Source organism: Stegodyphus dumicola, chromosome 2 (genome assembly GCF_044657685.1).
Source record: "Stegodyphus dumicola isolate Sdum_Otavi_A_Nest chromosome 2, ASM4465768v1".
In the NCBI taxonomy this organism is placed as follows: domain Eukaryota; kingdom Metazoa; phylum Arthropoda; class Arachnida; order Araneae; family Eresidae; genus Stegodyphus; species Stegodyphus dumicola.
The window spans coordinates 275,629,158-275,898,083 of record NC_140769.1 but is presented as its reverse complement, the minus strand read 5'-3'; the positions used below and the strand labels follow the sequence as shown (position 1 = coordinate 275,898,083).

At 34.7% G+C, this 268,926-nt stretch overlaps 1 protein-coding gene across 3 annotated transcripts; it reads left to right on the top strand.

Moving 5' to 3' along the window:
* Positions 1–47,489: 47,489 nt before the first annotated feature.
* Dora (zinc finger SWIM domain-containing dorado) lies at positions 47,490–207,189 on the top strand. Of its 3 annotated transcripts, none has more exons than XM_035358941.2 (26): positions 47,490–47,652; positions 63,495–63,993; positions 84,248–84,349; positions 102,733–102,886; positions 112,409–112,503; positions 115,890–116,065; positions 116,219–116,326; positions 120,221–120,302; positions 127,854–128,170; positions 131,013–131,213; positions 132,036–132,829; positions 141,659–141,833; positions 152,852–153,178; positions 159,408–159,594; positions 161,722–161,805; positions 162,000–162,124; positions 165,714–166,030; positions 169,161–169,285; positions 173,759–173,954; positions 174,057–174,152; positions 176,579–176,862; positions 181,182–181,503; positions 185,443–185,989; positions 189,099–189,288; positions 192,449–192,626; positions 199,515–207,189. In XM_035358941.2, exons 2-26 carry the CDS (start codon positions 63,816–63,818, stop codon positions 199,729–199,731), a joined length of 5,577 nt encoding a protein of 1,858 aa, XP_035214832.1. In that variant the 5' UTR covers positions 47,490–47,652; positions 63,495–63,815; the 3' UTR covers positions 199,732–207,189. The 3 variants fall into 3 exon arrangements, with proteins under 3 accessions (XP_035214832.1, XP_035214831.1, XP_035214833.1); XM_035358940.2 differs by having other exon boundaries at positions 84,248–84,361; XM_035358942.2 differs by lacking the exon at positions 84,248–84,349.
* Positions 207,190–268,926: the final 61,737 nt, after the last annotated feature.

Genomic DNA, 268,926 nt, shown 5'->3' with positions numbered 1-268,926 from the left:
GTAGTTTGGTTTTTCGAATTTGGAAATTTGAAAGTATGCACATTCTTTAATTTTTCCCACACGTTTTGCTTCTTTAAGAGTTTATTCTAAGCATTGTTCAATAAAAAATATGAATATCCAGCTTGTTAATTAATATCGAGTTAATTGATTGTTATTAATTATCCAGCTAATTACTTATTATCCATCATATTAATATCCAACTTGTTACTTATTATTAATTTTAGCTACTTTTTTTTCGAATTTTAAAAATTTTATTTCGCATGGGATAGATATTTTGAATGATTTAGCTGCTTTTAAAACATTTACTAAATTTTAAATAACATACGTTTTATACAGAAAAGTGTTTCGGTTATTTACAGAATCACTCACAAACTGCAAAAAGGATTCCAAAAAAAAAATATTTTTTTAGCCCAAAAGGGACGTTAGTTCCAAATCGGATATTAGTCTCCAAACGACATTTTGCGTTGAATCACTATCAACGGCGTATCACTTTTCAAACTGTTGCCACCAAACATTATCGCCCTGTATTATATTTACAGAAATTAAATAATGAAGAATCTGCATGAATATATGAATGTTTCTCGCACTGAATGAACAACATTGTCTAGAGGTATCCAATTTTGAATAACGTAGGCCTTCACTCGAACATGGGCACCTGGAAGCCCAAAATTTGAATTCCGAATTTGTTTTATTATCTACTTCATATTTTGTAAAATTTTAACGAATTCCTGTTTAAGAAACTCAACGATTTCAAAGCGAGCCGGGGCAACACTATACGAAATAAAACATTTTTGTCTCCAGCGCGTGAGACTGTGTATCGGAAATTCTAAAGATAGGCTCAATTTAAAATTATTTTGCGATATTGCTCTTGATCTGAATTTTATGGTTTAAGTGCGAAAAACATGATATTTAATAAATAAAAGTAACACACAAAATATTAAAATTTATTTACTTATTTATTTTATTTTATTTTATTATTATTATTATTATTATTATTATTATTATTTTTTCCCCCAGTAGGGAAATTCTTTTCTATTTCGTAGTGTTGCTGAATTATACAGTCATGCGATAATTTTGTTGTAGAAAAATTCTGTCTGATGGCCATCCAAGGTGGTTCTAGACATTTTGGATCTTCTGTAGAGATGGTCGTCTCAGAGAAATAATGCCTAACATTAATATTTATTTATTCTCAGAAATATCCATTACTTTCAGAAGTGGTTGCTTTTAGAGACTATGCCCTATACATTTATCTGTCAATATTCCCAGAAGCTAGTATTTATTTATATTCTCAGAAATGCAAAGAAAAAACAGTTTGAAAGCTATTCAGTTTTCTTTTCATTCGCACACATACATGTTTCGAGAGGATTTGCGCTACTGTGCTTTTGGTTGAAAATGTTCAAAAACAACATATCTTTAGAAATTCCGATAGACAGTCCCACGCGCTGGAGATTAAAACGTTTTTTCCGTACAGTGTTGCCATTGCCGTCTTCATAATCGTTGAGTTTTTTAATGAAAAATTCTTTGAAATTTTACAAATGAAATAGACAAAATAACAGATTCCAAATTCGTTATTCAAAATTACTACGTTATTCAAAATTTGATGGTTCTGGGTACCGTTGTTTTTTTCATAATGCGAGAAACATACATACATTGATGCAGATTCTTCATTGTTTAATTTCTTTAAATACATGTTTGGTGGTAACAATTTAAAAAGTGATACCCCGTTTATAGCGAACCGACACAAAATGTCGTTTCGCTATAAACGGGTATCAACTTCTTCTGGGCATCGCTCCTTCGGGTTCAATAAAAAAAAAACCAATAACATCTGATTATTAGATATTCACTAAATAAATAAATAAATAAATTGGCAGTTTGAGTACTAGAGCTTAAAATAGTAATCCATCACACTTTTGGCTGTATCTTTTTACTTCCTTGTACGAAGTAAAAAGGAAGTATTGTAATCGCGAAAAGTTTTAGGCAGCATATTTCAACGAAAATATCCATTTTGACCGCTATCGAAGGCAATTTAACGATGTTATTGCGTGATAACTGTACGTAAGGACAGAATAAAGACTTTTTTTCCTCCAAAAAAAAATATAAAACTGCTTTAAAATGAATTCTGAAGAGAATTTTTCGTGGCGTCTGTACGAACGTATGTACTCGTACGGATGTACGTATCTCGTTTAACTCAAAAACGAGTAGCCTCAGAACGTTGAAATTTTGTATATAGGACTGCTATAACATGTAGATGTGCACCTCGTATTTTGGTTGCAATCGGCCGCACCAAACGTATGTAAATATATTTATATATATATCCACTGTGTTACTCGGCATAATGATCTCAGTTTCTTTACTCTTATATGTTTGTAAATTGTACATTTTTTTTGCTTTAAAAATGATTGAATTATGTTGTTCTTATCTTTCGGTTAAGGTTTTTATGCCTTTCGTAAATCTGGAAGCAATATTTATATTATATTAAATGGAATTATATTAAATGGATATTTATATTAAATGGAAGCAATATTTATCAACAATTTAAAAGCTCTTTAAGTGCGGTTAGGTTTTAAATAACATGGTGGACATACTTGTTTACATTTGAAACAGCAGAATAGTAGATTTGTTGCCAATCTAGAGAGACTAAGCTTCGCAACAACAAAAATAACGCCTTCATTTATTATTGCGAATTAAATCATGCTTAATTCCTTCTGGAATTTTTTCGAGGAAATAAGTGTTTAAGAGTTACTTCGTTATTTTTAATACAGATATTTTGAATTTTTATATATTTTTGCTTTGTCGCGAAATGAGAATTGAATTAATTGAATGAGAAACACTAAATCGTCTGTGAAAAACTGTTTCATTTTTGTTTTGTTTGCTTAATTTCTTTTATACATCGTTCTAGCTTCATTATAGTATTTGAATAGAACATGTGGTTATGATAAGATAGTTCTTTAAATGATATAAATTTTGTGCATTCTGAGTTATAATATGAAAGAAATATTAAGTGAACCTAGGGCCAGAGTGTCGCTATGGTAAACAAATAGAGTGAATTTTAAAGAGTTTATTTATTCTATTGTTTTTTATTCGCTGTCGACGAAGTGGATTTAATTCAATCCAATAGGTTTAAATGAAATGCGTATAATTTAATATTTCGTACAAGGAAGTCACGTGGTGTACACATATGATTTTTTTAAAAATCACCACATAATCTTTTCCAGATTTAGTACATTAGTTTTAAACTTGTATTTAAATTCATATCGTAAAGTACTTATATAAACAGTACTTATAAGACGGTACCCAGAGACATCAAATTTTGAATAACGTAGTTCTCCACACGAATATGGGTAGACGGAAACCTGCTTTTGGAATATGGAATTTGATTTATTGTCTATTTTTGTAAAACTTTAACTAATTTTTCATTAACAAACTCAACGATTCTAAATCGATATTGGAAAGGAAAATATTTTCTAAATTCTTTATCTCAGTTAGGAAATGCTGTTATGAGATGTGCAATTAATTATCTTGGTGTTTCCAAATAATAAGAGCCCTGAGTCCCCCCCCCGCGCTCCATCAAGTTTCAGTCATCGCATAAAATCCTACCTACTCCCTCCAATTCTTCCTTTCGTCCGAAATGGTGTGAAAAGATGACTGTGTTCATTTCCACCCCCTCACGTATAATCCTAATTGCTCCTCTGCCGCCCCCCACCGACAATGTAAGTTACTCGCGTTAGTTGTTCCCAGGCGTCAAGCCATCTGTGCGCACCTGCAAAATCCTCGGTAAGTTCAACAACGCAGGTGTATAGTTCTATAGATGACAACAGGCGGCAGGATATTGTAAACAAAAATAAACGGTATGAAGGGAGATCCCTCGGATGAAGCGAAGAGCGCATTTTCCTTACTTTTGAAAGGAAGACTATGTTTAAATTGCATTGTCATCCCCTAAGGTTGTGCAGGTGTATGTGTCATTGGAAGACCTGTCAGCTTGAATCCTCAGCGGTTTTTTCAGGATAAAAAGAACTAAATTTATATTTATAAGCTTTGGTTAAAGGATCGCTAGAGCATAAGAGGGAGCCAAAGAGATACTGTTGTTGTTTTTCGCGCTGGTGATAGGAAATGCCATATATATAAAGAAGAAAGGTCTTTGTTTTTGGTTGTCCTGTAATAACTCAGTCAGTACTATAGCTATTGTCACCAAACTTTCTACAATTCTTTTCTGAGTGCTGGAAAAGACCGACGCCCACTTTTTTCCAAAAAAAAAAGTAGCTAAAATGAAAGATATTAATTAAAAACTCGGAAAAACTAACATTTACGCCCTCATTTTTCCGAGTGGCTACAGTCTCGCAAGCTGGAGATGAAAATCTGCTTTATTTCGAAAGTTGTTGCCACTGCTCGCTTCCAGATCCTAAAATTTGTTAATAAAAAATTTCTCATTTTTACGATGAAATAAAAATACCATTGCCAAATATTAAATACATTATTCGCGATTCCAAAAATTCCAAAAAGCCATTTCGATTATGCCCATCTTTGTACGACTTTAATCAGCCGAAATATTAATTTAAAAAAACTCTGAAAGCGCTCGGTTTTTCCGAGTGGCAACAGTCTCGGGCTTTGGAAATAAAAATGCTTCATTTCGAAAAGTGTTGCCACTGCTTTTTTTTGAATTGTAGAGTTTGTTAATCAAACATTTATAAGTTTTATAAAATCTATACATAGAAAGAAGAATGTGTGTTTGCTTGTTTGTTCGCGTTATTGATTTCTGATCGATTATGATCCGTTTTTTGCCAGATTTAATCGACTAAAATTGAATATATCTGAAGTATTGAATGGAACTCGAGCTTTTACGACCATTTGATCAGAAAGACGAAAATCATTCAAAACTGCGTGCCATTGTTGTTGATATAATGAGACAGAATTAGTTCATTTTTCTATCGAAATTTTATATGTAGATTCCATATCGGATTTTAGACTGAAAAATTTGGTACTATGAATCGTATTTTTTTTCATCCTTATTAAAGAAGGATTACAGTGGTATCGTTCTCTCTCTGTTGTTAGATGTAATACTCTCAATGTAACTTAAGTGGCATTGGGTACTTCCGCTAGTTTATACGTATATATAATATACACAGACGATGTTTACACATTTTTGTAACGAATTTCATTTTCTCCATGAATTTAAATATTAAGCTTAAAATACAAACATGACTGGCAACAAATTGGAATAGGGTTTAACTATCGTCTGCAGCATTCAAAATATTCTTTTCTTTAAAATATCGCTTAAAAATAAAGAATGGATCGAAGGCTATACAGTGTCTCACAAAAGTGATGGGACACTAGTGCTTTACGAAAGGCAACTGTAGTAAAATAAATTTAAAAAACATGTAAAATTTTTTGTGGGTGTGTTTCATACTTAAATTTAGTAACAATTATTACATAACATACATTTTCTCAAAATATTAAAATAGTAATTTAATAAAAATATAATTGTTTAGAACGGAGCAAAAAATGGCTCACATAAGAGATGGGACATACACTTTTCCATCAAATATTTATCCAAAAATTTTGCTTCTTAAAATGTTTTAATATTTTGTTGGATTTCCTTTTACTTTTAAAACGTGATTTAATTTTCTTGGGATGGATTCGACTAATTTTTTTGTGATTTCTGGAGTGATTTTACCCCATTCTTCTTGAAGCAACGATTTTAATTGTTGTTTTGAAGAAATGGTGTGTTTGCGAATTCTTGATTCCAATTCTTGCCAAATATTCTCTATGGGATTTAAGTCTGGAGATTGTGGTGGTGTTTTTATTATTTCAGGACAGTTATACAGCAGCCAGAGTCTAACGTTCAAAGCAGTGTGCTTGGGATCATTGTCCTGGTAGAACTTAAAATCGTTATGAAATGTCAATTTTCGTGCTGAAGATTTCAAATTTTGATTTAAAATATCAATATACTTGTACTCATCCATTATACTGTCAATAAAAACAAGATTACCAACTCCAGCGGACGACATATACCCCCATACCATAACTCCTCCTCCACCATGTTTTACTGTTGGCACCAAATTCTGTTTGCGAAATTCTTTCCTGGGTTTTCTCTACACCAAGATTCTACCGTCAGAACCAAATATATTAAATTTACTCACATCAGCAAATATAACTTCATTCCAGTAATCAGAGTTCTTATTTATGTTGGATTTTGCAAAAGCCAGTCTGAGTTTTCTATTCTTTTCACTTACGAAGAATTTTTTCCTGGCTGCTCTATCGTCATATCCAGCAGATCGAATTACTCTTCTAATAGTCTCAGGATTAACAATTACTCCATATAATGCTTGTAAATCAGCAGCAACTTTAGGAGCACTCATTCTTGGATTTTTTTTAATATTTTGAACAATAATTCGCTTTATTCCATTGGATAGCTTTGATGGTCGGCCAGGTCTTCTTTTATCCTGAATCATATGATTATTTTTTATATCGTTTAATGATATTGAAAACTGTTGAATGACTCATGTTAACTGTTTCAGCAGTTTCTCTAATAGATTTTTCATGTTCAATATGCAAATTAATAACTAATTTTCGAATTTCAGGCAAAGTTTCTTTTCGTTTAGCATTCATGGCTGCACAGAGCTAAAAAACACAAAAATTCCAAAACAAACTGGAGAGAAAGACTGCAGAAGATTTTATAAATTATTGCTAATTGCTTTTGAGTAAAAATAAAAACCAAAAAAAAAATATTTTTATTGTAGTACGTAGTAGTATCTAATGGTGTCCCATCACTTATGTGATCTATTTTTTGCTCCGTTCTAAACAATTGTATTTTTATTAAATTATTATTTTAATATTTTGAGAAAATGTATGTTATGTAATAATTGTTACTAAATTTAAGTATGAAACACACCCACAAAAAATTTTTACATGTATTTTAATTCATTTTATTACAGTTTCCTTTTGTAAAGCACAAGTGTCCCATCACTTTTGTGAGACACTGTATTTTGGCGCTGTCCGAAGAGCTACGGTGGCTCCCAAAAGTGTTCGTACACTTATGATTTACATTGAAATAGGGCTCCATTCATTAATTAAAAGTAAACTTTCTGAATGAGATTCTAATAATAAGATCTATAATATATTGGTAAGAAAATTAGATGAAATATTTTTTAAATACAGCGAAACTTTATTTTTAAGAAATTAATAATCAAAAAATGACAAACATTTTATCTCACAAAAGTCTTCGTACACTGAAATATTTTTGGATAAAATCAAAATTAGAATTATCTTTTGACGCATTTTTTTAATTTTTGCATTGTGGTGGTATTTAAAAAATCGTTTGCTTTAAGTTTTTATTGTTTACTTCATATTATTCTATTTCTTATAGAAAAATGGATCGCAGTGGTAAAGAAATTACAAACAGCATTCGAAAATTGATAATTTTTCACCATAGTAGTGATAAATCAATTCGAAATATCGCTAAATTAGTTAATTTATCCCATTCTACAGTGCAGTATGTGATAAAACGTTTTAAAGAAGAGAATCAGATTGAATACAAGGTAAGAAAAGGTCGACCGAGAAAGTTAACTAAACGTGATGAGAGATTTATTATTAGAAAATTTGTGAAAAACCCACTTTTGAGTGCTGTAAAAGTTTCTGCAGAATTTAATGCAATGTTTTCTACTTCAATTTCACCTGAAACTGTTTGACGAGTTCTCAGAGAAGCTGGATTACATGGGTGTTCTGTCCTTAAAAAAATTTGGTTAGTGAGAAAAACAGAAAGCTTAGGCTTTCAATCGCAAAATCAATGATAAATACACCCGAAGCGTACTGGAATAATGTCCTATTTGCTGACGAAAGCAAATTTAACATTTTTGGTTCCGATGGTCGAATAACTGTATGGAGAAGAAAAAATGAGGAACTTCATTCTAAGAACTTAGTTGGAACGGTTAAGCATTGCGGTTGAGGTGTTCTTCTGTGGGGGTGCATCGAAGCATCAGGATTAGGTAATTTGGTATTTATTGAAGGCATAATGAATCATTCTCTTTATTTAAATATTTTAAGAGAAATTTTAAAATTATCTGCCCAAAATTTGGGTATTGGAAATTTTATTTTTAATCATGTTAACGATTCTAAGCATACGGCTCTCAACGTTCGCCTGTGGTGTCTCCATAATTGTCCTCAGGTTTTGAAAATACCACCTCAGTCGCCAGATTTAAACCCCATAGAACATATTTGGAAAGAATTGGAGGTTAGAGCACGAAAACACGACATCAAAACGAAAAGCGAACTCAAAACAGTCATGATGGAAGAATGGATAAACATTGATACAGAAATTACAAAACAACTAGTAAAATATATTCCCAGATATTTAAAAGCTGTTGTGGATGCTAAAGGACATCCTATTCAATATTAATTTAACGAAAAATGAAAATATTTACTAATATGTGAATTTAAACAAATTTAAATTCTTAACAAATACGTATAAAAGTAAAAAAGCAAATTTAAATTCTAAAAAAAGGAAAAAAGCCAAAATAATTTTTAAAAAATGTGCAAACATGTAAAAGATTTAATTCTCGAACTAATTTACAATATCATTTAAATTCAGAAGCATAAGCAAATCAAGTGCAAAATCTATTTCTTAACTCAATTTTTGGACAGAAAAATTTTAAAAAACTGGGAATTTAAATGTTATTGCTAATTAATTCACTAAATTAATAAAAATGAACTATTGTATTAAACTATTTAAGTTAATTAAACTAAATTATTTAGAGAGCGAGTTTAAAATAAAAACAAAACTATTAGAAAAAGAAAGTTGTTTTTAATAAAAGAGAAACAAACCAGTAATTAGCGCTAAAGCTGCTAAGTACAAAGAAAATTGTTTCATAAGAATAAATTGAATTTAATTAAAAAATTAAATTCAAAAAAAATTAAATTCAAATACATATTTAATTAAATATTCTTTGCGCCATTGCTGCTAAGAATTTAAATTTGTTTAAATTTAAATTTCATTTCTTGCAGCAGTGGCGCAAAGAATATTTAATTAAATATGTATTTAAATTTAATTTTTTTAATTAAATTCAATTTATTCTTATAAAACAATACTAATATGTGAAGAGTTTTTTGAAGTGTACGAAGACTTTTGTGAGATAAAATGTTTGTCATTTTTTTATATTAATTTCTTAAAAATAAAGTTTCGCTTTATTTTAAAAATATTTCATCTAGTTTTGTTACGAATAGATTATAGATCTTATTATTAAAATCTCATTCAGAAAGTTTACATTCAATTAATGTATAAAACCCTATTTCAATGAAAATCATAAGTGTACGCACACTTTTGGGAACCACTGTATATATTTCCTGTCTTATTGAATTATTATTTTTTTTAAAGTGAAAAACATGGTTTTAGTATTTCTACACGTGAAATAAGTGACATACAGTGTCTCAAAAAAGTGATGGGACACTTGTGCCTTACAAAAAGAAACTAATAAAATAAATTAAAAAAACATGTAAAAATTTTTTGTGGGTGTGTTTCATACTTAAATTTAGTAACAATTATTACATAACATACATTTTTTCAAAATATTAAAATATTAATTTAATAAAAATACAATTGTTTAGAACGGAGCAAAAAATGGCTCACATATGTGATGGCACACTACGTACTATGCAACAAAAATCGTCGGAAGTAAGCAATGAAAATATCTTTTGGGGTATTTATTTTTACTCAAAAGCAATTGGCAATAATTTATAAAATCGTCTGCAGTATTTCTCTCCAGTTTGTTTTGGAATTTTTGTGTTTTTTAGCTCTGTGCAGCTATGAATGCTAAACGAAAAGAAACTTTGCCTGAAATTCGAAAATTAGTTATTAATTTGCATATTGAACGTGGAAAATCTATTAGAGAAACTGCTGAAACAGTTAACTTGAGTCCTTCAACAGTTTTCAATATCATTAAATGATATAAAAAGAATCATATGATCCAGGATAAAAGAAGACCTGGCCGACCATCAAAACTATCCAATGGAATAAAGCGAATTATCGTTCGAAATATTAAAAAGAATCCAAGAATGAGTGCTCCTAAAATTGCTGCTGATTTACAAGCATTATATGGAGTAATTGTTAATCCTGAAACTATTAGAAAAGTAATTCGATCTGCTGGATATCACGGTAGAGCAGCCAGGAAAAAATTCTTCGTAAGTGAAAAGAATAGAAAACTCAGACTGGCTTTCGCAAAATCCAACGTAAATAAGAATTCCGATTACTGGAATGAAGTTATATTTGCTGATGAGAGTAAATTTAATATATTTGGTTCTGACGGTAGAATCTTGGTGTGGAGAAAACCCGGGGAAGAATTTCGCAAACAGAACTTGGTGCCAACAGTAAAACATGGTGGAAGAGGAGTTATTGTATGAGGGTGTGTGTCGTCCGCTGGAGTTGGTACTCTTTGTTTTATTGACAGTATAATGGATCAGTACAAGTATATTGACATTTTAAATCAAAATTTGAAATCTTCAGCGCGAAAATTGAACCTTCATAACAATTTTAAATTCTACCAGGACAATGACCCCACGCACACTGCTTTGAACATTAGACTCTGGCTGCTGTATAACTGTCCTGAAATGATAAAAACACCACCACAATCTGCAGACTTAAATCCCATAGAAAATATTTGGCAAGAATTGGAATCAAGAATTCGCAAACACACCATTTTTTCAAAACAACAATTAAAATCGGTGCTTCAAGAAGAATGGGGTAAAATCACTCCAGAAATCACAAAAAAATTAGTGGAATCCATCCCAAGAAGATTAAATCATGTTGTAAAAGGAAAAGGAAATCCAACAAAATATTAAAATCTGTTAAAAAGTAAAATTTTTGGATAAATATTTGATGGAAAAGTAAGTGTCCCATCACTTATGTGTGCCATTTTTTGCTCCGTTCTAAACAATTGCATTTTTATTAAATTAATATTTTAATATTTTGAGAAAATGTATGTTATGTAATAATTGTTACTAAATTTAAGTATGAAACACACCCACAAAAAATTTTTATTGTTTTTTAAATTTATTTTACTACAGTTTCCTTTTGTAAAGCACAAGTGTCCCATCACTTTTTTGAGACGCTGTAATTAATATGAAAGGAAAGAAACGTCAAAGTTTACATCCGACCGGGAAAAAGGTAAAAAATGCGTACCCAACAAAGGTACTTAACAGCTATTATTAAATCTAAAGTCGCATTTCATGTTTTAAATTAAAATCCAGCTCTCCAAAGAGCTATTGCGAAATCTTTAAATACCTCTGTATGAACTGTGAACAACATCGCCCAATGCCGAAACATGTTTCTCAGCGTAAAACTATGTGCAGATTGCTGTATGAAAATTATTTGGCAGGTAAAAAAGGGAAATATATAATTACTATTGATGAGGCTTGCATATACTTATCCGATTACAACTGAAAAAGATCTGTTTACTACCGAAAAAGGGGGAGGGTAAAAACAGTTCTGGGTTCAGTGAAAACAAGGAAAGTTTTTCTAGAAGTTTTATGGAATTACTGTATTCTTTTATAACGGAAAATTTAAAATAAGGGAAATAGAAAAAAAAAAAATGTCAAAATTAATTCAGATTATATCAGAAATAGGATGTGACACGTATTTTTAACGAAGAAATTTCATATCTTTATCCAAACAATAGTCACTGTGTCAAGTTCCATCAGGATTTAGCCATACCTCTAAATCTACTGCTCTGTTTTTTGAAAAAAATGAGAAACGAAACCAGAATCGAACCGAAATGCATCCCACCCAAGTCCCCCCGATGTATTTTCTACATCAGAAACTACATCCTAATGTGCAAGTGGACATTTAAAACAAGCTCTTTAAAAGCGGTATTTGAAAATATCGGATGGACTCTGGAAAGTTGTGAAGGATTAGAATAAAATCAACCTTGATGTTTAAGAAAAGGACTTTATCTTGGAAATCAAGATGTAATATGATAGTTCAACAAAAATGCCATCAGACTGAAGATATTAGAAGATAAAACTCTAAGGTTTGTATACATATAAATCTTTCAAAATTCGTTACAAAAACCTGTGAACACCCACTGTATATGTATTGCATTTGAACGCAGTTAAGAAAGACCGTTATTAGGAAATTTCTATAAGAGTTTCATATCTCGAAAGGCTTTAAAATAAAGTAGAAGATGAACGTTACTTTGGCGTAGGGGTGTTGACTAATAAACTTGATCGATTTCGAAAGTGATAAGACTTAGATCCCTCTTTTTCAGGAGGGGGGGGAGAAAAATCTGAAGGATTTCAAATTTTAACGTTCACCCGAAAACATTTGTTAAAGCATTTTACCTGTCTCATCAGTCTACCAGTCTGCTCTCACAACTTTTCTAACCCACTTTCTTGCGTTTTTTGGTTTCATTATCAAGCATCGTTTTCTTCACCCTTACGCCACATGCAGCTTTAAAAAAAAAAAAAAAAAATCTTAAGGTTTCAGATTTTAAATTACGTCCAAAGAAGCGTTTTTTTTAACGTTTTCTGTCGCACTTTATTTATTAAATACCGTGTTCTTTGCACTTAACCCATAAAATTCAGTTCAACAGCAATATCGCAAAATAATTTTAAAATGAGAATATCTTTAGAATTTCCGATACAGAGTCTCGCGCGCTGGAGATAAATTTTTTTTCGGGGATGGGGGTTACAGTGTTGTCATTGCTCGCTTTGAAATCGTTTAGTTGTTTAAATCAATCCGTTGAAGTGTTACAAAATCTGAAATCGATAATAAAACAAATTTCAAATTCAAATTAAGGCTTCCACATATCCATACTCTATGAAAGATTATGTCGTTCAAAATTCGATAGAAACATACATACATTCATGCAGATTCTTCATTATTTAACTTCATTAAATATAACACAGGGCTATAGTATATGGTGGCAACGATCTGAAAAATCCTTCAGGACAAATTGCCACTTTCGACTAAAAAAAAAATATCACAAAACTTTTAAAAGCTGCATAAAAGCATTCATTTAGAACTTCCAATGCAATGTTAAATGTTGACATGCTTTTATATATATTTCTTCTATCTTTGCCCAGTTCATAATATTAAATAATATTCACATTTCTTAGTAAGATGACTAACAAAAAAAATTTCGCCGTTGTATTGTTAACTTTTTTTTGCGTTGGCATTATTAAATATCACATTCAACAGCAAACTCGTAAAATATTTAAAAACAGCATATCTTTAGAATTCCCAATAGACAGCCTCGCACGATAGATGGTGTGGTGTATTTAATTATGGCAAAGCACACTAGGGCTATCTGCCTAAGAGGAGGGATGCCTTCGTGGAGGACTTTCTAAGGGAAACTGGCTCGTATACACGTTACACATGGGGAAAACCACGAAAACACCCATGCAGCCAGCCCGTTCGCGGGATTCGAACCTCGGACCGAACTACCAGTGTTCAGCGACTTTACCGTTCGGCCGCTGGTGGGCCCTCGCACGATAGAAATAAGAATGTTTTATTCCGTGAACGATCGCCCCTGCTCGCTTTCGAATCATTAATCAGATAGTCATTCTTAAAAAGCTACGAAAGTATGAAATAAAAAAAAATTAAATCTGAATGCTGTCAGATTTTATATTACGCACAAACGAGCGTTTTTAAAAATTTTCTCTGTTACTTTTGTTTATTAAATGTCATGTTCTTCGCACTTAAACCACGTAAAATTCAATTCAACAGGAATATCACGAAAATTTAAAAACGGCATATCTTTAAAATTTCCGATAGACATTCACCGCGCGCTGAAGATAAAAGTCTATTTTACCGTACAGTGTTGCCATTGCTCGCTTTGAAATCGTTGAGTTTGTTAATCAAAAATTCGTTAAAATTTTACAATATATGAAACAGATAATAAAAAAAAATTTAAATTCAAAATTTGAGCTTCTAGGTGCCCTTGCTCGGGTGTAGGATTACGTTATTCAAAATTCGATGGCTCTAGTTACCGTCATTTTTTCAAAATGCGACAAACATACAACATCCATACAAATTCTTCATTACTTAATTTCTTTAAATATAATACAGGGCTCTAATATTTGGTGGCAACAATTTAAAAAAGGATACGCCATTATAGTGAAATGACACAAAGTGCCGTTTCGAGACTTATAGTTCTAGCCTAACGCCCTTTTCGGCTAAAAATCTGAAAGATTTTAGAATTTATATTAGGCCTAAAGGGGGCGTTTTTTTCGTTTACACACACGTATACATTTCAAGAGCATTTGGGATATGTCTGTGTGGGCAAAAAATATTTAAAAACAGCATATCTTTAGAATTTCCGATCGTCAGTCTCGCGCGCTGGAGATAAAAATATTTTCTTTTCGTCAATACAATTTTGCCATTGCTCGCTTTAAATCGTTTAGTTTTTTTAATCAAAAATTCGTTGAAGTGTTACAAAATCTGAAATCGATAACAAAACAAATTTCAAATTCAAATTACGACTTCCACATGCCCATATTCTATGGAAGATTACGTTATTCAAATTTTGATAGCTGTAGGTATTGTTTTATCACAATGCGAGAAACGTACATACATTCATGCAGATTCTTCAATATTTAATTTCTTTAAATATAATACATTCGCTGTTTATAGTTTTCAACGCAAAATGCCGAAACGAAATGCAGTTTTGTCAATGCTCGCTTTGAAATCGTGGAGTTTGTTAATAAAAAATTCGTTGAACTTTTACAAAAGATTTCTTGATAAATTTTCAAACTTCAACTAATTGGTAAAAGTTTTAGACTAATGAATTTTTAAACATTTTCTGACGTTGTTTAGCAACGGTTACACGATACAAAATACAAACGATATCAAATGTTGCGTTACCACTCCAAAATTAAGGACATAAATGTATATAAAAAGGAGAGATATAAATAAGAAAATACTACAACCAACATTACAAGATATAAATATGTATAAAATTGAGAAATATAAATAAGAAAATATTAAAACGAATATTACACTCTATATATATATAAAAAAATTAGTTTGTTCTTTCCTCTCTTCTTGACTATATGTTAGTAGAATGCCCGGCGGTTATACGAAATGACCGCTGTTCTAGATATTATAAATTGTAATTAAAATGATTTGTACAAAGGTGTCTGCTAATTTAAAATGAATTACCCAGGGCAGACGGCGAGGACGCCCCTTTGCTTACTGCCCCACGGGGTTTCCGCCTTCTACTTGCTTAATTGCTTAAAGCAGAGTGCAATGAAGGAAACCACTGGCGGTACATTTCTTAAGAGCCACCGCTAGCTCAATCAATAAAGGTGATTTAAATAATGAAATGTTAATTCACATATCAAAGATCTCTTTGTACACAACATTTCTTGTGTAGATCGTTCCATCATTTTTAAACTCGCCTTGCAGAGGACCATCCATTATTTTTAATTTTACGTCCGTTCTTTCACGAACTCTTGAACAGGCAACATAAAGTTGACCGTGTCCAAATGCAGGATCATGTAAAAAAATGCCAACACGTTTAAGCGTTTGTCCCTGAGACTTATGGATGGTCATAGCAAAAGCAAGTTTTACAGGTAATTGTCTATGTCTCAATTGAAACGGCAACTTCACCCCATTGGCTAGTACAATTACGCAAGCAACCAATAAACTATCGGCCACAAACAGACACTTAAGCCGCATATATATACATATATCCTTCGAAACGGCTGGCTCATCCCCGGGCTTAGCGAAGCACACCGTTGAATTTCGCAGGTCCGTGGCACGCCATTTTAACCATTCGCGTCTTCTTGGGACTTTAATTAGCCTAGATATTAATTACGAACTAATTTTACCCTATGTTTTCCATACATTCTCCACTTTCTTTATCAGGTTTTCCCTATTAGAAGGATTTGGCTACATGCCAAATTCTTTTTTCTCGAATATCTACGGAACGGCGCCGAATTGAAATTCGAGACGCATATCCTCGGATTCCAAAAAATTCTCCGAATCCATCGATACCATTCTCATCTTTGCACGACTTTAATCGGCCGAGATATTAATTAAAAACTGCGGAAACGTTAATTTCCGCGCTCATTTTTCCGAGTGGCAACAATAAACTATCGGCGACACACACTTTAGCCGCTTATAAAGATTATGTTGTATTTCAATTATGCATTGTGTTGTTTTGAAAAAAAAAATAATTTATACAAATATGAATTAAAGTTTATCTGGAGTTGGGAGAGATTGTAATATTTCATTATTTAATAAATTATTATATTTATTCTCCTTGATATTGGAGAGTATATCGTCTGTATTTTGTATCTTGTAACCGTCGCTAAGCGGCGTCAGAAAATGTTTTAAAACATTTTGATTCTAAAAGTTTTACCAGTAGTAGATGTACGAAAACTATATAGAGAAAAAAAAACTGTAATAGTAAGCTGTAGTGTGAAGTTGTAATGAATAGAATTGTATTTAAATGATCTATCTTCGTGAATTTAGAGTAAAATTCATGTTTTACTAAGAAGTTATTTCGATAAAAAGTGCAAAAATACGCTACAATACCTTGTACAACAAGCTTGTGTATCGGGGAGAGCATTGCATTTTTCACGTCTCCTGCTTCGAAATAACTTATTGTCTCCGCAACTTGTCTGACCATTAGTTAGCCCCAAGCCCATAAAATTCCTCGTGGCAGGGAGTGCAAGTTTATGTCCATCGTTGGCAACAGCATTGAGCACCTTGCAGGTAACAGGGCCATTTAGCTCAGTTCTGCCCCCAATTTTGATGGAGAGCACCCCGGGAGCACGTGTGCAAGTGTCTTCCATCCCTCTTTCCTTACCAACAACCTCTCGAAAGGACTTTCGGCTCGCCGCATGTTTAGAGAACCTACATGCCGCAGGGACACTATACATTTACAAACATCCATGCCTTCTCCGGGTTTCGAACCCGGGCCTTTCGTCACGGCAGTCAGCGATGCTAACCACTTTACCTGTTGGACGACACTACTAGGTTTAGTTTTACATTTGAATTTGAATGTTATTTAAGTTACATCGCCACAAATGGCAGTTGATATTGCCAATCAAACGAAGTGCTTTTATATTCAAGTTGTTTTTCAATAAAAAAAAAGTTGTTAAAAACCTTTTCAAGATTCTGGTGTAACTTCAGGCACAGGTTGTTTCCAAGTGTGTAAGGAGTTTGATATGAGTTTATGCTACCAAATTGTATACCCTATTTGTTATGAGCTAATATTTTGTGTATGCTTTGTTTAAAGTCAGTTATACATTGTAATATTCCAGTTCTTTGGAAGCTAGAATACTGAAGCACTAATTAGCGACTGTTCCCTTAGTTCTCGCAGTTACATAGACAGAGGATGTTTACACGTTTGTGTAATGATTTTCATTTTCTCCGTGAAGTTAAACATTAATCTTTAAAATACAAACGTGATTCGCAATAAACTGGAATAGGGTTTTAACTATCGTCGGCAGCATTCAAAATGTTCTTTTCTTTAAAATGTCACTGATAAATAAACAGTGTATCAAAGGCTCTATTTTTTCGCTGTATGAAGAGAAATACGTCTATTCAGTTATTAAAAAAATCTGATGTGTACAACACATGACTTCCTTGTACGGAATATTAAATTATACGCCTTTTTTCTTGAATTTCATTTAAATTGATTGGATTGAATTAAATCTACTTCGTCGACAGCGCATAAACCACAATAGAATAAATGCACTCTTTAAAATTCACTGTATTTGTTTACCATAGCGACATTCTGGCGCTAGGTTGACTTAGCAGAGTTACATTTCGTTCATATAATAACTCAGAATGCCCAAAATTTATATCATTTGACGAATTATATAATTGTTGCCAGAAGTTCTAGTCAAATACTATAATAAATCTAGAACGGATGTATAAAAGAAATTAAGCAAAGAACAACAACAACAAAAAAAAAAAAAAAATCTGATTTGTAACTTCAGGCCCAGCTGTTTCCAAGTGTGTAAGGAGTTTGATATTAGTTTATGCTACCAAAGAAGATCAAATTGTATACCCTATTTGTTATTTGTTTCACATGACTTCCTTGTACGGAATATTAAATTATACGCATTTTTTCTTGCATTTTATTTAAACTTATTAGATTGAATTAAACCTACTTCGCAGACAGCGCATAAACCACAATAGAATAAATGCATTCTTTAAAATTCACTTTGTTTACCATAGCGACACTCTGGCGCTAGGTTTACTTAACAGTATTATATCCTTCATATTATAACTCAAAATGCACAAAATGTATATCATTTAAAGAATTATCCAATCGTTGCCACATGTTCTATTCAAATACTATAATAAAGCTAGAACTATGTATAAAAGAAATTAAGCAAACAAAACAAAAAAGAAACAGTTTTTCACAGACGATGCAGTATTTCTGATTCAATTAATTCACTTTTCACTTCGCTACAAGGCAAAAATACATAAAAACTCAAAATATCTGCATTAAAAATTACGAAGTAAATCTTAAACTCTTATTTCCTCGAAAAAATTCCAGAAAGGATTAAGCATGATTTAATTCGAATAAAGAATTAAATCATTGATTTAATTCGAATTCGTTGTTGCGAAGCTTAGTATCTCTAAATTGGCAACAAATCTACTCTTCTGCTGTTTCAAATGTAAAGAAACAAATCCGCCATGTTATTTAAAAATTAGGCTTAACCGCACTTAAACAGCTTTTAAATTGTTGATGAATTCATTTTAAAGCAGTTTTACAATTTTTTTGGAGGAAAAGAGTCTTTTATTCTGTTCTTACGTACAGATGTCACGCAAAAACATCGTTAAATTGCATTCGATAGCGGTCAAAATGGATATTTTCGTTGAAATATGCTGCCTGAAACTTCTCGCGATTAGAATACTTCCTTTTTTACTTCGTGCAAGGAAGTAAACATACGTGAAAAGCGTGGTTTTTAATATTTCTACACGTGAAATAAGCGACATAATTAATATGAAAGGAAAGCAACGTCAAAGTTTACATTTCACTGGGAAAGGGCAAGAAATGCAAGTATCATCTCCGGAAAAGGGTTCAAATACTCTTTCATTCTAACTCAAAATGTATTTACAGATGGCCACTCTTGGGCGTACAAGAATTCTCCACGTGGGCTTTAACTCAAAATAGAAAATATAAACCTAATCTAGTACCAAATAAAATTAACCAACCGAAGCTGCATAGAATCAAATCGTGAAATTGGCCCTTATTTAAGGATCACCGGGGTATACTATTAATCGTGTTAAGTGTGGCCGTTGCTTAAACTAATAGGAAAAATCTGGCCGAAAGTACACGCTCTCCTATGGAAGTAACAGAAACCTTAGCCGAAATACTCGTTTCTACCTTATTGGCATAAATCGTAATGCTGAAAACTAGTTCTGGTAGGAAAACGTAGGTATGAAACTAGAAGACAAATGAAAGGCTATAAGGTATTTCTTCGGCCTTCTTAGCGTGCCTTCGTGGTGTAATGGCCACCACACTCGGCGCGTATTCGAGAGGTCCGTGACTCGAGTCCCGGCGAGGGTTTTGCTCATTTTTCACATTTCTTGCTTCAAAAAATCCTAATGACTGTACAAGACCTGTTCCCGAATAAAAATAATTGTCGGAAAATTAAAGTAAAATTCTGCAATATATCTTCATAATTCCCGTATTTCATGTTATCTTGAGAAGATGTGACATATGACGAATTCGAAAGAAGGAATTTGTTTTCAAAATGTCCTTTTTATTATGTTTACTGGTTAATTCTATTCTGTTGTTTATGTAAATGAGATATATTGTTACGGATTTTGTATTTGTTTTAGCTATTTTTAGTAGAATTAATTAAAATTGTTTTATATCTTCGTGCAATGAAGCATGAGACTTATATGAAGAGAAAGCTTGTAAGCTTGTAAGCTGCAACGTGAAAGGTCTTCTCTTCTCCGGAAAGAGCTATGCAGGAGGGAAAGAAAGACTCCATCGTTTCCACCCTATTTTGAGAATAATTCGGTCCGAATGGCGCATGCGTTAAACAGTTAAATTTTAAGTTCCTTTCCTGCCAATTCTTCTTACTACTTCCGGCCAGAACGTAGTTTTAGAATCACGTCTGAATACATAATGAAGAAGAGTGGTATTTAACCGCAAAGTTCTTCGGTCTTAGAGAGAGATATATATATATACTCATGTCCATAAATTAAGGATAATTCGGAGTCACGCGGAAATCGAACTCTAAAATAAATATATCACCTGTAAAATCACTACACACGTCTTCAAGAATTATATGCAAATTTCAGGAAGTAATCAAATGACACCGATGGTACGTCACAATGAGGAGAGTGTGAGAGAGTGATATATAAGGAATACAGGCAAAGAAGTAAAATTGTTCACAGGCGCTTTCTCCCTGGAGCAAATAACAAAAAACACCTATTTACAAGAAAACAATATTAAATGGTTGGTATGATTGTTAATACATTGTATGTCTCCCAGACGATGCAATACAGTCCGTACAACGCCTAGGCATGCTGAGTAACAAATTATCGATCTGATCTTCTGATCTTGGAGGATATTACACCACTCAAAAAGCAATGCTCTCCGAAGTTCTGGTAGACATGTAGGAGGAGGTTCACGGGCTGCAACTCGTCGGCCAAGCATGTCCCACACGTGCTCTACTGGATTCAAGTCCGGTGAGATTGCTGGCCAGTCCATACGGGTGATATCCTCCGATTAAAGGCATTCGCTTACTATGTTTGCACGGTGAGGACGGGCGTTTTCATCCATAAACACAAATTGTGCGCCCATGGCGCCCCGAAACAAACGTACATGTTGTTCTAGAATGACGTCCCCCATAGATTTGGCTAGTCATGGTTCCAATTTGAACATGCAGGTCAGTTCTGGAACCCAGAATAATTCCACCCCAAACGAGCACTCCTGCACCACCGTAACAGTGTCGTTCAATGATGTTTTCTTGGTGGTAACGGGTAACTGGAGCTCTCCATATGAAAGTCCGGCGAGAATCAGACTGCAAGCTAAACCTGGACTCGTTGGAAAACATCACACAAGCCCACTGTTGCGGTGACCACAATGCATGCTCTCTACTCCAGGCTAACCGCAGGCGACAGTGAGTTGCAGTAAGTGGAACGCATCTGACAGGTCTACGAGCATATAGACTAATCTACCCTAAGCGTCTGTACACGGTCTGCTTTGAAATTGTCGTACCAGTGGCTGAAGAGAGCTGACGAAACAGGTCTGAGGCTGTGCTCCGCCTGTTTCTTTTGGCAATAACTGCCAAATACCGGTCCTCATTCGGCGTTGTAACTCTGGTGCGACCTGTGCTGTAACGTCTTCTCACATTACCATCAGCTTGGAATCGTTGCCAAAGCCTGGAGATGACACTCTGGGCAATTCCAAGTTCGTCTGATACTTCCAGTTGGGTACGCACACATTCCAGGCGGCCGATAATTCTTCCACGTAAAAAATCATCCAAATGCGTCCTTTGTGTCATAACTATTCGGTTATTGCACTGAAATGCTTATAAAGCGCCTGTGTTATATAGAAAAAATTTATTTTGTGTTTATCCTTTTAACTTTAAATTTGATTCATGGTGCCGGACAAAATTAACAAAAAAAATCAACTGTTCAATAATTCACATTCCAAAATCTAATTCATAATATTCATATATCATTTCGTCATTCTTATAAACATTCGTATAGTGGTAGTACTATTTAACTTTTTAGGTTTGCGTTGTGAGTAACCTATGTAAAAGGAAATATCAATAACTCCAAATTCAATAAAACTCCATGTTTCTTAAAAGCCTCCCGGCTCAAACAAATGGAGGGACATGACAGACCACAGTAAATTATACGCTACATAAATACACAAATGCAATTAAATTTTAAACACACATTTATTAAATTCTTGAATATATTATATAATTAAATAATGGATAACTGATCAGTATCCTACAACATATTTTTACTCTGAAAAGTAACACATAATGTCACACGCATTTACAGCTTACAAAAATTAATATACCTTAAGATGGAAAATAACACATATCTCATTCCAAAATGAACATACTCATATTAATTTGTAAGTTTACTATTTTTGACGTTCAATAGCTCACTAATTTAAGCCGGTAAAACAAATCTTTAAACCTTCCTTTACAGACTTTAAATTAATTAGACATTATTCAAAATATTCTAATCATTTAGTAGTTTACATATATAAAATAAATAATTTCCGTTTAAGTAATTTGAAAAGATAGAGAGGTAGACAAATTTTAAAATCACTCACAGATGGAAGACAGTTTTTCTGGATTGAAGAATCTTTATTGTCCAATCCACTTGGAAATGAGCTAAAACAATTTTTTTTTTTTCAAAACACTTTCAGAAGCGTCCATTGATTCAGGAACCGCCTTAAATATGTCCATTGAGAGACAATTTCCGAAAGAAAAGATCTTGTGTCCAATCCTTTTTCTGTCAAAACACTTTCAGAAGCGTCCATTGATCTCAGGAACAAGGGAAGCATGATACCTCCTTCTGGAACAAATCTGTATCTCATGACAAATTTCTTCAACTGGAATGTCTCAAACATGACTATTCAAGTTCTCCAAAATACACGAAGAAGCGGCGAAACTAAATTTTGGTAGAGCACTTTTGGCACAAACTTCTTAGTTGTAACCAATCTCTCCTGTCTATGACGAACAATTCTAACTGGAAAGCCTCTAACATGACAATTCAAAGATCACAAAATACACGATGAAACAGTAAAATCAAATTATGCGTAGAGCACTTTCTCCGTGCGAACAAATTCTCATCAGCGGGAAAGCGGCTAGAAACCTCGCCTCAGACCGAGTTGCAAGCCCCCCGCAGGAGGTAAAGCCGCACCGAACTTTTTCTTTTACTGCCTTACATCTTCGCAACTCAAATGTCTCCAAATCCGACGCAATAGCCGGCGCCCGCGAGAGCAAGACCCGCAAGGGGTCAAGCCCCCACTCCTCTTCTTACTCTTAGCTTGAAAGAATTAGGAAACAGAATGATCTCTAGCCTGGTGCAAGCACCCAGGAAATCTCAGTTTCTCCGCCTCTGTGAGTTCATAGGCTTTCAAAAAAATCATAAAATTAAATCTTACCAATCCCGGAATTTTAAGTTATCTAAATTGAGAAAATGACACACCCATGACGAATCAAACACCAGAAAATCTGACAATGAAATCCGAAAAACATCTGCACTCATAACGTGAGAAAAAGAAGTAGACCCCCAACTAACAAGCGAAACTAGCTTATACGAGCACCCAATTATCTAACTTAGTACACCTCCTACTGTCTTGAAGTAAGAAAACTGCAAACTTTAACAAAGCGATTTCCGTTTCCCACGCAAAGAGTTAAAAGGGCGACACACGACTCCCAACTGCCTCCATTGTTGGAAAAGGCCATAAACCAGATGGCTCCCACAACCGTTTCCCGCCTTAGTTACAATTCCTACTCAAGAACAACAAGTTAAATAAAACCTTAAGAGCCTAAGAATACTTTTTTCCAGATTAAAATACACATGAATACAAATAAAAATATTAGAATAATAATAACTTAAAACACATATTAAAAATTGAAATTCGCGACATAACATATTCCTATTAGAATAATAATAACTTGAAACACATATTAATAATTGAAATTCTCGACATAACACCTGCGAACAATTTTACTTCTTTCCTGTATTCCTTATATATCACTCTCTTACACTCTAGTCATTGTGACGTACCATCGGTGTTATCTGGTTACTTCTTGAAATTTGCATATGATTCTTGATGATGTGTGTAGTGATTTTACAGGTGATATATTTATTTTAGAGTTCGATTTCCGCGTGACTCCGAATTATCCTTAATTTATGGACATGAGTGTAGTTCTATATTTCTTAAGACTCCATTGAAATACTAGTTTTATTTTTAAATCCCTTTTTGATATCCTATGGATTTAACAATTTGGAAATTGCCCATGACGAAATGTCTGCAATAGAATTTTGGGTAAAGTGCAGAATCAACCACTGCTTGACACGTTTTTAAGAATTGCACATACTCGGTATCCATGTGCACATCGATTTATTTTCACTTAAAAAAAAATCCCAGATTTGCACAAAAATGGCACTGCGCACACACTTGACTTTATCTTTATCATCGACCTATTTTCATTTAAAAAGTAAAACAAAATTGACAAAAATCCAATGAGCAATTCTGCACCTCTGAATTTCGATTCTGAATATTTTCAAAGAAAAGGCATCATTCATTATAGAAAATTACTTTTGAACAACCAACAAGATGAAATTATGCTTTAGTGATAAGTCGGTAGCGAAATAGCTATGCAGGCATCCATTCAGCTATGTTTCGCAATTTTTGTATAAATTATAATAATGATCTGAAATAGTTATTGACTCTTATGCTTCCATTCAGTCATGTTTAGCTTTTTCATATAAATTATAATAATAAAAAAGTATTATATGAAATTAACCTTTCATCTAAATTAAAACATCAATCTTAGATAGTTATTTACTATTATATTTCCTTTCTTGCCGCAATTACTTTTGGCAGCATATGCATCAACAATAGTTTGGCGATTTTTTACGGCCCTCGAAACCGAATAGTACCAAATTAAGTCCTCTACATCAGTTTTTTTCAACCGCCGGTCCGCGGACGCAAGAAATATTTGCCGGTCCGCGAAATATCCAGCTATCTGTTCAAAAATTGTGCCAATGAGTCGAATTATTAAACTTACCGGTCCGCGAAAACGTACTGAAATATTTTACCGGTCCTTGGAGAAAATCCAGTTGAGAAACACTACATTCTAGGCATTTTAATGTGTCGCATTTCATGGGAAATCAATGTTATGTGCTGCCATCTATAATCGGAATTGGGAACCAAAACTAAAAAAGTGAAATCTCATTACGGATTGCTTATTAACATCGGCTGGGCCGTTAATTGCGTAACAACGTAGAGCAGACGAGCACAATTTGACGCACATATCAGCTAGTTCGTTTTTATGGGTGATGTTACTGTTGGAGGGTAAGAAAAATATAAATTAATAAACAAAAGTATGCAGTAAGTAATCTAATATTTATTAAAAAATCTGAAAGGTTTCAGATTACGTCCAAAAAGGACTTTTTTTTACATTTTGTGTGTTGCTTTTATTTATTAAATATCATGTTCTTCGCACTAAAACCATAAAATTCAGTTCTACAGCAGTATCGCAAAATAATTCGAAAATGAGCATATCCGATGCGCATGCTCTGGACTTTTTTTTTTTTTTTTTTTTACTGTTTTCCATACAGTGTTGCCATTGCTCGCTTTGAAATCATTGAGTTTGTTAATCAAAAATTCGTTGAAGTGTTACAAAATATAAAATCGACAATAAAACAAATTCAAATTAGGGCTTACACATGCCCGTATTCTACGGAAGATTACGTTATTCAAAATTTGATGGGTGTAGGTTACCGTTACTATTTGATTACCGTTGTTTTATCACAAAGCGAGACATATACATACATTCATGCAGATTCTTCATTATTTAATTTCTTTAAATATAATACAGGGCGAAAATATTGGGTGGCAACAGTTTGAAAAGTGAAACAACGCTTATGGTTGAATCGACGCAAAATGCGAAAACGAAATCATTAGTCCTTCTGGGCAAATTGCTCCTTTGAACTAGTAAATAAAATTATACAGGATTAAATTAATTTACGTGCACAGAAATTAATAACCTGAAAACACAAATACAATGACACAGTAATAGAAAAACTAAACACATACAAAATAAAAATAAAAAAAAATTTAAAAAAAAAAAAATCTGAAATGTTTCAGATTTTAAATTACGTCCAAAGGGGCGTTTTTTAACATTTTGTGTGTTACCTTTCTTTATTAAATATCATGTTCCTCGCACTTAAACCATAAGATCCAGTGCAACAGCAATATCGCAAAATAGTTTTAAAACGAGCCTATCTTTAGAATTTCCGATAAGGAGACTCACGCGCTGGAGATAAAAATGTTTTTTCTGCACAACGTTGCCATTGCTCGCTTTGAAATCCTTGAGTTTGTTAATCAAAAATTCGTCAAAGTTTTAAAAAATAGGAAATCGATCATAAAACAAATTTCAAATTTCAAATTTGGTCTTCCACATGCTCATATTCGTTGGAGGATTACGTTATTCAAAATTCGATGACTCTATGTACCGTTATTTTATGACAATGTGAGAAATATACATACATTTACGCAGATTTTCATTATTTAATTTCTTCAAATATAATGCAGGACTCTAACATTTTATGGCAACAGTTTGAAAAGTGAACCGACATTTATCCGTCCGACGCAAAATGCCAAAACGAAACTAATAGTCCTTCGGGAATAAAATCCCTTTGGACTAAAATAAAATAAAGATGTTTCAAGAAATTTTTTTTTCTGCCTTTTTACTTCCTTGTATGATGTAAAGTACTGTAATCGTGGGAAATTTCGGGTACCATATATAAACGAAAGTGTCGTTTTGCGTGATATCTGTACATACGGACAGAATAAAGTACTCTCTTTTCAAAAATATTCTGTAAAACGGACTTCAAATGCATTCAGAATAGATATTTTTCCGTAATGTCTGTACGTAAGTACGTATCTCACATAACTCGAAAAGGAACCTTAGAACTTTGAAATTTTGTATATGGAACTGCTATAACATGTAGTTGTGCACCTCCCTTTTTGGTTGCAATTGGCCCCACTAGACGTATGTATGTAGTACATATATATATATATATATATTTATTCTTATATGTTGGCAAAGTAGGAAGTTTTTGCTTTGAAATTCATTGAATTATGCTGTTCTTACGTTCCGGTTAATCTTTTTATGCCTTTAGTTGATCTCTATGCAACAGTTGTAGAATTATCAATAATTTAAAACTTAAAAAGGCGGCTATTTGCTTACATTTGAAACTCTTAGTAGTACAATGAACTCAGTAGGTGCACTAATATTAGTGTCTTTTTACCCAGTGGGACCAAATATTAACATTTAATTTTGTGCACCGAAAGTTTTGTCTTCCTGCCTACTGGCTAAATTGCTTGTTTTGGCGTAAGAACTTTTATTGTAACTGTAAAAACTGCTTGTTTTGGCGTAAGAACTTTAATTGTAACTGTAAAAATTGCTTTTTTAAATTGGTTTTAACTGTATTTGAAGTTTTTTTCTACTTTAGAATTATTGATGAAGACGTTTTGAGTTTTTATGTATTTTTGGCTTGCCGCGAAGTGAGTACTGAATTGATTGCATGTGAAATACATCTCTAATGAAATTCGAAGAAATAGGTTTAAATGAAGTGCAGAAAAAATGTATATAATTTAATAAGCTGTACAAGGAAGTGATGTAATATCCGCATAGATATTTATTCTAAATAATGCGGAGAAATAATAAGAAAAAGTCACACCTCTAAATGCAGAAAAACAATTCTTTTAAATCAGTGTGCTAACCAAGAACGCATGACACTATTTTCATTTTTTCAAGGACTTTCAATCTATCCCACGGTGTAAGGTTGTATTCAATTCACTTAAATGCATTTGATTTAGAAATTCGATTTGCCGGATGTTTTCAAAGATTTGATCGTTTTTCTATTCGATTAAAAAAATAGTTAATTAAAATTTTTTCGGGACTTAGAAACCAATCACTTAAAACAATGGAACTCTTTGTTAATGACGCATTAAATACTTTTATTCAAAAATTCATCATTATTAGCCATAACGCAGTAAGAGAAAGAGGTCGAGCAATTTTTAAAACCTCCATTATTTGGTAAATTACTTTAGAAATTTGTTTTTAAAAAGTGGACTTCATTTGAAGGATTTTTTTTTCCAATTTGTGAAAGATGGAAATTTTGCAATAATTGCTAAACAAAAATATGCGAGAAAAACTCAACACTAATAAAAAAATTCTACACAGTTTTGAAGCATTTCTGCGGATATTGCTGTTTTCTTTTGTCTGCCTCTAAATGGCAACAGTCTGAACTTCATTTTCTATTTGTTTGACAGTTTTAACGCTGCCGATGAAATGTTAGATTATATTTTAGAACTTGTGATATTCAATTAAATTCGTTTTTAAACTAGATTGGGTATTTCAAATATAGAATTATCGCTGAACCACATCTTGTAGAAATTTAGATGCTTCTTGTGTTCAAACGAATTATTGTAGAATTTCAGAGACACTCAGCGCCATTTTGTGTATTTGTCTTGCGAATAACTGCACTGTCATCGTACATTTATGTATGCCTGAAAAATTTTAAGGAAATCGTGTCATTGGGGAGGAGATTATCAAAGTAGAAAAAGTTATCAAACGAATGTAACGCTTCTATTTTGAAAAATTGTATTTCAATTACAGCGATGAAATCTGAATTTCTATTGTACTTATAATTACACTGGTGTGCAATATTAAGAGAATTTGCACATTATGTCGAATTTCTAAAAAACTAATGGATGGTTTTTAATGAAATTTGGTATGAATATATATTAGTAACAGTTACTAATATATATTATTAACAGAATATATATTGCACCAAAAAAAAAAGGGGGGAAAGTTCTATATCTCTCTGTCTACTGGACCGATTGTCGAAATTTAACTTGCGTTTTGATTGTCTCGAAAACGTGACATAGGATATATATTAGATTTATATATAGCGTTGTTCTCACATAGGTATTTTGACACAAAAATTAGACTTTTCTGAAATAACGTATCAATTTTTTTTTCAATATTTATATTCTACTACTCAAATTATGCCAGAGGGCTAAGTTTTGTAAAAATCGCACCATTAGATTTTAAAAAATTAGCTCTCAGAATTTAGCTCCTCCTTGTAAGTTGAATTTCGTACGTAGCGTATTCGGAAACTAAGTACCGTTTCATTCTAGCGCCGTCGCAGCGCTATGGTAGGCGTCCCGCGCATGCGCACTAGTCTTTCTTGTTCACTGACTTTTAATTGTCGCCGTTTTGGTTTCTCTATGTTGTGTTTTCAGTTTCCTGTGCACATTAAAAATGTTTAAGACAATTAGTTCTCCCGCCGACTGTGAGATTCGTGCCGTGATTAAATTTTTGAACGCGAGGAATGTTAAACCGGCCGAAATTTATCGTCAAGTGACAGAAGTTTACGGTGAATACGCGATAAGTGATAGAATGGTGAGAAAGTGGGTAGGAGTGTTTAATGCGGGTCGAGCAAATGTCCACGCTGAGGTCGGAGTGGTCGGCCTTCTGTTGTCACCGATGATTTGGTAAGGAAAGCTGATGAAGCAATTCATGAGAACAGACGCTTCACAATGACGACTCTTTCAGAGGCATTTCCACAAATTTCACGTACTGTTTTGTTCGAAATTGTGTCTGACCGCTTGAATTATCGCAAACTGTGTTCCCGATGGGTTCCAAAAATGCTCACCGATGTCAACAAAACAAAGCGACTTGGTAGTGCCCTGACATTTCTCACGAGGTACAGTGATGAGGAAGAAAACTTTTTAAACCAAATTGTGACAGGTGATGAAACTTGGGTGTGTCATTTCACACCAGAATCGAAACAACAATCGATGGAGTGGAGACACACTCATTCTCCGAAAAAACAAAAGTTCAAAGTGCAAAAATCACAGAAAATCATGTGCACCGTCTTCTGGGATAGGAAAGGCGTTTTGCTTACTGAATTTCTTCCCAGAGGTGAAACCATTAATGCGACACGATATTGTGAGACTTTAACAAAACTAAAGCGTGCCATTCAAAACAAACGAAGAGGAATGCTCGGTAAAGGAATTGTATTGCTCCATGACAATGCTCGGCCCCATACTGTTGGTGTCACTCAATCGTTAATTCGACAGTTTCATTGGGAGCAGTTCGATCACCCGCCGTACAGCCTGGACTTGGCGCCGTCCGACTATCACTTGTTCCTGCAATAGGAAGCTGGTGGCAAGCGCTTTGGATCTGACGATGACACGAAAAATGCTGTGGAGTCGTGGTTATCGAAACTGGCGGGAAGTTTCTTTGACGATGGTATACAAAAACTGGTCACTTGCTATGACAAGTGTTTTATCATGGGCAGAAACTATGTTGAAAAATAGTTTAAGACATGTATTTTCATGTAAAAATAAAATTGGATTCGAAAAAATTGTTTTACTATTTTTTTTTTAAACGATACTTAGTTTCCGAATACGCCTCGTATATATTTATTCATATCTCTTTTTCATTAAATTTATTTAATTCTTCCTTTCACATTTCGAAATTTAGATTCTTTCCAAATAAAATTCGCCCATTTTTCACGATTTATTTTTCAAATTTGTATTTTTAAGTAATTTTCATAAATTTTTCGAAAAACATTTTGAATTATAACCTCTAAAACACGAGTCAACGCGATTCTGAAACCTCATTCTAATAGGGAGTTGTAAGTGGGAAACAAAAATTGAAAGGAAAGAGTGAAGAAGAAAAGAACGTTTTTAAGAGTGAAGAAGAAAATCATGAACGATATCGACATCAATCAGCACGTTACGGGCCATGGCCGTTTCCCACAATATTTATAAAGATTTGGTGTCCAAAACAATTCAGTCTGTACAACTTGTAATGTAGTAGGTAACAATATGCATTTTCTCGAAGCGTATGAATCAACTGCTGGTCTCCAAGAAGATCCTGAGATCATCGACGAACGAGAAAGATATAAAGAAACAGAAATATAAAAATTACACAGGATATTATGAAAATTATTAACAATAATAACAAAGATAAGATCGGAATTCAAAGTCAGGGCTCTCTTCCTTTTTTCCTTTTTAAATATGTGTGCGTGTTGTGTGTGGGTATAATATGGCCGTGCTTGCTATTATGTTTCACTTTTTTTAATTGCTTCTCCCCTCTTAAATGCTGTCTCTGGTGTCATTGTTGGTTATAAAGGGAATTTACATTCACTAAGCGGACCGGGCTGCGCCCAGATTGTAACTAACTAACTAACTAACTTGACAGCGTTATATTTTCAAAATTTTCACAGGACTAGTTTCGATGGTTTTACCGAACCACCATCTTCAGCTGCAGAACTGCAAATGAACAAGATAGGAAATAATGATTAGATAAGAAACCCTGGACAAGAATTAGCAAGTGGCGCCATCTGTTGATGAAACCAGAACTAGAACATAATTTCTTTAACGGCCGAAGGCAAAGTTGGATTGGAATTAGGATCGTTAACTAGAACAGAAAGATTTTTTTGAACGTGAAATGCCTCTAGAAAATCCAGTTCTCCAATGGAAGATGTTATTTGAATAATTTTGGCAGCAGAAAAATTGAAAGTGTGAGAAAAAAGGAAACCAGAAGACTTCTGTGTTTCCTTTTTTCTAACATATGCCTCGTGTTCCTTGACGCGAAATTTTAAGGCTCTCTTAGTTTGGCCAATGTAAATTAAACCACACTGGCAAGGAATCCTATAAATACCCCAGGAATTCATATCCGGAATGGGGCCCTTGAGTATAGAACTCGGAATTTTATTGATGGGAGAATACACGACCCGGAAGTTAAATTTCTGCAAGGTGCAACTTTATAGCTAATTGATGGAAAGAAGGGAATGACAAAAGAATTTTTATAATCTTCTAAAACAAGAGTGTGCCTTTTAGTGTGTTGAGATGAGAATTTTTTAACTGCTTGATTAGTAATGTTGGGTGAAAATTTTGTGAAAAGTCCTGTGAAAATTTTGAAAATATAACTCTGATTTTTTTTTTTTTTTTTACTTCTGAATTAGTATTTGTTCGGCGTGTTATTGTGTCTTAACTTGACAGTTTTTTTTTTTTTTTTTTTTTTTCCCCAGCAAAATGGCGCTTTTAAAGAAGCAGTGGATGGAAGACTATGTTTGCGTTAATTCAAAAGAAAATTATTTGTATCTGCTTACTAAAAAAGCCGTGGTTTTTCGACATCTAAAGCTACGGTAGGTAATATTGTCAAGAAGAAAGGCAAAAACGGTCAAAGTTTGGCTTCAAGTAGAAACATGGTTCCAAATACATATCCAAGGGAAAAATCGGAATATTTCGAATGTAGCAAAGCTCTTTAATACTCAACGAAAATCCGCTAATTCAAAGGACAGTCGCAAAATCATTAAAATGCTTAGTATCAACTGTAAACAAAATGATGAATGATGATATAAATTTTTAAAAGAACGAAAAACGTTACGTACATCGTCTTTCTCCACGACATATCGCCAAACGCAGAACGCGCTGCGAAATTTTTAATGAGCGCATTTATCCGGACAAAAGCAGAAAAATGTCTTCACAACAGATGACTCATGGGCGTATTTAAATGATATCAATAAAGACATATCCATTTATTATCATTAAAGAGAAGAAAAAATCTTAAAACATGGTTCAAAGAATCTAAAGAAAGCTTTTTAAAGGAATTTATGATTGCTGCTAGTTTTCATATAACGGCAATTAAAAAATCTGATGTGTACAGTACATAACTTCCTTGTACGGAATATTAAATGATACGCATTTTTTCTTGCATTTCATTTAAACTTATTCGATTGAACTAAATCTACTTCGCCGGCAGCGCATAAACTACAATAGAATAAATGCATTCTTTAAAATTCACTCTATTTGTTTGCCATGGCGACACTCTGGCGCTAGGTTCACTTAACAGTATTGTATTTCGTTCATATTTTAACTCAGAACGCACAAAATTTATATCATCTCAAGAATTATCTAATCGTTGCCACATATTCTATTCAAATACTATAATAAAGCTAGAACGATGTATACCGAGGCTGTTCACACATTTTTTAGATGATGTATATTGTATTCACAAAACTAAATTACATAAAATTCTTGTGTTTTAAATGTTCTGTTTGACATCCCTCATTCTGAACTATCTTTCGACACCGCAATTTCCAGGATAATAATGCCTTTTGAAGTGGCAGAAGAGGTATTCTATCCCATTCCTCCCGAACCCTAAAGCTTTCCAGAGTCCTGTTATGGTTTTGGGACAACGTTTGGATAATGCAGTTTTTAAAAGTCCGAAAGCACAAAAATCCATAGCTGACACATCGGAAGATTTAGTGGGGATATCAGTGAAGGGTATGGCATGGATACCAGTTTTTTGTTCCATTTCTTTTAGGAAATTTACAGTGGATTTTGATGTGAGACTGCTAGCTTTGTCCTGATGGAGTCTCACAGATGGATGGCACTGTGGGTAAAGCGATGGTATTTTATTCAGAAAAATTGGCGATAAAATAGGTTCCTGATAGTATTTGGAGTTAATCTTGACATTTTTTGCACTCTCTTTATTTTTAACTTGCCATTATAAGAAAAACCAGCTACAATCATGAATCCCTTAGAAAAACTTTCTTTCGATTCTTTGAAACATGTACTTGGAATTTTTGTCCCACTTGAGGCTCCAATTTGACGATTTTTTCCTTTCTTGTTGATGATATTACGTATCGACGCTTTAAATATCACAAAACCATGACTCTTGCATCGTTTTTGGATAAAGGAGTATGTATATTTCTCTTTGGAAAGAGCGTAAATGTAGCCTTCCAACCACTGCTTTGTTAAATTCGCCATTTTCAATAAAAACGAAACTTTCAAGCCAAAGATATTATTGCAATTACTTCTTTTGCAGCAAACGATATTTTATTACCGCTTATCAAAATCGTCTAAAAAATATGCGAACAGCCTCTGTAAAAGAAATTAAGCAAACAAAACAAAACAGAAGCATTTTTTCACAGACGATGGAGTATTTCGCATTCAAATTATTCAGTTCTCACTTCGCGACAGGGAAAAAATACATAAAAATATCTGTATTAAAAATTACTAAGTAAATCGTAAACACTTATCTCCTCGAAAAAATTCCAGAAAGGATTAAGCATCATTTAATTCGCAATAATAAATGAAGGCGTTATCTTTGTTGTTGCGAAGCTAAGTTTCTCTAGATTGGCAACAAATTCACTATTGTGCTGTTTCAAATGTAAACAAGCAATGGCCGCCATCAAAAAAAATTATTAGGCTTAAGGGCACTTAAACAACTTTAAAATTCTTGATAATTCTAAAAATATTGCATACAGATTTACTAAAGGCATAAAAACCTTAACTGGAAAATAAGAACAACATAATTCAGTCATTTTTAAAGGAAAAAATGTAAAATTTACGAACATATAACATATAAAAGTGAAGAAACTGAGATCACTGAGCCGGGAAACAGAGTGGATATATATATAAATATATTTATATACGTTTGGTGCTTCCGATTGCAACCCAAATACGAGGTGCACATCTACATGTTATAGCAGTCCTATATACAAAATTTCAACGTTCTGAGGCTACTCGTTTTTGAGTTATGCGAGATACGTACATACGTTCGTACAGACGCCACGAAAAGTTCTCTTCAGAATTCATTTTAAAGCAGTTTTGTAATATTTTGGAAAAAAAGAGTCTTTTATTCTGTCTTTAGGTACAGATGTCATGCAAAAACATTGTTAAATTGCATTTGATAGCGGTCAAAATGGATATTTTCGTTGAAATATGCTGCCTGAAACTTTTCGCGATTACAATATTTCCTTTTTACTTCGTACAAGGAAGTAAAAACAAAATGAGTGGAGAAAAATGTTAAGATCAACTTTAGATATTACCAGTAACATATTTTACACCAGTTTTCAAATATGAAATACCATCTCTTTATCCTCAGTGCCAACATTCGATTGAAGTGCATAAAGACAATGCAAGCAGTCACACTTGAAAAGACGTGTGTGATAAAAGATAAGAGGAAAATAATACTTTAAAAAAGATAAGAGGAGAAGAATGGAATAAAATATCTCTTCCGATATTTGAAAAGTCTTTATTGGTTTGGAATTTGCTGTGTAGAAAGGTAGTGAAGAATAAGTGTTATCAGACAGAACATTTAAAATACGAAATTTTTAGTCGAATTTTACAGCGAAAGTCGTCTAAAAAATGTGCGAGCAGTCTTTGTAAATATAATCTACATTAAGTACTTAAGTAGTTCACTTAAAATTATAAAATGGATCACTCGGTGACACACAGTTTACAGGTTACCAACGTCTGTGCTAAATAATACAGGGTCCGCCAGAAAACGGGCGATTTTAAATTTCGCACTGCACCGGTTTCATACTATTGAGGGATTAGGATTAGGAGTATTTAATTATGGCAAAGCACACTAGGGCTATCTGTCTAAAGGGAGGAATGCCTTCGTGAAGGAATTTCTAAAGGAAACTGGCTACACGTTACACATGGGGAAAACCACGAAAACGCCCATGCAGCCAGCCCGTTCGCAGGATTCGAACCTCAGACCGAACTACCAGTGTTCAGCGTCTTTACCGCTCGGCCGCTGGTGGGCTCGTACTATTAAGGGAAGTCATACCACTGGTATAGTGTTCATAATCCAATAGTATTTAGTAAACATGCAGAAGTGGACAGGAGAACAACGTGCATTTGCAATTATGTTATTACATGAAGGTTTGGTTTATTTAATTATAGCAAAGCACACTAGGGCTATCTGCCTAAGGGGAGGGATGCCTTCGTGGAGGACTTTCTAAGGTAAACTGGCCTCGTATACACGTTACACATTATTACATGAATGGAGATAGTTTTGTCGCAGCGAACGATTATTTAGATAGTATCTTAGAATTCATCGTAACAATGCAGTTTTTTCAGCCCATGCAATTAAACCATGGATTAGAAAATTTAAAGAAACAGGTTCCGCATTATGTAAGACGTAACAAGGAAGGGGAATAGCAAACAGTACTTACACTGGGGAGGGGGAGAACATTGCTGCAGTGAGAGAACCTTTCAGCGCAGTCCACGACGATCTGCAACATCGCCACGCCGTATCGATAGGAATCTCCACTAGCACTTGGTAAAAGTGGGGAACTCCGATTCTGCTAGTGCACACCACTAGTAGTTGCTAGTGGATTCCACTAGTCCATTGGTAGTGGAGAAGATTAACAGCATTTTCCACAAAGACTTACATTTGTATCCCTAATAAGATTCAAATAGTGCATGCAGTTAATCGAGTCTCATTCTGCCGACTGTTTTTACAAATTTTAGAGAAGAATGAAGGTCATGTTAATGAGTGATGAGGCTCATTTTCACCTCAGGATATGTGAATAAACAGAGCTATCGGTACTGGTCTGACGGTAACCCTAGAGAACTCCATCAGGTTCCCCTGCACAGTGCCAAGGTCACGGTGTGGTATACGATTACATCCTTCGGGGTTGTCGGACCTTAACCGTTTGAAGGCGGTGATGAACGCACTCGGACCGTGAACTTTGAACGATATGTAGAAATCAAACAAACATTTCGGATTCCACAGTTGGCTACTCATCATGAAATTACTGAACACGCGGGGTTTCAGCAATATGGAGCAACAAGCCATACAGCACGAGCCTCCATGGAAGGTGTAAGACGATTAGTCTCTAGTCATGTCATCTTAAAAAACGGGGATTTGCTTTGGCCTGAGAGATCGCCACATCTTTCAGCTTGTGATTCTTTTCTATTGGGATATTTAAAAAGTAAAGTTTTTGATGCTCCAGCACCAAGAGTTATTTCAGAACTTGAAGGAAGAATTCAACGAGAGATAAGAGAAATTCCTATTGAAATGCCACGCAAAGGAATGGACAATTTCCGGTCGAAGTTACAGGAATGTATACGCAGAAATGTCGGCCAGCTACAGGGTGTTGTATTCAAGCCACATCGTGCTCAACACCTTTAAGGTATGTACTTATTGATGTACTTAAATATTACATTATCAAAAATATCAAAATAATTTAGACTTAGGAGACTTAGTTTTTAAAAATCGTCCGTTATGGACAAAACATTACCAAAATGTCAATAGGTGGCGCGCTATGCCCCCTGATGAATGTGGTGCTAGACCATGTGATGAAGCGAAACCTGCAATTCCATAGGCCGAGTTCTTGTGCTCCGTTCACTTTTCCCTGTCCGTCTTGCATAAGCACAACTCCTATCGCAAAATTAGGTGCATTTTCAGGAGTTTCTAATGTATAGTGGGCTTAAGGAAATTTCAAGACCTGGTCTTGCATTAGTGCTATTTGTAAATTTTCCAAAAGCCGTGTTTGCTTCTGCGGCTGGGTGCATCTAGCCATTTTCCTTTCAAAATTTAATAAGTGCTTTGCTATGTGAGAAAACTCTTTAATGAATGTTCTATAATGCCAAGGCTTTCGCCTTATTTAGTAACGAACAATTTTTGGTAGCTCAATTTCTTTTCTCTGCTCAGCTATCTTGCACCAGATACAGAAGTTCTGTGGCGAAGAATTTGCATTTTGCAGCATTTACATTTAAACCTGGTTCAGAAGCGAAGAAACTTCGTGCAAATCCTGATTGTGTTCACAGTTTTTGTTGTTTGTGACGATTATGTCATCTAATTATACGAATGTTTGATTTACCAAGTACAGGCCATCATTGTCGTTTAAAAGATACAGGGTGCTTCGCATAGGCCATACAGCATTCTGAGGAAGGCATAAACCCTTGATTTGATAATAAATGCAATATTGGGTACGTCCTTCGCTTTCACACATGACTGAAAATATCTAGACGTCAGATCTAAAGTGGTTCTGCAGTTTGTGAATTTATTCTGTGTTATTTCCTCAATTATTGGTAAGGGGTGAACCAGTCATTCTGTTATAGTTATACTATTTAAATTTCTGCAATCAATAGCTAATTGCCAAGCTTTAAAAAATGGTGGGAGGGAGACTTTTTCCTGAGTGCTCTATAATACTAGTGAAGCGAGTGTTTGTGAGGATTATGATTTTGTTTTTCAGCATTTCCGCAATATGCCTTTCTATGATCTACTCTTTACACTAGGGACAAGTTTTTATTCTGCATGGAAGATTATTTCATGTTTCAATCAGTGGTTCAGCACATGTTTTAATCCTGGGATATCATCAAATAAATCTGAAAGATTTTTTTATCAACTTATCTAACTCTATTTTTCTTCTGACTGCAGTTTTTTCAAGACCAAAACTGACATTCCAGGTCTAACTCTCAGTCACCTTCCTCATATCAAAGTATATGGCACCCTCCTGAAAGTTAATTTGCTTTCCAATAGACTTTAACATATCCAAACTCAATATAAAAAAAAAAAAAAAAAAAAAAAAAAAAAAACTGTCTGTTGTTCACTTTTTTAGTTTCACTTGCCTTACACATTCACAATGCTTTCCTCTCGCTGCTCTGACCTTGAACCTCGCCACATCCAAACTCAATATCTGTCTATTCTTTCTAACATGTTTCAAAAACATTTTACCTCGACCATGCTACTTTGCGTCCCCGTGTTCAGTAAGCGTAATGGCAAACTGCACATTCACTTGATAAATGTTAAACTAATTTCGTATACTGCGCATGCCCAGAAGAGAATCTGGCGTAATTACGACTTTGGTACATTTTTAAAAGAAGATAAATACTGTGTGTGGTTGATATTCTGTTATCTAAACGGGAACAGTTCGGGGTTTTAAAACGTTTTAGGCTGTAAGTTGCTTTATTACTTAGAGGGTAAACTACTCAAAGTTTCGTTTAAGAATGATTACAAAACAGAAAACATTACAGGATATATTAGCTAAATCTTTATTGAATATACTTGTGAGGAATAAAATCAATTGCGTATGGTAAATAACTATATGTTCCATTCGTATATACTTTAACAAATTAAAGAATAAATCCAGTTTAAATTGCTGAATTTAAAGTCAAGGAAATTATTATAAATAACTGATATTAAATATAACGTTTATGAACAAAATAAACCGAAATGAAATGAAATAGAAGCAAACGCATTAAGCACAAATAAATTTCGGTACTACTGTAATTGTAAATAGTCAATAAGACCTACATGATGATCAGGCTTGTGTAATGGTTGCTTATGCTTAGTCGCCAGTATTTCCTGCCACGCCAACGGTACACCTCTGAGCATGCGCAGTAAACGAAATTCGTTAACATTGATCAACTCAATGTGCGGTTTGCCATTACGCGTCCCTTAACGCCTCTGGAAGAATTCATTTAAAGCAATTTGAGTACCTCATAGGGACAGATTTGAATAGTACCGTATTTAACTGGACGTGAGAAGAGATGACAGATTTCATCTGAGGTGGCTGATCTCCATTTTGCCGGCGCAGACGATAAAGGCGCCAATAATGATATAACTGATGCCAAACAGAATATCCTCGCTGGTAACCTTTTACGCCTCATTTTCAAAACAAGTCGTAGCCATTTCTTATCAGATTGATTGTTTCTTTCAATACTGGCATACAATTACATAGAATTCTTACCAAATAGTTCAGTTTTATGCCCTAAGGCCATTCGTGGTAATTAAGGATTAGGATGCAATCACGCTTCTTACCCGAAACCGAAAATAAAGAAAAGGAGTCAAGTCAAGAGTTAAATTCATCATATCTAATGAGAATGCACTAGCGAAGTAAAGCACTGCGGTTTTACATAATTTCTGAGTAAGCTATTCGTACGAATTGAAATAATTCTTGCATTTAAACTTGTATCCGAAATTATGATTTAACTTGAAATGAATGTAGATAATTACTGAGAGAATTACCTTTTTGAGTACTATTCGGTTTCGAGGGCCTTAAAAAACCTGCAGCGAAAATGTACGCGCAAAAGCGCCAAATCTAGCATACGCGCCCATTTAACAGCGCGCCAAATCTAGCGTGAGCGCTGATTTCAGATTGCGTAAGTTTATATAGTTCTATACTTCCTAAGACGTCATTGAAATACTAGTTTAATTTTTAAATCCTTTTTTGATATCCTATGGATTTAGCAATTTGGGAACTGCCCATGACGAAAACTCGGCAATAGAATTTTGTACAGAATCATACACTGCTTGACGCGTTTTTAAGAATTGCACATACTCGGTATCCATGTGCACATCGACCTATTTTCACTTAAAAAAAAAATCCTAGAATTGCACAAAAATAGCACTGCGCACACCCTTCACTTTATCTATGTACACATCGACCTATTTTCACTTAAAAAGTAAAAGAAAATTGACAAAAATCCAATTGTTTTTACCCTTGTAAAAAGCGGCAAACAAATAAGTGAGCAATTCTGCACTTTACCGAGAATATTTTTAAAGAAAAGGCATCATTCATTATAGAAAATTACGTTTGAACAACCAACGAGATGAAATTATGCTTTAGCGATAAGTCGGTAGCGAAATAGCGATGCAGGCATCCATTCAGTTATGTTTAGCAATTTTTATATAAATTATAATAATGATCTGAAATAATTATTTACTCTTATGCTTCCGTTCAGGCATGTTTAGCCTTTTCATATAAATTATAATAATAAAAAAGTATTATATGAAATTAACCTTTCATCTAAATTAAAACATCAATCGTAAATAGTTATTTACTATTATACTTCCTTTATTGCCAGAATTATTAGGGTTGCCGCAATTATTTTTGGCAGCATTGGCATCAACAATAGTTTGGCGATATGCCCTCAAAATAAAAGAGTCTTAGAACTAACATTTGTTAACATTTTATATGTGTATGCTATGTGTTGTCGCCATTAAAGTCTGCTTGGCGAGATTTGCACCGGCGGAACGGAAAAAGTACCAATTTCTGCTAATCATTTTCCGCTTTTCTTTTTTTTAGGTTTGTCTTGACTGAAAACAAATTAATGGAAGAGAAATCTTGCCGAGTACAAAAATATCCTCTACCATAAAATTTATCACCTCTTGTCGGCTACATACTTTTTCTGGTACTTTTACATTTCGCCGACGCAAATCTCGCCAAGCAGGCTTTATTGGCGACAACACGCAGTATATACATTAAAAAAGTGTTAACAAATGTTAGTTCTAGTAATTTTTTATTTTAATAGAGTAAACATTTTACTATCTTTTAAACCTCTTTCAAATGGGTCTTTCGTTTCCCTTCCAAACATAAATTCATCGAGATAACTTTTTAGATGACGACATGCCGTTTCTCTGTGTTTCTTATTTCGCCATTTGGCTCTAGTCTTTCTATTTTTTGCGTGTGCTTTCCAGTTTCCCGACCGGCAAAACTGTATTTATAGTTCACTTTGTTCGAAACTGTCCGCTTCCAGTTTTTCAGTGCACTGTGATTTTCCCAAATCCAAATATTTTATATATCCTTTTTCGGTATTTTATTTAATTTTTTATAATAAATAAGACTGATAAAAAATAAATAAGACTGATAATAAAATGCTAAAAATAAATAAGACTGATAATAAAATGCTAAAAATAAATAAGACTGATAATAAAATGCTCATGGATCGATTTGGCATCTTCACAAGGACACATTCGTTTGTTTCACTGTAAGCACCATCAAAGATATACTGTTGTGGTAGAATCCGTTTCGCATTGCTTTTGTGCTTCGTAAACATACTTTCATTCACTTCGACGATCATACTAGGTCCTCCTATTTTCGGTTGTTGACATTTAAGCAAAGAACCCACACAAACCAAAGAACATCTATATGTAAAAAAGGAAAGGCTTCATAGACGTAATGTAAACCAGTTTGTCTTCTACGCTGCTGGAAAGAAGAGAGAAAATTCGCCAATGGATTTGGCGACGGAATTTGTTGGCGAGAATTTCTCCCTCCTGTGATGTACCGGACCTGGCCGAGATGTTCTTACTTCGCGACGTGTACAGGAAGTTGAGGAACACGGGTTAAGATGAATAAGAAAATTAGGTGAAGTTTCACTTTCGCTGGCTGTTGAACTTGTATTATCCATATCGCAGTTTGATGCCTTATTTTATGTCCGTCAATATGGAGGGGGAAAAATAGAGTCATACAGCTTTAAACGCTTGATAAACGTGAGCGTCGAACTTCGACATCAGCTTCGAGTTTTGGCGCTTTTTGGCGACAGATATTTCACGCATGTGCAGCTGCTTCCCTTTTCTTTCGACGAGAGCCACTCCTGCAGCTGCGAAGTTTTCCTTCTTAACAATACATATACTTTGCACAAACCTCGCGCATGTATTCCAGTCAACTATTCCGTGACTGATTTTCACACGGATTAACTAAAATTAATTCTTCGCACCAATCATTAATAAACATTACACACTTCAAGTAACTCAATTTCGATGACTCAAACCGTGTGCCCTTCCGGATCCTTCTTTTACTGCGAGAAATTGAAAGGTTGCAGTGCCACTGAATTTCGTCTCCTAAATACAATTTCATTACATGATCATTATCACAAGCAGGAATTTTAGGCAAAACGCCTTTGCTTGAAAGAATTTGACAGTCTTTTCTGTGCTGGGCAAATCCCAAATTTTCATTGGTTTTTCATCTATATACGATGTATTAGGTAAAAGACTGGTAAAAAATGACCGCGACTTTTCTGAAAATGAGCCGGTAATAGGTTAACGGTCGGGATCATGGAGGTAAGAATCCTTCATGGTCAACCCTACCTTCCCTTTTCCATGGCTCTGATATAACATTTGGCGTCGGTTGTATCCTTTTGGCAACTTTATCGCCTGCGTCCGCGAAATGGAAAAGTACCCCTTTCCTTCATATTTCCACCTATGCGCATTCGCTGACACACATGAGTTCTAAATTTCGCCACTAACTCGGAGAGCTATTCAAATGTACCAATATTTCTCAAGTCCAGAAAATCTTAAGAACGCACTCAAAAACTGGGTAATGTTATCTGAGTAACTTCTGCATCTTTTTTTCCATATATCAAATTCAGCATGTAAACTTTTCTTAAAATATAATTACTTAACTCATCCACCTTAATTGGTATTTACCATAAAGTTCTGACTCCAATTTTGACATATCTTTAACGACGAGGAATGCTTTCAAAAGGGCAGTTTTAAATAAGTATAACAAGTAAGTAATTCCGGCTTTTAGTGAGAAATGCAATGCAATATTTATCCAATAAAAATGAATTTTAATCAATTAAAATTTTTCCATTGTGTTCGATGAGCTTTTGCCATCTTTTTGGTAACTTCATGATTCCGCCTTCTTGGAACTTCTGGCCTTTATCTACAAGAAACTCAACTAAGTGATATTTGAGATTATCGGTATCACTGAAATTTTTACCATTTAACAAGTTTTGCAAACTTCGAAATAAATGGTATCTGATTGCTCAAGGTCGAGGCAATGTGGGAGATGGGGCATCACTTCTCAACGAAGCTCCATAATTTCGTACGTGTTGCTAAAGACGTGTGAGGCCTCGTATTGTCGTGGTGAAACCAAGGAGGTTAGTAAGAAGAAAAACAGGTTCAACTCAAACCTGCGGCTCGAATCTTGGCGGCCATGTTATTACTGCTTCTGTGACTTCTGCAAGGAAGTCTGTCATTGCAACACTTTTTTTGAAGCATGAGATTTCGTATTGCATATAGATGCAAGAATTGAATTTCTAAAAAGATTCCTGGGATCACTTTTCACGCGTAAGTATTGGTTTTTTTATGTAATTAGATAAATATGTTGAAAAATATCCCGATGGCATGTTTTTGCTTTCCAGATGTGAAAAAAAACGGACTTAATAATAATCAAAATATGCTGAATACATTTTAATGTTTCTATTTATAGATAGTATCTTCGTTCCTTAAGATACAATGATATTTGCTAGGATTTAAACTATATAATTTGAATATTTTAGGTAATTCGTTTTATAATTTTTATGAATTGTAAAGGTGTTAAATGAAGTAATGCTTTTCTTTATGTATTAATTATTATTCATTTTTAAGTTTTGCGAACTGTCATGAATGCAATTTGTGCATTTGATCAAGATACACTGTTCTGTCGTTAAAAATTGTTTGCATAAACCTACAAATCACATAAATACAAAATTATTTATTTCTGCCCATAAATAAATAAAAGTAAGTAAAATATTTTCACAACTCAACATGTGGAAAGACGTATCCAAAAATTTATATAGGTATATTTTCTTGGAGATGCACTGAACTGAGCAACCGTCTAAATCCACCATCCCTTAATTAGCTGTCGCTTTTGACATGTATCATGCAAATCTATTTGCAGTTTATTTTTTATCTTATTTTAGATTTTCTGATTCCATGAAGTTATTTCATTTAAAGTAGCTGAATCAAAATTAACACTTTTCTGAAGTTTCTACTAAAACAATCCCCCCCAGAAAACTTCTAAAAATTGATAAATGGATAAAAGTTAACCTTTAACTGCTGTGAGCGGTCTCTCAGACCGCGCGAAATTTTCCATTAAATGCTTCCACCCCTTAGAATAATTAATGGCTATTGCCATTCTTAGTACCTTCCTAAACCAGTTGTCCAAAGTCACATAACAAGTTGCATTTGGCTAGCTCTATTTCTTCTTTTATTTTTAAAAATTTTTCCTCTTCAGCGGTCTGTGGGACCGATCACAGCAGATACGATTCAAATTTCGGCCGATAAAGTTCACTTTCCGTTGTTATTACATATTTCGCTTTTTTAAATATTCTTGAAATGGCCTCAAATGCGTGCAGGAAACGTTCTATATATCTTACCCAAGACCAAATTGAATAAATATTTCGAAATTGCTCTAATTTAGAGTTCTCTGATGAAAGTTCCCATGATGAAATTATTGAGAGCGACCACGACACAAATTCAGAAATTTCTGCCGATGAAAATGAAAATCAATGTTCTCCTTCTACTAGAGATGTTTTTATTGGAAAAAATGAATTCAAATGGTCTATTCAAGAGCCCAACAAGGGTGTTCGAACTCGTAGCCACAATATTATTCTTCGTTCAATCTATTCAAGTGCTCGTCGAACCCGACGTTGGCCTATGACAATATTCTTCAGAAACTTGGATATCTGTGCAATGAATGCATTTGTAGTATTTCAATCTTATACCACTGGCTCCGAAAATGAAACGAAAAGATTTCATGCAATTCAGTTGGTGGAATCTCATGTAAATAGGAGGATAACTTCATCATTTTTTCCTAAAGAACTCAAACTTACAATAAGAAGAGTTTTCGAAATAAATGATGATGAAGGAAACATTGCGATTGAAGACGATAAATTAGATAAAAAAAGAACGTGCTATATTTATCCACCGAGCAAAAAAAGAAAAACAGCTTACAAATGTATAGCATCCAAAGAACCAGTGTGTCTCTACAGTGCAGCAGAAAAATATGTATGCAGCTCGAATTGTAATTTTTAAAAGAAAAATTAATTTTCTATATTCATATTAAAGCATTCTTATCGCAAATTTTAATGTAAAATAAAAATGTTGAATTTTAAAATTCACTTCTTCTATCCAGATATGTAAGCGAAGGAATTATTATCACAGTATATATATTATTTTAATGAACTAATTTAAGTACAAAATTTGCTTTATATCTTCATGAAAAAGTTAAATATATGAAATTAAATAACATTTATTCAAATTAGAAAAATAAAACAATATCTTATATTGTTTTTAGCATATGCGGTCTGAGAGACCGCTCACAGTAGTTATGCGACAATTTGAGTCACAGTAGTTATAGGTTAAAATGTATTTTTAATTGAAATTAAGAATTATTAAAATTTTTAAAGTATGCCAATAAATGCTTTTAAAAAAAGAAAAGAAAAGAAATACTATTTGCATCAAGTACAAGTCCCCTGAAATTAGCTATTTCATCAACTGTCATAGTCAATAAAAAAATACGTGAATTTCTGTTTTAGTGTATTACAACTTAAAGAAGCATTAAGCATACTAACTTTCTCCTATCTCTTAAACATTTGTGTATGAAATGATTCTTTAATAAATTATGATAATGTTGTGAATAAATCAGAAATATCACTTCTTAAAGGCAAAATTGGAAAATACACTCAACAGGTTCCTAATAAAACCTAAGATCCTTGAAATGCGCAGAAATATCATTTTTAAAGGCTTTAATCTTATACATATTTCGAACTATTTCTAGCTAATAATTTCATATATAAATTATGGATATCATTTTTTTCAGTTTAAAACAAAAATGTAACAATAGCGAGGCCTTTCATTATAAATTTAACATATTTCTCTGGAAAATACATGCACGGAACAGCTTAGAAACACGTACGTTTCGCTGCTGAAATGCAATGTTTTGATATTACTTGTTAATGTGGACAAGGCACATGCCATCTTGTTTACCAAGAAAATTAAAATTGATAAAAACTTGCATTTCTATGGAGCTTCTATCCAATGGGCTAAAACGCCCCTTATCTCGGGGTGATCCTCAGTAATTCTCTCGCATGGACCCCACACATAACATCTCTCTTACAGAAGTTTCGAGCTCGTAAAGCAACATTATTCCCCTTAATTGCTTGAAACAGCGTTCTATCTATAGACAACAAGTTACTCATTTACAAATCCGTGTTGCGTCTCATGCTCTGTTATGCCCGCCCAGTATGGACATATTTTTGGAAATCTTGGAAAGAGGCTCCAAACAGCCCCAAAATTGTATATCACGTCAAATTTCAAATTCACCCTGGTACATTCGTAATAACCGTATCCATTTTGAGGTCAAAATAGACCATAAATAGAAATATAGGTCAAAATAGAAATAAATACTATATATTGTAAATTAGAAAGGAATTTTTTCGAAAGCCAAAAATGATTCTATATGATTTATGTTGATTCATTATGCTTGGATCATGATCTTTTTCAATTGATGTGATTGTAGACGACCCATTTTCATCACCAGTGATGATTCGTTTAAAAAAAAAAAAAGAGTCGATTGCATTACGTTTGAAGCGCGTATTGCAAATAATGATTCGTTGTGTTAAATGAATTTCTTTTAATTCTTGCAGAACCCAAATATCAAGCTTACGACTTCTTAACGACTGCAGGTCATCTTGTGTGATTTTCAGTTGTTGTGTGCAATATACTTAATTTTTTTTGCAATCTCTAACACAGTTATGTGAAGATTTTCAATTATTCTTTAATTTTATTATCATCAGCTTCAGAAAGTCGGGAAAGAATTTTGGTCATCAAAGCAAAAGAGCAAAAATACACGGAATTCTTTTCTATAGCAACCTAAAATTATCAGCTGCCAAATCTCAAACGAAACAAAGAAAAATGTAAGATTGACAGGGTAAAAAAAAAAAAAAAAAAAAAAAAACAATCGCATTATCCCATTATATAAGGCATTATTTGGTTGGTATTCTGATGGTTGCCCATTTACATTATGTGCTTTGTCATGTGGTTGTCTTGTTGTGTCATGTTATTCCTTCTTCAAGCGCTTCCCTCACAGACTTGTTTTTATAATGAATCTCTGTGTATCTCTCGAACATTTTAATAACTCTTACCATACTAATGAGCGACATAGTAATGAAGTAATTTTGAAATTTAGTATTTTATACCTAAATCACTTGTACCTGTGTAAAATTATAAATTTTACGATCAGTTTCGGCAGAAACGAGACCCCTGTGACACAATACTGGGGTAATTATACCATTAAATCTTTTAATTTCGCAATGTTTCTGGATTGTTTTTGCCCTGATTATGATAACGATTCCCATTTCAACCGTTGTATGGCAGCACTGACCGTTTAAAAACAAACGATATATTCATACTTTATCGATATCAGGTACTTCGTTCGATGACAGGTTCATGTTAAATGTCTATAAGCTGGGGGGTGAGAAAGGTTTTTGAGAATAGACATCGAGTGTAAACATTTAAAGAGAATGCTTCCTTTTTTGTTATTCTAATTAATTTATGTTTTAAACTTTGATAAAACTTGTGAATAAAACTCGTTACTTGGAGGTAAGTACCGAATACTGTTTTCCATAATCTTCTTTGTTACGAAATGCTCCAAGTTGAAAAGAAACAAAAAAATGGAAACAAACAACAGACCGTTAATTTATTAAGTATTTAAAGTAATTTCATATGTTTATAAATACTGACAAACATGTGCTTTGGAGTTTCGTAAAGTTCTGTCAATACCCTTTATTTCAATGTTTTATTGTGCTCTCAAATAATGTGTGTATCCCCCCCGCTTTATTTTTTATGCATTGTCTTTGACGATAAATTACAATAATATTATTTCTATGAAATGGACGTGAAATTCGAAGCTTTTTTGTTTATTTTAAATGAAATGTTATGTGTTTACTTTATATTCGGAATGTTATCGTTTATTCCATTCTTGATGTAGAGAAGCTAAGCTTTGTTAACCATAAATAATTTCACATTTCATTCGTTTCTGAATGATTTAATCTTACGTTTAACAGTAAAATTTAATAATACCAAGTAAGTAATTATTAACGTCTCATCATCATTATTATATATATGATTTAAAAAAAGTTCTGCAAATCGTAACTTGTTATTAACTAAAGAATTCAAGTCACCTGAATTTAATATCTCTGTGTATAAATATATGCGTGTATAGTTAGTGTTCACAAAAATTTTACAGCAGTTTGAATTGTACGATAAATGGCAGTGTTACTGAATATTTATGGGTTACTTATAATATGAAAATATATTTAATTCAGTTTTTGATAATTTTTCAGAAAATTGTAATAGATATGTAGCTTTATTTAATATATTTCAATTTTTTTCCATCATGAAATTTGCGGATATCATCTTTCTGTTTTCTGTGAATCTATAACTATATTTTTAATTTGCAATTGAATGTGTTTGAGGGAAAAAAAAGAATCTTGCCATGGATTCCATGGAGATAACACTCCATGTGAAATTATTTTTAATGCTAATCAATTTATTTCGTATTTCTGTGTAATTTCTTGTTTTTTTTATGATTAATGTTACTAAAATGTTTTAAGAAGTAATAAGCAGTGCATTTCATTTCTTTGAGATTATTATTTTTGTAAATAAAAAAAATTCTTTTCATTTTTATTGCATTGAGAAATTCTGACTATTAGTTCTCATATTTTTCTTATTTTAAAGTTTTTTTAATTTTTTTAATTTGCAGTATGTAAACTAAAAGTACAATATCATTTTTTCCCTCCCTTTTACATTTTTGAAATTACGTCTTTCTTTGCAAATAAGACCTTCATTAAAATAACATCTCGGTATTTTTTTTAATAATTTTTTACTGATGTAAAGTTGAATTTCTCAAAGGTACTTTTAAAACGTAATCCTTAATCATCTGGAGAATTCTTTATTCATTATATTTTTTTTAATGTAAAATTAACTGTAAATGATGCTTCTCATTTTAAAATCTGTTATTATTGCAAGATATCCTTATAACATGAAATAAGATATTAAATCTAATTTTGAAGTTAATTATATGTGTGTTTAAATTCTAAAGTAAAATAATGATTAAAATAAATCAATATCTAAATATTAACATTGTTTAACAGAAATGTTCATTATAAGTGTAGTTAACTTAGCAACTGCCCTATTTTGTTGAAGAATGTTAAGAAATTAATAATTAATGTTAAGAAAATAATGTTCTGAGAGTTGAAGCATGATTTTGCCAGTTTTATAAAGATCTTGAAGTCTATAACAAATATGTTGAGTAATTTGCCACTTTTAGTAACTGCATATTAGTTAGTTTTTATATATTTACATAAAAAAACTGTTCCTGTGTTTTATGGTCAATTTGCATTCACAAATTGCATTTACAAACTGTTTTTTATTACAGTTCTCAAACTGGTATTCTTATGTAAATATGGCATGTATAACTATCTGGTAAAACTTACTAGAAACCTACAGTATAAAGCATCTTCCTGTAGGAACTTTGGTTTTCAGAATTTTATTGAATTCTGGCTGCCATTTTCAAACTTCAGATTTCTTTCTGTCTTTTAAACTTGTTAAATTAAAGCAGAACAAGGTGACTGGATTTATATCTACCTTGGATAACTGCAAATTTTGTTATTACAGACTAATTTGAAGTAATGCAAATTTTTCTCTTAACAAGTTTTATGCAGATCTGTTAATCTCACAAAAAACATAAATATTTGACAATTAGCCAAGCACAAGTAATAAATTGCCAAATATAGCATGTTTAATTTCTAGCTTCTATCTTACATTTCAGAAAAAAATAATTTTAAACGTCAATCAGATTCACCTCAAAAGCATATTCTTGTCATAATTTTATTGTTGAAGACTTTTGCGGTAAAAGTACAGTTTAGGGTACCCTTTGGCAAAACTTGGCGATTTTTGGCGGTACATGGAAACCGATTCTGAGCAATTCTTTGACTCGTTATTTTGGCTTGCGAAGCGGCGATTTTTGTGCCAAAAATCGCCGCTTCGCAAGCCAAAATTTTTGGCACAAAAATCGCCGCTGCTACACAAAGACAAAATAACAAGACAAACAATTGCGCAAACTTGGTATCCATGTACACATTGATTTATTTTCACTTAAAAAAAAAAATCCCCGAATTGCACCAAAATGGTATTGCGCTCTTCTTTGACTTTATCCATGTACACGTCGACCTATTTTCACTTTAAAAAAAAAAAAAAAATCCCTGAATTGCACAAACTTGCGTTGCACACTCACTTTACTTTGTCCATGTACACATCGATATATTTTCACTTAAAAAGTCAAAGGAGCATCAAATTCTACAATATAGGCAATAAGCACCAAAAGTAAATGTTCACTTACCATGATTTTCGATTTCACTTCGTAAACCCAGAGCCACGTAAAAAATCAAAATATCAATCATACTTAAATGACTTTTTCAAACCAGGTACTCTTTCTGATCGAACGCTTCACAGAGTGACCATCTGAACCTTTCTTCCTACAAACCCATTCAAATCCATGTAAACGGTTTTTACGTTCGACTAGATGCATATCCTTCCTGCATACAGGACACTTATAATGGCTACTAAGTAAACCTTCATTTACACACCAGTCAGTTAAAACTCTTTTCCCCTTTCGCTTCAAAACGTACAGAAACTTCAAATTAATCTTACTACATTCGGCCATTATACCGTCTAAAGAATCAAACCAACACACACCACAAAACGCTTACAAAACATCCCATGTGTGTGTTGGTTTGATTCAAAATTTCCCAGAATCATGCACCTGATTATGTCACAATAGGGTTTCCATAACATTCAACTACTCAGGCTACCATAAATAAAACAACTATTTATAAAGCCTATTTATAAAATGATTACACTGTATGAAAACAAGGAAATCCGTTGGCTTACTTTGAGTGAAATCAAGTTGATTCATCATGGTCAGTTTCCTGATTCGTATAGTTGTATGGGTTGCAGTAAAAGCATTCATTCATGATTTTTTAAACGATGTGGCGAGTTTGTCCTCCAGGACATGAAACTTAGGCCGATGACCATGTGCTGCCTTTTTTTATTTTGGCATCTCTTATAGTTCAAGGCCTTTCTTCCCCCCCTTCCCCCCATGCCCGAACTTGTTTTTCAATTATGGAGAAGCTGTACTTTTGTTAGAATTTTCAGCAAAGGCTGTTATGTATAGTTGGAAATTTACCCTATAAGAATTTCTCTTCCCACTTATCTTTCAGACAAAAAATTAAAATGGTATAGAAAATAAAAATAGGACTAGCACAGATATTACAGACTGTATATAAGAAAACAAATTAATGAAAAAAATAGCTTTAAATAGAGTTATCAGAGTTAAAACTACTGTCATTGGCATTTTACTTTGCAGTGATTTGACTGGAAAATGCATTACATATTTTACCGGCTTTGAAATATTTTTCCCTTGTGGCAACATGTTTAAAATGTTACAGGAATTTTTTTCTTATATGCAGGTTTTGAATTTTGGGTGAACTTTTGAAGAAAACAATATATATGAAACAGTTTATATTCAGAAATGTATGGTATTTGGAATTAAAAGAGGATGTTTAAAAAAACTGCTGTTATTGTTTTAAGGTGCTTATATTTTATCCAGGGGCGTAGCTAGAGTTCCTAGCGCCCAGGGACAACTGAAGAATTCGCACCCCTTTCTATGTGCCAAGAATGGAAAACATTTCATTAAAAAATTTCGTAGCATCAGTTTGGCGCCCCTTGTATGCTGTGCCCGGGGACAGATGTCCCCCCCTTGTCCCACCCTAGCTACGCCACTGATTTTGTCACAGCCACCTCGGTAATAATTGACAAAATTTCAGAATGTGCCAGTCTCTGACAACCATGTACATGCACTTTGTCAATTTTTTAAACAGCAACGCAGCAATTTTCTTATGTTTTCTTTTTGTTGCTTGCTTGCAAGATCAGCATTTCAGTGCTTGGTGTAATCTCTGTGGGTTCTAAATGGTGTTGCATGGTGCCTTCGTAAATGATAACAATTTACCACCATTAAATTTTGCCGCATAGTATCTTCCCCAAATTTTACAAATTTTGCCTTTCCTTAATTTTCTTGCTTGGTGCTTTTCTAAATTTTAAAACTTTTGCCACTTCTAAATTCTACCTCCCAATGTAAGCGCATAGGTTGTACTGGCTTCTAGTATCAGCTCTGATTTCATGTTCCAGTGATTTTTACAAGTGACATCATGACATTTTTTGCCTTTGACTCAATTTCAAAATATGTGCTTGTGGGATTTGCTTGCAGTGAAAGAAACTGATGTAAAATGCAAATAAAGAAGATAGTTGCTTTGAATCTATTAACGTAATGCCCCAAAACTTCCACCGGAACAAAAGAAACAAAATCTGTGCAAGAAATAGATTTATATTGATTTTCAGGTTAAATAACCTAATCAAAGCATAACAATATATGTAATAAGTAATTTTTTGGTCATCCTTTTTTTTATTCGTAAAAAATCCATAAACTGTGTCGGTGCTTAAGCTAATTATAAATATTCATTTTAGCAGACTCTGTTTTTTGATACATAACATTTCATTTGATTAAATGAATAATCCATGAAAGATTTTATTCTGTGACAAAAATATCTATGGGGAACTGGGAAAAACAAACTAATGTAAATCGTAAAATTTTTACAATATAAATTTGTTTGGTGCTTATGATTTAATGCAACTTTATTGGTGTAGCTTAGTGTTTTTTTACAGATGAAAAGGTAGAAGTTACCGTATTTGACGGCATATAAGACGCACTAGCATATAAGACGCACCCTTATTTAGAAGGCCACATACAAGGGAAAAAAGTTGGTCTATGTGTGTCTAGATCTTTATCCGGGCTAAAAATAGCATTCAGTATTGAAAGTTAACCTGCATCCTTCACGTATAAGACGCAGGTAACTTTTTTGAGACCAAATTTAGGAAAAAAAAGTGCGGGTAAAGGTATAGTTTAGGGTACCCCTTGACGATTTTTGGTGGTACATGGATACCGATTTTGTGCATTTCTTTGACTCATTATTTTGGCTTGCGAAGCGGTGATTTTTGGGCCAAAAATCCCCGCTACACAAAGCCGAAATAACAAGACAAACAATTGCACAAACTCGGTATCCATGTACACATCGACTTATTTTCACTTAAAAAAAATCCCCGAATTGCACAAAAAATGGCATTGCGCACTCCATTGACTTTATCCATGTACACGTCGACCTATTTTCACTTTAAAAAAATTCCCCGAATTGCACAAAAATGGCATTGTGCACTCTTTTAACTTTATCCATGTATACATCGATCTATTTGCATTTAAAAAAAATCCCAGAATTGCACAAACTTGCATTGTGCACTCCCTTTACTTTGTCCGTGTACACATCGATATATTTTCACTTAAAAAGTCAAAGGAGCACCAAATTCTACAATATAGGCAAACAAAAAATGCATAATCTCAATAAAATACATTTTAAACCAAACAATAAAATAGCATAAAAAAGAAAAACATGTAATACATTTAAGCACTACCAAAAGCAAATATTCACTCACCATGATTTTCGAGTTCGCTTCGTACACCCAGAGCCACGTAAAAATAAAAATATCAATCATACTCAAATGAAGTTTTTCAAACCAGGTACTTTTTCTGATGGAACGCTTCACATAGTGACCATCTGAACCTTTCTTCCTACAAACCCATTCAAATCCATCTAAACGGTTTTCACGCTCGATAAGACGCATATCCTTCCTACATACAGAACACTTATTATGGCTACTAAATAAACCTATATTTACACAACAGTCAAAGTTCTTTTCCCCTTTTGCTCCAAATCGTACAGAAACTTCAAATTAATCTTACTACATTCGGCCATTCTACCGTCTAAAGAATCAAACCAACACACACCACAAAAACGCTTACAAAACATCCCATGATTCAAAATTTCCTAGAATCATGCACCCGATTATGTCACAATAGGGTTTCCATAACATTAAACTACTCAGGCTACCATAAATGAAACAACAACTTGGCGATAAATGAAACAACAACTTTACCATAATACAAGGAGTACCTTTCAGTCTACTCTACCCAAAATGCATCTTATATGCCGTCAAATACGGTATTTATCAGGTGCAAGTTGCTGTTTTTGTGGCTTATTTTTTTAGAAAGATTTCCAAACTATCTAAGTCAATAGCATTATCGCATATGAAAAGAAAACATACTTTAGCAATTTAAAATAGAAATTTTAATTATTAAATAATTGTTACGTGACAGATTAAAAACTTATACAGTCAAAAGTCGCTAATCCGGACTTGTCGGGACTTCGGCGATTCCGGATTATCGATTTTTCCGAATTATAGATCATCAGTTTAAATCTGGTAAGATGGCATGCAGAAATTATAAAATTAAAAATATGAAACCATAATTTATGAAATAAAGAACAATTATGATCTAAAGGGTATCAAAATTTACAAAAAAAAAAAAGCTTAATATTTATTTCTTTACTTTATTAAACATTTCTTTCAATGTAAGTTGTTTAAGTTGCTTCGTTTTTTATGTGATAATACATTCTCTTTAATTCTATAAACAGACATAATTTTTTGTTCAGTTACAAAGTTCCGCTGTTCAAGTCCTATAATTGCTGTGTCTGCCGACTAATTTGTCAATCGAAATTTTTTGTTTTCAATAACCTCTGTCACTTTCTTCGCTATTGGAAGCGAATTATAATGACAGGGAATTTGATTTAAATCATATTGGATTTAAAGACGGAGTACATCAAGATGAAATACTACATTTAGTAAGGAATTATAAGCCAAATAAAATAAAAACATCTGCCCTGAAGATAAGGATAGTGCTGACAGATCAACTTCCAATTCATTGCGTGCCACAGCGTTAAAGATAAACAAAGTTTACATAAACAAACGTTAAAGTTTAGATAAACAAAGGATATGCCTTTATCCATTTTTTGCACTAATTCCACTTTTTGTTTAATGAACTTTGAAACATACTTTCGTTTTGTAGATCCTTTACATATTAATAAATATATATCAGAAATTCTATTTGACATAATCTAAAGTTCAAGCTTACTTTTATAAAATTGCTCCAACAGTCTGCAAAAAATAATAAGCCGAATCCAATTCGAAGATTAAGGAACAATGCAATCTGCAACATTAACTGAAATAGATAATTAGATAATTTAAGCTTAGCTTATGCCGTCCGTTATACATTAAACGCGCACTCATAAACATATTTTGTGTACGTGCACAAGCATATTCGCAGCCGTAAAGGTCTTAAGCGCATGCGCAGAAAGTTTGTAGCTTTGAGGTCCGGATTGTGGGTGTCCGAATTAACGACTTTTGACTGTATTTACATACATTAAAAACATACATTTACATTACATACAGTAAAACACTTGCACTTTAAATGGTAAAAACAACCTTGTATTTAGCGTAGATATAATGAAACACTCAATCGATTTCGAGGGCAGCTAAGGGTCCCTCTTCATCAGGAGAAAGAATTCTTTCTCCTGATGAGGAGTGTTTCATTATACCTACGCTAAATACAAGGTTGTTTTTACGATTTTGATTGTCACATTAACGTGTTTCTCTTCTATTTTAGTCACTTGCATTTGTTATTAAAATCTTTCTTTAATTTTTTGATGCTGTTTCCCAAGATACACAATGATCTTTTTTTTGCTTTAAATAAAATCAGAGGATAGCAGAGACTCAACTGTGTGCAGTATAGGAAATGGAAACACATTTCCTTATTGTTTCCTTTAGAAAATTTTCAGCAGAATTCTGTATTCCCATCAAAATTTTATCATGCAGTTTCTTCCATTGCTGGCAAATTTCACAAGCTCATATTTTAAAAGAACGTTTAAGGCAAAAACTATCACAGCGTGTATAAAATTTGTTGGAACTTGGAACAAAAAAGAACACATGTGAAAATGGTGGCATTACTTGATTGAAAGATGGTTATGAGCATGATTGGTGGAAGAAAATCGGAAATCAGCAGCCTTGAAATCTTATTTTAGTCTTGTAGGTTTCAGGTTATTAAAAATAATACAGATTTTGACTAACAAAAGAAATAATAAATAAGTTATAAAAAGAATTGTATAAAAACTATTATTTTTCAAAAATTCCTTTAAAAATATATATTAAATATAGGTACTTTTGGATTGTTTGCATTCCTACGGAACAATCGTGAACTCGTTGGCGGCTAATTTTTGCCAAGCTAATATGTGAAAGCTACAGCCATTTTTATGGCATTCTGAGAATTCCATATAATAGCAGTCAATCAATAAAATTAGAAAAACAAAAACATCAGAAATAAAAGACTTACCTTTTTCAAGAAATCCATCTTTTGAAACTCTCCCCGCGTTGTTCTTATATATGCAGCCATCCATTTTCCTTTAAAAAAGCTAAATATAATACAGTCAAAAGTCGTTAATCGGACGTCCTTAATCCGGAATGATCTATAATCTGGACCTCAAAGCTACAAATGTTCTGCGCATGAGTAACGCATATGCGTTTATGTATAATGGACATAATAAGTTTAATGTATAACGGATAGTATAAGCTAAGCTAAAATTATCTAATTATCTATTTCAGTTAATGTTGCAGATTGCTTAATCTTCGAATTGGATCCGGCTTATTATTTTTTGCAGACTGTTAAAGCAATTTTATAAAAGTAAGCTTAAACTTTCGATTATGTCAAAAAGAATTTTCAATTCTTTAGCTGCCAAAGGATCTACAAAGCGAAAGCATGTTTCGATGTCCATCAAACAAAAAATGGAATTGCTGCAAAAAATGAATAAAGGCATATCTTTTGTTTTTCTAACCATTCCAAAATCTGTGTATCATTTTCACGCTGCTCTGCGGGAGTGGGGGGGGGGCTTAACGTCGCGGCTCGGCTCGCTATGAACTGGAAGTTGATCTGTCAGCACTATCCTTATCTTCAGGGCAGATGTTTTTATTTTATTCAGCTTATAATTCCTTACTAAATGTAGTATTTCATCTCGATGTACTCTGTCTTTGATATGGTTTAAATCAAATTCCTCGTCATTATAAATATCACGAATACACATCAAATAGTTTTCTGGTTGCAATTTTCTAATTTCGGCTATGCGTAATGTATGCTTTACGCATGCACGCGTTGAAAGAAATGTTTAATAAAGTAAACAAATGAATATTAAGCTTTTTTTTGTAAATTTTGATACCCTTTAGATCATAATTGCTCTTTATTTCATAAATTACGGTTTCATATTTTTAATTTTATAATTTCTGCATGCCATCTTAACAGATTTAAAGTGATGATCTATAATCCGGAATCGCCGAAGTCATGACGTGTCCAGATTAAAGACTTTTGACTGTAATAGCTAAAATAAACATCTGTTGTGTATGCATACTTGGTTTCTTTCATGCACTACTGTTCTTTCCATTTACACAGTGATTTATTTTCACTGAAAAATATCATAGAATTGCATGAACTCGACATCATAAAATATCGGCATGGCACATGAACCAAAACAAATGTGAGCTATGTGCATATCTGGGCTACCATATAAATACTTTCTGGCAACATCATGGGTTGCCTCATTAGCTGTTTTGACAACATATTGCTTTGCTTCATGAATACGTTTTTGCTACTTTTCAGTGTAGTTGCAGATAATTAGAAAGTACCTAAATATATATTTTAGGTTTATGTAAGAAGAAAAAAAGGATAATGAGAATACATAAAATTATTTTTTATGTTTTTCAAATATCTATTTGCAGTAGTTTATTTTAAAATTTTAGGTTGTGTAAGTCCTTCCCTCATGCATTCATTATTTCTCAATCATTCACATAGTTTTGTTCTTTGAAATTTGTTTTTCCTCATAGAAAAATTGCCAGTGTATTTAGAACTTGGCATTCTGATTAAAGAAAAAGTACTATTTATAGTTTTGGTTGTAATAAAAGTTAAGAATTCCAGTACTTTTCTGATAGTAGGACCACATTAATTGCCAAACATAAATATTGGTTTGAAAGCTGAGTTAGCTGAGGTAGTAATCTTAATTCATGTAAGATGCTTCTGTGCTTGAAATTAAAATTGATTATCTGAAAAAAGTTTGTCACAATGGACAATTCTTCTTTCTGAAAGAATTTAATAGCTCACTCTTTATTATTTAATAATTACCAAATAATAAAGTCTGTATCAGCTTCTTCACCAAAATCTCCCATAGAAAACATGCCAGGATCAAAGCATTTTGAATTACCAAGTTTGGCCCTGTTTGTGATGTTTGATTGCTGTCTTTGGCATGTTAAAATCCATTTTGATTGTTGCTGTGTGCTAACTGAAAAGTACCAAACTCATTACAGATTACTTTCATGATTGAAATAACATTAAGTTAGTTATCTTCAATTTTAGGATCAACCCTAGTGACTTTTGACAAAATACACGGTTAAAAACTAATTCTGAATAGAATATGTTTGCTTCAATACTGCATGCTAAAACCTGTTGCCTAAAATTCCCAAAGACATCCTGATCATAATTGGCAGTTAAGAGACTCTAGATTTCAGGCATTAGCAGATTTTCAATCTTTAAATGTAATAATAAATAAATTAATTTTAGTAAAGCTTACATAAGAAGATGCCCAAAAAGCTTATACAGGTATAAAATCCATCATTAACCCTCAGCCCCCCTCCAAAAAAAAAAAAAAAAAAAAACTGTTAACATGAAATATAAATTAGTGATAAAGTGATGGAGCTATGAAATTTCTAAGATAAAGATTTAAAGCTTTTTTTTTTTTTTTTACCTGTTATATTCAGCATCAGTTTACAAATAGTATGTTTAGTTAATTAACAAATATGTTATTAGCATATTTTATCTTTGAAGAAGTTTTATTGTACTAATAAATTTTATCGGACATTAAAAAGAAACTCTTAATACCCATATACCCATACTAATAATCAGTTTACTAATTTATATTTAGTATTTTTTTTTTAAGTTGAACAATTAATCTAGATTACCAATTTCAGTGAAACCTTGTTTCGTGAATTTCATTTGTTTCTGAAGTCTCTTCATCAGTTGAAATGTTTTTAACTGGAACAGTTTTCCCACAGGAATATGTAAAATCGATTCATTCATTCCTCACATTGATAATTTTTATTTAAACTTAGCAGCAATACTTTCTGCACAAGTTCATGAGCAAAAACTAATGGAAATATGTGAATGCATTGAAACCTGGTTTCACGCTTTCTAAAGGCAGTTTGCCTACTGAAATGTTTTCAAACTGAAACAATTTTTATAAAGTGAATTAATTCATTTCTAGACCACTGATGATTGATTATATAAACTCTACAATAGTATTCTGTGCATAAATTCCAAACACAAAATCCTATAGATATAAAATATATATGCAAACACAATATTAAGTACATAAAATATAAGAATTTAATTTAATTTTACTGTACCTGTATAAAGTTTAGTATAAAGAAGACTGTATACATGAAAAATGATGGGAATTATGATGGGATTCTTTCATCTTTGCTTTGTCTCTAAGTGCTACTTGATTCTGCTTAGGATTGACTGGGCCTCTGTCTCACTCAGAATTTGTTTGGTGTTATTTTTTTATAGCCTGCACTTTAAAATGTTTATGGAACTGTAGGATCGTACTCTCTTTGGTAACATAAACTCCGCTAGACCCTACTAAAGGAACCTGACGACTTCTCACACAGGCATAAAGAATACCAGCGCAGAAGAAGGGTAAAAATAACCCTTTATTATTCATCAAACTTTGAACAGAAAAGGCACACACTTCATGATTACAACATCATTGGTAACTTGTGGTGGAACTTAAGAATTGTTACACAATAATTTCAGAGATAAAGCTGGACTAACAATTTAAGTCAAGGCTAACTAGGCTGACTCAACAACCTTAATACTTATTTAAATAACCAAAAAGGCTTATCAGCAACTCCACATAACAGGAAGGACAGACTCGTAATGTGCACTGGCTAGTGAAAACATGCTCTGAATAAACTACAGATTCACTTGTTTAAATTGCAAATGTTTTGTCAAGGTGATATCTTTACATGAAAACTTAAAACTTATCTTTACATTAAACCATTTTGTAAAAATTTTGCAGATCAGAGAACTCACCTTTTTTCCTTCCTTTCTTCTTCTGAAAAAATTTCATCAAGTTGAAGTTGTTATGCATACTTCTTTATTGTTGAGGTCATTTAAATGATTCTCTAGTAATTTCTCCACCTCTGTAGTAATTAACCATATGACAGATCCATAACAAAAAAGTACCAAAAATTTTTAAATTCTTATATGCCTTTAATGTGCTTTTAAGTGCATGATTAAATGCTGTAAAATACTTCGTGGCTGTTTATTGACTATCAATGTTAGAAAAATTATATTTTAAACAGAAAGTTGTTTTAGTGTTCAAGAATTTTTAATAGATTATTTTTAAAAATCAGAAAAGATGATGATATGTAATTTGATTCTATTACTCCTGTTTTTTGTTTGTTTCAGACACACTGCATTCAGATGATCATTCTTGATTATTCCTGTTGCAATAATTAAGCATTATGATTCGAAAGCAAATGCAAATTAACTTTTAAATAATTTATATATAATTTCTTTAAAAACACTTTAATTGTAAATTTCTTTAAAGGCACTGAATTGAATTGTGTTACATTTTTGAAGAACTAAGAAATATTTGGTTTCATCATGTACATTTTTGTATAGAATTCAATGTATATTCTTCTGGTATTTCTTTAGTAAATAAGCATTTATGAAGGAAATGCATTTGAGAATTTTAATTTATAGTTTTAACAAGTGGAATAGTGCAGTAGATTTCAGGGGCATCTGAATGTCTCTTTATGGTGGAATGACTTCTCAGATTTCTTAGATGCATAATGCCATAGGATGGATGTAAAAGAATGGTAGCTGTGTACTAATTGATAACTGTCATTTCTATCACTGCATTGGTAGCAACATGCTGTAAATGCCTCTGTTACTGCATATAATTTGTGTACAAATACCGGTAGCAAATAAATTGTTCAGTCCTCTATCATGTGATTCATTTCTTTCAAGTTATTTTAATTCTTATGATTTAATTTAAATATTCAATACTATACTTAACCTTTTCCCGTGGGCTGTAGGGTCCAATTTTGAATGTATTTTGGCCATTTAGTTACTTATTTTAACTGAAAGGAACAGAAAAACAAATCGACAGGGTATTGCACTTTCTAATCCATATTAAGGAGTAAATTTTAAATCTCCATAGTTTACTGAAATTTCTTGAGACACATTTAAAGTAGTGAACGTGCGGGACATATATGTCCCAGCCCCCGGGAAAAGGTTAAGCAATGTGTTTTCATGAGTATTAATTATTGTATAATTTCTATGATATGGAAATCATCACTCGTACAATTCTTAATGTAACATAACTCTTATGAAAATAGAAACTTCCTGTCTTCGTGTTGCTTGGTAAATAAAATTAAGCAAGAAAAAGAATAGGTAATTATGAATGTGAAAGCAAATAAAAAATTAACTATCCTTATAACTAAGGATGGTGTGATTATACTTGTTCGCAACAGAGCAAATTTTTTATTACAAGCGGAATTGCAAAACCCCAGTGAAATAACAGGAGCGTCGGGATTAGAAAGTTACTGACTATACTTCGAATACTGTGTCCCCACTTAATTAAAGTTTACTTTAAACCTTCTCACTTAAAGATTTGTTTTTCTGAGAAAGTCCTTCATGGCATCCCTCTCCTTAGCCAGGTTAGTGCTTGTGTGCTTTGCCATAATTATTATAGATAATCAGAAGAAATGAGGCAAACTATAAAAAATATGAAAATAAATAAAAAATAATATATGACTTTTCTATATGAATAAAAAAAGTAACTGTTATATTAAAATAATTCAAAGACATTCTATTTACAATAGTTACCTTACGTAGTTTACCTTAAGGAATGTACAAATTTTAAGTGAAAGTGTTAGTTTGTTATTCCATCATGAAAAAGAAAAATGGGTCTAAATGAACCAAACAGGGTAGGAGAATTAAAATATTATGCAGTTATTCAATTTGTATTTTGATTGTGTTGAGGCATTTAAATTTTCAAGCAGTAAATGCAGGGTGCGGCAGAATTACTGCTTGTTTTCATATGTAAAAAACAAAGAAACAATGATGCTAAGCAAAATTTTATTTCACAATTGGAAGTAATAAGATTTACCATTTTGTTTCCCAAATGTACCAGAAAATAATGCTTTGTGTAGTTCTAAAGGGATGCTGCCACAGCACACACAGCAAGCATTTGGATGAGCATGCTACATGAAATATTTCTAGGGCATCGGACCTCACTTTGAGGTGTCATTCTATGGCCAGCTCATTCCTCCAATCTTGCATCTTGTGATTTCTTTCTCTGGGGAGAGTCTGAAGTCTGTTCTGAAAGCAAAGTTTATTAAAAAAGGCAGAGAAAACTGGAAGATGTTATCAGATAAGAAATTGTGGTAATACCACCAAAAATTGATTGATAACCAAATAATAGCTTAAAACATGCATGTCAAACTCAGTTCCTCATATCGGCCAAATGGTCATCTCTGTATACTAGGACGGGCTGTTAGAAAATAAAACCATTTTCAATACTTGATGATGAGCTTTAAAAGTGAGTAAATACATAAAATTTTATCTAATACTGTAGTTCCTTAAAAAAAGAGGGGGAACCACCCTTTCTACCAGAATTTCCTGTTTCCCCCCCCTAGATTACCTGTTTTGTCCTTACTCTAAAGCATCTGATCTCTCTTCAGGTGAATGTCTAATCATTATCGGAGATTTGTTTCTCTTCATGAATGAGAAGTATGTGCTACCAGATATGGAAATCGTGTACAGTGCAAATTTGTGGCTTTCTGAAAAAGGTACATGGCAAACTGACGGCCACTGAAAAATTAATCAAAATCAAGGGCTGCATGTGCTCCCATGCCACAAGTTTGACATGCTTGATTAAAGGACAATGCAGAACTTCAGAATGAGGCTTCAGAAATGCATTTAATATGCAAGTTGACACTTGGACAATATTTTCAAAAAGAAGTGAATTATGTCAACAAAGTGTTGTGTTGTTACAAATCGTTAATTTTCACAAAAACAGTATACATATGTTTTGTTGTAACCCTACAACACATTAGTACATTTTATTATTTGCAAATATAAAACCAAATGGTAAATCTTGTTCTTTTCAACTGTGAAAAAAATTTGGGTTGTATCTGCCATTGCGCTGTTATTAGCATATGAAATCTGGGCTTTATTTTTGCTGTAGCCCTGTATAAGATTTTAAAATTCATTATGTCAAATTATATTAAATGATTTCAGCCCTGTTTTATTTATTTTCTGTTTTCCTTTTTAGGGTAAGAAGATCATGCAAATATTTCTTGTTCTGAATGCTTTTAACTGTCACTTGGCATTTCAGTACTCAGTGGTCTGTGGTTTTAGTAGCCGTGACTTTGCAGCTTGAATTTTTCCTCTAAGTGATTAATTGTACTGCTGATACCATTATTCAAAGTGCCTGTTTAAAATATCAATAAATCATAGTATTCCTGTAAAGCTAAAGCATATTTTTGTGAGTCCTCAGACAGCTAATGATATAGTTTTTTAGCGTGGTTTATAAAACGGCATAAATCTGTCTGAACTAGAGTTGGTGAGTGTGAGGCCTGAAGAGGCTGGTGGAATGTTTGATTGGGATGAAGGTGATAGATTTTCATTCGAGGACAGTGACAGGTTTGAAGAGGACTCTTTATGTTCTTGGATTAGTGAGCCAGAGAGCTCGTGCAACAATTGGAGAGGATGGAAAAAACAAAATGGCAACAACTGTGGAATTTATCATGTGCCCCATTCTAAAAATAAAGGTAAGAACGTACATTCTATTTGTTAATTTTTGTGCTTTTGTTTTATGTATATGGGTTTAGTTGGCATCAGGGACTGAGTGATTTTAATGTGCTAATTTTTTTAAAAAAATATATTCATTAAAATCAGATATTATCACATTTTTTAAGTGATGGGAAATGTTTTAAAATCAAGGGTTAAAAATAATCTTTAATATTTTAAAACAGATTTTAATTACTGAATACAAAAAATAGAAATTTAAAAAAATATAATTGTTTAAAATATTTTAAGCAAGTCTTGTACAAATATTAGAAAGTGTTTACTTTCAAGTCTGTGTAATTCCAAGCATAAATGTGATGAGTTAATTAACATATGGTGCATGGTCCAAGTAAATGTGTTTTAAAAAACACAATCTTTTCAAAAATTTGAACTAGGTCATTAAGTAAGTAAATTTTTTTATGCTATGATATCTGGGAAAGCAGATGGTATTTTAGGAAAAGCAGGTTGAGGTGTAATGGTAACAAATGATATCTACATGGTGATTGTAAAAAAAAACTTCTCCGATACATGAACTCCTAGTGGCCTATTTGCTCAACAAATCAAATGAAATTTCAGATATTATTAGTTGAAGGTATGCACTCAAGATTGTGATGATTTAAAAAAAAAAAAAACATTCTTGTCGTGGTTACTGTAAAAAAATTTCGAAATTTTTGAATGGTAACACCCACTGTTTTCCCTGCGCAAATTGATCAGTGCATTGAGAAACAATGAATGGGATTGGAACAATGCGCATATGATCAAAGTTTTTGGCATAAAACTTTGCAAAGAAGAGCATTATAAAGAACCAGTGATAACACAGGAGATGAGAAGAAGAAAAGCTTTTATTAAAATTACAAGTTTTCAACATGCCCACCTTCTTGGACAATAATGCATTGTATGCAGAAGATTGTTGACAACAATGATGAATATAAACATTGCAGGAGGAATCTGGATAATTTTGTGTTTTATTGCATCTTTCAACTCTGACAAATCTTGTGGATTTGATGTGTACATCTCAGAACCAGAAATATATTAGAGTTAAGATGGGGGATAGCAATGGCCACAAAACTGCAAAGTTGTGGGAGATGACTCTGGCTGTGGAGCAGTCGTTGCTTTATTGCTTGCAGCTGTTCAGCACTTTGATGTTTAATTGGAGTCTTGCTTATGGTGACATCTGTGGGTGAAATCAGAAGTACGATGAGAAAGTTTGGCCTTGAAGAACAGTACTTGAGTTTGTTTTGTAGGAGTGAAATATTTACCTCATCACAAAAAAGTTCTTCGGATATGAATTAGAATAATTCAAGACTGTGTGGCGGCTGCCAGGCAGTTGCTGATTTATTGCTCGCTGAGTCAATTCAGAAGTGTGATGAGAAAGTCTAGAGTTGGCCTTGGAGAACAGAACTTGAGTTTATTTATGGAATATCCTACCTTATCACAAATAATGGTAGTGAAACACTTTACCTAATCACTCAAAAGCTCTTTGGTGGTGAATTCTAGTAACTCTTTCGAATTTGCAAGTGTTGACTGCCTCTAGGGGTTCATATATTTAGGATCATTAGGGGTCCATATGTCTAATCAAGAGAGTTGTATTATTTTAAATCATCACAGTCTTGAGTGCATATCTTCAAATAACAATATCTGAAATTCCATTTCTAGTGGTTGAACGTGTAGGCTGCGAGGGATTCATATATTGGGGAAGTTTTTCTATGACCACCCTGTACTATCTTTTGGCAAGCTTTTTGTGAAATTTGTTAAACAGATTAGTTAACTTAACCTTTGTATATGCTGAAACTTAATTCTTCAGTAGAATGTTAACCAAACAAAAGTACCTGAGACATACATTGAAAGTGCAGTGTCACCATTCTTAATTGAACTATGTATGGGTAATGTAACACATGGAAAAAATTTGCAGTGTATTACATTGCTCACACATTACTAAGAAGATGTTTAGAATTCATACAATGAAGTTACAAAAAATTCTCCTAATTAACTTGTGGGGGAGGTCTGAGAATCAGGAATAGTGTATTCATTTAAAGATATTTCTAAGAGTTATTTTTATTACAACTCATCATGCATAATGATACAAATTAATATTTTAAAATTTTCTAAATACAGTAGAGAGTTCAAAATCTGGATGTCCAATATCCAGAATAATCTAGTGTCTGGAATCCCATATAAATATTTAAAAAAAGAAACAAATATTGAGCTTTTTTTGTAAATTTTGATTCACTTAAGACCATCCAGATCATGGACTGTTTATTCATCATATGATAAATCTCGATTCATGGTGAAATGCTTGAATTAATGTAAGTTACAGTGTATGATATTAATGTTTATTGTGTTAATTTTGGGTTATGCATCCGAAATGGTATACCGTATTTATGCGAATCTAATGCACATCGTTTTTGGCCAAATGTAGTATTCAAAATTGGGGTGCGCATTAGATTCGATGGAGCATTAGATTCGAGTGCAAAGTTCGCTGATGATGTCAGGAGTTTGGCGATGACGTCAAATAAATTTCTCGACTACATTTACCGTTACATTTATCGTTGACACATTATTGCATAGAGGATACAAACTACAGAGTACGTAGTCACGAAATGGAGGGCAAATAGAGAAGAATGTCATATGATGCTACTTTCAAACGTAAAGTAATTCTTTATGCTGAAAAATATGGCAGTAGAAAGGCAGGGAGAGAGTTCAACAAAGCTGAGAGCAATGTTCGCTTGTGGCGGCAACAGAACTTGGCACTGTTTGCAACTAAAGCTAGTAGAAAGAAATTTGCTGGCTCTCACAAAGGAAGACACCCTAAAATTGAAGAAAAAGTTTTGAAATTTGTATATGAAAGGAGGAAGAATTGACAACCTGTGACTAGTGACACCATAAGAAATAAAGCAAAAGAGGAGGCTGAAGTTCTTGGAATATCGAAACAAGAGTTTAAGGTTAGCCGTAGATGGGTGGTTCGGTTTATGAAGCTGATGGGCTTATCTCTAAGACACCGTACAACAATATGCCAAAAGCTTCCTGCAGATTTTGAGGGAAAACTACTAACATTTCAGCGGTATGTCATCACACTTCGGAAGGAAAAGAATTGTTTAATGGGGCAAATTGGCAATGCTGATGAGACGTCAATTTGGTTTGATATGCCTCGTAACTACACCATTACGTAGAAGGGGACTAAGGAAGTTAACATCAAAACTTCGGGATGTGAAAAACAACGCGTAACAGTGCTGCTGGCAATAACAGCAGACGGGTGCAAATTTCCCCCTTTCTTAATCTTCAAACGGAAAACATGTCCTAAAACCCTTAAGAATGAAAAGTTGTTCCCAGATGATGTCCTGGTTCGAAACCAAGAGAAGGGGTGGATGATGGAATCATTAATGTTTGATTGGCTCTGAAATGTATGGGAACGCTGTCCCGGTTGCGTAATGGCAGACCGCACATTGAGTTGAACAGTGTTAAGTGAATTTCGCTTACTGCGCATGCTTGATGGTGTACCTTTGGCGCGGGAAGAAATATTGGCGACTAAAAGCAACCCTACGCAAGCTCTCTCCATGGCTGTCGAGTGTGGTCAAGTGTTGTGGAACTTTGTTTATTAGTTATTTTAACGTTCATACCGATTGCACTTGCTTATTTTTCTAATATATGTTTCATTTTAATTTGTCTAACAGTGCATTTAATAATTGTTACCATATATTGTGCTTAATAATTCGTTATTTAGATGTAATTTGTTTAAATGTTGTAATTCTCAGTAATGTAAACTGAATTTTCCCGCTTAGTTTGTTAACGTATATTCGCGCTTTTATTTCTTATTTAAAAGTATTAAATAAACAGCATTAAGGAATTGTAAAATTTCTTCAATGTTATTTGCAAACACTTGCTATATTTTTTATGTATGTCCGTATTTATTTGTGTATGTACGAATGTAACATATGGTAAATTCTGAATTGTTTTTATTCCTTAAAAGTGTAACTAATATATCCTGAATTTCGATCTTTTTCTGAGCGAAAATTCGTACAGTTCCAAAGTCAAGTGCAGAATTTCATAAGTATTACATCTTACATTTTGAATGCAAACACTGCTTCACATTATTTTGTAATAATTATTTACATCTCCTCCATCTATGCCTGTATCAATTTTTTCATCGGATTATTTATCAGTAATTCCTAGTAGAATTAGAAATACAGTCAAAAGTCTTTAATCCGGACTCGTCGGGACTTCGGCGATTCCGGATTATCGATTTTTCCGGATTATAGATCATCAGTTTAAATCTGGTAAGATGGCATGCAGAAATTATAAAATTAAAAATATGAAACCGTAATTTATAAAATAATGAGCAATTAGGATCTAAAGGGTATCAAAATTTACCAAAAAAAGCTTAATATTTATTTGTTTACTTTATTAAATATTTCTTTCATTCTTTCAACGCGCGCATGCGTAAAGCATACATTACGCATATTCGAAATTAGAAAATTGCAACCAGGAAACTATTTGATGTGTATTCATGATATTTATAATGACGAGGAATTTGATTTAAATCATATCAAAGACGGAGTACATCGAAATTAAATACTACATTTAGTAAGGAATTATAAGCCGAATAAAATAAAAACATCTGCCCTGAAGATAACGATAGTGTTGACAAATCAACTTCCAGTTCATTGTGCGCCGCGACGTCCCCCCCCCCCCGCACAGAGCAGCGTGAAATTGATAAATAGATTTCGGAACGGTTAGATAAACAAATATGCCTTTATCCATTTTTTGTAGCAATTCGTTTTTTGTTTGATGGACATCGAAACATACTTTCGTTTTCTAGATCCTTTGAGAGCTCCAGCATCGGAAATTCTATTTGACATAATCGAAAGTTCAAGCTTACTTTTATAAAATTGCTCTTACAGTCTGCAAAAAATAATAAGCTGGATCCAATTCGAAGATTAAAGAACAACGCAATCATCAACATTAACTGAAATAGATAATTAGATAATTTTAGCTTATACCGTCCGTTATATATTAAACGTGCAAGCAAAAACGTATTCTGCACTTGCGCAGACACATATGCGCAGTCGTAAATGTCTTGCGCGCACGAGTAAAACGCCTATGCGCATGCGTCAATGCGACGCATGTGCGCAGTCGTAAATGTCTTGCGCGCACGAGTAAAACGCCTATGCCCATGCGTCAATGCGGCGCATGCACAGAAAGATTTTAGCTTTGAGGTCCGGATTATAGATCATTCCGGATTATGGGTGTCCGAATTAACGACTTTTGACTGTATATTATTAGAAAAGGTTTTTCCTGTATCATCTGCAAGGAACAGAAATTTAAAGCGATGAATTATTGGAATGAATTTTAGCCAGCATTTGAAGTTATTTAGATTTCTGTTGCATTAAAAATTATTTAAAAGCTGCATAGAAATATTATTTTGAAATGCAAACATTTTAAGTGCCAAAATTAAAAGTATTTAAAAGGTAGCTATTATCATTGATGATAGATTAATTGACTTGTCAAGGGAAACAAACCAAGACTTCAGTACATAAACAATATATTTTTTATTCTGGGAGGGTGAACATTGTTATTAATGGTGATATAATCAAATAAATAACAAAGAATCTGCAAGTGAAACGTATTTTACCATTTCTTTGAATTTAGATATTTTTCCGAATATTCCAAGCATTTAAAAGAAATATATTTTACATATTTTGTAACTGTGAATGTATTCGTAGTTCCAGAAGTTCTGAATATCTGCAGAAACGCATATTTTGGTCTATGACTTAGCTGGCTTAGTTAAGTTAAGAAATAAATTTTTCTTTAATATTAACAAATGATTATATATTAATAAGAAATTGGTACATTTGTAATTCCCCCAAAAAATTCTTTAAGAGTGGCAAATACGTACATAAATTTGATTTTCCCCCAGTATGTGTGACGAGTACGTTCCATTAGACTTCATGATTATTTTGTAACAGCTCTACTTATTGCCAAAATTGGGTCTTTATGCATATATATATGTATAATGCATACAACATACATGCAAAGTTATGATAGCTGTTAATATATCATAATTGACTAAACACTTCGAATACTGTTTCTCTTTCAAGACATGTACTCTCAAATGTTTTCATAATAACTTCTGTATTTATTTAGGAAAAATTCTACTGATAAAATACTACACACAGAAATATTTTTAAAATGGTGTTTAAGAATGCTGTTGATTTTTCAGAGACACAGTAACAATTTAACTGGTTATAACCTTAACAGAGCAGAGATGTCAAACAGAAAAAGAAATGCCATTAGAAATGCTCAAATGCCAAATTAAAATATTTGATCATAAAACAAATGCAATTACAGTTAACTTATTTTCGAACTTGAAGATTGATTATCAAGTATAAGTTAATGTTTAAGAAAGATTAAGATGCTACATTATATAGAAATTTAGGAAATGTTAAAAAATGTTAATGAACTGTATATTTGTTAAAATACAATATATCACATATTGCACATATAACATATCAAATTTACTGAAATGGGAAAATATATACATACCTGAAAGCAATCTCGCAATAGCATTTGGTTTGAAGCTCGCGCTGGAGCATCTGCATTTACGCTACTTCCTTTACCCATTTTGTGCACTCTTCAATCGAATTTAAACTTGATCGTATCATTCAACTTTCCAGTTGTTGGAGCAGTACAGGAAAAAAATCTAATTTTACACAGTAATTACTTTACATTGCACATATACTCTACGAAGACTTAAACGCCGGATTTGTTTACAATCAGATGGCGGTACATCTACCACATACCGTATTTATCCTCTTTTCAAATCGCGCCAACATAATAATTACGCCAAATTTGTTTCTGGGCATGCGCAGTATGCGACATTCGTTTAACACTGTTCAACTCAATGTGCGGTTTGCCATTACGCGTCCCGGTTGTCTCTCCTATCCACCATCAATGCTTTGTCTGGATGCATTTCGTGGTCATCTCACCAACGATGTAAAAAAGAAAATGCACAGCCTAGGCAGTGATCTTGTTATCATTCCTGGAAGGATGTCGTCTGTGTTACAATCCCTGGAAGTTAGTATAAATAAACCTTTTAAGGGGTACATTCAGGCGGAGTACGAAAAATGGTTTTCTGAGCCAAACCGTGAATTGACCCCGACAGGAAAAATTAAGCGTGCTGCATCCTGGGTTTCTGCTGCCTGGAAAAGCATTGAAGCACCAATGATTATGAAATCTTTCAAGAAATTCTGCATTTCAAATTCATTGAATGGAAGTGAAGATGACGTGCTCTGGAATGCCGATGATGACGATGATGATGAGGAAAGAAGAAATGAATCTGCTTCTGACGAAGAGAGCTGCGAGGATTCCAGTGATGAAAACATTAGTGAATAAAGACGTTTACTATTAATTACTGATTGCAGAAACTGTTAGCTAGATACAAATGTTATGATTTATTTCATGTTCATATTTTATGATAGGTACTGTATATACGGTAGTGGTAATTAACAATGATTGTTTCATACAACAATACCCCACTAATAGGTTAATTCTATGTTCTGCTACTTTGTGTATAAATCCATTGTTGTATAAAATATGGTATCTAAATTTAAATAAAATTATCATACCATTGATTGATAGTTTATATACAAATCCAATGTTGTATAAAATAAGATTCAATAAATTCCTTATACCATTGATGCGCATTACATTCGCTGACAAAAATTTTTTTTATTATTTAAAGTTTTAAAATGGGGATGCACATTAGATTCGCATAAATACAGTAAATGCATCCTAATTTTTTTTCAAAAAATACTTTTTATGAGCAGCTACATGATTATGAATTATTTTGTGATTTTAAAACTAATTTTGGCATGTCAGAAATTTATAGATAGAGATAGCCACCCTCTTGAATGTGGCTATCTCTTTCCCTGCCACCAGTAAATCATTGATCTGTGCTTTTGATATTAAGATATTGACAAAATATTAAAAAAATATTTATAGCAAGGTGATAATTCCGTGGGATTGCTGCAAGTACTTAGTTGACAAGACACTTAGCCAACAGGGCATATAGTTGACACGCCCATTAAGCTGACATAGGCATGTAGCTGACAAGATATTTTGGCGACACATCCAGTTAGCTGACAATGCATTTAATTTGCTTTGTCATATTTGATAGCACATTTTGCTGATAAAATGTGTATTTAGTAGTAAAATTTGTCTTTGCATATCTTACAGAGTCGGTTTATAGAGTGCAAAACAAGAAAGCTTATAAATGGATTTTTATCTTTATTTAATGCTGGACAAAGAATAAATTTTAAAATCAGACAGAGAAGCAAACTTAAATCAGCATAGATTTTGAAGGGGGAAAAAAAAGAGAACTGTTGATTTAGAGGGCAATATTCTTTTCAGAAAAGAGAGAAAAAAAAAAAAAATCCACCATTGCGAGAAGCAAATTGGTTTTACATGGAAAGCTATGGACGGAGCAGAGTGAAAAGTGTTGTGTCGAGAAAAATGGTAATGAAATGTGTAAAAATGAAGGGTACTATTTGGTTTTGAGGGCCGTAAAAAATCGCCAAACTATTATTGATGCCAGTGCTGCCAAAAATAATTGCGGCAACCCTAACACATGAAAAGAAGTATAAAACCCCTACGCGCCGACTGTCACGTATACGTGCCACCAACGAACACACTTACCTACTGGCCGACACGCAGGCGTGCCAGAGGATTGTTCCATTCTCTACCGACTGTCACGTATTTGTGCCAGTACTTTGGAACATTTTTCAAGCTATAATTTCTGCCACAAGATGGCAGTGTATGTCCATATGGTTTCAGATACATGTAAATTAGACCTTCTACTCGAAATGAGAGAAGCATGACTCACATACACGTGTTTTTGATTATATAAACAAACGGGGAAATAAATGTTTCCGAATGGCGTGATTTATGACTTCTCTTTAAATCGCACGTGGTAGTTGTTTACTGTAAGTAGAGAAGTTTTATTTGCTCTAAAGTGTTGGGTATTTCGGTTTGCAGTTCAGTTTTTAGAAAATAATTAGATCTTGTTAGACGTGAATTCTTTCTTTTTACCATTGCAATGTCGAAGCGTCGAAAATGTTTAACAGAGCATGAAATAGGAGAAATGATGCAAAATATTTCAGATATTGATTCTGAAATTCTGATATTCTGATATTGATTCTGAAAGATTAACTGAAAGACATTTTCCAAAACTTTGTTCAGAAGAGACTGATAAGAAAATGAGACGACGATGCTTCGTTTGTTCACATTCCCGGAAAAATCCTCCAAAACGGCAAATGAGTTATTACGAGTGCAAGGAATGTAACGTAGGACTGTGTGTAGATCCCTGTTTTCAAATTTTTCATACGAAAAGAGAATTTTAAGTAATATATTTAGATTTCAGATGTATAATGTTAAAATTCATAAAATGGTGAGTAATTAAAATAAAATGTGTAAAATATGCATTTAAACAAGAAATAAGGTAATTAAAGTATATATATATAAATATTTATAAAGCATAAGCCGTTTAAATACTCTATAGAGCATTATTAAACAATGCGTTGATACTTTGGAAATTTCATAGATTTAGGCTTAGTAGCAAAAAAGCCCCCGGCCCTGGAGAGACGCTCGCGTAAGACACTGCCGGCCTCAGCGATAAGTGCGCGTTTTCGCTACCCGGCTCGAAGGGGATAATAGTAAATATCTATCTAAGATTGATGTTTTAATTTAGATGAAAGGTTAATTTCATATAATATTTTTTTATTATTATAATTTATATCAAATCGGCTAAACATGACTGAATGGAAGCATAAGAGTAAATAACTATTTCAGATCATTATTATAATTTATATAAAAATTGCTAAACAGAACTGAATGGATGTATGCATCGCTATTTTGCTACCGAGTTATCGCTAAAGCATAATTTCATCTTGTTGGTTGTTCAAACATAATTTTCTATAATGAACGATGCCTTTTTCTTTGAAAAAATTCTCGGTAAAGTGCAGAATCCCACACTTTTTTGTTTGCCGCTTTTTATAAGGGTAAAGACAATTGTATTTTTGTCAATTTTCTTTTACTTTTTAAGTGAAAATAGTTCTATGTGTACATAGATAAAGTCAAGGTTGTGCACAGTGCCATTTTTATGAAATTCTGGGATTTTTTTTGAAGTGAAAATAGGTCGATGTGTGCATGGATACCGAGTATGTTCAATTTTTAAAAACGCATCAAGCAGTGGATGATTCTGCACTTTAACCAAAATTCTATTGCAGACATTTCATCAAGGGCAATTCCCAAATTGTTAAATCCATAGGATATTGAAAAAAGTTTTAAAAATTAAACTAGTATTTCAATGGCATCTTAAGAAATATAGAACTATATAAACTTACGCAGTCTGAAATCAACGCATATGCTAGATTTGGCACGCTGTTAAATGGGCACATTTGCTAGATTTGGCACTTTTGCGCATGCATTTTCGCTGCAATTTTTTTACGGTCCTCAAAACGGAATAGTACCAAATAAAGATATTAGAATTTTGAATGTGTTGATGTAATTAACTAAAACATTTTTTTTTTGATGGGAAAAGGTTTGAGGAAATTCAGTGTACTAATTGAAAAACTTATTAATTTTCACAGATCCATGTTAAGTCAAAATTATGATTAAATGTCCAGCAGTGATGTTATTGAAATGTTTTCATTTCTCTTTTCTGAACATAACATGGTACTTATGTATTATCCTGTTGACTGTGAAACTATCACCAGGTAACAAGATTTAGAGCCAGTTAATGGATAAGCATGATGTAACAGCAGATTTATAACATCTGCGCTTTCCTTTGATGTAACCTGTAGAGCTATAGTTAAGATTTTTAGTGCCCAGGGACAACTGAATATCTCACACGCCTCCTGTTTGCCAAGAGTTGAAAGCATTTCATTCTAAAAATTTGTAACATCAGTGTGGCATCCACTGGATGCTGTGCCTACGAAGAAATGTCCCCCCCTTAGCTACATCCCTGATAACCTGTTTGATTCTCGATAAGCCATCTTTTATTTCTATGAACAAGGATATAAGTTGAGTGATATTGCTGTATTTTTTTTTTTTTTCTTTGCAATTGAAAAAATTATTAAAATTTGGCACCTACCTTTATATAAAAGCAATGGATTATTTTCAAAGTTCCAATATCCTATCATCAAAGAAAGAGCGTAGTAATGATAAAACATGTTCAGTTGAATATGGATGACGAAACATTAAGGGATTGGAACAATTGCTTGCAGAAAGTCTGTATTCATAATGTTCTAAACAAAACTTTCAGTAAAATTGGGCTTAACAAAATATAAGAAGTCGACAAGAGACTTTTTTGAGGAAGATTAATGCAGCTTTAGCAGGATTTGTGTCAACATTCATTGTTTAATGGTAGCCAACTTTTGTGGTCAACAAGAAAATATGTTAGTACCCATTAATTTTTCTTGATGAGAAATTTCAATGCATTTTCAGTTTGTCTGACATTTGTTAAGCCACATTGATAAGTTATGATATAAGTTCCATAAGAAGTGTATTTTTTTAATATAAGCATTTATGAAAATATTTTCTATAATGTAACTTTTATATGTGAAAGCTTCATGAATATAAATGCAAGATAATAAAAAGAGTAATGTTTTTATCTTTATTTAAGTCTAGCATTTGCAACAGACAAATTAAATGTTCAAGTTTTATCCAGTTTAATTTTAAGATAAATGCTTAACATGTTGACTGCCCAACATGAGATAACTCGTATTAGCGGTCTTCTTCAGGATGCCCTATACGAGTTATCTCGTACTTTTTTGACTTGCCACTTTTGCGGCGCTACAAGTTTCTTACTCACTTAGTGAGTAGATTTAGCTGTACCGAGGCGAAGTCGAAGCATGTCTGCACGAATCAATTCATAGTGGGCTTCTGCGAAGAACTTTGTCTAACAAAAGCCGACTACGAGATAATTTGTAGGACCCTTTCTTCTTCTTTTTTTTTTTTTTAAAAAAAAAAGTTAACCTTTTAAAGATTGTTAATCATAATTAGTATTTTTAATAATATAATATGATTAAATTGATTTGGCTTCTCGGACCAGAATCGGAAAAGTGCCGTGGCAGTTAACGTGTTAATTCAAGTGTGGTAAATTTATGACAGTAAGAAGGAAATCAAATTGCAGAAGCACTGATTGCACTGTAGTTTCTCACTGATATCTTTTCAGTTTGATATAAGACTGGTAACTGCAAAATAGAGTTTATTTTGTTTCAGTAAACAATTTTTTTGTAAAGTATACACAAAAATAAAAGGAAAAATTTTTTTTGTGAAGTATACACAAAACTAGTTTAATATTCTGTATTAAACATCCTATTTCACAGTATTTACAAACAATTTCCTGTATATGGCGCAGTATATTTTTCACTGTAAGCACATACCTCATTGAAAATTTTTGTAGGTTTTTTTCCTAAAATCCTATGTACACAGTACCCAATCGCAAAGTGATATTAACAACAAGTTTGACTTTGGTTTCACAAAAATTATTCACAAAACTTCTTCATTTGGTGAATTTAATTTCCTTGAACCTTCTTACAGTTCCCCAAATTTTTAGTCTTTAGATAATGACATTAATTTCAATCCAATTCTTTCAATGATTTCAAAATTCTAATATCTTAGCTTTCTTATTCATTACTGTTTTTCCCAAGAGACCATGCTAGCATATTTCCATTTTATTCCAGCTATTGCTTTCCATGTAAAACTGTTTTGCTTCTCCAATAGCTGCAATTTATTATATTTTTTTTGCTTCTGGCAGATGCTTAATTGCCCTTGAAATTGATTTCAAAATCTTCACCAACATAAAGTTATGTTTTTGTCTAATTTTAAAATCTGTTCTCTGCCTAGCATTAAACAAAGACAAAATTTTCCATATGCCTTCTTGAATGACCTTTGTCAGGTAAGTATTGATAAATTTTACTAAGACATTATTGCATGTTTTTGTTTAAATATTTGTGTTGTTAGCTAAATGTCTTATAGACTAAATGGACTTATTGGCTAAATGTCTAGTTGGCTAACTGCTCATGTCGGCTAAATGTCCTGTCAGCTAAGTATCATGGATACCCAAAGGATATGAATTTTTCTTGTACACTGTGGAAAACTAGTTATATGGTGTGATAGTTGTCCAAGTTGTTATGGTAATTTTGCTGAAAAGTGCTGCTTCACAATTTTTGCTGTTATTTAGCATCGTTTCATGTTTTTTAGTTGATGTATTTTCTTTTCTTCTATTTAAATATGTTATTTTTTTTAATTCTTAATAAGAGAATTTTTTATATATTTTTATTTCTATTCAATAGCATTATAATATTTTTCTTTTGTAACACAGAATTATGGAAATATATATAAATTAATTAAATATTTCATAATATCTTTTCCTTACATGTTTAATTTTGTATGTGTGTGAGAGTGAACGTATATCGTAGAAAACTCCATACATCTGAAATAATTGGCATCATTTGGCTTAATTTTCATGATCTTGTTCGGTTTAAAAAAACTTTGAGTCTGAGACCAGGTCCATATTGTGTATGCTTGATATATCATGAAGCCTCTATACCAATGATATCTTGCCTCTGTATCATGGAGCTGAAACTTATGTAATGGGATACATCGAAATTGTAAGTTTTGAACGTTTCAGAATGCACTTTCAAAATTTGTTTTTTAGCTTCCTTTTGGAGATCATCATGAGTATTGATGTGATCTAACTGAATCTCTGCATTTAACAGAACTGTAATTTTGACTTGACGGAGTAGAACATTTTGTTTAGGTATAGAATGAGCTTTCTTGTTTTCCACATTTACGATTAATTAATATGCAAAGAACTTACTTAATTTGCGATATAGTTATAAATTTTTTCTCTGGGTATATAAAATTCATTTTTGTTGATTTCTTCAGATCATTTGAAATGTCCACGAAGATGTGCATCCTTAATTTATATCGGATTGCATTGATTCTGGAACAACAAGTGATTCGTTACTGTCTACAGATTTATCAAGTACATTGGCTTTAACACAATAGTTGTCATAAGGTTTAACTTTTAAGACTTTTTTGGTAGTTTGAATGTGATCATCTTGCTCTTGAGTACTTTATATTTTCAAAACGAGCCTATCTTGACAGGGGAATCTGCTCAATGCATCAGTATGTTTCATTTGTATTCCCATTCTGTGTTCTATTTCATAGTCAGAATCTTCTAACATCCATGGCCAGCATGCTATTTTTGTATTTAAGTCCTTGTTCGTGGTCATTTTGAAAGCATTGCAGTCAGTAATGATTTTGAAATGTTTTCTCCGGATACTGGCATCAATGTGTATTTCAGTATTGCTCTGCTAATTATAGAGGCTAAATATGGGCTTTTCACATAAATGTTTTTGGAAGATTAAAAAATATGTTTCGAAAGCTTTTCTGACATTGTCACCAAATGGAAATCATTGTTTGTTTTTAAAAGGCTCAGTTAATTTTTGAGCAACTGTGGAAAACTTTGGAATAAACCTATGAAAATATCTGGCAAGACTAAGAAAACTTTGTCAGTCTTTGTGACTTTTGGGTTCAGGGTAATAAATAACAGCAGCTGTTTTAAGAGGAGATGAGAACATTTTACCATTTTCGATGACATGACCATGGCATTCAAATTTGTGACTTAAAAGTTTAGATTTCTTAAAATTAATTTCAAGTCCATAGTCAGAAGCAGTTGAAAAAATGGATTTTAAGTGCTTAATAACTTAATCTTTAGTGGAAATTATGATATCATTTAAATAGAGTAAAACATGATCTTGCAAGATTAGATACTTGAAACTGAATTTACAAATCTTTGAAGAAAGTGAGGTACAGATATTGATAGATTCATGTAAAAACTGGTACTGTCCATTTTATGAGATAAACAAAGTGTAATGACAGCTATTTTTATTAACACTAACATGGGAGAAAGCATATTTTAAATTGACGGTAGTAAACATACAAGCATCTTGCAGTTAATTAAGTAAATCTTCTATTAACAGTAATGGATACCAATCTTTAACTATCTTTTTTGTTTAATTTATGGTAGTCTGCACATACTCTAGGGCTACTATCTTTCTTTTTTACTACTTCAACTTGCCTAGAATTATTTGGAAGAACGTGGTTCAGTTATTTTGTCAACTAACCAAGTTTGTACTTCCTTATCTACTATGAAAGAACTATGAAATTTAGTTTTTTATCTTTGTCTTGAATAGTCAGCTCAGTACTCGTAATTTTGGATTTAAGAGGTATGTAATCAGAGACAAGATTTTCAATAATCACAACTTGTTCTTCTGTAGCACCTATTTCTAATTTGAATGTGTGATTAAAGGAAATGTTATTGATGTACTCATCTTCCAGATCAGTTTGTTGCACAACATGTTTAGAAATATGAATGTCATTTTTGTTTATGTTAACTTCACCTTGTCTAAGGATTTCCATGTCCGTTATAGCATTGAATTGTACTATATTACTGTCAGCAACATAAATATTAGTCAGAAATACTTCCGTATCTATTAAAATATTGTTTGTAAAATAAACTATTGGTTTAATTTTGCCATTACTAAAACCAGTCAACATACTAAGAAAACATTTAAAAAATGATTTCCTATTTGTTTTAATCATTGCTACTTATAACTGTAGTTTCATTTCTGGTATCAGCAGAGCTATGAGTGGCATATCATTAATTTGGATTACTTTATGAATGAGTTTGGTGTGTTAAATTTCATTGCTATGACAGTATTCTTTCTTTCAGCTGTTGCAGTGTGTTTTGCTTCTGAGTTTTTTTTAAACACAGATGAAAAATTTATGACCCTGCAATGAATATCAGATAAAATTTAGATAAATGACCATATCCATTACAATAATGACATTTGTATGTTTAATGATTATTTGAATTTGTTGAGAAACTTTTCTGCCACGTAGAGCTAAAAATGCTGTTTCTCGATGTTCAGTCTCACATTTTGAAAAAGAAGGTTCGGACCAGTAACATCACATTTTGAATTTGTGTTTCATTTAAAATCTTGAAACAAGATTTCCTAGCAATAAATTTAGGACAATTAAATTCAAAATTGGACCATAGTATTTTGAATCTTCTTGGACTGAATATAAATTTTGTATAGCAGTGTCAAGCTCATCAAATACCTCTCAAAGCTGGAACATTAGAAGAATTTTTAACCCTTTACAAGTTTAAAATTTTACTCATAAAAGTATCTTTGCAACCAAAACAACCTGTATGTAATGTTACACAGTTGTCATAATTTTTGCCAGTTAACACAAAACCAGATGCTACATTTAATGCTTCTCCAATCAAGTATGTTTTTATGTAGGGAAATTATTCAATCTTTGAAAGTGAATCATTTCATTTGGTAGTGCTTTCAAATGAATTCAAAAAATCATTCCAATATTTGGGTCTCCGGAATACGGTTTGATTATTTACTTAAGAAGTTTAATTGATGAGAGTATATTTAAGCTGTCAAGTTCTGAGCATTTTTCAGGTGTTGATGAGTTAATGAAATTTTATTTGAGTTTCAATAGATGTAGATATAGTTTGTTCCTTCTCAGTTAAGTTTACATCAATCAAATGTTCAGTTTGATTATCTAAGTATTTTAATTTATTCATTTTTTTAATTGAAACTTCTGGATGTTCCTATAAGATATCATATTTAATATTTTCATTTTTTACCACAGCGTCAGTTCTTGAAATTAGTGTAGTATTGCTGGTTCATTCAACAATTCGATTTTAATTTTTTAATTTTTGAAAATTTTCTTCGCAAGCTATGTTTTTTATGCCTTGAGCATTGCATTCAAAGTAAAAGGTATAAAGGTATAAAATGCTTACTTGTGATCCTCTTGAAAGTTTTACAATATTGTTAATCCATAATCATTAATAGGAATGCTATTCTAAGCACAAGAAATTCAAATATGAATTACATGGGGCAGGAACTTTTATAATTCTTATACCAAAATTACAGGAAAAACATCACTAATACACATCGAGTTATTACTAAGCTATTATTTTACTTTATTGATTATTTTACTTACATAAAATTAAAAGTGATTAAGAAAAAAAAAAGGGGGGGGGGCGAATAATTGTCACAATATTACGTATCTGCTGTTCTCATCGTCATACTTACTCATCTGCATAGTCATCTAGATGCACATTATAATTACATCATTCAGTTACAGTTGCGTGGCCATTTTTCCACATGTGTATGTAGTTATTTAAGTTTTAATTAAAAGATGAAGAATCCTCCATCCCATGTACATCATTCTTTGATTTTAGTAGTTTTGTTTTGATCTATTTCATAATATTGTGCATTAGCCTCAAAAGTAAAACTTAGAGTCTGGTATTTGAAAGTAGTGTTTTCTGCTTTTAGAGTAGCACTTTAAGCAAATACTTAAAATGGAACAAAAAATTATAAATAAATGAGCATATCTAGATCTTTCTGTAACACAAGTTATTAAAAATGTAGATGAATATTTAGAAAAAGAAATACAAGAAGAGTTAGAAAATTGTTTGGAATTGTTAAATTGCAAGGAAACAGAAAGATGAAAATAAACAGTATTTCATTGAAAATGACTGAGAATTAGAGTCAGATATAAAAATTTTTGTGGAATATAATGATAAAATAATAATAACAAAGTCAAAAATCAGTTGTTATTTAAAGATGTTTAATATTCAAAGTGTCAAAAATCTGCTGTTCAGACAGATGAATGCTAATTCATAAAATTGATGAAGACTAACAATTGGATGAATTTTTGGAATTAATTAAAAGTTACAATTCATGATAATGTTATGTTTTTAAAAATTAGAAAATTCATGTATTTGAAATCATATTTAGGTGGAAATGTAACATCAGCTATTGAATGTCTATCAGTTTTAGAGTTGAATTATGATTTCCCCATAGGTATTCTTGAAAACAGATTCAGTTCAAAACGATCGTAAACATACATGTCTCTAAGCTCTTAAATTTAAATTGTGTTCAAAGCTAAAATGAAGGGACAAATTCTGAAAACTTTTTTATACAATTAATATTCAAATCAGTAAATGTAAAACCAGAAACTGGTTTTAGCACTAAAATGAAACCAGAAACGTACTCCGACATGTTAACATTACAACACGTTTCATTGCAAAATTAAGAAAATCTAGCGATATTTAAGGAACTCTAATAAGAGTTACAAGAAGCAGAAAATTTTCAGATAAGATTTAAATAATAAGACAAGCAAAGGAAGTTTTTTGCCGAAGAGTAGAAATCTCCAAAAGAAGGTAATTCAGTTGAAAAAATATTTGCTTTGAAGAGTTTTTTCCCATATATTGATGAAAAGGGAATCACAAGATTGAGAGAAAGACTGGAATTTTCTGTTTTCTCACTGTATAATAAGCAATGGTTGTCCTACCCAAAAATTCCAGATTGACAGTGCTAATTGTATGCAAAAAGGATCGAAAGATAATGCATGTAGGAACTGTTGTGATTTTAGCCAAAATTAAAAATTTGTTTCTGGGTCCCTAAGTACACCATGATGGTAAAATGTTGCTTGATTTGCCAGAAATATTTAGCCTAACCAGATGATGGCACCTTTACCTAAAGACATAATATGTTGGTATATTGGTATTTTATATGAATATCAATAATCTCATTGAGGTAAACTTATTCTTAGTATATCACAAGTATAGATCTCAGTAATTTGGATTACATTTTAAGCCTTAAAATTAAAGACAAATATTTTCATGAAAAATGTATTCAAGATGGTATTTAAAATTTTTTTATGTAATTTTGTATTTGGTCTGAATGACATTTTCTCTATAAAACTTGTTTAGAAAGTTTATATGCAATTAATATTATAAGAAGAATCTTAAAATTACATATTTTTATTATATATCAACAGATATTTTATTAACATAACATTGTTTATGGCCCATTAAGACTGAAATTTATCTTTGCAAAATAGAAGATGGATTGCTGCTGACATGTAGCATTCAGTATGCATATGCATCAGCACAGTTATCAAAAAGATTGAATATTCCCATAAGGAATCCAAAATGTCCATATATGTTCATTCATTGTCTCTGTGTTGTTGATCAACAGCCAAGTTCATTTATGTTATCCAAAATCTGTGATGCCACTTTCTGGAAAGTGTCATATATGGCATTCATAGTTTATTAAACAATGGGTCTGGCCTGTAGACATTTTGATGAAATCTCTGAATGCATTTACTAGAAGAGTAAGATTTTGTCTTTTTAGAGACTGAGTAAGTGTAGACAGTCTGGTTCTTGTCTACTATAGCAATTTGGGAAAACTTTCAGAACATATTGAATGAAAATTATGCAAAGAGAGCTGTTGCTCCATTATAATGCAAACAAACGGTTCACAGGATTATCGAAGGGCATGATAAATTAGTATATTAAGCATCTGAGAAAATTAAAGTAGTGTAATAAAACCAGTAAAAAATGTGGACTAAATGTTAAACAACAGTGAATGGTGATACATAGCTGCATGATATTCATACATCTGAAGTGCAAGATTATTTCTAATGCTCATCTGCTGTATGCCTGCATATTTGGGTTGCAATGCAAATATGTTTGGGCAGTGTCATGGGCTGCTTCTTTTGACAGCATAGTCTGTTGGCTTATGAACAATTTTCAGGTGTGCTTGGATAATCAGAAAATACCAAAGATTATAAATAATGATTAAGTAAATTATTCATTATGTGATGAATATTTAATTTATGTTCCTATCTAAATGGCTTGGAAATAATGTGCAACACCAAAACTTACACATTCATGCTTTGTAAATTATTTTATACATGTCTAAGATCTGTACTTTATTTAGATATTGACATTTTCCATATAAAATGGGATTATTTCTTCGTGTAATTTTATGTAATATCTTATCATTTCATATAAACTTTTGGATTATATTATTTTCTTTTCTTTGTCTCATTACTAGCAGCTTTCCTCCTCTTTAGTATCATAAAAATAATCTTTTAAGTATGAGAACATATTCTCAAAATATTGTAAATTTGTTATATTGATTGTTATGTCAGAGGAAAGAAATAATAATGTTAATGTATTTTCTAGTAATGTAGGAGTATTCTCCTTAAAACACGAAGCATCATTTACCACACAATTACTGCTATTATTTATTTTAATAATCTGTATAATATTTATTATATGTGTGTCATGTCTGGTAGATATTCCTCCTGGTTCAAACAGTCTTCATAGAACATCTGAAGACTACAATTCTGCTCTTCAAACTGCAAGTCTTGCTCAGATGTCTCAGTCTACTGCTACTGGTCAGTCTATGTGTAATGCCACTTTTCTGGCTTATTTATATACTCTGTTTTCTGTTGTCGGTGTATAAACTTTATTTTCTTCATTATTTGTGTTTGCATTTCTGCTTTGTGTCATGCTCCTTTCTCTAACCCTTGCTTTTTTGCATGCTTAATTCGAAATCTTATGAAAATTTGAAATATTCTTTCGATTTTTTTCTTAATCAGATTTATTTTCATTTAATGGTTGTTTTATTTTTAAGATGAAAGTAAATTATAATTAAATATGATATCTAAACATATTATAATTAGAAATATTATTGTATAATAATTATTGCTTAATAATCTAATTTTTTAAATGTTCATAAAAAGCAAAATATGTTTAATGTATTCGATTTTTTTAAAATTCTTCATAAAATTGGAATGCAACAGATTTAAATGCTGATTACTTAATTTTGTCTTTTAAAACTGTTTTTTTTAAAATTAGAACAGCTCTGAAATAACTATCCATCACTGTATACAGTACAGAGTCCGAAATCTGGATGTCCATTATCCCCAGAGTAATCTAAAATCTGGACCTCAAAACCACCAACAACGTTTTCCTCATAGGCTGCTCTGAAATAACTATCCACCAGTATACAGTACAGAGTCCGAAATCCGGATGTCCATTATCCCCAGAGTAATCTAAAATCCGGACCTCAAAACCACCACCAATGTTTTCCTCGTAGGCTTTAAGCATGCGCATTTGATTTCCCCTTCAGCACATAATAAAACATCTGGAGAGTCCGGATTCTTAATTTCACTTCGATACTAAATAAAATACCTTGTTATTGAAGAAACAATCATTTTAGCGTAAATTTGTACGATCAGTAATTTGGCTCCGTTGCTGCATGCATCGTAGATCTGATGCCAACTCATTATTTATTATGCTTTCCTTTCATCGCCGCATGTTTATCAAGACAGGACAACTCAACTAATGACTCGCAGATTTAAGTTAAATGCGCTAAAATATGTTGACAAGGAAAAATTTAACAAAAATTTCTTTCCATATGCTAAAAATAGGTTTTGTTGATGATATTCATAGACCCAAAGATTACAGTTAGGGCTATTTGAATTAAGAATAACTGATTTGTTATTCACATAAACCCAGAACCAGCGCCAGGACTCTTAATTCGGCACAAGGTTGCAGAATTTAGGACCTACAGAGACTGCATCAAGCAGTATGTAGCGCGGCCCTCAATAAGGCTTAAGTATACAGTGTCTCACAAAAGTGATGGGACACTTGTGCTTTACAAAAGGAAACTGTCATAAAATAAATTAAAAAAACATTTTTTGTGGGTGTGTTTCATACTTAAATTTAGTAACAATTATTACATAACACACATTTTTCTCAAAATATTAAAATATTAATTTAATAAAAATACAATTGTTTAGAACGAAGCAAAAAATGGCTCACATAAGTAATGGGACACCATTAGATACTACTACGTACTACAATAAAAATATTTCTGGGGTTTTTATTTTTACTCAAAAGCAATTGGAAATAATTTATAAAATCGTCTGCAGTATTTCTCTCCAGTTTGTTTTGAAATTTTTGTGTTTTTTAGCTCTGTGCAGCCATGAATGCTAAACGAAAAGAAACTTTGTCTGAAATTCCAAAATTAGTTATTAATTTACATATTGAACGTGGAAAATCTATTAGAGAAACTGCTGAAACAGTTCACTTGAGTTATTCAAGAGTCTTCAATATCATTAAATGATATAAAAAGAATCATATGATTCAGGATAAAAAAAGACCTGGCCGACCATCAAAGCTATCCAATGGAATAAACCGAATTATCATTCGAAATATTAAAAAAAATCCAAGAATGAGTGCTTCTAAAGTTGCTGCTGATTTACAAGCATTATATGGAGTAATTGTTAATCCTGAGACTATTATTAGAAGAGTAATTCGATATGCTGGATATAACGGTAAAGCAGCCAGGAAAGAATTCTTCGTAAGTGAAAAGAATAGAAAACTCAGACTGGCTTTCGAGAAATCCAGCATAAATAAGAATTCTGATTACTAGAATGACGTTATATTTCCTGATGAGAGTAAATTTAATATATTTGGTTCTGACGGTAGAATCTTGGTGTGGAGAAAACCCAGGGAAGAATTTCGCAAACAGAACTTGGTGCCAACAGTAACACATGGTGGAGGAGGAGTTATGGTATGGGGGTGTATGTGGTCCCCCGGAGTTGGTAATCTTGTTTTTATTGACAGTATAATGGATCAGTACAAATATATTGACATTTTAAATCAAAATTTGAAATCTTCAGCATGAAAATTGAACCTTCATAACGATTTTAAATTCTGCCAGGACAATGACGCCAAGCACACTGCTTTGAACGTTAGACTCTGGCTGCTGTAAAACTGTCCTGAAATAATAAAAACATCACCACAATTTTCAGACTTAAATCCCATAAAAAATAATTGGCAAGAATTGGAGTCAAGAATTTGCAAACACACTATTTCTTCAAAACAACAATTACAATCTGTGCTTCAAGAAGAATGGGGTAAAATCACTCCAGAAATCACAAAAAAATTAGTCGAATCCATCCCAAGAAGATTAAATCATGTTTTAAAAGTAAAAGGAAATCCAACAAAATATTAAAACCTTTTAAAAAGTAAAATTTTTTGATAAGTATTTAATTTAAAGTAAATGTCCCATCACTTACGTGAGCAATTTTTTGCTCCGTTCTAAACAATTGTATTTTTATTCAATTAATATTTTAATATTTTGAGAAAATGTATGTTGTGTAATAATTGTTACTAAACTTAAGTATGAAACACACCCACAAACATTTTTTACATGTTATTTTAATTTATTTTACTACAGTTTCCTTTTGTAAAGCACAAGTGTCCCATCTTTTTTGTGAGACATTGTATGTGAGAATTTATTTATTCAGAACTCTGATAAGCCTTTAGCATGTGCAAGAAATAGACATAAGTATAATAAATAATTAAACTAATACAATTCAAGCTTAATTGTCTCAGTGCACAATAAAAGCAAGATAAAATTTAACGAACACCTTTTCGTTAGTCGCCAAGCTCATGATACATAGCCAAGTATGTATAGTGAACAATAGCTAAATTTGATGATGATAGTCGCGATTCTTATGTATTGTATTCTGGTGTCTGAAATTATGTTTTGCTTCTGATTTTCAGTTGCAAATAGCTAAATTTGATGATGATAGCCGCGACTCTTATGTATTGCATTCTGGTGTTTGAAATTATGTTTTGCTTCTGATTTTCAGTTGCACTCCTGCAAATCCGATTTGCAATATATTTCTCCTGTTTTTCTCTTATACATAGAGCTTCTCACAAGTGTTTTTTTTTTTAATTTGGCATAATATTTCATTATTTTCACCCAGAAATGTGATTGTTGGCATCTGAAATCATTTGGTTTTGATTACCCATTAAAAAAAGGGTAGTTGGGTATTATCTCATGGACCGTGAAAGTTAGACACCAAACCTTAAATGTTGGTGAACTCACTAAAGTTGCACCAGTCGTTCCTGCAGAACTCTAAAGGAACTTAACCTCTTTTTTTTTTTTTTTTTAATAAACTATAAGTTAGAATTAAACATAATTCAATTACATTATAATTGATTAATAATTAAATTACTATGTAATTGCAAATATAAGTAACTCAATAACAGTATAATTAAGTATGTTGTGACTGAATTACTTGTAATTACAATTTGAAATCCTTCATTTGCAATGTAATTATAAATCAGACAGTAAAAGTGTATTTGTATTACAAAATGTACAATTACAATGTAATTGTAATTGCAGTTAATTGATTTACAATATAATTGCAATTAATTAATTTTGAATGTAATTGGAGATACAATTAATTCAACTACAATGTAACATAAATTGTACAATTACAGTATGATTATAATTGCAGATCATTCAATTACAACATAATTGTAATTGCATTATTTATAATTACAGCTACAAAAAATTACAGCCACAGTTATAATCATACTGTGTGTACTTTAACTAGAATTACGATGTAATTACAGTTAAATTTATGAGGGTCAGTCAAAAAGTTAGTTGCACTGCTTAAAAAAACAAAACAGGATAGAAATTTTACTATAACTCTATTGTTATCATAAGGTTCCATTCAAAATCTGCTTTTCAGCGTAATTACCTCCAATATTTAAGCATTTGTCGAGGCGTGGGACAAGTTTTTCGATGCCTTCTGCAAAGATGACCATTCTTGGGATGCAGCTTTCACCTCGTGATCCGAGTAGTATTGTTACTTTGAAAGTTCTGCTTTTATGGGACCAAAAACATGGAAGTTGCATGGTGCGAGGTCTGGACTATAAGGAGGGTGATCCAGCACACTTCCTACCTAAACGTTTTCAGAAGTTTGCACGTTTGTTTTGTTGCATGCAGTCTTGCCTTGTTCTGCAGGTGCACAGTGCCTTTTGACAATTTACCTGGCCATCGATTTTTAAGTGATTATCGCAATCATTTTAATGTTTCACAGTAAGAAGATGCACTAATTGTGGCACCCTTCACAAGATTTTCAGAGGAACTTGATTCAGCATGAACTCTGTAGCCACCAAACCTTCTCTATCGAAAAACAGCATTAACATCACCTTTCTCGCAGATGGAACAGTTCGACACTTTTTTGAGTCGAGGAAGTGGAATGTTTCCTCTCAAGGGAGCTTTGTTTAGTTTCAGGTGACAAGTGATGAATTCAGGACTAATCTCCAGTCACAAACTCATTTACTTCCTTTTGATTACTTCTTTGCAGAAATTTCGCCACACTTTTTTTCCCTTTATGTTCCTCCATCAGTAGATGAGGCACCCATGAGCACAAGCTTTATGAAATTGAAGTTCATTGGCAACAATTTTATGCAAACTTCCAGGAGAAATAACCAGTTAATTAGAGATTTTATCTATTGTTATGTTATCTATGTTATTGTATTTACTATGTTTGCAATAATGTATGCATTCAGCGTCGTATCTGTATGCCCATTCTCAAACGTTTTGCACCACTTTGTGATAGCTTGACGTGACATTGCATTTTCACCATAAATTTCTTGCAGCTGCAGATAAATTTCAAAGCAATTACACCTACAAAAAACCAATCAATTTCAATGCCACTTGCAGCTGTCAAGACATTGTTTACGACTGATTATTAGACAAACAAAAATTGCCTCATAAAAGCCGCTATGTCACATGATACAGCTAAATCTTTGAAGTGTTGCCAGACAGTTTCATCAAAATAGCCTTGACGGTAATTTTTACGAAGGGGTGTAACTAACTTTCTGACTGACCTAAGTATTAGTACTTTCAGTTTATTAAACATTGACGGAAGTGCATTATATTTATTTATGATATAAAAAATAGTCCAGGAAACCAAATTTGCAGACGCAATCGTACCTCAGAAATTGATGAACGAGATGAATGGAAATAATTTAGAAGTAGCATTTGAGAAGTGTGGGAAATATAGTCTCAATTAGACATCCATGTGCCCTCATGGAAAACAGTTTCTCAAATTATTGTCATTTGGCAAAGCATAAGATCTTTAATTTAGCTTTAAAATTTAAGCTATCTTTTATCGACTGAACAAAGTTGGTAATTCATTGTAGTTACTTTATGGTTAAAATTAACCAAAAATTTTTGCGTGCGTGTGGGTTCGTTATGAATTGAATGCACAAGTCTGATGAAAAATGAATAAAATTTATTATTATCAAAACAAATAAAACAAAATGCTTAAATTTCCTCAGATATTCGCAAAATGTCTCAATATCTCACAGTAGTTATCTTTTAAACTACTAAAAACGTTCAACAGAACTAATTCAAAATAGAGATACTTTAATGTTTACGCATGCACATAAAGTGTTTACCCGTGTGCACTTCCAATAGTATAGTAAAGAAAGTGACAAAGAGGTTATTGAAAATAAAAAAAATTCGATTGACAAGTTAGTCGGTATTCTCGACACAATTGTAGGACTTAAACAGTGGAACTTTGTAACTGAACAAGAAATTATGTCTGTTTATAGAATTAAAGAGAAAGTATTAGCACAAAAAAAAAAAAAAAAAAAAAAAAACGAAGCAACTTAAACAACTTACATTGAAAGAAATGTTTAATAAAGTAAACAAATAAATATTAAGCTTTTTTTTTGTAAATTTTGATACCCTTTAGATCATAATTGCTCTTTATTTCATAAATTACGGTTTCATGTTTTTAATTGTATAATTTCTGCATGCCATCTTACCAGATTTAAATTGATGATCTATAATCCAGAAAAACCCCTAATCTGAAATCACTGAAGTCCTGACGAGTCCGGATTACGGACTTTGTACTGTAATGGTAGATCAGTTCAGGTTCAAATTCCGGCAAACAATCAGAATGTTTGGTTATCTTTGTGGCTTTTGCTTCTGTGAATAGAGATTGATTTCCCTTAGAAAGTCTTGCACTAAGACATCCTTAACCTTAATTGCTATGCTGCATTCAGTTAAGCAAACAATTAATTCATACATTTGTTTAACACAAGTATAACTGCACATGCAAAAAAAGGGGACAGTTCTATATCTCTCGTTCTACTGGGCCGATTAATGAAATTCAACTTGCGTTTTTCATGTCTCGAAAGTGTGACTTTGGATATGTGTTAGACTAATATATAGCATTATTCTAATATAGGTATTTTGACGCAAAATCGAACTTTTTCTGAAATGACATGCCAATTTTTTCCCATGTTTCGATTCTATGACAAATTATGCCAAATTGCCAAGTTTTGTAAAAATTGCACGAGTAGTTTTAAAAAATTAGTTCTAAAAATTAATCGAATTTGATATATATATTTATTAATATCTCTTTTTTTTATTAAACTTATTTGATACTTCCTTTCATATTTCAAAATTTAGGTTCATTAAAAAAAAGCCTGTTTTTCCTGATTTATTTTTAAAATTTGTATTTTTAAATAATTTTTATAAATTTTTCAAAAAAAAATTTTGAATTAAACCTAATAAAGTTTTGTTATGATTTTAAAGTAGATATATTTCTAAGCATACTTGCAAAAAATTAGTTTTTTATTCAAAATTTCTTAAGATATAAGTGAATTTACATTTTCATGCGTAGTTTTAAAAAATTAGCTCTACAAATTAATCGAATTTGATATATATATATTTATTAATATCTCTTTTTTATTAAACTTAATTGATACTCCCTTTCATATTTCAAAGTTTAGGAGCCCTAGTGTGCTTTGCCAAAATTAAATACACCAACACCATTCAAAGTTTAGGTTCATTCCCCCCCCCCAAAAAAAAATTGCCTTTTTTTCCTGATTTATTTTCAAAATTTGTATTTTTATAAATTTTTTGAAAAAAATTTTGAATTATACCTATAAAAGTTTTGCTATCATCTTAAAGTAGACATATTTCTAAGCATACTTGCAAAAAATTAGAGTTTTTTTGTTCAAAATTTCCTAAGATATAAATGAATTTACATTTTCATGCGCTTTGAAATTTGGCATATTTATTATAAGCGATAATAACGAATATGTGGTTTACGCGCTTTGTTAAAAATTATTTGAAAGTATGAACGATGACTTTTTTACGCTCATGGACAATGAAGAAAAAGGAAAGGAAAATAGGTTGCTATAAATTAAGAAGTTCACCAAGTGAATTATTCTTGGCGCACGCCAAGATAAATTTTTAAATTTCTTACCAAAAATTACAAAATTTAATATCTAGCCATAATTTGAGTTGTAGAATCGAAATATGGAAAAATATTTGTATGTTACTTCAAAAAAGGTCATATTTTATGTCAGAATACCTATGTTAGAAAAGTGATACATAAAACTCTAATGTATATCCTAAGTCACACTTTTGAGACATGGAAAACACAGTTTGAACTTTGTCAATCGGCCCAGTAGAATGGGAGATATAGAACCCTTTTTTTTTGCATAGTGTACTTGTAATCATTTTTATCTGAAAATGCCATTTTTCGGCTGGCAGCTGTATCTTCAGACATTTCTTAATAATATTATGCATGTTTATTTCTATCTGAAACTATGGAGAGTAGTTTGGCGAGATTCATCATCTTCTAAAAAATGTGTTTTTAAGTATTTTTCTAAAATAAGATCTATATTTAATAAAGGTCTATTTCATAGTTAATATCATTATTGCAAGTTAGACCTTATGCAGAATCATTTGGGATAGAAATTAATGCCATCTTTCTGCTGCCAGGTGTTATCTTCATGCACTTCTTCATAATCTTATACTCGTTTATTTTTACCTGAAGCTATAGAAAATAGTTTGGGCAGTTGTATCCACTAGTAAAAAATATTATTTTTTTAACTATTTATTGAAAATGTGTGTTTTATTTAATCAAGACCATTTCCTAGTTAATATCATTAATGCAAGTTGGAGTTCTCTCAGTAATTATGCAGGATGATCTCGGATGGAATATAAGGCATTTTTCTGCATTCAGCATTCACTAGTAGCCAAGTGGTGTAATCAGTAGCATTTCTAGTTTGACCCTGTTTTAAATTATGATGATAAGACTGGTTGGATAGGCCTTTCTGTGGTTTTCCCCACTACAATCGGAATACCAGCCGGTTTCCCTTAGGAAGTCCTCCATAAAAGCATCTCTGTTCTTAGGCAAGGTAGCCTTTGTGTGCCTGACCATAATCCATGTAACAAAATCTTCTGCCCAAACAGTAACCTGTAATCACTGAACAAAATTGTGCTTATTTATTTTTACTTGAAGCTCTGGAAAATATATTGAACAGGTGTATTCACTTATAATTAACGTTTTTTTTAACTGTTTATTGAAAATATTGTACTTAATATAAGCTTATTCGCAATCAATACTTTTACTGAAAATTTCTATGCACATAGCTGTCAAGCAGGGTGATTGTAGATCAAAGATTTTTTCTACCAGCTAAGACAAACAGAGATTCAGTTGGATAAGATTATGAAAATTAATTTAGCCTTGTTATGGATCTCTTCATTGAAACAATGAGACTAGATGAAGTTTATGTGATTTATTTCCTGTACATAAAAAAGACCAGTTCCCTTAACAGAGCCTCTGCTAAAGCACCCCTTTCGATAGGTGTATAGATTTTGCTTGCTTTCCCTTTATCGAATAATTCAAATCCAATATCTGTGTTTGGTCACTCTTGAGTCACACTCAATTATCTTTTGAAGGCCAAGAATGAACCTGTTTGTTCAAATTTAGTGTTTCATCAGTATATCACTTTTAATTGAAATTGAATGTTCATATTTGAACAGTTTTAGATTGAAGCATTTTATTGGTTATATGACTTGCCTCTTGACCATATAATTGGGAAAGATGTCAGTGCCAGTTTATTTCAGTACCTGAAAGATGTGGGTCATTTTAACGTTTCTCCTGTTTTACATCTATTAACATAATCTAAATCTTAAGTAACTGTTCATCTCAGCGTTCATCATTTTACTTCTTTTGATTTTTTTTGGTGTGCTGCTATGCTAAAGAAATGTGTGCTTGTAGCTGATTTGTGTGTGAAGTATCTGACATGAATTCAGTGCATATAACTTTTTAGAAAATCCACTACCTCCACCACCACATATCTATTACCAAACATCATAAACACACATATAAGTTTAACAAAGTTATGCATATTTAGTTTTATATGAAATAATTAATTACAAAATTAAATCTTATAAATACATTCTATTTTAACAATATTTCTTTTATATATTTACTTAAAATATGTGTCGCCTTTAACAAAAGGTTAGTTTATAATTTATGGTGCTATTGTACGTGCAGAAGTTAAGTAGGTTGATTCCAGATGGATGTATTAATAATTTTCTTACAGGCAATCATCCTGCTGTATTATTTATCCAAAATGGTGAACCATTTCTGATCTTATATGGATTCATTTTCTGTAATTTTCTGTTGCGAGAACAATGTTCTTAGCCTATATAATTGAAATTATCAGGTGCAATTACTTCCAAAATGTGTAATTATAATTACCAATAATTATCTAACCATTACTTGTAATTGCAATTACAATCAAAATTCCATTGTAATTGTAATAGATTATGTAAAGTCCGAAATCCAGACATCCAATATCCAGAGTGAGCTAATATTCAGATCACCATCTTTTTTTTTTCTTTCTTTTTTCTTTCAAAATTTAAGAATGGAGACTTTGATACTCCAGAGAAGGGCAATATCATAAAAGTGATTGTTCTTTTGACTGGAGTTCCTCACTTTAATTACCGTATTTGACGGCATATAAGACACACTGGCATATAAGATGCACCCTTATTTAGAAGGCCACACACAAGGAAAAAAAGTAGCGCGGTACCACAATAACTTAAAATAGTTCTCTCGTTTCGTAAAAGCCAAATAAACAATCGTTGAATGCAATTATATTGCATATTTTTATTAAGGAAAATTAACAAACAGCAAGCTATTTTGAACATGATATGTAAATTTCAATAATGAATAAAGGAATGAACGGCAAGCAATCAAACATAATACAAAATAAAGCAGAAACAACAAAAAACACAGATTCAAGGAAAACGTTGCCTATCTTGAAATTAGACTTTAATCACTTTCAAAACCGTAAAAACCCTTTTGACAATCATCATCATCGAAAATGAGAATATCGTCATTACTACTGTTTCCGTCATCACTAGTATCACCTTCTTCAAATAATGCGTCGTCTTCTGTTCCGTCAAGAGCATTACTGATTTCGCACTTCTTAAAGGACTTACAATTACTTCAGCCTTTACGTCCTCCCAAGATCTTTTTACTCACTCGCACATTTGTGAAGTAGAGGTCCGCTTCATTCTACCTGAGAGTGTGAGGGCGTGATGTGGCTCTCCTATCCACTTGTTCTATCGTTCTCGCATGTTGTCCTTAAATGGCTTATTCACCGATACATCTGAAGGCTGCAATTGGCTACTCAGTCCACCAGGAATGACAGCTGCCTGGGTTTTTAATTCTCTCACTTTATTCTTTATGGTTTCAGTTCTATGGGCGCTAAACTGAACCAAAACCAAAAGAGAGCGTTTTCTAAAGAGACCACCAGGTCGCCTCGCCCATATGTTCTGTAATCACAGTTTCATTCCAGCTTCGTCCATCCAGCCTTTTGGATGAACATGAACAGTTACACCCGTTGGAAGTTTTTCTTTCGGATGAGTTTTTCTTTTGAATATGAAAAACAGCAGTAGTTTCGTGCCATCAGCACAACATGCTAGAACTACTGTATATCGGGTTTTTTCATGACCTGTGGTTTTTATGGTTATTAATTTAGACCCTTTAATACTCAGTCTTGTTGGATGGTACATCAAATGTGAGTGGAATTTCATCCATATTTCCTATTTGACCGAGCTCAAAAGAAGTTTTCTTGCTTGCATTTATAACAAACCTATGAAATGCTAGTATTTTTTCTTCATAATCTGTTGGCATTTTCTGTGCAATAGTTGTTTTTGTGCGCATTGATGAGCCTTGCCTTTTCATGAACCTGTAGCACCAGCCCTCAGACCCTGAAAAGTTCTGATTCCCTTGTTTTTCTGCAGATTGTTTGGCCTCATTGATTATTATTTTGGTGGAAACACTTATTTCTTCTTATCTAACACCCACATTGTTACGGCATTTTCAAATTCAAGCCAAGATGGAGCTGGGCATTGAAGGTTATGTTTTTGTTTTTTAGCAGTTTTCAGTTGATCTTCCTGCGGTGGCCAAGTACGTATCATTTTTTCGGTAGGTGGTGGACCGAAAGGCCTGGCTGCTGTTCTGTTTCCATGCACTTTGGCGTAGTTTAACACTCCTAGTTTATACTAAATTGTATAGCTTAATCTCTTGTTTCCTGTAGTAATATTTTTCAGGGTATTTTTTTAAAACAAATAGTTTGGTTTTTTAGCAGTCTTCAGTTGATCTTCCTGCAGTCACCAAGTATGTATTATTTTTTCGGTAGGTGGTGGACCGAAATGCCTTGCTGCTGTTCTGTTTCCATGCACTTTGGCGTAGTTTAACCCTCCTAGTTCATACTGAATTGTATAATTTAATCTCTTGTTTCCTGTAGTAATATTTTTCAAGGTATTTTTTTAAAACAAATAGTTTTAACCTTTTAACTGTCATGCCCGAAATAATCTCGGACACAGCACTGGTATTCCAAAATGTCACGCCCGAGTACTACTCGGGCTAATTTTTTTTTTTTAAGTGCATCATATTGTTATACCTGAATATATATCGTGAGAAGTTTATTTCGGCTTCAGTTCAACAGATGGCAGCATTTGATTGAAGGTTTCAAAGGATAGAGATTAAAGTTCAAAGTGTGTGGCATTTTTTTGATTTTTTGACTTTGAAGCAAACATTTCATTTTTGGAATAAAAAAAAAAAGACAATTTATGCACCCAAATCATCAAATTAACTTGGCAGTTAAAAGATTAAGAACCAATACCGACACGTGTGTTGGCTGAGTGAAAGAAAGTCTATGTAAAGAAGGAAAGGTTCCATAGACACAATGTGACCGTCGAACCTGTTCGAACTTCGACATCAGCTTCGAGCTTTGGTGCTTTTTGGCGACAGATATTTTACGCATGCGCAAAATAATTATACCAGATGTAGAAAAAGTTATGTGTGTCTAGACCTTTAGCCAGGTGCTAAAAATAGCATTCAGTATTGAAAGTTAATTTGTGTCCTTCACGTATAAGACGCAGGTAACTTTTATGTGATCAAATTTAGGGAAAAAAGTGCGTCTTATATGCCGTCAAATAGTGAGGTAGATACAGAGTGCTGTGGAAGCTGTATTACATCGCGTCTTGATTCCATAGATTCCAAAGTGATGGTATAGCTGCATGGTAATGCAGTGCTTGCAGTGGCACATAGCAAATAGTTTTTTTTTTTTTTTTTTAATTTTTTGTATTTTTGTGGTTAATAGCAGGAAGAGAGAAAGAATTAGATATGATAGAAATTTAATTAGCAAATTGCACTGTAACATAGCAAATTATTGTAGGAAATTAACAAATTTGATCCAGCTTATTATTATTAGTGTTATCTTATTAAAATTAAAATTTGAATTTTTCATTATGTCGAAAAGACATTCTAAATTCTCAAGTTATAGCAGGATCTGAAAAGTGAAAGTTTGTTTGATACTTACCTCCTGTAGTTTTCTTGGCATAGGAAAATCGTATTGGTGCAATTCAGGCTCAAAATGGGATTTCAAAATTAAGTAAAACGACAACCTTATTTTGGCATAGATTTTGAATGTTGTTGAAGGTAAAATTTTCCAGTTAATGAATGGTGAAAAATGGTGTTTGTACAGTTCGGGCTCAGGAAAGTGCGATTTCAAAATTAGGCTGAGCAACAACCGTATACAGTCAAAAGTCGTTAATCTGGACTCATCGGGACTTCGGTGATTCCGAATTATCGATTTTTCCGGATTTTAGATCATCATTTTAAATCTGGTAAGATGGCATGCAGAAATTGTAAAATTAAAAATATGAAACCGTAATTTATAAAATAAAGAACAATTATGATCTAAAGGATATCAAAATTTACACACACACACACACAAAAAAAAAAAAAAAAAAAAGCTTAATATTTTTTTGTTTACTTTATTAAACATTTCTTTCAATGTAAGTTGTTTAAGTTGCTTTGTTTTATGTGATAATACTTTCTCTTTAATTCTATAAACAGGCATAATTTCTTCTTCAGTTACAAATTTCCGCTGTTCAAGGTCCTATAATTTCTGTACGAGAATACCGACTAATTTGTCAATCGAAATTTTTTCATTTTCAATAACCTCTGTGTCACTTTCTTCACTATCGGAAGCAAATTATAATGAGGAGGAACTTGATTTAAATCATATCAGAGTACATCAAGATGAAATACTACATTTTGTAAGGAATTATAAGCCAAATAAAATAAAAACATCTGGCCTGAAGATAAGGATAGTGCTGACAGATCAACTTGCAGTTCATTGCATGCCGTGGCGTTTTCCCCCACCCTCGCAGAGCAGTGTGAAATTGATACACAGATTTCGGAATGGTTAGAAAAACGAAAGATATGCCTTTATCCGTTTTTTGCAGCAATTCCACTTTTTGTTTGATGGACTTCGAAACATACTTTCGCTTTGTAGATCCTTTACATATTAGTAAATATATATCGGAAATTCTATTTGACATAATCGAAAGTTCAAGCTTACTTTTATAAAATTGCTCTAACAGTCTGCAAAAAATAATAAGCCGGATCCAATTCGAAGATTAAGGAACAACACAATCTGCAACATTAACTGAATTAGATAATTTTAGCTTAGCTTATACCATCCATTATACATTAAATGCGCATGGTAAACGTATTGTGCACATGCGCACACACATATACACAGCCGTAAAGCCATCACAGCGCATGCGTCAACGCGACGCACAGAACGTTTGTAGCTTTGAGGTCCGGATTATAGATCTTTCCGAATTATATGTGTCCGAATTAACGACTTTTGACTGTATTGGCATAGATTTTGAATGCTGTTGAAGGTGAAATTTTCCAATTAATGGATTTTGTGAAGAAATGGTGGAGAAGTGGTAATAAATAAAAATGATATAACAGAAGTTTTCCATTATTTTGACAATAGCACAATCACCTAGCACATAGTGAAATCTGTGGTAACTAGTAGACCATGGAATCTGTAGTACTGTTTTAAATCCAGAAAATATCACTACAAAAGTGACAAAGAGATTTTTCAGAACAAAAAGATTTCGATTGATAGCTTTGGGAATTTTCGACTTGCAGTTAAGGACTTAAACATTGGAAATTTCTAACTGTCCCAAAAAATTATGGTCTATAAAATTAGTACAGAAATGAAAAAGCTTAAGCAAATTGCATTAAATGAAATGTTTAATAAAACAGGCAAATAAATACTGAATTGTTTTGTACACTTTGATTCTCTTTAAGTCATAAATGCTTCATTATTTCATAAATCACTATTTCGTATCTTTCATTTTATAATTTCTACTAAGAATTGAGATTATTATCAGAAGTCAAAGATTTTTATAAATGTTTAATGCCTCAAGAAAATCGATTTCACGAACAGAAAATGATTTTTGAATAATTTTGGCTGCAGAGTAATGGAAAATGAGATTTTTTGATCTGCACTTTTGGGCAATAGATGATTTCTGATGATTTCTTTTTTCATTCCTACGAGTTTCTCTTCTCCCCTAACATGGGTAAATTTTAAAGGAATATCTGAGTAGGTGTATAGCGAAGGAGTAGCAATGAAAAAGAGCATTCAGTTTATGGTTATGATTTTTTGTTAATTAGAAGGGGCTTTTTAATAACAATTATCTAATAGGGTTAAATTTAAGAAAGAAAACATTATTGGTATATGAATTGATTTTTTACTTTATGTTTTATGTAAGTGTATGCTTCATTAATGTTATATAAGTGTTGTATAATAGCTATTAGTTTAAGAATAATGTGTTTTAGCAAGATTAGTTATAAGCATGCTACCATTTTTAGGATATGAAGGATAAAATTTAAAGTTGTAATGAAGACTTGCTTATTATCTTACATATTTAATTAAATATAAAAAGTCTTAAATGTGTTTATAAACATTATATTTGTCAAAATAAGATGTTGCAGATCCACAAACAATTAAGATGTTGTAGATACATCTACTACAGGGTAAAGTTAAAATGGTAATGTACCCTTCTCTTTTGGCATGATCAAAATTGACACAGTCCAATTATTTGTTTTAGAATAGAATTTAAATAAATCGATTTATTTTCTTTTAAGTGTCATATTCTAATTTTATGAAAAACATGTATTACTGAATCAAACTAAAGTTGATAATGTTGAATTACTGCCAAAGTGTTGGTAGTATTTTATTGTCCAGTAGGGGTCCACACTGTGTTTGAATATCAGAAATTAAATAAAACTTAAAAGAAGACAGCCACAAGTTGTTATATTACCTTTCAAATTTTTTAATATTTGTGTAGAACTTAGTTGTAAACGACTTTGAACTAATGTAAATGCATCTATGAATGATCAAACATTCATAAATGCAGACATGTCAGAATGTCTCATCATGTATTATAGCTTAGTGCTCTACAGAACCATCATCTGTTGGTCTGCAGCAAGGTAATGTTTAGTATTGTGTGTCATCTTAAATAATGTTAGATACTGACAGGTTATCCTAGTTTCTGAGCATAAGTGGTCATAAGAATCAAGTGCATTCTCTTTGTGGTATATAAATTCATCACTGTCACCATGTTTCCAGGCCGATACAGATGTTACTCTATGTGAAATTGCTATTAGATAATTTTGCCTTGACACTATATTTCAGATGTTTTGCCTTACCAGATAATTGAAGTGACATTTGCAGTAGATTACACTGCATTCAGAATCTGTCTAACTAAGTGATTGAATTTATAATATTATGTTAGGTTTGAATGGATTTAATTATATTTTGTTCATTGGTTGGTCTGTTATTGTTTTGTTTATATGTAACCATGTGATACAGTTAAATTCATTTATAGTAGTTAAGGTCTGTTGAAATTTGGTTTTGTGTTGAATAAACTTTATTATGTTTAGTTTCTGCAGCTTTAATGTACACTGCACAAAAAAAAAGTGGGAGACAGTTCTAGATCTCCCGTTCTACTGGGCAGATTGACAAAATTCAAATTGCGTTTTTCATGTCTCAAAAGCACGACATGGGCAAATTCTCAAAGCGCGACTTGTCTCAAAAGCTCGAATGTCAGATTTATATATAGCATTGATGTAACATAGGTATTTTGACACAAAATCGGACTTTTCCTGAAATAACATATCAATATTTTTCCATAATTCGATTCTACGACTCAAATTATGCCTAGATATTATATTTTTTAATTTTTGGCGAGAAATTTGTGGTGAAATTAAAAAAATTATCTTGGCACATTTTTTAAAATTTGAGTCAAGAATGATTCATTTGGCAAACTTCTTAGCATATAGCAACCTATTTTCCTTTCCTTTTTTTCATTGTCCACGAGCGGAAAAAAGACATCGTTTCATACATTCCGATAATTTTAACAAAGTTTAACACATTTTCGTTATTATTGCTTATATAAGAAATAATCGCAAATTTCAAAACGTGCCAAAATGTAAATTCATGTATATCTTAGGAAATTTTGAATAAAAACTTCTATTTTTTTTTTCAGGTGTGCTTAGAAATACATATATTTTAAGATGATGGCAAAACTTTTATAAGTTATAACTCAAAATATTTTTCGAAAAATTTATAAAAATTATTTTAAATTACAAATTTTAAAAATAAACCATAAAAAATCGGCGAATTTTATTTGGATTGAACCTAAATTTTGGAATATGAAAGGAAGAATAAAAAAAAGGTTTAATTAAAAAAAAGAGATATTAATAAGTATATATCAAATTCAATTAACACTCAGGAGCTAAAATTTTGAAAGCTAATTCTTTAAAAACTGCTCGTACAATTTTTATAAAACTTGGCAATTTGGCATAATTTAAGTTGTAGAATTGAAATATGGAAAAAAACGGGCATGTCATTTCAGAAAAAGTTTGATTTTGTGTCAAAATATCTATGTTAGAACAGTGCTATATATAAATCTAATATCTATCCTAAGTTGCGCTTTCGAGACAGGAAAAATGCAATTTGAATTTTGTCAATCGGCCCAGCAGAACAGGAGATGTTAAACTGTTCCCCCCTTTTTTTTTTGCGCAGTGTATATTATGTGATTTGTTTTAGATTGCATTAATTTTGTTAATTTTGTAACTGATGGATATGTTGATCATGGGCTACTGGATTTTTATTTTATTTCAGGCTTTGAATTTTAATGCCTAAAATACACTAAAATTATGTAATTCAGGTCAACTGATCAGTATCATTGCGCTTAATTTCTTTTTGAAAATATGAGGAAAGTATCATTGTGCTTAATTTCTTTTTGAAAATATGAGGAAATTAAGTTTTTTAATACACTGAAAAATTACATGATATTAACTTTTCATACATACTAATTAATACCTGTGAGAGTGAAGATCGCAAATAAAACAGGTCTTGAACTTCAACTTAAAAATTATGGTGACCGCTTCCATAGAGAATCAAAACCTTCTGGAACCATGGATGGTTGTTTTAAGTATGTTAATTGGAGGCAAATCTATCCCAAGCATAATTTTATTTTAAATGCTATCATGAAAAGATCTTTAAAGATACATTTTAAATTTGGAGCTATTTGTTTTTAAAAATATTTTTAAAGTCTGAAATTCAGGATTCTTGACTGCAGAGCATGTAGTATCTTATACCTTATTTATATGTGTTAATTTTAAAAAAAAGTTATTAAGGTGTTTTTATTTCATCTCCCAACAATGATTCTTTATAAATTATTGTTATTTCTTAGATGGGCTGGTACTGTCATTGGTTGAACTGTCAGCTAGAGTTGTTGCTTTCCATATTCCATTTGAAGTTGTTGAACATGTGTGTCCTCCTGTTCCTGAACAGCTACAGCTTCGGATTGCCTTTTGGAGTTTTCCTGAAAATGAAGAGGATATTCGGTATGACATTTATCAACCCTTTTAATATAACCAATAGAATATAAATTCTGTTATATCCTTTTTATTTTCTTGGGTGAATTTTTTTTTCCAAAGATTATATGCTGTATTTCGAAGATTTCCATTTTTGTAAAAGGTATTTTTCCAAGGTATAAGTTCTTAAGAGTTCTTGAGAAATTTTAATGTGTTGTTACATTTGTATTGTTTCATAATGCACTGCCCTCCAAAAGTTAAGGAACAGCATGTTTTTTGTGAGAATGAGGCGACATAGAAACAAGAAATTAACACGACATGTTCACTGAACAATTCTTTAATGAATGTGACATAGAATCTTTTTAAAGTTCAACACAAACATGAATTACGACAAAAAATTGCACTCATGGCAGAGAAATCCAGTTTTGGAGAAACAGTATATCACAATTTCTTGAGGAAAAATGGTATGGTAACATTACAAAAATTTTTTCTAATAATGTGTCCGTCCCTAGCTGCAATACCTTGGCAGCAACGTTACATTTGTCAGTCAGTGACATGGGAAGCAATGACCAGACATGGAGTAATCCTTGTTCAAGCTCATCTAGCAACCTTGGAGTAGTACTTACAGCAGCAACCTGTCTCCCAAGGTAGTCCCAATGATGCTGTGTTGGATTCAGGTCTGGGGATTAAGCTGGCCATTCCATCCGCCCCATACCGTGACCCTCAAGATATTCTTCAGCAGCCCGAGCTTGGTGCGGTTACGCATTTGCATTGTTGTTTTCAGAAGAAATCCAGCACCAATAGCAGCGGCATATGGGCAGACACATTGATCAAGGATCTCGTCTCGATATCTCACACCATCAAAGTTCCTCCATGAAACACATGTAGGTCAATGTTACCACCAAGACAGATCCCATCTCAAACCATTATTTCACCACCTCTTTAACTGTATCTTTCCACAATGTGGAATTGGTTGTATCTGCTGCATTGTTCCCCCAGATCAGCTGATGACCTGAGTCACTCTCCAGTGTGAACCTGGACTCGTCTATGAAGAGAACAGATACCCATTGTTGATTGGTCCAGGGGATGTATTCTCTTGCCCAAAATAAATGGGCACCTCTGTGTCCTCGGGTCAGGGGGACAAAAACAACTGGTCATCTTGCATACTGACCTGTATTGTGCAGGCGTCTGTGCACTGTAGTAGCTGAGATTCTTGTTCCTGTAGCCACTAAATGATCTGCCATGAGCTGAGGCACAGTAACGTTACTCCTCCTATGGGCCGAAAGAGCTAAATAATGTGTTGTAAGTCTAGATCACATTATTTAACTCTAAATAATGCTCTAAATAATTCACAGGTGTTGTAAGTCTAGATGTGCCTGGCACATGTCTTCTAGACACAGAATTCTCGGATTCAAACTGATTTAGTAGTTGGTGGACCACACTACATGAGATGTCTTGCAGCACAGCTTGTGACATCCCTGTTTCCATCCATCTGATCACCTGCCACCTCAACAAATCGAGCAAACGACTTCTCCTGGATTTTGTTAGACTCTCCTGGATATTGTCTATGAACTGTAATAACAACTGAAGATGAACACATGTGAACAAAAATTACAAATTTTGCATTTTTTCCACCAACTCCTGTATAAGTATTCATTTCTATAAAATACAAATGGTAGCTATTGTTTTTGCATATGTTTTCTTAAACTTCATTCCTTTCATGCATATGAACTGTGAATTTAAATGTTACTAACATTTTTGCAATGGTGAGCTTTGTAAAACATGCTGTTCTTTAACTTTTGGAGGGCAGTGTAGATTGAATGCATTCAATGGATGATAGCTTGATGAAATTAATTTTCCAAAAAATGTCTTGCAGTTCTGGAACCTTTCATACAAAAGTATTTGTGCAGCTCTTTTAAGTATGGCAGAGCACAATCAGTAATACTACTGGTTCTGCTTTGTCAGAACAACTAGAACGTTGAGTACAAACGCACTGCAGAAAACTACAAATGTATAAGCTCACACAATAACCTCTCAGTACTCTGAGCTAAACTATAAACTAAACTGAATGCTGATTCACTGTCTGGTCATGCAAAGTTTTGCTCTGTTTGTTGAGAAAATTCCAGTATCTTTGGTTTTTTAAAATTGCCGTAAGGCCTACACAACTGGTCATCAACTGGAGTTGTGTAGGACGGGACCAGTTCCATGAACCAAAATATTGGCAGGTTTGGCGACTTTTGGTGATTTTTTGCCAAGTATGGTGAAAAATTTAACGACATAATCAATGATTGCTTAGCATTATCTTACCAGTTTGGCAAAATAGCCATTTACTTCAATGTTAAATGAGCTGTCTCCAGCAACCTTGTTTTTCTAGCAACGGTTCGCATTCCTGACGCTTTTTATGGTGTGTTATACAGGAGATACTGCAGTTTACGTATAATTTCACTAAATTATTTACATATGTACAAAATTTGTGGCATTGCTGTCACCAGGGTTCATACTGTCCTTAAGAGTCCTTAAAAGTCCTTAAGTTTTTTGGAATCAATTTTTGGTTAGTTCCTCCAAGTCCTTAATTTCGGCCACAATCGGCAAAAGGTCCTTAATTTTAATCATCTGAAATTTCTGTCTGTTTTTATGACTGCCATTTTGAGTGTGAATTAGCATTTTCCAGGAATGTTTTTGGCGATTCACTGACAAATATGGTCATTTTTTGAATGAGTTCATGGGTTATAATTTGTTCCTATTTGTAAATGATGGGATACTTGAGTTTCTGAACAAGAAGCGAAACATAAGCATTTCGAAATTATTTCATTTTTTGTAATGAAAAGCTCTCAAATAACTTTTCGCTTTTGGGGATGTGAATTCTTTTATTAAACGGTTATAAATTTGGTGACTTATCAACATTTTGTCGATTTTAAGATCGGTTTCTATAGAAAATTTTTAATTCCGAGATCTGGGAATTTTTTGACGATTTTTTTAGAACATTCTAACATTAATAAATTTCATTAAAATAATGGTAATATATTGGAATTATATTTAAGAAATAACATTAAAATAAAGCATTTTTATTTTTCACTATCATATTATAAAGTTCCATTTGGTCCACATGATATACAATATTTTGAATCTGAAAAATAAGCAAGGTATAATGCTATAAAGCACAATTTACAGAACAGTTTTCAGCAAAAGCAAAATAGCTATGTAATTAATTAAAAATGTCTTTTTAATTTTTTCATGGTAAGAGAGTTTCCCAATTTCTCAGAATTCTCAGAATATGCATAGTTTTTCTCAATAAAATTAATTTCATACTCTTTTCCACCGATTTTTTTTTTTTTTTCCAAAACATTTCTGGCTTTTCGCTGTTGCAGAATTGGTAGGGGTAATTTTTCTTTAGGATTTTAGACATTGCAGCTTGGAAAGTTTAGAAAGATTTGAAGGTAAATTTATAGACCCACGATTCTAAAAGATTCCAGAAAAATGTGACAAAATGAAAAATGTCTCCATGGTAGTAACATGCAATTTCTTACTTTTTGGAGAACTTACTGGAAGAACAATGAAAACATAATAGTTGAATGTTTCACTTCTGATACTACAGTCGCTTTCTTGACATTTTTTCTTCCCTTTATTTTTTCTACTTTTCATTTGACACAAGCATGGGAAATATCAAAAATGCTTCTAATCTTATCATATGGACAGGCATTATAGAAAGAATTTTTTTATTAATAAAGAAATTGAAAACTGACAATTCAAAAGATTCATCTATTATATCTTAATGCATCATACAAGGGCTGGCGCTAAGCATTTGGTCAGCCCACCAGCGGCCGAGTGGTAAAGTCGCTGAAGACTGGTAGTTCAGTCTGAAGTTCAAATTCTGAGAACGGGCTGGCTTCATGGGTGTTTTCATGGTTTTCCCCATGTGTAACGTGTATACGAGACAGTTTCCCTTAGAAAGTCCTCCACGAAGGCATCCCTCCCCTTAGACACATAGCCCTCGTGTGCTTTGCCATAATTAAATACACCAGGCATTTGGCCACCTGCAGTTTCTGTGGATCCTAAATTCTACTGCCTGGTGCCTTTCTAAATTCTGCTTCCAATGCCTGCTCTAACTTCTAAAAGTTTTGCCTTTTCTAGATTTTGTTGCTCGGTGTGTCACTAAATTCTAAAAATTATGACACACCAGCCCTTACTATATGTATTTCATATTTTGTTCTGAATTTTTGTGTTACTAAAGAAATAAAATTAGCAGCTTTTTCCATGCATTCTAAATGCATTTAGTTTTTTAGAATAACAGAAATCTTTAATTAAATCCAAAAATTTTAAAGTGGAAAGAAATGTGTTAAATAAAGGAATTAAATATGTGAAGAGAAAGAATATCATTCTTCAAAGATATGTACAGTTATTATTATGTAAATTACTCAGTTGTTTACAATTTCAACCTTTGTATAATTTCACATTTCTATTTCCTCATCAGAATGCAAACCACTTAGACAGTTTTTAAACTGAAGTTTTTGGGAGTCTTAAGACAAGTGTGTGTTTCTGATATCCACTTGCTCCCTGCATTAGTTCCTGTCACTCTGATAATTTGTAATTATTAGTCTTTTCATTACCACTGCCTACATTTCAGTTTATTATGACGATAGAGTTACTGAACCATATTAAATTGAAATTAAATTGCATAATCTTTGACCACTAGTCCATATTTTTAGTTTGAATTTGACTCGTCTTGTTTAATTACATCACCACGAGTTGTAATTGATTTTGTTAGCATAAGAACATGCCTTTATGTTCTAAGTTCTTTTTAAAGAAGAAGCTTATGTAAATCTCTCTTTCAGGCATAGTGATAATTTGTTTCACGTATGTCCTGGGGGAGGGGTCTTCGGACTATTTAACTTTATCAGATCAAGAACCCTCATAGTGGACCCTCTTTGTGCAGAGGATGACAGTTAGGAGATAAAATACGTACAAACGAATGAGAACATTGTTTTTCCTATTGAGACAAATTTCTAATTGCTAGTAAAGATGCTTAAGGAGAAGGAAATCTATATAAATTAGCCAAATGGTCTAGGCCTTCAAATTAAAAAGATGCATAATTATTTTGTTTTGTAGCTTTTAATGTGTAATTATCCTAATATTGTTTAAAAATCATTCTCATGAATTGCATATATTTTAAACTGTGAAATTTTACTAGATTGAGATTTTAGTAGGGCCTTTTTTAACAACATAAAATTTAATAGTGGCCATGTAAATCCATAATGACTAAGGTTATCTTATACAGTCAAAAGTCTTTAATCCGGACTCGTCGAGACTTCGGCAATTCCGGATTATCGATTTTTCCGGATTATAGATCATCAGTTTAAATCTGGTAAAATGGCATGAAGAAATTATAAAATTAAAAACATGAAACCGTAATTTACGAAATAAAGAACAATTAGGATCTAAAGCGTATCAAAATTTACAAAAAAAAAAAAAGCTTAATATTTATTTGTTTACTTTAAACATTTCTTTCAATGTAAGTTGTTTAAGTTGCTTCGTTTTTTATGTGATAATACATTCTCTTTAATTCTATAAACATACATAATTTCTTGTTCAGTTACAAAGTTCTGCTGTTCAAGTCCTATAATTGCTGTGTCGAGAATACCGACTAATTTGTCAATGAAAATTTTTTCATTTTCAATAACCTCTGTTACTTTCTTTGCTATCAGAAGCGAATTATAATGATGAGGCATTTGATTTAAATTTTATCAAAGATGGAGTATATCGAAATGAAATACTACATTTAGTAAGCAATTATAAGCCAAATAAAATAAAAACATATGCCCTGAAGATAAGGATAGTGCTGACAGATCAACTTCCATTTCATTGCGCGCAGCGTTAAAGATAAACAAAGTTTAGATAATCAAACGTTAATGTTTAGATAAACAAAGGATATGCCTTTATCCATTTTTTTGCAGCAATTCCACTTTTTGTTTAATGGACTCCGAAACATACTTTCGCTTTGTAGATCCGTTACATATTAGTAAATATAAATCGGAAATTCTATTTGACATAATCGAAAGTTCAAGCTTACTTTTATAAAATTGCTCTAACAGTCTGCAAAAAATAATAAGCCGGATCCAATTCGAAGATTAAGGAACAACGCAATCTGCAACATTAACTGAAACAGATAATTAGATAATTTTAGCTTAGCTTATACCGTCTATTATACATTAAACACGCATGTGTAAACGTATTTTGCGCATGCGCACACGCATATTCGCAGCCATAAAGGTCTTATCACCTTTATGTTTTTATGCGTCAACACGATGCATGCGCAGAAAGTTTGTAGCTTTGAGGTCCGGATTATAGATCATTCCGAACTATGGATGTCTGAATTAACGACTTTTGACTGTACTTAATTTAATTACTTAGAACTAACTGCTTGCCCTTAAAAATTATCTCTGCATATTAAAGCGAGTTATTGCCTTTCATTAACCCTTACTCTAGGTCACAAGATAAAACACAAAAATGTAAAAACACATGTAAAACTTATTCTTCGCATCTAGTGAGACTTAATGCAAAACAACTTATCACATCTGGTGCTTTAGTGACTTATTAGAACCTTAAAGTATATTTACTGAGTTACAACCCCTGGAACTCTACACTAAGCTGTGACACTAACTGCGTCAGACAGAGCTCAGCTAACTCTGCAAACTTTGTTTAACTGTGCCTACATCAGGCCTTTCAGGTTTGTTCTGATCAGCAGGTCTCTCTTTAGGCAAGCAGGAGTGGTGACAACAGCCAGTCTTTTGTTATGAATCATGCTGATTATGATTTTACTGCTCATTTTAACCCATGCTGCTTGACATAAAATCTACTTACTATTTACTAAACCTCTAGATTGAGCAAATATGTGACAAAATGAGACATACAAAAAAAAAAAAAAAAAAAAAAAAAAAGCTAACTGTTAGTAAAACGTAACTAAAATGTTACTTATCTTCTTTCAAATATGTCCAGTTATTATAAGTGTAAAATATTGTTACGAATGTCAAGGCGTGGTAAGATAGCTTCCCCGCGAAGCAGGTTTAGGGTTGCCATAAAATGACAAGGGAAGGCAGGGCTGCCACATTGGGCAAGAAATCGTCCATTTGGCAACAAAATTGGCTATATGCATTAGACGGATGGAGAACCTTCTGGAAAGAATTCTTACCAGTTTAGCCCAGAATGTTCTCGAACACCAGCCAAAAGCTATATAAATCCTCATGGTACACGGAGTCAGTTAGTAATTAATTAGTGTCTCGTCAGTATTTAGTTAGTCCGTGCGGAGTCTAATGAGTTGATAGTCAGTCATTGAGCAAGTCGGTCTGCGAGTGCCGAGTTGGTCTTTGAGTGCACCGAAAGAGTCTCTTAGTGTTTCGCGGTTAGTGCATCGTTGAGAGGGTGTTTTGAGCTCCGAGAAAGACTGAATTGAGGAGTCTGGAGCTGTACTCTTGTGTATCCTGAGTTGTAGCGTGGAGAATCTTGAGAGTATGTGAAGTTCCGAGAACAACCGAGCAAAGTCAGGAGCTGTACTCTGGTGCTTTGCCGTGAAGCTGTCTCCACTGTTGTAATCTGATTGCCTGGAGGCTGTGTTGCTGATTGTTCCAGCGTGTTTGTAGTAGATCTTCGATGACTGTAAAACGTGACTTGAGCTGTCTTGAATAATACTGGCCAATAAAGTATGTTTTGATACTTCATCAAGTAGTGCTGTCATTATTCACTCCAAATCCGCACGAACCCCATACCAACATAAAGCAAGAGAAAAAATAACATAACAATATTTAACGCTACTTGATAAATTTCATAATATTTATTTTATTCCCAAACTTATTAATAATTAGGTTAATTAAGTTATGTATAATAATAATGCATCCTACTTATGGATCTCTTTTATTTTTAGGATGGTATTAAAAAGTGAAGTTCAGGCATAGATATAATATTTTTATTCAGTTCAGTATTTTATTCAGTTTATTCAGTATTTTATTCAGTTCCCGTTTGCTCATAGGTCTTTAATTTTTTTCATTAATGATCCTTAAAAGTACTTAATTTCCATGTCTCTGTGTTTCAGTTGTTGGGATATTCCATTATGCCTGGAAATATGGAAATTTCTGTTTTCAACTAGAGATCCATGTAGTAAAAGTTCTGTTCTTGCTGGTACTGTGATTTCATCTTGAGCTATTATTGGATGGACGTATTTAACTCCTTTGATTCATATTAGGTTTATGTCCTTAGAGGCAGAATACAATTAATTATTTTTAATGTCCAAGGAAAAATTTTATTTCCTTAGAAAGTATAATCCGAGTATGTAAAAGCCTGCCTTATACATTGTGTGATGATAGGTGGCACTTCCAAACATGATGTTAACATTTAACTTTCCATCCATGCCAGTTTTGTCACCAGACACTGTCCAGAGTATAATGCAGGGTGGCATTCAGATGAGTTTACCTTCCAGTATGGAGGTATTTAAAATAATCCTTAGCTGAACATCCTCTTGGAAATGTTGGTGGTAAGAAAAAAGGGATGAGAATCTTTGGATTTGTTCCCGATGGTGTCCCCTTCATCAAAATTGCAGTGAACCTTCCTTTTTATCGTAGGTGTAAAATCAGTTGCCTCTTGTAGTGTGCACTTTGGGCAACATTCTCAATGTTGAGATGACTGATGGGTTCAGCCATTACTGATAGTTGCTTAAATAACAGAGTGTCCAGCTACTGAGGTAGAGGTAGTCTGTGAATTCATTTATATATGTAGGTTTTGCCCTTGTTACATTCTTTTTGAAGCTCGGTTTCCATGTACTGTGGTGAGCCTTTATTTAGGTATTGCCTGTGATTTTTTATTGTTGCTTATTTAGTTTGAAGACATTTGCATGCAAAGTTTCATTCACGTAAAATAGTGTTTTTAGAGGTATCATGCTTTTGTCAGCAGTCTGTGGATTCATTTATATATGTAGGTTTTGCCCTTGTTACATTCTTTTTGAAGCTCGGTTTCCATGTACTGTGGTAAGCCTTTATTTAGGTATTGCCTGTGACTTTTTATTGTTGCTTATTTAGTTTGAAGACATTTGCATGCAAAGTTTTATTCACATAAAATAGTGTTTTTAGAGGTATCATGCTTTTGTCAGCAGTCTGTGGATTCATTTATATATGTAGGTTTTGCCCTTGTTACATTCTTTTTGAAGCTCGGTTTCCATGTACTGTGGTGAGCCTTTATTTAGGTATTGCCTGTGATTTTTTATTGTTGCTTATTTAGTTTGAAGACATTTTCATGCAAAGTTTCATTCACGTAAAATAGTGTTTTTAGAGGCATCGTGCTTTTGTGAAAGAATTATTTCACGTTAATGATTTTAGGAGGAAAATAATGTTTTAAAATGGGAAATTAAAAATTTTAACTTTTTGATAAATAATATATATATATTTAAGTGTTTTCATTTAATATTCTTGCTTTTCACTCCTGAGTTGTACCTTCAAAGTTGCATTTCTTTTATGCTGCAATTTTTTTTATACAATCATGTAATTTATATTAACAATTCCATTTCTCTAGGTTATATTCATGCTTAGCTAATGGGTCAGCAGATGAGTTTTCAAGAGGAGAACATCTGTATAAAGCCCGTGCGGTTAAAGAACTTCTTCAGATTGGTATGTTATTATTTGCTATTTAGGTTCTATTTTTATATTTTTTATGTGAAGCATATTTATGTTAGTAAAGAAACATACTTAAGCAAAAAGGATTATTTAAATGCAAACAGACAATTATGGTGCTGACGACTGAGTGAGAGTTCATTATATCTGGCCTTTGCATTTATATATTTGCTATATTTATATATTTAGTTTTGTTTAAAAATTGCATAATCATTTAACATTTTATTACCAGTTATGAGATTTGCATTATATGTGTATCAAAAATAATTTTATTCCTGTAAAGTAAACAAGAAAATATTTATATATATATATATATTTTTTTTCCTTTCCAAAATAATTTAAACTACAAATAAACTGCCTCTGCTTTTTTTTTTCACTTGTATATAACAGTGAGTCAATCATGTCTTATTGCACTGTTATTGTGCATCAAAATATGTTAAGTGCACAGCTGCTTTCACATTAATAGCTGAAGGTAAATTATTCTGTTGGTAATCCTCATCTTCAACATCAGACTGAAAATCTTGTGTAATGACAATTTTATATCATAAGTGAGATTATGTATGACAGTTTTATATCATTTGGGTCATAATACTGTCCAGATCAGTTTCAATGTCATCTATATCAAAATGGCATTTTTTCCTCATTTTCGTTATGAATACACAATCCTTTTCTTTAATGATGTTGTCCATTTTGTTGTAAGTTAAAAGTAAGTGTTGATTATGGCTTACCAGGAATAAAAGGTCTTTATTAATATTCTTTCCATGTTGAAGGGATTTTACAGATACTTTTCTGTTATTAGGAGTGGGTGCAGAAATTAGGTAAGTTTGTTTGTATGTATGTATGTAGACACACTTATATACACACATACTTTCATAATTTCTGTATTTGGTGCTGATAATAAAAAAAAAATTGAATATCAAATTGGTTGTATTGAAATTCAACTCAATAAATTTTTCATTAACCTTTTACTGGGAGACTGAGATGATGTAATAATTGTTACATAAAGAGAAATGTGTGGTAATAAGGTAATTGAAATGACGTCTTAAAATCTTATGTAATGGTTTTTACAAGTGCATTTGGATCTGATTTTATTTTAAAGGGTTCGATTTAGCAAATTTGGTTGATGAATTTCTTGAAATTAGTGTGTGCATAAACTAGCCAGTAAAATTTCTTGATTTGAATGTGTTAAAGGATCTGTCCAGGAACTATTGCAACTGTCTCATGCCACCTTATAGAGCCACCTTATTACCCACATTATAGAGAACATAAAATTGCATTGTGGTTTATTATAAATTAAAGAAGATCAAATTCTCCTTTGGTATTAAAGGCCTACATTTGTTTCACAATTTAGTGTTGTTTCATATGGATTTATATTATATTTTTTAGTTTGCATTTACATATTATGCACCAAATAAATTCACTGAATTTTATTTGTTTATGAAATCAGTGATTGTATGCACATGAGGGTAATTTTTGCCATCAATGTATTTTTAAACATCTAAAATAACTATCAAGTATTTCATTATATGTCAACTTATTATTTTGAAACACTAACTTAAAATAAATGTTCTAAAATTATCATACCATAGAATTTACCTTTGAAATATGAATTTTTATTAAAATACCACAAATTTTTATTAAAATACCACAAATTTTTATTAAAATACCACAAATTTTTATTTAATAGATCATTTTTTGAAGAACCTAAAAAGTGTTGCACGATTGGTACTTCCCCCCCCCCCTTGTTTCTTTTCTTTTTTGGGGGAGGAGTTGGTATTTTCTGTTATGTTAATTTTGTCAAAGCATATGTATTCTTGATCATGCAATATGCATTTCCTAATGTTAACGTAAAAATATATACAGGGGTTGGACAAAAATATGGAAACACCTTTAAAAAAACACGTTTCTGTGCTTAATATCGTGTAGGAAACCCATTGGCATCCAAAACAGCTTGCAGTCTTCTCGGAATGGATAAATACAGTTCCTGTATGTTTGCCAAGGGAATATTATACCATTCTTCCTGCAAAACGGTGGCAAGTTCAGATAACGATATTGGTGGTGGATAACGAGAACACACTTTCCGTTCTAATGTAGACCACAAAGGTTCGATAATATTCAGGTCTGGTGACTGTGGTGGCCAGGGGAGATGGGACAACTCGTGCTCATAAAACCAGTCCTGCACAATGTGAGCTGTGTGAACAGGGGCTTTGTCGTCTTGGAAGACACCATCACCATCGGGGAACAAAGTTTGTACCATGGGATGAACTTGATCGGCCAAGATGTTCACATAAGTCTTGGCAGTCATGTGCCCTGAAACAGTTATCATGGGACTAGCAGAGAACCACGATATGGCTGCCCAAACCATAACAGAACCCCCGCCATGTTTCACTCTTGTCAACAAGCAGTCTGTATTATAGGCTTGAGATGGCGTTCTCCAGACGTAAACTCGGCCAGAAGTAGGAAACAATGTGAAAGAAGACTCGTCAGACCATATTACTCGCTTCCACTGCTCTATAGTCCAGGCTTTATGACTTAAACACCACCTTTTCCTGTTATGGGCATTAGCATCACTGATGAGTGGCTTCTCAATTGCGGCACGGCCAGCAATTCTCTGTTTATGAAGCTCCCTTCTAATTGTTTTGGTACTCACAGGGTTCGGTAACGCAACATTCATTTCAGCAGTAACTTTTGCAGCTGTGGTCTTCTTATTTTTCATCACAATTGCCCTTAATGATTGTCTGTCACGATCACTCAGGACACACTTTCGTCCGCGCTGTGATTTAGCAGATGATGTTTTTCCGCTTTTCAAATATGCAGAATAAATCTTCGATACAGTACCTCTTGAAACACTAAACACCTCGGCTGCCTTGCTTACGGAAGCACCTACCATACGTGCTCCAACAATTTGCCCACGTTCGAAGTCTGTTAACTCTGACATAATGCAATGACAACCTCACATAACAGTACTCCGACAACAACTGAACTGTTTAGCACATTTACGAAGTTGTATAGGTGGCGTCAGTAGTCAAAAACGCCAGCGCCACTTACATATTTCATTAAAATCAATCTTTCTTTTCAAACATGCATTTTACAAGGTGTTTCCATATTTTTGTCCATCCACTGTATATGTAAGTGTGCGATGCAGAATGTGATGAAAGTATGACCAAATAAAACTGCAAGTCATGTAAGTAATTAAATTTCTAACATATAAATGTGATAAGTCAGTGAAATCAGATTTTAATGATAATAAGATTAATAAATGAATGTTAAAACTGTTTGTTTTTCAGTGCCATGTGAAAATTATTTGTCTATTTTTCCTTAATTTCTTGTTAAAATTAATGTAGCTTTTAATGTAGCTTTTTTTTTTTTTAAATATTGTACAGGATTTCATCTTAGTGCCACTATTTCACCTCCACAAACGCTACCAATCTCCAAAGGCACCTGTAATGTTGCTGTCACATTTGATCGTTGTCGTATCACATCTTGCACGTGTACTTGCACTAGTAGTGCATCATGGTGTTCACATGTTGTTGCTGTTTGTTTGTCCAGAATTCATCAAGTGAGTAATTTTCGATAAAGTATTGGTTTTTCCATACCTTGGAAAAGTAAGTCATAGTACTATCTAAATTTTTATTATTGCTTTGCTTATATATATATATATATATATATATATATATATTTTTTTTTTTTTTTTTTTTTTTTTACACCCCAGCCAAATCATGTACGTCTTAGAGCTCCAGTATCTGAATCTTTGTCTCGTCTGCACCGAGTGCAACTTCAAAAATTTGCTCAGTACCTAATTAGTGAACTACCACAACAAGTAAGTTTCTTCTTCAGTCTTCTAGCTGTAAACATTCCACTACATAATCTTCTATGCAATTTAATTTCACTTTTCAAATATTATTTTTAGTTTTCATTTTTATTTGATACTTCTGTTGCTGTTTCTTTTCGTCCTTTAACTTAAACCTAATGCCTGTGTATTGTAGTGAATTTCTATTGATATTTTGACTGAACCATGACTTATGAACGTATAAATTATATGGGAAATAAAAAAAAATCTTTTAATATGTGAGTATAAAAAAGTCTTACACCGTTACTGAGAGATTAATAAATAACAAGCTAAACAACTGAATTAATAGCTACTTTAATTAAGAATGCTGTTAAAAGATATTATGGAATGTTTAAACATCTTTCCATGGTTTCTTTTATTAAATTGACATGTACATATTTAAAATCTTTTGTGGTAAAGAAGGTCTTGGTATGTAGCATATTCGGAAACTAAGTACCGTTTCATTCTAGCGCCGTCGCAGCGCTGTGGTAGGCGTCCCGTGCATGTGCACTAGACTTTCTTGTTCCCTGGCTTTCAATTGTCGCCATATTGGTTGCTGTATGTTGTGTTTTCAGTTTGCTGTGCACATTCAAAATGTTTAAGACAATTAGTTCTCCCGCTGACTGTGAGATTCGTACCGTGATTAAATTTTTGAACGCGAGGAATGTTAAACCGGCCGAAATTTATCGTCAAGTGACAGAAGTTTACGGTGAATACGCGATAAGTGATGGAATGGGGAGAAAGTGGGTAAAAATGTTTAATGCAGGTCGAACAAATGTCCACGCCGAGGCTCGGAGTGGTCGGCCTTCTGTTGTCACCGATGATTTGGTAAGGAAAGTTGATGAAGCAATTCATGAGAACAGATGCTTCACAATGACGACTCTTTCGGAGGAATTTCCAGAAATTTCACATACTGTTTTGTTCGAAATTGTGTCTGACCGCTTGAATTATCGCAAACTGTGTTCCCGATGGGTTCCAAAAATGCTCGCTGATATTCACAAAACAAAGCGACTTGGTAGTGCCCTGACATTTCTCACGAGGTACAGTGATGAGGGAGAAAACTTTCTAAACTAAATTGTGACAGGTGATGAAACTTGGGTGTGTCATTTCACACCAGAATCGAAACAACAATCGATGGAGTGGAGACACACTCATTCTTCGAAAAAACAAAAGTTCAAAGTGACAATGTCATCACAAAAAATCATGTGCACTGTCTTCTGGGATAGGAAAGGCGTTTTGCTCACTGAATTTCTTCCCAGAGGTAAAACCTTTAATGCGGCACGATATTGTGAGACTTTAACAAAACTAAGGCGTGCCATTCAAAACAAACGAAGAGGAATGCTCAGTAAAGGAATTGTGTTGCTCCATGACAATGCCCGGCCCCATTCTGCTGGTGTCACTCAATCGTTAATTCGACAGTTTCATTGGGAACAGTTCGATCACCCGCCGTACAGCCGGGACTTGGCGTCGTTCGACTATCACTTGCTCCTGCACATGAAGCGCGAGCTTGGTTTGGTGGCAAGCACTTTGGATCTCACGATGACACAAAAAACGCTGTGGAGTCGTGGTTATCGAAAGTGGCGGAAAGTTTCTTTGACGATGGTATACAAAAACTGGTCACCCGCAATGACAAGTGTTTGATCATCGGCGGAAACTGTGATGAAAAATAGTTTAAGACATGTATTTTCATGTAAAAATAAAATTGGATTCGAAAAAATTGTTTTACTATTTTTTTTTTTTTTTTCAAAACGGTACTTAGTTTCCGAATACACCTCGTATATTTTATGTTAATGGGCAAAAACTGTTTATTAGATCCAAGTCCTGAATTCTTAGCTAGCTGAGTTTTTTTATTTATGTTATGTAGAAAGTATAGACAGAAGTCTTTTCTGTGGGATATGGAGAAAAGATAAATCATATTTTTTTAATATGCCTGCCACTTATTAAGCTCACTGGTTAATATACTCAGCTGCTCATTGTGCTTAAATTTCTTGGAACCAGGGCGAATATATATTAAAAAAAGTGCTATGTATTAAACTCATCTCTGCTTCTTAAAAAGCTCAGATAAGACTAATTCTTCAGTGCTAGAATACCATACTTGTGGCTATCAAAGCTTTTTGTAGTTCATATCCCTCAGTTCCTCTATTTGTGAAAGATTGTTTTCAGAGTTCTTTGTCTGCTCTGGACTTCAGAGGGGCAGGATTTCCTTAAGGCTAACAAAAACAACCTGTAAAAGCATTGTAAATGAGTGAGGGTTCTTTCTCGAATACTTAATGGTAGGATGTGTGAATGTGCAACTTTTGTATCCCATTTTTTAAGGTTTCTGCATTCAAAATTTCCACTTTGGGATAGATACATTGTGTTTACAGACAGTTATTAAAAATGCTCATGAACTGCTTCTTAACCTTTACCATACATTAACAATCCAAATGTTATGGTAAAATGGAAGTGATAATTCATCAGAAACTACATGGTGAGAAGGAAGATACAAATCATGAGGCATCTGATGATTGGATAAAACACATTTTACTTGGGCTTTTTAATGAATGCAAGCTACATGAAACTTATAAATACAGATAAAATTGGATTGTATACCAGAACTTACATGAATATTTGAAAGGAAAACAGCAGCTGGTTTAAGAAACTGAAGGATTAGGTTGCTGTGTTATTAATGTGAATGTGGATCCATGATTTAAGAAGAGAGTACTGGTTATTGAGAGAAGCGGAAAACATCGATGTTTAGAAGTGAAGAATTTACCTTTACCATGACAAGAACTCATAGATGGCAAATAGGGTTTTACTGATTTTCTTTGTAAATGGGACGGGGGGGGGGAACTAACATTGCAAATTAAATAACTATGCAGCACACACCTCTGAGGCTAACTTTTAAAACTTTTAAAATCGGTTAAAAGCTGTTTTCCAAAATGGGGCTTTTAGATAAAACAAGCCTTAGAGGAATTTCAAACTATAGCTAATATTTCAGATATGAGGGAGGGAAGTTATGAAGATTTTATGAATGGTGCTAATAGCAGCTTTACAAAATTAAGAATGCAAAATTTGACGTTGAACAGTATGAAACATACACAGATAGGATATTTGTTTGGAAGGGAATAAATTTCATCAAGAATGTAAGTATAAAAATATTTTTATAAAAAATTAAAAAATAAATTTTGAAACAGTATAAATAGTTTAATTTTGCCATTAATTTTTAATCAGTATTTTAGGATTAGTTAATGAAATAGTTATTAATTATTATTTTACTTGAAAAGTTTACAATTGATATCACTATTTGCATTACATAAATCGCTGTTTATTAAACTTAGCTCAATAAATTATTAAACTAAATGTATTTGGAATGGAAGAGATTTTAATAAGTGGTAGGTACTATATATATTATATTACTCTTCCTGAGTATTTTAATCTTCTTCCTCTTTCTTTTAAAGTTAAGGTTGAAAAAAACGTGTTACATTCTGATAGATGAATTTAATATTTAAGTATGGAAAATAAAAGTTTTTGCGTTTACAATTTCAGTAACTCGGTAATTTGTATTTTTGGATGTTTTCACTTTGATGCATTTCCTAGATCATTTTCCAGTATTCATACTATGCCAAAGGGAAAGATTTCTGTAAAAGAATTATTTTATAAAAGTCTATAACCTTTTTTAAGCAGTAATTTTACAGATTTGTGGTTTTGATGTGTGCGATTCTTTGAAGGTTTTATTGTAAATATTTAGATTTTAAATATTTGTGTAAGTTATCTATGCAAATGAACATGAAAGTTTTGAAAAACTTAATTTATTTCTGGCTAATTTTATTTGATATTTTATATATTACCCATGTGCTGAAACACTTTTGTAAATTTCTCTCTAATTTTATTTGCTGTTTTCAGATATTACCCACAGCTCAGCGTCTTTTAGATGAACTTTTATCAAGTCAACAGACAGCAATCAATACTTTAGGTGGTGCTCCGGGTAAGTGAGAAAACATTATATATGTTAAAACAGATTTTATATACATTTCACTTCATTCTTATCATTATAAAAATTTTAAGCTCCTGTAAGGAAATTTATTTCATAATTAGCATGTTTCCACTTTGTAATAAAAGTATTAAAGAAAGAAAATGTTCTATTTTGCTAGCCATTTTCATTTTATCGTGTTTACTTTTAAATTTTCCATTTGACAATAAGGTTGAATCGTAGAGATAATTGGTATGTCTTTTACAATATATAATTAGTTGTATATAGTTTACCGTGTTTCAGTAACAGGCCTGTAATTATTATTACATTGTCTGCCTCATTTTTAATGCTTAAAAAAATTGTGATGTTTTCATTTTGTGAAGTAGTTTTTGTCTTAACAAAAAAGGAATTGTTATCAATCCATTCAACATCAGATCTTTTATTTATCTTTCATATTACAACAATACATTACTTATCAATGTGAAGCAAAATAAATCAGTTTAAAAGCAGGGCATAATTAGTAAAAAATCTGGCAGTAAATTTTAATAACGTTAATATAAAGGAAAGCTATTCAAATATTTATAAAGTTATATGTATAGTTCCAAAAGTTTTTTGGCCTCGCATAAAATTTTTCTTTGCAATAAGCATGTGTTGTAGATATGCAGTGGCAAATAGTTCTACAGTACAAAGTCCATAATCTGGACTCGTCGGGGCGATTCCGGATTATAGATCATCAATTTAAATCTGGTAAGATAGCATGCAGAAATTATACAATTAAAAATATGAAACTGTAATTTATGAAATAAAGAGCAGTTATGATCTGAAGGGTATCAAAATATACATACACACAAAAAAAAGCTTAATATTTGTTTGTTTACTTTAGTAAACATTTCTATCAATGTAAGTTGTTTAAGTTGCTTCGTGTTTTTGTGCTAATACTTTCTCTTTAATTCTGTAAACAGACATAATTTCTTGTTCAGTTACAAAGTTCCACTGTTCAAGTCCTGTAATTGCTGTGTCGAGAATACTGACTAATTTGTCAATCAAAATTTTTTCGTTTTCAATAACGTTCTCTGTTACTTTCTTCACTATCAGAAGCACGCATGGGTAAACGCTTTACTGGCTTTAAGTACATGCGTAGCGGACGCGCGCATCAAACGCACATGCGTAAATGCATTACGCGCATGCATTAGTTTGTGGCTTTGAGGTCCGGATTATAGATCATTCCGGATAATGGACATCCGGATTACGGACTTTGTACTGTAGAATAAATTTGGAAGTTTTATTACAGAAATCGTATGCATTTTAACATAGATTTGCTTTCTTCCATGGTGATCTGTGGAGAGAAAAAATTCTGATGTTTTTGTGGATTACGGAAATGCTTAGAACTTTGCAACTACAAATCATAGAGAGTTGGTTTATATTTTGCTTGGAAGGTGTACACTACAAAAAAAAAAAAAAAAAAAAAAAAAAAAAAAAAAAAAAAAAATTAGAATTTAGCATTATAGTTAAGCCATAGTGAAGTGACAGTTAGTTAGCAACAATCATGGAAATTTTGATGGACAGCATGTCCTGTGTGCGTTAACATTGAGTAGCTGTGCATTCCCATTTAAGTGCATTCTCATCTACTGGCGACTGCAACGCAGTCCTGAATGGTTTTGCAGTTTGTGAATTTTGTTTCATTGAAATTAATGAAATTTTAAAATGAGTCAATGAAAATTTTGTTGAAATGGAGAAGAGAGCTAGCAGCTGTTCAGATAAGTGAAGAAAAAAAGAGCGATGGAGCAAATAAGTTGCACAAAGATTGACCAAAATGCTTCTATGAAAAGAAAAAGTGAAAGAATTTCAGCATCACAAATTATTTTCAAATAGATGAAGGGACCACAATTTCAAATTTATCCTGTACATTATCATCAGATTTAGGCATACCTCAGATTGATCACACAGGATAATATATTCATGAATGACGATGAAAGTATTTAGATTGAACAAGGTACAAAATATTTTACAAAACATTTTATGGACCAATGAGTTCAATTATGTTTGAAGTGTTTGCAGTAGGTTATGAAAAATTTGACTACAGTAATTAAGAATGATAAACTCATTGCTGTGTTGTGCGAGCAGTTTCTAATCACTAACTTAAATGTTCAAAATTTGGTTGCACATTATAAGAGTTTTATACCAGATGAAATAATAAAGCAGTCTGATTTTATGAGGATGAACCTATTCAAGTGGAGGGTTTTGAACTGAAAGCGTTTATGTACACTACATTGAAAAGTTGTTCTGAAAACAGGCCCCCCCCAAAAAAAAACAAATCAGTAATGTGGCTCCTCTGTAAGGAATCTAAACAGCATTGCCAACTGTAATCCAGTTCAGTTTACTTTAAACTGTGGAAGAAGGACAGAAGAAATAAGGCCAATGATATATGTGTGATCGATATTACAGTTAACGAACAGTTGCATTTTATATTGACATCTGTAGACATTCATCTGTTAGTTAATACTGTCAATTTAAAATTGTTTCTCTTTAGTGAACTTATGAGGGACTCAGAATCAAGATTGCTTGTTAATGAAGAGTTTGATATAGATGTACCGATTATTATGATGGGAAAATTTAATATAGGCATGAAAAGAAACTGAAAGACATTCAATCCTAAACAGTACACCATGCACAAAGTAAAGGGAACAGTTCTATATCTTCCGTCCTACTGGACCGATTTTCGAAATTTAACTTGCGTCTTCCATGTCTCAAAAGCGCAACGTAGAACATATATTAGATTTATACATAGCCTTCTTCTAACATAGGTATTTTGACACAAAATCTGACTTTTTCTGAAATAACATACCAATTTTTTCCCCCATATTTTGATTCTACAGGTCAAACTATGTCTAGATATTAAGTTTTGTAATTTTTGTTGAAAAATTTAAAAATTTATAGAAATATTTAAAAATTTATCTTGCTGCACTTTTTCCAGTTTGTACCAAGAAAAATTTACTTGGAGAACTTCTTAATTCATAGCAACTTATTTTCCTTTCCTTTTTTTCATTGTACACGAACAGGAAAAAGATCAACATTCATGCTTTCATATGATTTTAACACGGTGCATAAACCAGATTCGGTGTTGTTATTGCTTATAACAAATATGCCAAATTTTAAAAAGTGCCAATATATAAATTCACGTATACCTTATAAAATTTTGAATAAGAAACTCTAATTTTTGGCACTAGAAATACATCTACTTTAAGATGATAAAAATTTTATAAATTATAATTCAAATTTCTCTTTGAAAAATTCATAAAACTTATTTAAAAATAAATCATAAAAGGTAGGCGAATTTTATTTGGAATGAACCTAAATTTCAAAATGTGAAAGAAAGAATCAAGTAAGTTTAACAACAAAAAAAAGATATTAATAAATATACAGTGGTGGCCAAAATTGTGGACACTTTTGGAAATTTTTATGTTTTTGAACTTTGTATGCTTATAGAAAACATTACGTTTCACAAAATGCAAACTTGTATATATCATTTTAAAGAGAATTTATTACTGAATTCAATACAAAACACAAAATTCAATTATTTGCAATACAAAAAAAGTTAAACGATAATAGTTATCGATATACATTAGATAGTGATGATTGCAGTGAGTTATCAGTACTTAGTAGGGTACCTTTTATTTTTGATTACAGCTTCACATCAACGTTTCATTGAGCTGACAAGAGTTTTAAGCTCTTCTTTCGTTATTACATGGTGCCAGGAAACAATTATAGCCTCAATTAGTTCCCTTTTATTTGATGGGCGCCTCATTCGGACAAGAGTTTTCAAACGGTGCCACAGGTTTTCGATAGGATTAAGGTTCAGGATTGTTTCCTGGCCATGACAACAATTTAATGCTCTTTGTACGAAACCACTCTTTCGATATTTTGGCCGTGTGGCAAGGAGCAGAATCCTGCTGAAAAATAAACGAAGCATTGTTGGGAAAGAGATCTCTGATGGAAGGTAGAAGTTTTGGTTTTAGAATAGTGTCGATGTATTTTCTGGCATTCAGTGTCCCATCGATGACATGAAGGCGACCAATACCATCTGCTGACATGCATGACCAAATCATAACACTAACTGGGTTCTTCACAGTTGCTTGAATGCAGTCAGGATGTAGCTCTTCTCCTATTCTACGTCTTACATATTTTCGCCCATCACTACCGAATAACGATATCTTAGTTTCATCACTCCATATAACTTGTGACCAGATCATCTGTCCAATTAATGTGTTCCTTCGCCCATTGTAGTCTTTTTTTCGTTGCTGAAAATTAAGATGAGGCTTTTTTCGTGGAATTCTACCTCTCAGTCCAACATCTGTTAATCTTCTCCTGATTGTTCTTGAACTGACAGAAACGCCAGCATCATTCAGATCACTTCTGATGGCCGCTGATGACATTTTTCTATCTTGGAGACATAGTCTTTTTATTCTTCTGTCATCAATAGATGTGGTGCACCTTTTTCGGCCTTTTCCTTCTTTGTGTTTTATTGAATTTGTCTCCTGATATCGTAAACAAAACTTTTGGACTCCAGATGTAGTCACTGAACCACCCACCTGTCTTGCAATTTCAGCATAGGAAAGACCACTTTCTCGTAACTCAATAATATTACATCTCTTTCTAGGTGTCCAATCTACTCTTTTATTTGATGTCATTGCTTCTTGACTAAATACTAAAATTTTTTACAAAAATTCCTACTTGTAATTGCAGTGTATAAGAAACAGGTCCTCCTTCTACAGAACAAAGCAAAATAATGAATTGTTTCAAGTGTAAACATGATGTCAGCTTCTACTGGCAGTACATTTGACTGGTTCTCAGAACAATAACAGTGATTGGCCAGGAAAGCTAGACATTACAAACCACTTAATAAATGTGTTTTTTATTTAATTTTACATATAACTTTTTTTCTTTTTTTTGTATTCAAAATAATTGAATTTTGTGTTTTTCATTGAATTCATTAATAAATTCTCTTTAAAATGATATATACAAGTTTGCATTTTGCGAAATGTAACATTTTCTATAAGCATACAAAGTTCAAAAACATAAAATTTTCCAAAAATGTCCACAATTTTGGCCACCACTGTATACCAAATTCATTTAACACGGAGGAACTAAAATTTTGAGATCTAATTTTTTAAAAACTGATTGTACGATTTTTTATTGTCTGTTATTTCGGAAAAAGCTCGCTTTTGTATCAAAATACCTATGTTAGAACAATGCTATGTATAAATCTAATAAATTAATCCTAAAACTTCGACAATCAGTCCAGTAGAATGAGAGATATAAATCTGTGCAGTTTTTTTTTTTTTTTTTTTCTCTTTGGTGCAAGGTGTACCTTCAAATTATCAAGTACACTTGGCTATTCTTTTATAGATCTTATGTTCACCTAAAATATTACTACTCATTTGAAGGATTATGTTTGCTATTTCCCATATCATAGTCCTGTATTGCATAAAATAGCTATGAATAGAAATTGAATACAAACATGAATAAATATTATTTATATTATGTAACTTTTTTTTTTTTTTTTTTTTTGTGGGAAGGGGATATTGAGAGAACAGTAAGTCTACTCATTAAACCTCTGTTGGCCATTTGAAATAGACAGCTTTCCATTAATTTTTTTTTTTTTTTTTTCCATGTTTACTGAGTTAAGTGGTGTGCTAGATTGTTCTGAAATGTTTAAAACTGAATGTCATTCTCTCATTAAATTTTTGACTAAAGAAAGTCTTAATTCCAAAACAGTGAAGCAATGCTTGAATTTTATGTATAATTATTTGTCTATTTCTTTTTATGTGCCCACCAGTGGCCGAATGACAGTGCAATCAGTGCTGGTAATGGGTTCAATTCCAGGCAAACAGGCAGCTGAATGGATGTTTGTTTTCATGGTTTTCCCCCAATGTGTAAGGTGAATACAACCCAGTTTCCCATAGAAAACAATCCTTCCCTTAAGCAGATAGCCCTAGCATGTTTTGACATAATAAAATAAACCAAACCTTTTTGTCCTACAATGAAAGAATGGGTAAAACAATTTTGCATGTGGTCAAGAATCCATAGATCATTCTCATGAAAGTTGTCAGAAAATATTTAGTCATGAAAGATTAAATTTGAGGTGATAGTAGTAAGATTGGCTCTATCTAAAACAACTGTTTTGTGAATTCTGTTTGAACATCTTTTGATCTTTTGTTCATCTGTTTGAACATAGTTTCAAGATAGATACCATGACACAAGATGGGTAATATGACTTTGTAGTTCCAAATTAGCAAATTGAAAGGGCAATTTAAAAGCAGCAGTGCGGATTTTAGGAGCTTGGCCATTGCTCATGCAGCTCAGACTTTTACCTCAGGTGATTATTCAAATTGTTCTTCAACTTGAAATGTGATTTGCAGAAAGGGATTTATTGATGATGATGTCATGAGAAACGCAGTTGTAGAACATTTTGAGGCCAAACTTTCCAGTTAACTTTTTCAGGAACATATATTTGCTCAGTAAATAATGTAGAAAATATGTTGATGTACAAGGAGATTATGTTGAAAATAAACTATTAAAATTTTCTCTCTCTCTTTTAGAGCTATATCATGTTGGAAACATTTGGGTCTATTTATGTACCTTGTGTACGTAATATTTCTCTAACCCTGGAATCTATATACTTTGATTTTTAATGTATTACTTTGCATACAAAATAAAAAATTTCATTGTCATAAAATTCTGCAATGATAGAGAGACTGCAGTCTTCTCTCTATATCCGCTGCTTCTTACTGTGTTACCTTGATTCTAAATACAATCACTTCAAAGTATTATCATTCCTTTAATTTCAATCCCATGAACAGAGGAAACGATTTTCATTCTAAAAAATTAAAATGAGTGAAATTAAATGCTAAAATATATCTAGCAGATTCTTTAATAATGTATTTCATTTTATTAACAGTAATAATACTTCTGTTTAGATTAGCAATTTGGAAAAATTTATTATGTCAAAAAATAGTTAATAATTCAGAAATTACAACACTAAGATACGAGAAATTCTAAGGATCACCTTATTTTTAGATAAGTTTGTATGGAGGTGGGGAATACTTCATGGATTCAACGAATGCAATATTTTTTTCTTTTTAGTCTATTTCATCATTTCAGTTTGATCATACCAGATTTTTTGCTTTAGGGTAAAGAAGATTGTACCTGTCTTTTAATAGATGAATTTTCTCGGTTGCATTAGAAATGTTTAATTTATTAACATCAAACTTAAAGAAGTTTACAACTTACATATTTAAAGAAAAAGTTTTATGTAAAATCACAATTTTTATTATTATGTGTACTTGTATGCCATATCATTATTTACATTATAGTATTCATATACACTCTTGTGATTTATGTTGTTTTATATATGGCCTAGAAAAACTTTAAATATATCAAGTTTATGGGAATTTGAGTTCATATTTCAATGTATAATAAAATTTACTGTTATTAGAAAGTTAGCTGAAGTTTATTTTTAATATAAAATTTTCATAGTTCTATAGATTTTAACTTTTATACACACAGATCCAACAGCTGGAGCATCCATCAACGAACAGACAACGTGGTGTCTTGACGGATCAACATTGCATGATAATATTAGGAAAATTCTCATAAAGTTATGTGTACCATCTCCTATTGTATTTAGTGATGTAAATTATTTGTCATCCACTGCACCTCCTGCTGCAGCAGAATGGGCTAGTCTCTTAAGACCTCTAAGAGGGCGGGAACCTGAAGGACTGTGGAATTTGCTATCCATAGTACGGGAAATGTTTCATCGAAGTGACCGAAATGCCATTCCGCTATTGGAGATCATAACGGAAGAAGTGTTACAATGTGATCAGGTGAGTAACTTTCATGTAAGATGTACTTATCTTATGAATTGCATTTCTAAATTATTTTCTTTAAATATTGAGTTTTGAAAATTTTTAAATGCGTCAGAAATTACTGCATTATTACAATGGATATTTTCAAATAAAAATTTCTTTTAATCTATGTTATATCTTGAGAAATAGTTTGTAATTAGTTTTAAGAAACAAAAGTGATCTAAACTGACACGAGAAACAAAATAGCCTAATTTAGCCCTTGCACAGTTCTTTGGATAATTCTTATATTGGTGAGAGAGATTCATATGTTGGTGATTTAATTTCCTAATGTTATAATGGCGAATGCTTTATTTTTTTAGCATTGTATTGCTGATGCACTTGCAACAAAGAACTTCCCATTGGTTATACCTCTTAGATCAAGAAAGTTAAAATGCAAATTCCTTTTATTGCTGAAGAAAACCTCTTAGAATTACTATCCCTATTGAATTTTATGTATAATTATTTGTCTTTGTCTATTTCTTTTCCTGTGTCCACCAGTTTTTCTATGTGCACCAGATAGAATTTAACATGAATAAATCTAGATTGGACCCCCTCCCCCCCAAAAAAAAACTATTAACCCTCTTTATTTTGAGAATAGTAGGGGGCTTTGCTCTCCTCAAGTTTTGAACTTGTACTGTGCCATTGTTGGTGATAAACAAAAAGATAACTATCTACACAGTGACTCTGGAGCTCCTATGGCATAAATATATGCAATCTATCCCATTTCTAATCTTATGTTCTGTATGATTTTTTTAGTTTATTTCTAAAGTAAATATTTTAAATTTATTTGTTGGAGTCATTATTATATGAAGAAATTCTCTCCCATATTACAAAATTGAATTTCCAACAGAAGATAATTGCAATAAAGAAAAAGAAAATTTAAACAGCATAAATATTTTAGTAAATTTTTATAGCAACATTTGATTAGCATCAAGCATGCTTGATTTTTTTTTACCACATTGTGCATATTACTTTGTTACTTAAACTACGGTTGAATTCTCATACATGCAGAGGTTTGGATATGAAGAAATAAAATTTTGATTCATAGAAAATTATACATAGTAGCAAATTTATCAGCAATTTTTGTTATACCTTTCTATGTAAATGAATTTTTCAGCAAAAGTGCATTGTATAGTAACATTTTTTGGTTGAAAAAGTGGATTTATTTTGTTAATAAAAATTATTTAACTTTTTCTACATACATAGTAACACTTTTTATTGTTATTATATACAGATCAGATTGTGAATCTCTGAAAATTATTTTATTTTAGACAAATTTTTACATTTGGAGGCATAGTCTGCTGTCTTTAAAAAAATTAATTTTGAATTTATGTGATAAAAGTGTGCAAAGAGTTTATTTGTTCCCTCTTTTTCAAATATAATGCTTAATTAAAAACTGGGCTGCAGACCCAAATACTCAAAACTTTAGCCCCCCCCCAAAAAAAAATTCCTCCATTACATTTATCAATAAATGCCACATATGCGTTTGAAGAAAGACTCAATGGTCTAGCAAAAAATTATTTATACCATTCATCAATAAATACCACACATACATTCAAAGAACCATCAGGAAGCCTGTGAGTCTAGAACATACCTTTCATCATATTTTTATATAATCAGTGTGACCTCATTTTTGTCTCATTTCGAGTAAACGGTCAAATGTACACATATTTCAAATCCTATGGACATGTAATGCCATCTTGTGCAAAAAATGTTAGTTTCTGAATCATTCCAAAACTCTCATATGAATGTGTGATGGGCAGGGGTGAATGAGAAAACAGTCTGTCGCATCAGTGTCCAAGCCGGGAAATAACTGCATTTCATGGCAGCATAGCTGTGATGCAGTCGGCATGAAAGGGTTAAATTTTAACCTTTTTGCTAAGCTTTGTAACTGGTTTTGTTTGCGATATACGCAAATGGGACTATATTGTTAAGAATAGCATTTGTTGAGATTTTTCTGGCATGCAAAGGGAGAAAATCCCCCCCTCCCAAAAAAAAAAGGAGTTTAAAAGGTACAGATTTTTTTTATAATGAATCCATAATTTCAGCTCTAGTGATTTTTCATAGTTGTTAATTGCGCATATATGCGAAATGTATTGACTGAAGTGGTATATTGATTCACTTTAAGGAAATCCTCACAGCTAAGAGCATTTGAAAACAGTGCAGTTATTTATTTATACTTTTTATTTATTTATTTTTTGCTTCAATTTAAAAGCGTAAAAAATATTTTGAAAATAATTTATCTGATGAATATGCAATTTTGTTAATATCAATTGTTTCAATGTATGTTTATAAAAAAGTTCCTCAATGTTAAAAAAATTTCACTATTTTTTATATCTTTCTCTCCACCTTACTTTACCGTTGCATTGTCATTATTTTAGTTTTGGGTTTGAATTTTAACATCATAGCTTTGTATGGAAGTGAAGTGAATGCATGCAAAATAAGTAACTAAGCAGTATATCATATATTACAGTTAATTCTGAATTATATGTCATTAGACATTATTTTTGTTCTACAAAATAAAAGTATAAAAAATAAAATTCTCCTGTTTAATCAAAGTTTTTTTGGTTATTTTTAAATTTCATAATGCAGAAACTTTTACATTTGAATAAAAAATTATCATTTGTGTCACTAATATTTATTAGATTTTAGAGGTCTTATTTTAAACTTAGCATTTTTTTAATTGAAGAACATAACAGTATTTTTTACAATTTTCATAGCTGTATTATATGTATTGAAAACTTCAAAGAAATATGGAAAAGAGTATAGGTAGTTTTATATAGAAGGTCAATATTTCCTAAAATGTTTCATTTATTTCTAGATACTCACTTGGTGGTTCAACACCAAAGTTTCTCTACACATGGGCTCAGGTGGGCATGGTGGCCGTGGTAATGTACATACGAACTCGCATGCATCTCAGCATGCATGTAGCAGCTTATGTGATGAGGTGGTGATTTTATGGAGGCTTGCTGCATTGAATCCTGCTCTCTCCCCCCAGGACAGGCAAACACTTTTCGGACAGGTACGCTACTTTTAAAAAAAAGTGTTTTTTCCTCTTTAAATTCTAAAATGACTTCTTATTTTAAATCCCCCCATAAAAATATATAGCTTAAAACAGTAGTAATTAATGAAGAAGAAAGAGAATAATTTATATTAGATTTATATACGTAGTGTTTGACTTTTCTTGAAGTAATTTATCAATTTTTTCCCATAGTTTGATTCTAAGTTTAAATTTGCATTTAAAATCAGATTAAAAAATATATATATATGAAAATAGTTTTTTAAAAATTATTTTATTGATATTAATTTAGTTTATATTTGATGCTCTCTTTTAATTCAATTTTCTTGCTTTCTTTTGTGCATAATTTGCAATTTAGGTTTAATCCAGGAAAACCTAAGACCTCTTCCCCCCCAGTTTATGTCAATTAATTCTTATAGATCTGTCAAAAATTTCAGATCCTGGTATTTTTTGTACATATTTTCAAAAATTAGACTTTTTTATTCAGAAGTTTCAGGTTTAGAGTTAATACAATATGACAATCTTTTATAGTTCTAAATTCCATTTATAACAAAGTTGTATCATTTTTTAAATAAAGAAGTTTTTAATTTACTGTAACATTAAAGAAATATATGTATTAAAATAAATTGGAAACTATAAAAATGCTAGGTATAAATTAATTATGAATTATTATTTTAAGTTAAACTCTTTATTTTTAAAATATTGACACACCTGTAAACTTGGTAAATTTGACTTATATTACAAATTACTTGAATGTTTTAGATTGAATGTGAGATATTTGTGTTTTCAGACCACTAATTAATTAATGTTTATTCTCTTTCATAGCTTCGGTGTTGGCATGTAAAAACACTTGAAAGAGTATGGAAAACAAAGAACAACAGCAGTAATAATGGAAATACCATTAAAAGAGCAGATATTGAAGTGTTTCCTGGCTTCCGCCCGGCCATGGAGGGTTGTTTACTGGACTGGAGTGATTATCCAATTCCAGGTGTTACATATGCTGATGGTGGAGGTAGACGTTGGTACTGCCCGTATGTTCATGTCCGAACAACAGAACCTGTTGCTTCATCCACTACGGGTACTGATACTGACAATAGTAGCCTTGCCTGTTTTTCAGCGCGCAGAGGACGTTCAGTTGATGTTGGGCAATTAACCAGTTGGTGCCCTTGTGATAAACAAGCATCAGACAAGAAAACAATCTGTGTGCTCAGTTTTCATCATGAACAACCTACAGAGCCTACTGAGCTCAAACTGAATAGTAATCGCAGCTCACTGAGCAGTGAAGGTTTCTGTGAAAATGAGCAAGAAGCTCTAGCTGAGGCTCTGGTTGAATCCTGTTCAGTGAGATCTTCAGCTCAAAATGAGCATTTACTTCATAATCAAGGAATGACAGCCAAAGTGGTCATTACAAATGAATTGTGGAACTCGCAAGAAAGTCTTCAAGATGACTCTGATGGAGCTAAAGCTCCAATTGACACTTGTAAGATTTCTGTGCAACCTTCTACTAGCAAATCTGTACCAGATGACAGTGACAAAGGTAAAAGCAGTGATTTGAAGATGGCTGATTCTGGGATGTCTAATTCAACACATCATAATGTACCTAAAGTTTCTTCAACCAGGTATTTAACTCTAATAAATATTAAATATCAAAATATATTATTTTCCATCATTAAATGTATTATATACTTCATTACTTGAAAATGTAAAGGATTTAAATCTTTGGGGGATTATTTTTAATATATGTGTAATAGATGTTTAAATCATTAGTGTTATATATAAAAAATATCTTTTACATAAAACATTAATATCTTTTTTTTATAAATGTGGCAAATAAGAAGTGTTTATATGCCAATTTAATTAAAGCAAAACTTTTTCCTAAGTTGAAAATCAGTGCTTCACATTATTCATCTCTGACTGTCATGGTTAACCAAGATGTTGGTTGCAATTATAAACCACTTTATCTTCAAATGAGAGTAAGGTTGTTTCACTATTTATGTTAAGTTGTAATTGAATTAATTAAATCAACCGTGAGTTTTTCGAAAGGCAATTGTAGCTGCACTCTCGCCATGCTTCTTTAAGACTTATTGGGCTTCCAAATGTACCATGAGTGATAGGGCTGTGTTGTAAAGGACATTCATGATTAGTGACTCACTAACTCAAACAGGCTGCAAAATGCGTTCAGTTGCAGTGGTGCAAAGATCTTCATGATTGGAATACTACAGTCTGGTTTTGTTTGCAGAGTGATTTCAAACATGTTACAATCTGGATGGAGCAAAATACATGCAATAAATATGCAAAAATCCATAAAAGGAATCAGTATAAAAGTGATGGAATCATGGTATGAGCAGGTATGGTTCTGAATTGACTCACTGACTTGCACATTTTTACTATTGCAAATATGAATGCTAATATATTGAAGGATGAGGTTCTTTATTCGTATGTCAAGTTGTTTAGAAGTGTAATCAATAATAAATTTCTTCTAATGGACAATAATCCTCATTTCCGTCGCATTGCATTAGTGATTGATGATCTTGATGGTAAAAGAATTCAGCAGAGGGAACAATCCATATGTTTATAATATGGCATAGGTTTAAATCCAATACAACATATGTGGGACACTAAGACACCAGCTTACATTACTGCAGCTCCCACCTAGCACTTTCTAGGAACTTCAAGATGCGGTTCATTCTAAGTACATATTTTTGCTGCAGGAACTCTTGGACATTCTAATATACAGCATAGAAACTATTCTATAAAACTATTCTAATATCGGTGATGGATGACCTACACTGTTATTATTTTTTTTTCTGTGTCTCTCTGAAAAAATTATTTGCATTATTTTTTTACAGAAATAGGTAATTCTGTAATTTAAATATATGTCAGACGTGGCAAAATAAAGTTCTTGTGTGAGTTAGCTGCAAAATTATTTGTTATATGACTTTTTTAGTTTTTGTGATTTTTCTAACAAGTATGTTATGCTGTATCCATGATAATAATCCATTTTATATGAAGCAGTTTACAAAAGTATCCTGACAGTGAAGTTCTTGTAAAATTTTTTAAACAATGAGCCAGAAATTTCCGTTTGCGTGGTCTAGAATGTAAAATGTAAATATTTAATATATTTATAGGTATCAGTGTATTTGTAAGGTGTTGATCGATTCACATTGGACGAAGAACCAATAAATATTGCTAACAAATCTTAGAATAACCAGTGATAGTTTTCAATTTTTAAAATTCCACTCATTGAAATATATTAGTAGTTCAAAATAAATTTTTTTTCAATACTGAGGTAAAATCTTTACTATGCAAACATATGTCTTTATTATGTGAAGTACTTATTGCAAACCAAATTTGAAAATGTTAATTTTGATAGTTTTGAGAATAATCGGACAGTGATTTTTTTTATCAGTTTTATAATAGTTAGATAATGATTTTTTTTTAAATCACAAATTATCTTGGTTGACTCTGCTGATAACCTTCCAGTATATCTTGCATTTTTATCTTTTCTGCATAATATATATAATTAATATATACAATCAAAAGTCGTTAATCATCGTCAAAAGTCGGGACTTCGGCGATTCCGGATTATGGATTTTTCCAGATTATAGATCATCAGTTTAAATCTGGCAAGATGGCATGCAGAAATTATAAAATTAAAAAAATGAAACCGTAATTTATGAAATAAAGAACAATTAGATCCAAAGGGTATCAAAATTTACACACACACACACACACACACAAAAAAAAAGCTTAATATTTATTTGTTTACTTTATTAAACATTTCTTTCAATGTAAGTTATTTAAGTTGCTTCATTTTTAATGTGATAATACATTCTCTTTAATTCTATAAACAGACATAATTTCTTGTTCAGTTACAAAGTTCCACTGTTCAAGTCCTATAATTGCTGTGTCGAGAATACCGACTAATTTTTCAATCGAAAATTTTTCATTTTCAATAACCTCTGTCACTTTCTTTGCTATCGGAAGCGAATTATAATGATGAGGAATTTGATTTAAATCATATCAAAGACGGAGTACATCGAGATGAAATACTACATTTAGTAAGGAATTATAAGCCAAATAAAATAAAAACATCTGCCCTGAAGATAAGGATAGTGCTGACAGATCAACTTCCAATTCATTGCGCAGCATTAAAGATAAACAAAGTTTAGGTAAACAAACATTAAAATTTAGATAAACAAAGGATATACCTTTATCCATTTTTTGCAGCAATTCCACTTTTTGTTTAATGGATTTCGAAACATACTTTCGCTTTGTAGATCCATTGCATATTAGTAAATATATATCAGAAATTCTATTTGACATATCAAAAGTTCAAGCTTACTTTTATAAAATTGCTCTAACAGTCTGCAAAAAATAATAAGCCGAATCCAATTCGAAGATTAAGGAACAACGCAATCTGCAACATTAACTGAATTAGATAATTTTAGCTTAGCTTATACCATCCGTTATACATTAAGCGTGCATTCGTAAACGTATTTTGTGCACGCGCACATGCATATTCGCAGCCGTAAAGGTCTTGCGCGCATGCGCAGAAAGTTTGTAGCTTTGAGGTCTGGATTATGGGTGTCCGAATTAACAACTTTTGACTGATATATATATATATATATATATATACATAAAGCATTAAAAATATACAATGTTGCTTACATTTTATATTAATTGAAAAGTCTGGTTTATTTGATTATAACTTTTACTGAGCATATATGCCTGCATTTTTTTAATGCAAAATAAAGAAGTCTCGTTTTGTTGATGCTGTAAGCTCTTTTCACATTCATTATTATTTCTGTGTTTTACTTTTGCTGCTACAAAATTTGAAAATTATGTTAGGCATTAAGATTTGTATAGTGTTTTTTTTAAATTAATATTTAAGAATGCTATATATGAATTCATAACCAAAAATTAAGGAGTTTTTGCTGATAAATAATTTTTAATGTTTAGTCTGTAAAAAATCAACTAAACACTCTCTTTTATTCATTAGCAAGTAACCACATACATTGTAATTCTAAAATAGATTTTTAATCTAACCCTTTTGTGTGAGTTTTGTCTGAGAACTAAATAATTTGTTTTAGCTGAGAAGTCTATTTTAATATGCATCTTTTAACACTGTAACTCAAATCTAAAACTATGATCTATGACAAACTTTGACATGATGTTAAAATATCTAATTCTAAAAGCATTTCATTAATTTTTTGTTAATAATATACATCTTAGGTCTATTAAGGATGTATTACCTTTCTTTAAAATGACAAAAATGTGTCCCTAACAGATCACAAATTAAAATCATCTTGTCTTTGAGCGTAATCATGTTAGTCTTTGTTTTAAAAAATATCTATGTTACAGTATGATTGCTAGATAATTCATCACATAAAAAAGTAAATATCAAATTCTCTGAATTTATTAAAATTTATAAGTAAATTTTACTGTGTCATCTGAAAATCTCTTTTACTTTTTTTGTTATTTGTTTTACTGTGAGAGTGTTGTGAGGAAGCCAATTTGTATGTGGGGGGTAACTTTTTCCATGTGTGGGGCAGTTGCAAATATTCTTATTATAGCCTTTTTGTTTAGACCCAGTGATGTTTTTGCTCTCTTCATACAAATATGCAAAGGTAAATCCCAAGATAACTCCTTGTTCATTCATCTATTTGTAAATAAGCTGAAAACTTTTTCCTTTGCTTGTCCTGTCTGCAAATGCTTTACAAAAAGAATATCTTCTTGGACTGTAGTTACTAAGTTACTAGTCTTACTAAAAGGCTCTGTTAATTCATCCAGCTGCATCATAAAATGTTGAGGAGCTTTTAAATGGGATATTAATTCGTCTTCACTTAACAGTGCCACTGTCTCATTTCATCAAATGACTGTAATATCATAGTTGTGTGCTATCAATTTTGTTAGCATTAATTTCTTTAGCAGTTTAGCATATTTTTCATCAAATTTGCAAGGTATTGCAACTATGATATATGGATTTGTTATTACTATATGTATTAATTCTATGCCTCTCATTCTTCAACAGTTTAAGTAACTGAAAAAAGTCTGAAAAAATGTTGTATTGACAAAATGCATATATTTTGAAAATGACCTCTCCAATGTTTATGTTAAAAGTATTGAGTATTTTTATTATGTAAATGCTGATGATTATACCCCACATGTCTTTTTTAATTTTACAAGATTTAAGCCAGTATTACAAATCCCCCCCCCCACACACACACATCCATCATTCAGTCCATTTGGCTCACCTTTGTTTCCTATTCATATGAAGCCAAATCCTAAATAGTCTTCATCGTATTTTTCTCTTTTTATGGTAGATAAACGTTTTGAAAAGAAAAAAATATCTTTGCTTCCTTATTATTAATAACTATTTTACTGTCATTCATTTACTGTCATTGTTATTTCATTTACTGTCATTGAATTTCCCAGTTCTTACAACCACTCATTCATTCTAAAAAAATATTAATCTACAAAATTTTACAAAAAATTTTTTAAAAGTTGAAAAAATTAATTGTAAAATTATTAGATAATAAAGTTAATTTAATATTTGGACAAATAAAAAAAAATCTGAAGAGAATTTAACTACTGTATAATTATTTACAAATACATAGTTATAAGATTCAGATGTCATCACAAGAATCAAACCATATGGTACACGTACACATATTTAGGAAGAAAAATAGTGTGGATGCAGTTCACTGCATCGAAAGAAAGAAGCGATTGTAAAATCATTTCATTCCTGATTGTTAATTTTTTTTAAACTTATCTCTGGCTGCAGAATTTGAAGAGCTAGTGATAAAATTGCAATACCTTGCAATTTTGTTAGATGTTTATTGACTTAGTTATGCTCTCAAAATTCTAGGATATGCTCTAGCTAGCTAAACTTCTCATATCTTTCCTCCCCAACATAATAGTAGGTTTGTACATAAAACAGAGGTGTACTTTGAATCTGTTTTCTTAGAATACAAGTTACCACAGTCTGGCTTGTTGATGCTCATAATTAAATGAAAAATAATGTTTTAATTAACCCCCTAAATTTATAGTTCTTTATGTAATTAGTGGACACAAGAAATGCATGGACTGTCTTGCAAACAGATAAATAATCTTATTGTCAAAGTTCCTTGATTTGTGTAGCAGCAGTCAAAAAGAAAAATCTATTTTATATTATTTCTGGTAAAATAGGAATGGAAAAAAAGTATTTTTTATTAAAAATTTCACATGTTTAGCTTTCAATCAATGTAATATTTAATAATTTTTTCGTATTTTTGTTTTGAGAAAATCTTACAGTAGTATAGGATTCATAGAGTGCAGTTTGAAGACTGTTGTCTTCCCAAACTTTTAAATCTCAGTGTTGTTTTCTTTGCAGAGTTATTTTGATATTCTACTCAAACAATTAAAATTGTATTAATAATAATCTTATTACTTAAATCATTCATAGCCTTATTGCTAGAGAGTTTTAGAACTGTTGTTAATAATAATTTGAGTTTCTAGACTAATTCAAATAATATTTTGCAGTAATACTTTTATAAATAAACATTGTATTCTGATCATGTATCAGCACTGTAAAATACTATATGAAATATTAAAACTTACATGATGATAAAAGTTTATAATGATAAAATTATTTTACATCACTTAACAGTTTAGGGAATTAAATTAAGTAAGTCTTATATATATATGGTATAATTGCAATCACAATTTTTACATACGAAAGACTTTAAGCTTATTCTATTATAGCCTATTTAGGTGAAATCCACACAAATTAATCTAAATCCATGAGTAAGTATATTCTGCCCTATATCTAAGAGAGTTACAGTTTTAATGATCTCAGATATTTAAATTCTGTGCTCACTTTATAGAGTATATATATAATTTTTAGATCAGTTTTTGAAAGGAGTAAATTTAATCAGGTATAGTGGTTGTTCTGACAATTATCTATAATATTTGTTGTGCCATTTATCATGTGGTACATTTTGAACTTTTGTCATCTCAATACAGTTACATATCTCCAGAGTTTCTGTCGATTTACTGCGTTAAGAGGCAGACCCTTGCTCGTGATATGCTCTCGACCCTTGCTCGTGATTGCTCTATGATAACAGCACAAATTTTGTGAGAGCATTTAACAACTTACAATTCATGAATTGGAATGAAATTTCACAGTATAGCACAACGAAAGGGATTCAGTGGTTTTTCAGCTCCCCAGCTGCTTCTTAGTGGGGAGGTTTTGGGGAATGGTTGATAGCTGTTATAAAGCAAATTTTCAGGAAAGTATTAGGAAAGCCTTTGCTTTGTTACGAAGATATGTCAATCTTTTTATGTGACATAGAATCTATTGTTAAACCATAACGCTCGCTTACCTTTCAGAAAATGAAAGTGAATATTTTGCTGTATCCCTGAGTTCATTCTTAATTGATTTCTGTCAAACTGACATTCAGACTGTGATCAAATTCATGAAAATTCTCTCAACAAAAAGGCTAAAGTATAAAAAAAAATGGTATAGTAAGAAAGGATTTTAGATCCGAATATTTAGGACTAATTCAAAGAAATAAATATGAGGAAAAGTCAGCAAATCAGACTCTGTGACATTATACTAATCGGAAATGATGGTATAAAATCTGTTGAATAACATTGGGTCTTGTAAAGGAGTTGCTTTCTGGTAGAGGTAACAAGATTAGTTTGCATCAAGAGAGGCTTAAGGCCAGTACAGAGAATATTTTCTTTTGAAGCCTGTTCAGCAGCACTTGAAAACTCTGTGAGAAATGGAGGAACTTAAGATGTGGATGAAGGTAATGTTAGTGGACAGCAGACTAACCTACCCAAATATGAAGAAGCTTGTAACCCAGATTGGTTAAACAATAAAGCCTCACCCCCCCCCCCAGAGATTGGTGAAAACTTTTAAAACATTAATATGTTCCATTTGTATTAATTTGGCTCCTGACAATTTAAGGTGGGAGTATGTCACATCTAAAGTTTTAACGAACTAAGTGTTTTAATGATTATCTTTTCATTCTACCAGTTTTTCAGTGAGATTGCGAGTGGCAGTATATATAATTTTTACTTTTGGTTATGTTGTGAAAAGAATTAAAGGTAAAAACTCCTTTTACTGTTTTGTTATTGTTTTTCTCTGCTTTAATTATATTAAATGTTCATTTCTCCGAATCACATGAATGCTGATAGCATATTTTATTCCCTGTGATAACAGCTGTTGTGCTAATAGTTAACATAAAAGAAGTAGATCAGCTTATTGCCCTGATAATTATGTTCTTGTTTTTCCTAATATTATCTTCCTTTTTGTAAAAATTTATTCTAATAACTGAAAAATTATCACATGTTGGGTATTTTTATTTTATATGTATAATAAAATTATATTTGAAGAATGATGATAATAATCAATTTGAGTCATGCCATGCATTGATGATATTTTGATCTCAAATAAAATTTTTGTATGTCTAAGTACTTTTATATTGCTAAATTATCATAATATCCTATCAGCTTCTAAATTTTTACATAGTTATTAATTTAACCAAAATTAATATGATTGCAGTATTGATTTGCAACATCAGAAGTAACGGAGGCCTATTTTGAGCAGTAATTTTTAAAAAAATTTCAAGTGCATAAAAAATCTGTTATAACAACTATCGGAGATTGTTAAAATGTTTGAAGTTTGATAAATAGGTATATTTAAGATAATTCTATGTTCTTGGCCCCCTTTATTTAATAAACTGAAATTTAATTCCTAAACCACAGAGTATTACAATGATTGAAAAATTTTGTTTATAGTTGTTAAGTAGTGAATTTCTACTATCTCGCTGAATACAAGGTTTAAATATTAGCTACTTTTGTGTTAATTTAAAAGTTTCAATATGTATATTAGTTTAAATTTACATGATCCCCTTTTTTTAAAGCTCTTAATGCTTCTAAATTAAAATTTTTTTGTGTATTTTTGTATTATGTATCTGATTTATTATTTTAATGTGTGTTTATAATAAAAATTTCAAATATGATTTTTGGTTAAAAACAGCTGAGCACTGAAAAATAAGGAATTTTTTTTTTTAATATTAAAATGGTTTAGGAAATTTCTAAAGCCAAATAATTAAACTAATTTTTATTAGCTATTCTTTTCTTAAAACCTTTTTAAAAACACTTTTATCTTTAAAAAATACATGCAATGTTTATATCTGTAAAACCATCCTGATATTAAAATAACCATTTAAAAATATTATAATTGAAAAATTATGCTTATATTATTTTAAATTTAGCTTTCATAATCATGATAAAGTTCTATTTAGAGTTTTTATTTTGGAAGACCTTTTTAAAGTTGCCTAGTAACTATTCTCGCAGTTGTGAGTTCTTCTGTTTTAATGCATTTGATTCTGTATGCCTTACATGTGTGGAATTTCAGATGTGCAAAGATTTTAAGTATGTGTGATTGTTTTCAGACCCAGTGCTGACATAAATGGTGAAGCTAGTGAATCTCAGCAATCTAGCGACGAATATCATCTGTATTATTATGATCCTAGAGCTAGGTTACCAAGTCCTGATCATCCTCAGCAGTATGTTGTGGAAGAACAATGGTTTTCTGTAGCTGTAAAAAAAATTGAAGATTCATTAGAAGTATGTTTATTCTTAAATTCAGATATTTTGATTAGTTAAGCAACTTCATTAATTTATTCACTTAGAGATGAATATTTCAAGATATTTAATAAAACAAGTTATAGATATAAATATTACTTGTGACATGTTTTATTCAATGAGGTATATATTTATTACTGAGGGATATCATGGTTTTTAAAAAGATTTTTAATTAAAATTTAAAATTTAAGAAAACATAAAAACATTGTGAAGTTAACTGTATTTTTGAAGAAATGGAGTTGGTAAGTTATTGAAGAAAAGTATTTTTGGTATGTTTTCAGAAAATGTTATTTTCAAATAAATTTTTGTGACTTTAGCAATGACTGATTGATTTAATGAAAGTGAGTAAGAATGTAGGACTAAAAATAAGTCATACTTCATTTAAGACCATTTATTAAAACTTATATAAAACTAATTCACTACTTCTTGAATGAGTATTTATTTGTTTTTTATTTACCAGTTGTTTTAACAACAAAACATTCATATGAACTTAGTTTTCCTGCTTATATCATAAAAGATATTCTGTTTATCCTTGGCATGTGCATTATACTAACAATGAAGATTTGCCAATATTGATCTCAAGATTGGTTTGAAAAAATTTATTCTGCGTATTCAAAACAAGTAGCATCGGTTAAAATTAGTTCTTAAGTTCGTATTGATAATGTGGAAAAATCATTTCATTATTAACTGAAGTTTTTGATTGCTAAAAAGCAGCTTTTTAAACAAATTTGGAACTTCCTCCTCTCCCAAAAATAATATAGTTCAATCCTTTTAATAAATATAATATTCATGTATTAAATAGTCTGCAATAAATAAAAACTGCTTCTTTTTAAAGAAAGGAAATCAAAAAATTACTGTGGTCTTTTCTTTTCAAGAGGAGGGGGGGGAAACTCTCTTGATTTGGTATTATTAGTATTTAGTTTTATTAGTCCATTGTACTCTTTTCCACCTATAAGTTAGGTGTTTTGTATATAAATATTGTAAATTCTCTTTTACCCTTCTCTTTGGAGGTGTAATTGGGCCCCCACAAATAAATAATGTAATTTAAAAGTCAGAATACGATGTGGTTAAATATTATAATATGGAACTATTTTAATTAATCCCTGTGTAACAATGCAAGAAAAATATTTATTGTGAATGATGTAATGTTAAAAATTCTTTTAAAGAATAAACAATTATTTTTCCAGATTTTGATGTTTCTCTTTTTAAAAAAAATTGACTTACTTTTTTGAATAGGTTTAGATACAGATTTCTGTTATAGGTTTCTTTTCTTTGCTTCACAGCAATGCGTAGCATAAATTACATTTTTATAATATTCTTAGCCATATTTATTTAATTTGTTTTAAATTTTTAAAAAATGATTCAGCATTGTTTTAAATTTTTAAAAAATGATTCAGCATTGTTTTAAATTTATAAAATAATTCAGCATTCATACTTAATTTGAATAGCTGAATAATTTTTTGATTCAGTTATTTTCTGACCAAGCATAATGAGCTAATGTGCTCATTAGATTTGGTCAATTAAGTTATTCCATTTGGTCATTAAAAATCAGAAAAAGTTGTAGAAATTGCAACTAAAAGTTGGGTTTTATTGAGGATCTTAATACAGTACAAAGTCCATAATCCGGACTCATCGGGACTTTGGCTTGGCGATTCCGGATTAGGTGTTTTTCCGGATTATAGATCACCAATTTAAACTGGTAAAGGTGGTATGCAGAAATTATACAATTAAAAATATGAAACTGTAATTTCTGAAATAAAGAGCAATTATGATCTAAAGGGTATCAAAAATTAAAAAAAAAAAAAATAAAATAAAAATAAAAATAAAGCTTAATATTTATTTGTTTACTTTAGTAAACATTTCTATTAATGTAAGTTGTGTAAGTTGCTTCATTTTTTGTGCTAATACTTTCTCTTTAATTCTATAAACAGACATAATTTCTTGTTCAGTTACAAAGTTCCGATGTTCAAGTCCTGTAATTGCTGTGTCAAGAATACCGACTAACTTGTCAATAGAAATTTTTTCGTTTTCAATAAGCTCTCTGTCACTTTTTTCACTATCGGAAGCGTGTATGGGTAAATGCTTTACGTGCTTGCGTAGCGGATGTGCGCATTAAACGTGCATGCGTAAGTTTGTGGCTTTGGGGTCCGGATTATAGATCATTCCGGATAATGGACGTCCGGATTACGAACTTTGTACTGTATAAGTAAATGAAACTCTTGTGTAAATAAATGGATTCAAATTAAAATTTGCATGTGTTCTGTTCATTTATTATTTTATGTTTTCATTCTGATAATCATTTGGAGACTTGGAAAATAATGCTTTGAAATTTGGAGACTTGGAAAATAATGCTTTGAAATATTGGAAAAATCACCAAACAGTGCTACATTTCCAAATATTATTATATTGTTACAAATTTCGTATTTAAAAAGCTAATGTTAGTTCAATTATAAATTAAATGATTTTATTTCTCGCGCAGTGCAGCGCGTGACGAATATTAAAAGAAAGCTAAGTTGGAAAAATTAAAAATACAAGAGCGCGTGTGTTAAATAAATAAATATCTCTTTTTGATTTCGAGAAAGTGCTGGAAAATTCTAGCGCGTGATTTTAAAATCTTATAAAATAAGAAAAACATCTCAGTTTGTGGTAGTTGCTTAGTTTGTTGTTGTTTAGAAAACTGCTCTTGTTGATTGTAGCGAATTCACGGATTAGCTTTCTTTAGCTGTTTTGAATTACGTTCTATTGGACATTTGAGTAGTTAAAAGATTACTACCGTGAGATATTGTAATACTGCATGATAATTTGAGAAGGTTTAAGCATTTTTGTTGTGATGATAAAAATATTTTGTTCATTTTTCATCAGACTTGTGCATTCATTTCGTAACGAACCCGTACGCACGCAACAATTTTTGGTGTCAGGAGTGGGGTTTGAATGCCAATCACAAGAGCGATGGAAGAGCAGTTAAGACAGCTGATATCAGCCTTTGCTGCATTTAAGGAAGAAATGAAATTGGGCCAAGATTCCGTTAAAGGAGAGATGAGATCCGTTAAAAAGGAAATGGAAGCCGTTCACGAAAAGTTGGAAGCTGGTCAAGTAACTTTTAAAGAAGACATAAAAGCTGTACAAGAAAAGATTGAGGCAGGTCAAGACGAAATGAAAAGAGAAATAACCTGCGTAATAGAAAATAAATTTGAGGCTATGGAAGACAGAATAGGAGCTGTCGAAAATAAAGTCGGGCAAATTGAAGAAAAGGTTTCTTCTGTCAAAGATGAAATAGAAGATAGAGTGTCGGCTGTGGAGCAACGAGTCGAAGGAAGAGTTTCAGCCTTCCAACAACAAATTGAAGAAAGAGTTTCTGCCGCCGAACAACAAATTGATGATAGGGTTTCTGCTGCCATCACCAAAGAAGTTGACAGCCTAAAGAAGTGCATAGCGACGGTAGGAAACAATTCTGAAGGTTTCAAATTTTTATCGATGCCTACTCGTTCCGTTCTGAAACTATCTACATATGATGGGAAGACCTCCTGGCAGGTGTATAGGACACAATTTTCTATCGTTGCGGATGCGAATGGATGGGATTCCCAAGCTAAGGCCTGTCATCTCGCCGCTTCTCTGAGAGCAGATGCAGCGGATATCCTGCAGACGCTTCCCGAAAATCAAAGGCTAGATTTCGAAGCTCTATCCGGCGCTTTGGAGCTGTGCTTCAGCGAGAAATGTTTAAAAGACTACAGCAGGCTCCAATTAAAATCTCGTCAACAGAAGCTCACCGAAACGCTTCAGGAGCTCGCCACGGATGTTGAAAGGCTGTCACATCACGCCTTTTCGGAGTGCCCGACAGAAACAAGGGAAATCCTGTCCCTGCAATATTTCATCGATGGCATCCGGGACCCTGAAATACAGAAAGCACTGCGAATGGCGGATGTTAAAGATCTGAAAAGCGCTTTAGTGTATGCCATGAAATTTGAGGCAGCCCAGCAAGCCACCCATCGAGACCGCCATCCAGTCAGAGCTGCTCAAGTTCAGGAGCCAGGGGATCAAGTCACTGCTCGTCTAGACGATTTAACTAGACAACTGAACGCCTTGAGACAGAATATTGGTGACAAGAAACCGACCGTAAAGTGCTGGAACTGCGGTGCTGAAGGACACATACGACGAAACTGCAGAACACCCCAGGTTACGGATGCTAAGACCGCTCCTAACAAACAGCAGGGAAACTAATTAGTGGCCATCTCGTGGGGCGGAGGTTGCCAGATCATGAAAAGCCCCAGTTTAAAGCGCTTCAGATTTCTGCAGTGAGAGGCGGCAGTAATGGACTTTTCATAATAGGAGATATTAATGGAGTTCCCTGCAATATGACAATAGATACAGGAGCCAACGTTACCATCATCCGAAAAGATTTGGCTCAACAACTGGGAAGCAAACTTATCTGGACGCCGACCTGCGTTACCCTACAGACTGTGTCCGGTGAGAAGATCAACATCGATGGAAAAGTAAATGCTAACATCACCTTTGAAAGTGCCGCTTACCATCACACGGCATATGTAGCAGAGATCACTGATTCTTGTATACTCGGATTGGACTTTCTAAGGAAATACAATTTTTTTTTAGACTTATAAATAACGAATTGCATTCTACATCTGAGGACATAGCGTTATTTGGAGTCAATGATGAAGTTAAATCTGTCCATAAAATCATAGCACAAGACAATATCACAATACCGGCAAGAACAGAAATTTACTTCCTGGATCCATAGCCGAAAACAGAAATTTCCGCTACGGCATCATAGAATATCCTAATAACTGTAATAGCCCAAAAGGAGTACTAGTAGCCTCAACACTCGTCGACCTATCCAGAACGGTTATCCCGGTGAGAGTCGCCAATGTAACTGAGAAGGGGAGAATTATTAAGAAAGGTGAAGTGGTTGCAGCATGTACTCCAGTAACCAAGGTTGAAAGAAAGAGTAACATCCAAGAATCCATGTCCTCACAGAGAATTACATCGGAGTTATTGCAGAATGCGCAATTAAACGATAAAGAGAGGAATGCTGTCGATCGCGTCATTAAAGATCTTCAAGTTGTTTTCTCCCGCTCATCTTCTGACGTGGGTCGAACTAGTTTGACACAACATAGAATAGATACCGGCGATCATCCCCCGATCAAGCAACATCCAAGACGTCTACCGTTTGCTAAACAGGAAGAGGTGCGAACACTGTTAAAAGATATGGAAGAAAGCGATGTCATCGAGCCTTCAGTAAGTCCATGGGCATCTCCCGTCGTCCTAGTCAGAAAGAAAGACGGCTCAACAAGATTTTGCGTCGACTATCGCCAGTTGAATGAGGTTACGAAGAAAGACAGTTACCCTCTTCCTAGAATTGACGACATTCTAGACACTCTTTCTGGAAGCAAGTGGTTCTCAACACTTGATTTTAAGAGTGGGTATTGGCAGGTAGAAATACAGCCTGAAGACCGAGAAAAGACGGCATTTACTACGGGACAAGGGCTTTGGCAATTCAAGGTGATGCCGTTTGGACTGTGTAATGCGCCGGCAACATTCGAACGTCTTATGGAAACTGTTTTGAAAGGCCTTTCCTACGAAGCCTGCCTCATATACCTGGACGACATCATCATCGTCGGAAAGAGTTTTGAAGAACATTTAGAAAATCTTAGGAAGGTGCTTCAGAAACTGAAAGAAGCCAATCTGAAGCTGAGTCCCACTAAATGTAAATTGTTCTGAAAGGAAGTGACTTACCTGGGACATGTCATCTCTGCAGAAGGTGTGCGCACGGATCCTGAAAAGGTATCAGCCGTTAAATCCTGGAAACGTCCCGAAAATGTCCATCAGCTGAGAAGCTTCCTAGGGCTTTGCACCTACTATAGGAAATTCATGAAGGACTTTTCTTCCATCGCAAGACCCCTACACAAGCTGACAGAGAGCAACCAGAAGTTCTTGTGGACAAAAGAATGCGAGGATGCATTTAACAACTTAAAGGAGACTTTAACATTTGCTCCAATCCTGACGTATCCTCAGCTTGACCGACCATTTATTCTCGACACCGACGCGAGTAATGAAAGTGTTGGTGCTGTTTTGTCCCAAGAAATAGACGGCCAAGAATGTGTAGTGGCATACTGGAGCAAGTGCCTGTCTAAACCGGAGAGGAATTATTGTGTCACCAGGAAAGAGTTGCTCGCCATAGTCAAAGCTGTAGAAGAGTTCCATCACTATCTATACGGCAGAAAATTCCTGCTCCGCACCGATCATGCATCATTGACCTGGCTTTTAAATTTCAAGAATCCTGAGGATCAAATAGCCAGGTGGATACAGAGACTCCAAGAATATGACATCACTATCCGTCATCGTAAGGGATCATCACACGGAAACGCCGACGCCCTGTCTAGAAGACTTTGCCAAGAAAGCTGCCGATATTGTTCCAGGGTGGAAGCGAAATACGAGCTGCTGACTCCGGTCGCAAGACAAATTACAACATCAACATTGGCTGATCGAGAACCGTGGAGTGATGATGAAGTCAGGAAAGACCAGCTGGAAGACCACGACATTAAACCCATAATTGATTTAATGGAGTCATCAAACAGAAAACCTACCTGGGCAGGACATTTTTATCTGTAGTCCTATAACCAAACAATATTGGGCACTCTGGGATTCACTTCACATTCGAAACGGCGTCTTATACCGGAAATTCGAATCGGATGATGGGAAGACGTTCCGATGGCAACTTATACTTCCAAGATCCCGCATTCCTGATGTCCTTAAAGAGTTACATAGCACCCCTACTGGAGGTCACTTTGGAATAATGAAGACCTTGCAGAGAGTCCGTGAGCGCTTTTACTGGAATAATGCAAAGGATGACGTGCAAAAGTGGTGCCGATCTTGCGATGCCTGTGCAGGTCGGAAAGGACCGAGGAGACGCAGCCGAGGCAAGCTGCAACGTTACAACGTAGGGGCGCCTTTTGAACGTATCGCCTTTGACATCCTGGGACCTCTGCCACGAACTGCTGATGGCAACAAATACATACTCGTTGTCATTGATTACTTCACCAAGTGGCCTGAAGCTTATCCTATTCCTGATCAAGAGGCTGTCACAGTAACTGAGGTAATGATACAGCACTGGATTTCCAGGTTTGGAGTGCCTCTTCAGTTACATTCCTATCAGGGAACAACAACATTTGCCTCGGCAGTAATCAAAGAACTATGCAAACTACTCGGCATTGACAAAACTCAAACGACGCCATTGCATCCCCAGTCGGACGGCATGGTAAAGAGGTTCAATCGAACCATCCTTAATAACCTCTCATTAGTGGTTTCCAGAAACCAACAGGACTGGGACAAGAAATTACCACTCTTTTTACTGGCTTACCGCAGTGCTGTCCACGAGACTACCGGCTATTCTCCATCACAGGTGCTCTTCGGTCGTGACCTTCGTCTGCCTTGTGATCTATTGTTTGGCCGCCGTCCGGATGCTCCTTCATCGTCTGAGGAATATATTCAAGATCTCCAGGCCCGGTTTGAAGTGATGCACAACATTGCACGAGAGCGAGTCAACTTGGCGACGGAGAAGATGAAGACCCGCTACGACACAAGAGCTACTGAACATCAGTTCCACGAAGGAGACAAGGTGTGGTTGTGGAATCCGACTCGACGGAAAGGACTTTGTCCGAAATTACAGTCACCTTGGGATGGCCCGTATACAGTCCTAAAAAGACTGAATGACGTCGTGGTTTGGATTCGTAAGTCTTCGAACTCTAAACCTAAAGTCGTTCATTATGACAGGTTAGCTCATTACTATGGCCATAGTACGTAATGTAAATAATTGTAAATAGTATCAGACCATGGTCCTTTTTGTTTATAAATGTGTATTTAGTATTTGATTTGCATTTAGTATTTGATTTGTATTTAGTATTTGATTTGCATTTAGTATTTGATTTGTATTTAGTATTTGTTTTGTATTTAGTATTTGTTTTGTATTTAGTATTTGATAGCATTTGATTTGTTTAAGTTAGTTATTGCATTTATTGTTTATATTGTTTGATATTGTAATGTAATGTTTATGCCTCAGTTGCATTTATGCCACAGTTGTAAGTTTAGCTTCCTGTCCAGGGATTGTACTGCCCGGGACGTGCAGTCCTTGGGAAGGGGGCAGTGTTACGAATTTGGTATTTAAAAAGCTAATGTTAGTTCAATTATAAATTAAATGGTTTTATTTATATTAAATGGCAGCGCGTGACGAATATTAAAAGAAAGCTAAGCCGGAAAAATTAAAAATACAAGAGCGCGTGCGTTAAATAAATAAATATCTCTTTTTGATTTCGAGAAAGTGCTGGAAAATTCTAGCGCGTGATTTTAAAATCTTATAAAAAGAGGAAAACATCTCAGTTTGTGGTAGTTGCTTAGTTTGTTGTTGTTTAGAAAACTGCTCTTGTTGATTGTAGCGAATTCGCGGATTAGCTTTCTTTACCTGTTTTGAATTACGTTCTATTGGACATTTGAGTAGTTAAAAGATTACTACCGTGAGGTATTGTAATACTGCATGATAATTTGAGAAGGTTTAAGCATTTTTGTTGTGATAATAATAAATTTTTGTTCATTTTTCATCGGACTTGTGAATTCATTTCGTAACGAACCCGTACGCACGCAACAATGTTGTATTATTGTAACTTTTTATTTACAATTATGTAGTGGCTGTGTTTTAAGCACTGTATATTTTTATATCAAATGATTCATATACATTTCATTCCCTTCTCTCCTCCCCCCAAAAAAAACACATTTAGCCTAATAATTAATAGAATCTTCATGGGAGCATAGGACAGCAGAAAAAGTGTCTGTGAGTATGCAGCAGTATTCTGTAAGCAATGAGAATCGCACTTCCTGCAAAGTGATTCATGTAGGATTTCTATATTCTGCAGTATGTTGTATGGCATCCTAAATGTATTTGTTTACGTTAAGATATGGTGACTTCAATGACTCTAGTAAGATACCAAATTCAAATAAGTATTTCTGTAACTATGATTTGGCATCTGTAGGTTTGTGTGGCTGTGCATTGCCCTATATGAAAAGCTTGGGCAGATCAAAATGAATGCAGGATATGAGCTGGTGTAACTCACTAGAAAGGATGTGTATGTGTTGCTTATTTTGACACATTTTTAGATATACTAGAATATTATTTAGCATTAGTACTTTGTATACTGTACTCTTGAGCATGTGGTATCCATGGGTTCATGGTTTTATGTTTTCCACATTCAGATCTTTTTTATCAGCTCGGAACAACTGGAAATGCGACTGATCATTTCTTAGTCATTAGATGTGTAGTGTCCAGATTACCGAGCCAAGGTGAGCTGTATAGCTCTGTGTCATGTTTTTATCTGAGGTAGCCTGACTAGCTGTTGCCTCCTGATGTCCACATAGTGTATTGAAAGTAATATTCTTCAATCTTTAATGTTTATTGAAACTGCAGCGTTGAATTGTGGTTTAATTTAAGGCAGCACTGTACTCTAGTCTCATGAAATGATTCTTGTCATGTTCGTATAAAATCTTCTTGCAAGCATTTTGTTATTGTGCATGATATTTATTATTCTTGCATTCAAGATATATTCTTGAGGAAGCTTGTATGAGGGAATTCAAACTTTGCCTGTAACTCTGAAATGTTGGCCCCCTATCTTATAAACTTTTCATCTGTTAGGCTGCATAAAAAAAAATTAAATCATAAAACCTTGCCATGATCAAAGCTGAAATAGTTTTAGAATTTTCAGACATCTGTAACTTTATGTATGCATTAATGGATGCAACCAATGATATGCATAGGTAGCATAACTATGGTTATCTGCAAGTACTTTTTAAATGTATTTAAAAAAAAAAAAACATTTAAGAGTTTCATTCTGAAAGCTCTTACTTCTAGATTCTAAATATATTTTATAGGAAATTTTAAATAAAATATTGTTGATTGCTGTATAGAGAGGTCACTTTAATTAGCTAAGCTAGATGAGCCAAAAGCTTGAATCTTAATAATTTTTGCCCTTTTTTTAATAATATATTTAATTGATGTAAATTGTAATATATTTAACAAATGCATATTTATATAACATATGCAACTGATTTTTTATTAACATCACTAATATTGTAATTAATTAAAGATGTTTCTCAAACTATGTGTTAGGTGTCTCAGTACAAAATAATCATTTAATTTTTTTAGATTGGAGGCATTCAAGCTAAAAGCTTTTGGTATATACATTAATAAATCAATATTTTTTGCACTTAACATGATGCCAGAATGACTTGAGAAGTTGCCAATTTCTGACAAGCATACTCATGACAATTCTTCAGTCAAACAATGATGCCATTTTCATATAAGTTTTCTTTTTGTTCTATTCCAAGTTCCGATGTTTTCTTTTTTTCTTTTCTTTTCTTTTTTTTTTTTTTTTTTACACACTAACCATGATGTAAAACCATGACCTTGACAATCATAAACAAATCATGACTTAATTTTAAAATAGGCACTTTTGGAATTTGCTGGTGATAGAAGGAACTAGTCAAGTCCCAGCAGGAATACTGAATTTAAATCTCTAAATTAAACAACGAGGAGATGTGTTGTGTAGTTAGCTGGTGTTGTTGAGGTTTATGCGATGTAATGATGTTTTTTTTAAGACTTTTTTAGTGCATCACATAATCATTATTTAATAATTAAATTTGTATTTGAAGGGTTTTTTTTTTTTTTTTTTTCATATCTTGATAATGTGTGTTGTTTTATGATATCGATAGTTTGGGAATTTTTTTTTAAAAAAAGTCACGAAAACACCAACTTGCAACCCAATAAATAATTTTTATCTTTTCATCTGTAAAAAATCACCAGATTACACTAAGATGATTGCGTTAATATACAAGTACCATATTTTTCATTCAATAAATATTTTTGTGAAGAAATGCTATATTTGTATGCATTCTGTAACATTCTTTGCATCCCTAAACTCACATTCTGTTTCTTATTTATGTAGGTTTTATTTGCACGAGCTGAAGCTCTTCATGCCCATGGTCACTCGCATGAAGCATGCATGCTTGCTATTCGTTTGGCAGAGGAATTGCTTGCTAGTCCTCCTAATTTAACTGTGGAAGTGCCACCTCCTGCCTGTCGAGGTAAAAAGGTTCGCCGTTTTAACCCAGCCAGCCACCATGTCAGCTTACTGGCATCAGCTACTTTAGCTAAAGTAGCATTTCTATGCTCAGTACTTGGAGAAAATCCTGAACATCACCATCTTGCCTTTCGTGTAGGACTCTTTGGGTTAGAAATGATACGCCCTCCTGCATCAACTAAAGCCTTAGAGGTTTGTATGTCTTTTGAGTAGTCTATGTTTTTATGTATCTTCTAAGGTAGCTCTGTCATATTAAAAGCTATGCTTTAATAGAAAAAAAAAAAAGGGCCTATGTCCATTTTATAAATTCTTAACAATGCTATTTTAATTTTGACTATATAATATTGAAAAAAAAAGTATATATATTATCCTTAGGCTTAATTATTAATTATTACCTTCCGTTGGAATAGCTTACAGTTTTTTTTTTTTTTTTTTTTTTTTTTAAATTTTACTGTGCACAATGCTAATAATAATATTACAATAACAGTTTTATTCTGTTTGAAGCTGAACAAGGATAGGAATAGAAAGAATGTAGTAGCAACTCCTGGCAAGTGTGGTTGCTATGCAAAACAAAACACATTTAATTCATCTTCCATACATCTTTGCATATAGTGAATTCTCAGGTTGTTACCATTCAGCTTATCATAAGATCTTTAATTTATCTTCCAAATTTCATCATTCTGCTACTGATTAAAAGAATGAATGATTTTAAAGCAATAAACATGCTTCTAAATAATTTAAATCTTTATAAAACTTAATAATGTGTCTATTCATGGTGTGAGGTGCTTAATAATAATGTAGACTTAAATATTGTAATAATATAATGCTTAATAATTATGCAGGTATTAAATAGTATGTTAACCAGAGAAAAACAGAGGGTGAACCTAATGGGCAACACATTTCCGAAGCAGATAAGTTGTAACTGCTTTAATTAGAATGTCTGTGGAATAATATATAAGAATTTAGCATGTTTCTAATTTACAGAAAACACTGCATTCAGATTAAAGAATGCATACTAGTGTTTCAGATTTGTTGTTTGAAAGCATGTAAGTACGTAGTAAATGTCTACATAATGCAAAAATTAACTTATACACCCACAAGAAAACATAAAGAACTTTAAGCTACTAATCTATTGATAATATGCAGAATGAAAAATAACTGAACAGTTATTGCCACAGTTATAATCTATAAAAATTTTAGGATAGCTACAATTGATTATAGTTCTGTTTACAATCAGATCAGTCATAATCAAGATAAATGCTGTAGCTGATATATATGTAAAATAATATGAAAGCAAATTTTTAATTTTATTTTGCAGTAGCCTCTTTTACTCTTTATTTTTATTTGGGTATTTGCCCTGTGCCCTTTGTTAGAAATAGTAATTGCTCTTAATATAGCAATCTAAACATTGTCATTTCAAATTTATCCACATCATGCAGTCTTACATAACACTGCAGTGCAGATATGATGTAGCCAATTAGTGAATAAGAAACCAAAACATTTTGACACTAACCCAGGTTTTCTTTAATTCTTGAGATGCATATTTTGATTCACACATTATCATGGGTGCAATCTACGACCTATCTTATTTTTTGGAAGTTTAAATCTCAAGACAGTGGATGATAAAGAAAATGAGACACTATGTATTAGATAGAAGCAAGCAGGAAAAAGCAATTCATTTAAAAGATAACTTAATTTTTCAGACACATATTTGAGTTACACATCAGTATGGGGGCAGTCTGCACCCAGTCTTTGGGAGTTTACATTCCAAGACAATGAGTGATACAGAGAAGTGAGCTACTGTGCGTTAGTTGAAAGCAAACAAGCAGAAAAAAGCAATGCATTTAAAAGATAACAATTGTTTAAACACATATACAAGTTACACATCAGTATGAGGTCAGTTTGCACTCAATCTTTGGGAGTTTACATCCCAAGGTAATGAATGATACAGAGAAATGAGCTGCTGTGTGTTATATGGAAGCAAGCAAGTGGAAAATAGCAATGCATTCAGAAGAAAACCTAGAGAGTGTCAAGAGGTCCCCCCCGATTGATATCTTATCCACTGATTGTCTAAAACATATCTTCATTGCAGAGTCATGCAAGATCTTATGAATTAATTTGAAAATGATGCAGTTTAGATTGATATATTAAAAGCAGTTATTATTTTTAGGTCAGAGAGGGAAATACCCAAATTAAAATGAAGAATAAAAGGGGCTATTGTGAATTAAAAGTTTGCTTTCATATTTTTATAGATATATGTGCGTGTGTACTAAATGTTCTAATATTCTAAATGCTCTAAATGTTCACTTCAGTTAAACAGCAAGAAATTAACAATTTATTTAAAAAATTAAGTACACACAGCATAATAAAAGCTACAAATAGCTGAAGGAGAATGTGGATAGTAAGCAATTCCTCATTAGCCCACAAAAAATATCATCAATTACCAAAATCACTTACACTGTAAACTCTCAATAGCAGATAGCCAACTTAACACTGAATCTGACAGCTGATTAACAATAACTGATGAATTTTCAGAATCAATAACAAGGTCTGTGTCTGATGTAGTATGAGTTTTGGGAAGTTTAGGAAACTTCCCAATACATGTAAGAAATGAAAAAAGGAAAAACAAACATTTGTATAAAAACATGTGGCTACAAATACAAAACAAATAACTAAATGAATAAATACACAATCAGGGATAAATAGAAGGGCTAGGTCATTCCTTTGTTTGACTCCTCCCCGACGCGAGTCCCCCCTTTTCTGGAGATCGCATATCCCAAATTAATTTTAATCATACATATTTGTTTTCTAATAATGCAAATATTTAAAATAATTTGTGTATATATAGTTTTAGTCAGTTTTCCTTTTAAATTCTATATTTAAAGTATCCTTTATGAAATATGGCTTCTTGTGCTGTAGCAACGTGCCGTAACACTTATAGAAATACGAAAGGAAGAGATATTGTATTTCATGCTTTCCCCAAGGACAATTTGCTTTTGACGAAAGAATGGATACATAAATGTCGAAGACAGGATTCTATTAATGTGAAAAAAGCAAGAATTTGCAGCAAACATTTTCTGTGCAGTGATTATGAAGATGACATGAGAAATCGCTTGCTTGGATTGCCGCAAAAGAAACTGTTGAAATGGAATGCTGTGCCGAAAGTAAATTTATCGTGTGCAGTAAACAAAATAACACCAAGAAATCGGAGACATTTGAAAAAACTAATGCAGAGTGCTTTTGAAAGACTACACGAATTAAGCCCAAAGAAAATTTATTTTGAGGCCGAGAACAAAATTGAAGCTGACAATAATAAATCAAATGTGAATGATTTCGAAATAAAACTCACAAGTGACAATGCCCTATGTGACAATATCCCTGAGTGCCCTAAGTGTAAAGATAAACAAGAATGTATTGATAATTTGAAGAACAAAATAATATCCTTAGAAAATTGTAATAAAATATTGAAAAATAGAGAAAAGAAAGATTTTAGAATGTTTGCTCAGCGACAAAGAAGGTGGACGACATTTAGAAAGAAATTTGTATCGGAAATTCAGAAATTAAAATTCCAAACAGCGAAATTTAGGAAAAAACAGAACAGATCGGAGAATTTGGAAAAACGTCTAAAGCATATTTTTACAAAGACACAGATTAACGCATTGCTAGAAAAGAAGGAAAAAATCCGGTGGACTAGTGAAGATATTTCACGTTGCATTGTCATAAGAGCTCTATCATCTAAAAGCTACGATTTTTGGAAAGAAAAAATGGGAATTCCTTTACCTAGCACTAGCAAATGAAAGAAAGATGCCAATATTTGAATTCTGTAGAAAAAATATGCGTTCTCAGTTTCGACGAAATGCACATAGATTCTAAACTGGACCAAAATCGGTCCTTTTCAAAAAGTGCAGTTTGTTTTAATCAGAGGTCTCATTTCGCAGTGGAAACAACCAATATTTTTTGATTTTAACACTCCAATGAAGAAAGAACTTCTTTTTTCACTCATAAGACATATTCAATCATCTAGAGTAGAAGTGAAAGCAATAGTGTCTGATTTAAGAGGATCTACTACTTTGTGGAAAGAGTTACAGATTTCGATTAATAGTTCTCATTTTCCAAATCCAGTATTCCAAACGAAAAAAATATGGATTTTTGCAGATTTAGCGCACTGCCTCAAATTACTGAGTGTTGGTGTATTTAATTATGACAAAGCACACTAGGGCTATCTGCCTAAGGGGAGGGATGCCTTCGTGGAGGACTTTCTAAGGGAAACTGGCTCGTATACACGTTACACATGGGGAAAACCACGAAAACGCCCATGCAGCCAGCCCGTTCGCGGGATTCGAACCTCGGACCGAACTACCAGTGTTCAGCGACTTTACCGCTCGGCCTCTGGTGGGCTCAAATTACTGAGAAACCACTTTTTACATAAAGGATTTGTTTTAGAAGATGGAACTGTTTTAAATGTTTATATTATTAAAGAGAATTAAATTGTGTCACAAACTAAAACCAAATTATTTAATGGTCAAGGGAAACGAGAGACAAAAAGTAAGTATATATAATATGTTTTGATTTGAAATATTTCTAGATTGCATTTTAGAAGTTAATAGCGTAAAGCATATTTCAAATGAGAACTAATTCTGTTAAGTTATTGTTACAGTTATTTTTATTGTATCCTCTGTTATTATTGATTCGATTTTGTGCTAGCTTAGCATTCTAGATAAAATATTTATAAAGTATAATATTAAAGTAATTGGCATAAGAAGACCTGACCCCTTAACCCCCACTTTTGAAAAATTAAATAATTATTTTAGGTACTATGAATAAAATTGTTTTGTCTAAATTAAGATAACAATCTTACATGTATTTATTTAAATGAAATATTGATGTAAGCCTAAGTTACAAAATTATTTAAAAAAAAAAAAAATATATGTTATTATAATGAATCGGGAGAAAAATATGCTAATGTAAAATTTACAATTAGGCTGAAACTCAAACTTAGATTGCAGTAGTACAGTTCTCTTAGTTAACATGCAGATAAAGAAATGATTAGAAACAAACAGGCATTTAAAGAAAAAAAAAAAAAATCCCTGCAAATAATAAAAAGGAACTTTATGCTAAGAGTAGCGCATTTTATCTATTATTTTAAAATTGAGTAAGTACTATTAAATTTTTTAATGTTCAGTGTAAAATGCATACTGCAGTAACATTGTCTTTTCCAAATTATAGCTATCTTTCACACACAGCTCATTTTAAACGCTTATTCTTCAAATTTAAAACGCTAATTTCTATGTTGTCAATTCCATCTCCGCGCTCAGTGCCATCATTGCTACGTCATCACTCCTCACTGCCTGTTTCAGGGGGAACCGCTCTATGAGCTAGCCCTTCTCTTTAGTCCTGATACACAATATTGCAACAATGCAATAAAAGGATTTAAATGTTTATGGGTATTTACAACACTATGTATATCATGCAACTTGACATTGCTTTTCTAAAATGTTTTGCTTATTGAAATATTAATATTGCATGAAAAATTATTTGATTCTAATATAGTTTTGGATGTCAGTATGGATGTTTCATAAGTTTTCTTAAATTATAAAATTGTGAGGAAACTTACATAATGATTGGTGCATATGTTGATGATTGAAACTTACATAATGAAGTTTACAACTAGTTAGTCAATTAATCAGTTATAATTTACCTATATTTTTTTCTTGCTGGTTGAAGTAAGCAAGAAATTAAGTAATGCAGAGATACTAGAGATTAAAAAAATTCAACATTTACTCTAAAGTGAGTTTAGTTTCTAAATCTTGATGTCTGTAATCTGAAATGTTGAAAAGCTTCAACTGACTTTTAGGTTTATAATACGATCACTAAAAATTCCAATTAGCAATCTAAGTGTGACTTTCATAATTTTGAAATGTCATTTGATCTAATACAAAATGGTTAAATTTTTACATGTAAATGAAAAGATTTTGACATTCGCAAACAGTGTTCTACATGCATTGTGTTTTAAATATTTCATGTCAATGTATATGCATCATTTTATGTTCTTGAAAGTTGAAGCAGTCATAAGTTCAATTTAATACATCTCATAGTATGAAATACAATAAATGCATTGATTTGTAGTTGAATTATTAGAGTATACAAGTGACATTAATAAGAATAATAATTATTATGAATAATATTCGACATTGTCATTCTTTGTGTTCCTGCTTATTGGAAATTCAAGTACTGGCATAAAATAGGCAGTGAAAATGTATGACAACAAATCATTTTTAGCATTTACATTTGAAAAAAAAATTGTAATACATTATTTGCAAAATAAAATTGCTTTATTCATAAGAAAATTGAGCATTAAAAAATATTTTTGTTAATTTCTCTTGAAAATATTCAAGCATGTAAATACCAATTCTGATTTCAGGTAAAATTGGCTAATCAAGAGCAAGATCTTGTGTTGCTTTTGAAAAGGCTTCCACTTCTTGAGAAAGAAATGAATATCATAAGAGAAAGAGCCGAACAGCTGCGAGATGGAAAATTAGTTTCAAGAGGAGAAGCACTTTTGCCTCTTATGCTTGCTAGTTTCATCTTTGATGCTCTGACATTGCCAAGTAAATGTTTTAATTAGTATTTTTGAATTGAGTAAAATTTAATTTCTAAAATAAGCTTGTAAATGTAATGTAAGCAAACTCCCATTCATTCCTCCATGAGATTTAAAGGAGCTTTTAGAATATTAAGTGTTGTTATATTATGTATAAAAAATGTTTCTGTATATAATCAACATATGAATTGTGAGTATATACTGGTCATCAAGACAAATGACTACCTTTATGTTGAAGCAATACTAGTATTGCTTCAATATGGCATGGAAAATAGCCGCAAGCCTTTGTGGCATGGATTCTGCAAGTCCTTGGTAAGTGTCTGGGGAAGGATTGTACCAGGTTTGGGAACAGATGACACACAATCTGGCTTAGTCACTTAAATCAACAGACTTCCCATAGTCCCCTTCCATTTTTTAACATACATTAAATAACATTCTACCATGTCATGTGCCATCTATATCTCTTCAGCAAATGCATTCTAACAGTGCAGGAGAGGCTAATAATGTTTTAGATGGTCACTGTATGTCTTTATGATCTCTGAATTTTTTGTAATTTTTAAATTGATTTTATATAGATTTATTTTGCCCACTGCCTGTGGTCTATCTGGGTGTAGATTTTATTTAAAAAGATGAGGAAATTTTGTGTATTTGCTGTGAAAACAGTCTAAATTGATACAAAATGTTGAAATAAAATTGTGCTGCATGAAAGTTAAGGAATTTAATGTGATTAGGGCTTAGTAATTGCGTGCAATCCAGATAAATTTCTCAGTAAAAATAGTCTTTTCTGCCAATGGCATCTGCAAAACTTAATTCACCCCAAGTTCTATTCCTGATATTTTTCTGGAAATGTGTGTGTGTAATGTTAAATAAAAGCCAGTTTTGATTATTCATTCTTTTTTTTTATTAGTTTTTTATAAAGACCTATGCAGAGGCATCCTTTCTAAGCACATAATCCTAATATGCTTGCCATAATAAATTAATCAATTAATTCAAAAGATTCCTTTTTGTAATTGTAAAAATTTGGATGAAATTCAGGATTTTTTTTTTTTTTTTTTTTTTTTTTTTTTTTTTAAGTAAAAAGAATAATGTTCTACTAAAAGAGAATTTTATATTTGGTGCTTTACTTAGCTCATTTGTATTCAGAATGACTGCATGAAATATTCAAGCTACTTTTAAATGCAATAACTTTTTTGTGTAACTTAATATTGAGTTATTAATATGAGATGAAGCTTGTGAAATTTTTGATTTCCTTGTGAAAGATATTTTCTTAATAACAGTTTTTGATTAAAATATCTATTTCTTTTCATTTTTATCTGATAGTATCATTATTTTTTGATAAAAACGCTTGCTGTTATTTTTTAAAACCAATTAATAAATTTTAATGTATAATTTTCACTTTCACAGAAAAGTATTCATTACTACCAATACACAATTTTATTTTTCCTTTTAATTAAAATTGGAACATATTAGTCAATAAATTAAATCTTGCAAATTAGTTGATGTATGAGATTCCTCTAAGATTTTTCTGTAAGAATGTCCCAATAAAAATTGCTTTTATTCTTAATTCTTCATAAACTGTATAAGCGAGATTGTCAGACACTGATTGCTCTGTTTTAAGCTTATTTTTCTCCCCCCCTTTTTGTGTCTGTGTGTGTATGGCGGGGTGATAAATTATGTATTTCTTCAAAAATTTTTATTCCTATAAATTCTTCCAGCAATATCAAGAAGTGATTAGATGCTCTTAACTATATTCAAAATATGTACATTACCTTATTTGAAATGCAAACATTTTAAAATTTCAAGCAAGAGTATCTTGTGTAATAAAAATATTTTAATTTATCATCATTAATCATGTCATTTATTTATAATCATAACATAATTTCCTTAGGGGGGGGAAATCTTGTCTCAGTTATATTTATGATCTACTATTATTTTGTCCTATTAAATGTCATGTAATAAAAAATGCTGTTTTCATTTTGATTATTATTTGCACTGTCATTATTCCAAGTACTAGTTTGTATGCCTTTCTATTAATTATGGAAGACAAACACATTATTGCTGTGCCAAGATTGTATATTTTGATTTAGTTTCATTTTTACATGTCTACATCTCTAAAATAGCATTTTTAATGTAACAGATGCTCAAAACCGAGGAAATCCACCATCATGCAAATTACCTGGAGATGAGCAGCTTGGATTTGAAGCAGCTGTTGCAGCCTTAGGTGATTTTCTGCTCTTTCTTTTCTTTCTTTCTTTCTTTTTTTCTTTTTTTTTTTTTTTTTTCTTCTGGGGGGGGGAAAAAAAATTCTATTCCTATTTTGAAAATGTCTTTTTTATTTTGTATGTATTTGTCATGTTTTAGCATATAAGTGTTTATGATTTCCTGATATGGACTTATTATTTTCAAAATTTAAAGGTTTGAAAGCAAATGTGTCCGAAGCTGAACATCCGTTACTTTGTGAAGGCACTCGTCGTCAGAGGGGAGAATTGGCCATTACGTTATTGGTGACTTACAAGGATGATCAAGAAAAACTGGCAAAGGTATCAGTAACGCAAGAATCTTTTGGAAGTTCTTTATATTTTTTTATTTTTACATGTTTATTCTTTATCGACATATAGGAAAATAAATATCAGTTTGGAAATCTTGCAATAATTAGTCTCAAATAATCAGTACATTCCTTATCCATAGCTCATATAAGTGTTCTTTTAGAGATCTGAAAATGGTTTACTACTAACATAAACTTCAAATGATGTCCATAGATTTGTTCTATGAGTGATAGTATGTGCTGTTAAAAAACAATGAGTCTGATTAAAAATATCTGAGAAAAATCTGAAAAATAAATATGTTCATATTAAAATGTGTTCTTTGAAATTGTATTCTATTCCATTTGAAATTTTAGCCTCATGTATCTTAATTTTTGAATGCAAAGCTCTTAAATTATTTAGATTTAAGTGACCACACCTTTCATATAATAATATTAATGTACTGTTTTGCATATTTGCCTTAACAATGTGTAATACTGTAAATTTCAGGCACATCTTGTTGATTTCCAACATACAACCCATTTTTAGTTGCTTGCAAAACAAAGTGTTTTTTATGAGCATTAACCCATGCATAATTATTTCTGAAATCCACCCACTGCATCACTAAGTTAACTGAAGTGAAGTTCATTTTTAGCTGGCGACTGTGTGATACAGTAATAATAGTTTTATGCTTTGTGCTGTTAAATTAAGACTTGCTTAAATTTCAACTCTACCTTTAATATTTGCTAACTGAGCTTAATTTTTTATATCAGCTATTGATGTGAATTTGCTTCAGTCATTGCATTTGTGTATAGTAGTTCCTGAATCAAAACATTAACCCTTTGTTGCATCATGTCCACTATAGTAGACAAAAGTTTAAATTTGTTTATTCTTCTGTTAAATGCCTTAACAGATTCCATTCCTGTGTTTATTAATTCTATATTATTAGAACTTTCAACTGTCGATTATAGATGGCTGTATAGCATCACTAAATAAAGCATTGCTATTTAGAAAGTGGTTGCTACTTCTGTTTTCAAGGTAGTACAATTTCTCATAGTAAACATTATATAATATTGCTTACATTTTCTTATACTGCAATTTTTTATTCCTAATTAGTAATTTTAGACATTTTATTTTAAATGTCAGTTTGAGAAAATTGGGGAGTGGGTAGATAAAAATCTATTGAAAAGAGTGAATTGAAACCCAAATGTACTATTATATCAAGCCCAAACACCACTGGAAATGTTTATGTTTGGCAAGAAATTTCTAGAACATTTGAATCCAATAGGTACAGGTTACAAAATCGTAGCAAAATGAATTCAATCACAATCGACGAAATGAAGGTATTTGGGGGATCTGTACATACATGTCAGTTGTAGATTTACCATTTAGAAGATGGTGATGATCGCTGCAAACAAAGCAGGAAATGATTTCAAATGCAATGACCGTAAATCGTTGGTAAGAGATTTGTATGCATGTACGTATATGCATGCTGTAGCAAACTGTAGCAATCATTTAAAATGAAATTTGAATAAAATTATTTTTTTTAATTTTTACTGAAGTTATTTTAAATATAAAAAATACAAATGTTTTCGTTTAACTTCTTTAGATTATTTGTGTGCAACAAAGGTTAATTTTGTGTTCCTAATTCTTGCATTGTACTGACAGTGTTAAACAAACAACTTGTTTATTATTTTCTTCATTAGAATTTTTGCTTTTATTTTTTCTTATTCCTATGCTTTATGTTCTTTCCTGTTCCAATTATAACACCTGAATGCTTTAGGCTTCACATTCTTAGAAGCACTTATTTTTTCATTGTAATTTTACATTTGGTAACTAAAGCAGCATGAATTCAGCTTTTTTTTAAAAAATTCAAATTGACAACTTGTCTTTTAGTAACATTAAGTCTTTTAGTCTTTAGTAACATTAATAGTCTTTTAATAACATTAAGAAGGTTAAAGTCTGCAGCTGATTATGGGATTCTATCACAATTCAAAAATTGGGAATTCTTTACTTAGCATATCACAGTAGCAAAATAAACACAGATTTTTCTGATATTTCAGAACTTATGTCTTCAAGTTTCTGTGAAGTTTCAAAGTAATTGTTTAAATCTTAAGACGCACTTTTGTTATGGGCATATTTGGTTGATGAATTTCACGTAATTTCATCTAAGCTTCATACAAAATTTTACGTCTTTTCATGTGCACTCAACTGTTGATTTAATGCTAAGAATAATAATTGATAAAGCTTTTTGATCCTTTTGACCCCCCCCCTTTTTGTTCAATTCTGTTAGTTTTGGTAACTTCTTCTGGCTTTATTAACTGCCCATGTGCCACTTCTCAAAGTTTTTGACTGGATTAAAACTGTTTTTCTTTTTTTATCTACCTTCTCAGTTTGTAAATTGGGGTTCATCATTGTTAACTGCGTATGTGCCACTTCTGAAAGTTTCCACTGGATTACAACTGTTTTTGCTCTTTTATCTAACTTCTCAATTTGTAAATTGGGAGTCGATTATTCTTATCTACTTCAACTTTCCATAAAGCCAAGAAAAAGTGCTTTTATTTACCTTGTCTTTCCCCCCAAGTGTAGGAATATGTGCGTAGATCGTATACACAGATATATGTAGATCTATACATGTGTTGATATCCAAGTGTACATAGTATGTATATAAATATCCTCTTATGCATAGATCTCCAGGTGCTCTGAGCTGTGTTGCAGGATACAAATAGGGGGAATACAAAGTATGAGGGCTGTCTGACAAGTTTCCAACCTAACTAAGAAAAAAAATTTTTTTCCTCTAAAATTATTTTTTCTTTTTGACATAGTCTCCTTGTAAGTCAATACATTTATCCCAGTGATGCCCCCATCCTTTTAATCCATCCAAATAATGCATGGAATCTTTCTCTGCAAAATAGTTACTAATGAAGTTCATAACTTCCTCATTTGACGAAAATCTTTGTCCTCTGAGTGCTTCTTTTAGCTTAGGGAACAAAAAAAAAGTCACTTGTGGCCAGGTCTGAGGAATAGGGTGGGTGGTCAAGCAGTTCAAACCGTAATTCGTGGATTTTCACCATCTCAACCGCTGAGGTGTGAGACAGAGCATTGTCTTGGTGAAACAATTTTTTTTCTTTTTGCAAATGTGGTCGTTTTTCTGCAATTTATGCCTTCAGCTTGTCAATTAGTGGTGCATAATATGCTCCGGTAATGGTTTTTCCCTTTTCAAGATAATCCATTAAGACAGTTCCATGGCTATCCCAGAAAACCATCGCCATCATTTTCCCAGCAGAAGAAACAGTTTGTGCCTTTTTTGGAGCCAATTCTCCCTTTGCCACGCACTGTTTTGACTGTGTTTTTGTTTCTGGGCTGTAATGAGGAATCCAGGCTTCATCTACGGTGGTTAATCGTTGAAGAAACTACAATTTATTATGATATCTGCGCAAAAATTCAGATTGTGGGAATAAATCAACAAGGAGTTTAATTTACCTGTCTAGAAAAGATTGAGTGATCTATTGGAGTTTTATTGTACTTTTTACAATTTTATAGTATTATATTATTGTATTTTTTTTAATATGCAACTAGAAATTTAATTGTGATCTCATAATTTTAGATTATGGAGAAGCTTTTGGACAAAGAAGTTCATCAGATGTATAAAGCTCCTGCTTCTTCATTGTATTATTCTTCTGCCGCTAGTTCACAACAAAATGGCAATTCTGTTCCTTCAGATGATAAGGCTGTAAATGATGAAATTGTGACAAGAGATTCTGATGAAACTGAACTCCATGAAGAAACTGAAAATGGAAATACAGTTAGTGAAAATCAGAGAGATATTGATCAACCTTCAACAGTTCGCCCACGTAGCTTACCATCCGCTCAAAATTCAACTGCTGGTAGTACTCGTATTAGAGATCTGCGACAATCACATAGGTATGTTTTTTAATAGCTGTGTGTGTGTTTGTTTATTTATATCAGAAATAAAAAATGTGATAATTATTGAAATAGACTGATAACTTACTGTATTTTGTTTTTCTTTTTTTACATTTTTAATTAATTTTTTTCAGAGCTGTAATTTTCAGCATACTCTTTGCTTTGTATGCTGTTCGGAACATTATTATTATTTGGCAATTACGATGTCGAAGTACGCGTGAATAAATGACTGAAATATTTAAAAATTTTCTGAGATCTAAATTTAAGGAAGTCTGTTAACTTTATGAACAATTTCATGGAATGTGCATTTTTTCCATGAAATTGATGATTAGATTCTAATCATAATAATGTAGGAGTAGCATTAACGATTTCCCTATATAGCGTATATGAATATGTACCATGTCTTTAGTTTTAAATGTACAGGAATAACTCATATTTTCAAACCAATTTGTCCCTGTGTATTATTCATAAAATATATCATAAGTATAATTAATGAGTTCAAATGTTGTATTTAACTTTAGTGAAATGTCAGGGATTTTGAACTGGATGAAAAATTTTTTCAAATTCAAAAACAGTTATTATTTTCAAAAGATAAATTTTTAGGTTGAAAATTTCCTTAAAGTAGCATAAATTGTAGTATTTCGTTTTTATGTTACAAGCTGAGAAGAATACATGGAGAGGCTTTTCTCTCAGTTGAAATTTAGCCAGAAAAGGTAAAAGGCTGGCAAATAGTACACAGGGCTTAGAAACATAAATGTGCATATGCAAGATGCTTTAGCTGATTATGTAGAAAACACCACACCTGATTTAGATAATATCTCATAATAATAAAATGTACACTACAGCCACCATTTCCTTATCCTGTCTTTATTTTTGCAACCAGTAGTCCTAGACATATACTTCCAGTTACAAAAATTTTTAAATGATTTGAAGATTCATGTTTGGGCATTTTTGTATTTTAAGAAGCCAATTTTATAAATATTAAGAAATGTAACTTTTTATGCATTCTTCCATTCCCTGTGCTTTTATTTAGGAAAATTTTGTACTTCTTATAGAATTAAAAAAAAAAAAAGTTTCATTCTTGCATAATATAAAAAATAAACACAAAAGTTGGACTCTCACATAAAAAAAATTGACTGAGCTATTTGGTATTAAAGTCGAATATCTTATTCAGGGACCATACACAAATTGAAGAATGAAATGTTTGCAATTGTACTTACTCAAATTATCAGTTTAGGAAAAGGTTTCTGATGTTAAGAGATTAAGTGATGTGCATTTTTATGCATGTTCTAGGAAGTTGGCTTTAGTATTGGTCAACTTGTATTATTTCCAGTAATGAAAAATATTTGTAACTTGATGAATTTTCATATACTTATTATGTTTCTAAAGTAATGAAATTTCATGAGAATATTATAAGATATTTTTTAAAACTTATAAATTATTTGCGTGAAAATTCTTTCGGCATATCGAAGGTAAAAATATTGTAAATTAAAGGCACTATTAAATCATAAAACATTATTGAATGTCTCTTAAGGGGGAAAACTTATCAAACTCAAATAATTCTAATTTATTTTTTAAGACCTTTCAATTCGAATTGGAAATAATGTCTGGAATGGAAAATTTTGAAATTTTTGTCAATTTTCATCATACGGAAATCAAATTTTTTTGTGTTTTATTTTTTTTTTAATATATAAAGTGTGCAGTATTTTCCCAACTATAAGTGTAGGACTGTAAGAACATATAAAAAGTTTTATTCCATAATTTTTACAATAATTTCTTTAAATTTAAAAATGACAAAACATAAATATCTGCGCCATTTGAAACATTTTTGCAACTGAAAGCATATATCTACAGTCAATGACTGACAGATACTATATACTAGTTAACTAAATATGAAATTTTTTTCCATGCTGAGTTTTGGGTACTTTACTGTTAGTGAGATAGCTCTCATCACCAAGCAAATGTTGACATTGAATGTATGTCTAGTAAAAGAGATGAATTTACTAATAATAGTTTATAATTTTATAATTATATGAAAATAAATTTATAATTATTTCTGCAGTAACATACAAAACAAATTAAATAATTATCTGGTGGAGTTCTTATTCATATACTAATATGATATTTCATTGTATTTTTCCCCCACAGACTTATTTGCCCAATAAGAAAATGATCATTACAATTTAAGATTCTATAAATATATATATATATATATATATTTGGTTTATTTCATTATGGCAAAATACACTAGGGCTATCTGCCTATGTGGACAGATGCGTTCTTGGGTGACTTTCTAAGGGAAACTGGCTTGTATCCACATTACACAGGGAGGAAACCATGAAAATATCTATACAGCCAGCCCATTCAGCTGACATTGAACCCAGGTCGAATTACCAGTGTTCAGTGACTTCACTACTCAGCCGCTAACAGGCACATATATTTTTTATAATTAAATAAATAGTTTTTAGGAGTAGTGATTTAAACAGGCCTTAGCTTATACAAAATTTTGTTTTACTTTCTTTCATTCTAGTAGCAAGAGGAGCTACTAGAATGAAAGAAAGTAAAACAAATTTCCTGAACTGGTAGCTTTTGGCAAAGGAAGCTTGGCCCACATTAATACCAAAAGTTTTTATCGGAATTTTATATATGAATTTACATTTATAATATAATTCCATATAAGGTAAATATTTAAAATGATGAGCAATATGGTAATATTATACTGCACAAAATATAAGTATAATAATAATATTAGTGAAGTTAGTCAAAGATCAATTTCTTTCAAATGATTTTCTTCGTTATCAAATAACCTTGCCAACCCTGCTGTGAATAATCATTTTCAAAATTTTTCTTCAGCCTGCTGCCATTTGCATTACATTAAATTTTGTATTTGAGATGAGAAAGGAATGTATCATTTCTGAAATTTCAGGTGAACAAAATTCATAAGAGTAGTTTAAATTATATAAAAAATAAACATATTTAAATTATTAATATGATAGTACTACATATCAATAAAGTATACTAATATAAATGTAAAATAAATTTAAAAAATTTTATTACTTTAGATAGCATAAAAATTTTATTATTTGTTTTTAAAACTTTTATGTAACAAGTTTGTTATACTGTGTTATAGAACCAGTGAAGATAATGGTGAGCATAGTGAAGGAGCATCAAGCCCTGGCTGGGAAGAAGATTACAAAGCTTGGGAAGCTAAATTCCGATGCACTAATTTTAGAACTACTAAAAAGCATTCAGGAGGTAAAATCTACTTTACAAATTAAGTGTAATAATGGATTTTAAAAAAGCACATACTATTTGTTTTGATTGGTTATATTTTCACTTTTTATTGTCTTATTTCCCCCCCCCTCCCTAAATTTGTAATGATGATTTGTAATTAGGCTCAAACTATTTAAGAGTGTCGAAGTTAGTTTAAAATTAGGTAGAAATTGAATTATTGAATCAATATATTAGTTGCTTCATTAATATTTAACCCTATGAGCCTCAATATTTTTTAGATTTACTCTTTGATTGTTGTATGCTTATATCGTTTTAACCTCATTTTGTGTTATGATTTCCTGTACTGTACCTTTTTATAATTTTCGAGTTATGAGAATAATTTAGATAATTACAGAAAATAAGATATCAAAATATCATTTAACAGCAAAATAATGAATATCAAGTAAAAGGAAATGTGAGTAATGAAATTCTGCTCACTTATCGTGTTAAATAAGGTGCATTACAAAGCACTTTTCTGTTATGCATGCTTTTATTTGTATCTTCACACTGATGCTTTTGTTGAGTTTTTCCTGTTAACGGAAGCTTTATGAAATGTTTCTTATGAACTCGAGCAGTGAGACTACATTTTTCCTCTCAGAATGTACTGAATATAAAATGTGTTGATATTAATGCCAACCAAAAATTGAATGTTTCTAATTATTAAAATCATTGTATTGATAACTTAGCCCCCCCCTCAATTTAATGATGTAACTTTTTTGATTACTATAAAGAAAAGTTTGTACTTTCCTTAAAAAAAATACACTAGTTAGAGGACTAGTGAAAATTTTAGCTGCTAATATTCTGCAGATAGGCAGTTAAAAAAATAATAAAAAAAAGGGGGGTGTCAATGGGATTTGGCAGTATAGCAATATTTGGTCACTTTCCAAATTTTTAAAACATAATCTTAGAAATATGGGTCTTGGAAAAGTGCTAAGCTAATCAATTCAGGTGATGAAAATGTAAAACAATAAATGAATAGGTAAAAAAGATGTACTTGTCCATAATAACTTAAAAATGAAAGGTTAAATGAACTGATGAAAATTTAGTTTTTGAAAAATTAGACCCGAATGCAAGAACTTCTGAAAGTCATTTTACTGTAAGAAAATGTCTCATATTGTAGTCCTTTTAATACTACACATTTTACAGAATAAAAAAAACTGCACACTTTTTGCAATAAGTACACTGACTACAAGTCAAATGTATAACCCAGAATAGGTGCATTAAAAAGGATTAAAGTAATAATCTTTTTCATACCAGCTGTTTCTGATGAAATAAATCAAATTACAAGTTTGGCAACTGCAATCGGTGTAAAATGAGTCTACTGTTTATTTAAATGGACAAATCTTTGAGATTTTCCAGCTGTGATAGGTATGCCTTTGCAGGAATTTGCATGCTATGAATGTTCTTCCACGTGGTTATCTAATGAGGCAGTAGGGACAGATTGTGTATAATAGTTTGTATAATTGTATGTAATTTAGATATTCATTCCCCTATTAAAATGAATGGTTCGAAAGTTACTCATTTCTGAGTAATCTGAATAATTCAAGAATCACTATATGAGAAACTTTTTGAACAGAATTTTTCCAAACTTGAAAACTATTTGCCAAAAGGTTTGCATTAAGGTGTAGTTTTTTTTAGGAAAATATTTAGAATCTTTCGGCGAGGAGTATGATTTTTTTAAATCTAGTCTTGATTTTTAAAAGAAGATAAATATAGAAGAAACAGCGTTGAATTTGGAGTATATTTAAAATGTGAACTTTTTGTAGCTTGTTTTCTTTCTTTCTTTCTTTCTTTCTCTCTCTTTTTTTTTTTTTTTTTTTTTCCTTATCTAATCCATTTTTCTCAGTTAGTAGCATAAATTTTATACATTCTCTTTTGTGCAGTATAGCTCCAAAGTATCCTGCTTATTTAAGAAAGATGATAAACAAAGGAGATATTAATTTGCCATTTTATGAATGGTAAATATAAATCATATTTGAATGTCATTGAACTGGCAGATTGTGCAGCCCTTTCAGTTTACTTTGATCTAAGTAATCAAAAGTACATCGCTAATGAATTATCCATTTTAAATATGTGTTCATTATTTAGTTGGACTTATATGTGTTCATTGTTTAATTGCAAATGTTTTATGAAAATACTCCATCATCCACTGAAGCAAATGCAGTTTTCTAAATCCTAATATTTTTGTAGATGTGAAATTTTCTTTTTTATTTACCTGCTCTCAATATAAAATTAATGTTTATATTTGCTCAGCAGCAGCATATATAAAATGTACCAGTTGTACAGATTTAAAGCTGCTCGATATTTCAAATCAAAGTAATGGACATTTCAATCAAATCATTCAATGTCTTTTGGCATTCTGAAATTTTATAAATACAAATATCTGGATTTCTTTTAAATTTGTCATGCACTCACTAATCTTTTGGAGTTCTTTTCTTTCAATAACATAAATATTTCAAACTTTTCACTTGCTTATTTTGGGCACATTGCAAGTTATGTTTTGTATTTTCTGTTATACCATGTCAAAATTTTACTGCATTTTCCTCATGACTTTTGAATATAAGCTTTGATGTTTGTATTTGCTTTTTTTATCCTGCCATTTTGTAACTTAATGAAAATATCTCTAAATTCATGTAAAAGTTTATAAGCTAATTCATTTTACAGAGTCTCTGTCTTCATTTAAAGATTTTCTCATGAACCATAATTTCTTCTAGAATTTCGTAGTCTTTTGAAATCTCAAAAATCAGATTTTTGCTTTTAATATCCTATGTAAAATCTGTTAATTTAAAATACTTCATTGGATTTTAAAACAAGAGCCAGATGCTTTGTATACACACCTTTAAATGAATGTTTTGTAATTAGAAGTTTAATATAGTGTTTCTGTAATTTTTAGACTTTTTTTTAGTTTGAATGCAAGATCAACTAAACTTATTGGCAGCACACAAAAATATAATATTTAAAAAAAGGGAGGGGGATAGTAATTCACTTTTAATTGATTGCATATAAGGTCAATATGATTAAAATTACCTGAAAAAAAACTGCATTGTTTTACTAGGTGAAATGTGAATACTTGGCCAAAGTCTTTCTTGAAACAAAACAGTTCTTAAAATGTGCCAAATCCCAAGAGAATTTTTGTTTTTGATGACTAAAATCTTTATTTTTTTTAGTTTATTTTTGTTTCTTGTGTAAGAATTAAAAATTACGTTTTCTTTTTCAGTATGCAGAAGCAACTGTATTTTTCTTTCCAGATCAATTAAAGATCAATAAAGTGCATAGTGAAATATTACTGAAAATTGAGAAAATATTTTCATTAAAATAAGGAAGACATGAAAATAAAGCAATATGTCAAAAATTCAAAATGCTTTTTTGTTTAAAAGCATTTATTTTTAATACATATTTATGTATTTGGTGTACAGTAATATTTCCACACTCCATGTATAGAATTTTTTCTGTATTTGACTAGTATAAAAGATTTATATTAGACTTAAAATAAGCCTTTATTTCAGCTTTGTGTGATTAAGAAAATTTGATAAACAGCAAATTTATAATTTCTGTAGTAATATAGTAATTTATAATAATAATGTAAATAGTCAGTATATGCATATAATTAATTATATGGATGAAGACTATTCTTATATCAGGACAGTAATTATTCATTTTCTTCATGCCTTGGATATGTATAGCAATATTCATAAATACTCATTGTTTTGGAAAAGTTTGTAATGAAATGATAACAAATGATTCTTAGTTATGTGCAGGTTACATTATTAGAATATGACAATTCTTATTCATCAAAACTAATCTTTAAGTAATTTTTATACGTAAGTTTTGAGTGATTCTCAATGTAATTTGGAATATCTCTTTCAAAATAACTAGGTCTCATAGAAATGTTAACATTTTACCGACTGCTAGCAGTTCAACAGCATACGCACGTCCGACCAGCTGCTCAGATTCTCGCTGCTGTCACTTTCGTCACCTATCACTTCCTGAATAACTGTCAGGACAATCTGATAAATCATCTAAGTAAAACTCTCCAGTATAATTTTTTTTTTTTTTTTTTTGCTCATCATGAATGGTAAATTTTCTTAAAACAGTGTGAAAATGTGGGAGTTTACGAAGCAACACACTTAATGCAACTGAGCAATGTACCTCAATACTAATAATAAAATGCAGATGATATAGCGAATGGCAATTGTTTATCGCCATGGCTACCAATTGACAGGCTATTTTTAGGTAGCTCTGAGAAAAAAAGCGATTAATAGGCTATCGGTCGGTAGGCGTTAGCGAAAAAATGCCCATTAATATGCTATCGGTTGGTAGGTGTTGGTGATAAAAAGCTGATTAATAAGTGATTGGTCGGTAAAGTGTTAAGTAAATCAAGTACAAAATCACAAAAATGAATGTACTTGCATGCAATCTATGCATTTGCATAACTACTTGCATTAATTTCTTTAGGTATGGCTAGCATTGATAGTAGTGCTCCAGAAACTACATCTAGTGATAATTCACCTACAGTAGTGAGACGCAGCACATGGTTGAAACAGTGTGGGCCTGGTAGTGATAGTGGTAGCAGTGGAGAAAGTAGTGATTCATTTGCATCAAGTTCATCTGAAGATAAAGCTCCACGCTCCAAGTCTAGAGAAGGAGAAAGGTTTTGCATGTTTTTACAGTATTTAAAATTTATACTATTTTAACAATAGCTTTCTCTTTCTGTCATCTTTCTTTTTCAATTCATTTTGATGTTTATTTTCAGCCTTCCTGTTATGATGCTTAATAACAGGTTGCCAACTAACTTTCCATCCCCTGAAAACAATGTTCGGGCTAATACTCCAAACATAAAAAATACAAGGTATGTTTTGAATTTATGTATTTTTCTGAAAATATTGTATAGTTGAAATTTAGATGTGTAAAAGCTCTTATTATAAGAAATTGCAAGAAATGTAAAATTTTACCTTCTCTGATGGTGGCACAAGAGTATAAGCATCACAGCCAAATACACGCATCTTTGTTAAATCAGGATTTTCACCATACTTCAGAAAATGAGGAACACGATTGTCAGTTGAACTATTTGGGAGTTGATTATTTATGTAAGCAGCCGTAAGTACTGCTTCACCTCAAAGGAACTTTGGAAATTTGCTTCAAGTAATCATTGCTCTAGCTTTTTCCAGTACAGTTCTATTTGCTCCTTCAGCAACACCATTTAGAAAAGGTGTATAGGGAGGTGCAGGATCTATTTTTACACCTGCTCTTTTATAACTTCATAAAGTTCTCCACTGACATATTCTTTGGCATTGTCACAGCACAGTTTTGTGACAGTTGGATTCAATTTAAAGAATAGTGTAAGCTCATCAACAATGTCACTTTGTCTTTTGAGCAGTCTGATTTCCATAAATCGCGAGTAGTCATCAATTATAGTCATGAAATACTTTTCTCCATGGAGTGTTTGAGGCTCTATTGGACCACATATATCAGTGTGTATAGTTATAAGCGGTTTGGATTCTTTTATGCAAAGACCCTTTCATATTGGCAAAGCACTTTGTTTGGCATGAACACATACTTCACAAAAAGTTTCTTTTGCAGGAAGATTCATTAGTTTTAATTTTTGATCATAACAGTGTCCTAATCTTCTTTGCCATAAATCATCATTCTTTACTGCTAAAGCTGTAAATAGTTTTGGTGAAAAATCACTAAAATATTGTCCGCATTTATCCAAATATCCAAATCTAAAACGTTTGTTTTTGTTTTCAATGTAAGCTATTTCATTTTTAAAAATGATGCTCAAACCTGCTGCTTCAATATTTTTAACAGAAATTAATTATCTATTTAATTTTGGAACGTAAAGAACATCTTTTAACATTATTTCAACACCATTCTTACTTTTGCTGCAAATGTCACCAATTCCTTCTACTTCTAAAACCCCCGATTTAGACGCGCATTTAACAGTTCCAGTCTTAGGCTTAATTGAGGTAAACCATTCCTTGTGAGAAGTTGCACCAGAATCAATAATAAATTGATCATGCACAAGATTTCCAGCCATAAAAGATGTTGCAGGTAATGCATACTTTATTACTATTAGAATTTACCTGCTTTTTAGAATTATCAAAACATTCATTTTTGAAACGACCAGTTTTCCCACAGCTATGACAGATACAGTTCTTTTTTCTACAGAATTTAGCAGAATGTCCTTTTCTTTTACAATAAGTACAAAACAGTTCTTTATGAGCACTAATAAAAACAGAATTGTCCATATTTGGTTTAGAATACTTATTTTCACTTTTATAATCGAACATAAGAGATTCACAATCAATATGTCTGCTTGTAACAAAATGCAAACTCAAATTATCACTTAATTGATTTTCTAGTGATGCCTTAACATTTTCATGTTCCTTTGGCAAAGACATTAAAATGTAAATAATAACATCAAAGTCACTTACTACGCGTAGATTACTAACCAAGTTCATTGTGTTGTCGATATGCTGTCTCATTGACACATCTTTATTATGGTAGCTAAACGTTTACGCGTTAAAATTTGACTCACTGCTCCTTTAGCACTATATGTAGCTTGTGGAGTTTCATACTGTTTTGAAAAAAAAGTGTCTGACAAAGAAGACGATTTGACTTAGATGACTATTTTAATTAGTAGTAAGTATTTCTGAAATTATAAATCCAAATTTATGTGTGACATATGTTGCCCTCTACATTAATTTTTAAAACCGTTTTCTGTGTTATAAAATATAATACACATAAATATATTAGAAACTTAAGATCATTTTTCAGTAGTATTTTTACTGTATTGTTTGCTACTTATCTGTGTGATTAATTTCTATATATTAATAAGCCATGAAATGAAAGGGAAGAAGAAAATTTTATCATAAATAATGAATTATACCTTAATTTGCACTAAACTGATGTCAAATGTAGGAATAACTGATAGACTAAAATCTCTATAGTTGTTATGTATTAATAAAAAGTTTTAAATGGAAATAAAAGTAAAACTCTGAGTAATAAAGGAATGCATTATAATCTCAAACTATAAGTAATAAATAATTCAAACAGAAACAAATCTGAAATTACCAAAGGCTATAACTGTACAGTTTGAATACAAAAGATGGCAAAATATTAATAGTCATGTTCAAAGAAATGAGTCCTATCACACAAGTTCAGAATCCTTTTAGAAATTTGAATAGTGATCTGAGAGAGGATCCATTGCATATATTTATGACCTATTTTACTGTATGTGCATTATTCATTTTACAAATAGACTATTTTAAATAGGTTTAAAGGAAAGCGGGCATATCCTAGCATGCCAAACCAGCCCAGTGAAGCATCGGCTCATTTTATGTTTGAGCTTGCTAAAACTGTCCTCACCAAAGCTGGTGGAAATAGTTCCACTGCAGTGTTGTTTACTCAGCCTTCAGCCAGTCAGAATCATCGAGGCCCACACCGAGCATTGCATATGTGTGCTTTCCAGATTGGGTTATATGCACTAGGCTTACATAATGCAGTGTCACCAAACTGGCTGTCTCGCACGTATTCATCTCATGTATCGTGGATCACAGGTTTGGGTTTTTCTTTTTTGTAAGATTGTATGCACAATCCAAATGAAATTATGATTCTTTCATGATAATTTTAGAACATTGTTTGATATATTCTGTGTAACTATCTGATTATATATATATATATATATATATATATATATATATGTAATGTTTTCAGTTATTTTCCTTTGCTTTTATTATGACATATATATATATATATTCTGTTATCTGATATTTTTTATGTTCTGTATAATTTTGTATTTTGTTTTATTATTTTCAAAATCACTAACTCTGCACAAAATTTATAATAAATGTTCTAGTGCTTTAAAGTATGATTTATGTATAATTAATTTTTTGAACTGAATACTTTATTAGTGTTTTAATGATCATAAAAATTTATTTTTAAGTTGATTTTTTCAGTGGCAGATTACAGCTGAATTTAGTTAAGAAAAATATATATGTTTTCAGTTTTTCATATTTCCTTTAAAATTCATCATTCTGCCAAAATGGATTGTGAAGAACCCTAATAAAATTTTGCCAGGTTATTAGACATTTCTACAATAAAGCAGTAAAATTCTATTTAATTGTTACCTTAGTGCAGTGATAATGGAGCATTTATTGACGAGTCTTTGAGCTAAATTATCACAATTTAAAGAACGTACTGAGTCAAAGGAATGAAATAGAGAAGTACATATTCATTGCTGTGTTTTGATAGGATGTGTCAGACTTTTTCATTTTAAATACTTGATTAAAAGAAATGTGAGATAAAATATATATGTTTCATTAAAAAGATAAAGAAATTGTGGATATGTGTATAATTTCTTTTATGTTTATATATAATAAAACTGCGGTTCAGTTGGACGACATGAATGATTTCATTATGAGTGTGGCTTAAACTTGCATTAAATTTTTGGTGAAACAGGATTTATCCTTTGATTCACTGTGAACATAGAATAACAATCCCATGTAGATTTCTTCATAATTAAAACTGGCCGAAAAATGTAATGACCGAACAATTTCGGAGGCACTGAATGTAAGAACACTGAGATGCAGATGCGTAGAAATGCTGATGGTGTAGAGATACACGATGCTTAGAGCGTCCATCCATTTTGATGAAGAAGAAGTCGAGCTGGATTAAATTCTATATTTATTTAAATTCACATTTTGTGGCCACAATTCACTTGGCACTCCAATCGTTCCTATTTCCAGACGAATTTTTATACTATAGCGACAGAAGTGAATATAGATGATTGCAGTAGTATCTTAACAGGATGAAATCTTAAGCGAAAGGAGAGAGTGCCGCAATAGTAATGCAGAGGAAGAAGGGAGTGAGTCGAAATGTTTCAGTTCGAGTTAGTTTTGACTTACAATTATTTTTATTTGGCAAGAGATATCTGCATTAAGCATTACATAAGATCGCGGGATTAATTTGAATGATGCAGTTTAGACTTACAGTGCCATTTTGAGGACAGAGAGATGAAGTTCTCAAATGAAATAAAAATAAAAGAGGTTATAGTGAATTAATTAAATTTAGAAGTTCACTTTCATATTTCTTATCTTTATTGAGAAGTGCTAAATTTGAGTTTTGAGCTAAATTATCAGAATTGAAATTCAAATAACATATTGAGTCAAAGAAATGAAAAGTATATATTCATTGCTGTGTTTTGATAGGATGTGTTAGACCTTTTTCATTTTAAACACCTGATTTAAAGAAATGTGAGATAAAACATGTAGATTTCATTAAAAAGATAAAAGAAATTATAGGTATGGATATAATTATATATGTATGTGTGTGATGTACCAGCTTTTGTCCGGAATAAATAGATTTATGAAGAATCATAAATGTAGTCGTAGCTTAAGTTATAAAATGATAAGTTTAAAAAACAGGATCCATTTATTATTATTCAGGAGAAATAGCAGTTATAAAATCAGATATCCGGAGTAAATAAAAAGAATTACTAATAATTTTTTGTATGAAGTTTACTGCATCGTTACATTAAAGAAAAAGACCCCGATATTCCTTTGCGAGTCCTTTTATAGCCTCTGGAAAGGCGGAGTTTACAAGAAATGACGTCAGCCATTCCAGGTCGCTTTAAATATTTCCAGAACATTCTATAACTGTACGTGTAAAAAAGGCGAAAAAACAACTTGACTACGGGGCTGTGAATTTAATTCCACGTACTTTCAAATAAGAGACCGTCGCCATTAAAAAATGAAAAGAACATACAATTAGAATTTTAAGTGTATTCTTGACTATGGAATTTTATTATTACATATATATATATATAAACTATGAATAACACTGAAACTTAATAAGGTAGAGAATCACAAAAAATATGTTATTTTTTGTATATAAAACTTAATTACCTGTTTATATAAAATTTTCAATTAAAAAGCTCAATTAAAAACTATTAAGAAGCTTATTTCTTTGATGTGTATAATGCTTTAACTATTATTAATCTACAGGGTCATTATCACATTTTTTCCACATTGCACTGAAAATCACATAAAAATTGCATGATTCAAACTAGTGATGAAAATCTTTAATTTCATCATTAAATTTCATCTCTTGGAGATTTGAACTGGCAGAATTTGATCCTACAATAGATTTTATGAGTAGTAGGATATATCATAATCTCATATGGTGATATTCTTTTCATGTTCCTGCTTTTGTGTTGCACTTTTCATATTTTGCATTGAATGTGTATCTTATTTACATAATTATTTTCTCTTGAACCCTTAAATTGCACCAACCATTCAAATCTCCAATTTGATTGCGATTAATTTTCACCTGCTGGTGATATGTAAACAAGCTGTCTGTCAAAATTATGACTTGAATTCTAAAGCACAAAATGCTTCGTTAGAATCGATTCTAGATGGTTATCATTCTTTCGTAAAAGCAAATTCAAAATTCAAGTTATTCCTTATTGTACTAATAATTTTAGATTTTTAACTATGGTATCAAAATGTGAATAACGGCCTAAAGTAAAATTAAGATTGTAATATTTTTAATATACTTTTTAATTTTGAAACACTATGATATTTCTTGAACCTGCTCAGCTGTTTTATAGCCAAACTTGTTTAGTTCTCATTGCATTAAATATTTGAATTGTTTTCTCCATATATGCACAAGTAGACTAATAATGGTATTTTTTTAAATATGTTTAGTGGATTGTAAGTCAGGACTAGTGAGCTAACTATCATTTGTTTGTCAGTCTGTCATAAAACTTAACTTTGGATTTCTTCCGCTATAAAAATTTAATCTATTCATATTTATTCCTTATTAAAATTATAGTTATTTTACTAGTGCAAATTGAATTAGCTAACTTTTGTTGTCATTTAGAAACTTTACTTTGCATAATAAGTTTTTTAAAAGGCTATAAGACCATGATGACTATTTTTAGCAAGTAAACATTTATTCCATGTTTCATGTTTTAATTTTTTTTTAAATTTAATATCTTTTTTTAATCAAAATTCAGAATTCCATGTTAAGAATAAACACAAAGTATATTACTGTTGCTATAGTACACAAACTATCACTATAGAATTTCAGATACATGTATGCCTGACTTTTCTAGCATTCTGCTGTCAGTTACTTTTTTTTTTTTTTTTTTTTTTAATAATGCAATTCAAAATTGCATCTTTTTTTGAATGTATATTGCTGCTAAACCTGAGTACCTTTCACAGTCCCATCACTGAATTTCAGACTAAATATTTCTGTTGTATATTGATGAATTTCCTATGTATAAAAGTAACAGGGCATGTATTCCATTTCCAGTATACCTTTTCATTAACGTAAGCCACTTTACCCGAAAGAAAAATGTTTATTTTATTTATTTTGATTGAAATGCAAAAGTTTCCATACTTTCTGCGTGCAAGTTAGAGTTTTTATAATATAATTTTTTGTTTAGCGTGTTCATTTTGCTTTTCTTTTTGTGATGCTTGTAATTTTAAGGATTTTCATACCAAATTGAGTTTAAAATTTTAGAATTATTAATAAAATAGCCAAGGAAAACTTATTTGCTCCTTTTCGTCATAAGAATATATGTGAATTATTATTTGCAGTAATTTCATTTCATTCAGGTGCTTCAGTTTCTATAAAAATGTAGAGAAAAATTTAAAGTTTATTATTATTTCAAATTGGAAAAAGTGGAAGTTTGCTCTTAGGTGGAAAATCATAAATGGAATTAAATTATTTGTAAAAATGCTTATGTTACATTCAACGTAATCATTTGTAAAATTCATAATTGCTTTTATTACATTATTAACCATTATATTCGTACTTTATTCATGTTGTGCATATTTTACAAATGATTCTGGAAGTAGATATTCTTTTTTAGGACAAGCCATGGAAATTGGTAGTACAGCTATTAATTTCCTCATTGAGACGTGGGAGGGACATTTGACTCCACCAGAAGTTGCTTCTCTCGCTGATCGTGCTTCTCGTGGCAGAGATCCTAACATGGTTAGAGCTGCTGCTGAATTGGCTCTTTCTTGTCTACCTCATGCTCATGCCCTTAATCCAAATGAAATTCAAAGAGCTCTAATACAGTGCAAGGAACAAAGCAGTGAAATGGCAGAAAGAGCTTGTCTTGCAGTAGAATCTTCGGCAAAAGGTGGAGGAGTGTATCCTGAGGTGCTTTTTGACGTCGCTAGAAGATGGTATGTTATGCAGTATTTTAAAAGAGATAAGTGTCTGTTATCCTAAGCATCTTTTAATTTAATAAAGTTATAAAAATAGTTGAGAGACAAAATACTGTTTTTTCAATAATGTAATTTGTGATTACTTTCCTACATTTTAGATGTAAAAAAAAGCTTCAGGAGTAACTGTCAGCAAGAATGCTTTGCTATGAAATTGAGAGATTGTTTTCCATATGCATCTGTTTTGCTTAAATTAAAAATCTATTTTTTATATGTAGTTCCTCTATATGCAGGATGGAATTGTATAAAAACTAATGTAACATGATAGTTTTGATGGAATTTATTCATATAGATTGAGAAAATTTTAATTCTTTTTCATAATTATCTACTCTACTCTTTTATCTTGTCCATGTTAGTCAGAATGCTTATGAAAACATGGTTTGTATGGTCCTTAAGACTTCCTAAAAAAGGCGTGAGTTTTTTTTTTTTTAATTTTTTTGGTCCTTAAAAGTACTTAATTTCAGCCAAAATTGGCAAAAGAATCTTAATTTTAATCATCTGACATCTCTGTCTGTTATAATAACCATTTTGAATGTGAAATACCATTCAGGAGAAATATTTTTGGCAATTCATTGAGAAATATATATTTGGTTGATTATTGTTTGAATTTACTGATACTTTTAATGAAATAGTATGATACTTGAGTTTCTGGACAGGAACTGAAACGTAAACATTTTGAAATAATTTCTTTTTTTGCTAATGAATAGTTCATAACATATTATATAAAAAGCAGCTTTTAAGATCAGTTTGTATTCCAAATTTTTGATTCAGAGATTTATGAATTTTTTGATGATTTTCTTCTATAAACATAACACTAATATAAATCATTAAACTAATGATAAGGTATTAAAATTGTACTTAAGAAACAACAGTAAAAAGAATTACTTTCCATTTTGTCAGCTTATTATTGGAATATTTTGAATCTGAAAGATAAATGAAATAATAAATGCTAAAGCACAGGTTCCAAAATACCTCTTAACTACCCAGCGCCTCTAGTTCCCTTTACAAATGTCCTTACTTACCTTACTGATCCAACTTTTTTTCACATTGCTTGTCTATTTTCATTCATTACATCTTTCTTCGACGACTGATGGTGGCTAAGTAAAATATCCCATTCTACCATCTCGATTATTCTTATCATCCTTTTGTTGTTCCAGACATTCTTTTATCCGATGCAAAGTAAAAGCGCGCTGTCACTCTCTTTCCATTCAGCACAAGCAGCAGCAAAATAGCTATTGTAATTATTTTAAAGTTAATATAATTTGTCTTCTTTTATCTTTTTTCATGGTAAGAGTTTTCCTTGATTAATTGTCTCAGAATACTCAAATATATATTGGTTTTCTGCATTTTTTTTTTTTTCCAAAAACCTTCTGGTTTTTTGCTTTTACAGAATTGGTATGGACAGTTTTTCTTTCATATTTTAAATCTTGAAACGTTTAGAAAAATTTGAAAGCAAGATTTATAGACCTACAATTCCAAAAGCTTCTTGTAAAATGTGACAAAAGGGAAAATGTCTTCTTGGTATTAACTCATAATCAATGTATTTTACACAAAGTTTGTGATGAATTTCTTATTTTTTGGAGAGAGTTTTGAAAGCATTTAACAATGAAGGCATTATTTGAGTTTCCTAATTTTCATCCTTAAAGTTTTTTTCCTCTTCGCTTCTTGTTCTTTTCATTGGGCACAAGCATAGAAAATTACAAAAATGGTTCAAATCTTGTTATATGGACAGACATATGTAGAAAAGAAATTTTTATTAATAAAGAAATTGAAAACTGCCGATTTAGAAGATTCATATTATTTTATATTATTGTAATTTGTTTCAGTAGACCATACACAGGGCTGGCACTGGGCGTTTCCCGCCTGATAACTCTGTGGATTGTATATTCTGCTGCCTGGTGCCTACCTAAATTCTAAAATATTTACCACCCCTGAATTCTGCTGCCCAATGCCTGTCCTATATTCTAAAAGTTCTGCCATATCAGCTCTTGCACTGGCCATGATCATATATCATTTCATATTTATTCTCAGTGCTTATATTACGTAAGAAATAAAGTTAGCACTTTCTTCTAGACATTCTAAATACATCCAGATTTTTAGAATAACAAAAATATTTTAATTAAATCTGAAAATTCTAAAATGAGAAGGAAACTTATTGAGGAAGAAAATTGGTTCTTGAAAGGTATGTATATTGTTGAGACATTAACAAGTTAGAAGATGGAGCAGAAACTAATAGGGAAATTGCTTTATTTATTGAAACAAATTTCATTTTGTTAGAAAGGATGCTTGAAGATTGGTATATTTATATAAATTAGCAAAAAATTCTGAACCCATAAATGTTTTATTGTGTAAAAGCTACAAAACCTATGTATAATTATCATAATATCATTTTAGAATCAATGTCTTAAATTATATGTGTAAGCGTCTTTTATTTTAGATTGTAAAATATTTTTAGATTGTGATTTTAATAGGGCTATTTTTATTGAATATTTTTAAAAAGTGTAGAAAAATGACTATGTAAATTATAACAAATACAGGTATCTAACCAGCTAATTTAATTATTTGTAACTAACTGCTCACATTTAAGGTTTCTCTAATTTGGGTTATTGCTTTGCATTAATCTTATTGTGGACACAAGATATAACACAAAAGTGTAAAAATTAATGTAAAACTTTTTTCCTAGTATTTTATTATTGCCGTTAGTGTGACTTAAAATAATACAAAACAACTTATCCTCTCTGAATTTTCATCAGCTTATTGGAGTTTCAAAGTATGTTAATTGGGTTATAGTTCCAGCAACTACATTAGAAGCTGTGATGCTAACTTGGTCAAACAGACATAGTGTAACTAACTTTTGAACACTTAAGAACCATGACAGTGTGGGGGTGTTCAAGTGTTCAGGTCTGTTGAGATCAGTGAGTCTCTCTCTCTGGGCACACAGGAGTGGGTGACAACAGCCAAGCTTCTGTTATGTATCATGCTGGTTATGAGTTTACTTTTCATTTTAATTTATGCTGCTTGACGTGAAGTCTGCCTGCTATGTACTAAACCTTTGGATTGAGCAAGTACATGACAAAATGAGGCATAAAGGAAAAAATGAACATAAAGCTAACTGTTAGTGAAACATAAATTAAATGTCCTTAATCTATCTTTAAATATGTCTGATTATTATGAGTATGAAATATAAGTATTTTAGGAAATTTTGTAATTTAATGCTAATTGATAAATTTTACAAAGGAAGTTTGAGATTTTGTACGCTAATTTGTTTTATAAGTAGGTTAAATACTAGCTAATGCTTAATAGTAATGTATGCTATTAATTCATCTGTTTTATTCTTAGTGTGATATTATAAAAGTGAAGTTCAAGCATAGATAATTGTTTTAATTGCTTTTATTCCTCTTTCCTGATAGGTCCTTAATTTTTTTCATTAATGGTCCTTCAAAGTTCTTAATTTCCATGTGCAGAAATGTGTACAAACTCTGTCAGAAGTATATTATGCAAAAAAATTTTTCTTCTACTTCTTTCTCTTTTAAAACTAAAATTGATTTCTTATCTAAGTTTACTTGGGAAAATAAATAAAAAAAAAGTATGTGTAAATCAAACCCTTGTCATTTATTTATCACAAATGCTGAGAACTTTTAATATAAACCTAATAAACTTGACTAAGCAAAAATAGTTGCTCAGATTTTAAGGCTTCAAAAATTTTTGCAATCAGTTTATGAGCAGTCTCGAATTAACGACTGCTGTAGCATCCTCTTTGGTAGTCTGATAGATTTTATTAAATGTAGACAAATAAATTTAATATTTCATATAATAGTTTAAACACAGGTTAAATCTAAATTTTGCATTTGAAAATTGCTTTGTGAATTGAAGCTAAAATTCTTTCATTTTCCTTTTCAGGTATGACTTTCATGAGGAAAAAGAAATGGATGATACTCACAACAACCAAGCTGAAAGGCATTTGAATACAAATGATAATGTATCTAATGAGAACATTTTATCCTCTCCACCACCATGTGATCATAATGTAGTACCACCTCATAACATACATCTGGGGCAAGTCGAAGGGGTGATTACGACAGTACCTTCAGTACAAGTGTTACCTCCTCTTACCTGTCCACCTGTTTCGTATACATTGGCTTATCCTACTGCTGCATATGGATACATGCCATTTTCTCATTCGCATGTCCCGATTCATCCCGCTTATGTGCCATCTCCAGCTACGTATCCATATCCACCATTAGCCAATTTGTCTTATTATCCTCCCACTGTTGCAAATGCTGCTCACATTCGACACCAGACTACAGGAATTTACACTGGTCAGGTTGTTGGCACTGCAGTAACAAGAGCTTCAGTGACACAGTCTGGTCCAGTATTATCAATGAATGGACATGCTGTTGTTACACAACCTCCACCTACTACCATACCTCCACCTCAGCAAACTCAGGTAATAGTTATTGCTTCTGCATTTTGTTTTATGGAATGGAGTCATTTCCTTTGTACAGATAAGAATATATGATTAGTTCATTTCATCAAATTGGAAAGAATAGCAAAGTATAAATCCTAAGTATCACTTATGCAGGTGATATGAGAATTTTGATTTAATAGTTCATATCCTTCTGAGAAAATAAAACAGGAACTTACATTTATATATCAAGGATATTTTCAGTGACCATGCTATTCAATTAGGGCAAAGGTCAAATCTAAGTTTTGCCTTTTAATTTGAAAATGAAGGTTAAGCTTTTGGTTGTTATTGGTTGTATGTTTACTTTCACATTTTTCGTTTTATATTCTGATAAAGTTTGGTGATCTGGAGATTGAAAAAACACATTTATAAATAAATTGTGATATTTATATGTAAAAGTTTTACTCTTGAATGCTGAAATTAATCTGGTGGAATACTATTTTATATATTCTCTCAAATATGATTGCTGCAAAATAGTTACTGCAAAAATGCTTAATGATAGCTTGAACTTTAAAAAACTCATAACAGTTTTGAATTTGTTTGTCACAGTGTATAATGAAAATAAACTAGCCAAATCTCATATTATTATTCTGCAGGTTAAGTAACAGTTGAAAAAGTGAAAATCATTAAGTCTTTCATTAGTTCTCAGTGTTTATGAATATATATATAACATTGTTAATAGTTATTAAATTTTTTAATTTCTCCTTAATTAAGCAAGTAAAATATTACAGTATTCGTCATCTTATAACCATAAGAATCCTATACATATCTCTTTTTTTGTATATATATAAACCAAAATGCAAAAGCAAAAAAACTTCAGTAAAAAATAATATTTAACTGTTTTAAAATGTACAGAAAGCTGCAGTAACGTAAAATAGCAAAAATAAATGTTTAATAATGTGAGCTTCCGCACGAAGGTAATTTGACAATTATAAAAATATATAAGCTTGTGAATACAAAAGTGAAATGCATGACAAAATGAAAAATAAATAAAATAAATGTAAAAATGCTTGACAAAATGAAACATTGATCGTGAAATTGCAAATGTATGAGTGTTGAAGTAATTACCATAATCACATAACAGTTAAAAATATTATATATTAATTTTAAGTATTAAAAAGGAACAATAAAGAAAATAAAAATAAAAGCAGTAAACAATGAAATTACATGTTTTATCAGAGGCTGACATGTGTGATGTATAGCTTCATTACGTGGATTTCTGATCTGTTCATGGAAAAAATTTTAGAAATTCTTTAGCAAGTCAAATAGCCAAAGTGAGACAAATATAGAGAATGTACTGATGAGACTATGTACCTCCCGAATGCTGGTAAGGAATTAAAAGTTGGTTGAAACTAGCAGAAAAACATTAAAAAAAAAAAAAAAAAGGATAGTGATAAATTAAATGAAAACAATGTAGATGAATTTAATAATGCATGAAGCATACATCTGGCATATAAATAACAAAGTAAATAATTACATTAAAATAAACCAGTAATTAGTATGAAAGATAAGCCAGAAAATTTAAAATTTATTCTGTGTGAGTTAGTATGAAAAGATTAGTAATTAATGATAAAAGTTATCAATAAATATATTTATTCATTCTTAGATTATGTTCAGTAAATTTCTGTTTCAAGATCATTATTAATGCTAATGCATGAAGTCTTTTGAAATGTCCACATTTCAGATATTCCACTATTTTTTTTTTTTTTTTCCCAAGAGTCATTTGACAGAATATAAATTTTCAGTATTTCTCGAATATTACACAGGGTTGATTATAATTAAAGTTGCGATTTCAAAATGCTCTAATTCTACCGATCAGAATGACTTGATATTTTACCAGAACAATCAGGAGGCAATGGAATTTTGTTTGTTTAAGGGAAAAAATAGTTCCAAAATGTGCCGATAGATGGCGTTTTCAGGGTTCAGATTGCAATTGTGGAGGCATGCACATTCCTAAGACTTGGCATGCACACTGCAGCCATAGCTATGATAAAAATGCAGAATACTAACAGAACATGTAATGCTTTACTTGAATGTTTCATCATAACTGACAAAGAAGGATCGCGCTCTGCTCATGAAGCTTTTCTATCAAAACAGTGACTCTGCATTAACAGCTATCAGGAAGTTCTGGATATTAAAAGGTATAAAATCCGGCCCGATGACCACTTACAGCCTGCAGAAAATGATAGATAAATTCAATGAGATCGGTTTATTTGACATGAAACTAGGTAGAGGACGGAAACCAGTTTCACCGATGGCAGGGGAAGATGTGGCCACAATGTTACAAGAATAGATGAACGCTGATGCAGGAATCAGCAGTGCACTTGGGAATGGGACGGATGTTGGATATGCCTGTCAGCACGGTTTACTATCAGTTTACCATAGCAGCTACTAGTTACTGATATCATTCACCTACAGTAAACAATGCTTATCTTGCTGAATGTGTTGATTAAAATATAGAACTTAAGAAGTTATATCTTATAAATAGCTGAGTTTCATTCAGTTCATAGAAGCTACTAATATTATTTAAATATACTATTTAAATATTAGTAGATATATTATTTAAATATTAGTAGCTCCTATGAACTACACTATGCAGGTTATAGTAAAGTGTATATTCTCGGCAGTGAGTAATGCAGATTTTTCATAACTGAGCCTTGGTAAACAACAATTGTTCAAATTATTAAATAAAATATTTTGAACCGAAAAGAATTTTCAAAGAATTAATTCAGTTTTGAAGGGGAAAAAAAAAAAAAAAAAAACCTGGTGTAATTCAAGAAATGAAGTTAAGTTTTTACTAAACTAATAATAAGCAGACTTTTGCATAGAAATTTTGAAAAAATGTAAATATCTTTAAATATTAAGTTGTAAAGTAATAAAGCAGGCCAACCTAATCATCTGGATATTTTGAACTATGGTCCTACATATTTCTGGTATTTGGAATTATTTTTTTTAGGTAATGGTGTAGTAATAAAATCAACTGTTTATCATCTGAAATCATCAGCTGAAAAATAAGAATGCCATTCTTTAATGATACTTACTGCAGTTTCCATAAAATGTCCATATTTTTATTTACAAATATTCCTTTTAGATCCAAGGGCCACTTCCTCAATTAAATCAGAGACAGATGGGTTATTTGTTGGCTGCATATCGAGTGGGCATGCTAGCTATGGAAACATTAGCACGCCGTGTTCATGATGATAGGCCACAAGCCAAATATGCCCGAAATCCACCATATGGTGAGGATGTCAAATGGCTTCTTGGAGTTGCTAAAAAATTAGGTATGTTTTACGTCTCAATAAGTATGAAAATAAATTTTATCTAGTTCATTACGAATTTTGGTTGAAAACAGAAGGATAGTATAAAATTTACAAAATTTTCTCTCCTTTTAGGGTTGAGGTTTTTGTTCATTAGTAAAAACACTTTTAATTATCCATTGATTTTTAAATAAAGCATATAATAATAATATGTATTTTATTGTAAGATTTGATTATAAAAAATGTTTTAGAAATTTTGTAATTCTCTAATTATTAGGGGAAAAACTCTCTCTCTCTCTCTATATATATATATATGTATACAGAGATAGATTGAAAAATTTTTTTTAAAAATTGAAGAACATTTATTGTTTTATTATTTTCATTTCATGCATTTAATGCAAAATTAATACTATTCATTCAATTAAGCATTCTCCAATTATTTTCTATTTTATGAGATTTGCTGGTTCTAATGCAGGTCCTGGATGTATTGTTTAATTTGTTTTAATATTTTTTTTAAATTTTAGATTTTCTTTAATTTATGCTTGTTGATTAGACAGATTTATGCTTGCTGATTAGATTGATCTTTAATTTATGCTCTTGGTTGGTGTATATTCTGTTTGTTTATGTCTTATAAATATAAATTTATATTTAAACATCTATAAATTATATAAATTAAGTGAAATTTTTAATTTGTAATAGCCTGTTAAAACTTATTTCTCTTTTCTATCCTAGAAACAGTAAGCTTATATGTAATTTCAGAATGAATCCATGTAATCTGATTCTTATATAGTTAATAATACATGTATTTATAGAAAATGAATGTGAAATTAAAATTTTTTGTGGAGAATTTGTCTTTATGTGTGTTGCATAATGCTGAGACATACAGGCCCAAAATTACAAAATTTGGTATGTTTGTTATTCAGACAAGACAGTGAAGGTTTGGTCAACATGTAGAGCCTTAAACTGATTTCTTTTAAAATTTTAATGCTGAAATAATTTTTTGTTCATATCTTTGCATAATGAACAAACTTATGATTTTAGAATTTTAATGCTTGTAGCATCGAGTAAAATGAAAAAAAGTTATTAAATTAACTTTATTCTCAAGTCTTATGTAATTTATTGTTTTGGTGATTTTGTAGAAAATGCTCAATGTCCCTATTCTGTCTGTTATTTTCAGATTTCAGCAGTCAGGTGTGCATTGTCTTTTACTTGCATATTTTACTGTTTTTTACTAATTTTATCATATGAAAATCAAGAGGAGAAAATTAAGCGAATAATGAAAGCTCCAAAAAAAAAAAGTAAAAGCAATTCAGAATCTTATGCTAAAATACTAGGGTGGAATATGCAAGTAAATAATGTATTTCTTCTGTAAAATTTTGAAATTTTTCACAATTTATAAACGACTTCAATTTTTTTTAAACAAGAAGGGTAAAAACATATTAATTAAACATCTTTCTGGAATTTCTTTTTCCCCCCCAAATACAGCATTTTGATTTTAAATCGGGAGGATATTCATGGTACTATCATGAAAATTGCATAACCTGTGTTTAGAAATGTCACTGGCAGGTAAGGTGACTGGATGAAGTTGTATAATTCTGCGTTTAGTGTTCTTTTGTTATAAAAAATTAGGTTTCTTTTTTTCTGATCATCTGCACCCTGTCTCCCAAAAAGTATTTATGAGGCAACGCACTGTATCTGCAGAAAGGAATTTTCAACCCATGGTGTCACCATGTGGCAACTTATACAGGTGTGCAAATACAACCCTCCAAATTCGATGCTTGTTTTTACATTAAGCACTCCCCACCCCATTACAAATTGTTATAGGACTGTAGAGTTTTCCAGCTGATAAAAAAAGAATTGCGTTTCTTTAGAAATACAGTATTTTATCCAACAATAGAAAATGCAAAAATTCACGTTCTATGAAGTTGTGCTTTTTAAACAATTGAGTTTTGTGGAAGTGCAATTTGCAGCTAAATGGTTGTTGAATTTGTGCAGATTCCCTGACCTTTTTTAAAGGAAAATATATCGCTGTACCCATGGGGTGAATAAAAGTGTGCTTAATGCCAAATTTGGGCAATAGCCTGATGATTTTTTTTTTTTTTTTTTGAACGAAAACAGTTCACTATATGTATTGAAAGAACAGTCCCATGGATCTTTTAGGATTAGGATGCAGGCTACCTGGTAAATACTGGTTAGCATGAATTCCCATCTTGGATGATATGTTATCCATGGCCAAGCATATGTGTGGTGCTGTTGTAACTGGAGCACCTCAAGCCAGTGTATGGCACATTGTGCATATGCTGCAGCCTTACAACCACTACCACTTTGTCATTAATGTGTGTGTGGCTATCATGTCTGACAATTTAGTCTGTCCATGCTTGTTACTTCCCTGACTTGATGCTAAAGTGTTTATGCTTGATTTAGTTGTTGATATTCTGTGAGCATCCGTCATAATTCTTGGTTCTAACATGGAGTTTTTGGCTCATTATACCATTCATGTGCGTGAATGTCTGTGTCGAGTTTTTGAGGTATAATGGATTGAGTATGATGAACCTGTAGCTTGGCACCCACATTCACTTTATTTATCTCATCGGTTCACTTTATTTATCTCATCAGTTCACTTCGTTTATCGCAGCAGTTTCTTTCTGTGAAGGATCCTAAAATTTTTTCATGGTATTCAAAATGTCGCAGAGGGTCCAGAATATTTAAAATCTTGGTTTTTAATTGAAAAATATAATTTAACAATTACATTTGCTCATATAATGTTTGTGTAGTTAATGTTTTAAAATATAAGGAAGCAAATGTCTGAGATCCCATAACATGATTCCCTTCTCCCTGTGTAAAATAAAAACTGTTATTAGGTAAAGTTAAAACTTGTGTAGGTGTTCCTAATCAAGGTTGTAGAGACATTAGGTAAATTTTAGAAGCAGGCAAGATGAAAAATTAGCAACCGCCTTCGCCGGGAATCGAACCACGGACCTCTGGAATACCGGCCCAGCGTGCTACCGTTACACCACAAAGGCACGCTAGGGAAGTGGGAGAAATACCTTATAAGGTGAAGGTTATTTTTGAATGCATTTTTAATCTTATTTTGATTTAATTCTTTCTTGTGGTAATTTTTAAGTCGCTTTGTTTATTTTATTTATAAACCTTTAGTCCTTATTTTTATTTTCATTTTTTGCAGGAACTTCATATTTGCAAGATTTTTGCATCTGTACTGTCAATAGTGTTGCTAGTCCATTCGTACTTCATGAAATAGTTGTTGAAGCAGCACAATATTTGGCTCGAAATTCTACAACACCTCTTCCACAACCATTACGTTCACATTTACTCACACCATTGATCCAAAAGTGTCAACAAATGTAAATATTGTTTCTTATTTCATCGTTCTCTTTAAAATAATTTATTTACATTCCACTGAAATGCAATGCTTTATGTATTTTGTGTTATTTTTTTAATCAGTTATCTAAAACTCTCTCTCTGAATAATGTAGTATTGTGTGGTCAGGCTAGATTCTGTTAGTGCTGATTTGAGATACTGAAGTATGCTTTTGATATTTTTAACATTAGACCTTCAAATAGTAGTCAATCTGAAATTTTGACTGACAGCCTGCCTTTTTAACTTTTTAACTGTAAAAAATAAACTGTATAAACTTTGAAAGAGAAAAAAAAAAAATGCTTTCACAGTAAAAAGCTCTGTTAATGTATTATAATCAGGGATACATAATTTTTGTATTAAAAAAAAGGGAAGTTTTTAAAAAATGAAAATTTTGCCTTTATTCCTGAATCAAATAAAGTAAAGCCGTATGGAATAAATATAAAAAGTAAATAGTAAGAAAAGGAATATAAATCTTTGTTCTTTGGTGTTTAAAGCTAACATCACTGTAATCTCAGTAGTCTCTTCCTTAGGTCTTAATATTTTATCCACAACTATGATTTTATAAATACTAAAATATCTCTCAGTATCCACACTGTTATATGAAGCTATAAGCTATATATGGCTATGAGCTATATATGATTATATGAAGATTTACACATTTTTTGTGATAGAGTACTGTTCTTTTAAGATTTTATGTTATCTGCATGAATGTCCTGATTGACCACGACACCACTGCTGTTGTTTTGAAAATAATTGTATAGGTTAATGAAATAATCTTTTGGAATATCAATGAAATCATCTTTTGGGATTGTCAATTAATTATCTTTTGGAATTTGGAATAATATTGAAAAATGGTTATTTTAGAAAGATTGTTCTTCGGTATTTTAGAGAAACTTTTCGTAATAAATTTGGATTCAAAGCTGATGCAAATTCATTGCTTGTGGCTATATGGATAAAATCATCTATGAATGTGCATATAGAATTCATTTGTTGAATAGCATATGTTTTGTGATAAATAACATATGTAGTCATGCAGCCATGTCCATTGGCTTAGTTGAGGTAATGTCTTGAATATTTTGTGTCATGCATGGAATGCATTAAAGTTTTTTTAATGAAAAGAATTAACTTTTCTCCAAATTGGATGATAAAAAATGGTTATGCAAATTAATGTTTCTGACTACTAAACATCTCGATGAACTAAGAATTGCGAGGAAAGGGCCAAGCAATAATTAAACTTTTTGATTATTTAAAAGAGGCTTTACTACAGAATTAAATATATATTCCATATTTGACCATGTTATTAATACTAGTGTCACAAAACAAATCCCAAATGTAAAGTGCTTGCAAATACATTGACCTTAGATGTAAAGACCTTAGACCTCAGCTGCAAAACCACAAATGAACTCAACTGCAAAACCACAAAGTCCATTTGCGGTTTTGCAGCTGAGGATGGTGGTTCGCTAAAACCATCGAAACTAGTCCTGTGAAAATTTTGAAAATATAACACTGATTTTTGTTGTTTGACTTATTAATTGACTGAATTAGTACATATTGTGAATACTGTAGTACTGAATTAGTACATATTATTAATTGACTGAATTAGTACATATTGTGAGTTGTGGGTGGTGAGCATGATGGAAATTGGATAAATTATTTTTAAATACCTATTTGCAGCAGTTTTTGTACTTTTACTTACATTAGCACTACATGCAAAAAAATTCATAAATGATATTTTGCATTTAATTATGAGGCAGGCAATTTTGTTCATGTTGAATTGTTGCGGTAAAGAAAAACTAGAATGTTGCATTTTGGAAAGATGAAATTACAATTTGCTTTATTTCTTATTTTAACACAAACAATTTAATTGATTTTTTCCCCCCCTGTCCTGTGAAGTAAAAGACATGGTCAGTCTTTGCATTGTATGTATATTTTCTTCAATATTTTGCATGTCTGTAAAAGCTGCTGCTTCTACTATTTTGAACTTAAGGCTTCAAGCATGTTTAAAATATCCAAATATACCAAAAATTATATAAATCTAATAAAAATATAAAAATGAAACTTTAAAGCTTAGCAATTGGATTGTAATCATAAAGTTTTGTATATTTCAGTATGTGGGATATTGTTTTTTTTTTCCTGTACGTTCAAAATGCTAAATTATCTGAAATAATAGTAAAATACCTTCTTTGTCACATATATGAAATTGTGATGTATACTGTGCACAACATTATTGATAAACAAATAATTATTTAAGCTGATTTTTTTTTCAAATTAAAAAAATAATGTGCAATTAAAATAGCTCCCATAATTTTTTTTAAAGACTTCAATATTCACTACTTTTTAACATAAAATTAAAGGTAATTTCTAAAATTTTTAAACGAGAAGCACAATAGGTGATCATTTGATAACTCGCATAGGTTAATTAGTCTTTTTTTTTTTTTTTTTTTTTTTAATTCTGGCCAACTGCTTCAGAGAAATCGTGTACAGGCAAGAAAATTATAGTTTTGAAAAATCTGAGCTTAAAACATAATTACCTTATTTAAATCCTTCTGATGCACATTATTTTTCATAATAAAGAAATTAAGTTTTTTTGGGGCGTGGGGAGAGAAACTTAATTCTCATTGGAACTTTTTATTTTCAGTGTAATAATAATTGCTAGCTACAAAATCTATAATACTAGAACCTTTTTCCTGACAAGGACAAAATAACACCTTCTAACAGAAGCAAATCGGAATTTACCGCAACCTTAAAACCTAGATCTCATTCTGAAGCAGTTATAATCTAATAAAAATTTCACCAATCCCCCCCCTCCCCGAGAAGGTTAAAAACATATTCAGAAACACTAAATTATCCCAGTTAACAGTCCTTTAAGATTTCATAACAGGTATAAAGTGCTTAAACCTTAATGGAAAAAAATGTCCAATTTATACCTAATCTTTGAGAAAATGAGCACAATCCAAAATTATGTTTAATCTGTGTCTTACTTTGATTTTTCATGATAACAGTCTGCCAGAAAAATAAATAAATAAATAAAAATAAAAATAAAAATAAAAAAAAAAATATGGTTCTTTTCCGTGCCTCGAACAGTCAAGGCCATGATTTGTATGTGGGAGGATTACTACATGTATTCTTCACTTCTCACTACTCTTCTCGTTAATTTTTTCTTTTTCAGTTATGTTACATTTTTTAATTTACTTATGGAAATATATAGTACAGAACATTTAAAATTAAAGTATAATTTAAAATAGTATTTACATTAGAAATATTCAGATAATTTTAACCATTTATAAGATAATTAAGCATGGAAATAATGAATTATTATTTAGTGCTTATTATCTTTTAAGCATTTAATAAACTGTTATTTTACTTCCAATATGAAAACTTGAAAGTAATCTCTTGTAAAATATATTGTCACTGGTTTGTTTTCTTAGAAGCTAGTTAATGAGTTGTAGAAGGTCATGTGAACTATGTGTTGATCAAGATTTTAAATAAAAGGAAGTCTGAATATCTGGAACTGTTAGTTTCTTTTAATTGCTGTCTACTCTCAGCTACAAACTCCCATGTGGTTTTATATGTATAGATTTGAATTTAGTAAAGTAATAAAGTTCCTTTACTCCTGCTTCTCCTCTGTCTTTATACAGGGTCAACAAAGTTTTATAATTAATTCCTTCAATCTAATCCCAGTAAAGATACCAAACATTAGCTGCTTCCCTTTTGACCACTGTGGAATCCATTTGAATTTTTTTTAAAATTTTTTACAGGTGTAAAAGCATTTAGTTTTAATATTAGTTTACTGTCTTGAGTTATCTCGAGCAAATAAAAAAATTAAATATTAGTCGTTATATGATAGTTTTTGAAACAAGGGACAACACAAAGTGATACCTGACATTCTATACACTGGTAATCCGGTCTCTTTTCTTACTGGCTTATCTCTGGAATCTGTTTAACGCAAGCACAGAGAACATTAACTCATTGGATTTGATTTTTTTCAGTAGCAGGAATAGCATCTGGAAAATGCCTAGAGGTTATAATCATTATCTGAAAAATCATCGGTTTCGCTATCTTGCATCATCGCCATTATTTTACTTTTTTCAACGCAACTATCATTCTTTATACATTATTAATCCACAAGCCGACATATACTAGACAATAGGGAAAACATGTGACCAGTCCCATCAAAATAATAGCAAAACCGACAAAACTTGGTAAACTGCCAATAAAAGCTGACTATTTCCTTTCATTTCCTCCAGGCCGTGTAAAACCGTAATAAAACAAACCCTACTGACAAATTCTGCTTCGCCCGAGTTTTTCTCGGGATAATAATTAACTGCAATATATATGAACTTGGGATGGTCAGGCATTCGTTTAATGAATAATTATGAACAGGTTCCTTTAGTAACGTATCATCTATATACAAGTATTATAGCAATTTGAGTGCACTGCTTTACTTATTTTTATGCATCTAGTGCTTGTCATTATGGATGTATCATTCACTGTATATGCACCCTCTGAACTTTTTTAGCAGTGGGGCACAAATATTCTTCGTTTTTTTTTTTTTTTTTTTTTTCATTCTCATATTTTTTTTAAATGACATAAGGAAACCGTATTTATTCATAGTTACTGTAGCAGCACCTATGATAAATTTCTATCGAACACAAAAAGTGTAAATATTTTCTTCAAGGTAATGTTATGCTCCCAATCATGATTGACATATTATACTCGTATTTGTTAATGACTGAAGTGGATAAAATTTTACTTCCCAATATAAAGGAAAGAAAGTATTGCAATTGTGAAAAATTTTGAGTATTATATATTTCAACAAAAATATCCCTTTTGACCACTGTGGAATCCATTTGAATTTTTTTTTTAAGACATCTGCACATACAGATGGAGTAAAGAACTATTTTTTCTAAAATGAGTTGTAAAAGATTATTCAAAAGAGATTTTTTTCATGACATCTATATGTATGTATGCATGTATCTGGCATAACTGAACCAAACACACATATATATGTTACACACACCCTCTTACCTGGCTCAGGGAGCTCTTTGTTGTTATCGTTACATTATAAATTTAGTTAATCTGCATGCAATAGTTATTGAATTATCAACGATTTAAAGTGTAGGCGACAGCTGTTCATTGAGTCTATTAGTAGTATAGTGAATTAAATTAATTGGTGAATTAACTTCAGTGACACTCTGGCCAGTGAGCCCAAAAGTTAAGTTTATTATGCTTTTACTGTTGAATTGCATTGTATTGGCTTATTTGCTTATTATTATTAAGCCTTGTGCAATACTTCGTGGTACATGAGGAATTTTTTATTTTTTCTTAATTAAAAAAAAAGTTATAAAATCAAAATTAAAAAAATAAATAAAGAACTATGAATGCTTTCGATTTTACATTATGCCCAAAGGGGGCTTTTTTAATGTTTGGTGTGTTACCTTTATTTATTAAATATCATGTTTTTTCACTTAAAACCATGAAATTCAATTCAACTGCCATATCACAAAATAATTTTAAGATGAACGTATCTTTAGAATTTCCGATACACAGTCTCGTGCGCTGGATATAAAAATGTTTTTCCGTACACTGTTGCCGTTACTCGCTTTGAAATCATTGAGTTTGTTAATCAGAAATTTGTTAAAGTATTACAAATTATGAAATCAATAATAAAACAGATTCTAGATTCAGGTTTCCAGCTGCTCATATTCAGTGGAGGATTACGTTATTGAAAATTTGATGGCTCTACGTACTGTTGTTTTATCGCGATGCGAGAAACATATTTACATTAATGTAGTTTCTTCATTATTTAATTTCTTTAAATATTAATGGCAGGGCTCTAATATTTGACGGCAACAATTTGAAAAGTGAACCGACATTTATAGTGACACAATGCAAAATGCCATGAAATTAATAGTCCCTCTGCCCCTTTGGACTAAAAACGTGCACCAAAATATTGTCTTTCTGTGTGTTAGCCAGATTGTTTACTTTCCTGCAGACAGGGCCAGTTCTATACAATTTGCTGCCCCATGCAGTCTTTGCAGGTTATAAATTCTGCTGCTCAGTGCTTCTAATGAATTCTAAAAATTCTGCTGCCCTTAAATTCTGCTTGCCAGTGTGTGTCTTAAATTTTAAAAATTTTGCAATCCCTAAATTTTTTTTCCTGATGCTTCACTTGATTTTAAGATTTCAGCCGCCCAGTGCAGTCGCACCGGTTGCACTACTTGTGGTGCCGGCCCTGGCCACAGAAACTCTAATTCTAATTGCAAAAAATGTTTTTTTAACTATGTTTGGTGTTTTCCCTCCTATATTTTAAAATTTGTAATGAAGATGCTTTGAGTTTTTATGTATTTTTGCCTTGCCACAAAGAACTGAATTGATTGAATGAGAACTATATCTATAATGAAATAAATTTTAAATGAAGTGCAGCAAAAAATGTATATAATTTAAGAGTCCGTACAAGGAAGTCATGTGGTAACTATGTCAGGTTTTTTTAATTTTGTTATTCATGACAACTTTATAACTTCATTTTATGCAACTCATGCTTAGCACACTGTCACTTGATTTTGCTGCTCATTAATAGCAGATATGTGTTGCCTATAATTGCTGTATAATATTTATCTGTAATAATTTCTATCTGCTATTCTTTCTTTATTATTGATATAATAATAGTAACTAGACTTTGGTTGGGCTAAATTAGCATTCTAAAAAAGTCATTATGTCTTCATCTTGTTTAATGAATGTTCACAAATTAGGCTCCAGTAGTTAAATTTTTAAAAAAGTGTTTCTAAACTAGGGGTTTTATACATGTGAAGATGTAGAATTATTTTATTTATTTATTTTTAAATTTATTTATTTATATATTCATTTTTTAGGTTCACTGCTTGTACTCATTTCAAAATGTACCATATAACACCAGCAGAATATGATGAGTTTGTGAGCATTATTCGAAGTGCACGCACTGCTTTTCAACTCACCCCTGGCGGAATAGTTCAGTTTAATGAACTCCTGCAAAGTCTGAGGCGTACAAAATCCTGCAAGAAAGAACTATGGCAGCGCATTGCAAATACTTTAGCTACTCCAAGTATTTGATGAGGAAAAATCTATAGATAAACACTTTTGTCATTATATTGAGCGAAAGTGAATAAAGTTTGAAGTGAAACATTGTTGTCCATTTTTGTTATTTAGAATACTCATTTGTGTAATTTATACCTCCAAGGACTTATAGTGGTTATATGCATAATGTAGGCTATGATATGCAATTCTTTTTAATTTTAAATGTGACTGAGAAAGAGAAAAAAAAAGGGGGAAAGAAACAAAGAAAGTTTCTAAGTGCCAAATATTGTAGTATTAAGCCTATGAAACTTTCTTCTGAAACCTTTTAATGTACTTTCTGTTTTATTAACCTTATTTTTTCTAATTATGTGTGATACACTGTATTGTAGTTGTGCATAATATCACATTTTCTGTCCATTACTTGCAGTGCATCAGTGAGTTTGATGCTGCAACATTTCATATATTCTCTGTTTATGTTAATTTTTCTGTAATTAACATTATGTTATTTTCTTAACTATTGTAAACTGTATTTAATTTCAAAAACTTTTATTGGCACTTAGCTTCTTTCTTATGTAACCTTTTAGATGTAGTTTTGATTTATGAAACAAAGTCGCATTCATTTTTTTTATGCCTTCTAAATTTTAAAGTTTCCTTTGTTGCATTATCTCTTATTACTATATTTATTTTGTGTTTGTAACTAAAACTAATTTCTATATACTTTTAGAGGTATATCTATTACTTATGTACCCTTACTATGTTTTTTTTTTTCATTCATTTACGAACTGAAGTATTACTCATTGTTTATGTGTACGAGTCTGCTGAGTTTTGAAATTACCTTTTTGTTATATTTTCCCTTATTACTATATTTATTTTGTGTTTAAAATTAGAGTTTCTATTTAATCTAAAGATGTGTCTATCTATTAGTTATAAAAATTTCCTTTTTAATTGAATATATTTTAAACATACTATTAAATATTAAAATTGTTTTGTGTCATTAATATTTATCATATTTGTGTATGTGATATTTACCTTTATTTATAATTAGTTTGGTTATTTAACATTTTTCTATTATATTATGTTCCTTATGGCTTAGGTTAGTATTTTTTTATTTCATCCAGATGGCGTAGATAGTATGTATTTTAATATTTGTGTGTGATTCTTCAGTAGCTTTAAGCTTCATTATTTAGTGATTGTCATTTTTGTTTTAGTGAGAATTTATATGCTAGTTTATTTTGCTTTTCTTTTTTATTTAAATAAACCTATTGCATATTAAATATTGACCAACAGTTGCTTTTCATCCTATCAGTTTTTGAAGTTAATCCTTATTATTACCGATTTTAAATCTTAAAAAAGTGTAATTCATTGAACAGAACTGGAGTTTAACTGTGGCTTTGTATACGAATTAACTGTAAAAGAAACAAATTTCAAATTTAGGTTGAATATTATGGTTTTAATAACTGCCAACACTATAGTTTTTTCATAAGATTTCTTGGTAACTAAATCTGCCAGTTTTTACTTACAAAAGCTATTAAATTTTCTTTTAAAAATGTTTCTCAGCTATTTGTTGAACTAATGAAACTTGAATTGGGCAAATTCCATACCTTCACACGTACTAATTTTTAGTATATTTTTTTCTTATAAAATGTCTACACTGGATGTGTTCAGTTCAGGTTGTAAAATGTTATTTAACCTAAGTTGTACTAACATACCACATTTGTGAAGATTTTATAGAAATTCAACCCATGTTTAAGCAGTAAATATTTGTACTTAATTTTGTCATACCTTTATCTGTAATAAATTACTAAGTTTATCTAAATACTATTTTTTATGTCTTTATATTTACATAGTTTTTGAAAATGCTTCAATAATTAACAGTTTTCTGTCCCTCAGGACTTTTTAACTATAAAAAGTAGGAAAATTACAAAGTAAAATTATAAAAAGAACATAAAATTTAGAACGTGTGATTAAGTATTGATATATTTTACGTATGAATTATATAATAATATGAATCATGCTTTTATTATCAATAGTGTTATATCATCATAAGTGAATTTAAGTCAATTTGGAGTTGTTATGAAATTTTATCACAGCAAGGTCGAAAACCTTTCAGTTGTTCATATTTTAAAGTTGGCAGCTATGTAATCTTTTAAAATTGGTTAGCAATCTTGCAGGTACTTTATTAGAAGAAATGCAATATGATGGCCTAAAAATTTACTACACATTTACAAAATATTTTTAGTATAAACAGAATCTTGTATTGGGTTGTATATGCATTTGAAGGGTTGTGAATATTATTAATCAGAATTGGTTTTATGATTTTTAATGCTTTTATTAATATGTGAAAAAATTAGATATGTTGGGAAACTGAATGCTATTACAGCTATTAAATATATAAAAAAATATTTATTTATGCATTTGTCAGTGAACTTAACGTGTTATTATTCATATTGACATTTCTTCTATTAATTTATTGTTCACTAGTGTTCTTAGGCCATCACTTCATATACCCTAAAAAGGGTATAATTGATTATTGATAAAATTATAAATTAGTACCGAAGAGCTGTGATTTTCTTAAACTGGGCTGAAATTTTGGATAAAAAACAACTTATGAAACTTGAATATCAAAATTAAGAGGTATTTATTAAAACTTTCTAATTTATGTATCTTCCTTAATATATTGCATATAAATTTTTAAGAATAAAGTACTTAAATTAATAGAGCTGCTTAAATTTTGCTACTGAATGTGGACTGGCCATATTTTAAATTTGATTAATTTAAACACTTTAGCAAATGTTATTCAACCTTTAATTTTCCTGCACTAATGAACTTTTAGAAAAAAATAAACTTTTGTCAGGTTTCAAAAAAAGAAATGGTCTAGCTTGTTATGTGGAATAATGAAGAGAATAGTAAGAAAACATTCTGTAAACTGTGTAGCTGTTTAAGATAGTTTAAGAATCTAAATTATACTGGACACATCTGATGTTGAAGTTCCTGAAGGTCATTGCAAAATATTTAAAAAAGAAAAAAAAAAAAAAGTGCAAGTCTGAGGCATAATTTAAGAGGTTTTATTGCACTTATATTTTTTTAGTAGGCAAATGTAGTGAGTAGGGATTAACTAATATCTTTTTATTTATATGAAATTCTAATTGTTAAGTATGTATTCTGTGTGTATTTCTTGATTTGTTTTAATATTGTTTATAAAAGTCTGTGAAGTTAATACTTTCTATAATGAAAGTTGTGAACATTTTATATGCAAAAGTAATATTTAAATTATTTATGAAGGGAATGTAAATTCCTATAATGCTAGTTATATGAAGTTCTTAATGTGCTCATATTAGTAACTAAGCTTGTCATTTTAAATGTTCTCATAATGTATGTGCATAGAATACTAATATCTTTTAGTTTGTTGATATGCCTAAGAAATGCTGAATGGTTAATTAAATCACTGAATGGGATTATCATATTTGGTGCATCTTTTGAAATGCACAAATAGCTTGTTGAGAATTATGCAAGCCTTGTTGGTCAATTTTCTTGATACTCATGTTTTTGTAGCTTGGTTGATTACTGTGTCTTTACTTAAATGTTTTAGGATTTATTGATGTGAAGAATGATATTTAATCATGTTTATAAATGTTTTTCAAATGTTAAACACTGTGTTTTGTTGTTTGTGAAAACTCTTTTTTAAAAGTATATATTTTGCTTATGTGCACTGCTTTTCAAGAATTAATTTAATTTTATAAAATTCACAAAAAAGACTGTATTTTCCTACATAACCTGCTGTGAGATACACTATGCTATGAGTCACAGAGCTCACTTTAGACACATTTTTACATCTGTTGTTACCTGTTATTTGATGCAGCATATTGTTATGCTGCAATTAGTGTTGCAAATTTTTTCCATAATATGGATATCATACTTCTTGAAGAATTAAAAGTATTTTTATGGAACATGAATCAACATATTCTGACCAACGCACTTTAGGAGTATGCTGCAAATTTCCCTGTTAAAAATAATAAATGAATTTCTCAGATTCAGCTGTTACTATCATATTGCTTGTGATTGGCTTATACTTGATTGATGATTAACTGGAATTCTTGTAAATCTGATCCAGTTTTTGAACTAAAAATTGATAGTTGTATATCTGTGCACTTTGGAAATTTATTTTGCATCATTTGAGTACATATTTGAATATTTTATGAACATTCTGACATTCCCAAAGCTGTATATTTTAGAATAGTTTCTTATAAAATAGAAAAAATTTTCGTTTTCATTACTAGATATTAAATAAAGTTATAAAATATGTTAAATTAATTTACATGTTTTGTTATATAAATCCAGAGTTAAAATAGCAAAAGTATATTTATACCGCCCTGTATGTTTGGATTATTTGTAACATTTTGCCTATCATTATGCGATTTGGGTTTGCCAAAATGTGAAAACTAAGATTTAGACTATAGTTCAAATATTTTGGCAGTAAAAGTATTAGAAAGAGTTTCACATTCTTCTTCTTGTTTACTGTAGGTTACATAAGGTAGATCGTAAATGTTATATTTACGGAGATATCATATTAATATTTTGTAACATCTCTGCCAATTGATAAATTATGTAAAACTTAAAGAACAAAACAAGTAAATTTAACTGTTTAATGACTAGTCTGTTTCAGAACAATATACTAAGATCAGCTCTTTCATGGAGGGAGGGAGAATAAGCTGCCTTAATATCTTGTAAGATGGCCCTAGTAAATCAAAAATTAATCTCTCTGGCTCTTGAAGAGATTAAAAATTGAATCAAGTAATGTAGCCTATTGGACTGAAAATGTTTTGGCTGTGCCATATTTCTCAGTTTTAAATAAAGCTAACAGTTATGTATGTGGAATATTTTTCCCTAGTAGCACATTTAAATAATTTAGTTTTTGTGCTCTTTTCTGAAAGGTACTGTATTGGAATTTCAACGACTAAAATTTAAATCATGTTTTATTATTAAAAAATTATGTGTGTTCTAAATCACGCTGATGTTTTTTTAACTATGTCAGCAGTTATTAAGATAAGAGACATTAAAAATGATTCTGTTTACAAAAGTCCCTTTAATGTATTTCTCTGAAGGTTGCATTTTCCCTATTCCCTTTCCTCTTTGTCAGTGAGATAAAACTCAAAACTAATAATAAACTTGGCTGTGTGAGGAAAAATAAGTAAATGTTTTTGATAGTAAATTAATAGAGTATAAATTACAATAATAACATGTGAGAATAAAAAAAAAATGAAAACAGAACTTGAGAAAGCCGAACTATTCTAATTTTGTGCTGTTTTCGAGTTCTTACTGATAAGCATATAAGTAAATACAGAAAAATAGAAATTTTTGGAAATTTGTTAAATTCCCCCCTTTGAATTCTATTTCTCTTTCCCCCTTATATATATATTATAATTTTTAAAAGTTAAAAGAAAATTCCTAGTTTGTACACTAAAAAGTTGCTTAGATACTGTGGTTCCGTGAAAATATTAACATAAGTAAAATAACGTGCAATAAAATAAACAATACAAACACTTGAATATTTACAAATAAAATTCAGTATTGAGTTCAATATAGTATTCAATATTAGTATTGAATTTTATTTGTAAATATTCAAGTGTATGTATTGTTTATTTTATCTTTATTACACATTTCATTGCACCTTATTTTACTTATGTTAATATTTTCACGGAACCACAGTATCTAAGCAACTTTTTAGCGTACGAACTAGGAATTTTCTTTTAACTTTTTTCTAAATTTTGCAGCTCGGTGCGCAAAGTTTTTGACCACATAGGTCTATTTTCGTTTGTTCTTTTTACTTTTATTATAATTTTTAGATATATGTATCTAAAAATTTGCTTGCTGTTATTTATATATATAAGAAACATTGCACACCAAAACTTTTCCAAAGACTACTATATATTGTTTAGTTTCTATTTAGTGTTGAAACTTCTATAATATACAATTTCAAAGTTGATGATTTAAAACATAATTTTAATTATAATAAAATATGATGAATTTATAATAATAAAATGTGCTACTGCTCGAAACATTCAAGTTAAACAGCTTTTTATATTATATTACTGGATTTCTGATGATAAAAAATTTCAGCTAAACTGGCATATTTCAGAAACTATGAATTCAATATTTTGGCAGTTTATTGCCTCAGCAAAATTCTGTTCAATAAATTAGCTGGAAAAATGCTGCAAATTGTTGGAGTTTTGACCTTGCTTGTTTATGTGATCATTCCCCCCCCCCCCCAAGTAAAAATCATAATGACCATTTACGGTAAGTGTACATCTACTTTGTCCACTCGCTGCTTACAAAAGCATCTATAGGATATTAGTTTAAAATTATTTAATGACAGTGTATGTAGTTTGTAAATTGAGTTTCATAAATCATGGTTACCTAAAAATATTTCTGCTTTCATTATTGCCTTTTAATTATTTCAAAATATTACTAATTGAATATTTTATAAAAGTTTGCATTTTGCTATTTTATCCTGGATGATATAACTTATAATTCTTTGTTCTTTATATTAATTAATGTCTTAATATTATGCTCAATTATATATTTTAATAATACAATCATTGTATGCTTTTAGTTGTATATTATTACCTGCAAAATAATTCAGTCATGTGTACTAAATAACTTTCATGTAAAATTTTTAATGTATTTTCATTCTAGTTGCTGAAATTTCTTATTACATAATATTTCAGTTTTGAAAATATTGACCATTACATTATTTAAAATGAAAAAGGACACTTAAAATTCTTAAAAATGTAATATTTTGTAGACTGCTTAGTAAATGTGTGATATAACAGCTTTTTATGCTTTCTTACATTTTACATGTCGGACAGTGTCGACTGTCAGGAACAGTGAAATGTACGAATTTTTATATAGTTGACTTTTATTCAGTAAAACACTTGGAAAAGTTGTGAGGCCAATTATACTGCTGATATCATATGTAGATACAGTCATCAAAGCAGGACTGCGTTTTTAACACCACCTTCAGAAAGTATAAAATATCAATAGAAATGTAGTTTAATGATTAGTGAGTATAACCTTCTAATATTGCAAATCAGAAAGTTTTCAATAATTGTTGTGCTACAGCTGTAGCCTGTTGTAGTAATGTATGTTGTGTGAAATTGTGTTGTTTGTTACCTTCTTGTTATTAATTATTGCTCTTCACTTTTAAAAGTGCTAGTTTTTTTGTTTTTTTTTCTTAACGTGTAAAATAAACCATCATCATCAGCATAATAAATAATCTAGATAATTCACAAAGTTTAAAAAGCAGAAAAAGTCATTTTGATGCATGTTTTACCATCTTGCAGTTGACTGTCCTGTAAAATCTTTTGTCGAAAGTGAACTGCAGCCATTTTATTGTGACGTGTGTCGTAATTATCCTGTGTTTAGATGTGTCATCTTATATGGCTACTTTTAAATAAATTGTCACAACATCCAATTAAATATAATTTTGAATTTGCATATGATGTAGTGTTGTATCATTTTTTCACTTTTACATGAGTTCTTTTTATTTCAGCTCATTATCAGATCTTCAGAATGCAATCTAAATGATAAGAATGTCGTAATATGTTTTATTCCGTGATTCAGTTTCTTAAAAAGAGGGTAAATATGCCTATTAAAGAAATAGGCCTATTAAAGATGTTCAATCGGTTATCACTGAGCCCTTGTATATATTGCCTTGATATAATTTAAAACAACTGAGTTGCAATTGAATTTTAGCATATTTTTTATTATTTAAATTCTTATTTATCATAACTCTCATTAGATTGCAAACAGATACTCAGTATTATGTAAATATTAGCATTTTTAAATTTCTTTATGTTTCAGTAGAGCAGTGATTTTCAACTTCTTCCCTTCATGAATCCCTTTCAACATTGCTATATCATTTTTTGTAGTTTCTGATTCATCCCCACCTGTCAAAACTCAGAAAAACTTGTATACATTTATTTCTCCCATAGCATAGAATATCATCAGGATTTCCTATATAAGTTGCAATATCGAGGACATACTTAGGATATCCTGAGTATGTTGATTCTGAGATGTCCTGAGGACATCATAATTAAACTTTCTGAGGATGTCTTATTTAAGATGCTAAGTCACGGGATATGTGAGGATATCATGAAGATGTTGATTCTCAAGTGTCTTGAGGATTTTGCCAAGTTCACATCCTGAGGATATTCATACTGCATTTTGCAGACGATTTCCATTGCCCAACTTTCTGAAGACATTCGTTCTCAGTTAGTTTTACTAGTTTTGTTTCTTCGAGTTTGCACATTTGAAAGCATGTACATTCTTTAAATTTTAATATGTATTTTTCTGAGAGTTTCTAAATACTGTTCAATAAGAAATGTTGATATCCAAGTTAATCTTTTTATTTCATGATTAATTTTAATTGCTATTCTTTTTTGTGGCATTTAAAAAATTTATTTATACATGGGTTAACTGTTTTTACAATATTTATTAAATTATAATTACTTGCAGATTACAGATGTAAACAAAATTAGAAAAAAAAAATATTCAAACTACAAGACAGAAAATGCTTTTCAGTCTCGTATATTGTTAATGCTATTGAACTACAGCCTTGCAATAATTTTGCAGCAAAAAAATATCTCCAGGGATAATGAATGGTTCCAGAAATTTCGGTCTTTTACAGAGACGGTCATCTTATTGAAATAATGCCTAATATCAATATTTATTTATATTGTCAGAAATAATGGTCGCTTTGAGAGGCGGTGTTCTGTATATTTATTTATTAATATTCTCAGAAATACTGGTCAGAAGGTGATCGTCACCAATGTGTTCATTTATGTCGGATTGCCAAATTTTAATATTTTAATGAAAATGAATTTATCATTATTTAACTATTGCCCCATTAATTTGTGTACGAGATATAGGAAAAGTTATAAGTATGTTTTGATACGGAATAATGCAGAAAATTCTGTGGAACTATATTCTTTCGCGGCATCGAGCAAACTGCTAGTTCCTAAAGTACTAATTATCATGTTCTTCCATCAAACCACTGAAGTTATGTTTGAAATAAAACGAAAATGGCTATGCCATGTGGTTGAGTTGTTCTGTTGATATTTCGTTGTATGTAAGGTGAGTTTTCATGCTTGTATTATGCGACTGGTCAGGATAGTGGAATTCATTAGTGCGGCCATTCACAAACATTAAACCACTGTTTTTTTTAAGCTAGACGTGGCCAAGGCCTTTGCATCTGGCATAACGGACTGAAGCTCATCTCCTCGGGCTCTGCCGGGAAATTATCTTACCTCTTTACTCTTTCCATAATGACTGCTGTTTCTGTATTAGAGAAGGTAATTACTATTCTACAGACAAAATTATACATTTCAGGCGTCCTGCAAGGTTCGATCTGTGGCCCAGTGCTCTGTCTCATCTATATCATGTATTTCCCAATGTTTGACGATAACCAAAATTTTATCACAGCTTGCTTAAATTTCAAATGTGTTTATTTTTCACCCAGAATAAATGGGCTTACAAAAATGTGTCACCTTAATAGTTTCTAGAGGATTTAGAATTATATGTGATTCCGTTCTACTGGGTGGATTGACGAATTTAACTTGCGTTTTTCATGTCTCCAAAGTGCGACGTAGGAGCTATATATTAAATTTATATGAAGCATTATTCAAGTACAGACAAAAGTCGTTAATTCGGACACCCATAATCCTGAATAATCTATAATCCGGACCTCAAAACTAAAAACTTTCTGCGCATGCGCCGCTTTGACGCATGCGCATAGGCGTTTAAGCGTGCGCGTAAGACCTTCACGACTGCGCATTTGCGTGTGCACAAGCGCAGAATACGTTTTCGCTGCGCGTTTAATGTATAACGGACGGTATAAGCTAAAATTATCTAATTGTCTATTTCAGTTAATGTTGATGATTGCGTTGTTCCTTAATCTTCGAATTCGATCCGGCTTATTATTTTTTGCAGACTGTAAGAGCAATTTTATAAAAGTAAGCTTGAACTTTCGATTATGTCAAATAGAATTTCCGATGCTGGAGCTCCCAAAGGATCTACGAAAACGAAAGTATGTTTCGATGTCCATCAAACAAAAAGTGGAATTGCTCCAAAAAATGGATAAAGGCATATCCTTTGTTTATCTAACCGTTCCGAAATCTGTTTATCAATTTCATGCTGCTCTGCGCGGGGGGGAGGGGGAACGTGGCGGCGCGCAATGAACTGGAAGTTCATCTGTCAACACTGTCATTATCTTCAGGGCAGATGTTTTTATTTTATTCGGCTTATAATTCCTTATTAAATGTAGTATTTCATTTCGATGTACTTCGTCTTTGATATGATTTAAATCAAATTCCTCGTCATTATAAATATCTCGAATAGAAATCAAATAGTTTTCTGGTTGCAAATTTCTAATTTCGGCTATGCATAATGTATGCTTTACGCATGCGCGCGTTGAAAGAAATGTTTAATAAAGTAAACAAATAAATATTAAGCTTTTTTTTGTAAATTTTGATACCCTTTAGATCATAATTTCTCATTATTTTATAAATTACGGTTTCATAATTTTAATTTTATAATTTCTGCATGCCATCTTACGAGATTTAAACTGATGATATATAATCCGGAAAAATCGATAATCCGGAATCGCCGAAGTCCCGAGGAGTCCGGATTAAAGACTTTTGACTGTATATGTATTTTGACACAAAATCGCACTTTTCCTAAAATGTATGCCTATTTTTTAGTTTAATGGAAGTATTGTAATCGCGAAAAATTTCGGTTATCACATACAAAGGAAGTAAGGCAGAAAAAATACCTTCCATTTTTTTGTGTTTTCGCTTCTTTTTTTTTTGAAATATTTGTCCTAGAATTCGTACAGAATACTGAAGGAAGTTATTGGTTACAAGAGAAATCTTTAATTTGACAGATTTCAAAGACATCCGAACTGTCTAGTTTCGATCCAATCAAATTAACATCGGATGCTGAATTCTTTGAGCTGAGAAACGGATTTCAAGGAAAGGTATGTGGAAAATTATAGTTTAATAACTTTACCTTAGCTTTCTAAAATAGCCTATCTTGTCATGCAAAGCTGATACTTTTTCAGGTTATTCAGTAGATAGCAATGTACATGTTTTATAAAAAGAAGGGGGGAGCAGTTCTACTGGACCGATTAATGAAATTTTTTTTCATGTCTCGAAACCGCGACATAGGATATATATTTATACATAGTCGTTGTTCTAACATAGGTATTCTGATACAAAATTGTACCTTTTTCTGAAATGATGTACGTATTTTTTTCTATGTTTCAATTCTATGACTCAAATTATGCCTAAAAGCCAAGTTTTGTAATTTTTAAAAATTTAGCTCTCAAAATTTTAACTGATCAGTGTGTTAACTGAATTTGGTATATATTTATGAATCTATTATTATTATTATTATTATTAAACTTAATTGAGGCCTTTTTTTCCAGTTTGGAATTTTAGTCAAAAACGTTTTGAAGATATTTTTTAATTTACTTTTTATATTTATATTCTTTGGTAATATTTTTAAGTTTTTCGAGAACATTTTTGAATTATAACTTTAATGAACATGCATGTTATTTTTAAAAAATAAAAACTAACATTATTTCAAAGAGAAAGTGATAAGTTTGATAGCGTCGATCCATAATTTAAAAACAGGTTTACCATTTGTCCGTTTTCGGTTCAACTTCTAAATGATTTGAAATATTTTCACCCATGAAGGAAGTTATAAGTAAGAAGAGAAGTAGCGGTACTATTCCGTTTTGAGGACCGTAAAAAAATTGGAGGGAAAATGAATGCGCAAAAGCGCCAAATCTAGAAAGTGCGCCAAATCTAGCTTACGCGCTGATTTCAAATTGCGTAAGTTTATATACAGTGGGTGATCGGTTAACGAACAGTTCGGACAGCGAACAAATCGGACAACGAACACTTTCAGGAACGATTTTTGTGTTCGGATAACGAACTAAAACTAATTCTAACGAAATCCTCTCAGCTCTCGGAACACCAGACACCAGTCCTCAATTCGTCCTGAAAATGGATGTGCGCGTGCGCTGACATGTCAAGATTGGATGTGCGCATGTGCTCATACGTCATCATTCATACTATGTAGCAGTGAGTCAGCACAGTACGACGCGTACGGTAGTGTGCGACGACACTCTATCAATTGTCTACCATAGTTGGTTTCTGTTCTTGTGATTTTTTATGTGTTTCTCTAAACGTCTTATAAAAAACCTGAAAATCTGACAATATTATGGGACTTAAAAAGCACCGGAATTAAAAATCCTTCATACCAATGTACAGAAATAAAGTAATACTGTAATAATATCCATTTCTTCAACAAGCGTATAAAATTTTAAGAATTAAAAAGTAACGCCAAGCAACAATAATGAAAAACATAATTTGTTACTAAGGCAAAGTAACGCCAAGAAACAATACAATGAAAACAAGTAAAGTTAGTAAGCCAATTAAAAATTACCTTACTAACAATCATTGTATTGGTGGTAGTTTTTCTAAATTTAAGTAATATTTGCCGTCTAAATCAGCAATTTGACTAACACGTATCATCTAAACAAAAGTTGAAAATGTTTAGTACCACCACTATAAAGTACTGCTGCCACCACCATTCTTGAACAAAGCTCAAATCGCATAAATTTAAGAGTGTTAGACAAAAAACTCAATCAGGATGTTGGGGTTTAATTTTTGAATTAATAAAAAATATCTTGCTACTTTGTGTACCACCTATTTTTCTTTTGCGTACCATCAGTGGTACGCGTACCACCGGTTGAGAACCTCTGACCTAAACAATATGATGACAATATATTTTCCCATAGAAACAATGCATTGGTCTGGTCTGGTCTGGTCTGGTCTGGTCTCGTCTGGTCAAGTCTAGTCTAGTCTAGTCTAGTCTAGTCCTAATCTAGTCTAGTCTTGGACTGGTCTGGTCTGGTCTAGTCTGGTCTAGGTCTAGTCTTGGACTGGTCTGGTCTGGTCTGGTCTGGTCTGGTCTGGTCTGGTCTAGTCTGGTCTAGCCTAGTCAGGTCTAGGTCTAGTCTTGGACTGGTCTGGTCTGGTCTAGATTTAGTCTGGTCTGGGTCTCGGTCTCGGTCTCGTCTCGTCTAGTCTAGTCTAGGTCTAGTCTTGGACTGGTCTAGTCTAGGTCTAGTCTAGATCTAGTCTAGGTGTAGTCTTAGTCTAGTCTAGTCTAGTCTAGTCTAGTCTAGGTCTAGTCTTGGACTGGTCTGGTCTGGTCTGGTCTGGTCTGGACTGGTCTTGGACTGGTCTGGTCTTGGACTGGTCTGGTCTTGGACTGGTCTGGTCTTGGACTGGACTGGTCTTGGACTGGTCTGGTCTTGGACTGGACTGGTCTGGTCTTGGACTGGTCTGGTCTTGGACTGGTCTGGTCTTGGACTGGTCTGGTCTTGGACTGGTCTGGTCTTGGACTGGTCTGGTCTTGGACTGGTCTGGTCTGGTCTGGTCTGGTCTGGTCTAGTCTTGGACTGGACTGGTCTGGTCTGGTCTGGTCTGGTCTGGTCTAGTCTCGTCTGGTCTAGTTAGGTCTGGTCTAGGTCTGGTCTCGTCTTGTCTCGTCCTAGTCCTAGTCCTAGTCCTAGTCCTAGTCCTAGTCCTGTCCTGGTCTGGTCTGGTCTGGTCTGGCCTAGACTTGGACTGGTCTAGTCTGGTCTAGTCTAGTCTAGTCTAGTCTAGTCTAGTCTAGACTTGGACTGGTCTGGTCTGGTCCAGGTCTGGTCTGGTCTGGTCTGGTCTAGTCTAGTCTAGTCTAGTCTAGTCTAGTCTAGTCTAGTCTAGGTATAGGTCTTGGACTGGTCTGGTCTAGTCTGGTCTAGTCTAGTCTGGTCAGGGTCTGGGTCTCGGTCTCGGTCTCGGTCTCGTCTCGTCTCGGTTTAGTCTAGGTCTAGTCTTGGACTGGTCTAGTCTGGTCTGGTCCAGGACTGGTCTGGTCTAGTCTGGTCTGGTCTAGTCTGGTCTGGTCCAGGACTGGTCTAGTCTAGTCTGGTCTGGTCCAGGACTGGTCTAGTCTAGTCTAGTCTGGTCCAGGACTGGTCTAGTCTAGTCTAGTCTAGGACTAGTCTAGTCTAGGACTGGTCTAGTCTAGTCTAGTCTAGGACTGGTCTAGTCTAGTCTAGTCTAGGACTGGTCTAGGACTGGTCTGGTCTAGGTCTGGTCTTGGTCTGGTCTGGTCTAGTCTGGTGTAGTCTAGTCTAGGTATAGTCTGGTCTAGTCTGGGTCTCGGTCTCGGTCTCGTCTGGGTCTCGGTCTCGGTCTCGTCTGGGTCTCGGTCTCGGTCTCGTCTCGGTTTAGTCTAGGTCTAGCTTGGACAGGTCTGGTCTGGTCTGGTCTGGTCTAGTCTAGTCTAGTCTAGTCTAGTCTAGTCTGGTCTAGTCTGGGTCTAGTCTAGTCTAGTCTAGTCTAGTTTAGGTCTAGGTCTTGGACTAGGTCTTGGACTGGTCTGGTCTGGTCTAGTCTAGGTCTAGGTCTAGTCTTGGACTGGTCTGGTCTGGTCTGGTCTGGTCTAGTCTGGTCTAGCCTAGTCAGGTCTAGGTCTAGTCTTGGACTGGTCTGGTCTGGTCTAGATTTAGTCTGGTCTGGGTCTCGGTCTCGGTCTCGTCTCGTCTAGTCTAGTCTAGGTCTAGTCTTGGACTGGTCTAGTCTAGGTCTAGTCTAGATCTAGTCTAGGTGTAGTCTTAGTCTAGTCTAGTCTAGTCTAGTCTAGTCTAGGTCTAGTCTTGGACTGGTCTGGTCTGGTCTGGTCTGGTCTGGTCTGGTCTGGTCTGGTCTGGTCTGGTCTGGACTGGTCTTGGACTGGTCTGGTCTTGGACTGGTCTGGTCTTGGACTGGTCTGGTCTTGGACTGGACTGGTCTTGGACTGGTCTGGTCTTGGACTGGACTGGTCTGGTCTTGGACTGGTCTGGTCTTGGACTGGTCTGGTCTTGGACTGGTCTGGTCTTGGACTGGTCTGGTCTTGGACTGGTCTGGTCTTGGACTGGTCTGGTCTTGGACTGGTCTGGTCTTGGACTGGTCTGGTCTTGGACTGGTCTGGTCTTGGACTGGTCTGGTCTGGTCTGGTCTGGTCTGGTCTAGTCTTGGACTGGACTGGTCTGGTCTGGTCTGGTCTGGTCTGGTCTAGTCTCGTCTGGTCTAGTTAGGTCTGGTCTAGGTCTGGTCTCGTCTTGTCTCGTCCTAGTCCTAGTCCTAGTCCTAGTCCTAGTCCTAGTCCTAGTCCTAGTCCTAGTCCTGTCCTGGTCTGGTCTGGTCTGGTCTGGTCTGGTCTGGCCTAGACTTGGACTGGTCTAGTCTGGTCTAGTCTAGTCTAGTCTAGTCTAGTCTAGTCTAGTCTAGACTTGGACTGGTCTGGTCTGGTCCAGGTCTGGTCTGGTCTGGTCTGGTCTAGTCTAGTCTAGTCTAGTCTAGGTATAGGTCTTGGACTGGTCTGGTCTAGTCTGGTCTAGTCTAGTCTGGTCAGGGTCTGGGTCTCGGTCTCGGTCTCGGTCTCGGTCTCGTCTCGTCTCGGTTTAGTCTAGGTCTAGTCTTGGACTGGTCTAGTCTGGTCTGGTCCAGGACTGGTCTGGTCTAGTCTGGTCTGGTCTAGTCTGGTCTGGTCCAGGACTGGTCTAGTCTAGTCTGGTCTGGTCCAGGACTGGTCTAGTCTAGTCTAGTCTGGTCCAGGACTGGTCTAGTCTAGTCTAGTCTAGGACTAGTCTAGTCTAGGACTGGTCTAGTCTAGTCTAGTCTAGGACTGGTCTAGTCTAGTCTAGTCTAGGACTGGTCTAGGACTGGTCTGGTCTAGGTCTGGTCTTGGTCTGGTCTGGTCTGGTCTAGTCTGGTGTAGTCTAGTCTAGGTATAGTCTGGTCTAGTCTGGGTCTCGGTCTCGGTCTCGTCTGGGTCTCGGTCTCGGTCTCGTCTCGGTTTAGTCTAGGTCTAGCTTGGACTGGTCTGGTCTGGTCTGGTCTGGTCTAGTCTAGTCTAGTCTAGTCTAGTCTAGTCTGGTCTAGTCTGGGTCTAGTCTAGTCTAGTCTAGTCTAGTTTAGGTCTAGGTCTTGGACTAGGTCTTGGACTGGTCTGGTCTGGTCTAGTCTAGGTCTAGGTCTAGTCTTGGACTGGTCTAGTCTAGGTCTAGTCTAGATCTAGTCTAGTCTAGTCTTAGTCTAGGTCTAGTCTTGGACTGGTCTGGTCTGGACTGGTCTTGGACTGGTCTGGTCTTGGACTGGTCTGGTCTTGGACTGGTCTGGTCTTGGACTGGTCTGGTCTTGGACTGGTCTGGTCTTGGACTGGTCTGGTCTTGGACTGGTCTGGTCTTGGACTGGTCTGGTCTGGTCTGGTCTGGTCTAGTCTTGGACTGGACTGGTCTGGTCTGGTCTGGTCTGGTCTGGTCTAGTCTCGTCTGGTCTAGTTAGGTCTGGTCTAGGTCTGGTCTCGTCTCGTCTCGTCCTAGTCCTAGTCCTAGTCCTGTCCTGGTCTGGTCTGGTCTGGTCTGGTCTGGCCTAGACTTGGACTGGTCTAGTCTGGTCTAGTCTAGTCTAGTCTATTCTAGTCTAGTCTAGACTTGGACTGGTCTGGTCTGGTCTGGTCTGGTCTAGTCTGGTCTAGTCTAGTCTAGGTCTAGTCTGGTCTAGTCTGGTCAGGGTCTGGGTCTCGGTCTCGGTCTCGGTCTCGTCTCGTCTCGGTTTAGTCTAGGTCTAGTCTTGGACTGGTCTAGTCTGGTCTGGTCCAGGACTGGTTTGGTCTAGTCTGGTCTGGTCCAGGACTGGTCTAGTCTAGTCTGGTCTGGTCCAGGACTGGTCTAGTCTAGTCTGGTCTGGTCCAGGACTGGTCTAGTGTAGTCTAGTCTGGTCCAGGACTGGTGTAGTCTAGTCTAGTCTAGGACTAGTCTAGTCTAGGACTGGTCTAGTCTAGTCTAGTCTAGGACTGGTCTAGTCTAGTCTAGGACTGGTCTAGGACTGGTCTGGTCTAGGTCTGGTCTTGGTCTGGTCTGGTCTGGTCTGGTCTAGTCTGGTGTAGTCTAGTCTAGGTATAGTCTGGTCTGGTCTCGGTCTCGGTCTCGTCTCGGTTTAGTCTAGGTCTAGCTTGGACTGGTCTGGTCTGGTCTGGTCTGGTCTGGTCTGGTCTGGTCTAGTCTAGTCTAGTCTGGTCTAGTCTGGTCTAGTCTGGTCTAGTCTGGTCTAGTCTGGTCTAGTCTGGTCTAGTCTGGTCTAGTCTGGTCTAGTCTGGTCTAGTCTGGTCTGGTCTGGTCTGGTCTGGTCTGGTCTAGTCTGGTCTAGTCTGGTCTAGTCTGGTCTAGTCTGGGTCTAGTCTAGTCTAGTCTAGTTTAGGTCTAGGTCTTGGTCTAGGTCTTGGTCTAGTCTTGGACTGGTCTGGTCTGGTCTAGTCTAGGTCTAGGTCTAGTCTTGGACTGGTCTGGTCTAGTCTGGTCTGGTCTGGTCTAGTCTAATCTAGGTCTACTCTAGGTCTACTCTTGGACTGGTCTGGTCTGGTCTGGTCTAGGTATAGTCTGGTATAGTCTGGTCTAGGTCTAGTCTGGTCTGGTCTGGTCTGGTCTTGGTCTGGTCTGGTCTGGTCTGGTCTGGTCCAGTCTAGTCTAGTCTAGTCTAGTCTAGGTCGAGTCTAGGTCTAGTCTGGTCTGGTCTAGTCTAGTCTAGTCTAGGTCTAGTCTTAAACTGGTCTGGTCTGGTCTGGTCTTGGACTGGTCTGGTCTGGTCTGGTCTGGTCTGGGTCTGGTCTGGTCTGGTCTGGTCTGGTCTGGTCTAGGCTGGTCTGGGTCTGGTCTGGTCTAGTCTAGGTCTAGTCTTGGTCTGGTCTAGTCTGGTCTGGTCTGGTCTGGTCTGGTCTGGTCCAGTCCGGTCCAGTCTAGTCTAGTCTAGTCTAGGTCTAGTCTAGGTCTAGTCTAGGTCTAGTCTTGGACTGGTCTGGTCTGGTCTAGTCTGGTCTAGGTCTAGTCTGGTCTAGGTCTAGTCTAGGTCTAGGTCTAGTCTAGGTCTAGGTCTAGTCTAGGTCTAGTCTGGTCTAGGCTGGTCTGGGTCTGGTCTAGTCTAGTCTAGGTCTAGTCTTGGTCTGAACTGGTCTGGTCTCTTCTGGTCTGGTCTGGTCTAATCTAGTCTAGTCTGGTCTGGTCTGGTCTAGTCTTGGACTGGTCTGGTCTGGTCTGGTCTGGTCTAGTCTAGGTCTAGTCTAGGACTGGTCTGGTCTGGTCTGTTCTGGTCTGTTCTAGTCTGGTCTAATCTAGTCTAGTCTGGTCTGGTCTGGTCTAGTCTTGGACTGGTCTGGTCTCGTCTGGTCTAGTCTTGGACTGGTCTGGTCTGGTCTGGACTAGTCTAGTCTAGTCTAGTCTAGGTCTAGCCTAGTCTAGTCTAGGTCTAGTCTAGGTCAAGTCTTGGACTGGTCTGGTCTAGTCTAGTCTAGTCTAGTCTAGGTCTGGTCTTGGACTGGTCTGGTCTAGTCTGGTCTGGTCTGGTCTGGTCTAGTCTAATCTAGGTCTACTCTAGGTCTACTCTTGGGCTGGTCTGGTCTGGTCTGGTCTGGTCTGGTCTAGTCTAGTCTAGTCTAGTATAGGTCTAGGTCTGGTCTTGGACTGGTCTTGGACTGGTCTTGGACTGGTCTGGTCTAGGTCTAGTCTGGTCTAGGTCTGGTTAGGTCTAGTCTGGTCTAGGTCTAGACTGGTCTAGGCTGGTCTGGGTCTCGGTCTAGTCTAGTCTGGTCTGGTCTGGTCTGGTCTGGTCTGGTCTCGTCTAGTCTAGTCTAGTCTAGTCTAGGTCTTGGACTGGTCTGGTCTAGTCTGGTCTGGTCTGGTCTGGTCTAGTCTAGACTAGGTCTAGTCTGGTCTAGTCTAGTCTAGTCTAGTCTAGTCTGGTCTGGTCTGGTCTAGTCTAGTCTAGGTATAGTCTAGGTCTAGTCTTGGACTGGTCTGGGTCTAGTCTGGTCTAAGTCTAGTCTGGTCTAGGTCTAGTCTGGTCTAGGTCTTGTGAGGTCTGGGCTGGTCTAGGCTGTTCTGGGTCTCGGTCTGGTCTGGTCTGGTCTGGTCTGGTCTAGGTCTGGTCTAGGTCTGTCTTGGTCTGGTCTTGGTCTGGTCTTGGTCTGGTCTTGGTCTGGTCTTGGTCTGGTCTAGGTCTAGTCTTGGACTGGTCTTCTCTGGTCTAGTCTAGTCTAGTCTAGTCTAGTCTAGGTCTAGTCTTGGTCTGGTCTGGTCTGGTCTGGTCGCGGTCCCAGTCCCCGTCCCAGTCCCAGTCCCCGTCCCAGTCCCCGTCTACGTCCCCGTCCCAGTCCCCGTCTTAGTATCGTCTTAGTGTTAGTCTTGGACTGGTCTGGTCTAGTCTGGTCTGGTCTAGTCTAGTCTAGTCTGGTCTGGTCTAGTCTAGTCTGGTCTGGTCTGGTCTAGTCTGGTCTGGTCTAGTCTGGTCTGGTCTGGTCTAGTCTAGTCTAGTCTGGTCTGGTCTGGTCTAGTCTAGTCTAGGTATAGTCTAGGTCTAGTCTTGGACTGATCTGGGTCTAGTCTGGTCTAAGTCTAGTCTGGTCTAGGTCTAGTCTGGTCTAGGTCTTGTGAGGTCTGGGCTGGTCTAGGCTGTTCTGGGTCTCGGTCTGGTCTGGTCTGGTCTGGTCTGGTCTGGTCTAGGTCTGGTCTAGGTCTGTCTTGGTCTGGTCTTGGTCTGGTCTTGGTCTGGTCTTGGTCTGGTCTAGGTCTAGTCTTGGACTGGTCTTCTCTGGTCTAGTCTAGTCTAGTCTAGTCTAGGTCTAGTCTTGGTCTGGTCTGGTCTGGTCTGGTCGCGGTCCCAGTCCCCGTCCCAGTCCCCGTCTACGTCCCCGTCCCAGTCCCCGTCTTAGTATCGTCTTAGTGTTAGTCTTGGACTGGTCTGGTCTAGTCTAGTCTAGTCTGGTCTAATTTAGTCTGGTCTGGTCTAGTCTAGTCTGGTCTGGTCTGGTCTAGTCTGGTCTGGTCTAGTCTTGGACTGGTCTGGTCTGGTCTAGTCTTGGACTGGTCTGGTCTGGTCTAGTCTAGTCTAGTCTAGTCTAGTCTAGTCTAGGTCTAGTCTAGGTCTGGTCTAGGTCTGTCTAGTCTAGTCTAGTCTAGTCTCGTCTAGTCACGTCTAGTCTAGTCTAGTCTAGTCTTGGACTGGTCTAGGTCTAGATGGTCTAGGTCTACTCTGGTCTAGGTGTCGTCTGGTTTAGGTCTGGTCTGGTCTGGTCTGGTCTGGTCTAGTCTGGTGTAGTCTAGTCTAGGTATAGTCTGGTCAGGGTCTGGGTCTCGATCTCGTCTCGTCTCGGTTTAGTCTAGGTCTACTCTTGGACTGGTCTGGTCTGGTCTGGTCTGGTCTAGTCTGGTCTAGTCTGGTCCAGTCTAGGTCTAGTCTAGTCTAGTCTAGTCTAGGTCTAGGTCTTGGTCTATGTCTTGGACTGGTCTGGTCTGGTCTAGTCTAGGTCTAGTCTTGGACTGGTCTGGTCTGGTCTGGTCTGGTCTGGTCTGGTCTAGTCTGGTCTAGTCTAGTCTAGGTCTACTCTTGGGCTCGTCTGGTCTAGTCTAGCCTAGTATAGGTCAAGGCCTGGTCTTGGACTGGCCTTGGACTGGTCTGGTCTGGTCTGGTCTAGGTCAAGTCTGGTCTAGATCTAGTTTGGTCTAGGTCTAGTCTGGTCTAGTCTGGTCTGGGTCTGGTCTGGTCTAGTCTAGTCTATGTCTAGATCTAGTCTTGGTCTGGTCTGGTCTGGTCCAGTCTAGTCTAGTCTAGTCTAGGTCTAGTCTAGGTCTAGTCTAGGTCTAGTCTAGGTCTAGTCTAGGTCTAGTCTAGGTCTAGTCTTGGACTGGTATGGTCTGGTCTAGTCTAGTCTAGTCTAGGTCTAGTCTAGTCTGGTCTGGTCTGGTCTGGTCTAGTCTTGGACTGGTCTGGTCTGGTCTGGTCGGGTCTAGTCTAGTCTAGTCTAGGTCTAGTCTTGGACTGGTTCTGGTCTGGTCTGGTCTGGTCTAGTCTAGTCTAAGTCTAGGTCTTGGACTGGTCTGGTCAGGCCTGGTCTGGGTCTAGGTCTGGTCTAGTCTAGCCTAGGTCTAGTCTGGTCTAGGACTAGTCTGGTCTAGGTCTAGTCTGGTCTAGGTCTAGGTCTAGTCTGGTCTAGGTCTAGGTCCAGTCTGGTCTAGGTCTAGTCTGGTCTAGATCTAGGTCTAGTCTGGTCTAGGTCTAGGTCTAATCTAGGTCTAGGTCCAGGTCTAGGTCTAGGTCTAGGTCTAGGTCCAGGTCTAGGTCTAGGTCTAGGTCTAGTCTATGTCTAAGTCTAGTCTAGGTCTAGGTCTAGTCTAGGTCTAGGTGTAGTCTAGGTCTAGGTCTAGCATGGTCTAGTCTGGCCTAGGTCTGGTTAGGTCTAGTCTAGTCTGGTCTAGGTCTAGACTGGTCTAGGCTGGTCTGGGTCTCGGTCTAGTCTGGTCTGGTCTAGTCTGGTCTAGTCTAGGTCTAGGTCTTGGACTGGTCTGGTCGGGTCGGGTCGGGTCGGGTCGGGTCGGGTCGGGTCGGGTCGGGTCGGGTCTGGGTCTGGGTCTGTCTAGTCTAGGTCTGTCTAGTCTAGGTCTAGTCTAGTCTAGGTCTAGTCTAGTCTAGGTCTAGTCTAGTCTAGTCTAGGTCTAGTCTAGTCTAGTCTAGGTCTAGTCTAGTCTAGTCTAGGTCTAGTCTAGTCTAGTCTAGGTCTAGTCTAGTCTAGTCTAGGTCTAGTCTAGTCTAGTCTAGGTCTAGTCTAGTCTAGTCTAGGTCTAGTCTAGTCTAGTCTAGGTCTAGTCTAGTCTAGTCTAGGTCTAGTCTAGTCTAGTCTAGGTCTAGTCTAGTCTAGTCTAGGTCTAGTCTAGTCTAGTCTAGGTCTAGTCTAGTCTAGTCTAGGTCTAGTCTAGTCTAGTCTAGGTCTAGTCTAGTCTAGTCTAGGTCTAGTCTAGGTCTAGTCTAGGTCTAGTCTAGGTCTAGTCTAGGTCTAGTCTAGGTCTAGTCTAGGTCTAGTCTAGGTCTAGTCTAGGTCTAGTCTAGGTCTAGTCTAGTCTAGGTCTAGTCTAGTCTAGTCTAGGTCTAGTCTAGTCTAGTCTAGGTCTAGTCTAGTCTAGTCTAGGTCTAGTCTAGTCTAGTCTAGGTCTAGTCTAGTCTAGTCTAGGTCTAGTCTAGTCTAGTCTAGGTCTAGTCTAGTCTAGTCTAGGTCTAGTCTAGTCTAGTCACGTCTAGTCTAGTCTAGTCACGTCTAGTCTAGTCTAGTCACGTCTAGTCTAGTCTAGTCACGTCTAGTCTAGTCTAGTCACGTCTAGTCTAGTCTAGTCACGTCTAGTCTAGTCTAGTCACGTCTAGTCTAGTCTAGTCACGTCTAGTCTAGTCTAGTCACGTCTAGTCTAGTCTAGGTCTAGATGGTCGAGGTCTAGATGGTCGAGGTCTAGATGGTCGAGGTCTAGATGGTCGAGGTCTAGATGGTCGAGGTCTAGCCTGGTCTAGGTGTCGTCTGGTTTAGGTCTGGTCTGGTCTGGTCTGGTCTGGTCTAGTCTGGTGTAGTCTAGTCTAGGTATAGTCTGGTCAGGGTCTGGGTCTCGATCTCGTCTCGTCTCGGTTTAGTCTAGGTCTACTCTTGGACTGGTCTGGTCTGGTCTGGTCTGGTCTAGTCTAGTCTAGTCTAGTCTAGTCTGGTCTAGTCTAGGTCTTGGTCTATGTCTTGGACTGGTCTGGTCTGGTCTAGTCTAGGTCTAGTCTTGGACTGGTCTGGTCTGGTCTAGCTGGTCTGGTCTGGTCTGGTCTAGTCTAGTCTAGGTCTACTCTAGGTTTCTCTTGGGCTGGTCTGGTCTAGTCTAGCCTAGTATAGGTCTAGGCCTGGTCTTGGACTGGTCTTGGACTGGTCTGGTCTGGTCTGGTCTAGGTCAAGTCTGGTCTAGATCTAGTTTGGTCTAGGTCTAGTCTGGTCTAGGCTGGTCTGGGTCTGGTCTAGTCTAGTCTAGGTCTAGGTCTAGTCTTGGTCTGGTCTGGTCTGGTCTGGTCTGGTCCAGTCCAGTCTAGTCTAGTCTAGTCTAGTCTAGTCCAGGTCTAGTCTAGGTCTAGTCTAGGTCTAGTCTAGGTCTAGTCTGGTCTGGTCTGGTCTAGTCTAGTCTAGTCTAGTCTAGTCTAGTCTAGGTCTAGTCTAGTCTAGTCTAGTCTGGTCTGGTCTGGTCTGGTCTAGTCTTGGACTGGTCTGGTCTGGTCTGGTCTAGTCTAGTCTAGTCTAGGTCTAGTCTTGGACTGGTTCTGGTCTGGTCTGGTCTGGTCTAGTCTAGTCTAGTCTAGTCTAAGTCTAGGTCTTGGACTGGTCTGGTCTGGTCTGGTCTGGGTCTAGGTCTGGTCTAGTCTAGTCTAGGTCTAGTCTGGTCTAGGACTAGTCTGGTCTAGGTCTAGTCTTGTCTAGGTCTAGGTCTAGTCTGGTCTAGGTCTAGGTCCAGTCTGGTCTAGGTCTAGTCTGGTCTAGATCTAGGTCTAGCTGGTCTAGGTCTAGGTCTAATCTAGGTCTAGGTCCAGGTCTAGGTCTAGGTCCAGGTCTAGGTCTAGTCTAGGTCACGGTCTAGTCTAGGTCTCGGTCTAGTCTATGTCTAACTCTAGTCTAGGTCTAGGTCTAGTCTAGGTCTAGGTGTAGTCTACGTCTAGGTCTAGCATGGTCTAGTCTGGCCTAGGTCTGGTTAGGTCTAGTCTAGTCTGGTCTAGGTCTAGACTGGTCTAGGCTGGTCTGGGTCTCGGTCTAGTCTGGTCTGGTCTAGTCTGGTCTAGTCTAGGTCTAGGTCTTGGACTGGTCTGGTCTGGTCTGGTCTGGTCTAGTCTAGTCTAGGTCTAGGTCTAGTCTTGGACTGGTCTGGTCTAATCTGGTCTAGTCTGGTCTGGTCTAGTCTAGTCTAGTCTAGTTTAGGTCTAGTCTAGGTCTAGTCTAGGTCTAGTCTTGGACTGGTCTGGTCTGGTCTGGTCTAGTCTAGTCTAGGTCTGGTCTTGGACTGGTCTTGGACTGGTCTAGGTCTTGGACTGGTCTAGGTCTAGTCTGGTCTAGGTCTAGTCTGGTCTGGTCTGGTCTAGTCTGGTCTAGGTCTAGTCTGGTCTGGTCTGGTCTAGTCTAGTCTAGTCTAAGTCTTGGACTGGTCTGCTCTGGTCTGGTCTAGTCTAGTCTAGTCTAGTCAAGTCTAGTCTAGGTCTAGTCTTGGTCTGGTCTGGTCTTCTCTAGTCTAATCTAGTCTAGTCTTGGACTGGTCTGGTCTGGTCTGGTCTAGTCTAGTATAGTCTAGGTCTGGTCTTGGACTGGTCTGGTCTTGGACTGGTCTGCTCTGGTCTGGTCTAGGTCTAGTCTGGTCTAGTCTGGTCTAGCTCTAGTCTGGTCTAGGTCTAGTCTAGTCTAGGACTGGTCTGGTCTAGGTCTAATCTGGTTCTATTCTAGTCTAGTCTTGGACTGGTCTGGTCTAGTCTGGTCTTTTCAGGTCTGGTCTAGTCTAGTCTAGTCTTGGACTGGTCTGGTCTGGTCTGGTCTGGTCTAGTCTAGTCTAGTATAGGTCTAGGTCTGGTCTTGGACTGGTCTTGGACTGGTCTGGTCTAGGTATAGTCTGGTCTAGGTCTAGTCTGGTCTAGGTCTAGTCTGGTCTAGGTCTAGTTTGGTCTAGGTCTAGTCTGCTCTAGGCTGGTCTGGGTCTGGTCTAGTCTAGTCTAGGTCTAGGTCTAGTCTTGGTCTGGTCTGGTCTGGTCTGGGCTGGTCTGGTCTGGTCTGGTCTGGTCTGGTCCAGTCCGGTCCAGTCTAGTCTAGTCTAGTCTAGTCTAGTCTAGTCTAGGTCTAGTCTAGGTCTAGTCTTGGACTGGTCTGGTCTGGTCTGGTCTAGTCTAGTCTAGGTCTAGTCTTGGACTGGTCTGGTCTGGTCTGGTCTGGTCTGGGTCTAGGTCTAGACTAGGTCTAGTCTAGGTCTGGTCTGGTCTAGGTCTAGGTGTAGTCTGGTCTAGATCTAGGTCTAGTCTGGTCTAGGTCTAGTCTAGGTCGAAGTCTAGTTCTAGGTCTAGTCTAGGTCTAGGTCTAGTCTAGTTCTAGGTCTAGTCTAGGTCTAGTTCTAGTCTAGGTCTAGTCTAGGTCTGGTTCTAGTCTAGGTCTAGTTCTAGTCTAGGTCTAGTCTAGGTCTAGGTCTAGTCTAGGTGTAGTCTGGCCTAGGTCTGGTTAGGTCTAGTCTGGTCTAGTCTAGTCTGGTCTAGGTCTAGACTGGTCTAGGCTGGTCTGGGTCTCGGTCTAGTCTGGTCTGGTCTAGTCTGGTCTATTCTAGGTCCAGGTCTTGGACTGGTCTGGTCTGGTCTGGTCTGGTCTAGTCTAGTCTAGGTCTGGTCTAGTCTAGTCTAGTCTAGTCTAGTCTAGGTCTAGTCTTGGTCTGGTCTGGTCTAGTCTAGTATAGTCTAGGTCTGGTCTTGGACTGGTCTGGTCTGTTCTGGTCTAGGTCTAGCCTGGTGTAGGTCTAGCCTGGTCTAGGTCTAGTCTAGTCCAGTCTAGTCTAGGTCAGGTCTGGTCTGGTCTAGGTCTAGTTTGTTCTAGGTCTAGGCTGGTGTAGGTCTAGTCTGGTCTAGGTCTAGTCTAGTCTAGTCTAGTCTTGGACTGGTCTGGTCTAGTCTGGTCTTTTCTGGTCTGGTCTAGTCTAGTCTAGTCTAGTCTAGGACTGGTCTGGTCTGGTCTGGTCTGGTCTGGTCTGGTCTTGGTCTGGTCTTGGTCTGGTCTTGGTCTGGTCTTGGGCTAGGACTGGTCTAGGACTGGTCTAGGACTGGTCTAGGACTGGTCTGGTCTGGTCTAGGACTGGTCTGGTCTGGTCTGGTCTGGTCTGGTCTGGTCTTGGACGTCTGGTCTGGTCTTGGACTGGTCTGGTCTGGTCTGGTCTGGTCTAGTCTAGTCTAGTCTAGGTCTGGTCTAGGTCTGGTCTTGGACTGGTCTAGGTCTAGTCTGGTCTAGGTCTGGTCTGGTCTGGTCTGGTGTGGTCTAGTCTATTCTAGTCTAGGTCTAGGTCTTGGACTGGTCTGGTCTGGTCTGGTCTGGTCTGGTCTGGTCTAGTCTAGTCTAGTCTAGGTCTAGTCTAGGTCTGGTCTAGGTCTGGTCTAGTCTAGTCTAGTCTAGTCTATTCTAGTCTAGGTCTTGGACTGGTCTGGTCTGGTCTGGTCTAGTCTGGTCTAATCTAGTCTGGTCTAGTCTGGTCTGGTCTGGTCTGTCTGGTCTGGTCTAGTCTAGTCTGGTCTGGTCTGGTCTAGTCTAGATCTAGTCTAGGTCTAGTCTAGTCTAGTCTAGTCTAGTCTGGTCTGGTCTAGTCTAGTCTGGTCTGGTCTAGTCTAGTCTAGGTCTACTCTAGGTCTAGTCTTGGGCTGGTCTGGTCTGGTCTAGTCTAGTCTAGTATAGGTCTAGGTCTGGTCTTGGACTGGTCTTGGACTGGTCTGGTCTGGTCTGGTCTAGGTATAGTCTGGTCTAGTCTGGTCTAGGTCTAGTCTGGTCTAGGTCTAGTCTGGTCTAGGCTGGTGTGGGTCTGGTCTAGTCTAGTCTAAGTCTAGGTCTAGTCTTGGTCTGGTCTGGTCTGGTCTCTTCTGGTCTGGTCTGGTCTGGTCCGGTCCGGTCTAGTCTAGTCTAGTCTAGGTCTAGTCTAGGTCTAGTCTTGGACTGGTCTGGTCTGGTCTGGTCTAGTCTAGTCTAGTCTAGGTCTAGTCTTGGACTGGTCTGGTCTGGTCTGGTCTGGTCTGGTCTGGTCTAGTCTAGTCTGGTCTAATCTAGTCTAGTCTGGTCTAGTCTCGTCTGGTCTGGTCTGGTCTAGTCTAGTCTAGTCTAGTCTAAGTCTAAGTCTAAATAGGTCTAGGTCTAGGTCTGGTCTGGTCTGTTCTGGTCTAGGTCTAGGTCTAGGTCTGGTCTAGGTCTAGGTCTTATCTAGTCTGGTCCAGGTCTAGGTCTAGGTCTAGGTCTAGTCTGGTCTAGGTCTAGTCTAGTCTAGGTCTAGGTCTAGTCTACGTCTATTCTGGCCTAGGTCTGGTTAGGTCTAGTCTGGTCTAGTCTAGTCTTGTCTAGGCCTAGACTGCTCTAGGCTCTAGGCCTATTAAAGATGTTCAATCGGTTATCACTGAGCCGTTGTATATATTGCCTTGATATAATTTAAAACAACTGAGTTGCAATTGAATTTTAGCATATTTTTTATTAGTTAAATTCTTATTTATCATAACTCTCATTAGATTGCAAACAGATACTCAGTATTATGTAAATATTAGCATTTTTAAATTTCTTTATGTTTCAGTAGAGCAGTGATTTTCAACTTCTTCCCTTCATGAATCCCTTTCAACATTGCTATATCATTTTTTGTAGTTTCTGATTCATCCCCACCTGTCAAAACTCAGAAAAACTTGTATACATTTATTTCTCCCATAGCATAGAATATCATCAGGATTTCCTATATAAGTTGCAATATCGAGGACATACTTAGGATATCCTGAGTATGTTGATTCTGAGATGTCCTGAGGACATCATAATTAAACTTTCTGAGGATGTCTTATTTAAGATGCTAAGTCACGGGATATGTGAGGATATCATGAAGATGTTGATTCTCAAGTGTCTTGAGGATTTTGCCAAGTTCACATCCTGAGGATATTCATACTGCATTTTGCAGACGATTTCCATTGCCCAACTTTCTGAAGACATTCGTTCTCAGTTAGTTTTACTAGTTTTGTTTCTTCGAGTTTGCACATTTGAAAGCATGTACATTCTTTAAATTTTAATATGTATTTTTCTGAGAGTTTCTAAATACTGTTCAATAAGAAATGTTGATATCCAAGTTAATCTTTTTATTTCATGATTAATTTTAATTGCTATTCTTTTTTGTGGCATTTAAAAAATTTATTTATACATGGGTTAACTGTTTTTACAATATTTATTAAATTATAATTACTTGCAGATTACAGATGTAAACAAAATTAGAAAAAAAAATATTCAAACTACAAGACAGAAAATGCTTTTCAGTCTCGTATATTGTTAATGCTATTGAACTACAGCCTTGCAATAATTTTGCAGCAAAAAAATATCTCCAGGGATAATGAATGGTTCCAGAAATTTCGGTCTTTTACAGAGACGGTCATCTTATTGAAATAATGCCTAATATCAATATTTATTTATATTGTCAGAAATAATGGTCGCTTTGAGAGGCGGTGTTCTGTATATTTATTTATTAATATTCTCAGAAATACTGGTCAGAAGGTGATCGTCACCAATGTGTTCATTTATGTCGGATTGCCAAATTTTAATATTTTAATGAAAATGAATTTATCATTATTTAACTATTGCCCCATTAATTTGTGTACGAGATATAGGAAAAGTTATAAGTATGTTTTGATACGGAATAATGCAGAAAATTCTGTGGAACTATATTCTTTCGCGGCATCGAGCAAACTGCTAGTTCCTAAAGTACTAATTATCATGTTCTTCCATCAAACCACTGAAGTTATGTTTGAAATAAAACGAAAATGGCTATGCCATGTGGTTGAGTTGTTCTGTTGATATTTCGTTGTATGTAAGGTGAGTTTTCATGCTTGTATTATGCGACTGGTCAGGATAGTGGAATTCATTAGTGCGGCCATTCACAAACATTAAACCACTGTTTTTTTTAAGCTAGACGTGGCCAAGGCCTTTGCATCTGGCATAACGGACTGAAGCTCATCTCCTCGGGCTCTGCCGGGAAATTATCTTACCTCTTTACTCTTTCCATAATGACTGCTGTTTCTGTATTAGAGAAGGTAATTACTATTCTACAGACAAAATTATACATTTCAGGCGTCCTGCAAGGTTCGATCTGTGGCCCAGTGCTCTGTCTCATCTATATCATGTATTTCCCAATGTTTGACGATAACCAAAATTTTATCACAGCTTGCTTAAATTTCAAATGTGTTTATTTTTCACCCAGAATAAATGGGCTTACAAAAATGTGTCACCTTAATAGTTTCTAGAGGATTTAGAATTATATGTGATTCCGTTCTACTGGGTGGATTGACGAATTTAACTTGCGTTTTTCATGTCTCCAAAGTGCGACGTAGGAGCTATATATTAAATTTATATGAAGCATTATTCAAGTACAGACGAAAGTCGTTAATTCGGACACCCATAATCCTGAATAATCTATAATCCGGACCTCAAAACTAAAAACTTTCTGCGCATGCGCATAGGCGTTTAAGCGTGCGCGTAAGACCTTCACGACTGCGCATTTGCGTGTGCACAAGCGCAGAATACGTTTTCGCTGCGCGTTTAATGTATAACGGACGGTATAAGCTAAAATTATCTAATTGTCTATTTCAGTTAATGTTGATGATTGCGTTGTTCCTTAATCTTCGAATTCGATCCGGCTTATTATTTTTTGCAGACTGTAAGAGCAATTTTATAAAAGTAAGCTTGAACTTTCGATTATGTCAAATAGAATTTCCGATGCTGGAGCTCCCAAAGGATCTACGAAAACGAAAGTATGTTTCGATGTCCATCAAACAAAAAGTGGAATTGCTCCAAAAAATGGATAAAGGCATATCCTTTGTTTATCTAACCGTTCCGAAATCTGTTTATCAATTTCATGCTGCTCTGCGCGGGGGGGAGGGGGAACGTGGCGGCGCGCAATGAACTGGAAGTTCATCTGTCAACACTGTCATTATCTTCAGGGCAGATGTTTTTATTTTATTCGGCTTATAATTCCTTATTAAATGTAGTATTTCATTTCGATGTACTTCGTTTTTGATATGATTTAAATCAAATTCCTCGTCATTATAAATATCTCGAATAGAAATCAAATAGTTTTCTGGTTGCAAATTTCTAATTTCGGCTATGCATAAAGTATGCTTTACGCATGCGCGCGTTGAAAGAAATGTTTAATAAAGTAAACAAATAAATATTAAGCTTTTTTTTGTAAATTTTGATACCCTTTAGATCATAATTTCTCATTATTTTATAAATTACGGTTTCATAATTTTAATTTTATAATTTCTGCATGCCATCTTACGAGATTTAAACTGATGATATATAATCCGGAAAAATCGATAATCCGGAATCGCCGAAGTCCCGAGGAGTCCGGATTAAAGACTTTTGACTGTATATGTATTTTGACACAAAATCGCACTTTTCCTAAAATGTATGCCTATTTTTTAGTTTAATGGAAGTATTGTAATCGCGAAAAATTTCGGTTATCACATACAAAGGAAGTAAGGCAGAAAAAATACCTTCCATTTTTTTGTGTTTTCGCTTCTTTTTTTTTTGAAATATTTGTCCTAGAATTCGTACAGAATACTGAAGGAAGTTATTGGTTACAAGAGAAATCTTTAATTTGACAGATTTCAAAGACATCCGAACTGTCTAGTTTCGATCCAATCAAATTAACATCGGATGCTGAATTCTTTGAGCTGAGAAACGGATTTCAAGGAAAGGTATGTGGAAAATTATAGTTTAATAACTTTACCTTAGCTTTCTAAAATAGCCTATCTTGTCATGCAAAGCTGATACTTTTTCAGGTTATTCAGTAGATAGCAATGTACATGTTTTATAAAAAGAAGGGGGGAGCAGTTCTACTGGACCGATTAATGAAATTTTTTTTCATGTCTCGAAACCGCGACATAGGATATATATTTATACATAGTCGTTGTTCTAACATATGTATTCTGATACAAAATTGTACCTTTTTCTGAAATGATGTACGTATTTTTTCCTATGTTTCAATTCTATGACTCAAATTATGCCTAAAAGCCAAGTTTTGTAATTTTTAAAAATTTAGCTCTCAAAATTTTAACTGATCAGTGTGTTAACTGAATTTGGTATATATTTATGAATCTATTATTATTATTATTATTATTAAACTTAATTGAGGCCTTTTTTTCCAGTTTGGAATTTTAGTCAAAAACGTTTTGAAGATATTTTTTAATTTACTTTTTATATTTATATTCTTTGGTAATATTTTTAAGTTTTTCGAGAACATTTTTGAATTATAACTTTAATGAACATGCATGTTATTTTTAAAAAATAAAAACTAACATTATTTCAAAGAGAAAGTGATAAGTTTGATAGCGTCGATCCATAATTTAAAAACAGGTTTACCATTTGTCCGTTTTCGGTTCAACTTCTAAATGATTTGAAATATTTTCACCCATGAAGGAAGTTTTAAGTAAGAAGAGAAGTAGCGGTACTATTCCGTTTTGAGGACCGTAAAAAAATTGGAGGGAAAATGAATGCGCAAAAGCGCCAAATCTAGAAAGTGCGCCAAATCTAGCTTACGCGCTGATTTCAAATTGCGTAAGTTTATATACAGTGGGTGATCGGTTAACGAACAGTTCGGACAGCGAACAAATCGGACAACGAACACTTTCAGGAACGATTTTTGTGTTCGGATAACGAACTAAAACTAATTCTAACGAAATCCTCTCAGCTCTCGGAACACCAGACACCAGTCCTCAATTCGTCCTGAAAATGGATGTGCGCGTGCGCTGACATGTCAAGATTGGATGTGCGCATGTGCTCATACGTCATCATTCATACTATGTAGCAGTGAGTCAGCACAGTACGACGCGTACGGTAGTGTGCGACGACACTCTATCAATTGTCTACCATAGTTGGTTTCTGTTCTTGTGATTTTTTATGTGTTTCTCTAAACGTCTTATAAAAAACCTGAAAATCTGACAATATTATGGGACTTAAAAAGCACCGGAATTAAAAATCCTTCATACCAATGTACAGAAATAAAGTAATACTGTAATAATATCCATTTCTTCAACAAGCGTATAAAATTTTAAGAATTAAAAAGTAACGCCAAGCAACAATAATGAAAAACATAATTTGTTACTAAGGCAAAGTAACGCCAAGAAACAATACAATGAAAACAAGTAAAGTTAGTAAGCCAATTAAAAATTACCTTACTAACAATCATTGTATTGGTGGTAGTTTTTCTAAATTTAAGTAATATTTGACTAACACGTATCATCTAAACAAAAGTTGAAAATGTTTAGTACCACCACTATAAAGTACTGCTGCCACCACCATTCTTGAACAAAGCTCAAATCGCATAAATTTAAGAGTGTTAGACAAAAAACTCAATCAGGATGTTGGGGTTTAATTTTTGAATTAATAGTTAAAAATATCTTGCTACTTTGTGTACCACCTATTTTTCTTTTGCGTACCATCAGTGGTACGCGTACCACCGGTTGAGAACCTCTGACCTAAACAATATGATGACAATATATTTTCCCATAGAAACAATGCATTGGTCTGGTCTGGTCTGGTCTGGTCTCGTCTGGTCTAGTCTAGTCTAGTCTAGTCTAGTCTAGTCCTAATCTAGTCTAGTCTTGGACTGGTCTGGTCTGGTCTAGTCTGGTCTAGGTCTAGTCTTGGACTGGTCTGGTCTGGTCTGGTCTGGTCTAGTCTGGTCTAGCCTAGTCAGGTCTAGGTCTAGTCTTGGACTGGTCTGGTCTGGTCTAGATTTAGTCTGGTCTGGGTCTCGGTCTCGTCTCGTCTAGTCTAGTCTAGGTCTAGTCTTGGACTGGTCTAGTCTAGGTCTAGTCTAGATCTAGTCTAGGTGTAGTCTTAGTCTAGTCTAGTCTAGTCTAGTCTAGGTCTAGTCTTGGACTGGTCTGGTCTGGTCTGGTCTGGTCTGGTCTGGTCTGGACTGGTCTTGGACTGGTCTGGTCTTGGACTGGTCTGGTCTTGGACTGGTCTGGTCTTGGACTGGTCTGGTCTTGGACTGGTCTGGTCTTGGACTGGTCTGGTCTGGTCTGGTCTGGTCTAGTCTTGGACTGGACTGGTCTGGTCTGGTCTGGTCTGGTCTAGTCTCGTCTGGTCTAGTTAGGTCTGGTCTAGGTCTGGTCTCGTCTCGTCTCGTCCAAGTCCTAGTCCTAGTCCTAGTCCTAGTCCTGTCCTGGTCTGGTCTGGTCTGGTCTGGTCTGGCCTAGACTTGGACTGGTCTAGTCTGGTCTAGTCTAGTCTAGTCTAGTCTAGTCTAGTCTAGACTTGGACTGGTCTGGTCTGGTCCAGGTCTGGTCTGGTCTGGTCTGGTCTAGTCTAGTCTAGTCTAGGTATAGGTCTTGGACTGGTCTGGTCTGGTCTGGTCTAGTCTGGTCTAGTCTAGTCTAGTCTGGTCTAGTCTGGTCAGGGTCTGGGTCTCGGTCTCGGTCTCGGTCTCGTCTCGTCTCGTCTCGGTTTAGTCTAGTCTTGGACTGGTCTAGTCTGGTCTGGTCCAGGACTGGTCTGGTCCAGGACTGGTCTGGTCTAGTCTGGTCTGGTCCAGGACTGGTCTAGTCTAGTCTGGTCTGGTCCAGGACTGGTCTAGTCTAGTCTAGTCTGGTCCAGGACTGGTCTAGTCTAGTCTAGTCTAGGACTAGTCTAGTCTAGGACTGGTCTAGTCTAGTCTAGTCTAGGACTGGTCTAGTCTAGTCTAGTCTAGGACTGGTCTAGGACTGGTCTGGTCTAGGTCTGGTCTTGGTCTGGTCTGGTCTGGTCTGGTCTAGTCTGGTGTAGTCTAGTCTAGGTATAGTCTGGTCTAGTCTGGGTCTCGGTCTCGGTCTCGTCTCGGTTTAGTCTAGGTCTAGCTTTGACTGGTCTGGTCTGGTCTGGTCTGGTCTAGTCTAGTCTAGTCTAGTCTAGTCTGGTCTAGTCTGGGTCTAGTCTAGTCTAGTCTAGTCTAGTTTAGGTCTAGGTCTTGGTCTAGGTCTTGGACTGGTCTGGTCTGGTCTAGTCTAGGTCTAGGTCTAGTCTTGGACTGGTCTGGTCTGGTCTGGTCTGGTCTAGTCTGGTCTAGCCTAGTCAGGTCTAGGTCTAGTCTTGGACTGGTCTGGTCTGGTCTAGATTTAGTCTGGTCTGGGTCTCGGTCTCGTCTCGTCTAGTCTAGTCTAGGTCTAGTCTTGGACTGGTCTAGTCTAGGTCTAGTCTAGATCTAGTCTAGGTGTAGTCTTAGTCTAGTCTAGTCTAGTCTAGTCTAGGTCTAGTCTTGGACTGGTCTGGTCTGGTCTGGTCTGGTCTGGTCTGGACTGGTCTTGGACTGGTCTGGTCTTGGACTGGTCTGGTCTTGGACTGGTCTCGTCTTGGACTGGTCTGGTCTTGGACTGGTCTGGTCTGGTCTGGTCTGGTCTAGTCTTGGACTGGACTGGTCTGGTCTGGTCTGGTCTGGTCTAGTCTCGTCTGGTCTAGTTAGGTCTGGTCTAGGTCTGGTCTCGTCTCGTCTCGTCCTAGTCCTAGTCCTAGTCCTAGTCCTAGTCCTGTCCTGGTCTGGTCTGGTCTGGTCTGGTCTGGCCTAGACTTGGACTGGTCTAGTCTGGTCTAGTCTAGTCTAGTCTAGTCTAGTCTAGTCTAGACTTGGACTGGTCTGGTCTGGTCCAGGTCTGGTCTGGTCTGGTCTGGTCTGGTCTGGTCTAGTCTAGTCTAGTCTAGGTATAGGTCTTGGACTGGTCTGGTCTGGTCTGGTCTAGTCTAGTCTGGTCTAGTCTAGTCTAGGTCTAGTCTGGTCTAGTCTGGTCAGGGTCTGGGTCTCGGTCTCGGTCTCGGTCTCGTCTCGTCTCGTCTCGGTTTAGTCTAGGTCTAGTCTTGGACTGGTCTAGTCTGGTCTGGTCCAGGACTGGTCTGGTCCAGGACTGGTCTGGTCTAGTCTGGTCTGGTCCAGGACTGGTCTAGTCTAGTCTGGTCTGGTCCAGGACTGGTCTAGTCTAGTCTAGTCTGGTCCAGGACTGGTCTAGTCTAGTCTAGTCTAGGACTAGTCTAGTCTAGGACTGGTCTAGTCTAGTCTAGTCTAGGACTGGTCTAGTCTAGTCTAGTCTAGGACTGGTCAAGTCTAGTCTAGTCTAGGACTGGTCTAGTCTAGTCTAGGACTGGTCTAGGACTGGTCTGGTCTAGGTCTGGTCTTGGTCTGGTCTGGTCTGGTCTGGTCTAGTCTGGTGTAGTCTAGTCTAGGTATAGTCTGGTCTAGTCTGGGTCTCGGTCTCGGTCTCGTCTCGGTTTAGTCTAGGTCTAGCTTGGACTGGTCTGGTCTGGTCTGGTCTGGTCTAGTCTAGTCTAGTCTAGTCTAGTCTGGTCTAGTCTAGTCTAGTCTAGTCTAGTCTGGTCTAGTCTGGGTCTAGTCTAGTCTAGTCTAGTTTAGGTCTAGGTCTTGGTCTAGGTCTTGGACTGGTCTGGTCTGGTCTAGTCTAGGTCTAGGTCTAGTCTTGGACTGGTCTGGTCTAGTCTGGTCTGGTCTGGTCTGGTCTAGTCTAATCTAGGTCTACTCTAGGTCTACTCTTGGACTGGTCTGGTCTGGTCTGGTCTAGGTATAGTCTGGTCTAGTCTGGTCTAGGTCTAGTTTGGTCTAGGTCTGGTCTGGTCTGGTCTGGTCTGGTCTGGTCTTGGTCTGGTCTGGTCTGGTCTGGTCTGGTCTGGTCCGGTCCAGTCTAGTCTAGTCTAGTCTAGTCTAGTCTAGGTCGAGTCTAGATCTAGTCTAGGTCTAGTCTTGGACTGGTCTGGTCTGGTCTAGTCTAGTCTAGTCTAGGTCTAGTCTTGGACTGGTCTGGTCTGGTCTGGTCTGGTCTTGGACTGGTCTGGTCTGGTCTGGTCTGGTCTGGTCTGGGTCTGGTCTGGTCTGGTCTGGTCTGGTCTAGGCTGGTCTGGGTCTGGTCTGGTCTAGTCTAGGTCTAGTCTTGGTCTGGTCTAGTCTGGTCTGGTCTGGTCTGGTCTGGTCTGGTCCAGTCCGGTCCAGTCTAGTCTAGTCTAGTCTAGGTCTAGTCTAGGTCTAGTCTAGGTCTAGTCTTGGACTGGTCTAGTCTGGTCTAGGTCTAGTCTGGTCTAGGTCTAGTCTAGGTCTAGTCTGGTCTAGGCTGGTCTGGGTCTGGTCTAGTCTAGTCTAGGTCTAGTCTTGGTCTGGACTGGTCTGGTCTCTTCTGGTCTTGTCTGGTCTAATCTAGTCTAGTCTGGTCTGGTCTGGTCTAGTCTTGGACTGGTCTGGTCTGGTCTGGTCTAGTCTAGGTCTAGTCTAGGACTGGTCTGGTCTGGTCTGTTCTGGTCTGTTCTAGTCTGGTCTAATCTAGTCTAGTCTGGTCTGGTCTGGTCAGGTCTGGTCTAGTCTTGGACTGGTCTGGTCTCGTCTGGTCTAGTCTTGGACTGGTCTGGTCTGGTCTGGTCTAGTCTAGTCTAGTCTAGTCTAGTCTAGGTCTAGTCTAGGTCAAGTCTTGGACTGGTCTGGTCTAGTCTAGTCTAGTCTAGGTCTGGTCTTGGACTGGTCTGGTCTAGTCTGGTCTGGTCTGGTCTGGTCTAGTCTAATCTAGGTCTACTCTAGGTCTACTCTTGGGCTGGTCTGGTCTGGTCTGGTCTGGTCTGGTCTAGTCTAGTCTAGTCTAGTATAGGTCTAGGTCTGGTCTTGGACTGGTCTTGGACTGGTCTTGGACTGGTCTGGTCTAGGTCTAGTCTGGTCTAGGTCTGGTTAGGTCTAGTCTGGTCTAGGTCTAGTCTGGTCTAGTTCTAGTCTGGTCTAGGTCTAGCTGGTCTAGGTCTAGGTCTAGCTGGTCTAGATCTAGACTGGTCTAGGCTGGTATGGGTCTCGGTCTAGTCTAGTCTGGTCTGGTCTGGTCTGGTCTGGTCTGGTCTCGTCTAGTCTAGTATAGTCTAGTCTAGGTCTTGGACTGGTCTGGTCTAGTCTGGTCTGGTCTAGTCTAGACTAGGTCTAGTCTGGTCTAGTCTAGTCTAGTCTAGTCTAAGACTAGGTCTTGGACTGGTCTGGTCTGGTCTAGTCTAGTCTAGGTCTAGGTCTATTCTTGGACTGGTCTGGTCTGGTCTGGTCTGGTCTGGTCTAGTCTGGTCTGGTCTAGTCTGGTCTGGTCTGGTCTAGTCTAGTCTAGTCTGGTCTGGTCTGGTCTAGTCTAGTCTAGGTATAGTCTAGGTCTAGTCTTGGACTGGTCTGGGTCTAGTCTGGTCTAAGTCTAGTCTGGTCTAGGTCTAGTCTGGTCTAGGTCTTGTGAGGTCTGGGCTGGTCTAGGCTGTTCTGGGTCTAGGTCTGGTCTGGTCTGGTCTGGTCTGGTCTAGGTCTGGTCTAGGTCTGTCTTGGTCTGGTCTTGGTCTGGTCTTGGTCTGGTCTAGGTCTAGTCTTGGACTGGTCTTCTCTGGTCTAGTCTAGTCTAGTCTAGTCTAGGTCTAGTCTTGGTCTGGTCTGGTCTGGTCTGGTCGCGGTCCCAGTCCCCGTCCCAGTCCCAGTCCCCGTCCCAGTCCCCGTCTACGTCCCCGTCCCAGTCCCCGTCTTAGTATCGTCTTAGTGTTAGTCTTGGACTGGTCTGGTCTAGTCTAGTCTAGTCTGGTCTAATCTAGTCTGGTCTGGTCTAGTCTAGTCTGGTCTGGTCTGGTCTAGTCTGGTCTGGTCTAGTCTTGGACTGGTCTGGTCTGGTCTAGTCTTGGACTGGTCTGGTCTGGTCTAGTCTAGTCTAGTCTAGTCTAGTCTAGGTCTAGTCTAGGTCTGGTCTAGGTCTGTCTAGTCTAGTCTAGTCTAGTCTCGTCTAGTCACGTCTAGTCTAGTCTAGTCTAGTCTTGGACTGGTCTAGGTCTAGATGGTCTAGGTCTACTCTGGTCTAGGTGTCGTCTGGTTTAGGTCTGGTCTGGTCTGGTCTGGTCTGGTCTAGTCTGGTGTAGTCTAGTCTAGGTATAGTCTGGTCTAGTCTGGTCAGGGTCTGGGTCTCGATCTCGTCTCGTCTCGGTTTAGTCTAGGTCTACTCTTGGACTGGTCTGGTCTGGTCTGGTCTGGTCTGGTCTAGTCTGGTCTAGTCTGGTCCAGTCTAGGTCTAGTCTAGGTCTAGTCTAGTCTAGTCTAGTCTAGGTCTAGGTCTTGGTCTATGTCTTGGACTGGTCTGGTCTGGTCTAGTCTAGGTCTAGTCTTGGACTGGTCTGGTCTGGTCTGGTCTGGTCTGGTCTAGTCTGGTCTAGTCTAGTCTAGGTCTACTCTTGGGCTGGTCTGGTCTAGTCTAGCCTAGTATAGGTCTAGGCCTGGTCTTGGACTGGCCTTGGACTGGTCTGGTCTGGTCTGGTCTAGGTCAAGTCTGGTCTAGATCTAGTTTGGTCTAGGTCTAGTCTGGTCTAGTCTGGTCTGGGTCTGGTCTGGTCTAGTCTAGTCTAGGTCTAGGTCTAGTCTTGGTCTGGTCTGGTCTGGTCTAGTCTAGTCTAGTCTAGGTCTAGTCTAGGTCTAGTCTAGGTCTAGTCTAGGTCTAGTCTAGGTCTAGTCTAGGTCTAGTCTTGGACTGGTCTGGTCTGGTCTAGTCTAGTCTAGTCTAGGTCTAGTCTAGTCTGGTCTGGTCTGGTCTGGTCTAGTCTTGGACTGGTCTGGTCTGGTCTGGTCTAGTCTAGTCTAGTCTAGGTCTTGGACTGGTCTGGTCAGGACTGGTCTGGGTCTAGGTCTGGTCTAGTCTAGCCTAGGTCTAGTCTGGTCTAGGACTAGTCTGGTCTAGGTCTAGTCTGGTCTAGGTCTAGGTCTAGTCTGGTCTAGGTCTAGGTCCAGTCTGGTCTAGGTCTAGTCTGGTCTAGATCTAGGTCTAGTCTGGTCTAGGTCTAGGTCTAATCTAGGTCTAGGTCCAGGTCTAGGTCTAGGTCTAGGTCTAGTCTATGTCTAAGTCTAGTCTAGGTCTAGGTCTAGTCTAGGTCTAGGTGTAGTCTAGGTCTAGGTCTAGCATGGTCTAGTCTGGCCTAGGTCTGGTTAGGTCTAGTCTAGTCTGGTCTGGGTCTCGGTCTAGTCTGGTCTGGTTTAGTCTGGTCTAGTCTAGGTCTAGGTCTTGGACTGGTCTGGTCTGGTCTGGTCTAGTCTAGTCTAGTCTAGTCTAGTCTAGTCTAGTCTAGTCTAGTCTAGTCTAGTCTAGTCTAGTCTAGTCTAGTCTAGTCTAGTCTAGTCTAGTCTAGTCTAGTCTAGTCTAGTCTAGTCTAGTCTAGTCTAGTCTAGTCTAGTCTAGTCTAGGACTGGTCTGGTCTGGTCTGGTCTGGTCTGGTCTGGTCTGGTCTTGGACTGGTCTGGTCTAGTCTAGTCTGGTCTAGTCTAGTCTAGTCTAGTCTAGTCTAGTCTAGTCTAGGTCTAGTCTAGGTCTGGTCTAGGTCTGTCTAGTCTAGTCTAGTCTAGTCTCGTCTAGTCACGTCTAGTCTAGTCTAGTCTAGTCTTGGACTGGTCTAGGTCTAGATGGTCTAGGTCTAGATGGTCTAGGTCTAGTCTGGTCTAGGTGTCGTCTGGTTTAGGTCTGGTCTGGTCTGGTCTGGTCTGGTCTAGTCTGGTCTAGTCTGGTGTAGTCTAGTCTAGGTATAGTCTGGTCAGGGTCTGGGTCTCGATCTCGTCTCGTCTCGGTTTAGTCTAGGTCTACTCTTGGACTGGTCTGGTCTGGTCTGGTCTGGTCTGGTCTAGTCTAGTCTAGTCTAGTCTAGTCTGGTCTAGTCTGGTCTAGTCTAGGTCTAGTCTAGTCTAGTCTAGTCTAGGTCTTGGTCTATGTCTTGGACTGGTCTGGTCTGGTCTAGTCTAGGTCTAGTCTTGGACTGGTCTGGTCTGGTCTAGCTGGTCTGGTCTGGTCTGGTCTAGTCTAGTCTAGGTCTACTCTAGGTTACTCTTGGGCTAATCTGGTCTAGTCTAGCCTAGTATAGGTCTAGGCCTGGTCTTGGACTGGTCTTGGACTGGTCTGGTCTGGTCTGGTCTAGGTCAAGTCTGGTCTAGATCTAGTTTGGTCTAGGTCTAGTCTGGTCTAGGCTGGTCTGGGTCTGGTCTAGTCTAGTCTAGGTCTAGGTCTAGTCTTGGTCTGGTCTGGTCTGGTCTGGTCTAGTCCAGTCCAGTCTAGTCTAGTCTAGTCTAGTCTAGTCCAGGTCTAGTCTAGGTCTAGTCTAGGTCTAGTCTAGGTCTAGTCTTGGACTGGTCTGGTCTGGTCTAGTCTAGTCTAGTCTAGTCTGGTCTGGTCTGGTCTGGTCTAGTCTTGGACTGGTCTGGTCTGGTCTGGTCTAGTCTAGTCTAGTCTAGGTATAGTCTTGGACTGGTTCTGGTCTGGTCTGGTCTGGTCTAGTCTAGTCTAGTCTAAGTCTAGGTCTTGGACTGGTCTGGTCTGGTCTGGTCTGGCCTGGTCTGGGTCTAGGTCTGGTCTAGTCTAGTCTAGGTCTAGTCTGGTCTAGGACTAGTCTGGTCTAGGTCTAGTCTGGTCTAGGTCTAGGTCTAGTCTGGTCTAGGTCTAGGTCCAGTCTGGTCTAGGTCTAGTCTGGTCTAGATCTAGGTCTAGTCTGGTCTAGGTCTAGGTCTAATCTAGGTCTAGGTCCAGGTCTAGGTCTAGTCTAGGTCTCGGTCTAGTCTATGTCTAACTCTAGTCTAGGTCTAGGTCTAGTCTAGGTCTAGGTGTAGTCTAGGTCTAGCTCTAGCATGGTCTAGTCTGGCCTAGGTCTGGTTAGGTCTAGTCTAGTCTGGTCTAGGTCTAGACTGGTCTAGGCTGGTCTGGGTCTCGGTCTAGTCTGGTCTGGTCTAGTCTGGTCTAGTCTAGGTCTAGGTCTTGGACTGGTCTGGTCTGGTCTGGTCTGGTCTAGTCTAGTCTAGGTCTAGGTCTAGTCTTGGACTGGTCTGGTCTGGTCTAGCTGGTCTGGTCTGGTCTGGTCTGGTCTAGTCTAGGTCTACTCTAGGTTACTCTTGGGCTAATCTGGTCTAGTCTAGCCTAGTATAGGTCTAGGCCTGGTCTTGGACTGGTCTTGGACTGGTCTGGTCTAGGTCAAGTCTGGTCTAGATCTAGTTTGGTCTAGGTCTAGTCTGGTCTAGGCTGGTGTGGGTCTGGTCTAGTCTAGTCTAGGTCTAGGTCTAGTCTTGGTCTGGTCTGGTCTGGTCTGGTCTGGTCCAGTCCAGTCTAGTCTAGTCTAGTCTAGTCTAGTCCAGGTCTAGTCTATGTCTAGTCTAGGTCTAGTCTAGGTCTAGTCTTGGACTGGTCTGGTCTGGTCTAGTCTAGTCTAGTCTAGTCTGGTCTGGTCTGGTCTGGTCTAGTCTTGGACTGGTCTGGTCTGGTCTGGTCTAGTCTAGTCTAGTCTAGGTCTAGTCTTGGACTGGTTCTGGTCTGGTCTGGTCTGGTCTAGTCTAGTCTAGTCTAAGTCTAGGTCTTGGACTGGTCTGGTCTGGTCTGGTCTGGCCTGGTCTGGGTCTAGGTCTGGTCTAGTCTAGTCTAGGTCTAGTCTGGTCTAGGACTAGTCTGGTCTAGGTCTAGTCTGGTCTAGGTCTAGGTCTAGTCTGGTCTAGGTCTAGTTCCAGTCTGGTCTAGGTCTAGCCTGGTCTAGATCTAGGTCTAGTCTGGTCTAGGTCTAGGTCTAATCTAGGTCTAGGTCCAGGTCTAGGTCTAGTCTAGGTCTCGGTCTAGTCTATGTCTAACTCTAGTCTAGGTCTAGGTCTAGTCTAGGTCTAGGTGTAGTCTAGGTCTAGGTCTAGCATGGTCTAGTCTGGCCTAGGTCTGGTTAGGTCTAGTCTAGTCTGGTCTAGGTCTAGACTGGTCTAGGCTGCTCTGGGTCTCGGTCTAGTCTGGTCTGGTCTAGTCTGGTCTAGTCTAGGTCTAGGTCTTGGACTGGTCTGGTCTGGTCTGGTCTGGTCTAGTCTAGTCTAGGTCTAGGTCTAGTCTTGGACTGGTCTGGTCTAATCTGGTCTAGTCTGGTCTGGTCTAGTCTAGTCTAGTCTAGTTTAGGTCTAGTCTAGGTCTAGTCTAGGTCTAGTCTTGGACTGGTCTGGTCTGGTCTGGTCTGGTCTAGTCTAGTCTAGTCTAGGTCTGGTCTTGGACTGGTCTTGGACTGGTCTAGGTCTTGGACTGGTCTAGGTCTAGTCTGGTCTAGGTCTAGTCTGGTCTGGTCTGGTCTGGTCTAGTCTAGTCTAGTCTAAGTCTTGGACTGGTCTGCTCTGGTCTGGTCTAGTCTAGTATAGTCTAGGTCTGGTCTTGGACTGGTCTGGTCTTGGACTGGTCTGCTCTGCTCTGGTCTAGGTCTAGTCTGGTCTAGCTCTAGTCTGGTCTAGGTCTAGTCTAGTCTAGTCTAGTCTAGGACTGGTCTGGTCTAGGTCTAATCTGGTTCTATTCTAGTTTAGTCTTGGACTGGTCTGGTCTAGTCTGGTCTTTTCTGGTCTGGTCTAGTCAAGTCTAGTCTTGGACTGGTCTGGTCTGGTCTGGTCTGGTCTAGTCTAGTCTAGTATAGGTCTAGGTCTGGTCTTGGACTGGTCTTGGACTGGTCTGGTCTAGGTATAGTCTGGTCTAGGTCTAGTCTGGTCTAGGTCTAGTTTGGTCTAGGTCTAGTCTGCTCTAGGCTGGTCTGGGTCTGGTCTAGTCTAGTCTAGGTCTAGGTCTAGTCTTGGTCTGGTCTGGTCTGGTCTGGTCTGGTCCAGTCCGGTCCAGTCTAGTCTAGTCTAGTCTAGTCTAGTCTAGTCTAGGTGTAGTCTAGGTCTAGTCTTGGACTGGTCTGGTCTGGTCTGGTCTAGTCTAGTCTAGGTCTAGTCTTGGACTGGTCTGGTCTGGTCTGGTCTGGTCTGGGTCTAGGTCTAGACTAGGTCTAGTCTAGGTCTGGTCTGGTCTAGGTCTAGGTGTAGTCTGGTCTAGATCTAGGTCTAGTCTGGTCTAGGTCTAGTCTAGGTCGAAGTCTAGTTCTAGGTCTAGTCTAGGTCTAGTTCTAGTCTAGGTCTAGTCTAGGTCTGGTTCTAGTCTAGGTCTAGTTCTAGTCTAGGTCTAGTCTAGGTCTAGGTCTAGTCTAGGTGTAGTCTGGCCTAGGTCTGGTTAGGTCTAGTCTGGTCTAGTCTAGTCTGGTCTAGGTCTAGACTGGTCTAGGCTGGTCTGGGTCTCGGTCTAGTCTGGTCTGGTCTAGTCTGGTCTATTCTAGGTCCAGGTCTTGGACTGGTCTGGTCTGGTCTGGTCTGGTCTGGTCTGGTCTGGTCTAGTCTAGTCTAGGTCTGGTCTAGTCTAGTCTACTCTAGTCTAGTCTAGGTCTAGTCTTGGTCTGGTCTGGTCTAGTCTAGTATAGTCTAGGTCTGGTCTTGGACTGGTCTGGTCTGTTCTGGTCTAGGTCTAGCCTGCTGTAGGTCTAGCCTGGTCTAGGTCTAGTCTAGTCCAGTCTAGTCTAGGTCAGGTCTGGTCTGGTCTAGGTCTAGTCTGTTCTAGGTCTAGGCTGGTGTAGGTCTAGTTTGGTCTAGGTCTAGTCTAGTCTAGTCTAGTCTTGGACTGGTCTGGTCTAGTCTGGTCTTTTCTGGTCTGGTCTAGTCTAGTCTAGTCTAGTCTAGGACTGGTCTGGTCTGGTCTGGTCTGGTCTGGTCTGGTCTGGTCTTGGTCTGGTCTTGGTCTGGTCTTGGTCTGGTCTTGGGCTAGGACTGGTCTAGGACTGGTCTGGTCTGGTCTAGGACTGGTCTGGTCTGGTCTGGTCTGGTCTGGTCTGGTCTGGTCTGGTCTTGGACGTCTGGTCTGGTCTTGGACTGGTCTGGTCTGGTCTGGTCTGGTCTAGTCTAGTCTAGTCTAGGTCTGGTCTAGGTCTGGTCTTGGACTGGTCTAGGTCTAGTCTGGTCTAGGTCTGGTCTGGTCTGGTCTGGTGTGGTCTAGTCTATTCTAGTCTAGGTCTAGGTCTTGGACTGGTCTGGTCTGGTCTGGTCTGGTCTGGTCTGCTCTAGTCTAGTCTAGTCTAGGTCTAGTCTAGGTCTGGTCTAGGTCTGGTCTAGTCTAGTCTAGTCTAGTCTATTCTAGTCTAGGTCTTGGACTGGTCTGGTCTGGTCTGGTCTAGTCTGGTCTAATCTAGTCTGGTCTAGTCTGGTCTGGTCTGGTCTGGTCTGGTCTGGTCTAGTCTAGTCTAGTCTGGTCTGGTCTGGTCTAGTCTAGATCTAGTCTAGATCTAGTCTAGTCTAGTCTAGTCTAGTCTGGTCTGGTCTAGTCTAGTCTGGTCTGGTCTAGTCTAGTCTAGGTCTACTCTAGGTCTAGTCTTGGGCTGGTCTGGTCTGGTCTAGTCTAGTCTAGTATAGGTCTAGGTCTGGTCTTGGACTGGTCTTGGACTGGTCTGGTCTGGTCTGGTCTAGGTATAGTCTGGTCTAGTCTGGTCTAGGTCTAGTCTGGTCTAGGCTGGTGTGGGTCTGGTCTAGTCTAGTCTAAGTCTAGGTCTAGTCTTGGTCTGGTCTGGTCTGGTCTCTTCTGGTCTGGTCTGGTCTGGTCCGGTCCGGTCTAGTCTAGTCTAGTCTAGGTCTAGTCTAGGTCTAGTCTTGGACTGGTCTGGTCTGGTCTGGTCTAGTCTAGTCTAGTCTAGGTCTAGTCTTGGACTGGTCTGGTCTGGTCTGGTCTGGTCTGGTCTGGTCTAGTCTATTCTGGTCTAATCTAGTCTAGTCTGGTCTAGTCTCGTCTGGTCTGGTCTGGTCTAGTCTAGTCTAGTCTAGTCTAGTCTAGTCTAAGTCTAAGTCTAAATAGGTCTAGGTCTAGGTCTGGTCTGGTCTGTTCTGGTCTAGGTCTAGGTCTAGGTCTGGTCTAGGTCTAGGTCTTGTCTAGTCTGGTCCAGGTCTAGGTCTAGGTCTAGGTCTAGTCTGGTCTAGGTCTAGTCTAGTCTAGGTCTAGGTCTAGTCTAGGTCTATTCTGGCCTAGGTCTGGTTAGGTCTAGTCTGGTCTAGTCTAGTCTTGTCTAGGCCTAGACTGCTCTAGGCTCTAGGCCTATTAAAGATGTTCAATCGGTTATCACTGAGCCGTTGTATATATTGCCTTGATATAATTTAAAACAACTGAGTTGCAATTGAATTTTAGCATATTTTTTATTAGTTAAATTCTTATTTATCATAACTCTCATTAGATTGCAAACAGATACTCAGTATTATGTAAATATTAGCATTTTTAAATTTCTTTATGTTTCAGTAGAGCAGTGATTTTCAACTTCTTCCCTTCATGAATCCCTTTCAACATTGCTATATCATTTTTTGTAGTTTCTGATTCATCCCCACCTGTCAAAACTCAGAAAAACTTGTATACATTTATTTCTCCCATAGCATAGAATATCATCAGGATTTCCTATATAAGTTGCAATATCGAGGACATACTTAGGATATCCTGAGTATGTTGATTCTGAGATGTCCTGAGGACATCATAATTAAACTTTCTGAGGATGTCTTATTTAAGATGCTAAGTCACGGGATATGTGAGGATATCATGAAGATGTTGATTCTCAAGTGTCTTGAGGATTTTGCCAAGTTCACATCCTGAGGATATTCATACTGCATTTTGCAGACGATTTCCATTGCCCAACTTTCTGAAGACATTCGTTCTCAGTTAGTTTTACTAGTTTTGTTTCTTCGAGTTTGCACATTTGAAAGCATGTACATTCTTTAAATTTTAATATGTATTTTTCTGAGAGTTTCTAAATACTGTTCAATAAGAAATGTTGATATCCAAGTTAATCTTTTTATTTCATGATTAATTTTAATTGCTATTCTTTTTTGTGGCATTTAAAAAATTTATTTATACATGGGTTAACTGTTTTTACAATATTTATTAAATTATAATTACTTGCAGATTACAGATGTAAACAAAATTAGAAAAAAAAATATTCAAACTACAAGACAGAAAATGCTTTTCAGTCTCGTATATTGTTAATGCTATTGAACTACAGCCTTGCAATAATTTTGCAGCAAAAAAATATCTCCAGGGATAATGAATGGTTCCAGAAATTTCGGTCTTTTACAGAGACGGTCATCTTATTGAAATAATGCCTAATATCAATATTTATTTATATTGTCAGAAATAATGGTCGCTTTGAGAGGCGGTGTTCTGTATATTTATTTATTAATATTCTCAGAAATACTGGTCAGAAGGTGATCGTCACCAATGTGTTCATTTATGTCGGATTGCCAAATTTTAATATTTTAATGAAAATGAATTTATCATTATTTAACTATTGCCCCATTAATTTGTGTACGAGATATAGGAAAAGTTATAAGTATGTTTTGATACGGAATAATGCAGAAAATTCTGTGGAACTATATTCTTTCGCGGCATCGAGCAAACTGCTAGTTCCTAAAGTACTAATTATCATGTTCTTCCATCAAACCACTGAAGTTATGTTTGAAATAAAACGAAAATGGCTATGCCATGTGGTTGAGTTGTTCTGTTGATATTTCGTTGTATGTAAGGTGAGTTTTCATGCTTGTATTATGCGACTGGTCAGGATAGTGGAATTCATTAGTGCGGCCATTCACAAACATTAAACCACTGTTTTTTTTAAGCTAGACGTGGCCAAGGCCTTTGCATCTGGCATAACGGACTGAAGCTCATCTCCTCGGGCTCTGCCGGGAAATTATCTTACCTCTTTACTCTTTCCATAATGACTGCTGTTTCTGTATTAGAGAAGGTAATTACTATTCTACAGACAAAATTATACATTTCAGGCGTCCTGCAAGGTTCGATCTGTGGCCCAGTGCTCTGTCTCATCTATATCATGTATTTCCCAATGTTTGACGATAACCAAAATTTTATCACAGCTTGCTTAAATTTCAAATGTGTTTATTTTTCACCCAGAATAAATGGGCTTACAAAAATGTGTCACCTTAATAGTTTCTAGAGGATTTAGAATTATATGTGATTCCGTTCTACTGGGTGGATTGACGAATTTAACTTGCGTTTTTCATGTCTCCAAAGTGCGACGTAGGAGCTATATATTAAATTTATATGAAGCATTATTCAAGTACAGACAAAAGTCGTTAATTCGGACACCCATAATCCTGAATAATCTATAATCCGGACCTCAAAACTAAAAACTTTCTGCGCATGCGCCGCTTTGACGCATGCGCATAGGCGTTTAAGCGTGCGCGTAAGACCTTCACGACTGCGCATTTGCGTGTGCACAAGCGCAGAATACGTTTTCGCTGCGCGTTTAATGTATAACGGACGGTATAAGCTAAAATTATCTAATTGTCTATTTCAGTTAATGTTGATGATTGCGTTGTTCCTTAATCTTCGAATTCGATCCGGCTTATTATTTTTTGCAGACTGTAAGAGCAATTTTATAAAAGTAAGCTTGAACTTTCGATTATGTCAAATAGAATTTCCGATGCTGGAGCTCCCAAAGGATCTACGAAAACGAAAGTATGTTTCGATGTCCATCAAACAAAAAGTGGAATTGCTCCAAAAAATGGATAAAGGCATATCCTTTGTTTATCTAACCGTTCCGAAATCTGTTTATCAATTTCATGCTGCTCTGCGCGGGGGGGAGGGGGAACGTGGCGGCGCGCAATGAACTGGAAGTTCATCTGTCAACACTGTCATTATCTTCAGGGCAGATGTTTTTATTTTATTCGGCTTATAATTCCTTATTAAATGTAGTATTTCATTTCGATGTACTTCGTCTTTGATATGATTTAAATCAAATTCCTCGTCATTATAAATATCTCGAATAGAAATCAAATAGTTTTCTGGTTGCAAATTTCTAATTTCGGCTATGCATAAAGTATGCTTTACGCATGCGCGCGTTGAAAGAAATGTTTAATAAAGTAAACAAATAAATATTAAGCTTTTTTTTGTAAATTTTGATACCCTTTAGATCATAATTTCTCATTATTTTATAAATTACGGTTTCATAATTTTAATTTTATAATTTCTGCATGCCATCTTACGAGATTTAAACTGATGATATATAATCCGGAAAAATCGATAATCCGGAATCGCCGAAGTCCCGACGAGTCCGGATTAAAGACTTTTGACTGTATATGTATTTTGACACAAAATCGCACTTTTCCTAAAATGTATGCCTATTTTTTAGTTTAATGGAAGTATTGTAATCGCGAAAAATTTCGGTTATCACATACAAAGGAAGTAAGGCAGAAAAAATACCTTCCATTTTTTTGTGTTTTCGCTTCTTTTTTTTTTGAAATATTTGTCCTAGAATTCGTACAGAATACTGAAGGAAGTTATTGGTTACAAGAGAAATCTTTAATTTGACAGATTTCAAAGACATCCGAACTGTCTAGTTTCGATCCAATCAAATTAACATCGGATGCTGAATTCTTTGAGCTGAGAAACGGATTTCAAGGAAAGGTATGTGGAAAATTATAGTTTAATAACTTTACCTTAGCTTTCTAAAATAGCCTATCTTGTCATGCAAAGCTGATACTTTTTCAGGTTATTCAGTAGATAGCAATGTACATGTTTTATAAAAAGAAGGGGGGAGCAGTTCTACTGGACCGATTAATGAAATTTTTTTTCATGTCTCGAAACCGCGACATAGGATATATATTTATACATAGTCGTTGTTCTAACATAGGTATTCTGATACAAAATTGTACCTTTTTCTGAAATGATGTACGTATTTTTTTCTATGTTTCAATTCTATGACTCAAATTATGCCTAAAAGCCAAGTTTTGTAATTTTTAAAAATTTAGCTCTCAAAATTTTAACTGATCAGTGTGTTAACTGAATTTGGTATATATTTATGAATCTATTATTATTATTATTATTATTAAACTTAATTGAGGCCTTTTTTTCCAGTTTGGAATTTTAGTCAAAAACGTTTTGAAGATATTTTTTAATTTACTTTTTATATTTATATTCTTTGGTAATATTTTTAAGTTTTTCGAGAACATTTTTGAATTATAACTTTAATGAACATGCATGTTATTTTTAAAAAATAAAAACTAACATTATTTCAAAGAGAAAGTGATAAGTTTGATAGCGTCGATCCATAATTTAAAAACAGGTTTACCATTTGTCCGTTTTCGGTTCAACTTCTAAATGATTTGAAATATTTTCACCCATGAAGGAAGTTTTAAGTAAGAAGAGAAGTAGCGGTACTATTCCGTTTTGAGGACCGTAAAAAAATTGGAGGGAAAATGAATGCGCAAAAGCGCCAAATCTAGAAAGTGCGCCAAATCTAGCTTACGCGCTGATTTCAAATTGCGTAAGTTTATATACAGTGGGTGATCGGTTAACGAACAGTTCGGACAGCGAACAAATCGGACAACGAACACTTTCAGGAACGATTTTTGTGTTCGGATAACGAACTAAAACTAATTCTAACGAAATCCTCTCAGCTCTCGGAACACCAGACACCAGTCCTCAATTCGTCCTGAAAATGGATGTGCGCGTGCGCTGACATGTCAAGATTGGATGTGCGCATGTGCTCATACGTCATCATTCATACTATGTAGCAGTGAGTCAGCACAGTACGACGCGTACGGTAGTGTGCGACGACACTCTATCAATTGTCTACCATAGTTGGTTTCTGTTCTTGTGATTTTTTATGTGTTTCTCTAAACGTCTTATAAAAAACCTGAAAATCTGACAATATTATGGGACTTAAAAAGCACCGGAATTAAAAATCCTTCATACCAATGTACAGAAATAAAGTAATACTGTAATAATATCCATTTCTTCAACAAGCGTATAAAATTTTAAGAATTAAAAAGTAACGCCAAGCAACAATAATGAAAAACATAATTTGTTACTAAGGCAAAGTAACGCCAAGAAACAATACAATGAAAACAAGTAAAGTTAGTAAGCCAATTAAAAATTACCTTACTAACAATCATTGTATTGGTGGTAGTTTTTCTAAATTTAAGTAATATTTGACTAACACGTATCATCTAAACAAAAGTTGAAAATGTTTAGTACCACCACTATAAAGTACTGCTGCCACCACCATTCTTGAACAAAGCTCAAATCGCATAAATTTAAGAGTGTTAGACAAAAAACTCAATCAGGATGTTGGGGTTTAATTTTTGAATTAATAGTTAAAAATATCTTGCTACTTTGTGTACCACCTATTTTTCTTTTGCGTACCATCAGTGGTACGCGTACCACCGGTTGAGAACCTCTGACCTAAACAATATGATGACAATATATTTTCCCATAGAAACAATGCATTGGTCTGGTCTGGTCTGGTCTGGTCTCGTCTGGTCTAGTCTAGTCTAGTCTAGTCTAGTCTAGTCCTAATCTAGTCTAGTCTTGGACTGGTCTGGTCTGGTCTAGTCTGGTCTAGGTCTAGTCTTGGACTGGTCTGGTCTGGTCTGGTCTGGTCTAGTCTGGTCTAGCCTAGTCAGGTCTAGGTCTAGTCTTGGACTGGTCTGGTCTGGTCTAGATTTAGTCTGGTCTGGGTCTCGGTCTCGTCTCGTCTAGTCTAGTCTAGGTCTAGTCTTGGACTGGTCTAGTCTAGGTCTAGTCTAGATCTAGTCTAGGTGTAGTCTTAGTCTAGTCTAGTCTAGTCTAGTCTAGGTCTAGTCTTGGACTGGTCTGGTCTGGTCTGGTCTGGTCTGGTCTGGTCTGGACTGGTCTTGGACTGGTCTGGTCTTGGACTGGTCTGGTCTTGGACTGGTCTGGTCTTGGACTGGTCTGGTCTTGGACTGGTCTGGTCTTGGACTGGTCTGGTCTGGTCTGGTCTGGTCTAGTCTTGGACTGGACTGGTCTGGTCTGGTCTGGTCTGGTCTAGTCTCGTCTGGTCTAGTTAGGTCTGGTCTAGGTCTGGTCTCGTCTCGTCTCGTCCAAGTCCTAGTCCTAGTCCTAGTCCTAGTCCTGTCCTGGTCTGGTCTGGTCTGGTCTGGTCTGGCCTAGACTTGGACTGGTCTAGTCTGGTCTAGTCTAGTCTAGTCTAGTCTAGTCTAGTCTAGACTTGGACTGGTCTGGTCTGGTCCAGGTCTGGTCTGGTCTGGTCTGGTCTAGTCTAGTCTAGTCTAGGTATAGGTCTTGGACTGGTCTGGTCTGGTCTGGTCTAGTCTGGTCTAGTCTAGTCTAGTCTGGTCTAGTCTGGTCAGGGTCTGGGTCTCGGTCTCGGTCTCGATCTCGTCTCGTCTCGTCTCGGTTTAGTCTAGTCTTGGACTGGTCTAGTCTGGTCTGGTCCAGGACTGGTCTGGTCCAGGACTGGTCTGGTCTGGTCTGGTCTGGTCCAGGACTGGTCTAGTCTAGTCTGGTCTGGTCCAGGACTGGTCTAGTCTAGTCTAGTCTGGTCCAGGACTGGTCTAGTCTAGTCTAGTCTAGGACTAGTCTAGTCTAGGACTGGTCTAGTCTAGTCTAGTCTAGGACTGGTCTAGGACTGGTCTGGTCTAGGTCTGGTCTTGGTCTGGTCTGGTCTGGTCTGGTCTAGTCTGGTGTAGTCTAGTCTAGGTATAGTCTGGTCTAGTCTGGGTCTCGGTCTCGGTCTCGTCTCGGTTTAGTCTAGGTCTAGCTTTGACTGGTCTGGTCTGGTCTGGTCTGGTCTAGTCTAGTCTAGTCTAGTCTAGTCTGGTCTAGTCTGGGTCTAGTCTAGTCTAGTCTAGTCTAGTTTAGGTCTAGGTCTTGGTCTAGGTCTTGGACTGGTCTGGTCTGGTCTAGTCTAGGTCTAGGTCTAGTCTTGGACTGGTCTGGTCTGGTCTGGTCTGGTCTAGTCTGGTCTAGCCTAGTCAGGTCTAGGTCTAGTCTTGGACTGGTCTGGTCTGGTCTAGATTTAGTCTGGTCTGGGTCTCGGTCTCGTCTCGTCTAGTCTAGTCTAGGTCTAGTCTTGGACTGGTCTAGTCTAGGTCTAGTCTAGATCTAGTCTAGGTGTAGTCTTAGTCTAGTCTAGTCTAGTCTAGTCTAGGTCTAGTCTTGGACTGGTCTGGTCTGGTCTGGTCTGGTCTGGTCTGGACTGGTCTTGGACTGGTCTGGTCTTGGACTGGTCTGGTCTTGGACTGGTCTGGTCTTGGACTGGTCTGGTCTTGGACTGGTCTGGTCTGGTCTGGTCTGGTCTAGTCTTGGACTGGACTGGTCTGGTCTGGTCTGGTCTGGTCTAGTCTCGTCTGGTCTAGTTAGGTCTGGTCTAGGTCTGGTCTCGTCTCGTCTCGTCCTAGTCCTAGTCCTAGTCCTAGTCCTAGTCCTGTCCTGGTCTGGTCTGGTCTGGTCTGGTCTGGCCTAGACTTGGACTGGTCTAGTCTGGTCTAGTCTAGTCTAGTCTAGTCTAGTCTAGTCTAGACTTGGACTGGTCTGGTCTGGTCCAGGTCTGGTCTGGTCTGGTCTGGTCTGGTCTGGTCTAGTCTAGTCTAGTCTAGGTATAGGTCTTGGACTGGTCTGGTCTGGTCTGGTCTAGTCTAGTCTGGTCTAGTCTAGTCTAGGTCTAGTCTGGTCTAGTCTGGTCAGGGTCTGGGTCTCGGTCTCGGTCTCGGTCTCGTCTCGTCTCGTCTCGGTTTAGTCTAGGTCTAGTCTTGGACTGGTCTAGTCTGGTCTGGTCCAGGACTGGTCTGGTCCAGGACTGGTCTGGTCTAGTCTGGTCTGGTCCAGGACTGGTCTAGTCTAGTCTGGTCTGGTCCAGGACTGGTCTAGTCTAGTCTAGTCTGGTCCAGGACTGGTCTAGTCTAGTCTAGTCTAGGACTAGTCTAGTCTAGGACTGGTCTAGTCTAGTCTAGTCTAGGACTGGTCTAGTCTAGTCTAGTCTAGGACTGGTCAAGTCTAGTCTAGTCTAGGACTGGTCTAGTCTAGTCTAGGACTGGTCTAGGACTGGTCTGGTCTAGGTCTGGTCTTGGTCTGGTCTGGTCTGGTCTGGTCTAGTCTGGTGTAGTCTAGTCTAGGTATAGTCTGGTCTAGTCTGGGTCTCGGTCTCGGTCTCGTCTCGGTTTAGTCTAGGTCTAGCTTGGACTGGTCTGGTCTGGTCTGGTCTGGTCTAGTCTAGTCTAGTCTAGTCTAGTCTGGTCTAGTCTAGTCTAGTCTAGTCTAGTCTGGTCTAGTCTGGGTCTAGTCTAGTCTAGTCTAGTTTAGGTCTAGGTCTTGGTCTAGGTCTTGGACTGGTCTGGTCTGGTCTAGTCTAGGTCTAGGTCTAGTCTTGGACTGGTCTGGTCTAGTCTGGTCTGGTCTGGTCTGGTCTAGTCTAATCTAGGTCTACTCTAGGTCTACTCTTGGACTGGTCTGGTCTGGTCTGGTCTAGGTATAGTCTGGTCTAGTCTGGTCTAGGTCTAGTTTGGTCTAGGTCTGGTCTGGTCTGGTCTGGTCTGGTCTGGTCTTGGTCTGGTCTGGTCTGGTCTGGTCTGGTCTGGTCCGGTCCAGTCTAGTCTAGTCTAGTCTAGTCTAGTCTAGGTCGAGTCTAGATCTAGTCTAGGTCTAGTCTTGGACTGGTCTGGTCTGGTCTAGTCTAGTCTAGTCTAGGTCTAGTCTTGGACTGGTCTGGTCTGGTCTGGTCTGGTCTGGTCTGGTCTTGGACTGGTCTGGTCTGGTCTGGTCTGGTCTGGTCTGGGTCTGGTCTGGTCTGGTCTGGTCTGGTCTAGGCTGGTCTGGGTCTGGTCTGGTCTAGTCTAGGTCTAGTCTTGGTCTGGTCTAGTCTGGTCTGGTCTGGTCTGGTCTGGTCTGGTCCAGTCCGGTCCAGTCTAGTCTAGTCTAGTCTAGGTCTAGTCTAGGTCTAGTCTAGGTCTAGTCTTGGACTGGTCTAGTCTGGTCTAGGTCTAGTCTGGTCTAGGTCTAGTCTAGGTCTAGTCTGGTCTAGGCTGGTCTGGGTCTGGTCTAGTCTAGTCTAGGTCTAGTCTTGGTCTGGACTGGTCTGGTCTCTTCTGGTCTTGTCTGGTCTAATCTAGTCTAGTCTGGTCTGGTCTGGTCTAGTCTTGGACTGGTCTGGTCTGGTCTGGTCTAGTCTAGGTCTAGTCTAGGACTGGTCTGGTCTGGTCTGTTCTGGTCTGTTCTAGTCTGGTCTAATCTAGTCTAGTCTGGTCTGGTCTGGTCTGGTCTGGTCTAGTCTTGGACTGGTCTGGTCTCGTCTGGTCTAGTCTTGGACTGGTCTGGTCTGGTCTGGTCTAGTCTAGTCTAGTCTAGTCTAGTCTAGGTCTAGTCTAGGTCAAGTCTTGGACTGGTCTGGTCTAGTCTAGTCTAGTCTAGGTCTGGTCTTGGACTGGTCTGGTCTAGTCTGGTCTGGTCTGGTCTGGTCTAGTCTAATCTAGGTCTACTCTAGGTCTACTCTTGGGCTGGTCTGGTCTGGTCTGGTCTGGTCTGGTCTAGTCTAGTCTAGTCTAGTATAGGTCTAGGTCTGGTCTTGGACTGGTCTTGGACTGGTCTTGGACTGGTCTGGTCTAGGTCTAGTCTGGTCTAGGTCTGGTTAGGTCTAGTCTGGTCTAGGTCTAGTCTGGTCTAGTTCTAGTCTGGTCTAGGTCTAGCTGGTCTAGGTCTAGACTGGTCTAGGCTGGTATGGGTCTCGGTCTAGTCTAGTCTGGTCTGGTCTGGTCTGGTCTGGTCTGGTCTCGTCTAGTCTAGTATAGTCTAGTCTAGGTCTTGGACTGGTCTGGTCTAGTCTGGTCTGGTCTAGTCTAGACTAGGTCTAGTCTGGTCTAGTCTAGTCTAGTCTAGTCTAAGACTAGGTCTTGGACTGGTCTGGTCTGGTCTAGTCTAGTCTAGGTCTAGGTCTATTCTTGGACTGGTCTGGTCTGGTCTGGTCTGGTCTGGTCTAGTCTGGTCTGGTCTAGTCTGGTCTGGTCTGGTCTAGTCTAGTCTAGTCTGGTCTGGTCTGGTCTAGTCTAGTCTAGGTATAGTCTAGGTCTAGTCTTGGACTGGTCTGGGTCTAGTCTGGTCTAAGTCTAGTCTGGTCTAGGTCTAGTCTGGTCTAGGTCTTGTGAGGTCTGGGCTGGTCTAGGCTGTTCTGGGTCTCGGTCTGGTCTGGTCTGGTCTGGTCTGGTCTGGTCTAGGTCTGGTCTAGGTCTGTCTTGGTCTGGTCTTGGTCTGGTCTTGGTCTGGTCTAGGTCTAGTCTTGGACTGGTCTTCTCTGGTCTAGTCTAGTCTAGTCTAGTCTAGGTCTAGTCTTGGTCTGGTCTGGTCTGGTCTGGTCGCGGTCCCAGTCCCAGTCCCCGTCCCAGTCCCCGTCTACGTCCCCGTCCCAGTCCCCGTCTTAGTATCGTCTTAGTGTTAGTCTTGGACTGGTCTGGTCTAGTCTAGTCTAGTCTGGTCTAATCTAGTCTGGTCTGGTCTAGTCTAGTCTGGTCTGGTCTGGTCTAGTCTGGTCTGGTCTAGTCTTGGACTGGTCTGGTCTGGTCTAGTCTTGGACTGGTCTGGTCTGGTCTAGTCTAGTCTAGTCTAGTCTAGTCTAGGTCTAGTCTAGGTCTGGTCTAGGTCTGTCTAGTCTAGTCTAGTCTAGTCTCGTCTAGTCACGTCTAGTCTAGTCTAGTCTAGTCTTGGACTGGTCTAGGTCTAGATGGTCTAGGTCTACTCTGGTCTAGGTGTCGTCTGGTTTAGGTCTGGTCTGGTCTGGTCTGGTCTGGTCTAGTCTGGTGTAGTCTAGTCTAGGTATAGTCTGGTCTAGTCTGGTCAGGGTCTGGGTCTCGATCTCGTCTCGTCTCGGTTTAGTCTAGGTCTACTCTTGGACTGGTCTGGTCTGGTCTGGTCTGGTCTGGTCTAGTCTGGTCTAGTCTGGTCCAGTCTAGGTCTAGTCTAGGTCTAGTCTAGTCTAGTCTAGTCTAGGTCTAGGTCTTGGTCTATGTCTTGGACTGGTCTGGTCTGGTCTAGTCTAGGTCTAGTCTTGGACTGGTCTGGTCTGGTCTGGTCTGGTCTGGTCTGGTCTAGTCTGGTCTAGTCTAGTCTAGGTCTACTCTTGGGCTGGTCTGGTCTAGTCTAGCCTAGTATAGGTCTAGGCCTGGTCTTGGACTGGCCTTGGACTGGTCTGGTCTGGTCTGGTCTAGGTCAAGTCTGGTCTAGATCTAGTTTGGTCTAGGTCTAGTCTGGTCTAGTCTGGTCTGGGTCTGGTCTGGTCTAGTCTAGTCTAGGTCTAGGTCTAGTCTTGGTCTGGTCTGGTCTGGTCTAGTCTAGTCTAGTCTAGGTCTAGTCTAGGTCTAGTCTAGGTCTAGTCTAGGTCTAGTCTTGGACTGGTCTGGTCTGGTCTAGTCTAGTCTAGTCTAGGTCTAGTCTAGTCTGGTCTGGTCTGGTCTGGTCTAGTCTTGGACTGGTCTGGTCTGGTCTGGTCTAGTCTAGTCTAGTCTAGGTCTTGGACTGGTCTGGTCAGGCCTGGTCTGGGTCTAGGTCTGGTCTAGTCTAGCCTAGGTCTAGTCTGGTCTAGGACTAGTCTGGTCTAGGTCTAGTCTGGTCTAGGTCTAGGTCTAGTCTGGTCTAGGTCTAGGTCCAGTCTGGTCTAGGTCTAGTCTGGTCTAGATCTAGGTCTAGTCTGGTCTAGGTCTAGGTCTAATCTAGGTCTAGGTCCAGGTCTAGGTCTAGGTCTAGGTCTAGTCTATGTCTAAGTCTAGTCTAGGTCTAGGTCTAGTCTAGGTCTAGGTGTAGTCTAGGTCTAGGTCTAGCATGGTCTAGTCTGGCCTAGGTCTGGTTAGGTCTAGTCTAGTCTGGTCTGGGTCTCGGTCTAGTCTGGTCTGGTTTAGTCTGGTCTAGTCTAGGTCTAGGTCTTGGACTGGTCTGGTCTGGTCTGGTCTAGTCTAGTCTAGTCTAGTCTAGTCTAGTCTAGTCTAGTCTAGTCTAGTCTAGTCTAGTCTAGTCTAGTCTAGGACTGGTCTGGTCTGGTCTGGTCTGGTCTGGTCTGGTCTGGTCTTGGACTGGTCTGGTCTAGTCTAGTCTGGTCTAGTCTAGTCTAGTCTAGTCTAGTCTAGTCTAGTCTAGGTCTAGTCTAGGTCTGGTCTAGGTCTGTCTAGTCTAGTCTAGTCTAGTCTCGTCTAGTCACGTCTAGTCTAGTCTAGTCTAGTCTTGGACTGGTCTAGGTCTAGATGGTCTAGGTCTAGATGGTCTAGGTCTAGTCTGGTCTAGGTGTCGTCTGGTTTAGGTCTGGTCTGGTCTGGTCTGGTCTGGTCTAGTCTGGTCTAGTCTGGTGTAGTCTAGTCTAGGTATAGTCTGGTCAGGGTCTGGGTCTCGATCTCGTCTCGTCTCGGTTTAGTCTAGGTCTACTCTTGGACTGGTCTGGTCTGGTCTGGTCTGGTCTGGTCTAGTCTAGTCTAGTCTAGTCTAGTCTGGTCTAGTCTGGTCTAGTCTAGGTCTAGTCTAGTCTAGTCTAGTCTAGGTCTTGGTCTATGTCTTGGACTGGTCTGGTCTGGTCTAGTCTAGGTCTAGTCTTGGACTGGTCTGGTCTGGTCTAGCTGGTCTGGTCTGGTCTGGTCTAGTCTAGTCTAGGTCTACTCTAGGTTACTCTTGGGCTAATCTGGTCTAGTCTAGCCTAGTATAGGTCTAGGCCTGGTCTTGGACTGGTCTTGGACTGGTCTGGTCTGGTCTGGTCTAGGTCAAGTCTGGTCTAGATCTAGTTTGGTCTAGGTCTAGTCTGGTCTAGGCTGGTCTGGGTCTGGTCTAGTCTAGTCTAGGTCTAGGCCTAGTCTTGGTCTGGTCTGGTCTGGTCTGGTCTAGTCCAGTCCAGTCTAGTCTAGTCTAGTCTAGTCTAGTCCAGGTCTAGTCTAGGTCTAGTCTAGGTCTAGTCTAGGTCTAGTCTTGGACTGGTCTGGTCTGGTCTAGTCTAGTCTAGTCTAGTCTGGTCTGGTCTGGTCTGGTCTAGTCTTGGACTGGTCTGGTCTGGTCTGGTCTAGTCTAGTCTAGTCTAGGTCTAGTCTTGGACTGGTTCTGGTCTGGTCTGGTCTGGTCTAGTCTAGTCTAGTCTAAGTCTAGGTCTTGGACTGGTCTGGTCTGGTCTGGTCTGGCCTGGTCTGGGTCTAGGTCTGGTCTAGTCTAGTCTAGGTCTAGTCTGGTCTAGGACTAGTCTGGTCTAGGTCTAGTCTGGTCTAGGTCTAGGTCTAGTCTGGTCTAGGTCTAGGTCCAGTCTGGTCTAGGTCTAGTCTGGTCTAGATCTAGGTCTAGTCAGGTCTAGGTCTAGGTCTAATCTAGGTCTAGGTCCAGGTCTAGGTCTAGTCTAGGTCTCGGTCTAGTCTATGTCTAACTCTAGTCTAGGTCTAGGTCTAGTCTAGGTCTAGGTGTAGTCTAGGTCTAGCTCTAGCATGGTCTAGTCTGGCCTAGGTCTGGTTAGGTCTAGTCTAGTCTGGTCTAGGTCTAGACTGGTCTAGGCTGGTCTGGGTCTCGGTCTAGTCTGGTCTGGTCTAGTCTGGTCTAGTCTAGGTCTAGGTCTTGGACTGGTCTGGTCTGGTCTGGTCTGGTCTAGTCTAGTCTAGGTCTAGGTCTAGTCTTGGACTGGTCTGGTCTGGTCTAGCTGGTCTGGTCTGGTCTGGTCTGGTCTAGTCTAGGTCTACTCTAGGTTACTCTTGGGCTAATCTGGTCTAGTCTAGCCTAGTATAGGTCTAGGCCTGGTCTTGGACTGGTCTTGGACTGGTCTGGTCTAGGTCAAGTCTGGTCTAGATCTAGTTTGGTCTAGGTCTAGTCTGGTCTAGGCTGGTCTGGGTCTGGTCTAGTCTAGTCTAGGTTTAGGTCTAGTCTTGGTCTGGTCTGGTCTGGTCTGGTCTGGTCCAGTCCAGTCTAGTCTAGTCTAGTCTAGTCTAGTCCAGGTCTAGTCTAGGTCTAGTCTAGGTCTAGTCTTGGACTGGTCTGGTCTGGTCTAGTCTAGTCTAGTCTAGTCTGGTCTGGTCTGGTCTGGTCTAGTCTTGGAATGGTCTGGTCTGGTCTGGTCTAGTCTAGTCTAGTCTAGGTCTAGTCTTGGACTGGTTCTGGTCTGGTCTGGTCTGGTCTAGTCTAGTCTAGTCTAAGTCTAGGTCTTGGACTGGTCTGGTCTGGTCTGGTCTGGCCTGGTCTGGGTCTAGGTCTGGTCTAGTCTAGTCTAGGTCTAGTCTGGTCTAGGACTAGTCTGGTCTAGGTCTAGTCTGGTCTAGGTCTAGGTCTAGTCTGGTCTAGGTCTAGGTCCAGTCTGGTCTAGGTCTAGCCTGGTCTAGATCTAGGTCTAGTCTGGTCTAGGTCTAGGTCTAATCTAGGTCTAGGTCCAGGTCTAGGTCTAGTCTAGGTCTCGGTCTAGTCTATGTCTAACTCTAGTCTAGGTCTAGGTCTAGTCTAGGTCTAGGTGTAGTCTAGGTCTAGGTCTAGCATGGTCTAGTCTGGCCTAGGTCTGGTTAGGTCTAGTCTAGTCTGGTCTAGGTCTAGACTGGTCTAGGCTGGTCTGGGTCTCGGTCTAGTCTGGTCTGGTCTAGTCTGGTCTAGTCTAGGTCTAGGTCTTGGACTGGTCTGGTCTGGTCTGGTCTGGTCTAGTCTAGTCTAGGTCTAGGTCTAGTCTTGGACTGGTCTGGTCTAATCTGGTCTAGTCTGGTCTGGTCTAGTCTAGTCTAGTCTAGTTTAGGTCTAGTCTAGGTCTAGTCTAGGTCTAGTCTTGGACTGGTCTGGTCTGGTCTGGTCTGGTCTAGTCTAGTCTAGTCTAGGTCTGGTCTTGGACTGGTCTTGGACTGGTCTAGGTCTTGGACTGGTCTAGGTCTAGTCTGGTCTAGGTCTAGTCTGGTCTGGTCTGGTCTGGTCTAGTCTAGTCTAGTCTAAGTCTTGGACTGGTCTGCTCTGGTCTGGTCTAGTCTAGTATAGTCTAGGTCTGGTCTTGGACTGGTCTGGTCTTGGACTGGTCTGCTCTGGTCTGGTCTAGGTCTAGTCTGGTCTAGCTCTAGTCTGGTCTAGGTCTAGTCTAGTCTAGTCTAGTCTAGGACTGGTCTGGTCTAGGTCTAATCTGGTTCTATTCTAGTCTAGTCTTGGACTGGTCTGGTCTAGTCTGGTCTTTTCTGGTCTGGTCTAGTCAAGTCTAGTCTTGGACTGGTCTGGTCTGGTCTGGTCTGGTCTAGTCTAGTCTAGTATAGGTCTAGGTCTGGTCTTGGACTGGTCTTGGACTGGTCTGGTCTAGGTATAGTCTGGTCTAGGTCTAGTCTGGTCTAGGTCTAGTTTGGTCTAGGTCTAGTCTGCTCTAGGCTGGTCTGGGTCTGGTCTAGTCTAGTCTAGGTCTAGGTCTAGTCTTGGTCTGGTCTGGTCTGGTCTGGTCTGGTCCAGTCCGGTCCAGTCTAGTCTAGTCTAGTCTAGTCTAGTCTAGTCTAGGTGTAGTCTAGGTCTAGTCTTGGACTGTTCTGGTCTGGTCTGGTCTAGTCTAGTCTAGGTCTAGTCTTGGACTGGTCTGGTCTGGTCTGGTCTGGTCTGGGTCTAGGTCTAGACTAGGTCTAGTCTAGGTCTGGTCTGGTCTAGGTCTAGGTGTAGTCTGGTCTAGATCTAGGTCTAGTCTGGTCTAGGTCTAGTCTAGGTCGAAGTCTAGTTCTAGGTCTAGTCTAGGTCTAGTTCTAGTCTAGGTCTAGTCTAGGTCTGGTTCTAGTCTAGGTCTAGTTCTAGTCTAGGTGTAGTCTAGGTCTAGTCTGGTCTAGTCTAGTCTGGTCTAGGTCTAGACTGGTCTAGGCTGGTCTGGGTCTCGGTCTAGTCTGGTCTGGTCTAGTCTGGTCTATTCTAGGTCCAGGTCTTGGACTGGTCTGGTCTGGTCTGGTCTGGTCTGGTCTGGTCTGGTCTAGTCTAGTCTAGGTCTGGTCTAGTCTAGTCTAGTCTAGTCTAGTATAGGTCTAGTCTTGGTCTGGTCTGGTCTAGTCTAGTATAGTCTAGGTCTGGTCTTGGACTGGTCTGGTCTGTTCTGGTCTAGGTCTAGCCTGCTGTAGGTCTAGCCTGGTCTAGGTCTAGTCTAGTCCAGTCTAGTCTAGGTCAGGTCTGGTCTGGTCTAGGTCTAGTCTGTTCTAGGTCTAGGCTGGTGTAGGTCTAGTCTGGTCTAGGTCTAGTCTAGTCTAGTCTAGTCTTGGACTGGTCTGGTCTAGTCTGGTCTTTTCTGGTCTGGTCTAGTCTAGTCTAGTCTAGTCTAGGACTGGTCTGGTCTGGTCTGGTCTGGTCTGGTCTGGTCTGGTCTTGGTCTGGTCTTGGTCTGGTCTTGGTCTGGTCTTGGGCTAGGACTGGTCTAGGACTGGTCTAGGACTGGTCTGGTCTGGTCTAGGACTGGTCTGGTCTGGTCTGGTCTGGTCTGGTCTGGTCTTGGACGTCTGGTCTGGTCTTGGACTGGTCTGGTCTGGTCTGGTCTGGTCTAGTCTAGTCTAGTCTAGGTCTGGTCTAGGTCTGGTCTTGGACTGGTCTAGGTCTAGTCTGGTCTAGGTCTGGTCTGGTCTGGTCTGGTGTGGTCTAGTCTATTCTAGTCTAGGTCTAGGTCTTGGACTGGTCTGGTCTGGTCTGGTCTGGTCTGGTCTGGTCTAGTCTAGTCTAGTCTAGGTCTAGTCTAGGTCTGGTCTAGGTCTGGTCTAGTCTAGTCTAGTCTAGTCTATTCTAGTCTAGGTCTTGGACTGGTCTGGTCTGGTCTGGTCTAGTCTGGTCTAATCTAGTCTGGTCTAGTCTGGTCTGGTCTGGTCTGGTCTGGTCTGGTCTAGTCTAGTCTAGTCTGGTCTGGTCTGGTCTAGTCTAGATCTAGTCTAGATCTAGTCTAGTCTAGTCTAGTCTAGTCTGGTCTGGTCTAGTCTAGTCTGGTCTGGTCTAGTCTAGTCTAGGTCTACTCTAGGTCTAGTCTTGGGCTGGTCTGGTCTGGTCTAGTCTAGTCTAGTATAGGTCTAGGTCTGGTCTTGGACTGGTCTTGGACTGGTCTGGTCTGGTCTGGTCTAGGTATAGTCTGGTCTAGTCTGGTCTAGGTCTAGTCTGGTCTAGGCTGGTGTGGGTCTGGTCTAGTCTAGTCTAAGTCTAGGTCTAGTCTTGGTCTGGTCTGGTCTGGTCTGGTCTGGTCCGGTCCGGTCTAGTCTAGTCTAGTCTAGGTCTAGTCTAGGTCTAGTCTTGGACTGGTCTGGTCTGGTCTGGTCTAGTCTAGTCTAGTCTAGGTCTAGTCTTGGACTGGTCTGGTCTGGTCTGGTCTGGTCTGGTCTGGTCTAGTCTATTCTGGTCTAATCTAGTCTAGTCTGGTCTAGTCTCGTCTGGTCTGGTCTGGTCTAGTCTAGTCTAGTCTAGTCTAGTCTAGTCTAAGTCTAAGTCTAAATAGGTCTAGGTCTAGGTCTGGTCTGGTCTGTTCTGGTCTAGGTCTAGGTCTAGGTCTGGTCTAGGTCTAGGTCTTGTCTAGTCTGGTCCAGGTCCAGGTCTAGGTCTAGGTCTAGTCTGGTCTAGGTCTAGTCTAGTCTAGGTCTAGGTCTAGTCTAGGTCTATTCTGGCCTAGGTCTGGTTAGGTCTAGTCTGGTCTAGTCTAGTCTTGTCTAGGCCTAGACTGCTCTAGGCTCTAGGCCTATTAAAGATGTTCAATCGGTTATCACTGAGCCGTTGTATATATTGCCTTGATATAATTTAAAACAACTGAGTTGCAATTGAATTTTAGCATATTTTTTATTAGTTAAATTCTTATTTATCATAACTCTCATTAGATTGCAAACAGATACTCAGTATTATGTAAATATTAGCATTTTTAAATTTCTTTATGTTTCAGTAGAGCAGTGATTTTCAACTTCTTCCCTTCATGAATCCCTTTCAACATTGCTATATCATTTTTTGTAGTTTCTGATTCATCCCCACCTGTCAAAACTCAGAAAAACTTGTATACATTTATTTCTCCCATAGCATAGAATATCATCAGGATTTCCTATATAAGTTGCAATATCGAGGACATACTTAGGATATCCTGAGTATGTTGATTCTGAGATGTCCTGAGGACATCATAATTAAACTTTCTGAGGATGTCTTATTTAAGATGCTAAGTCACGGGATATGTGAGGATATCATGAAGATGTTGATTCTCAAGTGTCTTGAGGATTTTGCCAAGTTCACATCCTGAGGATATTCATACTGCATTTTGCAGACGATTTCCATTGCCCAACTTTCTGAAGACATTCGTTCTCAGTTAGTTTTACTAGTTTTGTTTCTTCGAGTTTGCACATTTGAAAGCATGTACATTCTTTAAATTTTAATATGTATTTTTCTGAGAGTTTCTAAATACTGTTCAATAAGAAATGTTGATATCCAAGTTAATCTTTTTATTTCATGATTAATTTTAATTGCTATTCTTTTTTGTGGCATTTAAAAAATTTATTTATACATGGGTTAACTGTTTTTACAATATTTATTAAATTATAATTACTTGCAGATTACAGATGTAAACAAAATTAGAAAAAAAAATATTCAAACTACAAGACAGAAAATGCTTTTCAGTCTCGTATATTGTTAATGCTATTGAACTACAGCCTTGCAATAATTTTGCAGCAAAAAAATATCTCCAGGGATAATGAATGGTTCCAGAAATTTCGGTCTTTTACAGAGACGGTCATCTTATTGAAATAATGCCTAATATCAATATTTATTTATATTGTCAGAAATAATGGTCGCTTTGAGAGGCGGTGTTCTGTATATTTATTTATTAATATTCTCAGAAATACTGGTCAGAAGGTGATCGTCACCAATGTGTTCATTTATGTCGGATTGCCAAATTTTAATATTTTAATGAAAATGAATTTATCATTATTTAACTATTGCCCCATTAATTTGTGTACGAGATATAGGAAAAGTTATAAGTATGTTTTGATACGGAATAATGCAGAAAATTCTGTGGAACTATATTCTTTCGCGGCATCGAGCAAACTGCTAGTTCCTAAAGTACTAATTATCATGTTCTTCCATCAAACCACTGAAGTTATGTTTGAAATAAAACGAAAATGGCTATGCCATGTGGTTGAGTTGTTCTGTTGATATTTCGTTGTATGTAAGGTGAGTTTTCATGCTTGTATTATGCGACTGGTCAGGATAGTGGAATTCATTAGTGCGGCCATTCACAAACATTAAACCACTGTTTTTTTTAAGCTAGACGTGGCCAAGGCCTTTGCATCTGGCATAACGGACTGAAGCTCATCTCCTCGGGCTCTGCCGGGAAATTATCTTACCTCTTTACTCTTTCCATAATGACTGCTGTTTCTGTATTAGAGAAGGTAATTACTATTCTACAGACAAAATTATACATTTCAGGCGTCCTGCAAGGTTCGATCTGTGGCCCAGTGCTCTGTCTCATCTATATCATGTATTTCCCAATGTTTGACGATAACCAAAATTTTATCACAGCTTGCTTAAATTTCAAATGTGTTTATTTTTCACCCAGAATAAATGGGCTTACAAAAATGTGTCACCTTAATAGTTTCTAGAGGATTTAGAATTATATGTGATTCCGTTCTACTGGGTGGATTGACGAATTTAACTTGCGTTTTTCATGTCTCCAAAGTGCGACGTAGGAGCTATATATTAAATTTATATGAAGCATTATTCAAGTACAGACAAAAGTCGTTAATTCGGACACCCATAATCCTGAATAATCTATAATCCGGACCTCAAAACTAAAAACTTTCTGCGCATGCGCCGCTTTGACGCATGCGCATAGGCGTTTAAGCGTGCGCGTAAGACCTTCACGACTGCGCATTTGCGTGTGCACAAGCGCAGAATACGTTTTCGCTGCGCGTTTAATGTATAACGGACGGTATAAGCTAAAATTATCTAATTGTCTATTTCAGTTAATGTTGATGATTGCGTTGTTCCTTAATCTTCGAATTCGATCCGGCTTATTATTTTTTGCAGACTGTAAGAGCAATTTTATAAAAGTAAGCTTGAACTTTCGATTATGTCAAATAGAATTTCCGATGCTGGAGCTCCCAAAGGATCTACGAAAACGAAAGTATGTTTCGATGTCCATCAAACAAAAAGTGGAATTGCTCCAAAAAATGGATAAAGGCATATCCTTTGTTTATCTAACCGTTCCGAAATCTGTTTATCAATTTCATGCTGCTCTGCGCGGGGGGGAGGGGGAACGTGGCGGCGCGCAATGAACTGGAAGTTCATCTGTCAACACTGTCATTATCTTCAGGGCAGATGTTTTTATTTTATTCGGCTTATAATTCCTTATTAAATGTAGTATTTCATTTCGATGTACTTCGTCTTTGATATGATTTAAATCAAATTCCTCGTCATTATAAATATCTCGAATAGAAATCAAATAGTTTTCTGGTTGCAAATTTCTAATTTCGGCTATGCATAAAGTATGCTTTACGCATGCGCGCGTTGAAAGAAATGTTTAATAAAGTAAACAAATAAATATTAAGCTTTTTTTTGTAAATTTTGATACCCTTTAGATCATAATTTCTCATTATTTTATAAATTACGGTTTCATAATTTTAATTTTATAATTTCTGCATGCCATCTTACGAGATTTAAACTGATGATATATAATCCGGAAAAATCGATAATCCGGAATCGCCGAAGTCCCGACGAGTCCGGATTAAAGACTTTTGACTGTATATGTATTTTGACACAAAATCGCACTTTTCCTAAAATGTATGCCTATTTTTTAGTTTAATGGAAGTATTGTAATCGCGAAAAATTTCGGTTATCACATACAAAGGAAGTAAGGCAGAAAAAATACCTTCCATTTTTTTGTGTTTTCGCTTCTTTTTTTTTTGAAATATTTGTCCTAGAATTCGTACAGAATACTGAAGGAAGTTATTGGTTACAAGAGAAATCTTTAATTTGACAGATTTCAAAGACATCCGAACTGTCTAGTTTCGATCCAATCAAATTAACATCGGATGCTGAATTCTTTGAGCTGAGAAACGGATTTCAAGGAAAGGTATGTGGAAAATTATAGTTTAATAACTTTACCTTAGCTTTCTAAAATAGCCTATCTTGTCATGCAAAGCTGATACTTTTTCAGGTTATTCAGTAGATAGCAATGTACATGTTTTATAAAAAGAAGGGGGGAGCAGTTCTACTGGACCGATTAATGAAATTTTTTTTCATGTCTCGAAACCGCGACATAGGATATATATTTATACATAGTCGTTGTTCTAACATAGGTATTCTGATACAAAATTGTACCTTTTTCTGAAATGATGTACGTATTTTTTTCTATGTTTCAATTCTATGACTCAAATTATGCCTAAAAGCCAAGTTTTGTAATTTTTAAAAATTTAGCTCTCAAAATTTTAACTGATCAGTGTGTTAACTGAATTTGGTATATATTTATGAATCTATTATTATTATTATTATTATTAAACTTAATTGAGGCCTTTTTTTCCAGTTTGGAATTTTAGTCAAAAACGTTTTGAAGATATTTTTTAATTTACTTTTTATATTTATATTCTTTGGTAATATTTTTAAGTTTTTCGAGAACATTTTTGAATTATAACTTTAATGAACATGCATGTTATTTTTAAAAAATAAAAACTAACATTATTTCAAAGAGAAAGTGATAAGTTTGATAGCGTCGATCCATAATTTAAAAACAGGTTTACCATTTGTCCGTTTTCGGTTCAACTTCTAAATGATTTGAAATATTTTCACCCATGAAGGAAGTTTTAAGTAAGAAGAGAAGTAGCGGTACTATTCCGTTTTGAGGACCGTAAAAAAATTGGAGGGAAAATGAATGCGCAAAAGCGCCAAATCTAGAAAGTGCGCCAAATCTAGCTTACGCGCTGATTTCAAATTGCGTAAGTTTATATACAGTGGGTGATCGGTTAACGAACAGTTCGGACAGCGAACAAATCGGACAACGAACACTTTCAGGAACGATTTTTGTGTTCGGATAACGAACTAAAACTAATTCTAACGAAATCCTCTCAGCTCTCGGAACACCAGACACCAGTCCTCAATTCGTCCTGAAAATGGATGTGCGCGTGCGCTGACATGTCAAGATTGGATGTGCGCATGTGCTCATACGTCATCATTCATACTATGTAGCAGTGAGTCAGCACAGTACGACGCGTACGGTAGTGTGCGACGACACTCTATCAATTGTCTACCATAGTTGGTTTCTGTTCTTGTGATTTTTTATGTGTTTCTCTAAACGTCTTATAAAAAACCTGAAAATCTGACAATATTATGGGACTTAAAAAGCACCGGAATTAAAAATCCTTCATACCAATGTACAGAAATAAAGTAATACTGTAATAATATCCATTTCTTCAACAAGCGTATAAAATTTTAAGAATTAAAAAGTAACGCCAAGCAACAATAATGAAAAACATAATTTGTTACTAAGGCAAAGTAACGCCAAGAAACAATACAATGAAAACAAGTAAAGTTAGTAAGCCAATTAAAAATTACCTTACTAACAATCATTGTATTGGTGGTAGTTTTTCTAAATTTAAGTAATATTTGCCGTCTAAATCAGCAATTTGACTAACACGTATCATCTAAACAAAAGTTGAAAATGTTTAGTACCACCACTATAAAGTACTGCTGCCACCACCATTCTTGAACAAAGCTCAAATCGCATAAATTTAAGAGTGTTAGACAAAAAACTCAATCAGGATGTTGGGGTTTAATTTTTGAATTAATAGTTAAAAATATCTTGCTACTTTGTGTACCACCTATTTTTCTTTTGCGTACCATCAGTGGTACGCGTACCACCGGTTGAGAACCTCTGACCTAAACAATATGATGACAATATATTTTCCCATAGAAACAATGCATTGGTCTGGTCTGGTCTGGTCTGGTCTGGTCTCGTCTGGTCAAGTCTAGTCTAGTCTAGTCTAGTCTAGTCCTAATCTAGTCTAGTCTTGGACTGGTCTGGTCTGGTCTAGTCTGGTCTAGGTCTAGTCTTGGACTGGTCTGGTCTGGTCTAGTCTGGTCTAGCCTAGTCAGGTCTAGGTCTAGTCTTGGACTGGTCTGGTCTGGTCTAGATTTAGTCTGGTCTGGGTCTCGGTCTCGGTCTCGTCTCGTCTCGTCTAGTCTAGGTCTAGTCTTGGACTGGTCTAGTCTAGGTCTAATCTAGATCTAGTCTAGGTGTAGTCTTAGTCTAGTCTAGTCTAGTCTAGTCTAGGTCTAGTCTTGGACTGGTCTGGTCTGGTCTGGTCTGGTCTGGTCTGGTCTGGACTGGTCTTGGACTGGTCTGGTCTTGGACTGGTCTGGTCTTGGACTGGTCTGGTCTTGGACTGGTCTGGTCTTGGACTGGTCTGGTCTTGGACTGGTCTGGTCTTGGACTGGTCTGGTCTGGTCTGGTCTGGTCTAGTCTTGGACTGGACTGGTCTGGTCTGGTCTGGTCTGGTCTAGTCTCGTCTGGTCTAGTTAGGTCTGGTCTAGGTCTGGTCTCGTCTCGTCTCGTCCTAGTCCTAGTCCTAGTCCTAGTCCTGTCCTGGTCTGGTCTGGTCTGGTCTGGCCTAGACTTGGACTGGTCTAGTCTGGTCTAGTCTAGTCTAGTCTAGTCTAGTCTAGTCTAGACTTGGACTGGTCTGGTCTGGTCCAGGTCTGGTCTGGTCTGGTCTGGTCTAGTCTAGTCTAGTCTAGGTATAGGTCTTGGACTGGTCTGGTCTGGTCTGGTCTAGTCTGGTCTAGTCTAGTCTAGTCTGGTCTAGTCTGGTCAGGGTCTGGGTCTCGGTCTCGGTCTCGGTCTCGTCTCGTCTCGTCTCGGTTTAGTCTAGTCTTGGACTGGTCTAGTCTGGTCTGGTCCAGGACTGGTCTGGTCCAGGACTGGTCTGGTCTAGTCTGGTCTGGTCCAGGACTGGTCTAGTCTAGTCTGGTCTGGTCCAGGACTGGTCTAGTCTAGTCTAGTCTGGTCCAGGACTGGTCTAGTCTAGTCTAGTCTAGGACTAGTCTAGTCTAGGACTGGTCTAGTCTAGTCTAGTCTAGGACTGGTCTAGTCTAGTCTAGTCTAGGACTGGTCTAGGACTGGTCTGGTCTAGGTCTGGTCTTGGTCTGGTCTGGTCTGGTCTGGTCTAGTCTGGTGTAGTCTAGTCTAGGTATAGTCTGGTCTAGTCTGGGTCTCGGTCTCGGTCTCGTCTCGGTTTAGTCTAGGTCTAGCTTTGACTGGTCTGGTCTGGTCTGGTCTGGTCTAGTCTAGTCTAGTCTAGTCTAGTCTGGTCTAGTCTGGGTCTAGTCTAGTCTAGTCTAGTCTAGTTTAGGTCTAGGTCTTGGTCTAGGTCTTGGACTGGTCTGGTCTGGTCTAGTCTAGGTCTAGGTCTAGTCTTGGACTGGTCTGGTCTGGTCTGGTCTGGTCTAGTCTGGTCTAGCCTAGTCAGGTCTAGGTCTAGTCTTGGACTGGTCTGGTCTGGTCTAGATTTAGTCTGGTCTGGGTCTCGGTCTCGTCTCGTCTAGTCTAGTCTAGGTCTAGTCTTGGACTGGTCTAGTCTAGGTCTAGTCTAGATCTAGTCTAGGTGTAGTCTTAGTCTAGTCTAGTCTAGTCTAGTCTAGGTCTAGTCTTGGACTGGTCTGGTCTGGTCTGGTCTGGACTGGTCTTGGACTGGTCTGGTCTTGGACTGGTCTGGTCTTGGACTGGTCTGGTCTTGGACTGGTCTGGTCTTGGACTGGTCTGGTCTGGTCTGGTCTGGTCTAGTCTTGGACTGGACTGGTCTGGTCTGGTCTGGTCTGGTCTAGTCTCGTCTGGTCTAGTTAGGTCTGGTCTAGGTCTGGTCTCGTCTCGTCTCGTCCTAGTCCTAGTCCTAGTCCTAGTCCTAGTCCTGTCCTGGTCTGGTCTGGTCTGGTCTGGTCTGGTCTGGCCTAGACTTGGACTGGTCTAGTCTGGTCTAGTCTA

Bases quoted from the DNA above. Each gene is read 5' to 3' on its own strand.
- Dora (XM_035358940.2), top strand. From the start codon at position 63,816: ATGTTTGATTGGGATGAAGGTGATAGATTTTCATTCGAGGACAGTGAC. The intron at 112,504-115,889 runs GTATGTTATTAT...AATATTGTACAG, and splicing joins TAAAGAACTTCTTCAGATTG to GATTTCATCTTAGTGCCACT. The intron at 192,627-199,514 runs GTAAATATTGTT...TTCATTTTTTAG, and splicing joins ATCCAAAAGTGTCAACAAAT to GTTCACTGCTTGTACTCATT.